The 268,282-nt window shown below is 50.0% G+C and overlaps 15 protein-coding genes and 1 pseudogene across 27 annotated transcripts; 10 read left to right on the top strand and 6 right to left on the bottom strand.

Annotated features, from left to right (window-relative positions):
- Positions 1 to 29,276: 29,276 nt before the first annotated feature.
- Tnfsf9 (TNF superfamily member 9) lies at positions 29,277 to 32,504 on the bottom strand. The gene is made up of 3 exons (XM_052193572.1): positions 31,655 to 32,504; positions 31,276 to 31,312; positions 29,277 to 29,994 (listed from the first exon to the last, which is right to left on the bottom strand). Exons 1-3 carry the CDS (start codon positions 32,036 to 32,038, stop codon positions 29,540 to 29,542), a joined length of 876 nt encoding a protein of 291 aa, XP_052049532.1. The 5' UTR covers positions 32,039 to 32,504; the 3' UTR covers positions 29,277 to 29,539.
- An 18,078-nt stretch (positions 32,505 to 50,582) lies between these two features.
- Tubb4a (tubulin beta 4A class IVa) lies at positions 50,583 to 57,804 on the top strand. The gene is made up of 4 exons (XM_052191976.1): positions 50,583 to 50,774; positions 51,736 to 51,844; positions 51,957 to 52,067; positions 56,101 to 57,804. The coding sequence occupies exons 1-4, from the start codon at positions 50,718 to 50,720 to the stop codon at positions 57,156 to 57,158; spliced, it is 1,335 nt and encodes a 444-aa protein (XP_052047936.1). The 5' UTR covers positions 50,583 to 50,717; the 3' UTR covers positions 57,159 to 57,804.
- A 1,457-nt stretch (positions 57,805 to 59,261) lies between these two features.
- Dennd1c (DENN domain containing 1C) lies at positions 59,262 to 71,284 on the top strand. 5 transcript variants are annotated; one of them, XM_052191974.1, is made up of 23 exons: positions 59,262 to 59,394; positions 60,640 to 60,704; positions 60,791 to 60,834; positions 60,956 to 61,005; positions 61,862 to 61,981; positions 62,784 to 62,853; positions 62,981 to 63,061; positions 63,156 to 63,221; positions 63,305 to 63,358; positions 63,449 to 63,559; positions 64,823 to 64,923; positions 65,213 to 65,258; positions 65,380 to 65,481; positions 65,565 to 65,690; positions 66,106 to 66,210; positions 66,375 to 66,468; positions 66,544 to 66,584; positions 66,804 to 66,875; positions 69,468 to 69,512; positions 69,600 to 69,707; positions 70,198 to 70,265; positions 70,370 to 70,577; positions 70,665 to 71,284. In XM_052191974.1, exons 1-23 carry the CDS (start codon positions 59,378 to 59,380, stop codon positions 71,223 to 71,225), a joined length of 2,355 nt encoding a protein of 784 aa, XP_052047934.1. In that variant the 5' UTR covers positions 59,262 to 59,377; the 3' UTR covers positions 71,226 to 71,284. The 5 variants fall into 5 exon arrangements, with proteins under 5 accessions (XP_052047934.1, XP_052047932.1, XP_052047933.1 ...); XM_052191972.1 differs by having other exon boundaries at positions 64,781 to 64,923; XM_052191973.1 differs by lacking the exon at positions 69,468 to 69,512 and having other exon boundaries at positions 69,546 to 69,707.
- On the bottom strand, positions 71,262 to 75,076 carry Crb3 (crumbs cell polarity complex component 3). 2 transcript variants are annotated; one of them, XM_052191978.1, is made up of 5 exons: positions 74,864 to 75,076; positions 74,331 to 74,502; positions 73,452 to 73,513; positions 72,113 to 72,256; positions 71,262 to 71,736 (listed from the first exon to the last, which is right to left on the bottom strand). In XM_052191978.1, exons 2-5 carry the CDS (start codon positions 74,401 to 74,403, stop codon positions 71,662 to 71,664), a joined length of 354 nt encoding a protein of 117 aa, XP_052047938.1. In that variant the 5' UTR covers positions 74,404 to 74,502; positions 74,864 to 75,076; the 3' UTR covers positions 71,262 to 71,661. The 2 variants fall into 2 exon arrangements, with proteins under 2 accessions (XP_052047938.1, XP_052047937.1); XM_052191977.1 differs by lacking the exon at positions 74,864 to 75,076 and adding an exon at positions 74,719 to 74,807.
- A 2,261-nt stretch (positions 75,077 to 77,337) lies between these two features.
- Slc25a23 (solute carrier family 25 member 23) lies at positions 77,338 to 92,799 on the top strand. 2 transcript variants are annotated; one of them, XM_052193071.1, is made up of 10 exons: positions 77,338 to 77,715; positions 79,038 to 79,167; positions 80,375 to 80,462; positions 81,649 to 81,760; positions 83,149 to 83,307; positions 83,395 to 83,547; positions 83,756 to 83,863; positions 84,365 to 84,532; positions 89,127 to 89,277; positions 90,860 to 92,799. In XM_052193071.1, the coding sequence occupies exons 1-10, from the start codon at positions 77,563 to 77,565 to the stop codon at positions 91,042 to 91,044; spliced, it is 1,407 nt and encodes a 468-aa protein (XP_052049031.1). In that variant the 5' UTR covers positions 77,338 to 77,562; the 3' UTR covers positions 91,045 to 92,799. The 2 variants fall into 2 exon arrangements, with proteins under 2 accessions (XP_052049031.1, XP_052049032.1); XM_052193072.1 differs by lacking the exon at positions 77,338 to 77,715 and adding an exon at positions 79,598 to 79,813 and having other exon boundaries at positions 79,078 to 79,167.
- Positions 92,800 to 93,926: 1,127 nt separating this feature from the next.
- LOC127692572 (mortality factor 4-like protein 1) lies at positions 93,927 to 94,803 on the top strand (annotated as a pseudogene).
- Positions 94,804 to 97,088: 2,285 nt separating this feature from the next.
- Positions 97,089 to 107,742, top strand: Slc25a41 (solute carrier family 25 member 41). 2 transcript variants are annotated; one of them, XM_052192986.1, is made up of 7 exons: positions 97,089 to 97,106; positions 99,896 to 100,051; positions 101,468 to 101,620; positions 101,729 to 101,836; positions 105,434 to 105,601; positions 106,893 to 107,040; positions 107,558 to 107,742. In XM_052192986.1, the coding sequence occupies exons 1-7, from the start codon at positions 97,089 to 97,091 to the stop codon at positions 107,740 to 107,742; spliced, it is 936 nt and encodes a 311-aa protein (XP_052048946.1). The 2 variants fall into 2 exon arrangements, with proteins under 2 accessions (XP_052048946.1, XP_052048947.1); XM_052192987.1 differs by lacking the exon at positions 97,089 to 97,106 and adding an exon at positions 97,131 to 97,309.
- A 1,488-nt stretch (positions 107,743 to 109,230) lies between these two features.
- On the top strand, positions 109,231 to 119,151 carry Khsrp (KH-type splicing regulatory protein). Of its 2 annotated transcripts, XM_052192396.1 has the most exons (19): positions 109,231 to 109,610; positions 111,583 to 111,679; positions 112,180 to 112,218; positions 112,319 to 112,358; positions 113,156 to 113,205; positions 113,355 to 113,426; positions 114,308 to 114,365; positions 114,572 to 114,746; positions 114,833 to 114,931; positions 115,151 to 115,249; positions 115,340 to 115,442; positions 115,700 to 115,945; positions 116,019 to 116,179; positions 116,254 to 116,363; positions 116,597 to 116,685; positions 116,775 to 116,975; positions 117,049 to 117,126; positions 117,229 to 117,389; positions 118,372 to 119,151. In XM_052192396.1, the coding sequence occupies exons 1-19, from the start codon at positions 109,359 to 109,361 to the stop codon at positions 118,405 to 118,407; spliced, it is 2,166 nt and encodes a 721-aa protein (XP_052048356.1). In that variant the 5' UTR covers positions 109,231 to 109,358; the 3' UTR covers positions 118,408 to 119,151. The 2 variants fall into 2 exon arrangements, with proteins under 2 accessions (XP_052048356.1, XP_052048355.1); XM_052192395.1 differs by having other exon boundaries at positions 117,229 to 119,151.
- An 815-nt stretch (positions 119,152 to 119,966) lies between these two features.
- On the bottom strand, positions 119,967 to 128,719 carry LOC127691935 (adenylate kinase isoenzyme 1-like). Its single transcript, XM_052191845.1, has 4 exons — positions 128,503 to 128,719; positions 126,464 to 126,577; positions 120,593 to 120,787; positions 119,967 to 120,035 (listed from the first exon to the last, which is right to left on the bottom strand). The coding sequence occupies exons 1-4, from the start codon at positions 128,626 to 128,628 to the stop codon at positions 119,967 to 119,969; spliced, it is 504 nt and encodes a 167-aa protein (XP_052047805.1). The 5' UTR covers positions 128,629 to 128,719.
- Positions 128,720 to 129,829: 1,110 nt separating this feature from the next.
- Gtf2f1 (general transcription factor IIF subunit 1) lies at positions 129,830 to 139,315 on the top strand. 4 transcript variants are annotated; one of them, XM_052193307.1, is made up of 14 exons: positions 129,830 to 129,938; positions 130,036 to 130,190; positions 130,277 to 130,323; positions 131,460 to 131,532; positions 132,970 to 133,163; positions 133,818 to 133,988; positions 135,463 to 135,647; positions 137,890 to 138,043; positions 138,132 to 138,193; positions 138,277 to 138,396; positions 138,509 to 138,582; positions 138,653 to 138,791; positions 138,908 to 138,998; positions 139,087 to 139,315. In XM_052193307.1, the coding sequence occupies exons 2-14, from the start codon at positions 130,179 to 130,181 to the stop codon at positions 139,289 to 139,291; spliced, it is 1,527 nt and encodes a 508-aa protein (XP_052049267.1). In that variant the 5' UTR covers positions 129,830 to 129,938; positions 130,036 to 130,178; the 3' UTR covers positions 139,292 to 139,315. The 4 variants fall into 4 exon arrangements, with proteins under 4 accessions (XP_052049267.1, XP_052049266.1, XP_052049263.1 ...); XM_052193306.1 differs by having other exon boundaries at positions 130,259 to 130,323; positions 138,135 to 138,193; XM_052193303.1 differs by having other exon boundaries at positions 130,259 to 130,323.
- A 90-nt stretch (positions 139,316 to 139,405) lies between these two features.
- Pspn (persephin) lies at positions 139,406 to 143,643 on the top strand. The gene is made up of 2 exons (XM_052192519.1): positions 139,406 to 143,073; positions 143,158 to 143,643. Exons 1-2 carry the CDS (start codon positions 142,920 to 142,922, stop codon positions 143,472 to 143,474), a joined length of 471 nt encoding a protein of 156 aa, XP_052048479.1. The 5' UTR covers positions 139,406 to 142,919; the 3' UTR covers positions 143,475 to 143,643.
- Positions 143,644 to 143,760: 117 nt separating this feature from the next.
- On the bottom strand, positions 143,761 to 145,619 carry Alkbh7 (alkB homolog 7). Its single transcript, XM_052192517.1, has 4 exons — positions 145,372 to 145,619; positions 144,354 to 144,527; positions 144,131 to 144,255; positions 143,761 to 143,974 (listed from the first exon to the last, which is right to left on the bottom strand). Exons 1-4 carry the CDS (start codon positions 145,573 to 145,575, stop codon positions 143,812 to 143,814), a joined length of 666 nt encoding a protein of 221 aa, XP_052048477.1. The 5' UTR covers positions 145,576 to 145,619; the 3' UTR covers positions 143,761 to 143,811.
- Positions 145,620 to 146,817: 1,198 nt separating this feature from the next.
- Clpp (caseinolytic mitochondrial matrix peptidase proteolytic subunit) lies at positions 146,818 to 153,185 on the bottom strand. Its single transcript, XM_052192516.1, has 6 exons — positions 152,717 to 153,185; positions 152,553 to 152,624; positions 151,855 to 151,951; positions 150,288 to 150,475; positions 149,380 to 149,485; positions 146,818 to 147,137 (listed from the first exon to the last, which is right to left on the bottom strand). Exons 1-6 carry the CDS (start codon positions 152,900 to 152,902, stop codon positions 146,971 to 146,973), a joined length of 816 nt encoding a protein of 271 aa, XP_052048476.1. The 5' UTR covers positions 152,903 to 153,185; the 3' UTR covers positions 146,818 to 146,970.
- A 7,394-nt stretch (positions 153,186 to 160,579) lies between these two features.
- Acer1 (alkaline ceramidase 1) lies at positions 160,580 to 188,958 on the top strand. The gene is made up of 6 exons (XM_052193411.1): positions 160,580 to 160,699; positions 184,808 to 184,922; positions 185,006 to 185,147; positions 185,529 to 185,666; positions 188,408 to 188,545; positions 188,790 to 188,958. The coding sequence occupies exons 1-6, from the start codon at positions 160,580 to 160,582 to the stop codon at positions 188,956 to 188,958; spliced, it is 822 nt and encodes a 273-aa protein (XP_052049371.1).
- A 21,791-nt stretch (positions 188,959 to 210,749) lies between these two features.
- Positions 210,750 to 253,025, top strand: Mllt1 (MLLT1 super elongation complex subunit). 2 transcript variants are annotated; one of them, XM_052192569.1, is made up of 12 exons: positions 210,751 to 210,985; positions 219,661 to 219,841; positions 226,417 to 226,499; positions 239,681 to 239,824; positions 242,606 to 242,731; positions 244,898 to 245,428; positions 247,727 to 247,814; positions 248,885 to 248,993; positions 250,537 to 250,636; positions 250,718 to 250,789; positions 250,882 to 250,953; positions 251,030 to 253,025. In XM_052192569.1, the coding sequence occupies exons 1-12, from the start codon at positions 210,974 to 210,976 to the stop codon at positions 251,156 to 251,158; spliced, it is 1,647 nt and encodes a 548-aa protein (XP_052048529.1). In that variant the 5' UTR covers positions 210,751 to 210,973; the 3' UTR covers positions 251,159 to 253,025. The 2 variants fall into 2 exon arrangements, with proteins under 2 accessions (XP_052048530.1, XP_052048529.1); XM_052192570.1 differs by lacking the exon at positions 242,606 to 242,731 and having other exon boundaries at positions 210,750 to 210,985.
- Positions 253,026 to 256,045: 3,020 nt separating this feature from the next.
- LOC127692332 (long-chain-fatty-acid--CoA ligase ACSBG2-like) lies at positions 256,046 to 268,012 on the bottom strand. Its single transcript, XM_052192568.1, has 13 exons — positions 267,877 to 268,012; positions 267,164 to 267,390; positions 264,146 to 264,234; positions 263,628 to 263,748; positions 262,735 to 262,815; positions 262,304 to 262,453; positions 262,009 to 262,215; positions 261,488 to 261,669; positions 261,144 to 261,377; positions 260,113 to 260,330; positions 259,842 to 259,981; positions 258,138 to 258,384; positions 256,046 to 256,211 (listed from the first exon to the last, which is right to left on the bottom strand). Exons 1-13 carry the CDS (start codon positions 268,010 to 268,012, stop codon positions 256,126 to 256,128), a joined length of 2,118 nt encoding a protein of 705 aa, XP_052048528.1. The 3' UTR covers positions 256,046 to 256,125.
- Between the last annotated feature and the right edge of the window lie 270 nt (positions 268,013 to 268,282).

The following is a 268,282-nucleotide window of genomic DNA, read 5'->3' as shown; positions in this document are numbered from 1 at the left end:
CATAGGCAACACAAAAATGGACTCCATCTTCTTAATCGTTGCCTCCTCCTCCTCCTCCTTTGCTGCCGCTGCGCTGCTGCCGCCTTCTTTTGTAGGGATGGTCAGAAGAGTGGAGGGGGGAGGTTGCAGACCTGAGAGGACGGAGAAATGAGTATGATGGGTACATGATGTGAAATTTCCATAAATCAATAAAAATATTATATTAGAGAAAAAGAAATCGAAGCAGACAGTTTGGGAAGACGGCTCACCAGTTAAGAGTACTTGCAGCCCAGTTTCAGTTTCTTTCACCCACGTCTGCCAGTTTACGACTCCTCCAGGGGACCTAACACTCTACCCTGGCCTCAGTGTGACTCTGAACACACGTTGCATACAAGACAAGCACAGTGACAACACACAGACAAGCAAGTGAATATAAGAATAATAAAACTGTTAGCAGGGACAGGGACTGTCCGCTAAGAAAGGAAGACTCCTGAAGACTGGAGTCCGCTAGGGAGGTGGGGAAAGTCCCCAGGCTTCTAGGCCCCAGAGCACAGGCCCTCGGCAGGACATTTACATAGGACCCACCCTGGTTGTTGATCAGGGATTTCCCCACCAGGTGGGAAAGGGGAAAGGGCATCCTGTCCTCCAACCACCTCTCCCAGATTTGGCTCAGAAAAAATTCACGGAACTGTAGAAACTTAAAGCTGTTTTGTCCTCAACCACTGGAAGTTTTCTGTATCCTCACAATACAAGTTTCAAGTTATTTTTTTTTTTTTATGAGTGAAGTGCTGGGGAGGAGGACATGAGTGTCTTCTAATACAGCCCCTGTCACAGGGAGGGAGGGCATTGCGGGGTGCAGCCTGAGATCAGGGTCTTATTTAGGGGAGCACAGTACTGTATAATGACAAATTAGGACAGGAACTAGCAATTACCTTAAATTGCTTTGAATTACTTTAAAGTCTTTTTTTTGTTTTCAGACAGGTAAAAACATAGCTTTAAAAAAAAAAAAAAACAAACAAACAAGGTCTCTCTGTGCAATCCTGGCTGTCTGGGACCTCACTATGTAGACCAGGCTGTCCTGGAACAGAGATCCACCTGCCCTCTGCCCCCTTTGGTTGTTTGGTTTTTTATTTGGTTTTTGTTTGTTTGATTGGTTGGTTGGTTGGTTGGTTGATTGGTTATTGATTGGGTTTTTGTTTGGTTATTTGGTTGTTTGGTTATTGATTGGGTTGTTTGGCTGGTTACAGGTTGCTCATTGGGTTGTTTGGTTGGTCAGTTGGTTGGTAGGTTGTTTAATTAGTTGGTTGGTTGGTTGGTTGGTTGGTTGGTTGGTTGGTTGGTTGATTAGTTGGTTGGTTGGTTGGTTGGTTGATTGGTTGGTTGGTTGGTTGGTTGGTTGCTGATAGGTTGTTTGGTTGACTGTCTGGTTTGTTTTGGTTTTCCAGGAGACAGGCTATCACTTTCTTGTCTTGTTCTCACTTTTTTTTTTTTTTTTTTTTTTTTTTTTTTTTGGCTTTTTCGAGACAGGGTTTCTCTGTGTAGCCCTGGCTGTCCTGGAACTCACTCTGTAGACCAGGCTGGCCTCAAACTCAGAAATCCACCTGCCTCTGCCTCCCAGAGTGCTGGGATCACAGGAGTGCGCCACCACCGCCCGGCTTGTTCTCACTTTTAATCCTTCTGCCTCAGCTTCCCAAGGGCTGAGACTATAGCAGTGCATTACCACACTAGACTTCATATTTTTACTTTCTAGTGAGCATTGGGAGCTAATCAAGTATGAGCAGTGTTAAAAAGTCACTAGGGAACAGAACTTTAATAGCAGGATTCAGGAGGCAGGTGGACCTCCATGATTTCCAGGACACTCGAGGATACAAAGGGAAACCCTGTCTCAAAGAACAAAAACAAGTAAAAAATAAGACACAGACCATTAGGCAGACTCCAGATACATGACCACCGGCTTCTAACTCAAGGAACTGCCACATCTGGACTCTAGTGGAAGAACCATCTGAGCCACCCAATTTTCTCTTTCTAGGCACACGGTAAGGGAGAGGGGATCTAGGTAGACAGAGCTTAATTGCCATGTCCCAAGATCTTAGAGAATGCCTCACTTCCTGGTTCTTCCTCAATACCAGACCTCACAGACTATTTCCAGGGCATGGACTCTTTCTGGAAATTTGCCCAGCCATGCCTGCCTTGATTAAGGTGTGGTCCTGAATTTCTGTGAATAGATCAACCCTGTTGCCCTCGTTCAAGTAGACCATTCCAGAGTGGAAACAACGCTGGTTGTGCTCAACCCTTCACACACACACTGAGTTCCTCAGAATGCCGTTAAAACCCCAGGCCCCACACAGGAAGGTGACTCCAGCTGCCCATCACCCCTAAGGACTCTGCCTCCTGCTCGTGACTTTCATTATGAATAAACCCTAGCTCTGCTTGACTTTCACACTCCCCCTTGCCTGTTAATTCTTGGAAGATAAAAAAAATGACCTAATCCTTTACTCACAGATGATGGTGGCACTTGTAATCCCAGCACTAGAAAGGCTGAGGTCAGAAAATGAAGGGGGGAAGGGGGGCACCTCACTTCACCCTAGAGTCTTGATTGAACTTTCTCACAAGCTAAGAAACAAAAATTTTCAATCCAGGACCTTCCAAATAGCATAGGCTTTTAAATAAAAATCTCATTGCTGGGTGTAGGACACCTCCCTGTGAGTTGTTGGCCAAGAAGGCCCCAGAGGATCCCAAAATAACACAAGCCTGTACTCTTGATTGCCCACCAAAAGTAGATAGTTAAAGACCTTATTGCTGAAACCAGCACACATTTTGTATAAGAAATCAATGGTCTTACCCAGCTGTAAATCCTGCATGCTGTACCACCTGCCAGGCGAGATGCCCCCACTGCAGAAAGAGCAGCATGACTGCTGCAGGGGTAACCCACTGCTTTCTGATTCGATTTTGGGATGACTCCACAAGAGACAGTCCCTATCTGTCACTGTAAACCCAAGGAGTGATGAAGCTGGGTCATTTGTTCATTAATTTTTAGCTTTTTGAGAAGTCTTCACAATGACTTCTAGAGTGTCTGCATCAGTTTGTCCCACCAATAATGAACAAAGGCTCCCCTTTCCCACATCCTCTCTAGCATCTGCTGTCTGTTGTGTCTGCCCTTTTGGTGAAAGGAAATTTCAAAGTTGTTTTGATTTGGATTTCCCAACGTGATAATTTTTTGTGGTATTTCTTGGCCATTTTTACATCTGCTGAGGATTTTCCGTTTAGATCCCTAGCATGTTTTTCAATTGCCCCCCCCTTTTTTTTTAACTCTTTGCTTTTTGAATTCTTTGCATATTAATTCTCTGTAGACATAAGGCTGGCAAAGACTCTCCCACTCTCTCACCCCGTTGACTGTTTCTTTAGCTGTGCTGAAGCTTTTTAGATATGGTGTCCCACTTGTCAATTGCATTCTTTAACAAATGCAGTCCTATTCATAAGCCCTTTGCTGCACGCTATCATGGATGGTAGGCACTGCCCTTGCTCACTGTCAGCTATTGTAGTGTCTCAGATTTCACACTAAGGTCTTTGATTTGGAGTTAGTTTTCATGCAAGGTGATAGATGCAGGTCTAATTTCACTCTTCTGCATATGGGCATTCAGTTTTCCCAGTACTGTTTGTTGAAGATGCTTTCTTTTCTCCATTGTGTTTTTTTTTTTCATCTTTGAGAAATGTCAGACGGCTATAGTTACACATATACATACATTTAGTTTTTTAAAAGCCACAGAGGAGGCACTATGTCCCCTGCCAAAGTATCCTTTTGATCTCTGCACTCCAAAATTGCTGACAAGTTTCAACAGGACTTTCCCTTTTTTCCTACAATTCTCTGCCTATCCATCCAGAATGAGCAGAATGATTCCTCAAATAATTCTTTCACAATGTATTCTAAAAAATCCATACATACTTTCCCACGTGACTTCCCTGAGAATCAGGAGGGTGTGCCACGTTTGACCCATTCAAGAATCGGATCCAGATCTCCCAATTCCCTTATATTTGCCTCAAGACACACGAATAAATGTTAAGGTTTGGTCTTTTGCTGTGTTAAATACTGGTTGTTCCCTGAGACCAACCCAGGTGATGCTATGTGACCTTGACCCTCACGTTATCCCTGATTGGTGAATAAAGAAGTCGATAGCTCATAGCTGGGCAGAAAAGACACAGGCAGGGTTTAGGATTCCTGGGACTGGGGTTGAACGAGAGCCACCAAGTGGGACAAGGAGGAGAGAGGAGAAGCCGGGGTAAGAACCTTAAAATAATGGCCCTGTGGGCTGGCGAACTGGAGTTGAGTGAAACTGAGTGGAGTTGAGACCAGAGGAAACATGGCAAATTATATAATGGGATTACTTTTATCTGGATCAAATTCTAAATGGTCAAAAGCAGAGTAGAAATACTAAAGGTTGGGATTAAATACTTCAACAATAAATTAATTGCATCTCAGTCACACACACACACACACAAAAGAGCTTACCAACCACACATGAATTAATGTTCTCAGAACCCTACACACTGACGCATCTCACCATGGGACTAGGCTGATATGTGACATCACGATAAACTACCCTGAGCTTGGCCGACTACTGCCTAACCCTTCCTTGCAACCAAGTCCCCTCTGCTTCCCCACTCTTCATTTTTTAAAAAATACCTACTTTCTTATAACGTTTATACACTTTTTTTTCTGTGGTACCAGAAAAAGAACCCAGAGCTTCCCGCATTCTAGGTACATACATGTCCTCATTCAGACACTCTCCCAGACTCTCACTGGGATTCTAGGCAGGGGCTGCACCCAATCCACTCCCCCACCCCTCTCACTGGAGGATTCCAGGCAGGGGCTGCACCCAATCCTCTCCCCCACCCCTCTCACTGGGGGATTCTAGGCAGGGGCTGCACCCATGAGCAGCAATTCTCATCTGGCCAGGAAATCCTGACACCTGTTGCCACATGCATCATTATACTCAAGGAGTGACAGGAAAGACAGCAGGTCACATAACATCTCAAGCCTTTATAAAAAGTACCTGAGCAGGCGGCTCTATAGGGACACATAGCTGATTCACAGTCACCAGGAGAAAATGGGAAAGAAAGCAAGGATTTTGTCCTGGTTAGTTTTATGTCAACCTGACACAAGTTAGAGTCATCTGGGAGAAGAGAGCCTCAGTTGAGAAAACCCCACCATAAGATCGGGCTGTAGGCAAGCCTGTAGGTTATTTTCTTAATGAGTGATTGATGTGAGAGGGCCCAGCCCACTGTGGGTGGGGCCACCCCTGGGCTGGTGGTCCTGGGTTCTATAAGAAAACAGGCTGTGCAAGCATGAGGAGTGTGTCAGTAAGCAGCACCCTCCATGGCCTCTGCATCAGCTCCTGCCTCCAGGTTCCTGCCCTGTTGGACTTCCTGTCCTGGTTTCCTTCAGTGATGGACTAGCATGCGGAAGTGGAAGCCAAATAAACCCTCCTCCCCACATGGCTTTGGTCACGGTGTCTCCTCACGGCAATAGTAACCCTGACTAAGAGAGACCTGAGATCACCCAAAGTCATCCTGGCGGCAGCTGCTCAACTCTACAGAGCACACGTATGGAATTCCTCCTACTCTGAGGCCTTGCTTTGTAGTCCAGGCTTGCCCTGAGTTAACTGTCCTCCTGCATCGGCCATCTTGAGTGCTGGGGTCACAGGCCTGTGTCACCATTAGCCAGCTTTCTGAGGATTCTTACAAGCTGCTGAATTGCAGTATAAACAGTACATGAATATAAGCGGCACCTCGGGCGAGGGAGGGACAGAGGTGGAGGAGAGAGCGCACCCTCGGCCAGTGGCTCTCAGCCTCCCTAATACTGAGACCCTCCATCACAGTTCTTCATGTTGTGGCGACCCCCAACCATAAAATTATTTTTTGTTCCTACTTCACAACTATAATATTGCCGATGTTATGAATTATAATGTAAATATATGATATACAGGTGTACTGGCTGGTTTTGTGCATCAACTTGATACAGGCTGGAGTTATCACAGAGAAAAGAGCTTCAGTTGAGGAAATGCCTCCATGAGATCCAGCTGTGGGGCATTTTCTTAATTAGTGATCAAGGGGGGAGGGCCCCTTGTGGGTGGTGCCATCTCTGGGCTGGTAGTCTTGGGTTCTAGAAGAGAGCAGGCTGAGCAAGCCAGGGGAAGCAAGCCAGTAAGGAGCATCCCTCCATGGCCTCCGCATCAGCTCCTGCTTCCTGGCCTGCTTGAGTTCCAGTCCTGACTTTCTTAGGTGATCAACAGCAGTGTGGAAGGTGTAAGCTGAATAAACCCTTTCCTCCCCAACTTGCTTCTTGGTCATGATGTTTCTGCAGGAATAGAAACCCTGATAAGGATATCTGATAAGATGAAAGCCCTGTGACTCACAGGTTGAGATCTGTTGACCTGTAGGGTGAAAAGCTCTAGCTGGTATATTTTGTCCCCAGAAGACTCTGTGTTCGAATGCGGTTCAACAATGTCCAAACTCCCAGAAAACACTAAGCAACATATTGCAAGTTCAGGGTTATTTTGCACTTAGCTGCCATTTGGAAAAAGGTTAAGCTATCCCACACTAGGGCCATAGTAGTGGACAACCTTAATCCCAGCAGTCAAGAAGCTGAGGCAGGAAAACCTCTGTGAGCACAAAGCCAGCCTTATCTACATAGGAGTCCTAGGCCATCCTGGGTTACACAGAAAAACTGCTAAAGAGTTATGAAGCTAAAGAGAATGAGTCCCCATTTGTGGCTGAGACAGTAGGGGGCAGGGTTCTGCTTGAGGAAAAGGCATAAGGCATTTGTGTGTAGACAAGAGTGCTTAAAACACTGGGAGTTGTGAGTCATGATGGTGCATGGCTGCCATCCCAGCACTCAAGGGACTGAGGCAGGAGGATCATGAATTTGTAGCCAGCCTAGGCTACATGTAGCAAGAAACTACTCAGGAGAAAAAAGCTGGGGACTATACTTTCCTGAAACTTTTATAATATTGTGAGTGCCTCTGTATGTGTGTGTGTGTGTGTGTGTGTGTGTGTTCATGTGTGTATGCACATGTGTTGCCTGAGGACCCCACAATGAATATTAGGCATCTCTATTTTTTTCATAATTTTTATTGGATATTTTATTTATTTATATTTCCCATCCTCCCTCCCCCTGCTTCTGTGTGGGTGCACACCCACCAACCTACTCCTGCCTTTGTGTCCTGGCATTTCTCTACACTGGGGAATCAAGCCTTGCCAGGACCAAGGACCTCTCCTCCCATTGATGTCTGACAAGGCCATCCACCACTACATACGCAGCTGAAGCCATGCCTCCATCTGTACTCTTTGGTTGGTGGTGTAGTCCCTGGGAGCTCTGGGAGGTCTGGTCGGTTGATATTATTGTTCTTCCTATGGGTTACAAACCCCTTCAGCTCCTTCAGTCCTTTCTCTGACTCCTGCATGGAGGACCCCGTGCTCAGTCCAATGGTTGGCTGCAAGCATCTGACTCTATTTCCCAGGCTCTGGCAGAGCCTCTCAGAAAACAGCTATATCAGGCTCCTGTCAGCAAACACTTCCTGGCATCCACAATAGTGTCTGGGTTTGGTGACTGTATATGAGATGGATCCCCAGGTGGAGCAGTCTCTGAATGGCCTTTCCTTCAGTCTCTGGCCCACACTTTGTCTCCATATTTCTTCCCATGAGTATTTTGTTCTCCCTTCTAAGAAGGACTGAAGCATCCACACCTTGATCTTCCTTCTCCTTGAGCTTCATGTGGTCTGTGAATTGTATCTTGGGTATTCTGAGCTTTTGGGCTAATATCCACTTATCAGTGAGTGCATACCATGTGTGTTCTTTTGTGACTTGGTTACCATACTGAGGATGATATTTTCTAATTCCATCCATTTGCCTAAGAAGTTCATGAATTCATTATTTTTAATAGCTAAGTAGTACTCCATTGTATAAATGAACCACATTTTCTGTATCCATTCCTCTGTTAAAGGACATCTGGATTCTTTCCAGCTTCTGGCTATTATAAATAAGGCTGCTATGAACATAGTGGAGCATGTGTCCTTGTTATATGTTGGAGCATCTTTTGGATATATGTCCAGGAGTGGTATAGCTGGGTCCTCAGGTAGTACTATGTTCAATTTTCTGAGGAACCCCCAAACTGGTTAACACACCAACTTGCAATCCCACCAGCAATGGAGGAGTGTTCCTCTTTCTCCACATCCTTGCTAGCATCTGCTGTCACCTGAGTTTTTGATCTTAGCCATTCTCACTGGTGTGAGGTGGAATCTCAGGGTTGTTTGGATTTGGATTTCCATGATGACTAAAGATGTTAAACATTTCTTTAGGTGCTTCTCCGATATTCTTGAGAATTCTTTGTTTAGCTCTGTACCCCATTTTTAGTAGGGGTTTTCTGGAATCTAAATTCTTGAGTTCTTTGAATATATTGGATATTAGCCCTTTATCGGATGTAGCACAGATAAAGATCTTTTTCCAATCTGTTGGTTGCTGTTTTGTCCTATTGACAGTGTTCTTTGCCTTACAGAAGCTTTGCAATTTTATGAGTTCCCATTTGTCATTTCTTGATCTTAGAGAATAAGTTATTGGTGTTTTGTTCAGGAAAATTTCCCCTGTGCCTATGTGTTCAAGGCTTGTTGAAAATGCTCTCCTTTTTTCTGCTAAAGGTTTTAGCTCCTTTTATCAAAGATCAAATGACCATAGGTGTAGGGTTCACTTCTGGGTCTTCAGTTCTGTTCCGTTGATCTACCTGCCTGTCTCTGTACCAATACCATGAAGTTTTTATCACTATTGTTCTGTAATACAGCTTGAGGTCAGGGATGGTGATGCCCCCAAAGTTCTTTTATTGTTGAGAATAATTTTTGCTATCCTGGATTTTTGGTTATTCCAAATGAATTTTCAAATTGCTCTTTCTACCTCTATAAAGAATTGAGTTGGAATTTTGATAGGGATTGCATTGAATCTATAGATTGCTTTTGGCAAGATGGCCATTTTTACTATATTAATCCTGACAATCCATGAGCATTGGAGATCTTTCCACCTTCTGAGATTTTCTTCAATTTCTTTCTTCAGAGACTTGAAGTTCTTGTCATACAGATCTTTCACTTGCTTGATCAGAGTCACACCAAGGTATTTTATATTATTTGTAACTATTGTGAAGGGTATCATTTCCCTAATTTCTTTCTCAGCCCTCTTTATCCTGATTTGTTTGATTTAATTTTATATCCAGCCACTTTGATGTAGTTGTTTATCAGCTGTAGGAGTTCTCTGGTGGAATTTTTGGGGTCACTTAAATATATGATCATATCATCTGCAAATAATGATAATTTGACTTCTTCCTTTCCAATTTGAATCCCTCTGACCTCCTTTTGTTGTCTAATTGCTGTAGCTAGAACTTCGAGTACTATATTGAATAGGTAGGGAGAGAATGAACAGCCTTGTCTAGTCCCTGATTTTAGTGAGATTGCTTCAAGTTTCTCTCCATTTAGTTTGATGTTGGCTACTGGTTTGTTATATATTGCTTTTTCTGTGTTTAGGTGTGGGCCTTGAATTCCTGATCTTTCCAAGACTTTTATCAAGAAGGGATATTGGATTTTTGTCAAATATTTTCTCAGCATCTAATGTAATGATCATGTGTTTTTTTTATTTTGAGTTTGTTTATATAGTGGATTACATTGATGGATTTCCATATATTGAACCATCCTTGCATCTCTGGGATAAAGCCTACTTGATCATGATGGATGATCATTTTGATGTGTTCTTGGATTCAGTTCCCAATAATTTTATTGAGTATTTTTCCATCAATATTCATAAGGGAAATTGGTCTGAAGTTCTCCTTCTTTGTTGGGTCTTTGTGTGGTTTAGGTATCAGCATAATTGTGACTTCATAAAACGAATTGGGTAGTGCTCCTTCTTTTTCTATTTTGTGGAATAGTTTAAAGAGTATAGGTATTATTAGGTCTTCTTTGAAGGTCTGACAGAACTCTGCACTAAAACCATCTGGTCCTGGGCTTCTTTTGGTTGGGAGACTATTAATGACTGCTTCTATTTCATTAGGGATTATGGGACTGTTTAGATGATTTATCCAATCCTGATTTAACTTTGGTACCTGGTTGTTGCCTAGAAAGTTGTCCATTTCATCCAGATTTTCCAGTTTCATTGAGTTTCATTGAGGCTTTTATAGTAGGGTCTGATGTTTTTTTTGGATTTCCTCAGTTTCTGTTGTTATGTTTCCCTTTTAAGTTTTCTGATTTTGATTTTGCTGATGTTGTTAATCTGATTTTGAATACTGTCTCTGTTCCCTCTGGTTAGTCTGGCTAAGGGTTTATCTATTTTGTTGATTTTCTCAAAGAACCAACTCTGGTTTTGTATAGTTCTTTTTGTTTCTACTTGGTTGATTTCAGCCTTGAGTTTGATTATCTCCTGCTGTCTACTCCTCTTGGGTGTATTTGCTTATTTTTCTTCTAGAGCTTTCAGATATGCAGTCAAGCTACTAATGTATACTCTTTCCAGTTTCTTTTGGAGGCACCAGAGCTAGGAGTTTTCCTCGTAGCACTGCTTTCATTGTGTCCCATAAGTTTGAGTATGTTGCAGCTTCATTTTCATTAAATTCTAAAAAGTCTTTCTTTTCTTTCTTTATTTCTTCCTTGACCAAGTTATCATTGAGTAGGGCATTGTTCAGCTTCCATGTGTATGTGTGCTTTCTGTTGCTTTTGTTGTTTTGAAGACCAGCCTTAGTGCATAGTGATCTGATAGGATGCATGGGATTATTTCAATCTTTTTGTATCTATTGAGACCTGTTCTATGACTGATTATATGGTCAGTTTTGGAGAAGGTACCATGAGATGCTGAGAAAAGGATATATTCTTTTGTTTTAGGATGAAATGTCCTACAGATATCTGTTAAATCCATTTGGTTCATAACTTCTGTTAGTTTCACTATGTCTCTATGTAGTTTCTGCTTCCATGATCTGTCTATTGATGAAAGTGGGGTGTTGAATTCTCCCACTATTATTGTGTGAGGTGCAGTGTGTGCTTTAAGCTTTAGTAAAGTTTCTTTTATGAATTTAGCTGCCCTTGCATTTGAAGCATTGATGTTCAGAATTGAGAGTTTATTTTGGCAATTTTTTTTCTTTGAGTAGAAAGTGTCCTGCCTTATCCTTTTTAACACTTTTGGTTGAAATTTTATTTTATTCGATATTAGAATGGCTACTCCAGTTTGTTTCTTGGGACCATGTGCTTGGAATTTTTTTTCCAGCCTTTTACTCTGAAGTAGTGTCTGTCTTTGTGCCTGAGGTGTGTTTCCTATATGCAGCAACTGTTTACATATCCAGTCTGTTAGTCTATGTCTTTTTATAGGGGAATTGAATCCATTGATGTTAAGAGATATTAAGGAAAAGTGATTGTTGCTTCCTGTTATTTTTGTTGTTTGAAGTGGAATTATGTTTGTGTGGTTGTCTTCTTTTGGGTTTGTTGAAAGATTACTTTCTTGCTTTTTCTAGGGTGTACTTTCCCTCCTTGCGTTAGAGTTTTTCATCTATTATCCTTTGTAGGGCTGGATTTGTGGAAAGATATTGTGTAAACTTGGTTTTGCATAGAATATCTTGGTTTCTCCATATATGTTAATTGGGAGTTTTTCTGGGTATAGTAATCTGGGCTGACATTTGTGTTCTCTTAGGGTCTGTATGACATCTCCCCAGGATCTTCAAGTATTCATAGTCTCTGGTGAGAAGTCTAATGTAATTCTGATAGGTCTGCCTTTATATGTTACTTGAACTTTTTCCCTTACTGCTTTTAATATTCTTCCTTTGTTTTGTGCATTTGGTGTTTTAACTATTATGTGATGGGAGGAATTTCTTTTCTGATCCAGTCTATTTGGAGTTCTGTAGGCTTCTTGTATGTTCATGGGCAGCATCTCTTTCTTTAGGTTAAGGAAGTTCTCTTCTATAATTTTGTTAAAGATATTTACTGGCCTTTTGATTTAGGAATCTTCACTCCCTTCTATACCTATTATCCTTAGATTTGGTCCTCTCATTGTGTCCTGGATTTCATGGATGTTTTGGGTTAGGAGCTTTTTGCTTTTTGCATTTTCTTTGACTGTTGTGTTAATGTTTTCTATGGTATCTTCTGCACCTGATAGTCTCTCTTCTGTCTCTTGTATTCTGTTGATGACACTTGCATCTATGACTCCTGATCTCTTTCCTAGGTTTTCTGTCTCCTGAGTTGTCTCCCTTTATGATTTCATTGTTGTTTCTATTTCCATTTTTAGATTCTGAATGGTTTTGTTCAATTCCTTCACATGTTTGGTTGTATTTTCCTGTAATTCTTTAAGATATTTTTGTGTTTCCTCCTTCTTCTACTTGCCTACCTGTGTTCTCCTGTGTTTCTTTAAGAACGTTATTTATATCCTTCTTAAAGTCCTCTATCATCATCATAACATGTGATTTTAAATCAGAGTCTTGTTTTTCCAGTGTGTTGGGGTATCCAGGACTTGCTATGGTGGGAGAGCTGGGTTCAGACAGTGCTGTGTTATCTTGGTTTTTGTTGCTTAGGTTCTTGTGCTTGCCTCTTACCATTTAGTTATCTCTGGTGTTAGTTGGTCTTGCTGTCTCTGACTGGAGCTTGTCCCTCCTGTGGACCTGTGAGCCTGTGATCTTAGGTGTGTCAGCACTCCTGGGAGACTAACTCTCTCCTGGATGGGATTTGGGTAGAGAGAGCTGTGGTACAGGCTTAGCTCCAGGGAGCAGAGGGACACCTGAAAGGTCCCTTCCACAGCTGTTCTGCTCTTCCTCTCCCCTGTATGTTCCTGCCAGGTCCCTCTTTGGACAGCTATTGGAGTGAAAGTGATGATCTCATCTCTAGGCTTAGGAGTGAGAGCACTCCTGGGAGGCTAACTCTCTCCTGACAGGACTTGTGTACAGAGGGCTGTGGGACAGCCTCAGCTCCTGGGTGCAGATGGAAACTGGAAGACATTAGGTGTCTCCATTGACTATTCTCCTTGTTTTTTATTTCTCATTTCTTTTGGTGTATTCAGTGTTGGGAGTTAAACTGAAGGCCCGACATGCTAGGAAGGCACTACAGTCCTAGCCCTACTTCAGCTTTTCCGAAAATCTCCCTGAACCTTGATGGTCTCTGTCTGCCAATACTGTGATTATAGATACAGAACACTACACAGTCTTTTAAAACTTTTCTCTTTTTTATTTTTTTGAAATTTAATTATTTTATGTGCATTGATGTTTTGTCTGCATGTATTTTATCTGTGTGAGTTCTAAGATCTTGGAGTTAAAGACAGGTGTGAGCTGCCATGTGGGTGCTGGGATTTGAACCTCAGTCTTATCAGAGCTCTTAACGTCTGAGCCATCTCTCCTGCCCAGCTTTTCTCTTTTTATTAACTGTATCATTTACTCAGGAGTGGGGGTGTTATGTGTGTGCATGCCATGGCACACCAGCGGAAGTCAGAGGACAGTCTCTCGGAGTTGGTTCTCTCCTTTTACCCAAAAGGTCCCAAGGATGGAAATTGGGTCATCTGGTTTGGCAGCAAGCACCTTTACCCACTGAACCCTCTCACTGGTCCTCTGCTAAACCATGTTCAAATTAAACTACTCCTTCCTTGCACTGCCCTTGTCAGTTATGCTGTCACAGCAAATGGGCAAGTAAGCTACGCAATGGCTCAGCTACAGAATGCAGAACAGGGGCTCTGGGGCTGTCTCCTCATGGACGGAAAATGTGATCATTACTCATGGGTAGATCCTGATGATTACATGGCTCCAGGCCTGAGCTAGCCTGTGAGTCAATGAGGGCCCTCCAAACACTTCACTGAAGAGCTTCTGCTTCCCAGGGAAAGCAGAAGAAACAGTGTGAGAGTGTATGCTGGTGCCACAGTTGGTGTCCAAGTGTGAGAGGAAAGCAGGATGGCTTTGCTCATTTATTCATACATTTATTTCATACATGAATTTCACACATGTATACAATGTATTTATTTGAGACAGAGTCTCATTATATAGCCCTGGAACTCCCTATGTAAACCAGGCTGGCCTCGATCTCAGAGACCTACCTGTCTCTGCCTCCTGAGTGCTGGGGTTAAAAATGTATGCATACAAATACCTTGCATAGTGGATCTTTTTAAAGATTGGTTTGTGTTGTTATTTATGTGTATTCACGCGGGTGTGTCCATGTGAGCATACACACTTGCATGATGGCACTCTCGGAGTTATGAAGAGGGAATCTCATCACAAGGAGCTGGAGTTGTGATCAGTTGAGAGCCATCCAGTGTGGTGGCTGCTGGATTGCCTGTGTCACAGTGGATGCCCCAACCAGGCATCTATAAGCAGCCTCACTGGACTCAGTGAGTTATGTGTTTTTAAAAAGCAGCATTTGAAAATGTCTCACCTCCTAGTCCAAGCAGTTAAACTAACTGGGTAGTCCAGGCTGGCTTCACATTGCTCAGCCTCACAATTGGTGGCGTCATAGACAAGCACAGGTCACAACTTGACCATGGCACAGTTCAACATCTCACCGCTAACACTGAAAGGGCACTGCCCAGTGGCCTAAACTACAGAGATACACAGAGCAGGGATAGAATTAGCATCAAGCCTTAACAGGACCAAGGGCCTCCCCTCCCACTGATACCAGATAAGGTCCCTTCAGCTCCTTCAGTCCTTCCCCTAACTCCTCCATTGGGGTCCCTGTGCTCAGGCCAATGGTTGGCTGAGAGCATCCACCTCTGTATTGGTCAGGATATGAAAGAACCTCTCAAGAGACAGCTGTGTCAGGCTCCTGTCAGCAAGCACTTCTTAGCATCAGCAATAATGTCTGGTTTTGGTGTCTGCGTGTGGGATGGATCCCCAGGTGGGGCAGTCTCTACATGGCCTTTCCTTCACTCTTTGCTCCACTCTTTGTATTTGTATTTGTAAAGGAAATTTGTATTTCCTTTAGACAGGAGCAATTCTGGGTTAAAATTTTGGAGATGGGTGGGTGGCCCTATCCCTCAACGGGGGTGGGGGGCATGCCTAACCTCTGGATATGGTCCCAACAGGTTCTCCCTCCCCTTTGTGGAGTATTTCAGCTAATGTCATCCCCATGGGATCCTAGGAGGCTCTTGCTTTTCTGGCATCTGGGACTTTCTGGTTGCTACCCCCAGTTCCCCATCCCCCATTGCTGCACACCTCCGTTCAATTTCCTGACCCTCTGTACATCTCCTCCATCTCCTCCCATACCTCCTTTTCCCCTCCCCCTCTTCTCTTCCTCCCAAGTCCCTCCCACCCTTTACTTCCCTTAATTATTTTGTTCCCCCTTCTAAGTAGGACTGAACCATCCACTCTTTGGTCTTCCTTCCTCTTGAGCTTCATGTGGTCAGTGAGTTGTATCATGGGTATTCCATGCTGTTTGCCTAATATCCACTTATCAGTGAGTGCATGCCATATGTGGTCTTTTGTGACTGAGTTACCTTACTCAGGATAATATTTTCTAGATCCATCCAGCCTTTTACTCTGAGGTAGTGTGTGTCTTTGTCACTGAGGTGTGTTTCTTGTATGCAATAAAATGCTGGATCCTATTTACATATCCAGTCTGTCAGTCTATGTCTTTTTATTGGAGATTTGAGTCCACTGATGTTATTAAAGAATAGTGATTGTTGCTTCCTGTTATTTTTGTTGTTAGAGGTGGAATTATGTTTGTGTGGCTATCTTCTTTTAGGTTTGTTGAAAGATTACTTCCTTGGTTTTTCTAGAGTGTAGTTTCCTTCCTTGTGTTGGAGTTTTCTATCTATTATCTTTTGTAGGGCTGGATTTGTGGAAAGATATTGTGTAAATTTGGTTTTGCATAGATTATCTTGGTTTCTCCATATATGTTAATTGTTTTTCTGGGTATAGTAGTCTGGGCTGGCATTTGTGCTCTCTTAGGGTCAATATGAGATTTGTCTGGGATCTTCTGGATTTTATAGTCTCTGGTGAGAAGTCTGGTGTAATTCTGATAGGCCTGCCTTTGTAAGTTACTCAACCTTTTTCCCTTATTGCTTTTAATATTCTTTCTTTGTTCTGTGCATTTGGTGTTTTAACTATTACGTGATGGGAGGAATTTCTTTTCTGCTCCAGTCTTTTTGGAGTTCTGTAGGCTTCTTGTATGATCATGGGCATCTCTTTCTTTAGGGAAGTTCTCTTCTATAATTTTTAGATATTTACTGGCCCTTTAAGTTAGGAATCTTTGCTCTCTTCTATACCGTTATCCTTAGGTTTGGTCATTGTGTCCTGGATTTCCTGGATGTTTTGGGTTAGGATCTTTTTGCCTTTTGCATTTTCTTTGACTGTTGTGTCAATGTTTTCTATGGTATCTTCTGCACTTGAGATTCTCTCTTCTATCTCTTGTATTCTGTTGGTGATGCTTACATCTATGACTCCTGATCTCTTTCCTAGGTTTTCTATCTCCAGGGTTCTGTCCCTTTGTAATTTCATTATTATTTCTATTTCCACTTTTAGATCCTAAATGGTTTTGTTCAATTCCTTCACATGTTTGGTTGTGTTTTGCTGTAATTCTTTAAGAGATTTTTTTGTGTTTCCTCTTTAAGGGCTTCTACTTGTCTACCTGTGTTCTCCTGTATTTCTTTAAGGGAGTTATTTATGTCCTTCTTACAGTCCTCTATCATCATCATAAGATGTGATTTTAAATCAGAATCTTGTTTTTCCAGTGTGTTGAGGTATCCAGGACTTGCTGTGGTGGGAGAATTGGATTCTGATGATGCCAGGCAGCCTTGGTTTCTGTTGCTTAGGTTCTTGCCCTTGCCTCTCAACATCTGGTTATCTCTGGTATTAGCTGGTCTTGCTGTCTCTGACTGGAGCTCCTGCAAGCCTGTGTGTCAGCACACCTGGAAGACCAGTTCTCTCTGGGAGGAATTTGGGTACGGAGAGCTGTGGCACAGGGTCAGCTTGGGGCACAGATAGAAACCAGAAGGAATCCTATGTCCTGATGGCTCTGGGTTGATCCCTCTTGGGCCAGGAATTTGAGCAGAAAGAAAGGATGGTCTTACATGTGCTCTCAGGTGTGTCAGCACTCCTGGGAGACCAACTCTTTCCTGGCAAGATTTGGGTACAGAGAGCTGTAGCTCAGGGTCAGCTCCAGGCGCAGATGGAAACTGGAAGCACGAATTTAGTTATATATATTAAATATATATTAAATAAGTAATATTTTGTGTGTGTATATATATATATATATATACAAACATATACATATAAATACATAAATATATTTATATATTTATATAAATAAAGTTTTTATATATTTATACAAATATATTTATATAAATTTGTATACAATTATATAAACAAAACAATATATATATTGTTGGCTTTTACTTTTTTGATACATGATGTCTCTGGGTAACCCTGGCAGTCCTAGAATTTGCTCTGTAGACCAGGCTGGCCTCAAATTCACAGAGTTGCCTGCCTGTGCCTCCCAAGTGCTGGGATTAAAGGTATGCACCACCACAGTACAGCAGTTCATATTAGTGAGTATATATATGCTTGTCTCTGTGCAGGTATGTGCATGTGTACATGCCGTACTCATGAGGGCCAGAGAAGGCAAAATGTTCTTGGAAACTGGAGTTGCAGGCCACTACAAGCCAACATGTGGGTGCTGGGGGCAGAACCTACGTTTTTTTGCAAGAGCTGCCAGCAGTCTAACCACTCAGTAGTCTCTGAAGCCCCCCAGCTTCTGTTTTCTATTTGATTAAATGGCTTCTTAAAAAGAACACTACTGTTTGTTAGGAGACTTTATTTATTTATTTATTTATTTATTTATTTATTTATTTATTTATTTGAGACAGGGTTTCTCCGTGTAGCCCTGGCTGTCCTAGAACTCACTATGTAGACCAGGTTGGTCTCAGACTCACAGAGATCCACCTACCTGTGCCTCCCAAGCATGTGCCAGTATGCCTAGTTTAGGAGATGGATTTTCGCCAGGTTGTGGTGACGCACGCCTGTAATCCCAGCACTCTGGGAGGCAGAGGCGGGTGCATTTCTGAGTTCGAGGCCAGCCTGGTCTATAAAGTGAGTTCCAGGACAGCCAAGGCTACACTGAGAAATCCTGTCTCAAAAAAACCAAAAAATCCAAAAAACCAAAAGGAGATGGATTTTATCAGAACACTTTATATTCATGTACAAAATTCTCATTCAATAAGTAAATATTTTAATAAAGTAAGAAAAACAAATTGAACCAACCTTAAAAATAAATCTGGCTCTTGCTGCCTTGCTCCTGTTCTGCCCCCTGCTCCCCTCTCTCCCCAGGCCCCTCGGGCCTTGCTCTCCCCATATGCTCATGGCTACCCTCTGCTCCCTCTCTCTCTCTCTCTCTCTCTCTCTCTCTCTTTCTGCCTTTCTCTGTCTCTGCTCCTTCATCTCCCTTTCCCAAGCCCTGAATAAACTCTATTCTATACTTAGATAAATAAACAAATAAATAAATCTCAAATTACAAAAACAAAAAGAAAGGAAAAATTCATAGTTTAAATCTATAGAAAAATTTATTCTTGGAAAATTAAGCTTGTGGCAGTTTTAAGCCAGTGACTTCAGCTGAGAGGAATGCTGCAAGCTTGAGGGCAGCCTGGGCTACAAAAAGACCTTACGTCAAAAACCACAACTTCCTACCTTAGGAGAAATGGGCATGTTTAGGGAGGCACTTGTGAGAAACAATTACAACATTCGTTCACGGGTGAGACTTGAAAACAGTCCAGATGTTGGAAAATGCGCCATGTGCCCAGTGAAACATCATTTGACCATGAAAAAGGGCGGGGCAGCCTTGGCTGCTTGAGAGCCTGTCTCAAAGCATACAAGAACAGTTCACAGAGACGACAGGTCCCAGCAAGGCCAAAATTTGTCAAAGCAAATCTCATAAAGTCTTTTATGTTGTTGTTTCAGTTTATTATTTTGTTGTGTTGTATATTGTTTGTTTTTACTAAAACAAGGTCTCATTCTATAACTCTGGCTGTCTTCAAACTTACAGCAATCCTCCTGCCTCAGACTCTTTTTTATAAAACAAAGTGTATTTATATGTTCTTGCATACTTTAATGCCACTGCACAGGTGAGGAGGTCAGAGGACAACTCACTGAAGTTAGCTATCTCTTCTAACATAAAGGTCCAAAGTATTTAAGTCAGGTCATTAGGAATAGCTGTTAGGCCAGGCAGTGGTGGCACATGCCTTTAATCCCAGCACTTAAGAGACAGGGGCAGGCAGATTTCTGTGTTCAAGGCCAGCCTGGTCTAGAGAGTGAGTTCCGGGACAGCCAGGGCTACACAGAGAAACCCTCTCTCGAAAAACTAAAAAAAAAAAAAAGAAAAAAAAAAAGGGATAGCTGTTAGGACCTTTTCCTGCTGAGCCATCAAACACACACAACACACACACACACACACACACACACACACACACACATACACACACACATTTCTAACATTCTGTCATTGACCCAGTTTGACTTTGGAGACAGAGCCTCTCATTGAACCTAGATTCTAGTACACTGGCCTCAGGGGTCCCTAAAGGAGCAGACCCTAGGGAAGGATTGCAAGCTTGTCCCACCATGCCTAGCTTTACTCTGTCACTTCTGGGAACTGAACTCAGGTCCTTACAGGTACACAAGCAAGTGCTTTACCCACTGAGCCACCTTTCCAGCCCTGTCCTATGATTCTGTGGAAACAATCCTACTGGGACTCAATGCTCTATCTCAGTAGCAGGAACAGTGGGGAAGCCTCTATGCAAACACAGAGGGCCACATAGCCACAAAACATGAAAGCCTCTCCTGCAGGAAGACCTAATTGAGGACTGCTTGAGAGATCAAGGATTGCTGGTGTAGACAATGCCAGCCAATCAGGAACTGCTGTTTAGAAGAGATGCTTTCTTGGGACCAGTGGGGGACATGGGTGAAAGGTATTAAAGGAACTTACAGCAGTGCTCGGAGAATTCAGAGTCCATGTCCTTGAGTCCACACCACCTCGTGCCCCCACCCAGCCCCAAGAGCAGGCAGGGTCCGGCTGTGAGCAGTCCAAGGCACAGCCACATCTGACACCAACCAGTCGATGGACTTCATCACCCTCGGTTTGCAGCTGCTTGCAAGCCTCCTTTTCTGGGAGCTCATTTTTTGCCTGTTGCTGCAAGGACGGTGCTCATGATTTGACCTGATCTGTTCTCCTCCTTTGCTGTGCCCCCTTCAGTTACTTCTTCGGCAAGTTGGCCCTTAGTGTTTTATCTTGTGGGTCCTGCGAACGTGAGTGAATGGACTTTATTTCTGTCACCTTTGTCTTTTCTGTCTGCCCATCCCAGTAATCTTGCCTTTGGTCTTGGTCCAGTTCAAGGGCGAGCACACAGCAGCCATCTTTTCTGTCTTCTTTGCCTTTGTCTACTCATTTTCACTTTTAGTCTCTATTTATTCTGGTACCTGATATAGAGGCTGGTTTCCCAGGTAGCTCCAGGAATCGCTCACGAAAGCGTCCAGGCATAAGGCCTTTGAGCTGCACCTGAGGGAGACCTCTGCTTAGCACACTGTGACTTGCGTCAGCTCTTCTGTCATATTTGTCACATCTGTTCATCCTCTGTTTCCTTTGTGCTCATTGTCGTGGGTTTCCTCCCCTCTACCATCAAGGAACCCCTGATTAGGGCTCTGAAAACCCTTCTGGTTATTCTCGGTCTCAAGGTTAAGACTCATGACCTGGACCAATTCTGGGAGGAGGCTGCTATATTGACTCCCTGGATTTCCCCGGAGAACATGCAGGGCCCTGACCTCTGGATGCATGTTCTCTTCCTTGCCCACAAGCAGGAGGTACTGTCCGGGATCACCCCTCCCTTGTTCTTTGTCCCTACCCTCCTTGCAGCTATCTCCAGTCTTAAGAGCTCTTCTCAAGAAGTAGAGCATAACAAATACTGCAGGATCAGGCTAATACTTGCCTTTCCATTACTGACTCCATCCCTCTTTCTCCGGGCAATGAGGGATTAGCAATGCCCAGAGGCATTGCTAGCAATGCCAGGTTTAGCAATGAGGATGAGGGCACCACTGCTCCAGCCCTCTAGACGTCAGGCTCCAAGCCATCCTCTAGCACTGCTGTCCAAGGGTCCCTCCAATGTCCACTTTCATGGGACTTCCTATCCCTTGGGAGCACTGCCAGCCTGCACTAGTAATTCCAACATGAGTTTGACACTGGCCAAATCAAGGTGATCTTGATCAGTTCCCCACAAATCTTGAAAAATTTGCCCCCTGTGTCCATTGGTGCTACTCACGGAGTGGTCCAATTTGAATCTCTTCTTCTTAAATCTCTCTTTCTGTTTGAGAATGAGCTCATTCACCAAGAAATTAGGATAGAGATGGTCAATATTGTCCACCACATAATTACACTTGGGACATCGATTATTGTCCTCCAAGCTCAGATGAATACACTTGTAGCAAAAGCCGGGGCCACATTTTGTCATGTAGGCCTCCACAATCATATCAAATCGCATGGGGCTGTGAGATGGAGAGGTGTAGAACTTTCCAGGGACTACCTGATATTACCATCTAGCCTCACACTTGGCACATGGAGGTTTACCTCACATGATGCTTCTAATACTACTCCCTATGTTAACAGGGATCCCATTAGATTCCAATATGACCCCATTATGAACAATTGGGATTTATGTGGTCCCTCTATGCCCATATCTTTAATGGGATAATATTAAGAGGCTCTCTGATCCCCATGGGTAGGCACTTACACTATGATGGGAGGAATTGTCATACTAATAATTATTTTGTTTAAGTGGCTCGCACAGTATATCTCCAGGCAGTGTTCCATAAATAAGGTGACCCTCCAGGTGCTGATGACTCCAAAAAAATCCCAATTGCAGCACCCCTAAGGAAGTTATCAATGCCTAGATGTCAGAGATCCGTGAGATCACCATCTAGGCTGTTCCTCATCTCTCCCTATGTGATATCTCTTTGAGGGCCGGTAGTTGATAATGGGTAAGATCCTGGAAGACAGGACAACCTAAGACAGGCACAGTCCAGTATGCCGGAAATCCTCTGAGGTGGGGTCAACAATATCAAGGCAATGGCATCCTGATTCCCACTAGGCTGTCAAAATCTAAAAACAAAAGGGTGGATATGTAGCAGGAACAGTGGGACTGCACAGCCACAAAAGCATCTCCTGCAAAGGACCTAATAGAGGACTGCCTGAGAGATCAAGGATTGCTGGTGCAGACAATGCCAGCCAATCAGGAATTGCTGTTTAGAAGAGCTGCTTTCTTGGGACCAATGTGGGACCAATGGAGGGTATTGAAGGAGCTTGCAGCAGTGTTCGGAGAGTTTGCTGAGGCATTCCTCACTTGCTCCTGGAGTCTGACTCCGGAGTCTTGCTCCATGTCATTGACTCTGCACTACCTCATCTCCAACCCCAAAGGGCAGGTAGAGTCAGGCTGCGAGTTGTCCGGAGCACAGACAACATGTCTCCAGCCCTGCTCCAGTCAGAGGAAGCAGCCCATTACCCCAGGCTCCAGGGCTCTCTGCAGTACTCTACCCTGGCAGCTATGTGGCTCCCTGAACAAGCCTGAGGGTACAAAGGCCTCTCAGCATTCTTCCCTGCTCTTGGCTGACAGCATGGTCCAAAGTCCCTGTGGTTTAAATAAATGCCGGAAACGTGGGAGCCTGGCTGTCACATGCTTCTGTCTGGTTCCTCTCTGCAGACCTTCCTCCCGCCCTGGCTGAGAAGGTTCCCTAGACCCCAGCCTCACATCAGCAGTCTCTGTATGAAATGGTGTTTAAAGGGTTCTTGCTCTATGTGACCTTGCACACAGGAAGCCCTGGGCTCCAATCTGTGTCCCAACTAAACCTGCCTGGCGGTGCTCTGGAGGTGGGTAGAGGGGGGGGTTGCAGGGGGGGCTAGAGGGTTAAGAGTTCAGGGTCATCCTCAACTATGCAACAAGCTAGAGGCCAGCCTGGGCTACACAAGACCCAGCTTGAAAAAAATAATAAAAGAATGATTGTTGACATACATTTTTTCCAAACATGGTCTCTTTGCTAAGGACAGAACTTACTAGAGAATTTTCTAGCTTGAATGAGGACCTGGACTCCAGCCTACCCACACACCCCAGTGTGTGTGTGTGTGTGTGTGTGTGTGCAGAATGTGGGCTATGTCCATGGTGTGTGCACACAAGCGTGCAGGTGTGCTCACCTGTGAAGATGGAGTCAGAGGTGGCTTCTTCTTCTTTCCTTCCTTTCATTCTCTACCTTCCTATCTTTGTTTTCTGTTTGTTTGTTTTTTGACACAGGGTCTCAGTATGCAGCCCAAGCTGGGCTGGAGCTCACTCTGTCAACCAGGCTGACCTCAAATCACAGAGATCCACCTGTCTCTACCTCCCAAGTGCTGGGGTTAAAGGTGTGGTGGTCTGCCCAGCTTTCTATCTTACTTTTTGAGGGGGAGACTGGCCTTGCCAGCCAGGCACCACTGAGCTCTAGAGATCCTCCTGGCTGTCCCTCCCCAGTTCAAGGGTTACAGATTCACACTGCACGCAGATTCTGTTTATGCTCCAGTCTCGTGCAGTGCAGAGAGATCTTTACCCACTGTGCTATTTCCCTGACCTCCCCTCTGGTTCTCCAAGAACTCATAAGCTCAACTGGCAGTGAACCCCATAACATTAAACCCAAAGTATGACCCACAGAGAGTGAGCAGAGGTCACGAAAGGTCCCAATGATTGAGGAGGCACATTTGATTCCTGTCCCTGTGTCCATGGGCTCTGCTATCCTCTGGGTTCACAAATGGGATGATGTGAAAAACACAACTCCTTAATAATTCCAAAGAGGTGCGAGCCCCTTGGGTGTGTCACGGAATGGTGCCCTCGGTGTTATTGTCTATACTGCCAGCAATTGGGCTTGCCCTTGATGCAACAACAAGGAACACCGTCTCTCCACATAAAAGACCTCTAAGAATAGCCATCTTCTAGCCAGGTCTTGTGGCACATGCCTGCCAGCCCAGCTACTCATGAGGAAACACAAGAGGATGAAATGTTCAGGGATAGCCTGGGAAAGTTAGTAAGACACTGTCTCAGCATAAAAAAGTTAGATTAAGAAGAGAGCGGATGATGGATTAGCAGTACAGCACCCACGCCCCAGGAGGGGCTGGGGGCATGGTCAAGGGTGGAGGACCCACCTAGAACCCTTCCTGAGGGGGTATGACTCAGTGGTCAGCACTTACCACACAGGAGGGTCAAACCCTCACTACCACAAAAGATAAATAAAATGTAGCAGCTGTGTACGGGATCTCTCAAGTTGCTCATTTGTTACCAGCTCTTGAAGCTGCTTTGATGCAATTACATCCATTCATGCCAGAGAGGAGAACTCTCGGAAACCACCACAGGCCTCGTGACTCAAAATCTGGTCTGCGCTCTCGATTCTCCTCGTAATGACTCTCAGCAGTACCGGACACTCCAGCCCACAAGTTCTCATTTCCTTCTTGAAATGCAATCCCTGGTGTCCTCGCTTGTTTAACCAGCACAGGGGAGGAGACCCAGAACCTTGAGCATACTACTCAAGCACCCTGACCTGGGGTTCTTAAGACAAGGTCTCCCAACAGCCCAGGCTGGCCCGCAGCCCTCTGAGTGATGGAACAAATGTCACCACCACACTGAAGTGGCAGTAGTGGCACATGCCATTATTCCCAGAACTTAGGTTACTGGGGCACAGACAATAAATTTATACTCAAAGCACTGGGAGGCAGACACGTGAAGGTCCCTGACCGGCTGGTTAAGCCTATCTACTGAGCTCCAGGCCTGTAGGAGACCCTGGATCAGAAACAGGTCAGAGGCAGGCAGATCTCTGAGTTCAAGGCCAGCCTGGTCTACAGAGCAAACTCCAGGATAGCCGAGCTACAGAGAGACCTTTGTCAAATATGTGTGTGTGTGTGTGTGTGTGTGTGTGTGTGTGTATGTATATACATACACACACACACACATATATATATACACACATACACATATATATATATACACACACACATATATATATATACACACACATATATATGTGTGTATATATATATATATATATATATATTCTCAACAGTACCATTCATTCATCTACCCCTCTTCTAGAACATTCCACAGCCACTTCCATGTGTCTCTGCCTCCTGCTCCCCACTTTCAAGCTCATCTTGCAAGCGAAGCAGTCCTCCAATAGGCTAACTGTTCTGCTTGATAAAGCATCACTCTGAGCAGGGTGTGTGTGCACATGTATGTACAGGTGCATGTGGAGGCCAGAGGTCAACCTCAGGTGCATTTCCAAATCCCACCCTGCTGTGTTTCTGATACAGGGTCTCCTACAGGCCTGGAGATCATTGGGTAGGCCTAACCAGCTGGTCAGGGATCTTCACGTGTCTGCCTCCCAGTGCTTTGAGTATAAATTTACGATCTGTGCCCCAGTAACCCAGGTTCAGCCACACAATTTGATAAGCCTATTAAAACAGTCGAATTAGCTGAATGTTGTGGCACCCGCTTTTAATCTCAGTACTAGTGAGGTAAAGGCAAGCAGATATCTATCTGTGAGTTCAAAGCCAGCCCAGTCCAGGCATCTGAGGCTGCATGGTGAAACCCTATCTCAACTAAACAGACAAATTAATAGTGAAAAGCAGGGGGGGAAATTTGGATATGGCCTCCCTGGCAAAAGGAACAAAGATATGCATGGCTGCCACCCCTCCAAGCTCACCTCGGGTGAGCCTAACATGACACCAATGTTTACGTAGAAGGCAGGAGAAATGAGGGCTGAAGATACCATCGGTTAGACTCCCGGCTGTTCTTGCACCCGCACCCACACAGCAGCTCACAGCCAGCCGTAAGTCCAGTTCTGGAGAACCTGGCATCCTCTTCTGGCCTCTGTGGGCACCAGGCACAAACTTAGTATGCCTAGATATACACGGATAATCCTCGTCCACAGAAAATAAAATAAATCTCCAAAAGAGAGTAAAAGACGCTAAGCACACAGTCTGCCCCCAGGTGGCCCTGCCCCTCACTTTCTCAGCTCCCCATTCCTCATGCAGGGTCCAACCAAGGGTCACTCTTTCTCCAGGAGGCGAGCTTCAGCCCCGGGACTTCTGGCAGCTGGAGGTTCCTGGGAAGATTCTAACTTCGGGGATACTCTGTTTTCAATAGTCTGGTACCCAGCAGGGAGCTCCCCACCCACCCCCCAATGTTCTTTAAGAAATATTTGTACTGTGTGTCTGTGAAATGGGGGATGTGTACACATGTGTATAGTGCCAAGAGAGGCAAGAGAGGGCATCAGATGCCCTGGAGCTGGAGTTACGAGTGTTTGTGAACCACGCAGAATGGGCACTGGGAAATAAACTGGGGTTCTCTGTAGCCGGGGCAGGCTCTCTGAACCAATAACCATCTCACCAGAGTGTGTGTGTGTGTGTGTGTGTGTGTGTGTGTGAGAGAGAGGGGGGGGGGGTTCTGGTTATCCAGGAACAAGCTCTATAGACAGGCTGGCCTAGAACTCAGAGATCCTCCTGCCTCTGCCTCCAGTGTACCAGGATCAAAGGCCTGCACCATTACATGCATTCAGCTACACATTCAGCATTTTAAAATGGGTTCTGGGAATTCAAACTTAGGTCCTCAAGCTTGCAAGAAACGCTTTCCTGAGCCACTTCCCCAGATCTTCTATAGTTTTGATGAAAGGCTTTGGAGAGTTATTTCTCTGCTAGTGAAATGAGTCAGCCAGGCGGTGGTGGCACACAGCCTTTAATCCCAGCACTTGGGAGGCAGAGGCAGGCAGATTTCTGAGTTCGAGGCCAGCCTGGTCTAGAGAGTGAGTTCCAGGACAGCCAGGGCTACACAGAGAAACCCTGTCTCGAGAAAAAGAAAAAAAAAAAAAAAAAACGGAAAAAAAAAAAAGAAAAAAGAAATGAGTCAGTTCATGCCAGATTAGAAAATATTATATGCACGTTTACTGGTAAACTACTCTCCAGTGAGTTCAACTGGCCCAAGGGACTAGACCTGGGAAGTCACCATGGGGAGAGGTAGAGGAGGAGAATAGAAAGAGAAAAAGGGTGTGTGGTGGGAGGTTGGGGGAGAATGTATGGATTAGATAAAGAGCCTCTGGGAAATAACAGCCCAGCGACTGGGTTGGCAAGTTCAGAATCAGGGTCAGGGTGTGCCAGGTGGGACTAAGGGACGCTGGGATAACCTGAGGGCCAGGTGGGCTTTGGCATGCAAAACATGCACCTCAGCCCCTTGTCCCAGGGCCAGAAATCAAGGAATCCAGACCTACAGTAGTCTGCCCCACTGCCCCACTGCCTGATTGCTACCTGATCTTTTGGCCCATCCCCCTCCTGCCTCTGGACCTTAGCATGCAGTGATAGAGCCTCTGAAACCACCTCCCTCTGATCCTATCTTATCATCGCAACCTCCGTGGTTTGATTCAGTGTCAGACACTGGGTCGTGAAGCCTGTTATCTCAGTTAACATCCCCAAGGGCCTTGCGACAAACTCAGCTTCTGTGTTCATTATTGTGAAGCGTAGCAGGTCCAGAGAAGTCCGGCACTTGCCCAAGTGTGCACAACTCAGCTGGCACTAGCTGAAGCAGGATCTGAACTCAGACGTGTCCAACTGCAGTATGAGCGTCTTGTTATATTTGATTTTGTCCTGTCTGGTTGTTATCTCTTAGAAGCCTGCTCTTTCCTACTGAGAGACAGACAGGGACTGGATATGGAGGGGACAAGAAGAGGAGGGGAAGAACTGGGAGAAGCGGAGAAAGAGAACATTATAATCAAGATATATTGTACGAGAAAAGAATCTATATTCAATAACAGGAATAAGAGAGACCCTGCCTCAAATGACAAAATAGAGGGGGGGATTAAGGAAGACTTGATGTATGGACCTCTCTCTCTCTCTCTCTCTCACACACACACACACACACACACACACACACCAAACAAAAACAAAAACAAACAAAACAGAGAGGGGTCTGGGGGAGGGACAATGTTTTCTTGCTTCTTATGCAAATCTAGACATTAATAGTTCATTTATGCAGTGTTGGAATGGAAGTCAGGGTCTCCTGCCTGAGCCCCAGCCTCTCTGGGGGAACAGGGGGGGAGAGGGGAGCCTCACATGAGTAAGCAACTTCTTTGCTGAATGATGGATTTCCCAGGCTGTTCCACTGTCACCTTTGAAGAATAGACTAAAGCCAACTTTAACACTACTCTTTCCTTTGGGCCTAACCTCAGGCTGTGATGTCACTAAACACAGAATCCAGGTTGGGTAGGAGAGACAGAGGGATTTCCACTACGCCCTCACAGGCGAGGTAAGTCACCTGAAGTCACAGCTAGGAAATACTGAAATGGAAATTTTTTAAAAAATCTGTTGAGCCCCAGAGTGGTTGTGGGTTCCGAGTTTGGGTGACTCAGAGATTGAGGAAATGCTTAACATATCAGTTGAGTTTACAAATATACTGCTGGCAGCTGGAAGGCCTTCCTTGGCTACAGTGAGACCCATGCTCAGGATCACAGAGGAGTGGCCCAGCTTCTGTTTGCTGTTGGTTGTTTTGTTGTGTAGGTAGCCCAGGTGGCCTTTGAACTCCCTAAGTAGCCAAAGATGGCCTTTACCTTCCAATCCTGTGAATTACAGATACCATCACATCAGAAATAAAAAATTTCACACTGAATGGTTGGAATAGGGATTGTTTTGTTTTTGTTTTTTTTTTTTTTTTTTTTGCTTATTCATAGCTGGATTCCCAGGAACAGAGCACTCTGTGGTAAACCACAGGCTTCACCTGCATGAGAGACTCTGGTTCTATCTCAAGACTACATCTGCCACTCTGTCACTTGAGCACTCAGGTGTCAGGATGCTGGCCTGAGTGTGAGGTCAACATAGGCTCGGTATATACAGACTTTCAGGCCAGCCTGGGCTACGTAAGACTCTTGTCTCAAAAAAGGGATAGTGGTATAGAGCTACTTCAGCCAATCATTCTAAGGATCTGCCTGTACGCATTCCCCTGAGGGATGGAGAAAGGGGGACTCTGGGGGCCCAGTGGCCAGACAGCCTTGCAGAAACGGTGAGTTCCAAGTCCAGTGAGAAAACTTGTCTCAAAAAACAAGGTAGAGAAGGGCTGAAGAAGACACTGAATCAAATGCTGTCCTCTATACATATATACATATATACATACCCACACACACGTATACAAAGATATATTCATGAATGAACACCATGCCCATAGACATGAAAATTTAAAATTAGACAAGGAAAATAATAAAAGTCTTCTTTACAAACACATTTATTTTTATATATTAATATAAATATAAAGTTTGATTTGGAATCTTTTGTTTCTAGCAGCTGCCCAGCAGTTTGCTAATGCTATCCAATGAATTATATAAAGTCTTGTCTGAGCTCTGCTCACAATAAATACTGAGTCCAGTTAAAGACAAGAGGAAAGCCCTGGAGGAGGGGACCCCTGCTCAGGCCCCATGAGATATAGCAGCTTGAGGACTTAGCAATTAGGGGTCATAAGAACGGTAGCTGTGAGCACCCACATGCATTATCGTGTGGATAACAATTCATTCCTGTGAGGTGTCAGGTTTCACAAGGAAGAGTCCAAAGCTGGTGGTGTTGGGATGAGACAGCTCCCAGTCTCTGTATGCATCCTGGGCTCCGTGCAGATAGGCCCTCAGATCCACTCTGAGGCGGTGGCCAGCCTTCAGGAACAACAGGTGACTCCAGGAACGGTCCACTAATTTGTTCTCCATGGAACAAGGGAACAGTTCCACTGTCAGGGCCAAGTCGTCAAGTTGAGGCTTTGCTCTCAAAACAAGAGAGACCCAGCCCTGCACCTTGTGGCCTGTGTTTGTGGACGTTGGACTGAGCTTCAGTTCCAAGAAAACATAGTAGAGTCCAGGATTGTCGACCACCAGTTCCTTTCTGTCCTCTTCGTACCTTACACCGGGAGACAGGTACGAGCTCCCAGCTCCGTCTTCGCTGTGCCAGGTCAGAGTTCTGTTGCTCAGCGATGCTTCTAGAAAAAGAACGCTGAGTTGCTGAGGGGTGTGGGGTGTGGAGAGGTGAGACCACAGAAATAGGGAGGAAAGCAGGCAAGACAGAAGAAAAAGGGAGGAAGGTCACCTAGAAGGGATGAAACTTAAGAAACTGGTTGTGGAATAAGAAAGAGGCAAACCTCGCTGGGCAGTGGTGGCCACGCCTGTAGTCCCAGCACTGGGGAGGCAGAGGCGCATCACTGAGTTTGAGGCCAGCCTAGTCTACAGAGTGAGCTCCAGGACAGCCAGGGCTACACAGAGAAACCCTCTCAGGAAAAAAAAAAAAAAAAGAGGCAAAGGGAAGAGGGTCTACAGTGTTAAGAGTGGAGATGTGTTGGGCAGTGGTGGCGCAGGTGCGCCTTTAATCCCAGAATGTGGGAGGCAGAGGCAGGTGAATTTCTGAGTTTGAGACCAGCCTGGTCTACAGAGTAAGTTCCAGGACAGCCAGGGCTACACAGAGAAACCCTGTCTTGAAAATTTAAAAAAAAAAAGGGGGGGGGAGGGCTGGTAAGATGGCTCAGAGGTTAAGAGCATTGACAGCTCTTCTGAAGGTCCTGAGTTCAAATCCCAGCAACCACAAGGTGGCTCACAGCCATCCGTAATGAGATCTGACACCCTCTTCTGGTGTGTCTGAAGACAGCTACAGTGTACTTACACATAACAAAATTTAAAAAACAACAAAAAAAAAAAAACAAAAAGCAAAACAAACAAAAAACCAACAAAAAAAATAGTGTCACAGGAGCTCTAAGAAGGAGATGGGTAAAGTAGCCACAAAAGGGGGTGCAGGGGGTGAGAGGAGAAAAGAAGAGAGAGGGAGAGGAATCAGAGATCAGAGGAGGAAGAGAAGAAGGAGCAAAACTGGGAGAGGGGTGGGATATGGAGGGTGCAGGAAGGCAGGAATCTCGGAAAGCAAACAACTCGACAACTTAAGGAAGACTTGGCAGGGAGGGACTAGGGCCGGGGCTCAATAGGGTGCCTGAAACCCAAAGGCATTCATGCCAGCCTGTTGCAGGTGGTGGCAGCAGGTCGGCCATCCTCGGCTATATAATGAATTTGGGAGAAGCCTGGGCTATATGGGAGGGAGAGGAGACGGGAGAGAGAAAAAGAGATCTCCCAAAACCAGGCTGGGAGTGAGAATTCTCGATTCTCTTAAAGACCAAGGATGACAGCTGGTGCTGTGACAGCAAGTGAGAAAGGCCGAGTGGGTAAGGGAGGGGGACAGACTGGAAGGAACCGCTGGGAATAAGTCAGGGGGCACTCACGGTTTTTAGCCAGTAGCTTGGCGAACACAGGAAAGCCCTGGGAAGAAAGAAGAACAAAGTTACATGCTACCTGACATCCTAAACTCGTGTGGCCCAGCACACACTGGGGTGTCCAACTTTGGATGGGGAAGGAGAGCCCCGGGGACCTAAGAGGGACTGAAGGGAAATACGGTGCGCCCTCGGGAGTCCTCCCCCACGTCTTCACAGGCTCATTCAAGGGGTCAAGACGCAAAAGGGTTTCCTCTGAGTGCGAGATGGAGAGGGGGCGCTTCAAGCTGAGTAGCAGGAGCGCGGCAGAACGAGGATGGGGATGGTGTACCGGTCTCTCCGATGCTTCCAGAAGGTAAGAAAGGCCCCCTAGGGATGGGATGAGCCTCACCTGCTGTGTAGAGTTGGGGCAGCCAACGTGGGAAACAGGGGTGACCTGGTCTGCAGTATTCTCTCGGGTACCCAGGTCGGGCGAGGTGGTGATTGTGAGCTCCTGTCGAGGCTGGGTGCGGGTGAAGATAAAGACACAGGCAACCGGAAGCAGCAACACCAAGGCAAGTAGGCCGAAGAGCCATGGGTGTCGGGAAAACAAGTGCAGCAGCCTCGCAGCATCCACAGGGAGCGCGGCGTTTGTGGGGAGCACAGTGTCTGAGAGGAGCACAGGGTCCGCGGGGAGCCCGGTATCTGTGAGGAGCGCTGCATCCGAGGGGTGCGCAGTACCTGTTGGATGTCCGGCATCCGCCGTAGCCTCCACATCGAGTGTGTGCTGGTCCATTGCCACGGTCCGGCAGTGCAGTCTCCCGCCAGTGCCGGCGCTTTATAGGCGCAAGACTGGCGCCTTTTCCGGGGAGGAGAGGGAGGGAAGCCGTGGGGTTCCCGGGCTCCACGCCCCGCCCCCAAGACTCCCGGAACTTTCTCTTCTTCTCCTCCTCCTTCCCCTCCTCCTCCTTGTCTTCCTGTCCAGTCCTTCCCTAGCATCCAGGCTCTGTGCCCGCCCGTTCTTCCTTTTTTTGGTGTTTGGTTGGTTGGGTTGGTTTGGTTTAACACTGACACATTAAAGAGTTGTTTATATGATGGGGACCATGTGATGTCGGGATCCGTTCCCTCCCTGGCCGCTTCTGAGTCCTCAGCTCTGTCTCCCTTCTTTCCCTACGTCCCCACTGATAGGTTATTTCTCCGCCACCGATTTTCATTTCCGTCTTTCTGTCTCTAACTTTCAAACTTCTGTCTCTCTCCCTGTCAGTCCTGATCCCTTTTTCTTCCAACCCCTAGCTCGCCATCCCTAGGATGTCCTCAGCGTACCCCTAAATGCCGTGGACTCTGGGGATATCCAAAATTCCCCACCCATCCCCAGCAGCATGGAAGAGCCCTGCTAAGTACCCACCTACCCAGCCTCTTCCTCCCCAAGACCCCATCTCTACCCTGGGCCTTTCCTGGTTTGTCCCCACCCACTTTCTTGGGGCTTCCTGTTAATAGCCTCTTAGGACTCCTGAAACAGAAGGCTGGAGAGTCCGGATAGAGAAATCCCCACTAAGCAGCGGATACATTTTCAATTTCTCATTCTTTTACTGTTCTTGGCTGAGGTGGAAGTGAAGGGTAGGGGAGAGCAGAAGAGAAGACCCCCAAAAGAGGAAATGAGAGGCAACTGACTCTGGGCAAACCCTGGAGAGACTCCTCAGTGACTTCATCTGGTCAGACCGGCTGAGATGGCTCAGTAGGTAACAGTATGATGCACAAGCCTGGCGACCTGAGCTCAGTCCCCAGGACCCACAAAATTGTCCTGCAAATGCCCTTTGACCACTACATGCATACCATCAGTAAATGTAATTAAAAAAAAACAAAAACAAAAGTACTGATATGACCAGACTATTTATCTCAGCGGGAAACAACAAGCTATGAAATAAGGAGTTGCTTGTTTTGACATAGGTTCTGGTCTTCGACTTGTGGCCCCAAACTCACTAGACAGCCTATGATGACTTTGACCTTCCAACCCTCCCTAGTGTTGGGGTACAGGCACAGGTGTACACCCTCAGATACAGTTTATCCCTGTGTTGGGGAAGAAGCACAAAGCCCCTACGGAGCATGCCAGGCCAAGATTCTAACAACAGAGACACAGCCCAGGCCTGCCTGCTTTTTTTCATACTGGGCCTGGAACCCTGAGCTCCCTAGCCCAGCATAGGAGAAGTGTGCAGAGCCCTCTCTGGAAACATCAGCCACCCCTTCCTGCTATTTGATCCCATCAGCCTCCCCGGAGAATTACAGAAAATCCCAGCTTGGAAGGGTGGGACATTAACAAGATACAAAAAGACACTTGGGTGATCTAGAAATTGGAGACTCCACCCAAGGAGCAGCTGCAGGGCACTAGCCGTGAATCAGCTGTGGAAACTCTGGCCCTCACACAAACGATGGTCCACCTCTCTCTGCCAGACACACACTGCTCAGAATCAGCCCACACCTACATGACTCTCACATGCACAAGGACCTCTCAATGCCTAGAGTATTTTCCCCTTCCTGCCTCTGCCGCCCAGTGGACACATTGTCTCATCCACATCTGTATCCCAGTTGTTGTCACAGTGAGTAAAAATGACAGATGACTTTCTCTCTCTCTGGCTATAACTTCTTCAAAACCACAATTTGAAGACTTCCACCTCACAGGCTCTTCATCCGCGTCACCAAGGAACTGGAATCCTGACTCAGCTAAAACTAACTCCATTCAGTCATCTTTCTCTCCTGCAGAGCCTGAAGGTGCCTTATTATCCTGGGAAGAGGGAAAATTGGTGGAGTTTCTGGACAGAACACACACACACACACACACACAGAGAGAGAGAGAGAGAGAGAGAGAGAGAGAGAGAGAGAATTTCAATATTAAAATTAGTTTTTGAACAGGATCTCATGTAGCCAAGGCCGGTCTGATACTCCCTATGTAGTGAAGAATAAACTTCTAATCCTCCTGCCTCCATCTCTGGAGTGCTAAGTTGACAGGTCTGTGCCACCATGCCTAAGTAAGATGCTGGGGATGGAACTCAAGTCTCCCCTCCCCACCCCACCCCAACCCATGCACACACAGAGTCCACCCCCTGCCCGACTGCTAAGGAGAAAGATTTAGCATCTCAGCAGCAGCAGCAGCAGCAGCAGCAGCAGCAGCAGCAGCAGCAGCAAGCTAGCTAACTCCCAGACCCTGAGCCAATCTGTTTACAATTAAAACCACAGCCCACAGCCCAGTATTGCCTAAGCTGGCAGGGACAAGAAGTGGGAGGAGAGCATCTAGCTCTACAATAAGGCAGATGACAGAGCCCCACCTCAGAAGTCTATGCTACACCACCCCAATGAACTCTTTGTTTTTGTTTTCTATAACAGGCTTGCTGCATTGCCCGGACCTTCCTCCCTCAGCCTCCCAAAACCGTGTGTAGGATGACAAGTGCACTGTGCCACTCCTGGAGCCACAGGAATGTTATGCTGGCCCTATCACCCACCTTGACTCCTGTTTATTAACTGCCTTCCTTGTTTGTCATTGCCCCCCACCCCTGCTGATGCACGGCATCCTCAGCAATGTCTCTCTCCTCTGTACTCCCAGGTACCCACAGTATACGGAGCAAAAGTGTCTCCATGATATTTATGGGAAGAATGAATGAAAGACAAAAAGGAAAGGAAGAACAGGGATGGGTGAGTGAGCGGATAGATGGATGGATGGGTGGGTGGACGGATGAGTAGATGGATGGATGGGTGGGTGGACGGATGAGTAGATGGATGGATGGGTGGGTGGATGGACAAGTGGATAAATGGATAGACAGATGGATAGATGGGTCAGTGAGTAGGTGGATGGATGGACAGACAGGTAGATGGACAGATGGACTGACCGATGAGTCCGTGAGTAGGTGAATGGGTGGACAGGCAGATGGACAGCAGGTAAGTGGGTGGGTAGGTGGATGGATGGATGGATGGATGGACAGATGGATGAATGATGGATGGATGGATTGTATGGATGAATGGATAGACAGATGAACAGATTGAGAGATGAGTCAGTGAGTGGGTGGATGGGTGGACAGGTAGATGAAAGGATAGGTAAGTGGGTGGGTGGGTGGGTGGATGGATGGATGGATGGATGGATGGACAGGCAGATGGATGGGTGGGTGGGTGGGTGTAAGAGTGGGTAAGAGGGAAAGAAGAAGAGCTCATCTATGGAGACGAGCTCAAACCTGGTGCTGGTTCTGCAGGACTGTGGGTGAAGCAGGTGCAGCTCTATGCCTGCTGAGGTAAACAGCATGGCCTGGCAATGCTGGCTGCCTTTAAGCTTGAATACATTACACTCAGGGTCTACACAAGGCAGGGTCTGAGGGTCAGGGTCAGCGGCAAGCGCTCTCCTGGGTTCCCTTCCAGCACCGCAGTGTGCAGGGTTGAGCATAGAATATATTCATAGCAAAGGAGAACTGCAATGTTTGCGTTGTTTTTCATATTTTATGAATACATACTAGCTATATATTAGCTATATGTAACAATGAGTTCCTTTAGGACATTTTCCTTCATATGTATGTATATATGTATATAATTCATTTTGATCATATTCACCCCATCACCCTCTCACCTTTTTAATCTGTTGGTTTCTGTGTCTGTGTTTTTGTATTTATGTATGTTAAGTGTATGAGTGTTTTGCCTGCATGTATATACATGCACCAACGTGCAGGTCCAGTACCCAGGTCAGATCCCCTGGAACTGCAATTAACATTAACGATAGTTGTGAGCCACCATGTGGATGCAAGGAACAGAACCCAGGTGCTCTGCAATAGCAGCAAGTGCTCTCAGCCCCTGACCCATCTCTCAGGTCCTGTGTGTGTGTGTGTGTGTGTGTGTGTGTGTGTGTGTGTGTGTTTATTCTGTGTGCATGACTCTGAGAGGCTGGATGTGGAATTACAGGTGACTGTGAGATGCCATGCGGGTGCTAGGAACTGACCCCAGGTCCTCAGCAGTGAGCATTCTCAACTACGGACTGCCCCTCCCCCCATACACCCATGATCCTCTCTGGTCCCGCTTTCGCTCTCATCAGTCCCCTTCCTCTTCCTAAATATTTTTCTCAGACTGGGTTTCATGTAACCCAGTCTGGGCAGCTCACGTCTTAACAAAGGATGACCTTGGACTTCTTCCTGTTTCCGGGGCCTCCACCCCCCAAGTGCTGGAATGACATGCTTGGGCTACTAGGAACTTAAGTGAAAATAACTCCCTGCTTTCTACCTAGGGGGACATCAACCCACATGCCATGTAGATCCAGAGAGTCACTGTAAAATATGAAGCAAGCTGACCAAGATGTTCCAGGGATGTTCTGAGCTGTGTGCCTTCACAGAGCTCTGGACCTCCCTTTCTGGGAAAGCAGACGACATTCCCTAGCCTGTGGGGAAACCAGCGGCAGCCTGGCGGACAGTGCTGAGAACCGCAGAGGTAGGAAGCTCTATCCGCCGAGCTGAGCTGAGCTCCTACCCCCAACCCCGCTCCAATTCCCCCCCCCCCCATGGTGTAGTCAAAGGTCTGCTCAGTTGTCTTCCTGACGTGACTGTTAACCCTAGCCGTCCTCACAGCATGGAAGAACTCAAGGGAGGAAAGCAGAGGGACCTTCTCTACAGTGTCGGCTTAGAGACTCCTCCCCCACCTCTCAAGTCCACTGAACTGGGCATGGCCCCCAGGATGTATCACTTGGTATTTTCTAAGAAGAAGCGCAAAGGTTTCCTGTCCCAAGGTTCCTAAGGCAGGGTTTCATTCTATTTCACTGTCACTCCAGTGTCAACCATAATGAGCTCCTCCGTGGTAGGCAAAAACTCCATCCCTGAATCACATCCATAGTCCCTCATTGGAGGTCTCTAGGGCGGGGCTCCACCCCGTGGTCACGCCCCCAGCCCTTCACTGGGAGATTCTAGGTGAGGCCCCACCCTCACCACGCCCCCAGCTCCTCACTGGGGCATTCTAGGGAGGGGCTCTATGCTAAGCCTAGCAATCTTCAAGTCTCAGTCCCTAAACTACCATAAGTAACTTGGTGTTAACTTTTTGTTTGTTTGTTTGTTTTTTTGGATTTGGTTTTTTCGAGACAGGGTTTCTCTATATAGCCCTGGCTGTCCTGGAACTCACTCTGTAGACCAGGCTGGCCTCGAACTCAGAAATCTGCCTGCCTCTGCCTCCCAGAATGCTGGGATTACAGGCGTGCGCCACCACTGCCCGGCTTGGTGTTAACTTTTTTGTTTTGTTTTATTTTATTTTATTGATGTAAAGTCTACATAAGTTGCCCAGGCTGGCCTCCAAATCCTAGGTTCATGCCCACATCCTGCCTCCGTGTTGTAAATGGCTAGGATGACAGGTACTGGCCACCACATACCCAATGAGTGTCACTGCTTTCTGTTGTCTTGAGTCAGGGTATTGCTATCAGCCCAGGCGCCTCAGACTCCAGTGCATGGAGTTTACATGGTACACACCAGCAGCCAGGCTTAAAGGTCCATTTCCCTGACTCTCCCATGGTGGGCACACAGAAGCTACACAGCATAGGTTCAAATCCTAGCCCCACCTCCTGAGCAAATTACTTTACCTCTTGATGCCGCAATTTCCCCATCTGTGAAGTGAAATTAAAGCAATACTATCTCAGGCTGGAGAGATGGCTCAGTGGTTAAGAGCACTGACTGCTCTTCTAGAGATCCTGAGTTCAATTCCCAGCAACCACATGGTGGCTCACAACCATCTGTGATGGGATAATGGGATCGGCTGTCCTCTTCTGATATGTCTGAAGACAGCTACAGTGTACTCATATAAATAAAATAAATCTTAAAAAAAAATCTATCTCAAATAGCAAGGTGTCCACAGATGTCCACAGAGAGGAAGCCAGAATGTCACTGGATGTACGGCAGCCACTCAGTTCGCTTGGCCGTCCTCGCCACTGGCGGCCTAGGCAGCTGAGCGTGTGTCAGCGACTACGTATGGACTTGAAGACTGACATCCAACACACAAAGCCTGCCTCTGGGATGACTGTGAGGACATCTGAAGAGAACTACACGGAGCCAGAACTCTGGGGGCCGAGTTAGGAGGAGCGAGAGTTCAAGATCCGCCTCAGTTACACCTACTGCTGGAGGCCAGCCTGGTCTCCGTGAGACCCTTGACCAACAGCAGCAACAAAGCCCATAACCAGAGAACAGAAATAATCTCCAGTCTTCAAAGGGAACTGGTCAGATTGCCATCGATGAGACCACCAGTCACACAACAGGCAAAGACAGTTAGCTCCTGTCTGTGAGCCACTGTGACAGGATCTTCCGGCCTGAGCTGACAGTCTGCATGTGATTGCTTCCGGAGGCTTGCCCACACTGTCACTGTCAACTGTGGTGAGGTTCCAGCCTGCATTTCCCCGTGTACAAAGTTTTGTTTAGGTTCTTCCTCCTCCTCCTCCTCCTCCTCCTCCTCCTCCTCTTCCTCCTCCCCCTCCTCTTCTTCCTCCCCCTCCTCTCCCCTCCTCCTCCTCTTCTTCCCTCCTCCTCTTCTTCCTCTTCCTCTCCCCCTTCTATCTTCCTCCTCCTCCTTCCTTTTAGCCATGAACAACCTGTAGTCAGCTAGGCACCCAGAAAGAAAGAAAAGGTGACCATAGCTGTCTGGAAAAAGGAAAAATCTAACATCAACAATAGGGGCTTCCCTAAGAAAAATAGGGGGGTGGCTGAGCAGGCTGGGGACCCCTCAGGGGGGTAAGAGCTAGCTCAGTGATGGGAAATCAGCCAAGCTGAGTAAAAGGGAACCCCAGCCTGACTACCATCTGTAAGGGATTCCCCAATGCTGCCAGGGGAAGCTACCATTGGACAGCCACAGTTAGACAGAAACAAATGACACCCACAGCCAGGACACAGAACAGACACAGCAACCACAAATACACCACAGCCCCCTCCCCAGAGGGAGAGATCATTGTCAAACATACTGAACAGCCAAGGGGTGGGGTTCACATCTGTCTCCCAAGCATTTGGCATGCTAAGGTAGGACACCGCCCCAAGTTTGAGGCCACCCTACATATAGTTCCAGGCTTTCCCTTCTGCTCTCTTCCTGTCCTCGTGAGACGGAGACAGACCCTGCTTCGTGAGGACAGAAAGCGAGGAGAAAGGAAAAGAAAGGGTGAGAAAAGGCTGAGGTAAGAATACGCCCACTCTGCTGTACTTACCCTGAGACATGCGTATACACATAAATACAAGTAAAACTTAAAACCCTTTTTGTTCTATGCCGGTCATCTATAGCTCAGCCAGTGATTCTTGTGTCATAAGCATGAGGATCTGAGTTTGGTCCCCAGCACCCCTGGCTGCTGCTGCTTCTGCTGTTTCTGCTTCTTCTGCTTCTTCTTCTTCTTCTTCCTCCTCTTCTTCCTCTTCTTCCTCCTCCTCCTTTTGTTTAATAAAAAAAAAAAACAAGCTGTCAAATGCTTGTTATCTTAGCTCTGAGAAGGTAGACACAGGAGGATTCCTGGAACTCACTGGCAAACCATTCTAGACAAATAGCTGGACTCCTCAGACCAGTGAGAGATTCTATTTAAAATAAAAATAATAATAATAATAATAAAAAGCAGGGCGGTGGTGGCGCACGCCTGTGATCCCTGTACTCTGGGAGGCAGAGGCAGGCGGATTTCTGAGTTCGAGGTCAGCCTGGTCTACAGAGTGAGTTCCAGGACAGCCAGGGCTACACAGAGAAACCCTGTCTCGAAAAAACCAAATCCAAAAAAAACAAAAAACAATGAGGAGCTAGGTGGCTCAGCGGTTAAGAGCACTGGCTGCTCTTGCAAAGGAACCAAGATCAATTCCCAGCAGATACCGGGCAGCTCGCGCCTGTCTGTAACTCCAGTTCCAGGCCTTCTGACACCTTCACAGAGACATACATGCAGGAAAAACATATGTGAAAACAAAATAAAATAAAGTAAAATAAAGACTAAAACAAAAAGCAAGCAAACAACAAGAACAAAAACAATATTCCAATAGGACATCCAGGCACCAGATCTGTGGGCGGAACTCCCTCCTACTCAGCCTTGGATCCCAGCGCAGGACACACGCGCCCCCTTGTGGACGGCCTCCTCGCCCCAGTCTGCACCGGATGCAGGTGGGAGGGTCTGCCCCGCCCCCGAAACTTGCCGAAAACTTGCCGAGCAGCTTAGCATCGGAACCTGAAAGCCCGAAGGACCATTAGCACGAGGACCGGCACCCGGAGAAGCCTGTATGACCGCGGGATACGATCAGTGAGGATGTTGAAGGGAGAGGCAGGTCACTATGGTTCCTACGGGGCCAGCGCATCAGCAACACGAAAGCGGCCAGAGCCCATGGGTGCCACTGGAGAATAGACTCTGGTTTCCAAGCCCAGACACTTCTCCGCTTCTCTCCTTAGGCTCCGCTCACTTCCCAGTTGTCAATCTCCTGGGCCCCGCCCATTCCCTTGACCCTTTCCACTCCCCTACCATTCATACCTCTACTACCCTTCAGCCCCAAGCTCCCAGGAGACGCTTGTTACTTCATCCTCCCTGCTCTATCGTTCCCTCTAACCCCGCCCACTTCCCAGTTGTCACTCTCTCTAAACCGTCATTTGCAGTCCCTCCCAATGGCTCCTTACTCTAGCCCCTCATCTTTGCTTCTCAGCTGTGTGCTGCCCAGGTTCCTCTCCCTTCTCGGGTTCCTCCGACTTCTCTATCAGTCGCTATAGGTTCCGCCCACTTTCCACTATCACCCTCTCCGGCCTTCCCCGCCCACTTTCTCAGCCCCTCCCAGCTGCTGTCTGTCATTCTCTCTACACCTTGTCCATTTCCCCAGTCATCAGCTTCCTTGAGGTTGTGGATTCCCACTTTTAACATCATTCTCCTAGCCTCCTACTTCCGAGCCCCAGGCGGTTCCCTTCTCTTGCCTTGCACACTTCCCTGTCAATCTCCAAAGGCTCCACTCAGGCCCTACCCAGTAGGCTTCACCGTCTTCTCTATCAGCCTCCCAGAGCCGGCCCTGGTCCTTCCCACGTCCCCCGCTATTCTCCCTATCCCATCGCCTTTCTTCCAGTAGGGCTGCGCGGTAACACCGGACTCTTAACGACCGAGGTGAGAAAGCCTGTTTCCCACGGCCTTCCTCACGGAAGACTCACGCCTTCACTCCTTCCTCTACCTGGGTCCTGGCTAACCGCAAGGTAGTCTTCCCCTCCCCCTCCTCCTTCTGTGCCTGACAGACTCTCATTCCAGCTGCTGGACACGCCCACCCTTATTCGCCTTAAAATTTAGTTTGTTTTTATTAATGTGTATGCATTGTCTATGACTGGATGCTACAAGGCCAGAGGAGGGGGAGGGGTCAGATTCCCTGGAGCTAGAGTGATTATGAGCTGGGGTGGGGGTGGGAGGGTGTTGGGTGCTGGGGACTGAACTCTCAGCCTCTACAAGAGCAGCAAGCGCTCTTAGGCACTGAGCCATCCCATCCCTGTGGAATGCAACCAATGTGTGTTTGTGTCAACAGGGGAGGGGGGAGGGCTCTGCATAGGTGTGGCTTCCAGCCCGTCACACTTAGCACACACAGGTGTGTATCTTCTCGGCATACGAGTGTGTACTGCATATCAGATCCACCCTGTTTGACCAAAAGTCAACTTGAGGAGCAAAGCTTACGGCCCCACCATCCAGGAAGAAACTGGAGAGAACCTAGAAGCAGAAACTGAGGTAAAGACCGCAGGGGAGATGAAACACACCCACCCCCTCCTGTATGCCCAGCCTGCCTTCTTTATTTTTTTCAAAGATTTATTCATTTATGTATATAAGCACACTGTTGCTCTCCTCACACACACCAGAAGGGGGCATCGGACCCCATGACAGATGGTTGTGAGCCGCGATGTGGTTGCTGGGAATTAAACTCAGGTCCTCTGGAAGAGCAGTCAGTGCCATCTGAGTCACTGAGCCATCTCTCCAGCCCTCAGCCTACCTTCTTGTGTAGCCTAGGACCTCCTGCCTGGGAGATGTCACTGTTCACATGGGCCGGACCCTCCCGCATCAATCAGAAATCAAGAAGATGCCTCACAGGCCTGCCCACAGGCCAGTCTGATGTCCCGAATGCTGTGCTGTGAGTCACCCATACTGCCTTAAGCAACCCCTTACCCAAGTGTGTCAACTTGATACAAGGTAGTGAGATCAGAGAGGAGGGAGTCTCACTTGATAAAATGCCTCCATAAGATACAACTGCAGGCAAGCCTGGAGGGTGTTTTCTTTTCTTTTTCTTTTTTTCTTTTTTTTGGGGGAGGGGAGGGGTAAGGGGTGAGACAGGGTTTCTCTGTGTAGCCCTGTCTGTCTGGAACTCTCTCCATAGACCAGGCTGGCCTTGAACTCAGAGATCTACCTGCTTCTGCCTCCAAGCACTGGGATTAAAGGCATGTGCCACCTGGCCTGGGCATGGCATTTTTCAAATTAGTGATTATGGGGCTGGGCCCAGCCCACTGTGAATGCCATCCCGGGCTGGTGTCCTGGGTTCTATAAGGAAGCAGGCTGAGCAAGCCGTGGGGAGCAAGCCAGTAAGCCGCACCCCTCCATGGCCTCTGCATCAGCTCCTGCCTCCAGGTTCCTGCCCTGTTTAGATTTTTGTCCTGACTTCCTTAGATGATGAACAGTGAGGTAGAAGCAGAAATAAACCTTTTCCTCCCCAGCTTGCTTTGGTCACTGTATTTCATCACAGAAACAGTAACCCTAGCTTTTATTAAAAATTATTTATTAAACCCTAACAAACTCATTGGATCACCACGCTGAGTGGGTGTAACTGTTTCTATTTTTCTTTCTTTTTTGAGTTTTCATTTTTAATTTATTATCTGACTGTTTCACCTGCCTACATGTCTGTGCCTCGAAGTGTGCAGACCCTGTGGAGGCCAGAATCGGACAACAGATCCCTTAGAACTGGAGTTACAAACAGCTGTGAGCCACCATGTGGGTGAGGCAAACGGAACCCCAGTCCTGTGCTAGAACAAGTGCTTTTAACTGCTGAGCCATCTCTCTACCAGCCCTCCCCCCACCCGGGTTGTTTTGAGTCAAGGTCTCACTATGTAGCCCTGACTACTCTGGAACTGGCTCTATAAACTAGGCTGGCCTCAAACTCTGGCTGGGATTGCTTTTTTGTTTTGTCTTTGTTTTTTTTTTTTTTTGTTTTTTGTTTTTTTTTTTGTTTTTTTTTTGGCCTGTTGATGCTCGCTCTATCTGGCTAAAAAGCCCAACCAGATATATGTGGTCCGGGATTGAAGAAGAAGAAAGACATGGGTGAGCTGGAGAGATGGCTCAGTAGTTAAAAACAACTGTCTGCTCTTTCAAAGGTCCTGAGGACATTTCCCAGCAACCACTTGGTGGCTCACAAACATCTGTGATGTGACCTGACATGCAGGTGGACATAGAGTATTCATATACATAAAATAAAAATTTTTAAAAAGGAGAAAACAGTGATGGGCTGTAGACCTTTGGACTGTGAGCCTAAATACTTCCCTCCATACGCAGCTTGTCAGGTGTTTTGTCCCATGCATAGACAAGTGGCTAATACAATGGCCGTATGCCATCACCACCCCTCTGTACATATGTACACAACGGGATTTGTGAGGAACAGAGGCTAGGCTGGGACAGTATCTTCATCTGTCCCCTTCTCCTCAAGGCTAAGGAAGGGAGTCAGGAGCAACAAGACGCTGAGATCAAGTTGCCTGGCTTTACCAGACTTCAATGCATTGAAGTCTCAACTGAAGCGGACTGAGAAGGCTCAAGGGGCCTCCGTTGGTAGAAGACTTGCCTAGGTGTACAAAGTTCAAAGTTCCTTCCCCCAGCATGGCACAAAACTGAGTGGAGCGCCTTTATCATTCCAGAACACAGGACGTGAAGACAGGAGGATCAGCAGTTCGAGGCCAGAGAGGAACACATGGAAGGAAGGGAGGGAAGGAGGAAAGAGAGAAGGGGAGTGGAGGGGAGTGGGGAAAGCAGGCAGGCTGGCGAGCAATGGGAGACCTAAGGTGTAGACTTCGGTGTGGGTCACCCTGAGAGAGAGCTCTCTGACATCCTGCCCTACATGGTTTGTTTGGTGACATCAGAAGGTGGCCAAGACCCCAAGCTCACATACAGTTTTTTTGTTTTTGTTTTTTGGGTTTTTTTGTTGTTGTTGTTGTTTTGGTTTTTTCGAGACAGGGTTTCTCTGTGTAGCCCTGGCTGTCCTGGAACTCACTCTGTAGACCAGGCTGGCCTCGAACTCAGAAATCTGCCTGCCTCTGCCTCCCAGAGTGCTGGGATTACAGGCGTGTGCCACCACTGCCTGACCATATAGAGCTTTCATACTAATACCACACTGCTGGAAATAGATTCAGGCTCAAACATATATGCTGATGCCACATATGACCCCAAGCATGTACCAGAACAATCCAGAAACATACATGTATAACCTTTTGGGGGCAGTGAGATACGGTCTCACTATGTAGTCTTGGCTAGCCTGGAAATCTCCAAAGTAGACCAGGCTGGCCTTGGCCTTGAACTCAAAGATATCCCTGCCTCTGTCTCTGAAGGTCTGGAATTAAAGGCTTAGGCCACCATGACCAGCAAACTTTAAGAACAGTGTGGCCAGGTGGTGGTGGCACACGCCCGTAATCCCAGCACTCTAGGAGGCAGAGGCAGGCAGATTTCTGAGTTCAAGTTCAGCCTGGTCTACAGAGTGAGTTCCAGGACAGCCAGGGCTATACAGAGAAACCCTGTCTCGAAAACACCAAATCCAAAAAAAACCAAAAACCAAAAATAAATAAATAAATAAATAAATAAGAACAGTGTGTAGTCCAGGCTGGCCCCAAATGGATTATCCTGCCTCTACCTCCCATGTGCTGGGGTGACAGGTGTGCAGTGCCAACTCAGCTTATTCAGTGTTAGGGATGAAACCAAGGAGTTGCTTTATTTGGCTGAAAACTCTGCTCCTTTTCCGTATGAAGGAAGGAGTAAGCTGTCTGACACAAAAGGCTGGGGTTCCAGTTCTCATGGTCCCCTTGGTCCCCCAGGGTGATTCTTTTTTCTAGAGAGCCCAGGGAGATTGTCCTGGAAGATGTGACCTACCTCCTGTCTGCAGCTATGCTCACCAACCTGTGTGAAGATCTGTGAAGTCCTAGTCTGCCCTGGTCTGTGATAAGTGCACATCTTTAGTGACATGGGCAGCCTCTCCATGTGGCCCCCACCTTTTGGCCATGTGCCCACTAGAGCCACTTCCTTCCATCGCAAAAGCAGTGGGGTCACTGGCTTTGCTTTTGGCTAGCTGGTGCTGCAGGAAGGAACTGAGGAGACAGGCAGAGCTCAGCATTAACCTCACCCTTGTCTTGGGGGATCCCTCTATTCCAAACACCCCTGTGCTCAGACAGAGAATACTGTGTCCTTTCTGGGTTTTGTTTTCAAAGATTAGCACTCATTGTCAATTTGATGACACAATCTAGACTCTCCTGGGAAGAGAGTCTAAATAAGAGACTGTCCGTTTAGGTTGGGCTGGGGGCCTGTTACATTAGCTGATATGTGAAGACCCAGCCCACTGTGGGCGGTACCATTCCCTAGTTAGGGGTCTTAGACCATGTAAGAGTGGAGAAATGAAGCAAGCAGCCAGATAAACACACAGGCACTCATTTCTCTCTCTCGTGACTGGGTGTCATGTGACCAGCTCCTATCTTGACTTCACCACAACAGTTGAACTATAACCTGGAATTGTAAGCCCTTTCTCTCATAAGTTGTTGGTTTTCTTGTTTTGTTTGGGTTGGGTTTTTTGTTTGTATTTTGTCAGAGTATTTTCTTGCAGCAGCAGACTTAAAACTAGAACAGAGTTGGAGGGTGGGTTGTTCTTTCTTGGTAGGAGATTCATTAGAGTTCTAGTGTGCGTTCTGGGGAGAGACCAGGCCCACGGGGTAGAGTCCTGTTCATCCTTAGATGTTGGAAGACTAAAAGAGCCACCGAGGTCAAGGACACCACAGGAAAACCTACAGAATCAACTAACCCTGGCACATAGATACTCACAGGGACTGAACCACCAACCAGAGAGAATGCTTGGGACGCAGTCTCCCCGTACATACGCAACAGATGTACAGTTTGGTCCTCATATGGGACTGCTAACAGCAGGAGAGGACGTCTCTGACTCTGTCGCCAACTTTGGAGCCCTTTCCCCCAACTGGATGGCCTTGCCTAGCCTCAAGAGATGCAACCAGTTCTACTACAAGTTGATATGCCAAGGCAGGTTGATATCCGTGGGAGGTCTTCCCTGCTTTGGGGAAAAAGGGGGGGGGGTGCATAAAAAGAGGGGAGGTGAGAGGGAGAGTCTGGGAGGAGAGGAGGGAGAGAAAGCTCCTGTAGGAATGTAAAGTACATAAATAAATTAATAAAAAATAAAGTTATATCTGTCAAAAAAGAAGTTGAAGGGGGAGGTTCTAAGTCACAAGACTGGGGAGCAGCCCATGGTACGTGCGATGGAGCTGCCTTCCAGATGTCTGAATCAGCTCAGGGTGGAAAGGGCAAGGATCTAGAACAGCAAGTCACTGGAGATGGGAAACCAAACGTCAGGGATTGTCACCGTTTGATAAGAGTGGAGTGATCCTGGCTAACACCCCCACACATCCCCCCCCACACACACACACAATCCACAGTGACAGGCAGGGCTTGGACTGGACTTAGTATCTCGGCCCCACACCCACACAAAATAGTCATTTCCAGAATCCTCCATCTCCCATCCCCACAGCTGCAGAGGACTCAAGCCAAGCCAGGGTCACTCACTAGACTGGGTAGCACCAGGACACAGAAAAACAAGACCTAACCATCAGGATGAGGAACTGGCAGAAAGTTCTGGGGAGAGACTGAGTTGGTTGTGGGGAAGATTGATGCAGCCACCACTTACCACACAGATCCCGCCCCTTACAAAGAAAGACAAGCTAGATCCCAGAGCAGAGTCAACTGCACTCACACAGCCAACACCCAGCACGTGGGGGTGGGGGCGGATATGCACAGGCAGATGCCCTGGCTGCAGGTTACCTGATGGCTTTGGACCCTAGCAACACTGTATTCTTGAAAGGCAAGACCTTTGGGCACCAACTTGTTTTGTCTAATACCAAGCAACAAAGTAGCAGGAGTCCGGCAAGCGATGAGAGCCAGGGTCTGGGATGTTCCGGTTCATGACCTATTTCCAGCAGCAACAATGTCTCCACATTGTAGCGAGGCGCTCCACACTCCTTGGGCCTCCATTTCCTATCTCCAAAACTGGCAGGAGCCCGCATCTCCAATCACTGTTTGCATTAAAACCTAAGCAGATATCCATGAAGCGCTTAGAAAAGGATGTGGCCATTGGATTTAAGATAAATACCCTTTTTAATGTAGTACTGGAGATAGAATTAAGGGACTCTAGGCACTCTAGGCAGGGGCACTCCGACCACGCCCCTGGCCCCCTCACTGAGGAATTCTATGCGGGCTCCACGCCCGCCTAATCACACCCCAAGCCCCTCACTGATGATTCTACTTCATGTTTTGAGAATTTAATTCCAAGCTGTTTAAAAACCCACAGCTGAGCCGGCGGTGGTGGCGCACGCCTTTAATCCCAGCACTTGGGAGGCAGACGCAGGTGGATTTTTGAGTTCAAGGCCAGCCTGGCCTACAGAGTGAGCTCCAGGACAGCCAGGGCTACACAGAGAAACCCTGTGGGGGGGGGGGGGGAGAGGGGGCGAAACTCACAGCTGGGGAGGTCATAGGCCCCGCGGGAGGAGGAGGCTTATAATTGTTCTTCTAAGTTGATTGACTTCTAAAAGTTTATGTTTATAAATTTACCCATAGGCAAGTTCTACTTATCTTAAGGTGCTGAGTATGAGGAGTGCTCAGCCCTAAACAGTATGTTAATGCCCCGCCCGCTAAGGATCTGGGAGCATGGGAAAAGAGGACTGGTGTTTAGCAGGGCCACAGTGGCATCTTCTGGGTAGGCACAACCCAGACATTGCAGTCACAATCACACAGAGGCTTCTGCAGCCTGCATAAGACTGATTCTATCAGCAATCAATCATGGGTTGGGGAGGAGTTTGTGGGGCCACATCTCTCCTTGCTAAATTATTGGTTTCTAATGACTTCTGGAAGAGTGGTAACCAATGTCTACAGCGTTATACCCATTGATGGTGCACCAGGATCCAATGGCCACCCAGGACCACACAGACAGTGGGCTGCAAGACAAAAAGCTGTGCTGGGCAGTGGTGGCGCATGCCTGTCCCAGCACTTGGGAGGCGAGGCAGGAGGATTTCTGAGTTCAAGGCCAGCCTGGTCTACAAAGTGAGTTCCAGGACAGTTAGAGCTACCCAGAGAAACCCTGTCTCGAAAAACCACAAAAAAAAAAAAAAAAGAAAGAAAGAAAGAAAGAAAAAAAGAAAGAAAGGAAAAGGAAAGGAAAGGAAAGAGCTGTGAAGAGGGGACATTGATAGGAGTGGTGGGGTGAGGCATTACCAGTCAAACTAATTTTAAAATCTGGGGGTTGCCTGAAGAGATGGTTAAGTGATTGAGAGCACTGGCTGCCAAAGGACTCGGGCTCCCACGTGGCAGCCCACAAGTGTCTGTAACTCCAGTCCCAGGGTATCTATCTAGTCCTCTCTAGCCTCTGTTGATACAACATGTATGTGCAGTCCAGAGACAGGCATGCGGGCAAAACACATAAAAATAAACAAAATAAAACCAAAACAGGAAGACTTGAAGTTGGGAGGGGGTGGATCTGGAAGAAAACAATCCAATAAAGGAAGGAGGGAGGGAAGGAGGGAAGGAAGGAGGGAGTGAGAAGCGTCAGTCTTTGGCCAGTTGGCAACAACACAATTGGGTCTACAATGAGGGAAACTGCTGCAGCTGCATTTGTGAGCTGGAGTTCAATGGCTAATGCCCTTCCCAAACATGCCTGAGTCCCTGAGTCCCATGCTCAACTCTGTATAAACCAGGACATGGCAGTGCACACCCAGGAGGTAGAGGCAGAAAGATCAGGAGTTTAAGGTCAGCTTGGGCTACAGTATGCAGTCCTGAGGGGAAATCTCTCAAAGCAAGGAACACCTATAATCCCAGGGGATGCTGGGAAAAGCAGAAGAAACCGTGGAATCCGGCACAAGAAGTCCATGACTGGAACATTATGGACCATAAAGACCAACATGCATAGACACCCTCTAATTTGCACACATGCTCAGACAAACTCATGAACATACAAGCACGTTTCAGATGTCACTTTCAGGCCAGGTATGTTGTAGATCTCTTGTAATCCCAGCATTCCAGAGGATGATGGCAGGAAAATCATTTGTTCAAGGCCAGCCTGGGCAATAGAGCAATAAAGGGGAAAAATAGCTACATAGGAAATCCTGTAATTAAAGAAATAAATATCAATATCAAAGCAAAGACGCAGGGAAAGCTCTCTGCTGTTTGTGGAGTCCAATTATGGGTCTTAGCCCTCTATTAGTTTCCTCTGTTAGTTAGACCCACCCCTCATGGGGGTCTTGCAAAAATCCTAAGTCCCAGCCAACAAGAGCCTTCCAGCCCTCCTCAGCGCATAGAAGGAAACCAGTCGAAGGGTTCCAGAAGAGACTTCCAGGACCCAGCGGTATCCACACACGCACCTGCCTGACAGCGGCCCCGCGCTGCCTGGGTTCCAAGTATCAGCCTGGGCGGGGGGATTGACAGAAGACACAGACTCGGGTCATTCAGTAAGAAGAATGCCAAAGCTTTACTGAGGGACCAGCAATATATATACTAGAGGCCAGGAAAAACAACAGGAAAAAACAATCATAGCCATAGGTCAGGCACCTGGGAAGTCCCTGCCACACTGGGCGGGAAAACAGGAATCAAGCTGAGCCGCAGGACGTTGCGCTCTCAGGAAACCTGTGCAAACAGCTCAGCTGGGGGTGTTGGGCTAAGCTCACCAATGCCCAACACCTGCCGCCTTGAAACCAAACTCCACTGTGGAGATCCTGGAGCTCAGAGCCAGCGCCCTTCCCCACCTATACAAAGGTTCTAAGGAATCAGGGCGTCTCAAAGAAGTGAAGAAGGGGGAAGCTGACAGAAAAATTGAGGCAGGGGCTGGGGCTGAGATGAAGGACGTTGTCCTAGGTGGTGTTTACAAGACTCCGCGGTGTCTTTCCATCCAGTCTCTATGAATCCCGAGTGGAGAGGAGCCTGCGGGAAAACTAGAGTGGGGGATACACCGGGACCCTGAGGTCTCAGAGAAAGTGCTTGACGGGGGAGATTCCTACACTTCCGAGGCCCCTCCCTCCATCCTCCTCCCTAACTCCATCCTTCACTGCAAGCATCCTAGGCGGGCCCAGGGGGCGGAGCACGCGGGTGACCCGGCGGTGACGCGAGTACGGCTTCGCTAATATAGAGACGCCCGGGGGCGCAGAGACAGAGCTCCGCGGCCATCTCGTCCAGAGCCAGAGCCACAGCGACCGGTCTGGTCTCCCGTCCATCAGCCGCCACCAGCAGCGCCACCACCATGCGGGAAATCGTGCACCTGCAAGCCGGTCAATGCGGCAACCAGATCGGGGCCAAGGTGCGCTGGGCTGGGTAGGGAGAGGGAATGCACAGGGGCTCAGAGAGGGGTCCTTGGCTCTCCCAAGGCTCACCCAGGAATTTTGCATCCCAAGTGGAGGAGGGGAACCAGGGCAGAGCCAGACTGGGAACAAAGAGGCTGATGGGGGCAGGGCCTGGCCTTGTGCCTCTTGGCCACAGCTGGCCTCACAGCTGGGCCCACTGTCACCCTCAGCTGCCTGGCACAAAGAGGCACAGCCCCTCCTCCCAGGGCTGCTGCCGGGATGGACTGGCACCAAGTGGCTCTGGTGGGGCCAAGCCTCTCCCTACCCCCAACTTCTCCCTTCTTGCTGGCTCATGCTTTGCCGAGGCTCTGAGTTCCCAGTTACCTCACAGGCAGTCAGTCAGCAACTGGAGAAGTGGCTTTAAGAGTGTCCTAGACACAGCATCCCTCAGCCCTTCCCACAGCACTGTGACCCACTGTCTGACACCTGAGCATTTGGTGGGTAGAGGCATGAGCCCAAAAATAGCCTCCCATGCACAGTACGGTGGAGGCCAGCCTGGGCTACGTGAAACCCTGTGTAAAAAAAAAAAAAAAAAATAAGGAGGGGGGCTATATAGTTCAATAGGTTGAGCCCTTGCACAGGTGCTGTGGTATACGCCTGTCAGCCTAGCCACTAGGCTGCATTGAGGCAGGAGGATCAAGAGTTCAATATCAGCCTAAGCTATCTGGTAAAATTCAGGCTAGCCTGAGCTTTTGGAGACAGTGCCTAAAAAATAATACAGACACATACATACATACATACATGTCTCGTCATCAGACAAACAATAGGGCAGGCGACATGGTTCCTCCCGGGCTTACGGCCAAGCTTGAGAACACAAGCACGCAGTGTGAATGCACACACACATAAAATGTTTTAAAACAATAACAACAAAAGGAAAATCTATTCACTTTGCTCCACGCCCCCTCCCCCCCCCCCCAGTTCTGGGAAGTTATCAGTGATGAGCATGGCATCGACCCCACTGGGACCTATCACGGGGACAGTGACCTCCAGCTGGAGAGAATCAATGTCTACTACAACGAGGCCACAGGTAGGGCAGCTGGTGGGATGGCACGGGCGTGGGAGTTGGGGGACAGGATGTGCCTTGGAGCCCGCTGGGCCTGGCACTCAGCTCAGCCGCCCTCCATCTGCCATCCCCACAGGTGGAAATTATGTTCCCAGAGCCGTGCTGGTTGACCTGGAGCCTGGCACCATGGATTCTGTCCGCTCTGGCCCTTTCGGTCAGATCTTCCGGCCGGACAACTTTGTGTTTGGTAAGTCCCTCTCCAGTGTGGGCACAGGACACGTTTGTTTTTGTTTCTAAATGCTTAAAGAATGTTCTGTAACTAGCACCAAAGAACCTACCTTGACAGGGCAGTCAGGGGTTTGATTAGGCACACCAAGAGAACCCTGGGGAGACCTCAGACACAGCTGAGGGGCTTCTTAAAAAAATAGGTTCTGTGTTTAAATGGGGTATCTCTAGCCTGGGGTAATCTCCAACTCTATATAGGTGAGGTTACCCTTAAACTAATTTATATAACTTAAGATAACCTTTAATTCCTGATGTTCTTGCACCTACCTTCCCAGTTCTGAGATGGCCCATGGCTTTCTGTGGGACTAGGGGTGGAGCCTAGGGCTTTGTGCATATCAGAGGAGCACTCTACCCATGAAGGCCAGCCCCAGAGGAGCACTCAGCCCCCTGAGCCCAACCCAAGAGGAGCACTCTACCCCCTGAGCCCAGCCCCAGTGGAGCACTCTGCCCCCTGAGCCCAGCCCCAGTGGAGCACTCTGCCCCCTGAGCCCAGCCCCAGAGGAGCACTCTGCCCCCTGAGCCCAGCCTCGGAGGAGCACTCTGCCCCCTGAGCCCAGCCCCAGTGGAGCACTCTGCCCCCTGAGCCCAGCCCCAGAGGAGCACTCTGCCCCCTGAGCCCAGCCCCAGAGGAGCACTCTGCCCCCTGAGCCCAGCCTCGGAGGAGCACTCTGCCCCCTGAGCCCAACCCAAGAGGAGCACTCTGCCCCCTGAGCCCAGCCCCAGAGGAGCACTCTGCCCCAGCCCTCTGGAGATAATGTGCTTAGAAGGAATGTGAGCAGGTTTTTTGTAGACACCACTCTACTTTCTAGAAGAGATGTGAGCTCAGAGGAGTCGGTCCATGACCACAGGGTTGGTGTTTATCAGTCTGTCTCCAGCTCCCTCCTTTAGATATCAGCTCCATGGGGATGGCAGGGAGTCAGAGGGGGAGGGAGCAAGCAGGCAACTGTTTTGTTCTCTGCTACAGCCCGAGCAAGTGGCCTTGGGCAAGTGAGTTTCCCTTTCTGGTGGATACAAAATTAGTGGAAGACAATGTGTGACTGAGTAGGCACAGTGAATACAAGGTCTCTGGAAATGACTGTAGAAAGGAAGACACAGAGAAGTGAGGTGGGCCAGAGCGTGTACACAGAGCGGGTGTCTGAGACAGACTGAGAGTCTGAGGAGTTAAGGAAGATAGGCAGAAAGGAAAGATAGGAAAAAATAAAAAGTGGTTTGGGAGATGACTGAAGTGTTCAGTATGCAGGCATAAAGATGCGAGTTCAAATTCCAGCACCCATTTAAACAGGCACCAGGATTTGTGTCTGTAGCCATAGCCCTGGGGAGAGTGACAACAAGAAAATCCCTCGAGCTCACTGTCAGGCCAAGTGTTGAGGTCTGGTTGAGCAAGAGACCATGTCTCAAAGTAAATAGACAAACAGACAAGGTGGTGAGACACCAGACATTGTCCTCTGGCCTCTGAACACGTGTAGACACAGGCATGCACACATGGATGTACACACACACACACACACAAACACACACAGGTGAAATGGAGCAGAGGTCTGCTGGAGGTGAGGGAGGGGCCGTGAATACCGGTGGAGAAGGAATTCCAGGCAGACAGACTGGCCTGTGCAAAGGTCCCAGAGCAGGACACAGCCCTGTGTGGTGGAGAAGCAGCCAGCCTGGAGGCCCGAATGAATGACTATAGAAGAGGGAATGAGGAAACATGGAGGGCCAGGTGGGAGGGATCAGGGCCACCGGAGGCTGCCTTGATGGGCTGCAGGACCAGCAGGAACCCACATAGGAGGTGAAAGAGGAGCCTTAGGGACCTGACTGAGGTCACTGGCACCCTCTGGCCGCTGGGGGGAGAGACAGACCCTAGTCAAGGGACCAAGGGAGGAGGCGGAAGATTTTCAAAGCTTAGATGAGGTTTGATTTTACTTAGCGTTTTTTGTAATAGCCTTCTAGCTTCTGGATGAAGAAGTGGCAAAATTGAAACACTTACTATTAACTTTAATCATTATATCACACAATAATCGGGGCTGGAGAGATGGTGTAGCAGTTGAAAGCACTTCCAGTCTAGCAGGGGACCCTGTTTGGTTCCCAGGATCCCGGTGTGCTTCAACCATCATCTCCAGAGCACGTGACACCTCTGAGGGCACAGACACACAGACAAAAAAAAGGCTTACACCCAAAAATATATAAATAAAATAAAAATTGAAAGAGAACTATAGAATTAATCACTTTTTTTGTTTTGTTGTTGTTGTTGTTTGTTTGTTTGTTTTTTTAAGACAGGGTTTCTCTGTATAGCCCTGGCTGTCCTGGAACTCACTCTGTAGACCAGGCTGGCCATGAACTCAGAAATCTACCTGCCTCTGCCTCCCAAGTGCTGGGATTACAGGCGTGCGCCACCCCCTCCCGGCAATTAATCACATTTTAATAGTTGATTATTATTTGACCCTATTACTATATTAAGTGATTATTGTCAGTAATATGGTAATAGTTGTGCTGTTACAGAATGACATTACTGCAGACAATAATAATTTACAGGATCCCATGCAGCTGAGGGAAAAGTTTTTAAGATAAACAAAACATTGATGTATGTTTGGGTTAGTTGGTATCTTTATCCTAATTTAAACATTGTATAGTATAGACCTGGATCATAATACACTGTAGCCCCCCACAAATGTGTATGATTTTATGTCTTGGCTAAAAAATAACTCTGGAGGCTGATGAAGGAGGAGCAGCCAGACGCTTGTGTGGCTGGGGCAGAGGGTGTGAGAGGAAGACATGCAGGAAGGAGGGGGCAGGGCAGGGTGGGCGCTTGCCTGGGTCCCGTGTCCAGCACCACAGACACTGGGTTTCCTCGTGTCTGTCAGCATCTCAGTGCTCAGTGGAACAAGAGGAACAGGAGCTACACATGGGTTAGAGGCCAGCCTGGGGTACGTGAGAACCTGTGCTCAATAAACGGATAGCCTGGAGCCCAGCATGGTAGTCTATTCCTGTCATTCTCACACTTCGCAGGCACGAAGCCAGAAGCTTATGAGCAGCCGGGGCTGCACAGTGGGAACCCGTGTAAAGAAAGAAAGAAACTCCACCTAAGACAAACCACTAGAGGGCTGGAGGGAGAGCGCAGTGGTTAGCGCTGCTGCTCTTCCAAAGGACCTGAATTCGAGTCCCAGGACCCATGTCAGGTGGCTCCCAGACACCTCCTGTATCCATGGAGACTCTAATATCCTCTTCTGTCTGTAGGGACACATACACTTATCTGCATGAACACACACATAAAAAGAGAGCTTTTTTGGGGTGGGTGGCTTTTAAAAGTCTCACTGTGTAAACAGGCTGGCCTTGTGCTCTGCCGCCCCAGTGCTGAGTTTACAGGTACACACTACCACATCCAGCTCAAACAAAGTTATTAAAATAACAAATGAATAAAATAAAATAAAACTAACCACCACAGTCCCCAAAAGTAAATTAAAGCCGGGCGGTGGTGGTACATGCCTTTAATCCTAGCACTTGGGAGGCAGAGCAGAGGCAGGGGGATTTCTGAGTTCTAGGCCAGCCTGGTCTACAGAGTGAATTCCAGGACAGCCAGGGCTATACAGAGAAACCCTGTCTCGGAAAAAAAAAAAAAAAAAAAAAAAAAAAAAAAAAAAAAAAGTAAATCAGTAAAATAACAATTGTGCTAACATTATTTTTCCAGTCTTTTCATTGTTATCTATTAATTACTGAATATCACATAGCACAGGCTGACTTCCAACTCATTATGTAACTGTCGCTAAATGCCTGGTCCTCCAGCTGCTACCTCCTGAGTACTGCAACGGGAGTGAGGCCAATACACCGGTTTCCGTTGTGGCGAGGTTGGAACTCTAGGCCTCATGTGTGCTCGGCAAGGCTCTTCCACGGAGCCTAGCCAGGTACTCTAAACCATCTTCTAGTCTAGGGTGCAGTGCCCATGGACGGGTCGGAGAGTCCACCCCTCACTCATGCCTGTGAATTCAACCCTGTCCCCTCCCCAGGCCAATCCGGAGCAGGCAACAACTGGGCCAAGGGTCACTACACTGAGGGCGCAGAGTTAGTGGATGCAGTCCTCGACGTGGTGCGCAAAGAGGCAGAAAGCTGCGACTGTCTCCAGGGCTTCCAGCTCACCCACTCGCTCGGGGGTGGCACCGGCTCAGGCATGGGGACCCTGCTCATCAGCAAGATCCGAGAGGAGTTCCCAGACAGGATTATGAATACCTTCAGTGTGGTGCCGTCCCCCAAGGTGTCTGACACAGTGGTGGAGCCCTACAACGCCACGCTGTCTGTGCATCAGCTGGTGGAGAACACCGATGAGACCTACTGCATCGACAACGAGGCCTTGTACGACATCTGCTTCCGCACGCTCAAGCTGACCACGCCCACCTATGGAGACCTCAACCACCTGGTGTCGGCCACCATGAGTGGGGTGACCACCTGCCTGCGCTTCCCGGGCCAGCTCAACGCAGACCTGCGCAAGCTGGCTGTGAACATGGTGCCGTTCCCCCGTCTCCACTTCTTCATGCCGGGATTCGCACCCTTGACCAGCAGGGGCAGCCAGCAGTACCGGGCCCTCACCGTTCCTGAGCTGACCCAACAGATGTTCGATGCTAAGAACATGATGGCTGCGTGTGACCCGAGACACGGCCGCTACCTGACCGTGGCTGCTGTCTTCCGGGGACGGATGTCCATGAAGGAGGTGGACGAGCAGATGCTAAGTGTGCAGAGCAAGAACAGTAGCTACTTCGTCGAGTGGATCCCCAACAACGTCAAGACGGCCGTCTGTGACATCCCACCCCGGGGCCTGAAGATGGCGGCCACCTTCATCGGCAACAGCACCGCCATCCAGGAGCTGTTCAAGCGCATCTCCGAGCAGTTCACCGCCATGTTCAGGCGCAAGGCCTTCCTGCACTGGTACACGGGCGAAGGCATGGACGAGATGGAGTTTACGGAAGCTGAGAGCAATATGAACGACCTGGTGTCCGAGTACCAGCAGTACCAGGATGCCACGGCTGAAGAGGGCGAGTTTGAAGAGGAGGCCGAAGAGGAGGTGGCTTAAGTCTCCTGCCCTCTGCCATCGCTCTGCCCCTGGGGCACACCAGCAACGCTCTGCCCCTAAGCACCGCACGTCCGCACCTGGTTGCCTCATTCCCTCGGATCCCCTGAGCACCTTCACCATGACGGTCACCATGACGGTCAAGCCTAGGCTGCTTCTATTCGCTTCACCTCTAACTCCTAAACCCACTGTGTCTCCAACCTGCCAGGGAAGGGCTCTCCTAGCTCCCACGAGTGTCCCTACACACACATACACACACACACACACACACACACACCACCTCCTTACATCTTGAAAATCCTTTCTTTTACCCCCTGTCCCCTCCCTAGCACCCCTGAACCCTTCTCCACCTCTGACACGCTCAGATATTTCTCTAGATCTTGACTTAACATGGTCCCCAGCCCCTAAGCCCTCTCACCTTGCCTGACCTCTGACCTCACAGCTCCCCACTCCCGACCCAGCAGCACCTTCATTCTGGCTCCCAAAGGTCCCGTGTGTTCCTGCCCTTGTGCCTTAGTGTGTTCCGACCAGAGAAGTGCTGAAGGAAGAGAAAGAGGCCTGCTGCCTGGGCGAGGAGCCCCTCCCTACCACGTACCCCACCCTGCTATCCCCTGCTGACCCTCCATCAATAAATGAGTCATTGCTTTGATGTGGCTTTCTGTTTGATTTAGTTTCTTCTCTGAGTGCAGCTAAGGAGTGGAGGGGCCTACAGTGGAAGAGGGCCACTGAAGATCAGTGCCTGGAGTGGTGGGGTACAGGGATTGCAGAGCCGAACGGACCAGGCTCAGCCAGAGCAACTCTGTGGTGTAAGATCAGCCACTTGCACACCAGGAACATGCTAACTGGGGCCACAGTCTGTACCTTGGAAAGACAGACCTGAAGATCTGGAGTTTTTGTTTGTTTGGGTTTTGGTGTTTTTTGAGACAGGATCTCCCTATGTAGAGAGCTCCAGGTTGTCCTGGAACTCACAGTGTAGCTCAGGCTGGCCTCGAACTCACAGAGCTCTGACTCCTGAGAACTGGGATTAAAGGTGTGGCTGATTGGCTTCTCAAGGATAGGTAGCCACACTTAAGATTTTTTTAAAAATTGTTTGTCCATATAATACTGATTTTATTTCTAATTGTGTGAATGGGTATCTGGAAGCCAGAGGCATCAGACCCACTGGTGCTCAAGTTGTGAACCACCCACGTGGTTCATCACTCCCAACATCCTGTGTGTCTTAGTTAGGGTCTCCATTGCTGAGAAGACACCATGACCAAGGCAACTCTCATAAAGGACAACATTTAATTGGGGCTGGCTTACAGATTCAGGGGTTCAGTCCATAATCAAGGTGGGAGCACGGCAGCATCCAGGCAGACATGGTGCTGGAGAAGGAGCCAACTTCTACATCTTGATATAAAGACAGTCAGAAGAAGACTGTCTTCTTTCAGGCAGCTAGGAGAAGGGTCTCAAAGCCCACCCCCTCAGTGACACGGCTGGAGTTCTTCAAGGCCACACCTACTCCACTAAGGCCACACCTCCTAGGTTTGCCACTCCCTGGGCCAAGCCTGTTCAAGCCACCATGCTGTGCTGCAGCAGAGCAGGCACTTAACTACCGCACCAGGTCTCCAGTGCCCTGAAGTTAACTTCTTGGGGTACAGATGGCACCCTAAGTTTGATAATACCCAGGCCTGTCTACCTGTCTTCAGTCAATTCTGTGACCTCTCTCAGTGAGGGTGTGTGTGTGTGTGTGTGTGTACCTATGTGCATGCACACCTCACCTGAGTGTCAAGCCTCTCTTGCATTTCCATCAGGATCCCTGTGTGACTCCCACTGGCAGCCTCTTTGCCCTTCAGTGCTGCTGCCCCTGTCAATGAAACAGAGAAACAGCACAGGGAAATGATGGGGTGATCTTCACAGACTTTCAATACTCAGGGGACTCAGAAAGAAAGGGCTTGGCTGTGGCCGTGGGACCACCAGGGTGAAGCTGGACCTCCCGACCTGGCCCTGCTTCCCATAGGCCCTGTCCCTACCTAGGGTATGAACCCAGGACGCCTGAGTTCCTCACGGGGGTGGGGGCGGAGGCCTCCTTCATCTAGAACGTCACCCTGTTCAACTTCCTCTCTCAGCCACACAGGAAACTGAGCAGATCAGGGGCCCAGCCCCAAGCAAACACAGGCTCCCCCAGCCCCAGGAGCCCTAGGGGAAAGAAAGAGCCCAGCTGGGCCAGCCCCGCAGAGACCATGGGATCCACGGAGACGTAAGAGCTTCCCTCCATCCCATGAAGCAAGCTTGGCAGACCTGAGCCCGGGTGGGGCTGCGGGGAGGGCAAAAAACAAAAAGCATGGTATCTGGAGCTAGGGCAGGGGAGGGCCAGGAAGCACAGCCACCCACTGACCAGGGTGGCCTCTCCGGGACCCCATCAGTCCATACATAGTCCCTCTTCAACTTTCCTGGCTCTAGGTCTGTGTCATGAAACCAGGGACTTTAGGAGTATGATGCCCCAGTAAGGGTGGGGGTTTCAGGAAGGTGGTTTCCAGGAGGGGATAGTCAGCGGTGAGGTGTGAGAGGGTATGATGGGAAACTGTCTGTCAACCTTAGTGGGAACCTCACGGGTGCCTTGCGTCCATACAACAAGATGCGTGAGGTGCCCATGTCAGGTGGTATATCACCAGCAAGGTGATAAGGTGTCAGCAAGTCAGACTCCTCCCTTGATTTCTGAAAGCTAAGGTTTCAGCATCTTCTGCTAGAAGCAGCAGGCCTCAGGGAAGGGCAGGCTGAGGGGCTTGCAGTTCCGGGCCAGGACACCTTGCTCTTCTTTCTATGCTGAGTGTGGGCCCATGAAATCTCCCACAGAGACCCAAGGACAAGCCTTAAATATGCTCAAAGGCACAGGGATAGAAGAGGCAGGACTCACACAACACACACCTGAGACTCCGCAGTTCTACCCCACAGATTCAAGAGACAGGCACCAGAAAGAATCACAAATATGCTCTGCTTATACAAGTGCTTGTTACAGACAGACACACCGTCACAGACGTGCCTTCATCTCTGAGTCCTTTTGCTACCCTTTCTCTGTCTCTGTCTCTGTCTCTGTCTGTCTGTGTGTGTGTCTGTGTGTCTGTGTGTCTGTGTCTATCTCTCTCTGTCTCTCCCTGCCTTCTCTCTCTCTCTCTGTCTCTAGCCCTCTCTTGGGAAACAGGGTCTCGGTATGTAGTCCCGACTAAGCTGGAACTCATATATAGATCAGGCAAGCCTTGAACTCACAGAGATCTCCCTGCCTTTGCCTGGGGGTTAAGGACATGGCCTCCATGCTGGTTCTCTCTTTTCCCTTCTCTTACCCCACACTTCAGCAGCATTCACACTGGGCTCCACCCACACCCACACAACCTAGTTACACACATAGGGAACACACAAACAGAAGCACACAGATGCAGACTCAGAGCATACACACACAGACACACACACACACACATACAAGCTAAAGCCCCCTCATGACCCACAGAAGGCATCCCCCTGCCGTTTTTGACTGGTTCTTCGAAGCTGGCCGCCCCAAGTGCCTGGAGGAGGGTAAGGTGGGAGACTGGGGGGGGGGGGTGCTGGGGAGATGGGAGGGAGGCGTAGGCTGTCAGCTCAGCAGCTGGCCCTCTCTGCAGATCCCCCCATCCTGTGGCAGATCCCGCCAGACTTCCAGGAACAGGTAGGGATTCAGAAGGCATCGCAGGGCCAGTCCAGCAGGAGGAGGAGGCCATGGTCCTTGAACCCTGAATTGAGGGGCAAAGCCAAGATGAGTGGTGTGCTAATGCTTCTTCTGTCTCTAGGAAGCCATGCAGATGGTGCCCAGGTTCTGCTTCCCCTTCGACATAGAAAGGTAAGGAGGGGACAGAGAGGTGGGGACACACACGCTCTTTGGGACCCAAAGCAAACTGAAGAATTATAGGCCCAGGGGCCTAGTGACCCAAAGACCCAAGAACTGAAGGACAAAGGAAGCTGGGTGGTCCATCAGAGGGGACCCGGAGTTCAGGAGTGTGAGTGTGAGTGTGAGTGTGTGTGTTCACGGGTGAGCAGCTGCATGCAGAGGCCAAAAGCAGGCGTCACATGCCATTTGCCAGAGACCATCCACCTTTCTCGTTTGTTACATGAGCCATCTTACCAGCCCTACATTGGTTTAGTTTGGTTGTGTTTTAGATTTCTTTCCCGTGTATGGGTGTTTGGCCTACACATATGTCTGTATACACCACCTGCGTACCTGGTGCTCGCAATGGAGAATATATACCCGTGCACAGGATCTGATTCCAGGGGCAGAAGATAACGTTGTGCTGTTGGTTCTCTTCTTCGACCATATGGGTCTCCAGAGACTGAAGTCACACTGTGCTTACACGTTTACATGCTTACACGTTTACACGCTTACACGTTTACACGGCAAGCACATTTTCCCGATGAGCCACCTTCCCTGGCTTCCAAATTTTCTTTCATTTCAAAGATGGGTCTGTGGAATGAAACTGTAGCCATTGGTCCTGCAAGACCTTAGTGGTGGAGCTATAAAACTAGGCGTCAGGACTCAGGGTTCCCGACTCCCAAGAACCCACAAAATCCTGAGTGCTCATACCAAGCCACCAAAAAAACAACAGCATTCACAGGCTACCTTAGGGGTGTGATAGGAGAAGCAGGGGCAAAGAAGTGAGAAAACAGATGTCCAGTCCCCACCAGAGCCTTTTTCCCTCCAGGGAGCCGCCCAGCCCCGCTGTCCAGCATTTCACCTTTGCCCTCACTGACCTGGCGGGCAACCGTAGATTTGGCTTCTGCCGCCTGCGAGCTGGCGCAGGGAGCTGTCTCTGTATCCTCAGGTGGGTGATATGGGGCCTGACACCAGGTAGGAACAGACAGGAACAGACACTGGGCCTCACAATGAATACAAAGACTCACAACTGTCCCCAAGTGCAGGGAGTAAGAGGCTGAAAAGTGCTCGGCCTGACCTGGGACACTTGTGTCCCCCCCACACGAGGCTGGTGGATCATCTTGGAAGTGGTGACATCACGGAGAGACTGTAAGAGTCAAAGGTCTGGAATGAACCCATGTCCCCTGGATGTGACAGGACTGGTGCCCATGAAGGCACAGAGGCTCAAAACCTGCACAACTTCAAGCCAAACAAAATCACAGCACGGCTAACTGTGCAGCTGTGAGCAGCTGATGGTGCTGGGGTGGGGCACACTGGTGTGTCATGCTCCTGTGAGTGGCTCTACACTCATCTACTTACAGACAGCACTAAGTGGACTCAGCGGGGCTCTGGGGTGGGGGAGTCCTGGGGCAGGGGGTGAGACAGGGTCTCACTAAGTAGCCCTGGCTGACCCGAAACTATTATATAGAACAGGCTAGCCTCAAACTAACTCCAACAGATAGCTCTGTCCTCCCGAGAGCTAGGGATTAAAGGCATGCACCACCACACCTGGCTGATTCAGTAAGTTTTAGAAAACATACGAAATTGAGAGAGGAAAGTTGGGGGGGAGGTTGAAATAGTGGATATGGGGATAGATTTGATCAAAACACATAGTCTTCATGCACAAAATTCTCAGACAATAAATTCATAAAAGTATCAGATCCCTTCGGGGCACTTTCTAGACGCTAACCCTTCCCCTTCTCTCCCTCCAGTCACTTTCCCTGGTTTGAAGTGTTCTACAAGATTCTCAATAATGTGGGGGACCTCCTCGCCCAGAACCAAGTGAGAACAGCTCCTGCCTCTCCATCACCTTTCTGATATGCCAGATCTTACCTCATTCAGAGGGAGACCCTCAGAATCCCCAATCGTCTCTCCAGCACTAACTCCTTCCGTGTTCCATGTTCCTCAGGTCACCGAGGCTGAAGACCTCCTACGGAACTTGCAGCAACACCCGCTTCGAGGACCCGGGTTTTCAGGCAAACCAGAGGCGGTGAGTAGCTCCCAGGTCTTTGGTGTTGGCTTCTTGTTGGCAAAGAAGGTTTGGAGCCAGCCTGGGGAACCACACAGTTACTCCTGTTCCCCAGGACAGCAACATCACCATCTGGAGCGAATGTGGAATCTTGCCTCCTGCCCTGGGGAACAGCAAGCTGGTGAGTGGTGCTGAGGTCCCTCAGGCCCTAGTGGAGGTCACTGCGACCCATGCAGACTGAATCGCTTCCCATGTCCCTACTAGCTTTCTTGTTTTGTGGTTCCGGATGCTGCGGGCCTGCCATCTATCCCGGAGAACGTGAGTAAGGAGGAACTACATAAGGCGGGTGGGACCGCAAATCTTAGCTGTTTGCCCCACTCGCAGCCGCTGTGTCTCTCCATCCCTCAGAGGAACCTCACTGAGCTGGTGGTCGCTGTGACTGATGAGAACATCGTGGGGCTCTTCGCTGCGCTGCTAGCTGAGAGGAGGGTCTTACTCACTGCCAGCAAACTCAGCACTGTGAGGCGGGACCACTTTCCCCCCTCGGGGGGTGGGGGACACTACTAAACCCACTTCACTCTGTCCCACCCCTGTGGGAACAATTGGAGGAGACTGCACAATGTCTCCAACTTACTGGTAGCACAACCTAGCCCAGGCCCATCCACTGAGGACCAGACCTGGCCCAGCTCTGCCCCTCTGGAAGAGGATGTTAAACTTTCCAGCTAGGGACTTAGCTCAGTGGGTAGAGGGAGCACTCGCCCAGCAAGCATGAGGCCCGGTCTCCATTCCCAACCTGGCATAAACCAGGCCCTAGCAAGCATATTTATTGGTGATGCTCGCCTGGAATCCCAGCACCGACAGCCTAAGGCAGGAGCAGAAGTTCAGGGGGGTCAACCTGAGATACCTAGTTGGAGGTCAGCCAGATATATGAGACCCACCAGGTCTCGGTGAATGAATGAATGATAGGTAGACAGACAGACAAGGAAAATACATTTTAGAAGAGGCTAGGGCCAATGAGATGACTTAGTGAACAAAGATACCTACAGCCAAATTTTGTGGAGCAGAGTTCAATACCCAGGGCATTTATGCTGAAAGACAGCCCCAGCTCCTACATGTTGTTCTTCAAATCTACCCAAGTGAGCATACACGCCATCTCTCTCACGAAGAAACGCAGTTTTATTTTTTATTTCTAGTTCCACTTTTGTGTTATACAGTATAAAGGTTTTTTAAATGCGTGTATCTGTGTGTGGGTGCCGGAAGAGAAGAGCCCCTGGAGGAGGAGTCAGAGCAGTTGTGAGCCACCATGTTGTTGCTCAGGGCTGAACCCAGGGCCTGCAGGAGAGCAGCCAGTGCTGTAACCACTGAGCCATCTCTCCTGTTCCTCAAGTGTGTTTCTGTGTGGTTGGCGTTTTTGGTTTTGGTTTGGTTTGGTGTGGTTTCAAGACAGGGTTTCTCTGTGTAGCCCTGCCTGTCCTGGAAACTCACTCTGTAGACCAGGCTGGCCTTAGACTCAGATCTGCCTGTCTCTGCCTCCGGAGTGCTGGGATTACAGGTCAGAGCCACCACAGAAAACTCAGAGTTATTTTTTATTTGAACATGAAGCTGTAACTGGCCAAAATCCTGGTCTCCACTCCCTTCCTAAGGGGATCTGAATTCCACCCAGTTCCCCATCGATGGGGAGACAGCTGGGGGGGGGGGGTCGTCTCAGTGCCCAGCTCACTGCCCCTCTCCGTGGCCCAGGACCCTGAGGAGTCTGAACCTTCTGTCCTCCTCACTCCCCAGCTGACCGCCTGCGTCCACGCATCCTGCGCTCTGCTCTACCCCATGCGCTGGGAGCATGTCTTGATCCCCACGCTGCCCCCGCACCTGCTAGATTACTGCTGGTGAGAAAAGAGGAGGTGGAGGGTGAGGCAGGGTAGGCAATGGGGAAGCCTGGGGTGTAGGCAATGGGGAAGCCTGGGGTGTGCCTTTCATCTTAGCACACGTGAGACAGAAGGCAGGAGGATCTCTTTCTGTCCCAGACCAGCCTGGTCTACAGTGAGTCCCTATCAGAAAAAGTCAAAAAAGAAAAGTGAGAGTCCCAGGCTAGCCTGGGCTACATAAGGCAGGCATAGTTGAAAGGCTTGGGGGTTTGAGGTATGCATCTACCTCTAGTCTGTGTCCTCTCCACAGCGCGCCCATGCCCTACCTCATAGGAGTCCATGGCAGTCTTGCTGAGGTAAACGCTGAAACCCCCTAACGCTGGGTTGGGGGAGGGATTCTCTCTCTCTCCAGTCACTCGGAGTCCTGCCTCTCTCTATACGGGACTCTGAATGACAGCTCCTGTCTGTACCCTGCAGAGAGTTCGAGAGAGAGCGCTGGAAGATGTGGTGGTGTTGAATGCAGACTCTAACACCCTGGAGACACCCTTTGACGATGTGCAAGCTCTGCCGCCCGATGTGGTCAGTGCCACCACCTCCCACCCTTGCTCCTCAAGATGGAACCTCCACCCCTGCCCAACTTGGGGTCCCCCCTGTGTCCTCAGGTATCCCTGCTGAGGCTTCGGCTGAGGAAGGTTGCACTGAGTCCAGGGGAAGGAGTGTCCCGTCTCTTCCTCAAAGCCCAGGCCCTGCTCTTTGGAGGGTACCGTGACGCCCTCGTCTGCATCCCGGTGAGCAGATGGAGAAGGAGGGATGCCCACAGATAGGCCTCTCAAGGGCTAAATCACAACATTAACGCCCAGTGGTGTAGGGTCTCAGGCAGCCTAGGCTAGCCTCAAACTCAATATGTCTTGACTTTGAACTCCTGGACCTCCTGATTTTTTTTTCTTTGTAGCCCAGGCTGCCCTGGCACTTATTATGTAAGCAGCAGCAATCTCCCTACAGCAGCCCTTTACAATATCAACATTATTTAATGCTGACAGACACATTATAGATGAGGATGAGGTGTTCCATGAGGTCCTCCTGCACAGGATCAGGTACACAGTAGGCACCCGATTAGTGCTCACTAGGTAGCTCTGAAGTTGGAAGAAAGATGACAGAAGAAAGGAATGCCTCAGGGAACTCCGGAAGGAATCCTTCTTCCAGGGCCAGCCAGTGACGTTCAGTGAGGAAGCTTTCTTGGCCCAGAAGCCCGGGGCGCCCCTGCAGGCATTCCACAAGAAGGCGGTGCACCTGCAGCTGTTCAAGCAGGTGAGCGCACTGGGGCGGGGCCTTGGGGGCGGGGCCAAATTAGCTGCCTAGTTTCTAGAATGCTTTCCTGATTTGGGGGGTCTTGGGAGGGCCCTGGCAAGCTGGCTTCTAAGTCTTTAGGGAACAGCACGTACTTGAGTCTGACCCTCTCTCCCTACTCCAAGTTCATCGAATCCCGACTGGAAAAACTCAATGCTGGAGAAGGTTTCTCGGACCAGTTTGAGCAAGAGATCATGGCCTGCTGTGGAGCTTCCTCAGGTGAGCCCCAAGGCTGTCACCCCATCAGTTCCCCAAGCTTAGGCCTGCCTTAGTAACCTCAGCTCTCCCTCCCAGGCACCCTTCGATCTTACCAGCTCTGGGTAGACAGTCTTAAGGTAATAAAAGCAATCCCTGTTCCTGTTTATAACCAACTTCGTCACCTTACCGCCTACCACAGCCCCCAAGGAGGGGCTTGGTTAAAACTGGAGGCACGGGGAGGAAGAAGGCTGCAATAAGGCAACCTGAGGCGGGAAGTGGAGTGTGGGGTCCAGACCTGGAGACCTCAGGAGCCCAAGGTTCTCCCTTTTGATGTTTTTTCACCCAACCCCTTACAGAAAGGTAGTGATGCCCTCCTGCATTCAATGAAGGCTAAAACCCGACCAGCCGTCAGGAACATGTACCGATCGGTAAGTTCCGATCCGAGAGACTGAGCCCTGTGGCTCACTGTGGCTGGAGTGACCACAGGAAAGGGGCATAGCCAGAGTCTGTGTAATGTGTTTATGTGCACATGTGTGCCTGTGCATGCAGAAGCCAGGAGGTTGGCATTGCTATGTGCTATCCACCGTGGGTTGTTTTTGAGGCGAGGGGAGGGAGAGTGGGAGGTGGGGTGGGGGTTTTGTACATGGTTGGTTGGTTTTTTTGTTTGTTTGTTTGTTTTTGAGACAGGGTTTCTCTGTATAGCCCTGGCTGTCCTGGAACTCACTCGGTAGACCAGGCTGGCCTTGAACTCAAAAATCCGCCTGCCTCTGCTTCCCAGAGTGCTGGGATTACAGGCGTGTGCCACCACCGCCCTGTGGTTGGTTGGTTTTGAACTCAGAAAAGCACCTGCCTCTGCCTCCTGAATATTGGAATTGTTCCCCACCATGTCCAGCAACTTTGGAGGGTTTTTGGGAGAGGGGGGGGATACATTTATTTTAGTTATGTGTTTGCGCCACTGTGCAGTATGGAGGTCAGAGGACAACTTACAGAAGTTGATTGTTCATGTCTTTAATCCCAGCACTTGGAGGCAATGGCAGGTAGTTTTCCTGCCCCAGCTACAGAGTGAGTTCCAGGACAGCCAGGGCTATACACAGAAACCCTGTCTCGAAAAACAAGAAAAAAGTTAGTTGTGTCTTTCTACCATATGTATCCCAAACATGGGAATCAAATGGACTCAAGTTGTCAAGTCTGGTGAAATCATCTTCAGCCAGAGTCTTTTAGAGCTCACTAATTGGACTAGCCTGGTGGACCAGTACTCCAGGGATCTTCCTCTCCCAACCCTAATGTTACAGGCATATACCACCCCCAATTTTTTCTGTGGAAGGAAGGAATTTAACTGACTGATCCTTCTCTCCAGCCTACCAGAGATTGTTTTGAGTATTCACAATAGGCATCAAATATCCATGTAAAATATTAACAACTTTTCCTATGCTATTTTCATTTACCATTTTCTCTTTTTAGTGTATTATATGGGTGGGTGTGCCTACTGGCCTACCTGTGTATGTACCATGTGTGGTGTGCAGAGGCCAGAAGAGGGCATTGGATCCCCCCTGGGACTGTGCATTGTAGTAGCTGTGACCAGCCTGATATGTGTAGCTGGTCTTTGCTATTTGTGGATTCTGTTTGTTTCGAGACAGGGTTTCTCTGTGTAGCCCTGGCTGTCCTGGAACTCACTTTGTAGACCAGGCTGACCTTGAACTCAGAAATCCACCTGCCTCTGCCTCCCAAGTGCTGGGATTAAAGGCGTGTGCCACCACCACCTGGCTATTTGTGAATTCTTTTTCCCACCCTTTATTCTACCCCAGGTTTTACTTCCTATCACTAGATTGGAACGAAGGGTAAAGGGAAGAGAGAAAGATTCTTGAATCTAATTTCTTTCCTTTTGTTTTTTTCTTTGAGAATGACTACTTACAAACCATAACCAACCCACCCCAACCAAATGACCACCAACCCTTGCCTCTCAGGCCCCTAGCATTTATATATAACCTCTGAAAAGCTCCCAGGATCACACACTCCCAGGATCACACACTCACAGAAACTATCTGCAGCTGGCAAAACCATGCCTCTGCTAGAGCATGAGGCAAATCACAGTCAGCTGCTGAGAACAGTCCCAGATCCCTGCGCCTGGGATTAAAATGAAAACACTTATATTTCTGTGTTTTTAAAGAAACCAAAGATCCAGAATTGTCAGTACGGACATGGGTACTATGACATGAGTCTGAGCCCGGCAGAGCCTCAGTCACTATTAAGATGCTTCTTAGCCGGGCATGGTGGCGCATGCCTGTAATCCCAGCACTTGGGAGGCAGAGGCAGGCAGATTTCTGAGTTCCAGGACAGACAGGGCTCCACAGACAAACCCTGTCTCGAAAAAACCAAATCCAAAAAAACAAAAGATGCTTTTTGCTGTCAAACATGACCAGAGTTTGAACCCTAGAATCTGCATGAGAGAACTGTCTCCCCAGGTTGTACTCTGCCCTCCATACCCATGCCATGACTAATGCTCCCTCTCCAAATAAAATACATAAATAAAACACACACAAACTCTGACAGCCAAGATTCACTGACTACCTCTTGTTGCTTAGCTTCTTTTTTTTTTTTTTTTTTTTTTTGGAGTGTGGGGGTGCCTGGAGTTCAAAATTTCTTTCAAACCAGCCTTTACATTTCAGATCTGTCCATTTGATTTTAATCCTACACACAGTGGTCAAACCTTTGGTTTATGGCAGGGTTACTCCCTCCAGGAATGTCGTGCATTAAAGTCACAAACATAGCTTAGAAGATACATAGGTGGAGCGGGTGGTAGAAAACACGTTTCAGCTGGTAGTGGCTCACGCCTTTAATCCCAGCACTTGGGAGGCAGAGGCAGAGGCAGGTGGATTTCTGAGTTTGAGGCCAGCCTGGTCTACAGAGTTCCAGGACAGCCAGGGCTACACAGAGAAACCCTGTCTCAAAAAACCAAAAAAAAAAAAAAAAAAAGGAAAAGAAAACCCTTGTGTCTAATACTGTGTTGGGTCATCACCTAGGCAAAGAGTGGCTTGAAGGGTGTGCAGAACCTGCTCACGATTAAGGTAAGACCACCCGATTGAATCCCCCACCCACAGGAAACTCAGGGAAGTGGAGCTGGCACCCCAGCCCACGTGTACACCCCCTCACAGGATGGGGACTCTGGCCTGCAGAGGGGGGGCTCTCTGAGAACCCCAAGCCTCCCCAGCCGCTCAGATCGTCTGCAGCAGCGCCTGCCCATCAGCCAGCACTTCGGACAGGTGAGAATACACACTGTTCACCACACATCCCAGATTCTTCCCAAATCCTGCATTTGTCCCCACTGTTCACCAAACTCTCTTCGTTGAAGTTCAAATGAAGGGTGGGCTTTAACTCCTGGTCCACCACACCCAGTTTAAATGATACTAGGGATCAAACCCAGGGCACTGTGCATGCTCGGCAAGACCTGAACTAACCAAGTTACAGTCTCCCGATCCCTTGGCTGGGGGATTTTCTGTCTATTTTTAGACAAAACTGGGCTGGAACTCAGAGATCCACCCCAGCCCTTATTTTGTTTTTAGAGGAATCTCACTATACGGCCAGCCAGGACTTGAACTTGCAATGATCCTCCTGCCTCAGGCTCAAATGCAGAGATGACAGACATGCAGTGGCATGCCCAATGCTCTTTCCAATTTAAGCTGGAAAGCCCCAGGCCTGGATTCGACAGCTCCTGAGGCCACTCCCATCTCTTCCTCCCTTATCTTTTTTCAGAACAGGCCCCTCCGTCCTAGTAGGAGACTCAAGGCGGAAGGGGGACCTTCTGAACCCCTGCGGGAGAGGTAAGAATTGAAGCAGAGCATAGTTGGAGGTGCAAGGGTCACAACCAAGAGGGGTGTCTTCCAGACCCTGGAGACAAAGCCCAGGATGTCAATCCTCAATCCAGGAGCCCCCCCTTGAGCCCTGGGGACACTCAGAATCCCTGGGCAGAGGACACTCTAGATGGCAGCTTTCTGGGGTCCGGAGAAGAGCTGGATCTACTGAGTGAGATTCTAGACAGTCTGAGTGTGGAAACCAAGAGTGGAGGCCGGCTGAGGGCCAGCCAGAGTTTGGACTGCTGTCAGCAAGGGGCATCAGAGAGCTGCTCCAGCCTGGTGAGAACCTCCTCCCCTCCCCCTGCCCCACCTGTCAACTTGTTCCCCATCTGACACCAACCATACCTTCCATCCTACTGTGCCCAGCCTGACATGTCAGTGGGGTTACCATGGCAACTGGAAGAAGACAAGAGATCCCAGGATCCTCAGCTTTGGTCCCTGCCTGGTGACCTGTCACTTCTGCAAGACACCCCATTTTCAGAGGCTGTAAGCTACTCAGAGAACTGTTCTCAGCCACCCTCCGCTCTCTCCTCTGTGTCTACATCTTCAGCCACTTCAGCAGACCCCCGCAGCCAAGGGGATCCCAGGCCTTCTGTCAGCGAGCTGGACCCTAGACCCTCACAAAGCCCTTGCCCCAGGCTCCTCAGAGTTCCCACTCAGCCCAGTCCTCCAAAAAGCCCCCTACTTCCCTCCACAGAGCCCAACTCTGGCGCTGCCCAAAAATCACAATCCATTCCGTCTCCCTCATGCTCCCATTCTGTAGAGAACCCCAGAAACCAGCTTCCCCAGGTCCTGCTGGGTGAGACTTGTAAACAACTCAAGGAGCCAGGGGCCCCCACTTCCTATGTCTCTCATGTAAGCAAGCAGCAAAGGCCCCAGGACAGGCAACCTCGAGTTGCTGATTTGAAGAAGTGTTTTGAAAACTAAGATCAGGAGTGTGAGGGTTCCCAACTCTCAATAAAGCTGACTTGTTTTTCCTTGATAAATTTATCTGGGGTTTTCCGTCACTCCAGCTGACCTCTAAGCATCTCTCAGGTCCATCTGAAGGCTCTGACCCCAACTTCCAGCCCATTGGGACCCCGGAGCTTACAGTTAAAAACCTTATTCTCATTCATCTAAGCTAATGTTCCCACAAGCTAAAAAACAAAAAAAAAAAAACCTTTATTGTTCCTACCCATTTCATATAAATATATAAAAAGTGAGCAGTCCCGTCCTCTGCCCTCAATGTCAAGGTCTGTGACGAACTTTCTTCCCTTCTATTCTTAAGCACTGGGTGAGTCTGACTGCCCAAAGAGGGTGTTGCCTTCCCACAAGGCCACACAGCAAGGAAGGGAAGGTGGCTGACAGGGAAGGAGGGGAGGAGCTAGATGGGCAGGCAGCCCCGAACTGGCTCCTTGGAGTCCTGGGGGGCCCGGGCCTCAGCTGCTGCGTGGGAAAACTGAAAGAAAGGACAGGAGGTTTGTTGGGCCCACAGTCACAGTAGGAAACACAGCAGAGGCAAGGCCATATGAGGTAACCAGGGAGGCAGTAGGCCCCCTCCCCCCGCCGACCCAGCACCCCTGTTTCATGCAGAGCCAAGCAGAGGTAGCATGCCCCACAGCCCACCAGCTGGGTGCCCCAGAGTTCCCCAGCCCAAGTCCTCCTGAGTCATCAGAGGCCGGCATGTCTCCGAGGTGGCTGCTGTGTGGTAGGGCGTGCCAAGGCAGTCCTGGGCGTTGGTCGATGATGGCCTATGGCCGACACCCCTGTGTTCAGATGAGCCGCTCCTCCGGGGGCAGCTTGAGGTTAGGGGGTGGTGGAGCACGGGCACCCACCTGCTCCTCACTGCTAGGCCGGTAGGTGCCCTCTGTCTGCCGCTTTTCTCGAAGTTTTCGCATTAGCAGGAACAGCACCACTGCTATGAGGACGACTCCCAGAATGGAAAAGACCACAGCGATGGCTACAATAGCCCCTGAAGACTGTAATGAGATGGGGAGTGTAAACGTGTGACTGACTGCATGGAGTCACTCCACATAAGTCACCCACCAGGGCTCCTGTCACCTTCAGCACCTCTCACAGAGTACCCAGTACCTCTGTCCTGTCCCTTCCACACCAGAGTGTCTGAGGCTCTGACCAGATACAATTCTCTTGTTTTTCCTTCTTTTTTCCTGTCTTTTGTGTTTGTTGTTTGTCCAGAGTCGCCTATAATCCTGAACTTACTATATAGCTACGAATAATCCTGAGCTTCCTTCCTCTTCCTCCTCCTCCCCCACAAAGTGGCTACTGGGAATACAGGTGTGTGCCACCACACCCAGAGTTTTTGTTGTCACATGGTCTCATCTATACCCCAGGCTGGTCTTGAACTGTGGCAATCCTTCTGCCTCAGACTCCTGAGTGCTGGGGTGACAAGTGTGTATCATCATGCCCATCAGGTAGACACAGTTTGTGTTTTGTTTTGGGGTTTGTTTTTTTTTTCCCCGAGACAGGGTTTCTCTGTGTAGCCCTGGCTGTCCTGGAACTCACTCTGTAGACCAGGCTGGCCTCCAACTCAGAAATCCGCCTGCCTCTGCCTCCCAAGTGCTGGGATTACAGGTGTGCGCCACCACGCCCGGCTGCGTTTTGTTTTTAGACAGGATCTCATAGTATCCATGGCTAGCCTGGAATTCACTATGTAGACCAGGCTGGCCTTGAACTCACTTGAGCTTCACCTGACTCACTCTCTCTTCCTGGAATGTATGGGTTACCACACCCAGCAAGACACAATTTTCTTGTCCACTGTTATATAGAGAGGTCTTGCTACCTTCTGTCTGGAACACAGAAGCCCCATTGCTGTGGCTTTGTGGGTAGTGTGCTTGCCTGGCATGCATAAAACCCTGGGTTTGACTCCCAGCACCCCATAGATAGACCCAGCATGATGGTGCACCCATGTTAACTCAGCAATGAGAAAGGCAGAAGGATCCCAAATCCAAGGTCAACTGACTACAGAGGAAATTTGAGGCCAGCCTGAACTACACTAGACCCCATTAAAATAAAAATAAAGTCAGGGCTAGGGCTGGGGCGCAGCCTGATTATAGAGTTTATGCCTAGGACATGGCCTTTGCAATGTCTCTCCACTTGTCCCAGTACTCTGCTCTCATACACCAGCTCTTCCTTCTTAACACCTTCCCGACTCACCAGGCCCCCGTTGGACCTGTCGTCTGGGGGTTCAGTTGTGCTATTCGTGATAGGCTCCAGTGCTGTGGAACAGAAAGAAAAAAAAATCCATGTAGGGTCTTCACTAGGCCTCACTGACACACCATTCAGCCAGACCTTGCAAAGCTCCTTCCAAGTCCCCAGCTGGAACAGAGGCAGCAAGTGCAGCCAGGTCACCCACTCTGTCCCCGTCCTCGTCCTCCGGTGTGATCTCTGGCCAGAAGGGAGTAATCTGGTCACCCAGAGTCACCATTGTTAGCCTATTAGAACAGATGGCTTCCAGAACAGTGTCCCCTACACCATCACTCTGGCCCAGAACCCTTAAGGACCTGGGCGGAGCTCAACCTTTCCCTGGAGTGTGTGACTCACAAGGCCCCCCCCACCCCCAGGCTCCCGAAACTGGAACCGGAGAGACTGAGGGAAGACCTGGCTGGGCCCACACCTAGGAAGGGCCAGCCCTGTCAGCTGGGCCTTCAAGCCTCCTCCTTCAGCCCCTGGCTGCTTAAGACTCTCAACCATGCAGACTCAGGTGCCCAGGCCCTCCCCTCCTCCACCTCCACCTCCGGGCTCTGCCCAACAACCCCCAGCTCCTAAATTCCACAAGACTTAAGGACTCAGGAATTCTGGGACGCGGGTACGAGCCCCAGCAACGTTAAGAAAAAAGAAAAAAGAAAAAAAAAAGTTCGGAGGTCAGCTAAACTAATTTGAAGTTCGGCCCTGATGCTTTCAAACTCGGTCCCCAAATGCATTCCAAGCTCATTCCTCAGACCTTTCGCCCTCTGTGGCTCGCAAACGCCCGGCACTTCTGAGTTCAACCCGGGAACCCTCGTCCCACCCGAGCGCAGCCCAGCCGGTACCTACTTGTTAGGCTCCAGCCGAAAGGCAGCATCGGCAAGCCAAACGCCAAGAGCAGCCCCAGGCCTGGGGTCGCCATGAGCTTAGGCGACGAGTTGGTGGCGCCAAGGACAGGACTTCTCCAGGGCGCCAATTCCTACCGCATCTTGGGTCGAGGACCGCACCTGCGACCCAGGACCTGGGGACCAGACCAGGGGGGAGAGGGCGCAGCATGGGGTGAGGGGCTGGACTCCGGCTCGGGCCCCAGCCACAGGCAACCCAGTCTTGGAGTGCGCTCCCCGCCCTGGGCGCCAAGGGTCAGAGATTAAAGATTAACTCCCGGACCGCATTCTTGGGCCAGGGAAAGGGAAGAAGGAGGTGGGCACAGGACGGGCTGCGCGCCCTGCCTCCCTACCTGACTCAGGCGGCTGAGAGGGATTTCGCTCAGGCTCCCAATCCCGGGTACCCAGCTGGAACCCCGAGCCTCCGTCCTTCACCCGGTCGCTCCAGATCCCACCCGCCCCGCCCGCTCACGTGACCCGGAAAGTTTAGTCACCCACCTAGGCAAGGAGCGCACTTCCGGCTTGTGCACCTGAGCCTGGCTGAGGGGGCGGGGCGAAGAGGGCGGGTCCGCGTCGCCAGAGCACCTGTAACGGGAATCCCATTGCGACCGGGATGACGCAGAAGGCGGAAGCGAGCAGGTGTAAGAACTGCACAGCTGGAGTCCCTCTGTCGCACAGGTGTGCCCACGCGGGGGGCGTGGCGACACTGCGGCAAGATACACACCTGTAAGGGGCGGGCTCCGATGGGTAACACTGGAGAATTCACAGGATGCTAACCTGTATCCTAGATGTATTCTGGAGGCTGTGGCGGAACGATCCGGAGTTCTAAGCCAGCCTGAAGGAAATGCCCGGGGGCGTGGCTCAGGGCCAGAACTCCTGCCTAAAATCACCTAGTGAAGGTCGCCTGCCAAGAATGTCCTAGTGACTGGATCGCCCCTTACTCAGCCCTGAATTTCTCTTTACCATGCCTGAGACCCTGGGTTCCACTTTCATCCCATAATCAATCAATCAACCGATCTGTACTGGACTGGTTTTATAGAAAGATACACATGTGGGCTTGTAGTCAGGGTGTAATCAGAACACCTGCTTAGAATTTAACCCGTGCGGTTAAAAAACAAAAACAAAAACAAACAAAAAACACCTGGACAAAGCACCTGTGCAGAATTTCGCCCAGCTTAACGGAAGGCCTTATGTCCACACTGAAGAACATCCGTATGCAGTCCACCTGTCAGGGAAGGGTCCGGGAGAAAGCACTGATTTGGGGCGTCTGCGCAGAATATGTCCCGTGGCATCCACAAAGAAGCATTTATGCATGGAAACATCTGGTAGATGGGGCTGGTAGAGGAACGGGGTGTGACTTTCACCTGTTCACCCTAGGTGTATGGGCACAGCCTGGGTGGGAAACCCATGACCTGTGCATGTATCGTTGGGTAAAAGGTGGCCATGACCCTGATATGATGGCACGCGATTACCATCCCAGCAATTGGGAATCCGAAGCAGGGGAACTGCTGCACATTCAAGGCCAGCGAGGCTACAACTTGACTAAAGGAACAATAAGTCTTAGAGCTGGAGCTCGGGTCCACTGGCTAGATTGACTGTCTAGCACAAACAGTGCTATAACTAACATCCGTGTGGTGGCAAACGCCTTAGATCCCAGCAAAAACAGGTGGAGCTCTGTGAGTTCCAGATCAGCCCGGTCTACATAGTGACTTCCATGACTTTTAAAAAGAAAAAAGAAGCCGGGCGGTGGTAGACACGCTTTTAATCCCAGCACTTGGGAGGCAGAGGCAGGTGGATTTCTGAGTTCGAGGCCAACCTGGTCTACAGAATGGGTTCCAGGACAGCCAGGGCTACACAGAGAAACCCTGTCTCGAAAAAACAAAAAAAAAAAACAAAAAAAAAAAAACAAAAAAAAAAAACAAAAACAAAAAAACTAAGAATAAATAAAAGAGGCGTCGTCCCTTCCTAGGAGTGGTGGTTTACAATCTGTTTAAATCTCTGTTCTGGCCCTAAAATTCAGACTAAGATTTTAAGCTTTTGCCTTCTCCACTGTAGCGTGCGAAAAGCTAGTGCCACCTACCTATCTCACAGGATTTGGGCAGGTTCGGTAGCGAGCGAAGGGCTCTGGCATGCGCAACGCACTCAATGGTAGCTATTATTTATTATTCGCGGTCAAACGGACGCCCTTCCCCCTGACGGTGAGATGAGAAACTGCACCCGAAACTTGTGGGCGGGACCTCAGCAGGTGCAACCACAGTCACCGGCTGAGGCCCCGCCTCCATCCCCGCCTCTTTCTGATCTTTATCCTCAGTGGCGCCTGAGATACTGGTCCCGGACTCCCGTTCCAGGCGCGTCCGCAAAGAGCAGTCTTCTGAGTGTGAGTGGGGGCGCGGCCCCTTTAAGAACGCCTAGCGGGCTGACGGCTGCGGGCAGGGAGGCAGCGGCAGGACAACCGGGAAGCCCCGCCTCTGTAAAGCGGACCGCTGAGCGCTGGCACAGCTGACCAATGGGGATTTAACTTTGCAGCCCCGCCGCTCGTTGACCTTGCGTTTCTCTCTCTGAGTGTCACCAAGAAAAGGAGGCGCGCGGGCGGAATGAAGTGGTGGGGAAGGAGCCCACTCCTCTTTGTTGATCTCTGTTTCTGTCATCGACTGGGGAATCTGACTAGAGCAGGCGGACGAAAGAAGCTTTTAAACTGGTTCCGAATTCTTGCATAGTCCTGGGAGAAGCAAAAACTTGAATTTCTGATAAGGATTCCGTAGGAGAGGGAGGTGAAAATAAACGAGATTACGAAATCCAATTATTGACAATTCCCTACCAAAACCGTTTAAGGAAAAAGGGTAAACTGAGGCAAGCAGAGTACTAAGACGGTTGCCTCTCCTACCGTCCCAGGAATGCGCTGTCAGACGTACAAAACCAGAGCCTCTTAGAACGCTTCCCCACGCCCCCTGCTCCGCCCCCAGCCCCCTCCCCCAAGTAATGCGGGTCGGAGGAGGAGACGCAAGTTCTGGCGCGGGCGGGGACGACTAGCATTTATCACTTCCAGCAAGTGGCGGAGCTCGGCCCCGCACCGAGGAGGCTGCGGTGCGGGTGGGCGCGGGAGCTGGCCCTGTGGGGACCCCGGGGGGGAGGGGGAGCCGGAAAGCCCCCGCCGAGGCCGTCGCTGCGGGGCCTCCCCTCCCCCCCGGGCGGGCGCCATGCGGGGGGGCTCAGGCGACGCGGAGCGGCGGCAGCGCTGGGGTCGCCTGTTCGAGGAACTAGACAGCAACAAGGACGGCCGCGTGGACGTGCACGAGTTGCGCCAGGGGCTGGCCAGGCTGGGAAGGGGCGATCCGGACGGTGCACAGCAGGTACTGTGGGCAGCCACCACCGCGGCAGGATCCGCCCGCGCCGTAACCCGTGCCCTTTAATGCCCCGGCTGCAGCAGCCGCATGCTACCTGTTGGCTGGACCCCACCACCTCTGTCTAGGCTCCCTTCCCTCTGTCCACCGCGTCTGGCCTGACGTCCTCGCGAGACACGGCAGCTAAGGCCCGGGGCCTGCAGCGGCTCCCGCTCCGCTGCCAGAAACCAGCAGCCCCTCCCCCGCCCAGCCACCCACCCAGGGCTGTGGGATGCCTACTGAGGGATGGACTGCAGAGCGGGACGCTTTCCCCTCCATTGCCCGGAGCCAACCCCCCCGCTGCTCTGTGCACAATCCGAGGGGTGACCCGCTCCCACCTGCAGTTAACACAACTTCACCACCCTGCTGGAGCACACACCGAGCCCCTAGCCAGCTCTCCCAGTCTCTTATTTATGGTTGCTACCGGCGCTCTCCCAGACCTGACCAGTTGTCCCAGGCTGCTCCAGCTAGGGAGTCGGTCCATGTGAGGCCACTCTGCCTCTCCCTCTCCCGGGGTCTGACCTGTCTGGGAAGGAATTTGAGGTGGGGGTGCAGTTTAGCCGTAAAGCACTTTCCTAGTATGTGCAAAGGCGCTAGGTTCCAGCCCCCGTCTGGGAGGTGGCAGTGGGGAGCAGCAAAAACTGGCCTGTCCTCCGTGTGACAGGTGTCTGTCGCATGGAGCCCTTAGCTGTCCCTAAAACGGACCTTGACCTTGAGTCTAAGGTCCAGCTTTTGGATAGGAATATAGCGGCCCCAGGGCTGTTGGGCCTTATATGACCCAGGACTGTTTCTAACAGGGCAGTACACACACACACACACACACACACACACACTCCTCAACAATCTGCCGAGGAGATAGGGTTTTATAAGAAAAAGCTGGGCGGGCAAGGTTTGGGAAACAAGGTAATGAAAGAGAATCAGGTTCAAGGTCTTCTCCAGTACAGAGAATTTGAGGCTAGCCTGGGCTACATGAGCCAGGTGTCTCTAAATGACAAAAAGTGGCCCCAGGTTGCCACTTCCCAGTTGCCTGACCTTGAACTGCCTCTGTGACTCTGTAGAGTCCTCCTTCAGCCCACAGCCTACAGACTGAGGCAAGAAACAGGCTCTTTTTTCGGCTGTCTTGCTGCAAAGTGGGCTGACAGACTACAGAGGTGAAGCCCCCTGCCCCCGTCCATGAGGCACTGGGGCTCAGAGTGCCTGAGGCATGAGGCAATTTCTATGTGTCTTTCTCACACACACCCCTTGGGGGTGGAGTCTGCTGGACTCCCCTGTGTCCCCTTCCTCTCTGCTAGGGCATCTCCTCTGACTGGGATGCTGATGACCCAGATGGCGGCCTCAGCCTGGAGGAGTTCACTCGCTACCTGCAGGAGCGGGAGCAGCGCCTTCTGCTCATGTTTCACAGCCTTGACCAGAACCAAGATGGTGAGATGGGCTCCAGGCTGGGGAGCGGACAAGCGGGTTAGAACCCGATGCGCAGGGGGAGGGGAGGGCTGCTTCTGACTCATGGACTATTTCGGGAGTTCTCAGCCGCAACTAGGTGATTTGAGCCTGAACCGGCCCACCCCACCTCCTGTTCCTTCTGCAGGGGGACCCCTCTACCCTTACATGTTTCTTTTCAGACTAGATAGCAGGTTCAGGGACCCTCAGATACAAGGATAGCCCTTGACCAAGCGTCTTCTAGGTTTCTTAAAGTTGGAGAAATAGATCAGGGGTAAAGTGCTTGCCACAAAACCAAAAGTTCCTGAGCTCAATCCCTAGTTCCCGTGAAAAAGCTGGATGCGGAGGGAGGTGTGTGCCTGTAAGCTCGAGAGGGAGGGATGAAAAAATGAGTAATCATCAAATATTGCTTTAGTCCCTTGTAACATAGGCGCCTCTGTGATCGCCCCTGGACTCACTCACTCCTGGAGGAGAGAACTCTCCACTATCACCCAGTTTCAACCCTGAGCAGACTCCACAACCTGTATAAAAACCTCTCTCCTTACCATGGTGGCAAACAACTTTGATCCCAGCACTCAGGAGGCAGAGGGGCAGGCAGATGTCTGAGTTTGAGGCCAGCCTGGTCTACAGAGTGAGTTCTAAGGCCAGGGCTACACAGAGAAACCCTGTCTCAAAGAGGAGGGGGAAGGGGAGAAGAGTCTCCCGTGAGGCCGAGGAGCTGACTCTGTCAGAGAGGGACCTGTGTTAAAAAAAACTGGACTGTGCTGGGCGCACGCCTGTAATCCCAGCACTCTGCGAGGCAGAGGCAGGTGGATTTCTGAGTTCGAGGCCAGCCTGGTCTACAGAGTGAGTTCCAGGACAGCCAGGGCTATACAGAGAAACCCTGTCTCAAAAAAAGAAAAAAGAAAAAAGAAAAGAAAAGAAAGCAAGCAAGCTGGACTGGTGGTGGAACTGGAGGTGGTAAAGTGGATCTTAGGGGTCGACTTCCAGATAAGCCAGTGAACTCCAGGTGCAGTGAGAGACCCTGTCCCGAAAGAAAGATGGAGAAAGACTGAAAACAGCCATCAACCTACAGCCTCCTCATCCACATGCACACAGAAGTACACACACACACACACACACACACACACGGGCTTCTGGGTCTCCCAGTCCAGCCTGTGGTTCGGGTGTCTTCTGGGCCCCCCTTTTCCAGGTCACATCGATGTCTCTGAGATCCAACAGAGCTTCCGCGCACTAGGTATCTCCATCTCGCTGGAGCAAGCAGAGAAAATCCTACACAGGTAAGTTATTGGAATCTCACCCCACCCCCACCCTACCCCGTGCCCTGCCAGGCAGCACTGTCCTCTGAACCCCAGACTGGGTTGACAGGGAAGGCAGGGATGAGAAGTTCGACTTTGGAGTCAAACAGATCTTAGGCTAGTGGACTGATGACCCTGTCTGGCCCTGAAAAAGACTGGTAATACAGCTCCCCCATAGGGTTGGTCTGAAGGATTGACACATGGGAGCCAGCCAGACAATGTGACTAGACTAGACCTGAAGTCTGAACCTGTCATTCTAGCACTTGAGAGGCCAAGGCAGGAGGATTTCCATGAGTTTGAGGACAACTTGGACTACAGAATGAGACTTGACAGAAAAAAAAAAAATCCCCAAAGCCAGGCAAGTGACGCTGGCAAGATTGGCAAGATGTAGCAGTAGGTAAGGGCACCTGCCCTCAACCCTGATGAAGACAACCCCGGAGGCAGGAAGGCGAGAATCGACCCAGCAGGCTGCCCTCTGACCACTACATGCCAGCCGTGGTACATGTGGGCACTCACACCACATTTGTCTTTAGACATGATGGCATAGCTCTATAATCCAGTCCTAAGGAGGCTGAGGTGGAAGGATTGCTAGGAGGCACATGCCAGCCTGGGCTATAGAGGAATAGCCTGACTCCGTGAAACGGGGCTGGAGAGAAATGGCTCAGCAGTTAAGAGTGTGTATGATTCTTCTAGCAGAGTCTGATTCCCAGCAATCAAGTCAAGTCAGGTGGCTCACAACCACCTGTAACTATAGCTTCAGAGGATCGAACACCTGAAGCCTCACAAGCCACACACACACACACACACACACACACACACACACACACACGCATGACTTAAAATATATATAATTTAAAGTTGTAAAGCGCTTTAGCCAAGTAGCACATGGAAAGCTAATGCAGGATTGCCATGAGTTTGAGGGCCAACCTGGTCTCCAGAATAAGACCCTGCCCCACCCCAAACAGTCATGGGGATATCCTAGCACTCAGGTACTAAGGCAGGAAGATTGCTATGAATTCCAAGCCAGCCTGGACCTTAGAGTGATACCCTATCTCAGATAAGCCAGTGCCATAGAATGGCAGTGATTTCTGTGATCCCCAAATCCACGAAGGCTAGCGGCACCCACCCCTCCAGCCTAGACACTGAGCCTGTGCCAACCTCCCTCCAGCATGGACCGCGATGGCACCATGACCATTGATTGGCAGGAATGGCGAGACCACTTTCTGTTGCACTCTCTGGAGAATGTGGAGGATGTCCTGTATTTCTGGAAGCATTCTACAGTAAGTTGGGGGCCACCCACAGGATGGGGGCTAGCTCCAGCTTCTCCCCAGGACTCAGGAGTTCTGGGCCAAGACTCTAGAGGTGTTGTCAGTATCTGGGGGCTCCGTCAGTGAAACTCTGTGTCTTTATTGTTCCATTTGGGGTTCAGGAGCCTGGTCACTGCCGATGGACACTTCTGCTCTCTGCTCGGAACCCTTTGGTCCTGCTTAGACTCCAGGGACAGCAGTAGGAATTGTGGTTAGGAGGAAGAAAATACACCAAATGGTGTCCCCATGCTTGACCCACATAACCGCCAGATGCCAGGTCTCCTCACCTACTGCAAGGCTCCTGGGGCTGATGGAAAGATGCAGGCAGACACTGCATCTTTTTTTGGTTTTTGGGTTTCTCTGTGTAGCCCTGCAGACACTGTATCTTGAAAGTCCAAAGGAGTCCACAGGAATGGGGAGGGAGGTCAGCTCTTGCACAGAGGTGGGAATCACTAACAATCTTGTGGTGTCTGGAAGATCAGTCTGTGGGATCTGACATGACCCCTGCTATGTTTGCTTCTCTGGGGGGATGTGAGCGAGCATGTGTTTACTCTAGGTTACATAACGACAGACCAAAGTGAGGACTCACCAAGGTCCCTCTTGGTGAGCCCATGAGTTTCTTCAGCGTAACTGCAGGGCACAGTGAGAGGTTACTTACAGGACCTGGGTACCTCCAACAGCTGCAGCACTTCTGAGTCCCACCCCATCATGGATGGTGACCTGGTGGAATCTGCAGCACGGAATCTTTTCAATTAGCCTTCTGCTTCCTTGTTAGTGTTTCCCAGGATTCCTTGTAGCTGGGGTGGGACAGTGAGTAGACTTCCTTCCTATGCCCCCATCCCTCACACCCTGGGGATATCGAGAGTGCTATTACCATAGACCCAGTTATCATCAGATTGTTCTGCTCAGTTTGTTGCCATGGCTACCAGGCCAAGGTAATCGGTGCTTCAAAATGGCATGGGGTGATGATGTCATGCTAGAGGAAAAAGCCATGCACAATCCTCTCGGGATCCAGAGATGTCCACCCCAAAAATCCACCGTTGGGGAATCTATTGATGGGCTCTTGGAGGGAGTATATCTCTGGGGGAGGACTCGTAGGAGAGTACTTCTAGAGGAAGACTTTTTGAAGAAGACACCTGGGGGAAGACTCTTGGGGGAGGATTTCTGAGGGAAAGCTCTCCATGGAGGAGATAACTGGGAAACAGATCCTTTGGAAGGATTCAGTGGCTCTTTCTTTCGGTGCGATCAGTGGATCTTGTGGTGGGATCTGGTAGATCCTTCAGTAGGAGACTTCTCCACTTAGGACCCAAGCCCATCCCCCACCTCTGTTGGAACATGACACCTGCAGCCCCCCTTCTCAGGTCCTGGACATTGGTGAATGCCTGACCGTGCCCGATGAATTCTCCAAGCAAGAGAAACTTACAGGCATGTGGTGGAAGCAGCTGGTGGCTGGTGCGGTGGCTGGCGCTGTGTCACGGACAGGCACAGCTCCTCTGGACCGACTCAAGGTATTCATGCAGGTGAGAGGACCTGAAGGGAGGACCCACTCCATCATCTGGGCCCAGACCAAGGAGGGCACCGCAAAGCCTCCTTCTCTCCCCACTCAGGTCCACGCCTCCAAGTCCAACCGGTTCAACATCCTAGGGGGCCTGAGAAGCATGATTCAAGAAGGGGGCATTTTGTCCCTCTGGCGGGGCAACGGCATCAACGTGCTCAAGATTGCCCCTGAGTCAGCCATCAAATTCATGGCTTATGAACAGGTAGGCCAGGTCCAGGAGAGAACATGTTCAGCTTTGGGGTGCCGATCAGAAACACAAGGGCTTGTGAGCTTAACGGGCGGTCCCCGGCAGCACGCCCTCTGCTGGCCAGCTCTGTGGCCGGCAGAGAATGGTGCAAGGCAAGGACCTGAGTGGGCAGTAATCCCAAGGTCCCCAAGTACCCAGTCCCACAGCCGTTTTGTGCCCTCAGATCAAGCGGGCCATCCGGGGGCAACAAGAGACACTGCACGTTCAGGAGCGCTTCGTGGCTGGCTCCCTGGCCGGGGCCACAGCTCAAACCATCATATACCCCATGGAGGTGAGACGGAGGGGGCTGGAGGAAGATCAGCATGGGAGGGTGGGTCTCCCAGACTGTTTCATTACCCACTCTGCACTGCGTGCAGAGCTAACTGAAACCCCAGCTGCCTGACTCGGGACTGAAAGCCATTTCCAGTCTAGCTTGTCTGGGTATCTCAGTTTGAGCTGCAGCTCCTAGGGGCTTGGTTAGAACTGTTTGCACAACAGGCATAGCAACTGGCCATCGTATGCCTGCCAAGGTCGAGGACGGCAGGCATGACCTCCCACACTGGTTTGTGTGGTGCTGGGGTAGAACCCAGTGTTTTCCGCACCCTAGGTGGGCACGCTACCCACTCGGCCCCGGCTGGGCTCTGAGCATGTCTGCTTCCAAGAGTAGGCACCTCTAGGTGGTGTCACTTCTAGGTGGTGTCACTTCTAGGTGGTGTCACTTCTGGGTGGTGTCACTTCTGGGTTTGGTGATTCTGAAAGCAGTTTTCAAGTGGTTAACAGAGTTCTCACCCAGGTACTAAAGACTCGGCTGACTCTACGCAGAACCGGCCAGTACAAGGGGCTCCTGGACTGTGCAAGGCGGATCTTAGAATGTGAAGGGCCCCGTGCCTTCTACCGTGGCTACCTGCCTAACGTGCTGGGCATCATCCCCTATGCAGGAATCGACCTGGCTGTCTACGAGGTCTGTGGATAGCAGCCACTCTCTCTCCCTTCTCCTTCTGGGGTATCTGGCCTAGGTCACTCTTTGTTAGTTAAGTAGACTCTTGTAACTTGGATGGGCAATCATGGGCTAGAAAACTATATTGGGTCTTGGAGTCCCGAGAGCCCCTCCAGGTAGCAGGCCTGCGTCTTCCATCACTCAGTGCTGCGACAGCCTTGTTTCTGGTTCCACGTGGCCGCACACGCTTGTCTCCATGGGATCTGAGAAGCTAAAGTAGGACCCGGGTTCAAGGCTAGCCTGTACTAGGTAGTCAGCTTCAAGGCAGCCTGGTTGTCTTGTGTGGCACTGGAGGCTGGCACATGCCTTTAATTCGAGCACTCAGGTGGCAGAGGCAGGCAGATCTCTGAGTTCAAGGCCAGGGTGAGTTCCAGGACAGCCAGGGCTGCACAGAGAAACCCTGTCTCAGAAAAACATTAAAAAAAAAAGTAGCCTTAAGAAATTAGCAACGAGGCCTCGGCCGGGCAGTGGTGGCGCATGCCTTTAATCCCAGCATTTGGGAGGCAGGGGCAGGCGGATTTCTGAGTTCAAGGCCAGCCTGGTCTACAGAGTGAGTTCCAGGATAGCCAGGGCTACACAGAGAAACCCTGTCTCAGGGGTGGAGGGGAGAAATTAGCAACGGCCAAATAGAAAAAATGAAGATTAAAGAGATGACTCAGGGTCCTTGCTGGCGTGCGTGCGTGCGTGCAGTTAAGAGCACTAGCTGCTTGCTCTTCAATTCCCAGCAACCACATGGTGGTCCACAACCATCTCTAATAGGATCCAATGCTCTCTTCTGGTGTGTCTGAAGACAGCAGCAACAGTGTACTCATGTACATAAAGTAAAGAATTCTTAAAAAAAAAAAAAGAAAAAAAAAAACTACACAAAGCCAGGTATGGAGGCTGGTGTCTGTCACCTAATACTCAGAAGGCTGATGCAGGAGAATTACCACAACTAGGCATGGTAGTATAGGCCTTTAATCCCATGCCTTGTAAGGCAGGGGCAGAAGGATCTCCGTGAGGTCAAGGCCGTCCTGGGCCACAGAGAGAGGCCGTTTCTCAAAACAACAATAATAGACCCATTCTCCGTCTTGGGGTCTTGGGGATGAAACCCAGGGGTTCACATTTGCCTCCTCGGAGTTATAGAAGCTTTAGTTTTATAGGAACTGGGGACCCCTCCAGCTCCTAGGAAGAGTGAACACGGTGCACAGTGGCTGGCAGAGATGCCTATCTTCCCCAAAGTATGTGTGGGTTCTGGCCGCATCTCTAGGCCAACAAATTATTTTTCTTTTTTTCCCCCCCATTTTTTAAATATTATTTTCAAATTTTATTATGTGCTGTGTGCATGTGGTGCCCATGGAGGCTAGAAGAGGGTGCCAGACCCCCTAAACTGGACTTACATATGGGTCTGAGCACCATGGGGTGCTGTGTATTAAACCTGGGGCCTCTGCAAGAACAGCCAGTGTTCCAACTGCTGAGAGCCACCACCACCTTTTTATTCTTTTTCTTTTTTCTTAAGACAGACTTATGTAGCCTTGACCTCAAACTTGCTGTGTAGCTGAGGATGAGTTTGAACTCCTGATCCTCTTGACTATACCTCCAGAGTGCTGGGATAACAGTCCACACTAGCAGGCCAAGTTAACATATTGCTGGGATGGAACCCAGGGCTTCAAGCAGGTTAGGCAAATGCTCCACCCACTGAAACGTGGCTCTTTTGTTTGTTTGTTCATTTAAATATGGGAGCTCACTATGCATGCCATGATGGCCTGAACTCATGGTAATGCCCCTGCCTCAGCATCCTGAGTACTAACATTACAAGCATGTACCACTATTTCTGGCAATGGAACAGCTCGCTCTTGTGTGTCTTCTCTCTCTCTCTCTCTCTCTCTCTCTTTGTGTGTGTGTGTGTGTGTGTGCATGTGCAGGCCAGAAGTCAATGATCCCGAGGTCATTCTTCAGCTACTGTCCACACATAAAACTATAAAACTAAACACTAATACTGACATGGCCAGAAGATTTCTAGGAACTGAGCGATCTCCCTGGCCCTGAACAGCCCCTTTTTTATGCTTATGGTCCATGTGTCACAGCATATGTGTGGAGGTCAGAGGGTACCTAACAGGAGCTGGTTCTCTCCTTTCACCATGGGTCCCAGTGAGTGATTGTAGGCCATCTAGCTTGGCCGTGAGCACCTTTAACCACTGAGCCATCTCACCAGCCCATAGCAGCTTGTAATGACCCAACCGCTATCTATTTTCTTAGCACCCACATAGTATGGCATGGCTCTCTTTGCCACCTGTAGCTCCGGTCCCAGTGGATCAGACGCCCTCTTTTGACCTCCATGGGTATTGCATGCTTGTGGTCTATGGATGGATGCAGAGACAAAACACCCCTACCCGTAAAATAAAAATAAATAAAGTTAAATAAAATAAAACTTAAAGGCACATGCCTTAAATCCCAAAACTTGGGAAGCAGAGGTGAGTAGATTCCCATGAGTTTTGAGTCCAGCCTGGTTTATATTGAGTGTTCTAGGTCAACTAGAGCTACAGAGGGATCCTGCCTCAAAACTAGGGTTGCAGAGATGGCTGAGTTGTTAAGGTGCCCACCACACAAGTATGAGGACATGAGTTCTGATCCGGAATCTAAGTACAGTATCAGGGGGTGCACCTGCCACCCTGGGGCTGGGAGGGGGAAGCAGGAGACTCGCTGGGGCACAGTGAGCTCCAGGCTCTGTGAGAGACCCTATCTCCAACGCTAAGGGGAGAGTGGGTTGTGGAGATACCTACCTGATGTCAACCTCTAACCTCCACATGTCCTTCAGTGCACATGCACCGCAGCACATACAGAAAAGCACACTAGACCCCCACCTCCAGAAAATAAAAAGGAGAAGGAAGGAGGAGTGGGAGGGGGAAAGGGAAGAAAGGAAGATCTTGGAAGAATGCTCTAGAACATGCCAGAGCTTTGGGCACATGGCTCCCTTTCCCCTTAGTCTGTTGTCTGCCAAGTAGGAACCATATGAGTAGACATCTGCCAGTAACCTTGAAATAGTCTGAGGTTGCAGTGAGCGTCGATGTGCAGGTAAAAGGAAGGAAGGGACCCTTGCTCGCTGGCTCACCTAGGCTGACTAGCCTGCCCGCCTCAGAGGTCCTCCTCTTCCTACCTCTCCAGAGCCGGGCTCACCGCAGTCTCACCCGGTGCTTGTGTACAGTATGGGAACTGAATTCAGGCTGCCTAACTCATACACAGTCTCTACCTGTGGAGCCATCTGCTCGGCCCCTCCTCTTTATTTTAAATTTTACTTCTTTATTTTTATTATAGACGGTGTTTCTTCACTTTATTGCCCAGGTGAATCACAAGCTCCTTGGCACAATCAATCCTCCTTCCTCAGCCTCCCAGGCAGCCTGATTGACAGATTGTCACTGACATTCCATCCAGCATTCTTTCACTGTAAATTTATCACTCCTGGTTTTTTTTTTAAATTTATTTTCATTTTATGTGCACTGGTCATTCTCAGCTACATATAGTAGGTTCAAAACCCAGCTGGGCCAAGCAAGACTGTGCCTTTGTTTGTTTTGAGACACAATTTCTCCTTATATAGCCTTGGCTGTCCTGAAACTCAATCTGTAGGGCAGGCTGGTCTCGAACTCATGTAGCTCTACCTGCCTCTGCCCCCAGAGTGCTGAGATTAAAGGTGTCCATGCCACCATCACCCTTGCCCTGGAGTACATCCTAAAAAATCCAAAAGAGTGACTGCACACACCTTTACTATCAACACTTGGGGGACAGAGATAGGCAGATCTCTAGATTGAGGCCAGGGCTACACAGAGAAATGTTGTCTCTAAAAACAGAAATAAATCCAAACCAACCAAAGAATCCTTTTTTTTTTTTTTTTTTGATTTTTGTTTTGTTTTGTTTTTTTTGAGACAGGGTTTCTCTGTGTAGCCCTGGCTGTCCTGGAACTCACTCTGTAGACCAGGTTGGCCTCAAACTCAGAAATCCGCCTGCCTCTGCCTCCCAAGTGCTGGGATTAAAGGCGTGCGCCACCACTGCCCAGCAACCAAAGGATCCTTAATCCTGAATGCACAGTCCTTCCTGCTGTGGACAGTCACGGCAGAGGTCCTAGTCATGGGGTGTGCACAGTTCCAGAAACAGAGGGAATACAGGGGAGCTGCGCATAGAAGCCAGGCTGAGCAGCACAAGCCTGCGCTGTGGGAAGACGAAAACCTAAAGGCCAGTATGGGACAGACTGAGCCCATGTCCCAAAATGAAAGTTTTAAAAGCAAGAGCTGCAGCTCAAGTGGTGATGCTGAGAGCCTGGCTTAGGGTAGTGCACCTCCCCACTCCCACCTAGAATTCCCCCCTTCCTCTCCCCCCCCCCAGGGCTGGGGTGTGGTCAGGGTGGAGTCCCTGTCTAGAAACCCCCGGTGAAGGGCTGGGGGATGTGGCACTCGCGCAGGGGGGAAGACAAAGCACATCATCTGCTCTAGAGCCGGCACCTGCGGCACCCAGAGCTGGCAGCAGGGCCCTTGACTTCAGGCTCTCCGCTCTGCAGCCCTGAACCCACCCGCGTCTTTCTCTCTAGACCCTGAAGAACCACTGGCTGCAGCAGTACAGCCACGAATCCGCGAACCCAGGCATTCCCGTGCTCCTGGCCTGTGGCACCGTCTCCAGCACCTGCGGCCAGATCGCCAGTTACCCTCTGGCACTGGTCCGTACCCGAATGCAGGCCCAAGGTGAGAAGTCTGGACAGGAGGCTGGGGTGGGAAAGCCAGCCCTCACATAACTGCGGAGGCAGAGCCCCGAGCTAGGATCCTTGTGGGTTTGGGTGACCTTCATAAACCCTTCCTCTTGTCTGGGCCCATCAGTGCCCTGAAGAAGGAGGCTTTACCTTAACTGTCTGAGCGCTCAGTCAGAAGTACAGGGAAGAACCACAGATAACACCTTGTCATTCATGGCCCTGCCAGGAACTTAAGCTGTTATTCAAAATGGAGAGAAAATGAGGGAGTGGGGGTGGCTTGGAACATTAGCCAAGGTCAAGGAAGGACAGTTTGCTGGGGTCTTTCTTTCTTCTTTGTTTGTTTCTTTCTTTCTTTCCTTCTTTTTTCTCTTTCTTTTTTCTTTCTTTCTTCCTTCCCTTTCCTTCCCTCATCTATTTATTTTATGAGACAGGGTCTCTCTGTGTATCCCTGACTGGCTGGAACTCACTGTGTAGCCTAGACTGGCCCTGAACTCAGAAAGATCTCTCAAGTGCTTGGGTTGGAGGCCTGGCCAGCAGGCCTGGCCATATTATCACTGTTATTTTTAGACAAGGTCTCACTGTGTGGCCCTGTCTGACCTGGAATTCACAGAGATCCCTCATCCCTGGGGATAAGGACAAAGGTGACATAAATCATTCTGTGATCATCTGTGATTTAGGAGAAGGCAGGAGCCTAGCTTAGACTCGGTGCCACAGAGGGTTCTTCCAAACAGCCAGCTTTGGGATGGAGAACGAGAAGTTGAGTAGACGCTAACCCTGAAGATGAGAGAATCAACTTTAAGGAAGGGGGTATTTCTCACCTCTCGTCACACACAGACACATATATGTATGCACACATATGCACTCTTACATACAGACACATGTATGTACTCTTATACACAGAAACACATATGCGCTTATATACAGAGACATACTTATGTACTCTCGCACATGTACGTATGAATTTTCACACATGCACACACAAAGACACACTGCACATTCATGGCCACATACATTTATGCACTCTTACACAAAGACACATGCACTTTCATATAGTTGTATATATGTACGCTTATACACAAATACACATATGCAGTCTCACACATACAATCAGACACACTCTCACACATGTCCACACAACTCACAGATATGCACTCTCATACATGCACACACAGACACATATATATATACTCTCACAATGCACACACACAGGCACACATGCACTCACTCCCACATATGTATATACAAACATTCACACGTGCATATGCACACACAGACACACATGCATTCCCCCACACATACACACAAACTTTCACAGTGCATATGCACACAGACAAATGAACACAGACTCATGAACATATTCTCACTCATGTACATACCTGGTGTTTCCATTCATTCCCCAAATGTAGTCCATAAGATTAACAGTTCCTAGGCCCACAACAGAGTCTTGTGGTAGGTCCCACTGTTCCTCTGTCTCACCCTCCTGCCTTCTGTTTAAATGGCCACCTAGCTCAGCCCAAGGGAGGAGGGAGAAGCAAGATGGGGAAGCTTTGGTCTTACCTGCCTCCAACCACCTACAGCCTCCGTTGAGGGCGGCCCACAGGTCTCCATGGTGGGTCTACTTCGACACATCCTATCCCAGGAGGGTGTATGGGGCCTCTACAGGGGCATTGCCCCCAACTTCATGAAGGTCATTCCAGCTGTGAGCATCTCCTACGTGGTCTACGAGAACATGAAGCAGGCTCTGGGAGTCATATCCAGGTGAGGGACAGGGATCCTGTCCCCCCCAAGATTCCCTCATCTTCATCATGGCATCCCGTACGCTGATGTCTTCAACCACCAGAGACTGATGGCCTGGCCAGTGGATCCTAATCCCATACCCCAAGGCACTGGACCCCAGTACCCAAATCCTAGATCCTAGCCCTGTGTTCTGACCATGGTACCCCTGCACCCCACACTTCAGCCACAGGATCCCAGGACTTGATCCTCGACTTCACAACCAGACCCCCAAGCCCCAAGCCCCGCATTGTCAGCAGTCTGGCACTTGAAATGTGAAACTATCTATACCATGGCCCCAAGCCCTTATCCCCGAGCCCCTAGAGCCTGCTCATCTACACCCCAGAGCTGGATCCTGCTTTCCCCTGCCCCACTGGGTACTGGGCCTCCCTGTGCAGCAGCAAGTGGCCCCAATGCCCCAAGCATAGGGACACTCACCCATGTACCCACAACCCAGCTCTCAGAGTCCTCAGGCACCAGACCCAGTGCCCTGATGCCACACTGGACCAGAGGTCCCCAAACTTGCTGCTGAGTTCCTTGTCACCTGCCTCACAGCCCAGCCACTGGATTCTAGGAGTCAAGAACTCTCAGCCTCAGGGTCCTGACAAGGCAATGCCAAGATCCTGGGCTCTGCCACTGGGTCCCTGGATCCTGGATCCCAGGTCCCTTACCCAACCAATGCATCTTCCTCAGTTTGGGGTTCCATACCCTCCCATTTTTACTGCTGGGTCTATATTCCAAGCACCGCCCTCAGTCTCTCACCATGGGACCCCAAGTCCCAGTCCACTGGATTCTGGTTCCTGGAGGCATGGGTAGGAGAGCCCCAGGGCCCCCCATGTGGATCCCACGAGCCCCAGCTGCTAGATTCCAGATCCCAGGGTCCTTCAAGCCGTCTCTGGGCTGCATCCCTAGAAGGCCAAACTCCCAAACACCTCCAGACCTCAAGGTCCTCATCCATCCCTGCACCCTAAATGTCACTCCCCAAGTTTAGATCCAGTAGCCTAGTGACAGCATCTCCTATCCCAGACATACCCTGGAGCTGATCCCACTGCATGGAGGCATGCCCCCCACAGAGCCTTCCAGAAACTCAGACCCCAGAGCACTGGCTCACTACCCAGGCAGAAAGGGGTGGGACACGTGAATGCTGGATTGCACCTCAGCTAGGACACACCTCCCCCCACCACTCCCAAAAGTCACTTCGCTCCCTGTCCCCCACTCTGCAATGTCTTCCACATTTGCCTGCCCTCCTTCCAGGCTGGTAACTCCCAGAGCCAAGGCCCCTCTAGGAGAGCCCAGTCTGCTTGTTCATGTGTTGGGAGCTGCCAGGGGAAGTCAGAGACACACCCAAGGGGACCATTTGCCTCTCACACTGCCAGCCCTGCTCAGGCCTCAAAGTCACAATCAAGGACCAACACAACATCCTTCCCGAAACCCAGCATCCAATATGCAAATTAAATATCCCCCAAGCTGACTCGGAGTCTATTTTTCTACCAGACAGAGAACAAAGCCCCCTGGCTCCCACCACATTCCCACGCCCTCCACACTTCAAGATTGGAATCTGAGCTTAGAACTGGGGTACCCTGCTCCACCTCTCAGTCTTTAGGGGACCTCATCAATGGACTGAGAGCAGAACTGGGGTGTTGAGGGGCGTGCTTTCCACCTCTCCCTACAACCGACACCAAGTCCTACCTCCCGGCCCACATGTGTCATTTCAAGGAGAAAGAATAAATTTTCTAAGCTCTTATTGTTGCTTTTTAATTGTTTAAATTACATTCGTTTGGGCTGGAGAGATGGCTCAGCAGTTAGGAGCACTGACTGCTCTTCTAGAGGTCCTGAGTTCAAATCCCAGCAACCACACATGGTGGCTCACAACCATCTGTAATGAGATCTGATGCCTTCTTCTGGTGTGTCTGAAGACAGGTACGGTGTACTTACATATCATCTTTCTTAAAAAATTACATTTGCTTACTTGAGGAGGGGACATAGGGAAGGCAGAGGAAAACTTGTGGGACTCTGTCTTCTTCCCAGTGTGGGTCCTGCAGATCAGACTCGGGTTTGGTGTGGAGTGCCTTCGCCTACTGAGCCAGCTCACTGACCTCATTGTAGTGTTGTTACTTTTTTAAAAAGTATGACTAGGTATACATGTGTGTTATATGTATGTGTGCGTGACCACACTGAGGTACTGCCACAGAGAGGGGATTAGACATGGGCTTCTGTCTCCCTGTCTCCTTTCTGGTGCGCGCGCATACACACACACACACACACACAAACTTCCTTTATCTCTCCTCCACACCTCCACCCTTTCCCACCTTGTAACTTCCTTCCTCTCTGTACTGGCTAGTTTTGTGTGTCAACTTGACACAGGCTGGAGTTATCACAGAGAAAGGAGTTTCAGTGAGGAAATGCCTCCATGAGATCCAACTGTGGGGCATTTTCTCAATTAGGGATCAAGGGTGGGAGGGCTTATTGTAAGTGGTGCCATCCCTGGGCTGGTAGTCTTAGGTTCTATAAGAAAGCAAGCTGAGCAAGCCAGGGGAAGCAAGTCAGTAAGAAACATCCCTCCATGGCTCTGCATCAGCTCCTGCTTTCTGCCCTGCTTGAGTTCAAGTCCTGACTTCCTTTGGTGATCAACAGAAATGTGGAAAGTGTAAGCTGAATAAACCCTTTCCTCCCCAACTTGCTTCTTGGTCATGATGTTTGTGCAGGAATAGAAACTCTGACTAGTAGTCTGGGGTGGTGGGAGAAGAAGAGGCAACGAATCACTTATAAATGGCGCCCAAGCAGGACCCGAAGCCTAAATTCCAGGAGGGCGAGTGAGTACTGTGCCTTCATGGGCTTCTTCTTTATGAAGCAAAGCGTATAAATGTGGCCGTAAAGGACAAACAAGTGAAGTACTTCATCCATTACAGTGGTTGGAATTAAAATTGGGATGAGTGGGTGCCAGCAAGCAGAGTACTCAAACACGTGGACACCGATTTGCAGAAACAGCAACAACTTCAAGAGGCCAATCAGGAACAATATGCAGAGGGCAAGATGAGAGGGGCTGCTCCAGGAAAGAAGACATCCGGTCTGCAACAAAAAAAATGTTGAAGTGAAAACAAAAAAGAACAACAAAAAACAAGCCCAAAACACCTGGAAACAGAGATGGTGGCAGTACCAGTGAGACACCTTCCTCAGCCTCCTAGGAAGAAGAGAGCCCGGGTAGATCCTACTGTTGAACATGAAGAAACATTCATGAACAGAGTTGAAGCTAAAGTGAAGATCCCTGAAGAGCTGGAACCATGGCTTGTGGATGACTGGGACCTGATCACCAGATGAAAGCAGATTTTCTATCTTCCTGCCGAGAAGAATGTGGACTCCATTTTAGAGGATTATGCTAATTATAAGAAGTCTCGAGGAAATACAGATAACAAGGAGTGTGATGTTCCCGAGGTTGTGGCAGGGGTAAGGGAGCACTTGAACGTAATGTTGGGCACTCAACACACTTGAGAGACCACAGGATGCTGAAATTCTTGCCGATCACCCAGATGCACCTATGTCCCAGGGGTATGGAGTGCCACATTTACTGAGATTATTTGTGGGAATTGGAGCGATGTTGGTCTTTACACCTCTAGATGAGAAAAGCCTTGCTTTATTACTGAACTATCTCCATGATTTCCTCAAGCTCCTGGTGAAGAATTCTGCAACTTTGTTCAGTGCCAGTGATTACGAAGTGGCTCCTCCCGGGCCCCATCGGAAGGCCGTGTGAGGGGTGTGCTCTCTCTCATGCTTGGTTGTCTGTGAACAGTTTGGTTCTTAGTCCTTCCCTTGTACAAATGGTGTACTTTGAAGACTGTTAGTGTATAACAGAGTTGATGTTTGTTTTCTGTTTGATTTTAAACAGAGAAAATAAAAGGAGTAACTGCTCCTTTTTTCTTTCCTTTTTTTCATTTCTAAGTTTCTGCCAGTGTATCCGTGATGGACAGCAGAGGGACATGCGGTGGAGGGTCTGCCTAGTTGACAAAGCTGCTTTTGAATGCTGGTGGTTCTGTTCCTTTGACACTATGTACTTTCATAATATGTGTTAATGTGACAAAATGCTCCGATTCCTAGTGCCGAGGGCTCACTCCCGTGTATGTAACTGAACACTCACCTTTCTGTGCTTTTTTTAATGCTGCTTGAAGAGCCCCTCCTTTGCAAGTCATTCATGGTGTTCCCTAGGCACTTTGCCTTTGCTCGGTTGTTAGAGTGCTGGCTTGTTTTCATGGTTTTTGTATTTGTGTCTAATGCACGCTTTAACATGATAGACGCAATGCATCGTGTAGCTACAGTTGTATGGAAAAGTCAATCTTGTAGGAGCTGTTTTTCAGATCTTCAATACATTTTTTCTTTAAATTTCCAAAGAAAGAAAGAAAGAAAGAAACCCTAAGACACCCTCCTTCCTTCCTGCCTGCCTTTGTCTCTGTGTCTCCCCCCCCTCCTTTCTCCCCTTTGCTTTCCTTCTGTCCCTTCCCCCTTCTTGACTTCCTACTCCCTTCTTCTGACCCTCCATCGCTCCCCCTACCCTATCTCCTCCTCTTCCCTCTTCTGTAAGAGATTAGAGCCTCTGTTTCCACTCTGTTTATAAAAGGAAAGGGGGCTGGAGAGCTGGTGCACTGGTTAAGAGCCCATACTGGGGGCTGGAGAGATGGCTTAGCAGTTAAGAGCATTGACTGCTCTTCCGAAGGTCATGCGTTCAAATCCCAGCCACCACATGGTGGCTCACCACCATCCATAATGAGATCTGATGCCCTCTGCTGGTGTGTCTGAAGACAGCTATAGTGTACTTAGATATAATAATAAATAAAATGTTTGCCTGGCGGTGGTGGCGCACGCCTGTAATCCCAGCACTCTGGGAGGCAGAGGCAGGTGGATTTCTGAGTTCGAGGCCAGCCTGGTCTACACAGTGAGTTCCAGGACAGCCAGGGCTACACAGAGAAACCCTGTCTCAAAAAAACCAAATTCAAAAATTTGGAAAAAAAAAAGAGCCCATACTGGCCGGGCAGTAATCCCAGGGCTACTCAGAGAAACCCTGTCTCAGAAAACCAAAAAAAAAAAAAAAAAAAAAAAAAAAAGATCCCATACTGCTCCTGCAGAGTGGCAGTCCCCACCCCCATACAGCAGCTCACAACCATCTGTAGGGCCTGCTCCAATGTTCCCTTCCCGGCCTCTAAGGAATACACACATACACACATGCACACACACTGGGTAAAGTGCTTGCCACCCTAGCCTGACCACCTCAATCACATCCCTGGGATCTACATACAAGTGGAAGGATGGAGCTGACTCCACAAAACACACACACACACACACACACACACACACACACACACACACACACGGGTGGGGTGGGACTTTAAATCTGGGTGAGGTAGAGCAGCATGTGAACTGGTAAAGGCAGGAGGATCCAGACTTCAGAGTCTTTCTCATGGTCACCCTGGGCTACATGAGACCTGGTCTCACTGATCCCTACTTAAAAATAAAGAAAAGAAAGGATTTTCCAAAGCATTTTATTGTAGGCAGCCGGCAGCATGGAGCCCAACCACTGGGCGCTGCAACTCTCCCCAGGACTTGGCTCCGGAGCTCTCCATCTGTCTACACCAAAGCTCTGTCCCTGTTCAACTCTGACTCCATGCTGCTTCCTGCCTTGGGAGCCGGAGGCAGGAGGAACAGGAATTCAAATTCATTCTTACCTCCTTGGTGAGTTTGAGACCAGCCTGAGCTACATGCTACCCTGTTTCAGAACACAGCAAATGAATAAATAAATATTGGTTAGGCACCACTCAGAGGCCACACTGGCTCTTCCTGAGCCGTGGGAACCAGGACGGGGACACTTTGGGAAGACAGGGATGAGCCACACTGCCTACCACCATGCTTGTGAGCTCACAGGCACTTTGTGACCTCATCCTCCCCTTGCCCCTAAAATCACAGGGCTAGATAACCAGCCACTCTCAGCTGGGAGCCGGATAGACCCCCAGGGGACACTGAGACTGGGACACTAATCCTTCAGCAGCTATGGGAGTCCATCTCGAGGTAACTCAGGATCCTCGTTCAAGGGTCCAGACCTTGCTTAAGAGGGTTAAGGCCTTATCTAGGAAAGCTCTTCTCTGTCCCGCCTTCACCCCCTCCACCCTACCCTACCACTATCTGAAGCCTGGAACCAGGGTGCACACACGTGTATGAGTATGTTTGGACATATGGGTGAAAACAACCCAGAGCAGCCTCCATCGTAGCAGGTAAGTCCGGGGACTGAGGTGGCACAGCGCCGAGGCCCATGAGCCTCTCTCTCCAGGCAGAGGAGAATAGCCTGCTCCACGCGAGACCATGGTGAGACCCGGAGGCGCTTCACACCTGTCATCCCAGCACTCGGGAGGTTGCAGGCAGGACAGCAAAAGTTCGAGGGCATCCTTGACTGTTTACAGCCTGGGCTATTGAGACCCTGCCTTAAAAGGGGGACGTGAGGAGAGGAGGATTCTGGGGCTGAGGAGATGGCTAGGGAGATAAAGTGCCCGGCTCTCCACGAAGCATAAGGCCAGACTTGAGGACGCTAGAGGCTGTGTAACGCTGGGCAAGCCACCTGTAATCCCAGCAGCCCAGGGGAGAGACAGACGGGGAGCAAGCGGGCAGGCGAGACCAGACGAACTAGTAAGCCTCTGGGCTCAAATGAGGAACTCTGCCTCAACATACAAGATAGAGAGTGGTCCAGGAAGAGACTGGACATCAACATCTGACCTACACACACTCACACACGAGAGACACATGTCACTATAAACATGAATGTACTCTCTCACACACAGTCCCACATACCACTCCATACACACATGCATGCACTCTCTCTGATACACAGAGTCACAAATATCCCTACACATACTCGCTTGTGTATACTTTCACACACACAGTCCCACATACCACCACACACACATACGCATGCATGCATGCACTCTCTCTGACACATACACAGTCACACATATCACTACACATACATGAGTGCACTCACACATAACACACACATGCACACACTCTCTGACACAAACAGTCACACACATCACGACACATACTTACATGAGTGCACTTACGCATATTAACACACACTCACATGAGTACACTCACATACTCTCACACGCACAAATATGGGAAAACAGACTGGAGCAGTGAAGCACTCTCACAGAGGACAAGAACTCACTCCCCGGCACCCACATGCTGGCCCACAACCATCTGTAACTCTAGATGCATTGAATCCAATGTGTTTTTCTGGACCTCTTGGGTTCCTTCACACACAAACAAAAAGTAAGTCATTAAGAAAGTCAGAAATCAGGGCTGGAGAGTTGGCTCAGCTGTTAAGAGCACTGACTGCTCTTCTGAAGGTACTGAGTTCAAATCCCAGCAACCACATGGTGGCTCACAACCATTTATAATGAGATCTGGTGCCCTCTTCTGGAGTGTCTGAAGACAGCTACAGTGTACTCACATATAATAAATAAACAGATCTTTAAAAAAAAGAAAGAAAAAGAAAGTCAGAAATCAGCTGGGTGGTGGTGGTGGTGGTGCATACCTTTAATCCCAACACTTAGGAGACAGAGGCAGGCAGATCTCTGTGAATTGGAAGCCAGTCTGGTCTACACAGTGTGTCCCAGAACTGCCAGAGCTACACAGTGAGACACTGCCACAAAACAACAACAACAACAAAAAAAAAAACCAAAACCCTCTCCAAAGAATTGTCCACACTGAGGTGGTAAACAGAAACAGAGCTCCTAAAAGAAAGAAAGAAAGAAAGAAAGAAAGAAAGAAAGAAAGAAAGAAAGAAAGAAAGAAAGAAAGAAAGAAAGAAAGAAAGAAAGAAAGAAAGAAACAGAGCTTCTTCAGGGCTGGGGGGGAGCTCCTTCAGGGCTGGGGGGAGCTCCTTCAGGGCTGGGGGGAGCTCCTTCAGGGTTCGGGGGGAGCTCCTTCAAGGCTGGGGGGGAGCTCCTTCAGGGTTCGGGGGGAGCTCCTTCAGGGTTCGGGGGGAGCTCCTTCAGGGCTGGGGGGGAGCTCCTTCAGGGCTGGGGGGGAGCTCCTTCAGGGTTCGGGGGGAGCTCCTTCAAGGCTGGGGGGGAGCTCCTTCAGGGTTCGGGGGGAGCTCCTTCAGGGTTCGGGGGGAGCTCCTTCAGGGTTCGGGGGGAGCTCCTTCAGGGCTGGGGGGGAGCTCCTTCAGGGCTGGGGGGGAGCTCCTTCAGGGTTGGGGGGAGCTCCTTCATGGCTGGGGGGGGAGCTCCTTCAGGGCTGGGGGGGAGCTCCTTCAGGGCTGGGGGGGAGCTCCTTCAGGGTTGGGGGGAGCTCCTTCATGGCTGGGGGGGAGCTCCTTCAGGGCTGGGGGGGAGCTCCTTCAGGGCTGGGGGGGAGCTCCTTCAGGGTTGGGGGGAGCTCCTTCATGGCTGGGGGGGGAGCTCCTTCAGGGCTGGGGGGGAGCTCCTTCAGGGCTGGGGGGGAGCTCCTTCAGGGTTGGGGGGAGCTCCTTCATGGCTGGGGGGGGAGCTCCTTCAGGGCTGGGGGGAGCTCCTTCAGGGCTGGGGGGAGCTCCTTCAGGGCTGGGGGGAGCTCCTTCAGGGCTGGGGGAGCTCCTTCAGGGCTGGGGGGAGCTCCTTCAGGGTTCCAGGGGAGCTCCTTCAGGGCTGGGGGGGAGGGAGCTCCTTCAGGGCTGGGGGGGAGCTCCTTCAGGGCTGGGAGGGAGCTCCTTCAGGGTTGGGGGGGAGCTCCTTCAGGGTTGGGGGGGGAGCTCCTTCAGGGCTGGGGGGGAGGGAGCTCCTTCAGGGCTGAGTGCAGCCAAGTGGCGGCTGTTCTTGCAGGTGCTGGACACAGGAGAGCAGCTGATGGTCCCTGTGGACGTCTTGGAAGAGGAAAACAAGGGGGCCCTGTGGAAGTTTCTGCTGTCTGGAGCCATGGCTGGGGCAGTGTCTCGCACAGGGACAGCACCTCTGGACAGGGCCAGGGTGTACATGCAGGTTTGTCCACAGGGCTGGGACCCGCTGTGGGGACAGTACAGATGGAGAGGGGTGGAGCTGATGGAACTCAGGATGGACTGGATGGAGCTAGACACCGAGCTGTCAAAAAGTTGTCGCTGAGCCGGAGAGATGGCTCAAGGGTTAAGAGCACCGACTGCTCTTCCAGAGGTCCTGAGTTCAATTCCCAGCACCCACATGGTGGCTCCCAGCCATCTGTGATGGGATCTGACGCCCTCTTCTGGCATGTCTGGAGAGAGCTTTGGCGTACTCACATACCTGCCATAAGATAAATCTTTACAAAGAAGTTGTTGCTGAGGCCAAAGTTGTGCAAGATGGAGACAGGAAATAGAGTCATGTTGGGGTTAGCTTTGGAGAACTGCAGGCACAGAGGCTAACAGGAGACTAGGAGGAAAAGTTTGGAGATCTGTGGGTTGTGGGTGGTGTCTTCAAGATGTTTGCTGGGTGGATGGAAGGAATTGAAGACGGCCCCGAGGCTTCACACATACCAGAGAAGCGCTCACTGCCAAGCAACATTCCCAGACCGCCTTTCTTTTGAAACATTTATTTTTATATGTTTGAGTTTGACTGTGTCTGTGCACTATGTACATGTAGTGCTGCTGGAGGCCAGAAGAGGGCGGTGGATCCTCCTTGAACCGGAATTACAGGTGGTTGTGAGTCACTTACTGGGAGCTGGGAACAGACGAGGCTCCTCTGCAAGAGGTGCTCTTGCCCCGAGTCATCGTCCCAGCCACCAGCCCAGTGCTCTAACTGTCCCACCAGCCACCCTCTTGTCACGTGTGTGTGTGTGTGTGGTTTTTCAAGACAGAGTTTCTCTGTATAGCCCTGGCTGTCCTGGAACTCACTCTGTAAAACAGGTTGGCCTCAAACTCAGAAATCCGTCTGCCTCTGCCTCCCAAGTGCTGGGATTAAAGGCATGCGCCACCACTGCCCTGCCTCTTGTCACATTTTATTTCCAGGCATCTCAGTACCTAGCCCAGAGAGCTCAGACAGAACTTGAAATACAATGTTCCTGATTCAGTCTCCCAAATAGTTGAGATCACAGACCTGGTGGCTACAATGGAGGTCTTTAGAGAAATCTGAAGAGTAAATAAAAGCATCTACCTAGTGGCACAGCCTGGGAGGCCAGCTATTCCGAGCCTGAAGCCGGAGGATCTCCACTTCAAGGCCAGCTCAGACAATTTTAGTGAGAAGACCTTGTGTCAAAATACAAAAGGCTCAGGATTCCCTCCCCCCCCCCCAGTCTAGAATCCCCCAGGGAGGGTCTGGGGGCGTGGTTACATGGAGCCCTCTCCTAGAATCCCTCCGTGAGCATGGGTGCCCTCTAGGCAGAGGTGGAAACCCCTTTCGTAAGGGGCTTGAGGAAGGACAGGGCTGCTTACCCCTCTTTCTCTCCAGGTGTACTCCTCCAAGAGTAACTTCAGGCACCTGCTGAGTGGACTGCGGAGCCTGATCCAGGAGGGCGGCATCCGCTCACTCTGGCGGGGCAATGGCATAAACGTGCTCAAGATCGCCCCGGAGTACGCTATCAAGTTCTCTGTCTTTGAGCAGGTGAGCCTGGGTCTCACCACAGATCAAGCCCGGAGAGTGCAAGACACCCCTCCGCCCGCCCCAGATGCATAGTGGCAGGCGGTTCTCTCACACCCACTCCCCCTGCAGTGTAAGAATTTCTTCTGCGGTGTGCACACATCTCCGCTCTTCCAGGAACGGGTGGTCGCAGGCTCCCTGGCTGTGGCCATCTCCCAGACATTCATCAACCCCATGGAGGTAAGGCAGGAGCGCGGGATGTTGGGGGTCTGGTTCTGGGGCACCCCTTACCTTGTTCTGCCCCCCTCCTCCTCTCCCACCTTTTACACCCCTCCTTCCTGATTCCTCCTCTGTCTCAAGCTCCTCTCTTCCCCTCTAATCACCTCTCTCCCCTTCCTTGCTTTCTCTGTTTTTTTTTTTTTTGGGGGGGGGGGTTGTTTTGTGTTTTCCCCTGAGACGGGGGTTTCTCTGTTTAACTCTGACTGTCATGGAACTCACTCTGTAGACCAGGCTGGCCTGGTACTCATGGAGATCTGCCTGCCTCTGCCTCCAGAGTGCTGGGGTTAAAATCATGGGCCACCACCGCCCTGCCTTGCTTTTTCTTTTAAAATGTATGATTTTATATGTGTGGCTATTTTGCCTGCACATACGTCTGTGCACCATGAGCATGTCTGGTGTTGATGGAGGCCAGCATCCACCTTGCGGGTGCTGGAACTCTTCCAGGTCCTCCGGGAGAGCAGCCATCGTTCAGGCCCATTCCTTTCCCTTCTCCTTTCTTGCTTCCTCAGCTAACCCCACCTCTTCCTTCCCTTTCCCTTCTTCCTCCTCCATTTCTCCTCCCCCCCTTTTCTCCCTCCTCCTATTTTGTTTAATTGACACAATTTTTCAAACTATAACATGGGAAGGCTTAAAACAGCAGGCCTGTTGTCCTACCTGGGCCTCGCAAAGGCTGAAATTATAGACACTAAAACTAGCTCTCCCTTTCATCCCTTTCCTCGGTGCTGGTGGAAGTCTGGCCTCCTTCAGGCCAGGCAAGCCCTCGTCACCACGCCCCACACTAGCCCTGCAGCTCTGCTTCCTCCTGTATGTCCTGCACTGATCTGTCTCTCCAGACGGCCCATCCCTGTCTCCAACAGTCTACAGATCTCTAGTCCTTTCCTGAGGTCCTGAGCTCACTTACTAACCTACTTATAGCACCAAGTTCACATACACACACACATAAGAGCAACAAATGTGATGCATCTTTTTGGGTATCTTTTGGTTGTTTCTTTCTTTCTTTTTTTCTTTCTTTCTTTCTTTTGTTTTGTTTTGTTTTGTTTTGTTTTTTCGAGACAGGATTTCTCTATATAGCCCTGGCTGTCCTGGAACTCACTCTGTAGACCAGGCTGGCCTTGACCTCAGAGAGCTGCCTGCCTCTGCCTCCCAAGTGCTGGGATTAAAGGAGTGCGCCACCACCACTCTGCTTTTTAGTTGTTTTCTTAAGTGTAGCCCCAGGCTGGCCTTAATCACACCATGTAGTCAAAATGACCCTAAACTCTCCATCCTCCTGCCTCCAGGTGTGCACACTGCACCCAGCACAATCTACTTTTACAGAAATTGAGGATTAATCCAAAGTCAACTAGAAGTTTCCAGTCAACCTTAGTTCTCCCCACAGTTAGCCAGGATCTCTTTCTCTCTCTCTCTCTCTCTCTCTCTCTGTCTCTCTCTCTCCCCCTCTCCCTCTTCCCCCCCCCCCCCTCTCTCTCTCTCTGCGGTGTGATCCTCCCAAGGCTGCCTTTCTACCAGCACAGTGCACAGCTTAGCATGCTTTCTCTCAGGCTGGGACACACGTGTGAAGAAGATGTGTGTGTCCCAAGGTTTACAGGATCCCCGCCCCCAACCACCTCTCCAGTCCCTTGCCTCAAAGATATTCATACTGTCTTCCCAGTTTCCTGTTTATCTTGTAGACTTTTAGTCGGGCAGGGAGGCCACACCCCTAACTCCAGCAGCACTCCAGAGGCAGAGGCAGGAGCATGCCTGTGATTGAAGGCCAGCCTAGTGTACACATGTAGTTCCAGAACAAGCAGACCTACAGAATGAGGCCCTGCCGCGAGGATTTTTGGAGACGTTTTTGTATATCAGAAGTTAAAGTTTTTTGTTTCTGATTCTCTCTCTCTCTCTCTCTCTCTCTCTGTGTGTGTGTGTGTGTGTGTGTGTGTTTTGTTTTGTTGTGGTTTTTCGAGACAGGGTTTCTCTGTGTAGCCCTGGCTGTCCTGGAACTCACTCTGTAGACCAGGCTGGCCTTGAACTCAGAAATCCGCCTGCCTCTGCCTCCCAAGTGCTGGGATTACAGGTGTGTGGCACCACCGCCCCGCTCTGTGTGTGTGTGTGTGTGTGTGTGTGTGTGTGTGTTTTCTTGTGGGGCAGGAGCACCAATGAAGATTAAGTTCAAAGCATTATACATGGTAGGCTAGCACTCAACCACTGAACTACATCCTGTCACCCCTGTCCTGTTTTTTGTTTTTTTGTGATTTTTTTTTTTTTTGGTCTGTCCATTTGTATATGTGTATGCAATGCCTACAGAGGTCAGAAGAGACCATCAGACTCCAGGAGCTGGAGTTAGCAGGTGGGTCCCAATATTCAAACTCAATCAAACTTGGACAAATGCATTGAGGCACCTCACAAGCCTCCTCTTCTGTGTCTGACATGAAGTCTCCTATTGCCCAAGCTGGCCTTGAACTCACTATGTGTCTCAGAATAACCTTGACCTTTCAGTTTTCCTCAGCTACATAGTGAACTGCAGGCCAGCCTGGGCTACTTCAGACCCCTCCGCAAGCAAACACAGAGTGGAAATTTGGTTGGGCCTTGGGGAATGATTGGATTCTGCTTCCCCATCAGACCGGGTTTCTTGGTGTAGCCCTGGCTGTCCTAGAACTCAATTTGTAGACCAGACTGGGCTGGCCTCAAACTCAGAGATCCTCCCTCTGCCTCCCTAGTGCTGGGAGTCAAAGGTGTGCACCACCACTGCCAGCTCATATTTGTTGTTAAGACAGCGTTTCAGGCTTGGTGAGGTGGTGGGACACATCTTTAATCCCAGCACTCTGAAAGCAGAGGCAGGACAATTTGTGAGAGTTTGAAGTCTGAAGAAGGAGCAGGGCAGTGTTTCATTGTAGCCCAGGCTGGACTGGAATTCTCCTTATATAACAAGATGATTTTAAAGTTCCTGTCTCATTTCTCCTTTTGGGTTCTGAGATCACAGGTATGTGCCACCACACCCAGTTTATGGGGGTGCTAGGATGAAACTCAAGGCTTTGTACTAGGCACACCCTCTACCAAGAGCCACAGCCTCAACCTATTGGGTTTTTTTTTTTTTTTTTTTTTTTTGTATGTGTGAAAAGATCTTGCTATGTAGCCCAGGTTGGCCTGAAGTTTGTGATCCTCTTGCTTCAGCCTCCCCAGTGTTGCAATATGATGGGTGTGTTAGCAGAGAACCTGACAACAGGCTGTAGAGATGGCTCAGCGGTTAAGAGCACTGACTGATCTTCTGAAGGTCCTGAGTTCAAATCCCAGCAACCACATAGTGGTTCACAACCATTTATAATGAGATCTGATCTGGAGTGTCTGAAGACAGCTACAGTGCCTTGCATATAATAAATCTAAAAAAAACAAATGCTCAACAGGCAGAGGTATTATGCTATAGTGGGAAGAACCTAGCTAGTGGCTCCGTCTTCTCCATATAGGTGGCCTATCTCATGTTGCATATGCACAACTGAACCCTTGAGAATACCTACTAGTGCCAGACTAGGGTGACAGGCCTGGCAGAGAGTGTCTAACCAAATGGACCTCCTTCCACCACAGGTACTCAAGACTCGACTGACCCTTCGCTTCACTGGCCAGTATAAAGGGCTTCTGGACTGTGCCAGGCAGATCTTGGAACGGGATGGCACCCGAGCTCTATACCGAGGCTACCTGCCCAACATGTTGGGCATCATACCCTATGCTTGCACTGACCTGGCTGTTTATGAGGTGTGTGTCCCCAGAGGAGAGAACATTGGCTTCAGGTCAGCCCGTAGCTTTCTCCCTGTTCCTTCTCTTTTTAAGATTTATTTAGGGCCGGGCAGTGGTGGCACACGCCTGTAATCCCTGGGAGGCGGGGATGTAAACTCTGGGAGGCAGAGGCAGGTGGATTTCTGAGTTTGAGGCCAGCCTGGTCTACAGAGTGAGTTCCAGGACAGCCAGGACTATACAGAGAAACCCTGTCTCAAAAAAAAAAAAAAAAAAAATCCAAAAAACCAAAAAAAAAAAATTATTTAGGGGCTGGAGAGATGGCTCAGAGGTTTCAGAGCACTGACTGTAATACCAAAGGTCCTGAGTTCAAATCTCAGCAACCACACGGTGGCTCACAACCATCTGTAATGAGATTTGACCCCCTCTTCTGGGGTGTCTGAAGACAGCTACAGTATATTTACATATAATAAGTCTTTAAAAAAAGATTTATTTTATGTACATGAGTACACTGTAGATGTCTTCAGACACCCCAGAAGAGGGAGTCAGATTCCATTACAGATGGTTGTGAGCCACCGTGTAGTTGCTGGGATTTGAACTCAGGACCTCTGGAAGAGCAGTCAGTGCTCTTAACTGCTGAGCCATCTGTCCAGCCCCCTCTTCCTTCTCTTAAATCTTGTTTTTTAGATTTGAGTGCTAGGAACTTATCTTTTGCAAGGGCAACAGATGCTTTTTACCTGGGAGCTCTCTCTCCAACCGACTGTTTTTGTTCGGTCCCCTGACTCCCTCTAGAGACCAGGCTGCCCTCAGACTCAGAAATCCAAAGCTTGCTTTTTTTTTTTTTTTTTTTTTTTTTTTTTTTTTTTTGGTTTTCTTGAGACAGGGTTTCTCTGTCTAGCCTTGACTGTCCTGGAACTCACTCTGTAGACCAGGCTGGAACTCAGAAATCCGCCTGCCTCTGCCTTCCAAGTGCTGGGATTAAAGGCGTGTGCCGCCACTGCCCAGCCAAGCCTGTTGTAAGACTGGATCTCATTATGTAGCCTTGTCTGAACCAGAACTCATTATGTAGATGAGGGTAGCCTCAATTTTAAAGAGATCCTCCAGCCTCTGCCTCCTAGTGCTGAGATTAAAGGTGTGTGCCATCATGCTCAGCTGGTTTTGATTATGAGATTGGATCTTGGTTTGTAGCCCTGGCTGTCTCTGAACTTAGAGACCCACAGCCACTGATTCAACAGAGGGACTAAAGGTGTGCGCCACCATGCCTGTCTAGACTCGGAGTCCTTGTCAAGAGCACTCTTGCCTCCTTTTGCAGCTACTCCTGTGCCTGTGGCAGAAGTCGGGCAGGGACATGAAGGACCCCAGTGGCCTCGTCAGCCTGTCGTCTGTCACACTGTCCACGACCTGTGGCCAGATGGCCAGTTACCCACTGAGTTTGGTGCGCACAAGGATGCAGGCGCAAGGTCAGCCTGGCTCCAGGAGCCATTACACATAGCTGCTTCTTGCCTCATTCCAGCTCTCTGTGTTTTCTCACCCTTCCCACCAACTTCCAGTCTCTCTAACCCATTTGGAACACCTTTGCTAAATACTGAACCCACCAAAGCTTATGCTCACCCCCAATCTAATCCTAGCCTCAGCATGGCGATCACCCATCACTTGGAAGGCCAGCCTCAGCTACCTTGAGGGGAGGCTGGGGCTCAAAGTACAGAGTGCGCCTAATATGCATGGGTTTACTCTCCAGCACTGCGGGGAACTGGGTGTGGCGGTGCTGCTATTCCAGTAGGAGGGAGATGCAAGGGAATCAAGAGTTCGAAGCTAGTCTCAGCTACTAGGTCAACCTGCACCACGTGATACCATCTCAGCATTCATACATATATAATAACCGAATGATCTCTATCAAATTCCCTCAGAGTGACTCAGATCCTTCACGGTGAAGCTCACATCACACCCAGTGCTGACCCTGTCTTTGTCCATCCCCAGACACTGTGGAGGGCTCCAACCCCACCATGCTGGGAGTCTTCAAGAGGATACTGAGCCAGCAGGGCTGGCCCGGGTTGTACAGAGGCATGACACCCACATTACTGAAGGTGTTGCCAGCAGGCGGCATCAGCTACCTGGTGTATGAAGCCATGAAGAAAACCCTGGGTGTGCAAGTCCTGAGCTGATGACCTGCCCTGAACAAGAAGAGCGTGGAAGACCTAGTGTCCCTGAGTCTCAAAAAGCACTCCAAGGCTCAGGCTTTAAAGCCATTTTGGTTTGCAAAAACCATCCAGGACTAGGATTAGAAAAGTGCCGGGAGTCCTCCAGTTGGGAGTCTGAGTTGGGATTCCAGCCTGGTTTTTGCAGGCTTGACCAAGAGAAGATGCAGACAATGAATAAAGATAGTTTTGGATGTCTGTGTCTGGGATTAGCTGGTTGGGGGGTGGGGGTCTGGGAGATGGGGAGATTCAGGGTGCTTGCCTAATATTTATGAGATCATAGGTTCAATCCCCATCCTGACTTGAGGATCAAGGAGACCTGAGACTTTTGGGTCCAGGCTGGGACCTGAGACTTCTGGGCCTAGGGTGGCAACTGAACGTTTGGACCTCTGCGGGAACTTGGGATCCCTTCTGAGTCCAGGGTTGGGAGCAGGAGGCTTGGACCCCTGGGGGGTGGGGGGCTGAGTCGAGGATGGGAATAGGCTTGAAGTTTGAAGAGTTGGTGCCATGTGTCTTGGAAATGAAGGCTCTAGGTCTTTTGTATGAGTGAAAATTCAGGATATCCTTGGGTGCTTCACCCAATTTCGGGCCACCCACTAACCTAAAGAAATACCGACCCCCAAGGCTTCGAGCAGGACACGTGCAAGGCCTCCCCAAACCAGACAACTGGGGCGCTGACCTAAGGTCAGCCCAGAGTTCCGGCAGCAGAACACCACCTCCCACGTCCTCTGCCATTCACTTCTGCTCCCACTAATCCGCTCTTGCCGTCTGGTAGCGGGTTCCACCCCAATGCAGATGCATTTTCACTGGCTCTCATCAAAAGAGAGCACTATTACTTCCGTTGCTATTTGTCCATGGAAGGGTCAATCACTGAATGCTTGCCCTTGTCGCTCAGCCATTGGCTCAGAAGTCAGAGGACATGGATTCTGAGAAAAGTCTCGTCCAAATCCAAGCGCATCATCCAAAATGCTTCAGGGATTGGGTTAAATGACTGCCAATCTTGTCAAGCACCGCCCCCTAAGTGTATTCATTAGCTGGTGTTTACGACTATCTCGCCCAGCGCCCGCCCTGCTCATCCGGGAGAACTTTCATAAGCTACGCCCCCAAGTCCACGTGACTGATCAGAGCTATCACTCACATCCTAGGCCGCCCCGAGAATGTGGAACTCACGCTTCATTGGGCCTCCTGAATTCTCGCGTGACTTCCAATTGACCGCCCAGCGCCAGCAGCCCTGGGTTTATTGAGTCCTATAGTCGTCATTCACACCGCACCTCCCGCCCCGTGCATCTTCCGGAACTCTGACTGGTCGTCCGGATTTACAGCCCATGATTGGTGGGCGTAGAGTGATAGTCGTATCCTACTGGCTGCTCGGCGCCGTCCGTCAAGTCGGTGGCGGGAGGAGGTGTCCCTCTTCCCCCGCCCCCCTGCGCTTCCCCCCCCCCCCCCCCCCCCGCCGCCGCCTTCCCAGCCGCTGGCTTCCCATCGTGCTCCGCGGCCGTGTGGAGCGAGGCCTTGTTCCCGCGTTGAGCCGCCGCCGCCTCCTCAGCTTGAAGCCTCCGCACCAGGCCCGTCCCCGCCGCGCCATGTCGGACTACAGCACCGGAGGTCCCCCGCCAGGCCCGCCGCCTCCCGCTGGCGGCGGAGGAGGAGCCGGGGGTGCGGGAGGAGGCCCTCCACCGGGCCCGCCGGGCGCGGGAGACCGGGGCGGCGGAGGCCCTGGCGGCGGCGGCCCGGGTGGAGGAGGCGCGTCCGGGGGCCCCTCACAGCCTCCCGTTGGAGGCGGCCCTGGGATCCGCAAGGACGCCTTCGCCGACGCCGTGCAGCGGGCCCGCCAGGTGAGGGGGCCGCGAGGGCGCGTGCGCGCGCGGGGGAGGGGGCAGCGGCGCGCGCGGGGTCGCGGGAGGGTCACGTGGGCGGCGGGCTTGGGGCGGGGAGTCTGGGGCCCACACTGTACGAGGGTGACCCTCTGCGTGCGTGGAGTTAAGGGTGCGCTGAAGGGGGGGATCTCCGAAAACTAGACTTTGCACTGGACGATTCCTCTTAGGATACCAGGGCTTGCAGCCTTTGGGGTCCCTGAGATCACCCCAGGAGGGTTGCAGGTTTGGAGTTCCTAGGGTTTTTTTCCTGGGTGTACTGAAGGATTCTTCTAGGACCCACAAAGGTTGCAGTCAGGGACAGTGTCCCCAAGAGCTACCTCCAAGCTTGCACCCGTTATTTCCATTCAGGACATAAGGGTTTGTATTCTGAGGACCACTCTAAAGTCCAAGAGTGTTTGTGATTTGGAGAGGTCCCCTGTTTTCCCAAGGCCTGAGCTTGAATGTTAAGAGGGTGTCCCCCAAAATCACTCCTGGGTTTGCAGTTAGGTACCCCCTTAGGACTCATGGAGTCTTGGAAATTGAGGCAGGTCTGTAAGAGCTATTCATGAAGGATGAGGTCAGATGCAGTGAGACCTCAAGTTGGACCCTTGGAATCCTAAGGTCCCTCAAGAGCTTCTCAGGGTTTGTAAAAGTTGCATTGCAGGATGCTAGGGGACCACTATTCAGAGACATGAGAACTCAGAAAATTTTAGTTCTCAAGACAGAGTCCTAGGTTTGCATAGGGACTGAGCTTGGCTGTATACTTAGAGAGTGGGGGGACCCATCTTAGCACATATTTGCACCCACCCAGAAGTTCCAACAACTACCTTTTAGAGGATCTTGCTTTACACACCATTACTCCTATTTTCATATTAAAACAGGTCCCCCAACCCATCCCATTCTGTACCTTCTCTAGGAAGGGATCTGGTAAGGGGTTGGGAGAAATCCTTTCTGTAGGATCTGTTGGTAAAGAGAGGACCCTTTGTTAGAGAGCCTGGGCTTTGGAATGAGATGGGGAAGGTGGACACGGGAACCTGCTTTTTACTGTTTGAATCCAAAAGAATTGTCTCCCTTGGGGAATATGACTTGTTGTGGTGACAGCATATAGAAGTTTTATGTCTGGTGTGAACTGGCTCAGCTCTACGCAAAACCCCACTTAGGTCAGTTCTGAAAGGTGGGCAGGCCAGGCTTGCCAAAGATGCTGGTGTCCTGGGGTTGTCCCAAGGCCTCTGGGCTAAGGCTGGCTCCTCCCTCGGTTGTGAGGACCCATTGGGTTACTGCCCTTTTCATTCTCATCTCTGCCTTCCATCAAGGTGGGATGGCTTTAGCATGCCTTTTTCCTGGTCGTCCCCCAAAATGTCTGATTAAGAGGCAGCTTCCCGTGGATAAGTGAGTGCTGTCAGTTGAGTTGACACTCCCTGACAAGGGTAAACACAGTTCTTTGGTTTTTATAATAGAGTAGGGATGTGTTTGCTGGCTTAGGGGTGATGTGAATATGTTCTCTGTGCACTTAGAAACTCAGCATGGCCCCAGAGAGGCTTTTGTTTTGGTCCTACTGAGATGTCAGGTGTCTTGAAGGGGGAAGCTTGGCTGAGATGTCTCAGGATGTTTTTGTAAAGATGTCCAGGGTAAGAGACAGGAAAGTTGGAAGGACCACACAGAAGTCCTGTTTGCTGTCCAGGCCACTTGTGGAAAGGTGGTTCAGGAATCCCTGTCCACCTTGGCTGCTCTGTTCCTTTTGCACATACAGTAGCTTGTGGGCACAGGACTGACTATAGTGGGGACAGGGTGCCTGCAGTTCTTAGAAAACTTGGAAGACATTCATAAAAGCTTCTAGAGTATCTATGCCCACACTCCTCAAAATCAGGAAGAGCCGCTCCAGATCAAGGCTAGAGATGAACTTGAGGGTTGCTTGGGATGGTAACTCATTTCTACTTCTACCTCACCTTAGATTGCAGCCAAAATCGGAGGTGATGCTGCGACCACCGTGAATAACAACACTCCTGATTTTGGTTTTGGGGGCCAAAAGAGACAGCTGGAAGATGGAGGTAACTCATGGTGGTAGTGGGGGTGACGGCAGCGGCTGGCTGGGTCTCACCTGAGAGGGAGGCCTGTCCCAGTGGGGCTTCAAGACAGGGGAGCAAGCCCGGCTTTATGTTCCATCTGCCACCCTTACTTATCAGATAGCTGAGAGGCAGGCAGGTTGATTGTGAGAGAGCAGTAGGGTCTCAGGAATGCTCGTGCCTGTTAGAGACCAGCAGGGCACGAGGCAGCTGCTGTTAGCAGGATACTTGTTTTCTGGGCAAGTATGACTCTAGTCTGGAAGGATCCTGTTAATAACGTTCATATGTTAAAAGTGAATTTTGTCACTCTGAAGTGGTGAATGACTTGGGCATGTTGCCCCTTTCTGGGCCAGCACCTTTTAACCCTCCATCGCGGCTGTCATGTGGTACTGGTGGTGACTATGCCTAGAACATGCCACCCCAGCTTTGGGGTTGAGGCTGTGCGGGTGGGTGGTGTCACATCTGACAGACTCTCTCATCCACAGACCAGCCAGACAGCAAGAAACTGGCTTCCCAGGGAGACTGTAAGTCCACTGGGTGTGTGCGAGCAGGGGCATCATGGGTTGGGGTTGGGGAGCCCAGATAGATGCTAAGCTAGACTCTGCTTTGACTTTCTCTTCCCAGCGATTGGTTCTCAACTGGGACCCATCCATCCTCCCCCCAGGTAAGCTGTTTACTGGCCACCGCTTGCTGTCCCTGTTTTAGGGGCTGGTATGAAGGCATCTCTGGAGCCAGGGGATGCTGGTGGGCAGGGAAAGGATGCACTCATGTCCATGACTTGTGCTCTGTGAATAGGTGGGGTGGGGGTAGATTGTGGCCACTGTAACATGGTTCAGCATTGGCTATGAGTGGTCAAATGCTCCAGGGTGATTAGAACCTGTGGAGTATGCTGCTGTCTGGCTACCTCAGGTGGTCTGGGGTGAATATAACTAGGTTATTGAGTTATGCCACTGGTTTTCTTTGAATGAGTCTGTAGTTTCATGAGATACAGTGGATACTAACTGGAGAATGAGATGAACTATGTGACAAACCCCCTTTTTACTGATATGTGGACTGTTGGTGTGGTATGAAAATGTATAAGGTGGGGAAGCTGTAACTCAGTCAATAGAGCACTCACCCTGGATTCCCTCCCAAATACCCTGCCTCAAAACAAGCAAAAAACCAGGCAAAGTGGTTTTTACCATGTTGGGGGTTAAGGCAAGGGGATCAGGAATTCAAAAAGCCATCCTGAGCTATATGGAATTCTGTCTCCAAAACCAAATTCAAGTGTTCTTACGTTAGGAAATGGTATTGCCATGGGCTGCTTATAGACTCTGGTCCTGAAGCCATTGCCCTTGATGTAGTAGCAGGGTGTTCAGCAAAAGGCCTGGAGCTTCAGAGGGCTGCCAGGCCTTTATTTCCAGGAAAGCTGTATGGCCTCTCCTCTAGCTGGAGGCTGATGTTGAGTGTCTCTTCCCACAGGACCTCAATGACCGAAGAGTATAGGGTTCCGGATGGCATGGTGGGCTTGAGTGAGTGTGGGTCCCCTTGATGGGGGTGGGGGCCTGAGAGCTGGCTGCCTTTGGCCAAGGGGTTTCTATGTTATGTTTTCCAAGGGACTACTGGTGGGGAGCCTTGGTCTGGGTGCCCTTAATCTGCCTTCACTTTTCTTTCTGCCCAGTCATTGGCAGAGGTGGTGAGCAGATAAACAAAATCCAGCAGGACTCAGGCTGCAAAGTTCAGATCTCACCAGGTACGACCCTCCATCTGTAAAGTTGCCTGGGGCCCCAGGGCAAAGCTGGTACTGCTGGGTGGGTACTTCCTGCATAAGTGCAGGTGCCACAGTGGGGATATTTCTGCTGTTGTTTCTTATGTGTGTGTTGGGAGCATGCACCTGTCATGGAGGTCAGAGGTTAGCCCTCTCCCCCTACCATCTAGAAGCCAGATATCGAACTTAGGTTATCAGGTTTGGTGATGAGCACCTTTGCTCCCTGAGCCATGTCCCTACCCTTGTTTTCCCTCTTTGCATTTGGGGTGGTTTAGGGGAATGTGGGCATGGGTGTGAAGGTACTACTTTCCGGGTGGCAGGCTCTATGGTGTCACCTTAAAGTAGAATGGCAGGTTCATGCCGGGCGGTGGTGGCGCACGCCTGTAATCCCAGCACTCTGGGAGGCAGAGGCAGGAGGATTTCTGAGTTCGAGGACAGCCAGGGCTACACAGAGAAACCCTGTCTCGAAAAAAAACAAAAATCAAAAAAAAAAAAAAATGGCAGGTTCTAAGGCTGCTTGGGTCTGCGCCTGTGGAGCATGTACATGGGGGCTGCATTTAGATTTGAGCCAGGGCCCTGGATGCTGTTGAGAGTAATCCTAGTCTCCCCTTTTCCCTCACCTTGCCTTCCCTCTTCTTGCCTTGGCCTCTGGGTGCTAGGACAGATATGGTGCTCTGCATGTCTATGTCCTAAGTTCTGTCTCTCCCCCCCCCCCCCCCCCCCCCCGCTGCATTTTGAAGCAACCTTCCTAGTGTCTTACGGTAGGGGGTAAAATGTTTGTAGGAGAGGACTGTGGGCTGTTCTGGAAGTTTCCTGTCCCTACTGCAGCAGCCCTCTCTGCACTGAGCCCCTCTTCTTCTCTGCAGATAGTGGTGGCCTCCCTGAGCGCAGCGTGTCTCTGACAGGAGCACCTGAGTCTGTCCAGTAAGTCCCCAGCTGAGTTTCCTGCAGAAGTTAGTGATACCTATGTGTGTCCTTCCCACCACACTTCTCCCTAAATCTTTGTGGACAGTTTGACACCCACCTTTCAATCTTAAACAGCCCCGGGTCATTTGTACCCGCCAGATAACTCAGCAGAGCTGGGTGTGCTCCAGATGCACACTCTGAGTGCCATCCTGTTATCTTCCCAGAAAGGCAAAGATGATGCTGGATGACATCGTGTCTCGGGGCCGTGGGGGCCCCCCAGGACAGTTCCACGACAATGCCAACGGGGGTCAGAATGGCACAGTGCAGGAGATCATGATCCCTGCTGGCAAGGCTGGCCTGGTCATTGGCAAGGGCGGAGAAACCATCAAGCAGCTGCAGGTGTGTGTGTGTGAGCACAGGCCAGAGCCCTCGTCCCCACGTTCTCCAGCATCCAAGTCTGCCTCTGACAGGCACTTACATTGCAGGAGCGGGCCGGGGTGAAGATGATTTTAATTCAGGATGGCTCCCAGAACACAAATGTGGACAAGCCACTGCGGATTATCGGGGACCCATACAAAGTACAGGTGAGCTCCCAGAGAGCATGGCCTCCAAGGGCTTTCCTGTCCAGCCTTGCCTGGCTATTGCCAGCAGCAGCCTTCCCTCAGCCCCTTAGCCAGGGTGAACAGCTCTCTAGGCATTTTGCAGCTCCACAGGATTGTGGGAGACCTTCGTGGGTACTGGGAGGTGGGTGCAGTGGCTGCATACGTGCCTGTTCCCACTGCTCAGTGTGTGTATGTTCACAGCAAGCCTGCGAGATGGTGATGGACATCCTGCGAGAACGTGACCAGGGTGGCTTTGGGGACCGCAACGAATATGGATCTCGGGTTGGCGGAGGCATTGATGTGAGTGCAAGCACTCCAGGGAGGTGGGCAGCTGGGAGCAGGGCAGAGCTAGGGGCACACCAGGTGACCCTATGCCTCCTGGCCTCCCAGGTGCCTGTCCCCAGGCATTCAGTTGGTGTAGTCATTGGCCGGAGTGGAGAGATGATCAAAAAGATCCAGAATGATGCCGGTGTGCGCATCCAGTTCAAGCAAGGTGAGGGGTGGGCGCCACCTTGGCTCAGGTGCTGGTGCTACCTCCCAGCTCCTCCTTCAGTTGCTTTTCTGGACCCAGCTTCTCTAAGATTGCTTAGTTAGTTCTGTGGACCTCGTCGGTGGGAGGATGCAAGCTGTTACTCCGAATGTGGACGAGCCTCCACATGGAGGCAGCAAATCAGAGGACCTGATCTTTGCTGTCTTTGAGGGAGCTTGGCTTTGCTTTGAGTAATGTCTGATTGTTGGTGTGCACGTCAGATGACGGGACCGGCCCTGAGAAGATCGCTCACATCATGGGGCCTCCAGATCGATGTGAACACGCAGCCCGGATCATTAATGACCTCCTCCAGAGTCTTCGGAGTGGGCCCCCAGGCCCTCCAGGGGCCCCTGGCATGCCCCCGGGGGGCAGGGGCCGGGGCCGGGGCCAAGGCAACTGGGGCCCTCCTGGAGGGGAGATGACGTTCTCCATTCCGACCCATAAGTGTGGACTGGTCATTGGCCGAGGTGAGTCCCTGATGCGCTGCCCTTTCTCGGCCTGGCTGCCCTTGCCAGGCCTTCACTCAGCGTGCTCCTATAGGCGGGGAGAACGTGAAGGCCATTAACCAGCAAACAGGCGCCTTTGTGGAGATATCTCGGCAGCTGCCACCCAATGGGGACCCCAATTTCAAGTTGTTTGTCATCCGGGGATCACCTCAACAGATTGACCATGCAAAGCAGCTCATTGAGGAGAAGATAGAGGTACGTTCACGGATGCTGGTGAAGGTGCCCTCTCCCCTTGGATTGCTCACTACAGCTGTCACTTTTTCCCTCAGGGTCCCCTCTGCCCAGTTGGACCAGGCCCTGGGGGACCAGGCCCTGCTGGACCCATGGGGCCTTTCAACCCTGGACCCTTCAACCAGGGGCCTCCAGGGGCACCCCCACAGTGAGTACTCCTTGGCTCCTGGGTTGTGTGTAGTGTTGTGGGGCCTGGAAAAAGAGGGACAGGCCCTTTCTCACTGGGCTGTGTGCAGCCCAGCGTGATAGGTGCCATGAGACTCCACTGCCTTTGACCTTGGTCTTGGTTCTGTGTCAGCCCCAGCTTTCGGGTGTTGGTAAGGACTTTTGTTCTCACACCTTCGAACCAGTTCTCATGGCCTCTTCTTTCCTCCCCTGCAGTGCTGGTGGTCCCCCTCCTCACCAGTACCCGCCTCAGGGCTGGGGCAATACCTACCCCCAGTGGCAACCACCTGCCCCTCACGACCCAAGTAAGTATCAACACCAAGTAGGTAGGAAATTTGGGGAGTGACACCAGGCCAACTACTGTGCCATTTCTCAACCAACATCTCTTCCGCAGACAAAGCTGCTGCAGCAGCTACAGACCCTAATGCTGCCTGGGCTGCCTACTACTCCCACTACTACCAGCAACCCCCAGGTCCCGTGCCAGGCCCTGCCCCAGCCCCTGCAGCCCCTCCTGCACAGGGGGAGCCCCCCCAGCCTCCACCCACTGGCCAATCAGACTACACCAAGGCTTGGGAAGAGTATTACAAAAAGATTGGTAAGTTGAGTGCTGAGGAGCAGGTGGGGACCCTGCCAAGGTCCAGATGCCCTGACCCCTACCCTGTTCTCAGGCCAGCAGCCCCAGCAGCCGGGGGCACCCCCACAGCAGGACTACACCAAGGCCTGGGAGGAGTACTACAAGAAGCAAGGTAAGCTGCTGGGTCGGGGTGGGTGGGGCTGCTGGGTTGGGGGGGCAGGGCTGCTGGGTCGGGGTAGGTTCTGCCAGCCACTCACCCTCTCTGTGCCCACAGCACAAGTGGCTACTGGTGGGGGTCCTGGAGCACCCCCTGGCTCCCAACCTGACTACAGTGCTGCCTGGGCTGAGTATTACAGACAGCAGGCTGCTTACTACGGACAGACCCCAGGCCCTGGTGGCCCACAGCCACCTCCCACCCAGCAGGGACAGCAGCAGGCAAGTGGGAACTGCCACCCTCCTCCTCCTCCTTTCTCCTTCCAACCCCCGGCCACCGTCCATCCTGCCTTAGTGGGTAGCGCCGGAAACCCTTTCCCCTGCGGGGTGTGCCCTTGATGCCAGCCTTGGGCGTGTGGCCAGAGTCTCCCAGAGCCCCACAGCCCCGCCGCTGGGAAGCGCTCGATGGGTGCAGAGGCTCATGGAAGAGGCTCCTCCGGTAGCCACTGTTGGTGCGACGTTGTCGTCGGGTGCTGGGGGCACCGGCCGCAAAGGTGGAACTCTGAACTGCTGGGGTGTCCCGGGTGGGGGCAGGAAGTGGGGACTGTGCTGGGTGCCACACCGGTTGATGAACCCGCTCGTTTAAAATCTGGCCACTTGGGAAGAAAATGTCTATTTTTCTCCCCCTTTCTCAGCATCACTATTTTGGGTTTTGTTCTTTTTTTATTCTTTTTTTTTTTTAAGCCACCATCTTTATCCCCCATGTCCAAGTAACTGTGTGTTGCAGGCGGCCCTGGCTCTGCTGGGATGGAGGGGAGCCTACTGAGGGGCCTGGGCCCTCCCTGCCTGGCGAGGCCATCTCTTGTGTGCTTGCCTCTGTGTCCCGGTCTTGTCTGTGAAGTGGGCATGACGATCGTTGCCACCTTCCAACCTACCTCACAGGGGTGTTGTGGGGACACCATGATCTGAATGTTGTGACGCCCGCCGCGCTGCCGCCTCCCTCCTCTGTCCCCTCCCCCTGGCACTTCTCCCCTGTGTGCCCTCCTCCACACCTCTGGCTTCTGCTGCAGACTCCTCTTCTCCTCTTCCTCCTCTCCTCCACCAAGGAGCAGTCCGGCCAGTGGAGTCCCCAAGACAGACAGTCACAGCCCCCCGCTTAGCCTGGGGGGCTTGGGCCGGCCTCTGGCCCACGGCCTGGAGTCGCAGCCTCTTGTAGTCCGGCCGCCCTCCTGCCATGACCATTCCTGTCTCTCCCTCTCTGCAGGCAACTGAAGCAAATGGATATGAACTTCATCTGTGAAAATATTTTTTCCTCCATTTTTGTTCCATTTGGGGGCTTCTTTTATTGGTTTCTATATTTGATTGGTTTGGTGAGAGAGCAGCAACTGCCTAGGGTGCAGGGATCCCCTTCATGCTGAGGCGCTCCCTCTCTCATTCTGTGTGTCTCATCTTTTTCCTTTCCAAAATCGGGATCCTTCATGTTGAGCCAGCCTTAGAAATAGCGAGAATTTAACCTCTGCCAAAAAAATAAAAAATAAAAATAAAAAAATAAAAATTAAATCACAAAGAGCAGAACAAAACCTATAAAATGATATATGTATAGAAATATATAAATCTCTATTCCCCCAGCCTCCGAGCCCACCCTCTGAGGGAAGCGGTTCACTATCTCCCTACTGTCCGGGGCCCTATTCTTGTTTTTAAATAAACTTTTTAAAAGGAAAAAAACAGTCACTATTGCTCTCTCCCACCTCCCCCCCCTTTTTTTAGTTAGGGTTGGAACATACATTCCTTGGACCAGGTGTGGGTGTTACAGGCCCCTCCTGCCCTGCCCATCTCTCTCTGTCGCTGTCTTTCTCCCTGCCCCCGCTCTTCCCTGGCTCCTCCCTATACCCACCCTAACCCCAGGACTGGCCTGGTACGTTGTCATCTGTTGAAGATGAGATAAACTGAGAAAAAAAATGAGAACAAAACAAAAAAATTGTATGGCAGTTTTTACTTTTTATCGCTCGTTTTTAACTTCACAAATAAATGGTAACAAAACCTCCCTGTGTCTTGCTGGCTGTGGTCTGTCTGTCTCCCTTGCCCTTCAAGGAGTCTTCTGAAGCAGATGTGTGCTACTTTTTTCTAGGTGTTCTAACCCTCCTGATGAGAAGTTATAGGGATTTTTGTCTTAGTTTTAGATGGTTTGGCAGGCGTGTGCTTTCCTAACCTCCCTTTTCAGTGTGTGGGGTAGAGAGGATGGAGTGGGGTACAGTCCCTGAAACCACCTATCTTTCGGGGAGCCCTACCCAGCTGTCTCTGCACTTTCCCTTTGGGACCTGAGGAACCAAGCACTGAGGAGGGTCCCTGGGGATCATGTTCCCATGGATGTGGCCACACTTCTCACAAAAGGTTGCCTCATGGAAGCATCCCACTGGGGGCACACGCCTGATGTGAGTGTGTGTGGCTAACATTAAGTGGAAAGTTGAGGCCAGGCCTGGGTGAGTGGTACCCAGAGCAAAGTGGACAGTGCCAGGGCGTCGGAGGCAGTGTGGCAGCCTGTAAAGTTCTGTGATCAGAATCAGCCAGGGAGATGGCCTAACGGGGGAAGAGTGTTAGCCCCAAAGCCAGATGGAGGGCCTGTGGGCTGGCAGAAACGAGACCCCATTCTCCAAAGCTGTCCCCAAACTAAGTCATGCCTTGCTAGAATAATTACCAGAGTCCACATGATGCAGTAGCAGCTGCCACTTGTAGGTGAAGTTGGTTTCCCTCCAGCTGTGCTAGGTACCTGTGCCCCATTAGCACCAAGAACTCACCTCCAGTCTTGGTCCTGTGTGCTGTGAGAAGGGGAGGCCAGATGTTGGCCCAGTCCTACCTAGCTCACTGCAGACTCGCAATGACCGAACAGCACTTGGCAAAGATGCTTTCAGGGGCTTCTTCAGCCAATATCTAAGGGAGAAGACATAAGATCAAAGGTGCAGCCCATGGCAAGAGCTATTCTCCAACAGCCCCTCAAGGTAAGCCCTCATACAAGTAGGTTTGCCGTATTGAGTGCCATCCCATGTCCTATGACAGTGGGTTTGGGGGTGGGGCGGGAGTGAGCCATGGGACCCCATGACTCCAGGGAGAATACAGTCTCCCGTGCTTGCTTCCCCTAGGGATGAGGACACCACCAAAGTCCCTTCCACTGACACTAACCACCCTAGCAAGTCCTGAGCCAAATGTGTATGGGCAGCCCCAGGGCTTCATAGCTACACAGGTGGCAGTTGGGGACCCCACTGTAGTTTTCAGAAACTGGAAGCATTCACTGGCTCACACCTGTCATCCTAGAGCTCAGGACTGAGGTAAGATTACATGAGTTCAAGACCAGCCTGGGCTATGAGGCCTCAGCCTGTGCCACCCTAAGGAGATGGAATTCCCCTCCCCCTCCCCCCACTTCACTCTGGACAAAGTTGTAAACCCCAAGCTTGCTAAATGGGGCTTGGGGCTCACTTCTAGGTACCCACATATCGCAGAAGGTTCTTTTGCTGGTAAAAGGTCAGGACAGGCTCACATAGCGTGTAGTGCGTCTCTAGGCGCTGGCGGATGGTCTGCTCTGAGTCATCTGCCCGGTGCTCCACTTGTCCTCGTCGTAGCACTCTGCGCACCATGGTCTCCATGGAGCAGTCAAACACTATGACTATGTTGGGGGCCCTGCCCACCTAGGCAGCAACCAACAGAACCCTGAGTAGAGAGTCTTGCATCCATTCCCAAGAGGCCACAAGGCTGGGGAGCCGTGAGGATTTTGTAAAGTGTCTGCGTGTACGCTCATGGAAGCCAGAAGAGGCCGTCAGGAGCCTGGGAGCTGAAGTAGATGGGGTAGTGAGCTGCCTATGTGGATGCTCAGAGCAAACGGCAGGATGCACTCGGAGACACTTGAACCAAGTGTAGTGGGCTCATGCCTTCAATTCCAGCACTCTGGAGGTGAGGCAGGAAGATCGGAGTTCGAAGCCCAGCTTGATCAATGGAGCTACTTCTGTAGTTTCGGTTTTTTTGAGGCAGTGCCTTGAACTTGCAGAGACCTGCCTGCCTCCTCCTCCCCAGTAATGCCACCATGCCTGGCACAACAGCTGCTCTTGACTGCTGAGCTATCTCCCCAGCCTGCAACCTTGTTTTTGAGGCAGGGTCTCTCACTGGCCTGAAACTACACCACATAGACTAGGCTGGCCAGTAAGCTCCAGGGATCCTCTTATCTCCCCCATTCAAGAGCGCAGATCAAGCAAATCACCACACCCAGCTTTCTATGTGGCTCGGGATGGAACTCGGGCTCACACACGTGCTGGGTTAGCACTTTGCTGACCTAGCCATATCCTGTACCTCTTGGCTTACTTTATGAGACAGGGTCTTATGTCACCCCAGCTGTCACGGAACTCCTGATCCTCCTGCCTCTAATGCCAGATGCTGAGTTACAGGCATGTATACCCACACTGGATATGGTTTTGTTTTGGGGGGGGGGGGATTTTTGTCTTGTTTTGGTTCTTTCAAGACGGTTTCTCTGTGTAGCTCTGGCTGTCCTGGAACTCACTCTGTAGACCAGACTGGCCTGAAACTCAGAAATCTGCCTGCCTCTGCCTCCCAAGTGCTGGGATTAAAGGCATGCATCACCACCACTGCCTGGCCTTTTTTTTTTTTTTATGATTTTTTTATTTAGTTTATACATACGAGTATATTGCTCTCTTCAGACACACCACAAGAGGGTGTCAGATCTCATTACAAATAGTTGCCAACCACCGTGTGGTTGCTGGGAATTGAACTCAAGACCTCTAGAAGAGCAATCAGTGCTCTTAACTGCTGAGCCACCTCTCCAGCCCTGTTCTTTTCTATTTTTCTTATTTACTACTATTTATTTAGAGACCAGATCATTTTATAGACACAAATCTAGCCTCAGACATTCCTCCTGCCTCAACATCCTGTGTGCTGATACCATAAATCTTTATCCACCCCCCTTTGTTTCATTTTATGGACAGAGTCTCACTATACAGCCCTGAACTTGTTCATGTAGACCAGGCTGGCCTGGAACTTAGATCCACCTGCCTGTTTCCCAGGTGCTGGGATTAAAGGTGTGTGTGCTGCCTTTACCCAGCTCTTTTTTGGACAGGGTCTCATGAAGCCCATGATGATCCTGAATCCCTGATCCTTCACCTCCCCAGTTTCGGTGCTGGGATGAAGGGTGTGTACCATCATGCTTGGTTTCTTGCTTCCAATGGGGTCAGGGACACCACGGAAGTACGTCCCTTATCCCTTGAGCTGACACACATGGGGTTTCACTTCTACACTTTGAAGCCTTGGGGATGGGTGGAGCCAAGGGCTTCAAATATGGGAGGTGAATATTCTGTCCTCTGAGCCTAGTCCCATCCAACCTGAGGCTTGATTTGCAGTGGTGGGCAATGCATGTGTAGAGCATGGGGGTTCTTTCTCCCCTCCCCCTCCAATGGCCTCTCCTTATAGGCAGCAAAGTCACCTGCCTCCAACAGTCATGGCACCTACATGTATGGTTCTGGTATTTCAGGAGGGGAGGCATGTGGGAAAGTTAAAGGACGACTGTGGAGTCTGCTCTCTCCCATCTTTAGGTGGATTTCAGGGACAACTCGTGGCTGTCAGGCTGAGCAGCAAGCACTTTTACCGCTGGCCTCCCTTGAGCTTTTTTTTTTTTTTTTTTTTTTTTTTTTTCCTGTTTGGTGGGGCAGTGGTGGCGCACGCCTTTAATCCCAGCACCTGGGAGGCAGAGGCAGGCGGATTTCTGAGTGCAAGGCCAGCCTGGTGTACAGAGTGAGTTCCAGGACAGCCAGGGCTACACAGAGAAACCCTGTCTGGGGGGGGGGGGGACCTACATGTATAGGTGTGTGCTACTTAAGAGTGCTGATGCCCACCGGGGCCAGAAACTCGGGGTGCCCGTGGAACTATGTAACTGGGTGCTGGGAACTGAACTCAGGTCTTCTGGAAGATCACTGAGTGCTCTTAACTACTGAACCATTTTTCCAGTTGCTTTCTTTCTCCCTTCCTCTTCCTCCCTCTTCTCCCCCCCCCCCCATCCCCTCTAGGGACAGGGTTTCTCTGTGTAACCCTGGAACTCACTCTGTAGACCAGGCTGGCCTTGAACTCAGAAATCCGCCTCCCTCTGCCTGCCGAGTGCTGGGATTAAAGGCATGCGCCACCACCGCCTGGCCCCCTCTTTTTTTCTATCTTATTTTGAGACAGGGAGTCTTCTCTGTGTAGCTCTAGCTGTCTTAGAACTTTGTGGACCAGGCTGATCTTAAAGTCAAAGAGATCCACCTGCCTCTGCCTCCGGAGTCTGGGGTTAAAGTCGGATGCCATCATGTCCAGCCCTATTTTATAAAAAGATGCTTTCCCTGTCCCTTCCTCCATGCCAGCAGACAGGCATTCCCTTATAGGCACTAGTTAGTTGTCCACACTGTTCAGACACCCTCGGTAGGTAAGAGAATCTTCTTGACTGGCTCTGTAATTGCCCAAAACGGCCCACATCCTCCACACTGCCTGCCAATGACTCAGAGTGCCTGATTAAGTAGCCACATGCTTTTTGTCAAAGCAAGTTTGTATGTGTTCAGTACAGGTGCAGATTTCTTTCCTAAATATATTTACTTACATGTATTTACTCTGTCCGTGTCACACAAGTTATGACATGTGAGTGCATGTGTGGAGGTAGAGAATACCCTGCAGAGATCAGTTCTCTCCTTGTCCTCAGGCTGGGGAACAAGCCCCATTACCTGCTTTGAACTCCAGCAGGCCCCACTCACTGCTTTAGTCTGAGCTTCATTACATGTTTGGATATGGGACTGGTTATGAGCCAGGGCCAGCGTATCCACATGCATCTCACAACCCAAGAAAGCACAATCCACAGATTGCATCCCTGAACCACACCCTGAGCCTCTCACTTAAAAACAAAAAACAAAGCCGGGCGGTGGTGGTGCACGCCTGTAATCCCAGCTCCCTGGGAGGCAGAGGCAGGTGGATTTCTGAGTTCGAGGCCAGCCTGCTCTACAGAGTGAGCTCCAGAACAGCCAGGGCTATACAGAGAAACCCTGTCTCAAAAAAAAAAAAAAAAAAAAAAAAAAAAATCCAAAAAATAAACAAAAAACAAGCCGGGCAGTGGTAGCGCACACCTGTAGTCCCAGCACTCTGAGAGGCAGAGGCAGGCGGATTTCTGAGTTCGAGGCCAGCCTGGTCTACAGAGTGAGTTCCAGGACAGCCAGGGCTATACAGAGAAACCCTGTCTTGAAAAACCAAATCCAAGCCGGGCGGTGGTGGCACACGCCTGTAATCCCAGCACTCTGGGAGGCAGAGGCAGGCTGATTTCTGAGTTTGAGTCCAGCCTGGTCTACAGAATGAGTTCCAGGACAGCCAGGGCTACACAGAGAAACCCTGTCTCGAAAAAACAAAACAAAAAAACAAAAACAAACAAACAAAAAACCAAAAAAATAAATAAAAACCACCCCCCCCCAAAAAAAGAAAAAAAGAAAAACCAAATCCAAAAAAACAAAAAACAAAACCAAAAAACAGCTATGCCGTGGTGGCACAGACACACCTTTAATGCCAGCACTAGAAGGCAGAGGCAGGTGGATCTCTGAGTTGGAGTCCAGCCTGATTTACAAAGTCAGTTCTAGAGCCAGGGCTACACAAAGAAACCCCATCTCAAAAAAAAAAAAAATCTGTGGGTATCATAGAGTGCACCGATGTACAGTGCATAGTTAGGATTGCTGCATGGCTTGGTGACAGAGCCCTTGTTCTTGGAGAGGACCTGGATTTGATTCCCAGCCTACACACGATGGCTCACAACCATCCAAAGTCCAGTTACGGGGGGATCTGATGCCGTGTTCACACCTTGACCGTAAAGGGCACCAGGCAGATCTGTGGTAGACATACATATATACAAGCAAACCATTCACATGCATAAACTGAAATAAAAAAAAAAAAGCAAGGAATTGGGGCTGGAGAGGTGTCTCAGTGGTTAACTAGGTCCTGAGTTCAATTCTCAGCAACCACATGGCAGCTCACAAATGCATGCAATGGGATCCAGTGCCCTCTGATGTGTCTGAAGAGAGAGACTGTGTACTCACATACCGTAAGTAAATAAAATCTTTAAAAATAACAAATAAACAAAAAGCAAGGAATTAGCTGTTCCTGTCCAGCCTGCTGTGGTGATGTGTACCTGTGTTCTTAGCATTCAGGAGGATTGCAGGGACTTCCAGGCCAGCCTGGCTGCATAGAGAGACACTGTCTCTAGAAACAGCACAAATCGGAAGAAGCCAGCTAGACAGTGCTGTCTCGCTTCTATTATCCCAGCACCACGAAGGTGGAGGCAGGAGCATTCTCAGCTCAAGGTCATCCTTATATACTTAGAGATGGGGGCAAGCCTGGGCTACGTGAAATACTCTGGGAACTGAGGCTATTACTCCACCCTGACTTCCGGCTCACAGTTCCCCTTGGGTTACATTTTAATAAGTTGTGACCAATATTTAAGCAAGGTGGGGGTTGGGGGGGGGTCAGCTTCTACAACACAGCTCTCAGCTTCCCATAAACCCTACTGGCTTGGTAACGTGGGTCCTGCACATTCCCATGGCAACAGCAGTGTGAATGCTTCCTAAGCCCATTGGCAACTCTCTGCATGGATAAATTCACCCTGTGGAATCTTTCATAGGTGTGCACCATCAGCATCCCAATTTCTTCATGCATGTGTTTCTGAGTGTGGCAGCCAGAGGTCAGCCAGCATCGGGGCCTTGTTCAATTTGCATTATTTGTTTGTTTGTTTGTTTGAGACAGAGTCTCTCTATGGAGTTCCCAGCTGAACTCCAAAAATGTAGCTTAGGTTGGCCCAGAAATTACAATCCTCCTGCCTCACAGGATCCCAGTGCTGGGGTGTCAGGCATGTACCTCCACGATCAGCTTCTGACCATTACTAATGCATAAAATAAATCGCATGTGCAGGCTGGGTAGGGCACAATAGGTAGAGGGCTCTCCCAACATGCCTGAAAGCCTGGCTTCCATCCTCAGCATATAAACTAGGTGTGGTGGCACAGCCCCGCCATCTCAGCACCGAGGTGGAGGCCAAGAGTAAGAGTTCAAGGCCAGCCTCTCCTATGTTATGGAGTTTGAGACCAGCCTAGGGGGGGCTATATGAAATCTGAAGGAATCAGGAGATGGGGGAGGGGATCAGGAGAGGAGGGAAGAGAGGAAGGAAGGAAGGTCCTGTCTCCCAGCCTCAGGTCCCCCCATATCCATCCACTAGGATCTTACGGAGTAGGGAGAGGGTGTCCTGAGAGCGCCACTCAGGTAGCGCACGCCCCGAAGGGCGCTCTGGCTCCGGGGCTTAGGTCACTCACAATGCGCTCAAATTCTTTGGCTTGTTGCAGCTCTCTGGGGAAGCCATCGATGAGGAAGCCACGGCTCTTTGGATAAGACAACAAGTTGTCAGTGACCATGTCCAGAATGAGACCCTGGGAAGGAAAGGGCATGGCCTCAGCATCCGCCCTCCAAAACGGCCAGGGGCCGAAGACAGGGAAACAGGACCGAGCACCCTAATCACCAGCTTCCTCTCTGCTTACATGCTTTTAAAAATAATTTGATGTTATTTCTGATTACGTACATGTCTGTGTGTAGATATGTTCAGGTACATGCAGGCACCCCAGAGGCCAAAGATTTAGGCTCCCCTGGGGATGGACTTAGAGGCCATTGTAGGCCACCTGAGAACTGAACCCATGTCTACAGAGCTGTTAAGTCTCTGTTGCAGCTGAGCCACCTCCCCAGCAACTAGGCATGTAGCCCAAGCTAGCCCTGAATTCAGAGACTCCCCTGTCTGCCTCCTGAGTGCTTGGCTTTTTTCTTTCCTTTCCTCCCAACCCCTAACACCCATGTACTGAGCCCAAGGCCTCACACAGTGCTAGGCAAACCCTGGTTCTCTGACCTAGGCTCTCCGACTCCTCACACTTTGTTTTACAGATAGCCAGGCTCGTTGGAAACTTATGCTGTCCTTAAAGTCAGATGTCCTCTTGCCTCTGCCTCCTGAGTGTTGGGATGAAAGCTGTGCCACCTCAGCTGGAGAGATGGCTCAGAGGTTAAGAGCGCCAACTGCTCTTCTAAAGGTCGGAGTTCAAATCCCAGCAACCACATGGTGGCTCACAACCATCTGTAATGAGATCTTAAATTCCAGCAACCACATGGTGGCTCACAACCATATGTAATGAGATCTGATGCCCTCTTCTGGGGTGTCTGAAGACAGCTACAGTGTACTTACATATAATAAAAAAATCTTTAAAAAAAAAAAAGTCCGAGCGGGCGGTGCACGCCTGTAATCCCAGCACTCTGGGAGGCAGAGGCAGGTGGATTTCTGAGTTCGAGGACAGCCTGGTCTACAGAGTGAGTTCCAAGACAGCCAGGGTTATACAGAGAAACCCTGTCTCAAAACAAACAAACAAACAAAAAAACAAATTAAAAAAAAGTCCAGTGACCTTGAACATTTTTTTTTGTTGTTGTTGTTGTTGTTCTTTTCGAACAATCTGCCTGCCTCTGCTTTCCCAAGTGCTGGGATCAAAGATGTGTCACCACTGCCTGGACAGACTAGACTCTTGGTTTTTGTTTTGTTTGTTTTTTTGTTTTTTTGGATTTGGTTTTTTTGAGACAGGGTTTCTCTGTATAGCCCTGGCTGTCCTGGAACTCACTCTGTAGACCAGGCTGGCCTCTAACTCAGAAATCCGCCAGCTTCTGCCTCCCAGGGTGCTGGGATTACAGGTGTGTGCCACCACTGCCCGGCAGACTAGAGACTCTTATAAGTTTATTAGATCTTAAAAGAAAAGCTATTAGATCTCTTTATTATTTATCTAGTTAGGGAGGGATGATGCATGTGCCAATCACAGGAGTCAGTTCTGGGATTGAATTCAGGCTGTGAGGCTCGGCTGCAAAGTGTCTCCACCTACTGTGCCATCTCTGGCCCCTAGCATGGACTGACTGTCTATGTAGTTAAGGGTGCCTTGGAACCCCTCTGGGTTACCCTGCATGCGCCCAGTTTCTGTAGTGCTGGAGATGGGACCTAGTACTTTGAGCATGCGAGCCCAGTGGCTTTCTTTTTGAGTTTTATTTGTATGAGTGTTTGCTTACATGCATGTCTGTACACATGTGTCAGAGTCCAGAAGAGAGTGCCAGAAACCCTGAAAATAGAGTTAACAGATAGGTGTGAGCTGTCATTTGGATGCTGGGAAACAAACCCAGGTTCTGGGCAGTTGCAGCCAGTGTCCTTAACTCTTACATCATCACAGCCTTGTCAGATAAGGACAGCGATAGCTCAGCAAGGCAGTCACGGGGCCAGAAGACCCTGGCTTCCTGAGGACTCTGTCGGGCCATGCCCCAATCTCCTGTGAACTCTCACCGTGGGTAACAGGAGTCCCTTCTGCATGATGTCCCGGATCTGCCGGCCCCTCTGGGTGCTTCTGTGAGCCTCCTCCCGCAGCAGCTGGCCCAGCTCCACGTGGTAGAAGCCATATTTCATAGCCATGTTTCTGCACTGTGTCCCTTTCCCGCAGCCGGGCCCCCCCACCACAAAGATGATCAGGGGATACCTCAGGATATCTATGGTGTTCAGGGAAGAAAGGGGGGGTACTAGTGCAAATCTATAAGAGATCCTAACCTCACACTGAAGAGTCTTTCTGTGGGGATTTTCCTGAGCCATTTGCACAGACCACCGTGAAGTGCCTTAGTGATTTCATCACCCATTTTACAGATAATGAAAGAGGAAGGTCCTCAAACTCACACAGTAGCACCCTGCTCCACCCACCATGCAGTCCTTTCTAACCTGTCTGCTTGCGCCTCTAGTCACACAACTCCTAAGTTGGAATAAAGCCTCTCTACCCTTTCCTCTCTTCCAGTCAGTCATGTTTTTTTTTGTCCTTTTCAACTCGCTTTGGCCTTTCTAGACAGCCTCTGTAACTTAAGGCGCACTCCCCGAAGGCGAAGAAATGAATGCCTCAGCTGCTAGACACTTCTGCGGAGTCAGCTGTTTATGGTTCTGTTAAGTCTGTCAAGGAATCAGTCTACCTCATTCCTCTCAGGTTCAATGTCTGAGCCTCCCTGGTTCCTCTGTTTAACCAACTCCTTTGCATCCCGTAGGCCCCCTTTCTCTGATTCGTTCCCTCAGAATTGTACTTTCCACTTCCGACACTGGCTCCTCAAGTTATAGTCCAAAGGCATCAACCAATGGTGGGGTGGGAGCATGCGCAGACGCGTTCCTTCCGTGCAAGGGTTGGTGTGCACACCCACACGGCGGGGTTACCTGCCCACCTCCCCATTTCGTTGTGCCATGTAAACCAACCACCCCACGTCGTTACCCTTCTCCTGGGGCCTCAACGATCTGCCCAGCTGGGGCAGCGTGGACTCGCACAAACCCATCCCGCCCTCAATGCCGGGGTACGCTGGGGCCCTGCCTCCACCCTGCATCGACCCCCCGCCCCCGGCTCCGCTCTACGTCACAAGGGACTCATTTTGCAAGATCCTCGGGATCCCCATAGTCCAGGGCACAGAGAAAAACGGAATCAAAGACCCGCCCCAGAAGAGCCGCGAAGCCACCCCACAGAGCTGGCCTCGGTTGCCATGGCAACGCGGCCTCCGCTCCCGCTTCTTGGATTCATTTGCGCTTGCGCATGAATACGGATTACGCGGCCATTTCCACTCTACCCAGGATGCTCCACGGTGCCTGCGTCATGACGTCACGACGGGCGTGACTGCACGCGAATTATCCGTGCTGTATAAATTGAGAACCCTGGGCGAAGGTGGCTTTATTTCTCTGAGGAGCTGGAAGAGGCAGGGCAGGTACAGCGGTAGCTCTCATCTCGGTGTGGCAGTTCTACTTCCGGGTCAGGCTGTAACGCATGCGCAGAGAGTTAGGTCTCTTTTTCGCTTCTTCCAGCGTTCTTGGAGATGTAAGAGTTTGGAAATCCAAAGCACAGGATCACACTAACGTGACAAGCAGGAAAGATTCCTTCCCTGGGGCCGAGGGACACAACGCAGACCATCCAGTCAGGCCGACAGGGAGCAGCTTGAGCAACGGCCATGGCGGCTCTAGTGAGTATGAATGAGGTGGGGATGGAGAAGTCGCAGAACAGACCCCGCGCCCTCTCCTCCCCTTACAGACCCCTGCTCTCTTGCAGGGCTCCAGCAGCCAGAATGTCACCGAGTACGTCGTTCGAGTCCCCAAGTAAGTCCCCGTCCACCCACACGCCAGAACCTCAGCCCTGCGTTCCCCTGCCACGCTGGCCCTGCTGCCCGGTCCAAGACACAGTAACAGTCTTACACCTTGGTAGTTAGTGTCAGGGTCGGTGACTTTGTCCTGCTTCAGACTGGCCATGCCAGACATGGTGGCTGCCTTTAATCTCAGCACTTGGGAAGCCGAAGCAAAAGAATCTCTGTGAGTTCGCAGTCAGCCAGGTCTATATAGTGAGTTCCAGGACAGCAAGGGCTACATAGTGAGGCCCTGTCTCAAAATAAAACAAAATTCCAAACTGGTCACAGGTGGTATGCAGCCTGTTTTCCGTGCCAAGTGCCACTTGATCTTGGGTGGGTATGTGTTAGGCAAGCACCCCACCACTAAGCCACACCCAGCCCCCTCTTTTTATTTTTATTCTTTTGGCTTTTTCGAGACAGGGTTTCTCTCTGTAGCCCTGGCTGCCATGGAACTCACTCTGTAGACCAGGCTGGCCTTGAACTCAGAAATCCACCTGCCTCTGCCTCCCAGAGTGCTAGGATTAAAGGCATGCACCACCACTGCCCTGCATTTTGCTTATTTTGAATACAGTAGTCTTACTGTGTGGCCTAGCTGGTTTGACCAGGCTGATTTTGAACTAAGATCTGTAAGACCCTTGCCTGCCTGTCCTTCTTTCTACATAGGGGTCCTTTGGTTCCTTTTTTCTTCAAGATTTAATTTATTGTTATCTATGTATGAATGCTTTGTCTGTGTGTATATCTATGTGCTGTGCGAGTGCCTGGTGTCCATGGGTCTTTATCTGATAGGGTTGCATGAGATGGATCTTGATTCCTTTAAAAAAGAAGAAAAAAACCTGAAAAACTGGAGCAGTGGTTCTCAACTTGCAGGTCACCTAAGACCATCAGAAAACACAGATATTACATTAGGATTTATAACTTACAGTTATAAACTAACAAAAATAATTTTATGGTTGGGTCACCACAGTATGAGGAACTGTATTGGAGGGTTAGAGCTTTGAGAACCATTGCTCTGGAGTCTGTTATGAGTTCCCAGAATTACAACCAAGGGTATAAATCATAGGTTTATTGAATGAATAATCAATAGATTGAATAGTTTTTTGCCCATTTCAGGAACACAGCCAAAAGATACAATATAATGGCTTTTAATGCAGCTGATAAAGTCAACTTTGCTACCTGGAACCAGGTAAGTGTGTAATACTGGGTGGCTGGGGCAGGGGCTTAACCCTGGGCTGGTGACTGTTAATGACTTTACTGAAACGGTACCCACACCTGTAGCCCCAGCAGACTTGTGATTCCAGCCATTTGGTGGCTGAGGCAGAAAGACAGAGTGTTTTACCAGCTTGTGCTACATAAATCCTATCTCCAAAGGAAAAGAAGAAAGAAAAAGCATGCCTGAGGATGTGGCTCAGTTGATTGGGCACTCATCTAGCAAAGAGGAGGCTGGTTGGACCGCCAGCACCATATATGCTGGCCAGATGGCACATACTGTTATCCCAGCATGGGAAAGGGGATAGAATCTCAAACTGAAGGCCATCCTTGGCTACATAGTGAAGCCCAGGGTACGCAGACCATATCTTAAAGAAGTAAAGTAGTTTTACAAGATGATTTAGACCTCACAAGCAGGCCACGGCATGTACAACCTCCACAAAAACAAATATATTCTAAAAGTTTGGGGGTTTGTTTTTAGGATAAAGCCAGCTGGCCATAGTGGCACACACATTTACTGCCAGTTCCTGGGTGGCAGAGTCAGTGGATCTCAGGCTGTCCACTAGTCTGGGTGCCATGTTAAAATGTCACTATCACCAGGCAGTGGTGGCACACGCTTTTAATCCCAGCACTTGGGAGGCAGAGACAGGTGGATTTCTGAGTTCTAGGCCAGCCTGGTCTACAGAATGAGTTCCAGGACAGCCAGGGCTACACAGAGAAACCTGTCTACAAAAAACCAAAAAAAAAAAAAAAAAAAAAAGTCGCTATCTCCAGATGGTCACTACACATCATTAGCCTCTGTACCTGTCTCCTGCTCTCGTGGAGCAGTCTATTTTACCATTGTTGTAAGTTCCACATTCCCTGTGGCCAGAGTCTTATGTGTGTGATGTTTATGTACATGTGGGCATACTGTGCATGTCAAGGCAGAGTTGACAGCAGGTGTCTTCCATAGTCACTCTGCACCATATTATCTCTGTGACATCTGTTGGGATACAGAGTTTGGAGATCAGAGAAGAGTTTGCAGGAGTCGGTTCTCACCTCCTGCGACGTGGGTCCTAGGGCTTGACCTCGAGCTCAGGCTTGGCAGCAAGCACTATCTCACAGCCTTTCTCCACTGTGCTCTGACTGAACCTGGGGCTTGCTGAGCTGTGAGCTCCAGAGAGCCTACTGTCTACCTCTCTGCTGGGCTCTCAGATGCACATGCCTTGCCCAGCTCTGTCTGTGGGTACTGGGGTCTGGGGTCCTGATCTGCATGCTTGCAATGCGGCAGCTACCTTACCCAGTGGACCCTTTCCACAGCCCTGTCCCTGGGCAGAGTGACACAGGGTGCTCACGTCCCTGGCTTTTACACTCATGGGGAGTCTGCTGAGAGCACGTGAAGCACGGCCTAGGAGTATTCCCGCTTCTCCTTCAGGCACGGCTGGAGCGGGATCTGAGCAACAAGAAGATCTACCAGGAGGAAGAGATGCCAGAGTCCGGAGCAGGCAGTGAATTCAACCGCAAGCTCAGGGAGGAGGCGCGCCGGAAGAAGTATGGCATCGTCCTGAAGGAGTTTCGGCCTGAGGACCAGCCTTGGCTACTCCGTGTCAATGGCAAATCAGGAAGGAAGTAAGTGGTGCTGATGGTGAAGAGGATCCAGCCCGTGTCCCTCACACATGCATACTTTGGAGGCATCTTGCTCGAGTCTGTAGCCAACAGGATGGTCGACCCAGTACCACCTCCCTTATCAAAGGAGGCAAATCAGCTGGACACTGTTGGCCTGGCTCAGCCGCCTGAGTGCGGCCTGGAGATAGGGCCTGACACTTGGGGTGACCCCATGGGAGAGGGTACTGCATTGCAGCAGCCTGAGTGCCGCCTGGAAAGAAGGCTTGACACTTGGGGTGACCCCATGAGAGAGGGTACTCCATTGCAAAGAGGGCGGAGTCTGATGGAGCCGGCGACAAGAGCTCTATGCCTACTAGACTCTATGGCTATTCAGTGACCAGTAGCTGGAGCCTGCATGGTGGAGGGCCCTCAGTGTGGGCCCTCGGTGGGTTATAGGCTGGGAGTGGGTACACAGTGCAATGTGGCCCAGAATCTGGTAGCAGCTGTGAGGATGGTGGCCACAAGGTGGCAGGGTGATGTTTGGGCTAAGGAGATGGTGGCCCATGCTCTTCTGTCCTAAGCATTCCTAGAGGAGCCCAAGTGGGAACTGTAGAGGGGTGGATGGAGTGCCGGCAGGCCCTGGGGGAGGGACCCTAACCTAACCTGGGTTCTCCACAGGTTCAAAGGCATAAAGAAAGGTGGAGTAACAGAGAACACAGCCTACTACATCTTCACACAGTGCGCCGACGGCGCCTTTGAGGCTTTCCCTGTACAGAACTGGTACAATTTCACACCGCTGGCCCGACACCGCACACTCACTGCTGAGGAAGCTGAGGAAGAGTGGGAGAGGTGAGCCGGCAGTGGCCCTTACAGTGGGTACGCCTCTACAGTGGGCACGCCTCTACAGTGGGCACGCCTCTACAGTGGGCATGCCCCAGAGCAAGGCTGCCCACCGGGAGCTGGTGGCTGGCTGCTCACTACGGGCTTGGCAGACCTGGCCTCCTTGAATCTTTGGGAGCCTTTGGGTCCCTGAGGATGGGACCTGTGTGTCCCTGAGGGCTTCAGGAATTTCCATGGCTTGCGGGGTTGCTCTGTGCTTGCCTGCATGTCTGCACCAGTTCTCAAGGGGCTGGGACTGGAATGTCGGGGAAAGCAGCTCCTTCCTTCCACTGTGCTTAGTCTGGTTGCAGGCATGCAGGGTGTGGTTCATGGACGGCTCCTGTCCGCCTTCTCTAAGTAATCCTCGACATAAATTAACTGGGGGGAGGGTAGTGTATGTGCACATCCATCACCTTAGCACACATATGGCAGAGGCAAGAGGATCAGGCATTCAGGTCCATCTCCTCCTGTAGTAAGTTTGAGGCCAGCTGTGGTTATACGAGATTTGGTTTCGAAACACCCCAGAACTTGCCAGATACAGTGGTATGTGCCCTTAATCTTAACACTTTGGTGTGCAGGCAACAGGATATCTGAGTTTGAGGGCTGGTAATATATTCCAAGTTCCATGCCAGCTAAAATCACACAATGAGATTTTTTTTTTCTCAAGACAGGGTTTCTCTGTGTAGCCCTGGCTGTTCTGGAACTCACTCCATAGACCAGGCTGGCCTCGAATTCAGAAATCCACCTGCCTCTGCCTCCCAAGTGCTGGGATTAAAGGCGTGCGCCACCACTGCCTGGCCGAGATCTGTTTTAGAAGGAATTTTAATTGGGCCAAGCCTGGTGGTGTACACCCTTATCCCCAGCACTCTAGGATGCAGTGGCATGAGGAACTCTGTGAGCTCAAGGCCAGCCTGGTCTTCATAGTGAGTTTCAAGACAACTAGGACAATAGAGAGAGATCCTATTACATACACACAAAACATCAACCAACGCCCCCCCCCAAAAAAAATAAACATAAAAAGTTATTTAGCTAACCAGTATGATGGCTGGATATGCCTGGAACAGGGCCTGAATTTGGAGGAACTAAGATGTGGGATTCCCAGAGGGCTCAGGTGCACAGAAGGCCATCTCGGGGCTCACCCTATATTGTTTCAAGATCTGGGGGTTTGAAATGGCCTGGGCTACATGCCCTGCCCCTTTCTCTTTCTGTGGCTTGTGGTGTGGCTCAGGTTATCTCCCCTGCAGGGTCTTCCTGCCTTAGGTTCCTTACAGTGTCTGTGCCTTGGGAGGTTATCCTGCCGTGCCATTGGCTCCTGTAAAGGGATGCCCATTAAGTGTCCCGGTTGTATCTTCTACCATCCTCCCTGCCCAAGGAGCTCTTTGCAGTACCTACTTCCCACCGCCCTCTGCTGCACCAAGTACCTAGTCACTTGTTCCATGTGCAGGAGGAACAAGGTCCTAAACCACTTCAGCATCATGCAGCAGCGGCGGCTCAAGGACCAGGACCAGGATGAAGATGAGGAGGAGAAGGAGAAGCGCAGTCGCAAGAAGCCTAGTGAGCTGCGCATTCATGACCTGGAGGATGACCTGGAAATGTCCTCCGATGCCAGCGACGCCAGTGGCGAAGACGGTGAGTGGGGACCCAAAGGTCTTACTTCAGAGAGAGGGTGAGTTAATGCCACTTGGGAAGCTCCGGACTCAGGAAGGGAATGGCGCCTTTACAAATTTACACAATTTGTTTAAATGTTCCCGTGGTGCTGTGCTGCAGGTCACATGGACTTGGTTGATGATAGGTATAGGGTTTTTGGTGACTGAATTGGCGGTATAGGTGGAGTGGGGTGAGGACAGTGGGCTGAGGTATAGTATAGGAAGGATAAGCCTCCTACTTTCTCTAAGAATTGGTTCAACCTGGGGTGCATTCTCCCTGTTAGGATATAACACATAGAAAGACTTGGTGTGCTTGCTGATCCCAGAACTCGGGTCTGAGGCAAGAGAATTCCAACCCTATCTTTAGAAAATGAAGGCTAAGCCAGATGGTGGTAGCACACATCTTTAATCCCAGCACTCGGGAGGGTGGCACTCTGTGAATTCAAGGTAGTCTACAGAACAAGTTCCAGGACAGCCAAAGACAGAGAAACCCTGTCTACAAGAAACAAAAACAAGCCAGGGGGTGGTGGCACACGCCTGTAATCCCAGCACTTGGGAGGCAGAGGCAGGCGGATTTCTGAGTTCGAGGCCAGCCTGGTCTACAGAGTGAGTTCCAGGACAGCCAGGGCTACACAGAGAAACCCTGTCTCGAAAAAAACAAAAACAAAAAACAAAACAAAACCAAAATATCCTCAAACCCCGTACAACACAACAACATGCATAGGGATTGGGAATGTAGACAGGGGTGCAGCTCTTGCCTAGAATCCCCTTTGGCTAACAGGGATCAAAACTCAGAAACTTGCATATAGATATTTACAGTTCATAACAGTGGCAATATTATAGTTGTGAAGTAGGAACAAAAAAATAATTTTATGGTTGGGGGTCACCACAACATGAAGAACTGTGATGGAGGGTCTCAGGGAGGCTGAGAGCCACTGGCCGAGGGTGCACTCTCTCCTCCACCTCTGTCCCTCCCTCGCTCGAGGTGCCGCTTATATTCATGTACTGTTTATACTGCAATTCAGCAGCTTGTAAGAATCCTCAGAAAGCTGGCTAATGGTGACACAGGCCTGTGACCCCAGCACTCAAGATGGCCGATGCAGGAGGACCGTTAACTCAGGGCAAGCCTGGACTACAAAGCAAGGCCTCAGAGTAGGAGGAATTCCATACGTGTGCTCTGTAGAGTTGAGCAGCTGCCGCCAGGATGACTTTGGGTGATCTCAGGTCTCTCTTAGTCAGGGTTACTATTGCCGTGAGGAGACACCGTGACCAAAGCCATGTGGGGAGGAGGGTTTATTTGGCTTCCACTTCTGCATCCTAGTACATCACTGAAGGAAACCAGGACAGGAAGTCCAACAGGGCAGGACCCTGGAGGCAGGAGCTGATGCAGAGGCCATGGAGGGTGCTGCTTACTGACACACTCCTCATGCTTGCACAGCCTGTTTTCTTATAGAACCCAGGACCACCAGCCCAGGGGTGGCCCCACCCACAGTGGGCTGGGCCCTCTCACATCAATCACTCATTAAGAAAATAACCTACAGGCTTGCCTACAGCCCGATCTTATGGTGGGGTTTTCTCAACTGAGGCTCTCTTCTCCCAGATGACTCTAACTTGTGTCAGGTTGACATAAAATTAACCAGGACAAAATCCTTGCTTTCTTTCCCATTTTCTCCTGGTGACTGTGAATCAGCTATGTGTCCCTATAGAGCCGCCTGCTCAGGTACTTTTTATAAAGGCTTGAGATGTTATGTGACCTGCTGTCTTTCCTGTCACTCCTTGAGTATAATGATGCAGGTGGCATTAGGTGTCAGGATTTTCTGGCTAGATGAGAATTGCTGCTCATGGGTGCAGCCCCTGCCTAGAATCCCAGTGAGAGGGGGTAGGGGAGTGGATTGGGTGCAGCCCCTGCCTAGAATCCCAGTGAGAGGGGTAGGGGAGTGGATTGGGTGCAGCCCCTGCCTAGAATCCCAGTGAGAGGGGTGGGGGAGTGGATTGGGTGCAGCCCCTGCCTAGAATCCCAGTGAGAGGGGTAGGGGAGTGGATTGGGTGCAGCCCCTGCCTAGAATCCCCCAGTGAGAGGGGGTGGGGGAGTGGATTGGGTGCAGCCCCTGCCTGGAATCCCAGTGAGAGGGGTGGGGGAGAGGATTGGGTGCAGCCCCTGCCCAGCAGTGAGCGAAGATCTGGGCTCATCCAGTCTGAGCCCCTCCTGTATCTTCCTTACACAGGCAGCAGAGCCTCCAAGGCTAAGAAAAAGGCCCCAGTGACCAAGGCAGGCAGGAAGAAGAAAAAGAAGAAGGGCTCAGATGATGAGGCTTTTGAGGACAGCGATGATGGAGACTTCGAGGGCCAGGAAGTAGACTACATGTCCGATGGCTCCAGGTAAGGCAGGGGCGAGGCAGGGGCGAGGTAGGGGTGAGGCAGGCCTATGGTCCCCCAACTTCACAGCCTGCCCTACTCTGCCCCACAGCAGCTCTCCGGATGAAACAGAAAGCAAGCCCAAAGTGCCCCAACAGGAGGATGGCCCCAAGGGTAGGTGCCGGCTGGGAGCAGGGGAGGGGGGCTGTGTGTGGCTCAGCAGCAGCTGCTGCTCACACCTGTGACCTGTGTCCCAGGTGTGGATGAGCAGAGTGAGAGCAGTGAGGAGAGCGAGGAGGACAAGCCCCCTGAGGAGGACAAGGAGGAGGAGGAAGAGAAGAAGGCCCCTACCCCGCAAGAGAAGAAACGCAGGAAAGGTGGGCGAGGCGTGCCAGGCTGGGGGTAATGATCTTGGGGTCCTCCTGTTCTCTGGACCTACCTGCTCTGGGTAGAGGGCCTCTGCTTATGACCTGTGTCTGTCCTATGCAGACAGCAGTGATGACTCAGACAGCTCAGAAGAGAGTGACATTGACAGTGAGACCTCCTCTGCGCTCTTCATGGCGGTAAGTCAGAGCCAGGGCTTGAGTAGGAGTGACTGTCTGAGCCTTCAGACTCACACCCCAATCTCTGCAGAAGAAGAAGACGCCCCCCAAAAGGGAGCGGAAGCCATCGGGGGGCAGTTCAAAAGGCACCAGCCGGCCAGGAACTCCCAGTACAGAAGCAGCAAGCACCTCTTCCACTCTGCGGGCCGCAGCCAGCAGGCTGGAGCAGGGTGAGTGCCCAGAAAGCCTGTCCCTGGGAAACAGCACCGCTGGCAGCCAGGTCCTTCTGCACACCCGTGTCCCCAATGTGGGCCCCACACTGACCCGACATTACTCTCTCCACCAGGGAAACGGACAAGTGAGACTCCAGCAGCCAAGCGTCTCCGGATGGATACAGGTCCCCAGAGCCTGTCCGGGAAGTCCACGCCCAGCAGCGGGTACGTTCAGACAGGAGTGAGACCATAAGTAGGATTGGGCCAAAGGGACTCTTGTATGACTCCAGCTTCCTCCCTTGCCCTCCCACAGTGATGTCCAGGTGACAGAGGATGCCGTGCGCCGCTACCTGACCCGCAAGCCCATGACCACAAAGGACCTGCTGAAGAAGTTCCAGACCAAGAAGACAGGGCTGAGCAGTGAGCAGACAGTGAATGTATTGGCGCAGATCCTCAAGCGCCTCAACCCTGAGCGCAAGATGATTGGTGATAAGATGCATTTCTCCCTCAAAGAGTGATCTAGTAAAGAGAGCAGGCCCAGAGTGCGAGTCGTTACTGCCACCCCTGCCCTCCTGGAGCCCTAAGGCATCTGAGGCTTTTTTTTTTTTGGTTTTTTTCCGAGACAGGGTTTCTCTGTGTAGCCCTGGCTGTCCTGGAACTCACTCTGTAGACCAGGCTGGCCTCAAAAACTCAGAAATCCGCCTGCCTCTGCCTTCCAAGTGCTGCATTCTTTTATATATATATGTATGTATGTATGTATATGTTAACCATTCCACTCGTTTACATCTCAAATGATATCCCATTTCCTGGTTACCCCTCCACCAACCCCTCCCTGCCCTTCCCCCTCCCCTTTGCCTGTATGAGGGTGCTCCCCATACACACCCACTCTCTCCCACTGCCCCAGCATCTCCCTGTGCTGGGGCATCAAACCTCCCTGGGACAAAGGGCCTCCCCTCCCATTGCTGTCAGGAAAGGCCATTCTCTGCTACATATGTATCTGGATCCAAAGATTCCCTCCAGGTCCACTCCTAGACTCTGGGAGAACTGGGTGGTCAGGCCAGCTGATGTCGTTCTTCCGATGGGGTTGCAGTTCCCCTCCGCCCCTCCAGTCCTTCCAGCAGCTCCCCGCAGGTTCCCCGAGCTCAGCCTGATGGTAGGCTCCCAGATTCCACATCTGCAGTGACAGTGTTGGCTCTGCTGTCTGCAGATGTGATGGGGCCCCAGGTAGGGCAGTCCCGATTGGCCCTTCCATTGTTGTCCGTGTTCTTCCTTTGGACAGGAACATTTCTGGGTTAAAAAGAGATCCCCCAAAATGGGGAGGGGGCATCCCTCAACCTTCTACTGGAGGTGGTCGCAACAAGCTCTGTCTCCCCCTTCTCTGTGTTTTGGCTAAAGTCAACCATGATAGGTCCTGGGAGCCTCATGTTTCGCCAATATCTGGGATCCTCCAGTAGCTATCCCCAGTTTCTTATCCACCCTGCTACATATTTTTGTTTGATTTCCCAACCCTCAATACCTCTCTCGCATCCCCAGTTCCTGATACTGCCACCCTTCTGAGCCTCTGTTATAGGATATAGCCTTCCTGCCCACTGAGCTCAATCCACAGCCAGGACTTGTCCCCTGTGCAGTCTTCACTGGCCACACCCATAGCCCCTCATTGGGGGATTCTAGGCAGGCAGAGGCTTCTATTCCTGACCACACCCGAAGCCCCTCACTGGAGGGTATTCCTGAGCCGCCACACCCTAGTCCCTATCTTGGACTAACGTGTTGTGTGGATTTATGGTGGCATGCATTTGGAAATGCTCAGTTTCCAACAGTCCTTCAGGAATGCAGGCTTGGGATTGTTGCAGTGCAGGTGATGAAATGTTGGGACTCAGACCTACTCCATCCCTAGTTCTCTCCTGCTGGTGGACAAGTGCTGGTGCTCCCACCTCCATCTCTGCTTCGGGATTACAGTCATGTGCCACTGGCATGCAAGACTCTTACTTTGTCTTTTGAGAAAGTCTTGCAATATAGCCTAGGCTAGCCTGGAACTCATTTCCCAAATGCTAGGATGACAGTCATGTTCCCAGGCCACTTTTACTGTGCAGTTCTCAGTTTGGGTGTTTCCCTGATGGATGTCTGCGATCCAGCCTATTCTTGGTGTTGGCACCTAGATGCTGTTTTCCACTTCCAAGTGACATTCCCAGGGTCCCCCTTATCTCCTGACAGGCCCAGCGATATATCTTATCCAGGCCAGCCTGGCGTTGCTTGGGGAGAGGAGAGTGCTTTACATTCTTGGGGAGTGACAGGGCTGATTGGTACTTGGCCTCAGCTGCTACCTTGAAAGCTGGAACCTGAGCAGCTAGGGTAAAGTGAGCGCTTCCTCCCACTGACAGCTGGACGCCAGTGCAAACTAAGTCCCACCACCCCTTGTGGGCTGGGGATGCCTGAGAAAGGGAGCTAGTCTTTAGGAAGGTCCGTACCCACTGAATGTCCCTGCCCAGCTGTCTGCTGGCCCTTGGGGCCTGGGTCTAAGGTGTCATCCACCCTAGGACAGACAGGGTGCACCTGTGTTTAAGGGCAGAGTCTTAGCCGGGCGGTGGTGGCGCATGCCTGTAATCCCAGCACTCTGGGAGGCAGAGGCAGGCGGATTTCTGAGTTCGAGGCCAACCTGGTCTACAGAGTGAGCTCCAGGACAGCCAGGACTATACAGAAAAACCCTGTCTCAAAAAAACAAAACAAACAAACAAACAAAAAAAAACAAGGGCAGAGCCTTGCCTTCAAGGGAACCTAATTCAAGTGACTTTTTTTTTTTTAAGATTTCTTTCTTTTCTTCCTTCCTTCCTTCCTTCCTTCCTTCCTTCCTTCCTTCCTTCCTTCCTTCCTTTCGTACACTGTAGCTGTCTTCAGACACTCCAGAAGAGGGTGTCAGATCTCATCACAGATGGTTGTGAGCCACCATGTGATGGCTGGGATTTGAACTCAGGACCTTCAGCAAGCAGTCAGTGCTTTTAACCACTGAACCACCTCTCCAGCTCAAAAGTGACTCTTGAAAGCTGTTTCTTTTTCTTTTAGAGAAAGGGTCTCAATAGCTCAGGCTGGCCTTGAACTGTGATCTTCCTTCCTCGGCCTCCCCAGTGCCGAGATGACAGGCATGCACCATTGTGTTCATGCCATGCTTTAGATGGAGCCCACGGCTGCTTTGTGGTGCTCAGCAAGCCTACAAACTCGGCTCCAAGCCATGCGTCTTTTTAAAAAGATATTCTGTGTGTCTTGTGCAACATGTGCATGCCATCACATGCGTGTTGTGGTCAGAGGACAACTTTGGAGAGTCACTTCTCTCCTACCATGTGGATTCTGCATTTCACACTTGGGTTGGCTTTTACCTTGCAGCAATCCCGCCCTGGCTTCCTGAGCACGGGGGCTACCCACATGCACCGCCATGCCCAGCATCAGTTCTATCCCTTTGTCTCTAAAGTTCTTGGTCCGTTGGTGCCCATATTCACTTGCTGAGTCTCCTGGATTCAGAAGTTTGCAGAACCTGTGCCTTTCTGGAAATGATTTGTTGCTGCCTCCTCCTGGTCTCTGATACTCCCAAGCCAAGACTGGTTGTAACTATGGCTTCACGGGTTGGCCTTCCAAGAATGGGAGTCCCAGCCCTTGGCTATCCCCTAGCCTCTCCCTTTTCCTGTTTTGATGCTGGCTCAGCCAAGCCCGGAGACAGCAGCCTGATGTCTTAATCCTGGTTGAGGCTGAGATGGACACCAGCCCACTGACTCCCATCTGCCATGTGCCCTCCCAGTCCCTATTGGCACCACATGGCCCACACTTCAGTATGAGACCTTAACGGGCCTCCTCCCAGCCTCCCTGTACTTCCACTGACAGCAGGTGGGGTGGGGTCATGGGTTGGTAGCCAGCTCTGGACTTGCTTCTGGCTGACGTTGTGACACTCATAAATCAGGGGCATCAGAGTGTCAGAAATGGGTCTATGGAATGTCTGGGTGGGTGAGCCATCATCTTAGGGATGAGGATGTGGGGAAAAGGTGGGTGGGACCCCCATGGCTTCCCTGGACGTGGTGCTGGCAGTGATTTTAAGCCCCAGGACAGGCAGGAAATAAATTCAGGGCACCAAGGTCCCTCTGCATCCAGGGACCTGCTGTCATAATGGCTGCAGGAAGACTTCGGATCATGTGTCTGCTGCTCCTGTCCTTGCACCTGGGCCTTGGCTGGGTCCTTGATCTTCAAGGGGCTCCTGTGGCAAATGAGCTCTCATCTGGGAAGATGGCAGAGACTGGAGGGCCCTGGAAGGTCCATCAGGGTAAGGATTCCTGGGGTCTCCTGACTCCCTAGCTCTGCTCAAAGCCCTCGCTTTGCCTCACAGTCCCATTGTACCTTGCTCTAGGTAACAACCGTATCCGCCTTCCAAGAGCCTTGGCGGGTTCATGCCGGCTGTGGAGTCTGACCCTATCAGTGGCTGAGCTGGGCCTGGGCTATGCCTCAGAGGAGAAGGTCATCTTCCGATACTGTGCTGGCAGCTGTCCCCAAGAGGCCCGTACCCAGCACAGTCTGGTACTGGCCCGGCTTCGAGGGCAGGGTCGAGCCCACGGCCGACCCTGCTGCCAGCCCACCAGCTATGCTGATGTGACCTTCCTTGATGACCATCACCATTGGCGGCAGCTGCCTCAGGTCTCAGCTGCAGCTTGTGGCTGTGGTGGCTGAAGGAGGCCAGTCTGGTGTCTCAGAATCACAAGCATGAGACAGACTGGGCTCAGGTGACATTATTAGAAATTTGCATAGATAAAGATAAGAAGGGAAGAGACCTGGGTTTTTTGTTTCTTTGCTAGTTTGCTATTTTATCAGCAGTGAATGCAATAAATGATATTCTCATGGCCCAAGAGTGTGTGTGATGGTGTGCACCCTGGCAGCCACCATGCTATGTGAATCCTGAGACCCTGATCATGTCTTAAGGGCCCCAGCCCTGGCAGACAGTAATTTGAAGATCCCATGATAGCACTTTTCCCACTTTATTCACAACTCCAGAGTATGTGTGGAGAGGTCAGCAGGCTGGAGGCGGTGCTTCTGGCCTTCCTGGCCCCATCCCCTCAGGGAGGGAGCGGCAAATCACTGAGATACGTCGGCCCCGGGGAACCCGGTGCTCCCCAAAAAAGGATTCTTCATCTCTAAGGATCTCATGGGAGAAGTCATATCGGGCTGAACCCCTGCAAGAAGAGAGAAGCTGAGTGGGTGGATGAGGGAAGTCTGTTTCTTCAGCATTTCTATATTTTTTCTGAGTGGTGGTAGTGGTATCCTCTGCAGTGAGAGCAGAAACAAGAGCTGTTGTTGGCCTCGTCTGGGGACTCTAGGCTCTGTCGTACCTTAGGATATAGAGAGAACCTGGCTCCAGCAGCAGTTCCAGCCACTGCTCAGGGTTCTGTGTATGGACCAGCTTCATAACACTTGGAGACAACAGGGACAGGCCAGCAATGGTAGATCCACAGAACTGGAAAAGGAGTGTGGTGTGTTGGGGGTGAGGCTTAGTTCTGCCCTCCTGCCCACTGAGAGCCAGCTGGGAGTCCTGACGGAATGCCCTCTGCCCACCTTGACACTGTCAACGTGAGGCTTGATGTAGCCCCGATGTTCCAGGTCCAAAACGTGGACTGGGGACAGCAGGGTCTGTTCAGGACCAAAGGCAGCCGCCCGGACCCGACGCAGGATGGCCTGGCTTGCATCAGACCAGCAGGATTTCTCTGTCTCCCTGAAGCCGTGGATGGCCTGTACAGAGAGCTCAAGTCATGACTGGGAACTCCCAGGCCAGGAAGAGGCACGGAGGGGTGCAGTACAGGGCAGGCAGGTTTCCCGCTTTAGCTCTGTCAGTGAGGTTTCAGCCACGCACCCGGTCTTCATCTTTCAATTCCCAGTAGTCCCTGGTGCTGGCCACCCTAATATTGAGTATCTTAGTCTCCAGTCTCAACTTGATCCCACTCCAGTCCCTAGTGAAACTCCCAACTTCTGGGACTCCTCGCAAGTCTATTTCTAATCTTGTAATCAATGCCCACTGAGTTCCAGAACCTCATGTCTGAAGTGACATCGTTGTCCTCATTACCCACTCCTTGGTGCCCACCAAAACCCTCCCTTCTGATTCCAGCCCAGCCCCACACCACAGTCCCTACTCTTAGTAAAGCCCACCAGTGATCTGCCCGCATCTGTAATACTGCACTGCTCTATCCCCCTGAGTTCAGCGTTGCCAGTTCACCTTCTCCAGCTCTGGTCTCCCCGCCCCCCTTCCCCCGGCTCTAAGTACCATCCACGACCCGGCAGCGGCAGGTCTTCCCCTGGACTCAGCTCTGGCATCAAGATCAGCCTTGTTCCCATAAGACGTCCTGATCAACTGTCACTCCCGGAGCTGTCCAACACCCGCCACGTCCCACACCAGAGAAATTGGTCGCATGCAGCAGTCGGAGCCCGTGTCACCTGAACCTACATCGGGCACTGCCCAAAACACACCGTCCCCAACCTAGCCAAGCAAGTCTCTCTCTTCACTCAGCCCCTCCGAGGACCCCGCCCCCTCACTATGTCCCTGTGGGCGTTCCCGTAGCTCGCCGCTCCGCCCACTCACCGCGTCCCAGTGGTCGTACTCGTAGCGCCGGCGCCGCAACTGGGGTTCCAGTTCGCGTGTTAGCGTGTCCTCCTCCTCCTGGCTCAGGAAGCCCGGATGCACCACGGCCTCGTCACGCAGGCGGCTCAGCACGGCAGAGTCCGAGCCGCGCACCCAGCCGCACCCAGAAAGCAACCGCATCGCTAGCCTCCTGCTGCCGGCCATCTTCAGGGATACACGGCACAAGGCTGAGCCACACCCCCACAAGCCATTGGCTGACACTATGCCACGCCCACCAGCTATTGACGCGCGCTGCCCTACCCTATTGGACACTCACATCCTATTAGCTGTGCTCTAAATCAGTCTACTGTTCCACCTCTCGGCCCTAGGTACTGAGGAGCGGAACAAGAGCGAACAGAGGCTCAGGGTCACGTGGGGTCAAAGCTAAAGTTAGAAGTTCAACCAACCTGGCGCAAGCCTATCTCCGGTCAAACAGCACACCCTGGTGGAGAAAGGATAACTCCAAGGTCAGCCCTTGAGTTTGAGGCTAGCCTGAATGTCAGATGTTGTCCACAAAATTAGACATTCAAACAAATAAGACCAAATAATACTACTCCCACCTCAAATGTTGTGAGTTAAAATTTAAAAGTCTACTTCCTTCCACACCACCCTAATAAACTGGGCCTAGGAAAATGGCGAAACACTTGCTAGGAGGCATGATGGCTTTGGTTTGACCTCCAAGATCCCCACCTCCACCAGAACCCCCCAGCTGGAAAAAGTAACTCCTGCACTTGTGATCCTGACCCCCACAGGGTCATGTGGCACCTGCCTCCATCTCATAAACTGGTCCAATTCCCTTTTTAGTGACATCTACATATCTGATCCTCTGCTTCCATTTTTAGTAAAACTCCATAAAAAATTTCCTGACGTTCTCTCTGGCTTCAGCTGGCTTTTGGAGCTCACAACAAAATGCCAGGATTTTGTCACCTGGTGAGTCACCAGTGCCAGATCTCATGGGTCTGAGAACCAATTCAAATTTGGTGGTAGATTCTGGTAGACCCACCACCCTAACTCTTAACTCTCTAGGGGCAGAGTCCCGGCTCAGCAGGTAAGAATGTGCTCTTAAGTTCCAGCACCCACAGGGAGCCCCAGGGGACCCAACACCCTCTCCTGACCATGGGTACTGCACTCACATGCACAGACCCACACATAAAAACAAATGCATAAAACCATCTTTCTACCGGCTGACTTGGGGGTAGTATATAGCTTAAGTCTGCTGACAGCTGGAGTGGTGGCACACCTTTAATCCTAGCACTCAGGAGGCAGAGGCAGGTGGACCTGAGTCTGAGGCTAGGTTGGTTTACAGAGCTAGTTCCAGGAAAGTCAGGGTTTGCTGACTGAAGAAGTGTCAAGGTGAAAGAGGCCTTCTGTCTTGGAGAAGTGATGGAAGGCGCTTTAGACATGGGACAAAGACCACAAAGATTTAATTTACAATCAGTGTCGCAGGCAGTCTGCCCTGCTCTGAGGGCAACCTCAATCCACATCTCCAGGGGCTGTTTTTGGGGTCCAGCAGAGGGAATCTCAGTCTGGTCTCCGCACTCCCGGAGAGGACGACAGGCCCTAGGTGCCTGCCGGGGCAGGGGGATCCTTCGGTGTGGCAGTCTCCTTCTGCACCAGCTCTGGCTCATCCTCCCCGTCCTGAGGCGGGTGGACCAAGACCTTGTCCAAGATGCCAAACTCTTGGGCCTCCATGGGGCTCATGTAGCGGTCCCTCTCCATGGCCGACTCTAGGGAAAGCGGGATATGTGGATAAGAGTAGAGACCTGGGATGTTTCCCCTAAATTCCTTGGTTGAAGCCCCTACCAGTCGTGAGATGATTTATGGAGTTGGGAGGGACCCCTACCTTGGGAAAAAAAGAAAGCCATCGAGAAGCGAAAGTAGAAGGGCTACAAACCAAGATCATGTCTTAAAATTTAAAAAAAAAAAAAAAAAAAAAAAAAAAAAAAAAAAAAAAAGAAGCCGGGCGGCAGTGGCACACACCTTTGATCCCAGCACTTGAGAGACAGAGGCAGGCGGATTTCTGAGTTTGAGGCCAGCCTGGTCTACAGAGTTGAATTCCAGGACAGCCAGGGCTACACAGAGAAACCCTGTCTCGAAAAACAAAAATAAAAAAACAAAACAAAAAACAAAACAAAGAGGAGTTCTGCTGCTGGTTGAGCACTTTCCTAACCAACAGAGCCTGGGTTTCACACCTAGGACCACCTGCAATTCCAGGAAAGCAAAGGCATAGGAGCCATTAGCATCAGGACTTGATAGCAACACAGAAATGTCGCCTTCGAGGCCCTGGCTGTTCCTGACCATCCCGCTCCGAGGCCTGAGATACATATTCCTAGCATGTTAGCTTCCAGCCCATGAGGTTTTGTTCCAGCTCTCCAAGTTACATAAGATACACGCTTACTCTGACAATCCTTCCCCACGGGGCTTGAGAACTTCTCTGTGACTCAGTCTCCCCCATAGTAAAAAACTGTATTTTTGGGTTTTTTGTTTGTTTGTTTTTTCCCCAGACAGAATCACATGCAGCCCTGGGCTGGCCTCAAAAGGATGACCTTCAACTCCTGATTTTTCTGCCTGTGCTTGCCTAGTGCTGGGATGAGAGGTCTGAATCACTATGCCACACTGAACCACGTGGTAGAAGAGACTTACCTCCTGAACACTGTCCCCTCAACTTTACATGTCACGGCATTCACATGAGCATTCACACACCAAGGTCACGTGGTGCTATGCTGAATCTTAGACTGAACATATGTGACCAGCAACAAGATATATCAAAGAATGGCTTGGTGGGAAGAGGGGTCTGCCACCAAGTCTACGACCTCAAGTTCAATCACTGCTCTTTACAAGGTGTCAATAGAGAGTGGTGTTTACAAACTGTCCTCTGACTTCCACACGACTGTGGCAGGCACACGCTCTCCAAATCAACTATTTTAAAGATGAAATGTGGGGCTGGAGAGATGGCTCAGCGGTTAAGAGCACTGGCTGCTTTTGTCTTCCAGAGCTCCTGAGTTCAATTCACAGCAACCACATGGTGACTCACAACCGTCTGTTATGTTGGATCCGATGCCCTCTTCTGCTGTGTCTGAAGACAGCTACAGTGTACTCATAAATAAAATAAATCTTAGAAAAAAAAAAGACGGGCACCAGGGATGTGGCCCTTGCTACCTTCTCCCTATCCAAGGCACAGGGCAGCTGAGCACACTTCTGCAACTGAGACTGAAACCCAAAATATTCTCTAGCCCAGTCTACATTCATGATTCTCTACCTCTGCCTCCCAGCGCTGGGGTGACAGGGAGGTGCTAACACACCCAGCCTGCAACGTTGATCTGAAGGGCTCAGAACTGGAGCTTTTAACTGAAGGGAATTCTGCCTAATACGCTAGGGACTTTTATTTTGTGATTCTGCTGGGGACAGAGAAACCATGTCCGGCCAGGGATGTTTCTCCAGAGCTAGAGTTGGCTCAGTGGTTAAGAGGACCCAGACATGATTCCCAGCACCACTGTGCCTCACAATCATCTGTAACTTCAAGGGGACTCCATGCCCTCCTTACCTCCACAGGCATTTCACGCAGGCACGCACGCGACAGACACAGACACACAGACACACATACGCACGCACCACTTACAGACATATAGGCTAGAAAAACACCCCCACACATATAAGAAAATAAATGAATCAGAAAGGTTAAAAAAAAAGTATCCTTATAGCACACCCCTAGTCCTCACTGGGGAATTTCAGACTGGGGCTCCAGCCCTGACCACGGCCCCAGCCCCTCACTGGGAAAGGGCTCGTTCTAGGCAGGAGCTCTGCCAAGCCACAGGGCCTCAAGCACAGAGCATCTGTGGGTCAGGGATTCCACTCCTTCATGACCCAGCGTGAGCACGTTATTGTGTCTAGTTCTGACGGTCCGGGGGAAGCCCTGCTTTGGGACAACGCTGATGGACCAGTGTGTGCGGTGTGAGGTTGGGTGCTCACCGATCACCTGAAGGCTTTGCTTGGTGTGTTTGGCATAGATGTTGTACAGCTGCTTTTTCAGCTTCATGATTTCCTCGGCCTGGATGGCGATGTCTGTGGCTTGGCCCTGAGGAGCAGGAAGTAGAGGAAGATGAAACCCAGAGCTGGAGGAGCCTCTCATGAGACACTAGTGAGGGAGCCATCCCTGTGTGTCAGACCTTCTGCTTCTGAGTGTTATCTTCTTCCCACTGAACTATTTTTATTTTAGTTTAACTTAGTTTTGTGATAGGCTCTCTTTATATAACTCTGGCTGTCCAGAAACTCACTATGAAGTCCAGGTTGCCCTGAAACTCACAGATCCGCCTGTCTCTGCCTCTGCCCCCCAAGGACTGGGATTAAAGGCATGTATCACCACACTTGGCTCTATTTTTGTTTTTATCCTTTCTGGTGTTGGAAACGGAACTCAGGGCCTTGCTTCTGCTTGGCAAGCACTCTACTCCTGAAGAGAACCTCCCCAGCCATGCTTTTAATCCCAGCACTTAGGAGGCAGAGGCAAGCGGATTTCTAAGTTCGAGACCAGCCTGGTCTATAGAGTGAGTTCCAGGACAGACAGGGCCACACAGAGAAACCCCATCTCAGAAAAAAAAAAAAAGAAGAAGGAGGAGGAGGAGGAAGAAGGAGGAGGAAGGAGGAGGAAGGAGGAAGAAGGAGGGAGGAAGAGGAAGAGGAGGAGGAGGAGAAGGAGGAGGAGGAAACACTTACCTCAAAGCAGTGGCAGCAGGATCTCAGTGGGTTAGAGGCCAGCCTGGTCTACACAGTGACCTACAGCACAGCTGAGGCTACATGACCCTGTCTCCAACAAACCAACAAAAAGCAGTGGCACTCCTGTTGTGGCTCCCACTACACGGGCCCACAGAACGTGTACTCACCCTGGCTCCTCCAGAGGGCTGGTGGATCATGATTCTGGAATTGGGCAGCGAGTGGCGCATGCCCGGGCTGCCGGCAGCGAGCAGCAGAGAGCCCATGCTCGCGGCCTGCCCCACACACCACGTGCAGATGGGGTTCAGAATGTACTGCATTGTGTCGTAGATGGCCAGGCCTGCAGTCACCACGCCGCCTGTGGGCAGTGGAGCAGGTTAAGGCCCAGGTCTCACCCCAGTACCCTCCCACAAGCCAAAAGGGCAAATGTTGTTAGGTGAGGGTCTCTCCTTCAGAGTCAGCTACCTGTACACGTGGCAACACACAGAATTAAATAAAAGGAATCGAAAGGCTGTTAGCCACCTCTCAGCTGCGCATCAACATGTAGGGCTAACAACTGCCCACTCTCTGAGGCACACTGGCCCAGTGCAAATCCAAGGTGCGCATTCTTATTCACCACATGAAACTTTGATGAGAAGACAGATGGTGCCTAACTGACAGTCGGCCAAGTGTCCAGTCAATGCAACCACCCGTCCTTGGGCAGCTGACAAGTATTATCCAGTGATAGTGCTCTCCACCAAGCCTGACAAACTAAACTCAATTCCCAGGACCCAGGAGATGGGGAAGAGGCCACATCATGTGGACCCACATCACAGACAACCCACAGGTTGTCCTCTGACTACACACACACACACACACACACACACACACACACACACACACACACGGTGGTGGCATGCACCCACCCATCCATGCACACATAAATAAATGTAACCTTAATATTTTTCTTAAACATGAACTATTTCTGCAGAGTACGGCAGTTCAGCTAAGACGAGCACCCAAGGAGGGAGGACTGCAGAATCTGGCAAAGGCAGGGAATCTGGGCTATGGAGCGAAACTCTGTCTCAAAATGGTTTTTTGGGTTTTTTTTTTTTTTTTAATTTGGTTACTCTCAAAGCAAGGGAGACTGCTCAGTTGGTATAAAATGTCTGCTCCACAAATATGTAGACCCAAGTTCAGATCCCCAGCACCCACAAAGTAGGCATGGCGGCGCATGCCTGTAACCCCAGCCAGGGAGGTGGAGGCAGAAGGACCTTGGGCTCACTGATGGTCTAGGCTATTGTCCTTGGAAAGTTCCAGGCCACTGAGAGACCCTCTTAGAGTGATCTGAATTAATTTGTTTTGTTTTGCTGAGACAGGATTTCACTCTGCGGTCCCGGGCTGTCCCAGAACTTACTTTGTAAACTAAGCTGTCCTCAGACTTAAGAGATCTACCTGCCTCCCAAGTACTGAGATTAAGGTGTTCACTACCACCACATAACAAAAAAATCCTAAATTTCTTTCTTGTTTTTTGAGATAGGGTTTCCCTGTATAGCTCTGGCTATTTTATAATTCACCATTTAGACCACCCTGGCCTCAAACTAAGAGATCCGCCTGCCTTTGTCTCCCAAGGGCAGGAATTAAATGTGTGCACTACCACACCTGCTTTGTGCGATTTTAAACCTTAGATTCTGCAGAAGGTTGCACCTCTTCCCAAGGGGCGATCTCTGACCCCACCACTAGGCTGCTCCGGCCTACCTGGGCTGTTGATGTACATATGGATGGGTTTCTTGTTGCTTTCAGACTGTAAGAACAACAGCTGAGCGATGACCAGACTGGCCACGCTGTCATCAATCTGCAAGTGGGGAGAGCAGAGGTCTCCTCAGGTTGGAGGTGGAACGGATAGAGAGGCTCAAGGAGCAGAGGCCCTGGGTGTCTAGCACAGGAGGAGATGGGTCAAGAAGCCCCAGATAGAGGAAGACCTTAAGTTGAGGACAGGGCTGGGATAGAGTGCTCTCCTAGCAGGGGCAAGGCCCCGGGTTTAAGCACTGCCCTAAACCTGATCTGTTTTAGGCACCCTCATCCCTGCCTCAAATGTCCTGTCAGTTACATAGAGAGTCCAAGGCCAGCCTGGGGTCCTGTCTCAGAAGACCAAAGAATAAAACGAAACAAAGAATCGCTGGCAACAGCAGGCTATGGTAATAACGTACATTTTACACCCCAACATTTGGGAAACTAAGGCAGGACGATGGAAAGGTGGGGGCTAGCCTGGACTACAAAGCAAGAATTTTGCTCAAATAGAAAAAAAAAAATGTTTAAAGCCAGAGACTAGAGCCTAGGGTTTAGGAGGTCACCACGGATTAAGGGCGAAGAGGGGAGCACATGACACAGAGCTTGACAAGGGAGAAATGTTGGGAGACAGCAAGGCGTCCCGGGGTAGGACCTGGGTCGCTCACCGGGCCCATGACGCACACGATGCGTTCCCGCAACAGCCTCGAGTATATGTCATAAGCGCGCTCGCCTCGACCCTTCGTGGGAAAAGAAGAGGTGAAAGGTCAGCGTCCCTTGCACGCCGACCGACTACAAGCCTCTGCGCCATGTCCCCATCAGGTCCCCGTACCGTCTGCTCCACCACTATGGGGATGAGCGGGAAAGCTCGCGTCGCAGTCCCATGCAGGCTCCTCCGCAGGAGTGAGCCTCTCCCAGCAGTCCATATCGGGGAGAAACGCACGGCGAGGCGAAACAAGAGAGCGTGGCATCCGCCCACAGCCACTCGGGCCTCCCCCAGCAGCGCTCTGGGCCACATGCCGCCGCGCAACCCGGCTTGGCTTCCGGAACTACAACACCCGGCGTGCTTTGCGGGAGTCGCTGGCTCGTCCACTTCCGAGAACGGAATAGGCGGAACTGAAGAAGGCGGGAGTGAGCCTGTGGGTGGGGGTCCTCGTTGGAGGTAGGCATTCGAATGAATAAGCAAAGCTCGTGTCTCAGTCCCATGAAGGTTCTCGGACGAGGCTGCGCTGTTCCCGATGCCCACGCGGGAAGCTCACGAAGGGGTGAGAAGAGGCTTAGGCGAGACACCAGCGCGCCACCATCGTTCCCGCAATCCTCCACGTGCTGTCCTGTAACCAATCGGTCTTCAAGAACTACATTTCCCAGCTGCTTTGCGCCCGTGACTCCCTCGTATAGGCTCGCTAGAGAAAGGGGGCGAGTGCTGTCTCTGGGACCGGATATTAACCAGAAGTAGAGACCAGGACTCGCTGGGGGATTTACTGAAAACTGGAGCTTAGGGAGTTGTGAACACTGAGATTGGAGAGGAGGCCTGGATCTTACCAGAAGTACCGGACCTTCACTACACCTGGACTCGTTTTCAGAGGGTGTCCCGCTTTCTAGAAACGTTCCTTTATTGTTCCCATTCTAAAACTTAGGCGGTAGCTGGACAGTTCCTACTGTCCATGTGCAAGGTACTATACCTTGAGAAATACTTTGCCCGCCATCTCGATCTGTCGTCCTAAGACCAAGATTCCTTGAGCGCCCTCAACCGCCATACCTGCCTCGCCTGTGCCTACGTTGCTTCCTTACGCAGCGGCTGGAGGCCCTTGGCAGCGGTGAAACTGAGTCACTGAACTGGCGACATCATAGCTTTCTGTCAATCACCTCTGCACTCATCTTTGTCTTCCTTGCAACTCTAGCAGCCACACTTTACCACGTGTCACTCCCCTCTGCCCTGTGCTAGGCTCTTTTACAACACACCTATAATCAGGCTGAGACATCACGCTTTGCTACCACCGCAGGCACATTCTGGAACTTTCTCAATTGTCACTGATGTAAGCATTACTTAAAGCAGTCGCTGTGTTCCCTGAGGAAAATACACTTGCATAACTGGAGACTTGTATCTTTAAAATTGCACAAAGGCCAGAAATGAGCATCAGAAGCCAGAGGTGTGTCTCCCCAGCGCTCTCCATATATCGCAGGCTCTTGCAGTTACTCCTGGTTGCCCACCATTAATCAGATGACAAGACTCAGTTGCTGAAGACATCAGTCACTTTGGTTATGGGACATGCAGAAACCAAACTGGAATGGACTTGGAGATTTCCTCTCAGCTGATTCTATTTCATAGTACCAGGAGGTGACATTTGGTTTATTGGGGAGAAAAGACATCAGTGGTCTTATCCACGTGTGGACCTTGAGTGTTGCATCTCCAGGTGGTGGCAAGATGTAGCTGCCGGTGCATTAGTGGCATGTGAACCATGGGGTGACCAGCAGCCTTTTGGGTGGACTCAAGGTTGCTTTGCAGGAGGGAGCCATGCGCAGTGCTATAACCTGTCTAGAGTCCACACTCAGAGGTTACACGCCAAGGAGAGAAACTTGCCTTTTGTCTCTATGCTGAATGGTTGTGCTGTGAAACTGCCTTCTGAATATTTATTTATATCCACAGATTGCTGCTCTGGGCCCTCATCAGGGACGCTTCGCTTTGCAGCAGGAAGCAGGGAATTCAGAGGCTCACAAGTCAGAATGCAGAGAAAGAACTGGCTTCGTGTGCTTGCCCTAAGAGGGGCAAGAGATGTGAAAGGTTGTCTAGTGGACGTCGTGTGGCCACCACACTTGTGACCTCACAGCAGCTATGGCTGCCTAGACAAGATCAACCCAGTGAGATCAGTCAGTGTCCCAGCAGACAGCAGTTCCTGGACTCCATGGGTTACAGAGAGAGGACATGAAGGTGGGAGGAGGCTGTTCCAGGAGTGTCGGCAGATACAGCAGTGGATCTGAATAAATACTTTGCATAATTGTGTGAAATTGTTAAAGAATAAGAGAAAAAAATAAAGAAATAGGCCAGATGTGGTATTGTATACCTTTAATCCCAGCACTCAAGGAAACCCTGCCTTGAAAAACCAAGGAATAAAATAAGCAGTTAAAAGAAAAAGAAGCCAGGGCATAGTTATTCACATCATTTTTTTTTTCTAGATAGGGTGTGTGTGTGTGTGTGTGTGTGTGTGTGTGTGTGTATAGCTCTGGCTGTCCTAGAATTGCTCCATAGACTAGGCTGGCTTCAGACTCAGAGATCTGCCTGCCTCTGCTTCCCAAATACTAGGATTAAAGGTATGCACCACCACACCCCACTTTGTACTGCACTCTTTAATCCCAGCACTCAGGAAGCAGAGACAGGAGGATCTTATCTCTGTTTGAGTTTAGCCTGGTCCCAGAGCAGCTAGGGCTACCTAGAGAGACAATGCGCCAAAACAAACAAACAAAAGACAAAAAACAGTGTTTTGTTGATTTTGAAGGTTTGTTGTTTTTAATTGTGGATGTGTGGATGTTCAAGTGCTGCAGGGGCCAGGAGAGGGTGTCAGATTTCCTGGAGCTGAAGGCACCCAAGGTTGTGAGCAGCCTGAGGTGGGTTCCAGGAGCCAAATCCAGGTCCAATCGAGAACAGCAAGTTCTCTAAGTTGCTGCACCTCTCGCTCTATACGCTGTGGTTAGCCTGGAATGCACAGCAATCTACCTGCCTCAGCCTCAGGACCACTGAGACCGCGGGAGGGCAGCACTAAGCCAGGCTCACTGCTGGTAGGGCTTATTCCTTTGCACATAAGTGCCTTTGTCTGGCAATTGGATCTTTCCAGAATTGCAGTAACTATCTTTTCCTTAAAATTCACTTTTTAAAAAAGAATTAATTATTTATTTTATGGATATGAGTACACTGTGGCATACACTGTGGCTGTCTTCAGACACACCAGAAGAGGGCATCAGATCTCATTACAGATGGTTGTGAGCCACTATGTGGTTGCTGGGAATTGAACTCAGGACCTCTGGAAGAGCAGTCAGTACTCTTAACCACTGAGCCATCTCTCCAGCCCTTGAAATACATTTCAAGGAAGCTGAAGTTCTGGGGAGAGGGGGTAGGGGTCTGGAGAAGAGTTGGAGTCTGCTTTCTATTCTTCAGAGTTATACAATTTCCTCACTTGGTGATTTTTGTCTCTTTGGGACAAGGTCTCTAGCACAGAATGGCCTTGAACTTGCTCTGTTGCTAAGGCTGGCCTTTGATTCCAGAGCTTCCTTTTGGGGGGTTGGGTTGGCAGACATGAACCACCACAGCCTTTCCTTTGAATCTAGTATTTAAGCTAATTAAGCTCCTAACAGTGTAGTTTACACAGACAGCACTCAGGCAAAGATGTGATAAACCCCAAGGGATACAGGTCAAGGCTAATGAAACCAGATTAAAATCTACAGATGTCAGTAGTGCCAACTTACTGGTTTTGAAAGTGGAGTTATGTAACTTGACACTAGTGGGGCATTGGCTCATTCTTGTCTTGTGGGAATCAGTTCTCTGGGCGAGACAGGCACCACTGCTGTGAAAATCTCAGAGAGCCCACTATGCTGACTCAAACCTGTCATCCCAGCACTAAGGAAGTGGAGGCAGGAGGACCAGTAGTTCAGGGATAGCCTTAGCTACTTAGTGAGTTTAAGGTTATCCTGGACAATAGGATAACGAGAAGCAGAAGATAAGAAAGAGAGAGAAAGAAAGGAAGAAAGAAAGTTGCTTAAACTTTTCCCTGGGAGATGTGAATAGGTGTCACTCCCCTTGGGTAGCACACCTGGAAACCTTCCCACTCCAGTCCTGCTTGGTGAGAAGTGAGTTTATTGAGTTAGTTACAGGAACATGGCAGAAGCACCACCCAGCACAGAGGATCACCTTCCAAGACTTGGTAGGTGGAGCCTCCCACCCACGTTTTTTGTTTTTTTGGGTTTTTTTGTTTTTTGTTTTTTGTTTTTTTGGATTTTTGTTTTTTCGAGACAGGGTTTCTCTGTGTAGCCCTGGCTGTCCTGGAACTCACTCTGTAGACCAGGCTGGCCTTGAACTCAGAAATCTGCCTGCCTCTGCCTCCCTGAGTGCTGGGATTACATGCGTGCGCCACCACCGCCCAGCTCCCCACCCACGTTTTGATTGTTGGTCTCCTATGCCCCTTATACTCGGATCCCACATTCAGTGGTGGTACTAGACCAACAAGAGTGGTCAGAATGCTGTGCAGCTGTAGCAGTGCAGGAGAAGGGAGGTTGTGGCAACCTCAGCAGGTTTGTGACCTTCTCCGTCCCTTTTTGTTAAAGGGCTCTCTCTTTTTGGGGACAAGCTTCTCTGTAGCACAGGCTGTCCTGGAACTCACTCTGTAGACCAGACTGCTGGCCTGAAACTCAGAGATCTGCCTTCTAAGTGCTGGGATTAAAGCTGTGCTGGCCTGCTACTGGCTATATAGCCAAGGATGACCTTATAGTGCTGGGTTGTCAGGTGTGTGTGATTACACTGTGTTCCATTCCATTACCTTCTAAAGTGAATCAAGGAGATTGTGAGTTACTTGGAGAGGACAAGGGTGGGTGAGAGGCCTCAGGGTAAACCTGAGGACCTGAGTTCAATCCGCGGTACCCACATGTGGAAGAGAGAACCAATTCTTTTGAACTGCCCTTTGACCTCTCACATGGACATGATAAGTAAGTCAATGGAAAGGCTAGAAAAGAAAGGAAGAGAACCTGGGCACCGTGGACTCGGACACAGCAGGTCTCCTCACTCTGTCTCGGAGGATGACCTTGAGTTCCTGGCCCTCCCGCCTCTACCGGCAGAGTGTTGGAACAGGTGTGTACTAACACTCCTGGGACTAGCTGGGGTTTCCGGCAGATTGCCAAGTTCAAAGGTTCTAGGTGTGTAGGACTGACTGCAGTGGAACTGCCTGCATTATAAAGGAACAAATGTTCTCGAAGAGGACTCCTCTGGCAAATCAGATGCCCCTCTGGCCTCTGAGGGTGCTACATTCATGTGCACATACAAAGGCACATGTTTTGTTTTTTTTGGATTTTTTTTTTTTCCGAGACAGGGTTTCTCTGTGTAGTCCTGGCTGTTCTGGAACTCACTCTGTAGACCAGGCTGACCTCAAACTCAGAAATCCACCTGCCTCTGCCTCCCAAGTGCTGGAATTACAGGCGTGCGCCATCACCGCCCGGCTAAGAATCTGTGTTTTAAAAGATAAATTTTTAAAAGAGAAGGGCTTTCAGGGCCCGCTGGTACATGCCCGTCATTCCAGCCCTTGGGAAGTGAGGACAGGGAGATGGGGAACTCACGGGCGGGCTTGGGGGGGGGGGCGGGAAACGGCTCGGGAAGGTAAGTACCTGCCCTGAGGGTTCTCGTTTAAGCTCCAGAATCCACAAGCATGCAGGGCTCAGTGCCTGCACCACCCACCCCATCTCCCCTGCAACACTAGGGAGGCAGAGACAGGAGGATCCCTAGACTCTCTGCCACCCTGCCATCAGGTTCAGTGATAGACCCTACCTCAGAAAGAATGGTGGAGAGGCTAAAGAGAGGGCTCTTGGTTCACAGCCATTGTGCATAATGTTAAGAACAAAGTTCAGATCCCAACACTCCCAAAACAATCCAGATGTACCCGAAAACAGCAGTGACCCCAGCTCTGAGCATGAGGAGACAGGGTTCTCTGACGCCGCGTGTGGGGGTGAGACATCAACCCCAGGTTCTGGAGACACACTGATGTAGAGGAATGGGAAGAGAGCACGCGTGATCCCTTCTGGCCTCCAGCACACACACAGGGTAATAAGCTAATGGACTTTAGCATGTGACTCATGAACTGAGAGTGCTTCCTGCTCAACCCAACCTGGAAGCCATGTCAAGGTGGAAGGAAAGAACTCACTGTACACGGCTGCCCTCTGACCTCCAGATGGGTCCTACATGCCCTCACATACAACACACACACACACACATAGAGGGTTAAAAGATGAGAAACACACCTTTAATTCCAGCACTTGGGAGGCAGAGGCAGGCAGATCTCTGAATCTGAGAAGCAAAGAAGATTAGAGGGGGCATTGTGAGCAGACAGGCTCAAAGGGACAAGTGGTGAAGGGCATCAGACACTGACACATATGCTTATATATTCATACATATATGCACACATAAATATACATGCACTTACATACATATATACATACATGCATATAAATACACGTATACACATATACATATGCATAGATATATAACATATATATGCATACCTGTATATAATCGTACATATATATATACATACACATGTGTACACACATTTATACACACACATGCATATAATGCATGTATATATACACACACATCTCTATATACACGAGAACATATATGTACACACATATGCATCTATATATACATACATATGCACACATATACACATATACATTAATATATACATATGCATACACATACATATATACATATATAACATATATGTATACACATATACATATATCCATACTTGTACACATTATTCACAAATTCATATGTAGTCACATACATGTTTATATATATACACATACACACATACATATATATGTATATTATACACATACATATATATACACACATAAAATATATGCACATATAAAAGCATCACACATACACACAAATGTGCATGTATATACATATAGACACACACATACATATATATATATATATATATATATATATATATATATATATATATACACACACCCATGTAAACACACGCACACACACACACACATATATATATATGTTGGAACATGGAACCTTTACAGATTCTAGGCACAAACTTGCCACTGAGCTGCATGCCCAGCTCTATTTTTGTTTTTGCTTTTTGGTTTTTGAGGCAGACCCCTCTAGGTAGCCCAGCCTAGACCTCCCTATGTAGCTTAGGGTGGCTTGAAAGTCACAGATTAAAGGTGTGTGCCACCATGCCTGGCTAAGATTTTATTTTGTTGTTGTAAATTAATTAATTAATTAATTAAATTACTCAATTTATATATTTTTCAATATATATATTGACCCAGGGTTTCTCTGTGTAGCCCTGGTTGTCCCAGAACTCACTCTGTAGACCAGGCTGGCCTCAAACTCAGAGAGACCCGCCTGCCTCTGCGTCCAGAGTGATGGGATTAAATCTAGACTTTACCTTTTCTGCGGCCCAGACCACCCTTAGTCTCCTGATCCTCCTGTCTCTGCCTCTTGAGTGCTGGGATGACAGATGTCACCACCACACTGGTTCTGTGAGTGCTAGGATGACAGATGCCACCACACACTGGTTCTGCGAGTGCTGGGATGGGCCTTGAGCTTTGCCTGTGTTATCTGAGTACTCTATGCCGTAAACCCAGCACTAGACACTTATTATCACAGTATTAACGCAGCCAGTCCCCTCATGTCTTGCTCCTCCAATGCCAGCTTGGGAGGCCTCCTCCCTGCTTACTGTCGCCCAACTCGAAGAACACCGCCCCTCAGCAGCTGCCTAAGGCAGCCTCAGTGCCCTGCCGTGCACATCTGCCAGGCTGTCCCGGTCGGTTGGTGCAATAGGGAGCCACCCGGCAGGTTTTTCCTCTCAGCCTGCTCCAGGGCCCTGAGCTGTTCTGTCTCCACCTCTCCCTGACTGGGCACTCCTAGGCTCACTCACTCAGCTGGCATACCTCTGCCAGGCACAGGATGCATGCGCCGGGCACCAGAGCAAAGATGTCCAGCATCTTTGCCTATCAGAGCTCTGAGGTGGATTGGTGTGAGAGTAATTTCCAGCACTCGGAGTTGGTGGCCGAGTTCTACAATACGGTGAGGGCCTGGGCAGGGGCTTTGAGAAGGGTGGGATGGGGTAAGCGTACTGAATGTGATTTGCCAGATGTGGGTGTGATTAAGCCACATCTCCTCCATAGGGAATCTTGTGTGAGCAGTTGGCTGTGTGTGTGTGTGGCCTGATGGGATCAGCTTATATCCATCCATTCATCTTCCTGTAGAACTGAGATCTATGGCAGGGTTTTAGACTCAGTTCTGAGGGATGGTGCTGTGATGGTGGGCATACCAGCAGCCTTAAAGACCCCCCAGAGGAGGCTCTTTGAATCAGTGGGATTGAACCTAGGCAGGCTTTTTGGAAGAAGTAAGCATGTCTGTCCTTTCAACTTCCACCCAAGATCAATGCACCCCAGTTTTTCCCTTTCACGATCCTATTTGAACCACTCTGATTTTTAACCTTTCTATACCTGATACCACACAAAACCGGGAGTACTCAGTACTTAATGCACAGCGATGCAGTTGTCTGAGAAACTTGAAAGATGCAGGCAGGTAGAGGAGGATCTATGAGCTTGCTTTAGCTGCCTGGAAAACAGAGCTGCTGAGACATGAGAAAGGGATGTCACTGAGTCCCTTTTCTGGAGACGGGTTCTTGCCTAGAAGCCCACAGTAGCTGCCGTGCATGTCCTCTGGTGTTGGATCCAAATGCAGGGACTGGAAGCTCGCGCCCACCGCGCCCATCCTAGCTTTTCTTCAGTGACTGCGGTGTGTACATTGTACTCAGCACATGCTGTATGCACACTCCATAAACCTTTCACCTTCCCAATCTCATCTGATCCACACAGCCTCGTGGGGAGACAGGGAGACGCCAAGAGGGCTGTCTCACTGTGCAACAGGTGCTTGGGAGGGGGACAGACTGCAAAACACCCTGGTGCTTAAACCTAGACTTTGAACTTCAACTTAGTAAACACACACACACACCACAGACTCGCACATGCACAGACTCACACATGATAATATAATTTTGTGTGGGAAATTGTCAGCACAGGTGAGACAGGAATGCTCTTGACCCAGCTACTAGTGAGGCTGACAACGTGGGATTGTGCTGGGCAGGGGGTGGCGCACGCCTGTAATCTCAGCACTTGGGAGGCAGAGGCAGGCAGATTTCTGAGTCCGAGACCAGCCTGGTCTACAGAGTGAGTTCCAGGACAGCCAGGGGCCACACAGAGAAACCCTGTCTCAAAAACAACAACAAAAATTGGTTCTCCAGTTTTGGACATACTTCAGCGGTGGAGCTCCAGCCTAGAATCCCCAGTGAGAGGCTAAGGTCATGGTCGTGTAGAGTCCCTACCTAGAACCCCCCAGTGAGGGCGTGTGGAGTGTGGTCAGGGTGGAGCTCCTGCCTAGAATCCCACAGTGAGAGACTTGTTCCCCGTGGTCCTTCCTTGGTTCTCAGTTTCCATCCAATTATTGGAGTTGGTTGAAACTGTCCTTTGGGAGAGGTCAGAAAGGACTGGGTTTCTACAGTTCCTCTCTCTGCCTTTCCAGATTCCCTATGATCCAGAAAATTCTCTGGGCATCTCAGCCCACTATGATGTGTACACTATAAAAGATCCCAAGAAAATACTGACTCAGATTTGTCAGGGCCTCAGCCTGTCACTCCCAAATGGCTGTCATGTCCCTGTTAGCTTCTCTAAAGGGCCAGAATTCCACAAACTGGACAGGAGACCTCACAACCTCAGCAGCTGGGACATTTCCATTTGTAGGGTGACTGTTTCAGAAAATGAGAATGAAATTCCCCCAGCGTGAATTCTGTTCTTTCCTCTTGTTTGGGGCTTACTATATAGCCCAGGCTATCCTCAGGCTCTCTCTTCCCCACCCACCCCACCCCTGCCCCACCCTGCTCAACCTCTCCAGTGCAATTACAGGCAGGCGTCTGACATCACATCTGACCTTATTTTTATTTTTCTAATACATTTTATTTATTCATTTATTTATTTATGTTGTGTGTATGCACATGTGCATGTATGGAGGTCAGAGGTCAGAGATCAGATGTGAGAGTTTCTAGGTGTGAACAGGGACGCCTTTTCTAGGGGTCATTTCTATTGTACCAAGGCAGAGTGCCCTGGGGAAAATGTACTTAAACCTTGATAAGGCTATAAGCCAATAAAACTTTATTGGCAGAAGCTAGGAGTGGTGGTAGCTCCAGCCTGTCAACCTCAGGAAGGAGAGGCGAAGACTGCCAAGTTTGAGGCCAGCCTGGTTCAGGGGGAAAGTTCTCGGCTGGCTTGGCTTCTACTGTGAGAGTCTGTCAAAAGAACAGGTTGGAAACTGAAGGGAAGGGAAAGGAAAGAAAGAAAAGGGATCACGGTGCACACCTATCATCCCAGCACTCCAGAAACTGAGGCGGCAGGATTGTCCCCAAGGTGGCCCTCAGCTACATGGTGAGTTGGAGACCAGGCTAGGCTACAGGAAACCCTGTCAGAAAAGGGAAAAGAGAGTTTGCTTTTTAGTAGGTGTAGGCTCCCCCTCTCTTGTTGCTTCACACAGGCAGTTTGCCAACTCCAGAGTAGATGGACTGAGGGAACTGTGGGCCCGCTTTGGTTAGTCAGTGCGCCGTGGCAATTATTTTTACCTAAGAAATCACCTCGACAGACAGGATTTATAAACAGGTCATCCAGAGTCACAGTGCTGGGGACACAGCTGCATGGAAGCTGCAACAATGTTGCTACATGCATGCAATTGTATATTCTGGAACTATACTCCATCCCAGTGGGCCAGCCTAGGTTACTAAGGAACTGAAGGCCATGCTTTGCCAGGGAGAGTTTGTGGCCAGCCTGGGCTACAGGATACCAGTGAGACCCCACCTCAAAAAACAAAACCAAGAACCCGCTGAATAAATTTATTTAAGGCACTGAGGAACTGCAGCACTAGAGGTTGTCCCTTTGTTCGAGGGTATCTACTGGTGTGAAGGGACACCAGGAGCACGGGAGCGCCCTTTCTTTTTTCTTTTTAATTTTTCTTTCATACAATTTGTTCCACCCGCAGTTTCCACTCTCTTCACTCCTCCCAGATCTACCCCGCCTTCCTTTCTCCCCCAGGTCCACTCGTCCTCCATTTCCCTTCAGAAAAGAGCAGGCCTCTCAGGGACACCAACAGAATACAGAAGAGCAAGTTACAGTAAAGACTCGGCATAGACCCCAAATCCAGGCTGTGTGAGGCAGCCCAGTAGGAGAAGGGTTCCAAGAGCAGCTGAGTCAGAGACACTCCACTCCCACTGTTAGGAGTCCCACAAAACTATCAGTCTACACAGTCATAGTGTACACACAGAGGACCTAGCACAGACCCATGCAAGCACCACAATTGCAGCTTCAGCATCTGGGAACCCCTATGAGTGCTGCTTGGTTGATTTTGTGGGCCATATTCTCCTGGTGTCCTCAACTTCTCTGGCTCTGATAATTCTTCCTCTTCCTCATCTCCAGGGTTCCACTGGCTCTGCCTAGTGTTTGGCTGCAGTGGCAACTCTTAGTAAGGGAAACATTTAAGTGGGGCTAGTTTACAGTTCAGAGATTCAGTCCATTATCATCAGGGCAGGAAGCATGGCAGCGTGCAAGAGGGAGCTGGGAGTTCTACATCCGGATTCACAGGCAACTAGAAGAGAGACTCTGGGTTTGGCTTCAGCCTTTGAAACCTCAGAGCCCACCCTTAGTGATCCACTTCCTCCAACAGGGCCACACCTCCTAATAGTGCTACTCCCTATGGGCCTGCGAGGGCATTTTCATTCAAGCCGCCACACCACTGATCCCCACACACAGATGCACAGACACACTGACACAAAATGGAACAAACAGCTGCTTTTGTTTTAGCGCGTGGCCAGAGGGCATCCACAAAGGTTTCATATATGATACAGTAATTTTACAAGCCACAGCCCACCGCTGGAGAGGATGGCTATGAGAACGAGTTGTTTGGATTTGTCACAGCGTCTGGCTCTACAGCCCAGGCTAGCCTCTAGCTCTAGATCCTTCTGCCTCAGTCTTCCAATTGCTGGAAATTGCAGGTGGAACCACTGTACTGGTCTTCTTATCTATTCTTAATTATAATTAATCAATTATATATGTGTGTGTGTTATTTATTATATTTAATTATATATTTATAGTCTTAATTATATATATTTAGACAATATACATAGATTATATATAATAATTTATATTTATATATCTATTTAGCAAGGTATCTCTATATAACACTGGCTGTTCTGAAGCACATAAAGTAGACCAGGCTAGTGACAAACTCACCACCAAGATCTACCTGCGTCTGCATCCAGAGGGCTGGAATTAAAAGAAGGTGCATATCACCATGCCCATTAAACAAATTTATTTTTATTTATTTTGACCATGAGTGGTAACCATGCCTTTAATCCTAATACTCTGGAGTCAGAAGCCGATGACTCTTTGTGCGTTTGAGGCCAACCTGGTTTACATAGTGAGTTCCAGGACATCCAGGGCTTTGTAAAGAGACCCTGCCTCAAAGTAACCAAAACTTTAAAAATCATTTTAGATTATGTATAAGCAGGAGTGTGTGTGTGTGTGTGTGTGTGTATGTGTGTGTGTGTGTGTGTGTGTGTGTGAGTGTGGTGGCCTCAGAAGTCAGAGGGCTCTGATCCCCTGGAGCTGGACACACAGGTGGTCATCAACTGCTCGGCATGAGTGTTGGGAACAGACTCAGGTCCTTTGCAAGAGCATTGTTCATCACATTTTACTTTGATGTGTGTGTGTGTGTGTGTGTGTGTTTGTGAGAGAGAGAGAGACAGAGAGAAAGACAGAGTATATATGTATGTGAGTGCATTTGAGGGTGTGTGTGTACACGTCATCTATACACAACATGTGTGTGCACATGTATGTGTGTATTTATGTGTGAGTGTGTGTATGTATATGAGTGTGTTATATGTGTGTGAGTGTGTGCATGTTGTAAGTGTGTGAATGTGTGTGTTAGTGTGTGTGAGTGTGTGCATGTTGTATGTGAGTGTATTTGTGTATATTTGTGTGTGTGTGTGTGTGTGTGTGCATGTGTGTATGTGAGTGGCTTGGGACAAGCAGAAGAAATAGCATGCAGCTGAGACTGTGTGAATGAGGCACGAGGCAGAGGCCGAGGGATGGGAATGGTGGCAGTGGGCAGTCAGGACGGCAGTGGAAACTGTCCGAGACCATGAAGCCTGGAAGAAGGCCATTTACAAAGGCCCCATGTGAAAAAGCTCAGCCTGCTGGGGAGCTGTGTAACCTGGAAGAACAGGGAGCCAGATTGGCTGTGAGGACAGGGCCAGGGTCAAACTAGAAGCAACTGGTGAGGGATGCATGCTTTATCCTGAAAACACTGGGGAGTCAGTCAGTCCTCGGTGCTGGAGCATCACAGCATGAGGTCGCTTGGGCAGGGCCTGAAAGAGCCAAGCAGGACCAACAGAAAGGACCGAAGAGTGTGGGAGGAGCTGGCTTCAGCGGGACAGAGGCCAAACCTGGGAGTCACACCAGTTTGCACCTGTTTGAACTGGCCTGATAGCTTTGGATTTGCCGGATGCTTAGGGGAGTTCCAAGTGGAGCCATGGGCTGTGGATGCTTCCAGACTCTCAGGTTCCCAGGGACACTGCGGTTCTTATCTGCACGTGTGTGTGTGTGTGTGTGTGTGTGTGTGTGTGTGTGTGTGTGTTTGCACGTGTGTGTGTGTGTGTGTGTATGTGTGTGTTTGGATGAACATACGTCATAAGTGTTCCTTGCTTTATGCCTAGAGACCAGAAAAAGGCACTGAATGCCCTAATGCTGGTCTAACAGGCTCTGTGAGCTGCCTGATACGGGTGCTGGGATCTGAACCTGGATGCTACAAGGGCAGCAACTGCTCTTGATTGCTGAGCCATCTCTCCAGCTCCAAGAGGCGGTGAAGATACAGAACAAGGGAGCTGTCCTGCCTAGGCAGGTAGGAGGTAGGAGCAGGCAGGAGCTGGGGGCAGAGCAGGCAGGGCGAGCGTGGACTGCCGCCCACGGGACCCTCCCCGTGTCTTCTGAGCCAGCTCACTGCTGGCCACCTCCATCGTTTCCTTGAAGGCTGTGTGGCCACTATCTATGGCCTCTGTCTTCACATTTATCCACAGGTAGAACCAGAACAACTGAAATCAGGTTAGTTCAGACAAATAGAAGATAAGAATACTCCTTTTCCCAGGCAGATAAGATGCCAGGATTATATAATTACTAGTGAAGGGTGTGTGCCCCAGTCCGTTGAGATAAGCTTCTTTGGATGTCTTATGTATACATGTGTGTGTACCCATGGTGTGTGTGTGTGTGTGTGTAAGGCAGAAGTCAATGTCAGGAAATATTTATTAATTTTTTTTTCAAGACAGAATCTCACTATGCAGCTCTGATTGTCCTGGACCTCTCTAGATCAGGCTGGCCCAGAGATCTGCCTGCCTCTGCCTCCCAGGGGTGCTGGGATTAAAGGTGTGAACCACCACCATTTGGCCCTACCTGGCATTTTAGAGTAGGTTATTAGAATTTTAACCCAGTCCTCACACTCACAAGACAAGGGCTTTACTGACTAAGCCATCTGAACAGCCTCCCTGGATCTCTGTCAGTTGGTGACCTCTGCCCTGCTGGGCTTCTGGGATGGATGGAGAAGTCCAAGTAAATGGACAATAATCTCCTTATCTTCTTTATGAGCCAAGGAAGGACAAAGCAGCTGCTTGTTTTGGGCTTTGGGACACAGAGGGGTACCAAAAGAGACAGAAAATCGTTCTTTGGGTGGGTCTGGTGTTTAGAAGGAGACTGATACAGCTGTTGTCAAGGGTGCAAGAAGCCAGGCAGGGATCTTCAGTGGGACAGGTGAACTTCCTCATTCTCTGTCCTTGAGTGAATGAATGAACTTTTGGGTTGAGATAGGTCTTATGTAGCAGATACCAGTCTCAAACTCACTGTTTAGCAAGGGATGACCTTGACCTTCTGTGCTGTGGTGACCAGTGTGCCAACATAACCAGTTTAAAGTCACTGCATCTGGCCAGGTATGGTGGTGCACTCCTTAATCCTAGCACTCAGAAGGCCGAGGCAGGTGGATCTTTGTGAGTTCAGTGCCAGCCTGGTCTATAGAGTGAGTTCTAGAGCAGCTAGAGCTATACAGTGAGAACCCATCTCAACAAGACAAAACAAAAAGACAGGACAGAACAAACTTCTAGCTCAGGGCAGGTCCTAGGAAGCAAGTGTTAGGACTCAGGAAAGGGGCTTGCAGCTAAGCCTGACGACTTGAGTTTGGTCCTCGGGACGCACACGGTGGAGAGCTGACTCCTGCAGGTTGGTCGCTGACCTCTGCAGGAATGTCATGCCACCCCCTTGCCACCGCTGATTAACAAATGAAAGAAAGATGCGAAGCTGTTCCCACAACAAACACAGCAAACATAATAGTTATTAACGTTGACATTTATTAATACTTTTTAAGACTATATTTAATTATAAGCCTCATAAACTTCCTTTGAAGTAGCTACTCTTTCCCACCTCCTTGGGTTTTCTAGTTTTGCTACATAGACTCAGCTGGCCTGGAACTGGTAATTCTCTAGCCTCGGGTTCTGAGTCTTGAGAATACACACTCATACCATATTCTATCATGATGGAAATTCTTTTTTTTTTTTTTTTTTTTGGGATTTGTTTTTTTTTTTTTTTTCGAGACAGGGTTTCTCTGTGTAGCCCTGGCTGTCCTGGAACTCACTCTTTAGACCAGGCTGGCCTCGAACTCAGAAATCCGCCTGCCTCTGCCTCCCAGAGTGCTGGGATTACAGGCGTGCGCCACCACCGCCCGGCCTGTGATGGAAATTCTAACAAGGCTCAGAGAGATTTGGTTCCTTGCCCAGGGTCACACAGCAAAAAAATACTCAGGGGCCTGGCTCAAGCCTCTTCCTCTTCCTCTTCCTCTTCCTCTTCCTCTTCCTCTTCTTCTTCTTCTTCTTCTTCTTCTTCTTCTTCTTCTTCTTCGATTTATTTATTTATTATATGTGAGTACACTGTCGCTGTCTTCAGACACTCCAGAAGAGGGCATCAGATCCCATTACAGATGGTTGAGCCAACATGTGGCTGCTGGGGATTAAACTCAAGACCTCTGGAAGAGCAGTCGGGAGCCATCTCTTCAACCCCTCAAAGCTCTTCTTGCTTAACAACTAAGCCGGGAGGTTGCCAGTGTTTAACCACCACGTGGATGATTAATTCCTACAGGTATGTCTAGTCCTGCAGCGGGAACTGCCTCCAGGCACTCCACCCCAACCTTGGAGCACAGAGTCGGGTAACCAGTGGGAGATGACAGGGGCAGACAGTGAAGAGCAGAAGATAAGCAATGAGCAGAAAGGGAGTGGGTGTGGCTCCAGAGATAGTCCCTGACTCAGTAGGCCCAATAGGTTCTCCCACTGCCTCTCCTTGTCTCCTCCAGATGCCTAATGATAGGCAAGTGGTGTTTGTTATGGTGAATGGTGAATGTTTATTGGCTTACAGTACTGGCTATGAAACTCAGTAATTCTTCAAGGCCAAAGGGTCTTCTGGAGTCTTGAACCTCTCTCCTCACTCAAAGACAATAGGGGTGGAGGGATTGCACACTTGACCACACCTCCAGACCCTCGCAGGGGATTCTATGCAGGTCCCCACCCCTGGCTACACCCTGCCAGGTCCTCAGGGGGGTCTAGGCAGGGACTCAACTTGTGAGACATGCTCTAAAGTCTTTTTTAACAACTTCTATTTTTAAATGAGGTATTGGTATGTAATCCAAGCAAGTTTTATCTTTTTGTTTGTTTTATTTTCTTTCTCTCTCTTTTTTTTAAGATATTTTATTTTATGTGAGTACACTGTTACTGTCTTTAGACACACCAGAAGAGGGCATCATATCACATTGCAGATGGTTGTGAGCCACTATGTGGTTGCTGGGAATTGAACTCAGGACCTTTGGAAAGGCAGTCAGTGCTCTTAACCACTGAGCCACCTCTCCAGCCCCTTCTTTCTCTTTTTTAAGACAAAGTCTTTGTGGGTTTGACAAAAGCTAGGGTCATCTGCAAAGACAGAACTTCAATTGAGAAAATTCCTCCCTCAGATTAGTCAGTCTGTAGGCAAGCTGTGGGGCATTGTCGGATTGATGTTTTATGTAGGAGGACTCAGCCCACCTCAAGGGTGCAGGCTGAGCAAGGCATGGGGTGAAATCACCCTCCCTGGCCTCCGCATCAGCTCCTGCCTCCAGGCTCCTGTCTAGAGGTCATGCCCTCACTTCCCTCACGATAGACTGTGAGGATGAAATACAGCCTCTCCAAGCTGCTCTTCTCATGGTATTTATCACAGCAGTGGGAGCAGATTAGCCTGAGACTGGCCTATAATCCTGGCTGCCTCACAGCATGTACCTGCTCCTACCTCTTGAATGCTGGGACTAAAGTCATGCTCTACCATACCTGGCCTTGTTGTTAATTTTAAATATTACTAAAAACATTTTTAAATTTTTTTACATTCCAGATTTTAATCCTCTTCCAGTCCACCCTTTGACTGTTCTCCATCCCATACCTCCTCCCCACCCTCCTGTCTCCACAAGGATGTCCCCATCCCCACCCCCACCCCCACCCCACCCCACCAGAACTCTAAACTCCCTGGGGCCTCCAGTCTCTTGAGGGTTAGGTCCATCTTTTCTGACTGCACCCGGACCCGGCAGTCCTCTGCTGTATGTGTTGGGGGCCTCACATCAGCTGGTGCATGCTGCCTGGTTGGTGGTCCAGTGTCTGAGAGATCTCAGCGGTCCAGGTTCATTGAGACTGCTGGTCTCCCTCCTCCTCAGCTTCTTCCAGCCTTTCCCTAATTCCACCACAGGGGCCAGCAGCTTCTGTCCACTGGTTGAGTAAAAATATCTGCATCTGGTTCTTTCATCTGACTGTTGGGTCTTCAGAGGGCAGTCATGAGAGGTCCCTTTTTGTGAGTGCTTCATAGCTTCTGTTATAGTCTCCAGCCTCGGGGCCTCCCCTTGCGCTGGGCCCCACCTTGGGCCTGTCGCTCACTGGACCTCCTTTTCCTCAGGCTCCTGTTACAATTTTTAAATTTAAATATATTTTGATCACTTTCTTTCTCTCGTCAAGATTCTTCCAGTTCTTTCCCCTCTCTTACCCACCCAATGTTTAAGTGCTTTCTCAAAAAAATGAAAATAAGACCCCAGTACAAGAACAACCTCCCCAAGCCAAGAAACAAAATTAAATACCACCCCCAAACAAATTAAAACATCAAACAGTAACCAAATAAAAACACACGAAGCCGGGCGGTGGTGGCACACATCTTTAATTCCAGCACTTGGGAGGCAGCGGCAGGTGGATTTCTAAGTTCGAGGCCAGCCTGGTCTACAGAGTGAGCTCCAGGACAGCCAGGGCTACACAGAGAAACCCTGTCTCGAAAAAACCAAATCCAAAGTGGGGGGGGGGGGGCGGAAACTGTGGAGTCTGTTATATATTGGTCAGCTACTCCAGAACCTAAGACCTATCCTGGCATGGTTAATAAACCAAGTGTCACTTCACTTGAGAAAACCGATTTTCTCTCTCCCACCAGGTATAAGTGACATTTGCCGACATTTGCACCAGTGGCCAGGTTTTTTCATTCATTCATTCATTCATTCACTCATTTTTAAAAGCTATAACAAAATAAAATATAATAATATAAAAAAGGCAGGCAGTGGTGGCACACACCTTTAATCTGAGCACTCAGAAGGCAGAGGTAGGCGCATCTTCATGAAGTCGAGGCCAGCTTGGACTATAGAAAAAAACTTTGTCTTGAAAAAAACCAAACCAAACCAGTCAAACAAAAAGATAAAACAAAAACTATCCCATCAAAGCTAGACAAGACAAACTAACAAAAGGAAAATAGCCCAATGCACAAGAATTAGAGAGCCCCTCATTCACACACACAGGAGTTCTACAAAACCACTAAACTGGAAGTCATGATATATATGCATGTATGTGTGTATATATGCATATATACATACATACATATATACATGACCCGGTGAGAAGCAATGCAGGCTCTGTGCATACTGCTTCACACTGAGTTCATGCGAGCTTTGATCATGTTGATTCAAGAGTCTTGGGTTCTTGGTGTCCTACCTCTGGTTCTTACCCTCTTTCTGCCTCCTCTTCTGTGGGGTTCCCTCATCCCTGAGGTGAGGGATTTGATGGAAACATTCCATTTAGCGCTGCGTGTTTCAAGGTGTATTTCTCTCCTCTGCAGAATGCCTCAGCCTTGCTTTTTGTAGCAGATGTCAACTATCTGTCGCAATGGGCTCCGCCATAGCACTTTCATGCTATGGTGTATCAGCATATTCTGATCAGAGCGCCCTTCATCCTCACTTGACTGTCTCCCACTCCTGTGGATCCGTCCCCTCGTCTTCCCAGTCTCTTAACATCTTTAGATCATTTTTTCTTACTTTGTAACCCATTTGTGTACATGAACATGGGTATATTACACTTACTCATTTAATTTGTGTGTTGTGCGTGTGTGTATATGTGCTCTGAGAGGGCATCTTATGAAAGTCACTTTTCTCCTATATTGTGGGCTCTGGGGAATCCAACTCAGGTACAAAAATCAACATTTGAATAACACAAAGACAACCTTTACACAGTGCACAAGAGGATCATCCCAACATCTCTCTGTTTTTGTCCAATGAGTCTTTCTTTAACATCAATAAACTATACACAATAAGAACAAGTATGAAAACTATCAGATAAGCGTTACATTCACAATGTCCAGTCCATGTATATTCAGCAACTTTGGAGAAAGTACTCTACTATTTAGCCTATCTTGGTGAGTCCAAAGTTCTGTACCTGAATCACTTTCTATGATAACTTGTATTTATTAAAGTATAACCGTCTTTTAGACCCTTAAATAATTTTCTTAAGCCCTAAACGACTGAAGCTTAATATGAGACTATAAATATCTAGTCTTCAACCCTATCAGAGACATCAGGATAAACACCACCTGAGTAAACAGGACGTGCAGAGCCAGCGGCTTCCAAAACTACAGAAATGACAGACAGCTGGTTGCCTGGACGGTCACCAAGACTCCTCTGTGATGTTGGAACAACCATCTTCAGCTTACTGGCTCAGAATATTTGACAGAAGGACTGGCCTACTTTGTCTTGGCAGTTTGCCAGTTGACTTCCCAGTCCGTGTCATGCTTGTCCACAGTCTAGATAGCATGTAAGCAAGGACATTTTTTTTTTGGTCCAGCTTTGCCACAGCACATTTGTCTCAGTGTCATGAAAAGCCTTATGTTATTAAAGCATCTAAATTCTTTACATCTCTGAAGTTTCTGAAGACCATCTACTTGTCTAAAATACATCTAGATAGGAAAACATTGCTTGCTTCCAGCTATCTACCATCTGCTTAATTTTGAAGCATGTACAGGAAGCCAAATAAAGCTTATTTTTTGCAATAAACTAAAGTACAACCTAACAGGACCACAAGTTTGACGGACTGACTACTAACTTTCATTTCTTAATTATCCTTAACAGTTCATAATTTTAGCTTTCAAGGACTAGGACTTTACATTTTTAAATGAGTTGCAGAGGTACAACACCTTAAACAAGAGTTGAGATGTGTGTACAATATGATGTAACAAAAACTAACCTTAAATTTGCATCAATATACAAATTGAATGTCATTCCAATGAAAAATATCTGAGAGTCATAGTTTCTTTTAGTGTAAAAGTAGATTTAATAATCGACCCTTTCATCTTGTCATTCCTAAACCCCCTTTCCTTTCCACCCCCTCTCCTCTTCCTCTAACCCTGCGCAGGACAGAAAGAGAAAAGACAAAGAGATCCATGAATCCAACCTTTTTTTTTTTTTTTTTTTTTTTTTTTTTTTTTTGAGGCAGGGTTTCTCTGTGTAGCCCTGGCTGTCCTGGAACTCACTCTGTAGACCAGGATGGCCTCGAACTCAGAAATCCACCTGCCTCTGCCTCCCAATTGCTGGGATTACTGGCGTGTACCACCACCGCCCGGCAAATCCAACCTTCTTTACTTTGTTTTCTCCCTGACCAAGACCATTAACAACTTGTGATCAACCTCCTTAAATGATGAAAACATCTGTCACCCACTGATTGACTAAAACCACCCACCCCACCTTTTAGCAATGGGTGTGTCTTCTTAAAATTGCTTCCTGCTATCTGGAGGGAACAGCAACTTTTGGGGGAGCCCTATGAAAACTGGAATAATGGCCAAGTCCTGGGAGAGCTAGCTGTATCGTTTGCCAACCAATCGTTGTGCGATGGGAAAGGGCAGAGCTTAACCGAAGTCCTGGCTGGAACAGTCTGCGAGGCTGGACCAATTAAGCTAGTCACTTTAAAGTTGTTCTGCATGCAGATGTTTGAGGAAACAGCTACTGAGGCAATCTGTGAGGCTGGATTACCTGGGATATTTGTCTTATCTTCACTGATGTCTGGTCCTTTATTCTGAAAACACACAAACTTTTAAAAGGTAATATACATTTCTGTACTAACACCTGCATAGACTGTGTGGTGCGCACATACCAGATAGAAGTGATTCTCTGCTCTTCCTTTAAGCAGGAAGGGAATCAAACTTTAGAAGTCCATTTGGACTGCATAACAAAATTGTAATATAAATCTCCATCCATCTCCAAGGACAGCATGTAACAATAAGTCCCAAGGACTCTGTAGTCAACAAGGTTTATTGGCTGTGCAGACATGTCTCAGCCAGTGTCTGAGCTGTCCCCATCTAGCGGGATCAGCATTCACGGCACCTGTTTTGCTGTTCATCTTGGTTTTTTCCTTCATGCCTGCAACCAAAATTTTCAAGAGGACTTCCTGGGTCAGATCTAATCTTTATTAATTTTGAAGGAATCCATAGCTTTTCATTTCCTATTAAAACAAAGATATAACCTCTCCCCTCAATGCAACACATTTCCTGACTTATATTCTGAAATTAACATATCCTTATAAGATATGGGCTGCTTTAATCTAGCAGCTCTAGCTAAAATCCAGTGTTTTTCAGCAGCAGTGCTACCTGTCTCATTGACATTTGAAAAATTTAAAGTCAATAAAGCATTATTTAATTTATCTCTGGGAGACCTCATATCCCCTTTCTGCTTAATGAGCATTTCCTTTAAAGTCCTGTTAGGTCTCTCTATGATTGCTTGTCCTTAGGGTGTAAGGTATACAAGTAACATGTTTTATGTTACATTTAAAGAACTTTTGCATTTTACTGGATACATATGCTGGATATATATACATTATCAGTTTTAATCTTTAAAGGCATTCCTAATATAGCTACCACAGAGTCAGTCTTTTTGGAACTTAAGGCAGAAGCCCATTGGAATCCTGAATAGGTATCAATTGTCTGATTACATACTTTAGTTTTCCAAACTCTGCAAAATGAAAGACATCCATTTTCCAAGTTTTATTTCTTTGGGTGTCTTTAGGGTTACTTTAGCAGGTAACAGAGCTTGAATATCCAAAAAACAAGAAGTACAATTTTTTATAATTTCCTTTGCTTGTTGCCAAGTTATAGGAAAAAAATTCTTTAAACTCTACTGCTTACATGACTTTTATGCGATTTGAAGCCTCTAAACATTTTCTGTTAATATATTTTTTTTGAGACAGGGTTTCTCTGTATAGCCCTGGCTGTCCTGGAACTCACTCTGTAGACCAGGCTGGCCTCGAACTCAGAAATCTGCCTGCCTCTGCCTCCCAGAGTGCTGGGATTACAGGCGTCCGCCACCGCTGCCCGGCTTTTCCTGATAATACTCTGGTATATGCTCTCATTTCCTAGTCCCTAACTGTATGAGACAGAGTGTGAGTTATCTGTATTGGGTGATCTCTGTTTTGAATTTCAACTTGTATAAACAACAAAGTTAATTCTGAATCATCTAAAATAAGTCCAGCAGTTTCTATATGCAAAACCACTCTCTCTTCATATTAAGAATCAGTAGCTATTTTAAGAGGTTCTGGACAATCTAACAGAACCAGAATAGCATATAGTTCTGACTTCTGAACTGAAGCCTGTGGACTTTGCATTCATTTGCATATATATTGTAGTTTAATGTATTTTAATAGCAAACTTACAGGAACAGCACAGAAGACAGACAACATTAGAAACACGTACTTGCATGTAGGACAACTCAGTTAGAAAAGTATAGTGAATGGATGGAATCTACTGTATGATAAAAATGCTACCAACACCATTTAGTTGCCATCAATAAGAAATTTACTTATTAAAAAAAAAATCCAAATGCTGGTATTGCCAAGAAAATTTTAGCAGGTTTATTTATAATTGTTATAAAGTTGAACTGTTGAAATGTGTTCACTGAAACAGTTTGCTTGCGTTAATGCTTTACATCTTGCATTTATATTAAAAATCCACACACAAACGAACGTGCAGAAACCGCCTATACCTGATTCTGTCCCCTATGTTTCCACTCGCAATCATATACTTAGGTACCTTTGACCCTATGAAAAAATATCTAACATTCATAGCAGGAAGAATAGGAAAAAAAAATTTTTGAGAATGAAATGCTTTCCCTCTTAGTGGACTCTTTTGGTTTTTTTGTTTTGTTTTGTTTTTTGTTTTGTTTTGCTTTTCGAGACAGGATTTCTCTGTGTAGCCCTGGCTGTCCTGGAACTCACTCTGTAGACCAGGCTGGCCTTGAACTCAGAAATTTGCCTGCCTCTGCTTCCCAGAGTGCTGCGATTACAGGCGTGCGCCACCACCGCCCGGCCTTAGGGGACTCTTAAGCACGTTCTCTGAGTATGCGGGATGCTAGCTGGATATTTTTTTGGCATGATTGTTACACGTTTGGCATGGATAGCACACAGGTTGGTATCTTCAAAAAAGGCCACCCAGATAGGCCTCACTTGCCTCCTGCAAAGCACAAATAGCTGCACTCTGGAAGCGCAGATCTGTTTTAAAGTCCCGAGCAATTTCTCGCACCAGACGCTGAAAGGAGAACTTGCGAATCAGAAGTTCTTAGACTTCCGATAGCGTCCGATTTCACGGGAGTGCCACAGTACCCGGCCTGTAACGATGCGGTTTCTTCACTCCTCCAGTAGAGGGCGCACTCTTGCGAGCGGCTTTTGTAGCCAGTTGTTTCCTAAATGCTTTACCACCGGTTGATTTGCGGGCAGTCGGGCAGTGGGCAGTCTGCTTTGTACCAGCCTTGGTATGGGCTCCTCCTCATTTACCCCGCTTCTCCCTTCTCCTTTGGCTGGAGCTCCGCAAGCCAGAGGCGGCGCTGGCGTTAGTGAGCTGCGGGCTGCGGTGGCACCTGCTTATATTTTCTTACTTATAACCTGAAATTCTTGATTTATTGGTATCTGTATAAAAGGTAGGAGCTTTAGACATTGGTGTTCCTCTCACTATATGAGGGATAATCCAATTAGTTCTTTTGATAAACTGAAGCCTATTGCTTTTAGGGTATCTATTAATTTCTTCCAAAAAAGATCGCTGCAAGCTCTTTGTCAGTTGTCATTGATTACCCATAATGAGGTAATTTCAGCATTAGTATAAAACACTATAACCTGTGCCGGGTCTATTCCTGCTAATTGACAACGTTTTTGTTTTTGTTTTAAGATTTATTTATTTATTTATTTATTTATTCATTTATTACACTGTAGCTGTCATCAGACACACCAGAAGAGGGCATCAGATCCCATTACAGATGGTTGTGAACCACCATGTGGTTGCTGGGATTTTTGAACTCAGGACCTTCAGAAGAGCAGTCAGTGGTTGGGCGGTGGTGGCGCATGCTTGTAATCCCAGCACTCTGGGAGGCAGAGGCAGGTGGATTTCTGAGTTCAGCCTGGTCTACAGAGTGAGTTCCAGGACAGCCAGGGCTGCACAGAGAAACCCTGTCTTGAAAAAACCAAATCAAAAAAAAGAAAAAAAAAAAAAGAAAAAAAAAAAAGAGCAGTCAATGCTCTTAACCGCTGAGCCATCTCTCCAGTCCTTGACAAAGTTTTATTCTCCTTTTCATAGGTTTCTCCAGGCTGGCCTTGAACTCAGAAATCCGCCTGCCTCTGCCTCCCAAGTGCTGGGATTACGGCATGCGCCACCACTGCCCGGCCCTAGTACTGATCCTGGACAATATCAATGCCTCTAGTCCTGTTTCATTACTCCATAACTGAAGCTTCATCTTTCTCACGTTAGCCATTGTAGTCGAGGGCGGTGCTCTAAGATGGCTGCTATCAAATCTCTCCAACCTTTTGTAATTATGTGACTTTTGTGTGGTTCAATTATTAACTATCTGCATTACACATGGTGAGTGTAAGCCACAGGTTGCTACTGTTTCTTTAAATCTCTTTAAGTCTAATGCCTCTGTGGGCCATCACTCAAATTCTTAATAACCTTGTACATGTCTCTCATCTGCATCTGATTCCATAATCATAGTTGGAAAAGTCATTTTAGGTTTCTTAAGGGATTTGAACTGCCAGTTTTCAGTCTTGTGACAAGGTGGCACTGTAGATTTTAGATCGGCCTTACCTGAAAATTATGATTCAAAGGATTGTCTAATTTTTGTTATACTGTTTGTAACTTAACATGAATCTTTCAGCTCTTTCCTTATCTAATTATGTTTTAAAATCTGATCCTTCTTTTTTAAGATTTATTTATTTATTTTATGTATATGAATACACTGTATCTATACTGATGATTGTGAGCCATTGTGTGGTTGCTGGGAATTTGAATTCAGGACCCCTGCTCGCTTCAGCCTAAGAATTTATTTATTATTATATGTAAGTACACTGTCGCTGTCTTCAGACACACCAGAAGAGGGCGTCAAATCTCGTTACGGATGGTTGTGAGCCACTAAGCGGTTGCTGGGATTTGAACTCAGGACCTTTGGAAGAACTGCTGAGTCATCTCTCCAGCCCCCAAATCTGATCTGGATTAAAGAGGATATATAAAATTATAGTAATTACTGAAAGTATATTTATTTCTATGCTGATAATCAAAGCAAAATCGTACAGAATCTAGTGCTCTCTATCATTGTTTTCCATTTTTTTAACACAGAAAATATTTTCTTTTTAATCTCTCCTTCATTTGGAAGCTTTATTTTATTATTTTCAAACTCATTATTTCCTTCTGTTTCTTTTTATATGCAGTTTTTTTATTTTACTGTTTTCAAATTTAATACCTTACTAGTTCATTAGTTTGGGCCTTCTTAGTCACACTGCAGCTCTGGGAAATGTCCCTTCTGCCCTCCTCTGGGTCTGCGGCTCCTTCTGCCGCTCAGCTAGCACAGGGCTGCAGGCTTTGCCCATGGGCATCTGTTGGCAGCCGCACCAACCTGCCCCAGCTCCAGGAAGGTGGTGCCATCAGCTGTACCAGACACCAGGGTATGGCAGACTTGAACTGGGCTGTGGTCTCCAGGGGTGTTTCCCATGGGCAGAAGCCTGCAGGTAGACGGGACAGCGGGGCCACACGAGGCATGCACACTGCTGACGGGTTTGGCTCTCCATAGTTCCAACATCTGGGTGCTGCACGGTCCCCTGTGTGTCTGTGAGGTGCGCTGAAGCTCCGATTCCAGCTCTACACCCAGCAGGGCCTCTTAGAGGAGCCAGGTCTCTACTCTCCCTCCTCTCACACACTGTGCCTGTTCCCTCACACACTGGCTTCCTGGGTTGCTAAGGAACCCACCTTTTCAGGCTTCTGTGCCTGACTTGGTCTAAAGTCTAATTTGCCTAAGTTTGGATTTCTAGCCCTACCTTGGGCACCGAATATTGCTGGACTGTCTTGACCCACCAGCTGCCAACAATGAGACTTATATTTATTTATGAATGCTCAGGCCTGTTAGCTCTGTCTTTGCTCCACATTAGCTCATATAATTCTAATCTACGTTCCGCCACGCGGCCTGTTCCATCTCCTTCAGTCCTGGAACCTGTTCCTTCCTCCATGTCCGTCATACCTCTCGCCTGATTCTTTCCTGAGCTCCTATCTCTACCTGAAGGCCCAGCCTTTCCTCCCCTGCCCAGTTATAATCCATCGGCTCTTTATTAAACCAATCAGAAGGGGATGGGGATGATGTTTACAAAATACGGTGCAGGTGATGATTAATTAGAATAACAATACCAATGTCCCGACAGTGCACAGCTATCTGCAGGTACAGAAATCAATATGTGAATAATATAAATTCAACCTTTACACACTGCACAAGGAGAGTATCCCCAGAGAGCACACCAGGCTGGCCCGTCCTGTCTCCACATCTCACCTCTCCACAAGAGACCGGATTCCAGCTGCACAGTGCTGCACCTAGGTTTACATGAATTCTGGGGTACTGAACTCAGGCACTCATACATGGCCCTTTATGCACTAAGCTGTCTCTGGAGCCTCCAATGCAGCCCTTAAGGTTGATTCTCCTGCCTGGGCCTCTGCAGTACCTGGGATTACAGGCCATTCCCACAGGCACCGTAGGTGTTCTTTGTTTTTTGTTTTTTGTTCTGGTTTTTCAAGACAGCATTTCTCTGTGTAGCCCTGGCTGTCCTGGAACTCACTCTGTAGACCAGGCTGGCCTCGAACTCAGAAATCTGCCTGCCTCTCCCTCCCAAGTGCTGGGATTAAAGGCATGTGCCACCACTGCCCAGCAGTAGGTATTCTTAAACTGACAGCCAATAAGGAGTGGCACTTCTTAACCTGGCATCTGGGTGAACAGTGCCAGGGAGGTAACTGTGCCTAGTTCACAGGTCAGATATGGATGTGGGGAACCAAATGTCACTCCAGAGCCTTATGGTAGTGAACAAGGTGGCAGGGATTAAAGCCCAGGCCACGTCAAACCCCAAGCATGAGGATCAGAGAAGCCATGAGAAATTGTGTGTGGCTGACATGACCACAGCCATTTCAAGGACCACAATGCTTCACACCCAAGGAAGTGGCAAAGCTTTCAGGCGTGAGGCCCAGGGAACTGGCAGAGCTGGTCTGGTGTGGATGATGACAGTGTATGAAAAATTAGCAACCACAGTGCCTTAGTTAGGGTTTCTATGGCTGAGAAGAGACACCATGACCAAGGCCACTCTTATAAAGGACAAGATTTAATTAGGGCTCACTTACAGGTCCAGAGGTTCAGTCTATTATCATCAAGGCAGGAAGCACGGCCTGTACCAGGCAGGCATGGTACGGAAGGAGCTGAGAGTTCTACATCTTGATCTGAAGGCAGCCAGAAGAAAAATGTCTTCCTGGCAGCTAGGAGGAGGGTCTTAAAGCCCACCCCAAAGTGACACACTTCCTTCAACAAGGGCACACCTACTCCAACAAGGCGACACCCAATAGTGCCACTCCCTATAGGCCAAGCATATTCAAATCACAACACATAGCTTCCTCCTTTGAGGTGTCCACAGCCTGAGACCACTCCCTTACAGAGACCTCCCTGGGGATCATTTCAACCACCTTGCTCAGCTGTGTGCCCCAAGCCAATTTCAATGAATTGATCTCCTCCATTTCAATGAATAACATTCATGCTCGGAATGTATTGGTGGCACTTGTGGGCAGGTCTCCAGCAGAGAGCGTGGGCCACCTGATCCCAGCTTTTCTGTGTCTGTGTGTCTGTCTTTTCTTCATTCCCTCATGACCCCGGGGGAGTTTCTGGGACTAAACTGTGCAGGATTGGCTCTCACACCCATTAATCGTGACTCAATAACACACCCACAGCTGCCAAGATGGCTCAGGAGATAGGAATACTCTTCAAGCCTTTGGGCCTAAGTTCAAATCCCCAGCAGCTGCATAAAGAGGTGGGCATTGCTGAGCACACACAAAACCTCAGCATTGGCAGAGTGGAGACGGTGGATCCTGAGAGTTCACAGGCCAGGAATCTAGGGGAGATAGAGAGGGCCAGGGAGGGACCCTGGCTCACCAGGAGGAGGTGGAGAGCATGGGGGAAGGCATGGGCCACACCCCCACATGTAGTCTGGAAGTCGATCATTTTAATTTTTCTAGGTGTATTTAATTTATTTTATGTATATGAGTGTTTTGCCCAAATGTATGTTATATGCTCCACATGCATGCACTGCCTGCAGAGTCCAGAAGAGGGCATCTGATTCCCTGAAACTGGAGTTAAAGATAGTTTCGAATGGCCATGCGGATGCTGGCCAAATCTCTGCAGGGAGTGCTCTTAACTGATGTGCCACCTCTTGGTTCTAGATGGGACTAGAACTGAAGGATCTTTGTGACTGAAAAACATCATCAAATCACTCGGTTCAGCAAGGCATGTTGGCAGCCTTGCGCTGTCTCACAACTCGAAGGAAAACAGAACAAAAACACTGCTTAATTCCCTCCTTACTCATTCATATACATGTTTCTCCCACTCACATGCACCGCAGCACGGAATCTGGAGGGCTGCTTTCAGTTTTCCTCCTCTCCCACGTGAGGTCCCAGGAACTGAATTGGGGGGTCTACTGGGGTCTACGGCCTCTGCGGTAAAACCTTCAACTGCTGAGCCTTCTTGCCAGCCCCTGTTCCGACTTTCTGCGGTCATTCCCATTTACAGGGTGGTGCACATCTGAAACATCTGCACTCAGGAAACTGAGTCAGAAGGCTCACCTCGCTCAAGACCAAACTGAGCTGCAAAGGGAGACCCTGTCTCACAGAGAAAGGAAGTAAAGAGAGAGAGGAATGGGGATGGGAGGGAAGTGGAGGAAGGGAAAGAATGCAGAAACCTTTAGAAATACAACGATGGTTACACGGTATCTCATTGGCTAAAGCTGAGTCACATGGCCGTGTGTGGCTGCGAGGAAACCTGACAAGTATGTTTGCTACCATAGAAGAAAGCAGAGACTCAAACCAGCATGACTGAGGGGCTGTTCCTCTCTAGGATTTACTTCCTCCAGGACCGACCAAGACACATCGTGGCTTAGCTGAGGGTGAAGAAGTAGGGAGGGTAGTCGGAAATTTGTATAGCTACCTACCTGTCATGTGATTGTGATAAAATACTTCGCCAAAGCAATTTAAGAGTTTATTTTGGTATTGGGGGGGGGGTGCATGTAGTGGGAGGAGCATCCGAAGACAACTTGTGGGAACCAGTTCTCCTTTCACCATGCAGGTTCTAGGGATCGAATCCAGGTCATCAGGCCTGGCAGCCAGCCCCCTTTATACAATGGCGCAATTTTAGTTTAGAACCTGTGGAATCCCCCCATAGTCTTTCTATGTTCTTCAGACAGAATACTGCGGCCAGATGAATGTTGTGTGCATGGGTATTGCCCTGTTTCCCTTGTTTCTCCGTTGGAGACTGGGTCTTACACTAATGCCCAGTACGGCTTGGAACTCCTGACAGTCCTGCTTCAGCCTCCAGAGCAGGACTGGAGATCAGAAATACACGACTGGAGATTATGTGTATCACCATACTGAGTGCTTACTGGTGTGTGTGTGTGTGTGTGTTTAATTTTGTTTTGTTTTTGTTTTTCCAAGACAGGGTTTTTCTGTGTAGTCCTGACTGTCCTGCAACTTGCTTTGTAGACCAGGCTGACCTTGAACTCACAGAGTTATGCCTCTATCTCCCAAGTGATAGAGTTAACGGTTTGCACCACTATACCCAGCATATTTCAGTTTTTGAAAAGGGGTCTCTGTAGCTTAGGCTGGCCTCAGACTCAGAGATCCATCTGTCTCTGCCTCCTGAGTGCTGGGATTAAAGGCTTACCTCACTATGCCTGTCCTGAATAGTGTTCTTAAAGATGTATTTATTTGTTTGTTTTATGTATGTGACTACACTGTCGCTATCTTCAGACACACCAGGAGAGGGCATTGGATCCTATTACAGATGGTTGTGAGCCAGCACGTGGTTGCTGTGAACTGAACTCAGGATCTCTGGAAGAGCAGCCAGTGCTCTGTAACCACTGAGCCATTTCTTCAGCTCTGTCCTGAATATTTTTAGTCCATAATTACAGAGCCCACAAATTTAGAATTTTCCTCTAAGAAGAAAATGAGGGAGAACATGTGGAAAATATTTAGTAGGCCGTCCACACTCCCCTCATTGAGTAAATGAAAGAACCAATAGACTAATGGGTGGAATGTGGGGTCTACTGAGGATTTAGGAATGGCCCATAGATGGCCAGGGTCGGTGGGGGAGCGGAAGGACAGGCTTGGAGATAGAACCCCTGCCTAGAATCCCCCAGTGAGGGGTAGGGGTGTGGTCAGGAATGGAGCTTCTGCCTAGACTCCCCCAAATGGGTGTTTGGGGTTGTGGTTAGGGCTGGAGCTTTTTCCAAGCAGCCTGTCCAAGTTCCAGGATTCCATTAGTAATAATAATGGTGTGTGTGTGTGTGTGTGTGTGTCTAACTATGTGGCCCTGGATGCCTGGGAGTCTCAATGTAGACAAGGCTGGTTGAATTCATAGAGATTAACCTACTCTTGTCTACTGAGTGCTAGGGTTAAAGGCGCATAATAGTAATACTAATGAATAACAGTTTTATTTTTATTTATTTATTTTTTTGTTTTTTGTTTGTTTGTTTGTTTGTTTTTCGAGACAGGGTTTCTCTGTGTAGCCCTGGCTGTCCTGGAGCTCACTCTGTAGACCAGGCTGGCCTCGAACTCAGAAATCCGAAATCTGCCTGCCTCTGTCTCCCAGAGTGCTGGGATTACAGGCGAGCGTCCCCACCGCCCAGCTGAATAGCAGTTTTAAAAATGAAGGAAAGCTGGGCATAGTGGCACACACCTGTAATCCCAGCACTTGGGAGGCAGAGGCAGGCGGATTTTGTATTTCTGAGTTCTGGTCTACAGAGTGAGTTTCAGGACAGCCAGGGCTACACAGAGAAACCCTGTCTCAAAACAAACAAACAAACAAACAAACAAACCAAAAAAAAAAAAAAAAAGAAAGAAAGAAAAGAAAAGAAAAAAAGAAGGGAGAGCTAGGCATGGCACGGTGGTGCACACCCACCTTTAACTTCAGCACTTAGGAGGCAGAGGCAGGTAGATTGAGATTGGCCAGGTCTACACATCGAGTTCCAAGACAGCCAGACTCTTATAGTGAGATCCTGTCTCAAAACAAACAAACAAAAATCTAAAATCAGAGAATGACAGACAAATCTTCGTTCATCCCTGGACAGAGTGAGGGAGCCCTCAGGAACCAGTCCTCGGTGGACAGGAGCGCCCACCAGTTCTTGTCTTACTAGCTCTGTTCTTGCTTCTCCTGCAGTTCAGCAATGTGTTCTTCCTCATCTTTGGACCCCTCATGATGTTCCTCATGCATCCTTATGCCCAGAAGCGTTCCTGGGGTTTCTATGGCGTGTCAGTGCTCTTCATGGTCATAGGTAGGTGGGAGTATGTGAAGCCGGGGAAGCCTTCTGGGATGGTCTCTCCTCCCGACAGCCTCTGCTGCCTCTCCTTCCTGCAGGTCTCTTCTCCATGTATTTCCACATGACACTCAGCTTTCTGGGGCAGCTGCTAGATGAGATCTCCATCCTGTGGCTGTTGGCCAGTGGATACAGTGTGTGGATGCCCCGTTGCTACTTCCCCAAGTTCATCAAGGGGAACAGGTAAAACAGGCACACCAATCACCTGTGGGGAGGGGCATTAAAGGAACACAAAGAACCCTCATAATCTTTACCCGGATACCTGTTCTCCATCTTCTGAACTCCCCATGCATCTCCGAACCCCTCGCCTGGCCTTACCAGGCCTCTTGAGCCCCCTGACCCCTCTTCATCCTCCTAGCCCACCTCAGGCTCTGCAATCTCGGCCCGGTACACCCCGGTTCTCTTAAATCCTGTCCTCCCTGAGCAGACCTGAGGAAACCCAGAGGCTCCTCCTGAGCCCAGATGAACTCTCCGGGGTTCTTGGTTTGTTGAATCTATTTTCAGGTGGCCCTGCTGAATCCTCCAGCAGCTCTGGAACACTCTCCCACCCTGCCCCACCCTCAGGTTCCACTTCAGCTGCCTGGTAATTATGACCACTGTTATCAGCACCTTCTTGACGTTCGTGAAGCCCACAGTCAATGCCTACGCCCTCAACAGCATCGCCATACACATCCTCTACATTGTGCGTCAAGAGTACAAGAAGTGAGTGCTATGTGATGGAGGCGTGGTCAGGGTGGAGCCCCGGCTAGAATCTCCAAGTGATGGGCTGGGGGCATGATCAGGGTGGAGTTCTGCCTAGAATCCCCCCACTGGGCTGGGTGTTCAAGTGTAAAGCCTCTGCTTAATGTGTTCTAGTATATGGGTTCTATTCCCAGCATCACAAAAAGCAATTGCTAATGCTTTTTAGGAAGCAAGTGGCGGTTGCAGTGGCCTAAGAGTTTCCTTCTGTTTCTCTTTGGAGATATGTACTGTTCAGAATTTCTAACTCCAGTCTCCTGGAGGGGACACCTATTCCCCATGTTGACCTGTGAACTGGAAGGGCAAGGCTTCTTTCTGAGTAGTTATCAGTCTACAAACATTATTTTAAAACATAGACTGTAATGGTGGTGGTGGTACACACCTTTAATCCCAGTTCTTGGGAGATCTCTATGAGTTTGAGGCCAGCCTGGTCTACAGAGTGAGTTCCAGGACTGCTAGGGCTACACAGAGAAACCCTGTCTCAAAAACCAAACACATTCATTATATTAATTTATTTTTATTTATGTGCAACACAGCACCTGTATACCACAGAGTGGGTTCCACCCATCCAACTGGGGTTATCAGGTTAGCCGTAAGCGCCTTTACCTACTGAGCCATCTTGCAGTCCAGAGCTTGTCCTTTCCATTTACTTTTTAGTAACCACAGGTCAAGCTGACTGGAACCCACAGGTAAGCCAACTGTGTACAGGAGGTCGAGGTGACTGTACATCACAGTCTGAGGCAGCTGAAATCCACAGGTCAAGCTATATGGAACCTATAAGTGAAACCGACTAGAAAGTACCGCTCACACAAACTGTAAACTATCGGCCAGTCCAACCAGAAACCAAAGGTCAAGCCAATGAAATTATAAGAAACTGGAAACCAGGGGGCTGGGGAGATGATGGCTCAGAGGTTGAGAACACTGGCTGCTCTTCCTGAGGTCCTGAGTTCAGTTCCCAGCAATCATATGGTGCCTCACAACCATCTGCAATGGGATCAGATGGTGTGTCTGAGGACAGCAACAGTGTACTCACATAAAATGGATGCATGAATCTTTAAAAAAAAAAGAAGAAAAGAAAAGAAAAAAGAAACTGGAAACTGGAAACCATTAACAAAACCAATCAGAAACTATAAAGACAATGGGATATCATAGGTCCAGGAAGCCAGAAACTGTAAGTCAACGTGACTAGGAACTAGAGGTCAAGCGAGTTAGAAGCATTGGTCATGTCAACAGGAACTATAGAGCAGTACAAGTGAAAATTATTAGTGAAGCCAACTGGAAGCCATTGCTCAAAGTGATCTAGACATCATCAGTCAAGCCAGTGGGAAGCCACTAGCCAAAGTGAGTCCAGGCTTCATCATGAGGTGAGCAGACAGAGCTGTATGTCTATTGATACAGGACGGCTTCCTCATTCATCTCTAGAACATTCTTCTCCTGGGGACCTGGATTTGATTCTGCTGACCAGGAACCTACATTATGGCTTTGAGTTGTTTCAAGTCATGGTTACCAGAAAATGTACTGCTCTATTGCACTCCTACGTGCACAGGTTCACATGCCACTCGCACAAACACACACACACATACACACACCTATATACTCCCCCCACATAACCTATCCCCCACTCCCCTAGGACCTTGTTGAGCATTAACTATTGGCACATGATAAGCACCATTGTTAGTTTTCTGCTATAGTAACATAGCTGAGACAGCACAGAGTTAAGACTAGTCCCACACGACCTCACAGGACACAGACCTGGATAGTCCTAAGTATTTGTGAGGCCAAAGAAGATTAGTTTAGCCTAGGAGTTTGAAACAAGCTTGGAACATATGCGCAGAAATAGTGTGTGTGTGTGTGTGTGTGTGTGTGTGTGTGTGTGTGTGTGTGTTGTTTAAGAAAGAGAGAGAGACAAAGATAGAGAGTCAGAGAAACAGAGACAGAATGAAAAAGGGACAGAGACAGCAATAATTATTCTAGTTTTTTTCTTCCTATTTTTTTCTTTTTTCAAACAGGGCTTCAATGTGTAGCTCAGATTGGCCTCCAAAACACCAGTGATCCTCCTTCCTCTGCCTCCCAGTTCTGAAACAACAAATGTGCCTCTCCGCACCTGGCTTGGGCTAATTGTTGTTGTTTGTCTTTTGTTTCGGCTCATGGTTTTAGTAGTTTGCATACCACTTGCTTGACTCTATTGACTTGGGTTGGTGGGACTGGGGTTCCTATAATCCTCTTCAAGAATACATTGTAAGTGAATGAAAGACCTGTTCTAGGCCCCAACTCTGAAAGGTTCCATTACTTCCCTACAGAGTGGAGATAAAGATATTTTTTAACACAAGAGATAACTTACAGCAAACACCAGTTCTCTTGAAGACACCACTTGTCCCTCTCGCAACCTATGAGACACATCTCCTGGATAGATAAACTTCCCATCAGCCACTAAAGACACTGCCTTCTGCGTGTGTGCAGATGCATTCATCAATCATCTCCATCTATCATCCATTTATCCACCCACCTACCCACTATCTATCACCCACTTACAAACCCACCTAGTCATGTTCCCCTCAGCTCCCATCCATCTACCTACCCACCAGCCAACCATCCATCCACCTGTCCATCCATCTGCCCATCCACCCATCCATTCCCCTGTCCCCCACCCAATTACCCATCCACTCACCACCCACCCCCAACCCGGGCCCTCTCTTTGTCCCCAGGACTAGCAATGGGGATCTTCGGCATCTGATTGGGATTTCTGTGATCTTATGGGCCGTTGCACTGACCAGCTGGATCAGTGACCGTGTACTTTGCAGTTTCTGGCAGCGGATTCACTTCTTCTACCTGCATAGCATTTGGTAAAATACCCCTCTTGGATCCCAAGAACCCAAGTCAGAGTTCAGATGCCAGAGTTGTAGAGGAGTGTCTGGGGTGCAGGGGTGGGAGGGGGACAGGATCCAGACACTGGGATACGGAGGTGGGGAGAGGTTACAACTGGATGCCTGGACCTAAAGATACCACTTAGCATACATGAGAATCTAAGAAGATTGGGTAGAGCTGGGACATCTCCTGGTTTCTTACCCCACCCTCTGTTAACCACAGGCATGTCCTCATAAGCATCACTTTTCCTTATGGTATCGTGACCATGGCCCTGGTGGATGCAGAGTATGAGTTGCCAGGTAAAACCCTCAAAGTGCACTACTGGCCCCGGGACAGCTGGCTCATTGGGCTACCGTATGTGGAGATCCAGGAGAATGACAAGAACTGCTGAGCTCGGCTGTGATCTCTGCTCTCCGACCAGCCACCCAGTCTCCTGTGCACTGAGGGCAGGACAAGGCTTTCAGCAGGCACCCTGCTGGACCCCCGCCCGTGCTCCTTGCCCTGCTCTGTTGGCACAGGATAGACTTGCTTGTGGCTCAGGGTACTAGTTTGGTGACTGAGGGTCAGGGGCTGCCTGGTATGTAGAATGACTGGCCTGTGTCCTTCTTCTGCCTATGAGACCACAGCTCCTCCATGGCCACTGATGTGGTGGGTAGATGGGTATGTGGCTGATGCAGCACCTGCTTGAAGCATAATGCTTGCTATCTGGTAGCTTGCACATCTGGGACTGTATATGAGTGTTATAGATGCAACTGGGTCATTACTGTATTCTGGGAAAGTGGAGAGTATCCAGAGAACATTCTAGGTCCCACCACACACAGGGAGGTATGTGTATAGAGACCTCTTTGAACCACCACATGCACTCAGGGCATGGCGTTGAAGATGAGAGTCATGAGTGAGGAAAATAGAGGGCTAACCTGGGTGACATCATGGGACAGGGTGTGTCAGAGGGGAGCATGGTAGCCATTCTAGTCACTTAGAGGGAAGGGTAGTGGGAGAAGGGTTTCCACGATGGCTGAGGACACAGAGTTAGACGTGCCAAAGCTTGACTTTCTGCTCCACAGTATTCAACTTGCATAGTCCTGAGGGGTGTGATGTTTCAAATGCTGTTTGTAAATAAAATTTCATTCCCTCCTGGGATTTCTGTTGATTAAATGTGTGTGAAGTATTTGGAATAGCCTTGAAAATATTCATCTACCCACTTATCAACCATTCACCCATTCACCATTTTAACAACCCATCCATCCATCCATCCATCCACCCTCTCTCCCTCTCTTCCCACCTCCTTCCATCTACCTCCCTCCTAACATCCATCCACTCATTCCACCTCTCCCATAATCCACCTACACAAATCAAAGTTGCAAGTGTGGGTTGTTCAGACGGCCCTGATGGCTTGCAGCTCAGTATGACGACCTGAATTTGATCCCTGGAATTTGCATGGAAAGAGGAGAGAAGGCAAGAACCAACTCCTACACATTGCCTTCTGACCTTCACACACGTGCAGTAGCACACACAGTGTGGCAGGTGCACAGACAAAAGTTTTAAGATGTAAAAAGTGCAAATAAGGAGCTGGAGGCTCAGCAGTTAAGAGCACTGGCTGCTCTTGTAGAGGACGCAGATTTGAGTCCCAGAATCCATGTGACACGCCATTCATAACCATCTGTAACTCCAGTCCCAGGAGATCCAACCTCGTCTCCTGGCCTCTATGGGTCCTCACAGACATGGTTCTCAGACACACATTCAGGCAAATGTTCACATACATAAAATAAAATAAATAAAATAACCCACAAATGAACTATCCTGATTTTATTTTCAGTTCACTCTTCCCTATAAGATGCCAACCTCTTTGTCACTCAGCAGACATATAGAGTCCCCTATCCACACTCTGGCAGGGGTGATGGATGCTAACTTCACGTGCACACAGAGACATTGATATATGGTCCAAAGAAGACAGTGTTGAAAGGGCTGATGTACAGGGTCACACGATAGGGGAGAGGCTTCCCTCGCAGGTGGCAAGATGGGGTGCCCTTCTTGAAAACAGCGAACCCCCCCAGTTCCTTGGCTGCACGGGACAACAAAGGAAGAGGGACAGGCTGGCTGTCACTGCCTGGGGTGGGGGTGAGGTCTGAAGCAACAGGGAAGGGTCTCCACAACTCATCCCAGAAGGAGGGTATGAGGCAGTAGGTGTCTCTGTTCCAAGTTTAAAGACAAGGCTTTTCTGTTTAGACCAGGCTGTCCCAGACCTCTCAATCTTCTGGCCTCAGCTTCCTGGATACTGAGGTGATAAGCAGGCTTAACCATGTCTGGCCACACTCACAGGTGGGTGGCATTCTGCATCTGGGGGTGATGTGACATGTGTCACAAATTTGTGTCTAGGCCTGTCACCTAGCCCCCTCCATGAAGCGCTTCAAACACACAAGAATACTTTCCTATCATAGATAAGGCTCAGAGGAGGTAAATGATTTACCCAAGGGCACACAGCCTGGGCTTCGTGCCAGACCTGCCCTCCCTGAGAGCTCTTTGGACTCCCTTGAGGGGTGTGGAACCTGGGCCTTCTAGGTCCCTTCTGTCTGTTTTCAAACCCAGATATTCTCCAGCTGTGTCCCCTGCATGGGTTCCAGTCCTGAAAGATGGAGGTGGCCTTGTGAACCTGTGTGTGTGTGTGTGTGTGTGTGTGTGTGTGTGTGAAACAGGGTTCCCGTGTGTAGCCCTCGCTGTCCTGGAACTCTGGTGCTGGGGTTAAAGGAATGTGTTACCACCGCCAGGTTTTAACCTGTAACATTATCAGTAAAATTGGACTTGAGAGAAAGATGTCGTGTTTGATCCCCTAAAGCTAAGACTCTCAGTCAAAGAGCTTCCGAGGCAGGGGTGAGAGGAGCACCTGCACTGATGTCCCGTGTGTCTTTTCCCACATAGGAGGTTCTTCTGCTATGACATCGAAGGTTATCCCAGCACTCAGGAGACTGAGGCAGGAGGATCAGGAGTTCAAGGTCACCTTCAGCTACATAGTGAGTTCATAGCCAGCCTGGGCTACAGGAGCCTATCTTCAAAAAAGAAATGAAAAAAAAAAAGAAATGAATGAAAGAAAGAAAGAAGGAAAGATCACCATAGCCAGGCAGTGGTGGTGCACGCCTTCAATCCCAGCACTTGGGAGGCAGAGGCAGGAAGATTTCTGAGTTTGAGGCCAGCCTGGGCTACAGAGTGAGTTCCAGAACAGCCAGGGCTACACAGAGAAACCCTGTCTTGAGAAAAAACACAAAGAAATCACCATGAAGCCATATGTGTTTGCACAGGTGTGACCTGGAGACTGAGACAGTAGCCTAGGCTGGACCAGAACTCACTATGTAGCACAGGCTGGCCTCAAAACTACAGTAACCCTTCTGTCTTAACCTATAGGGTGCTAGATGAATAGTTGTGATTCATTATAGATAACTTTAATTTTTTGTTTTTTGCAAAGCCATCTATGTCTCCCATGCAGAGGAATGTTCCAGTGGGCTCAGCATCGGGGTTAATCTGGGCCAGGTCTCTCATAGTGGGCCACTGAGCTCTACTCCAGCTTGCTCACATGTTCTCAGCATCAAAGGGCCCTGTGGACATTTGTGACAGTTGAAAAACTTAGAGACACAAGAACATGCTGGACATCAGAAAGTAGGGTCTCAAAAATTCTCCTGAAGGACCATCTACAAGGTCAAATAAAAACAAATTAAATGTAATAAATGGTGAGTCAGATTCTGAGGTGCCACCCAAAGTGACCAGTAGAGGGTGCTAGCGGCAGACACAAGGCGGGAGTCAGCAGGTCCTGCAGGTTGGTGTCCCGGGGTGGACCTCTATCCAGACGAGAGCCTTTGCACCCAGTTTCACTATTTGGAAATCGTGGGTAAGGTGGCAAGAAGATGTCAGAGAGATCTGACAGGATTACTTACATCTGCACCAAGTCCTCAAACTGCCTTTCGCTCTTCTGTCTCCTCCTCCCTCCCTCTCTCTCCTCTCCTCCACTCCCCTTCCCTTTTATTGCCTTCTGTTTGAAAGAGGGTTTCAGGCTGGCCCTAAACTCTCCATGGAGCTGAGAGTTATCTCGAACTCCTGATCTACATGGCTCAAATCTTAGTTTTAATACAGAAGGCCTGTTTTCTTGGGCCTGGCATGGATATGGGCTTCCTTTATCAAAGCACGTGGGTTACTCACACACACTAAAGCACACGACGGAATAACAGCTAACCCAGGGTGGTGATGCACGCGCCTTTGATCTCAGCGCTCCCGAGGGAAAAGGCAGATCGCTACGAGTTCCAGGCCAGCCTAGGCTACATAGAGAAACCCTGTCTCATAAAAAAAGCAGATCTCTATGAGTTCCAGGCCAGCCTAGGCTACATAGAGAAACCCCATCTCATAAAAAAAAAAAAAGAAGGATTTATTTATCTTTTTTTGTTTGTTTTTGATTTTTCAAGAAGAAGTTTCTTTGTGTAGCCCTGTCTGTCTTGGAACTTGCTCTGTAGATCAGGCTAGTCTCAAACTCAGAGATCTGCCTGCCTCTGCCTTCTGAATGCTAGGGTTAAAGGTGTGTGCCATCATGACTTACCCGAGGTGTGTGTGTGTGTGTGTGTGTGTGTGTGTGTGCACTCCATGTGCATGCACGTGTCTGTGGAAGCCAGAGAGGGTGTCAGACCCTGTGGAGGTTTTGACTGAGAATGATGTCAGCGGGCTTGTCAGTTTGAATTCTTGGTCTCCAGTTGGTAGACGGTTTGGGAAGGATTACAAGGTACAGTCTTGTTGAAAGAAGTGTGTTGTGGTGAGAATTTTGTTTCCCTTGAAAACATGGAAATATAAAAATGGGTTTCTTTTAATCCCAGGTGTGGGATGTGGGGCCACTTCAGACTGTCCACAGCAGCTGACTATGGTTTGCCTCGTGCTCTAGCAAGGGCACGATTCTGCCAGCTGCAGATAGTTTTTGCGATTGTGTGACATTTGGAATTCTGGGGACTTTTCAGTGGATATATAAATGCTAGAGCTCTGGCGGGAGCCTGGTTGGCCATTTGGTGGTTGGTTGTGATTTGTTAAGTAGTAGAAGAAACAAAACAAGAAGAAATTAGATATACTGACAACAAAGATCAAATTTGCCCCAAGGAACTTGACTCCCTTCGTCAGCAGGAAGTGGTCTATAGATATCGTCACCCTTCCCCCCCTACCCTCTTTTTTCTCCTACCTAGTGTTGAGGGCTGACAGGGTGGAAGAAGAGGAGGAATGAAGGATGTGGGGAATGTGGACAATGCCACAAAAGGAACTGACATGGTAGAGCATGTTCAAACCTCAGAAAGCTCAGAACTTGAGACCAGCAAGAGTAGAACCAGCTCCCTGCTTCTTTCTTTTTTGGGGGGAGGGACGGGGTTTCAAGACAGGGTTTCTCTGTGTAGCCCTGGCTGTCCTGGAACTCACTCTGTAGACCAGGCTGGCCTCGAACTCAGAAATCCACCTGCCTCAGCCTCCCAAGTGCTGGAAATAAAGGCGTGCACCACCACCGCCCAGCTCTGCCTGTTTCTGTGTCTGCCTCAACGCATGTAACCAGACAGCCCCCAACCAGGTAGTCACAGGTAATCAGGCATGTAACCCAGCACCTGGACTGTCTCTCCATACTAATGAGGAATCTCAGTACCTGAGCTTTCAGGCAATGACATTTTTCCTCCCTGGATATTCCCATACCTTTCCCACAAACTGTATAACCCCTGGCTCACTCCAAATAAAATGTATATGTTCAAACCCACCCCTGAATAAACAAAATCAAACAAAGGCCGGTCAGTGGTCCACTACCAATGCCTCTTTCCCTTCAGGGGGGAGGGGAGGTCCCAACCAGAAAGGGATCCGGAAGTAGAAACTTAAGGTTTCTTTGGAAAGTCAGTTATGTTGAATGGTGTTTTGTTGGATAAGTGAAGGAGGAGTGTTTTCCTGAAGCAGACACAAGAGAAAGCTGCTTTAATAAAACAGACACTTGAAGGAATGTTTCGCTGAAGCAGACACAGGTGAAAGGATATTTAGCTAAAGCAAACACGTGAACGGACACATGATGTTAAGAAGGAATATAAATATAACGCAACAGACAGTGGATGGTATTGGTACAGCAACTTCAATGGTCATTGTCATGACTTCTTGTAGAAAGAAATGCACAAAAAAAAGAAAGGAAAGAAAGAAGGAAATGCACACACACACACACACACACAAAGAAAAGAAAAGAAAAGAAAAGAAAGAAAAGAAAAGAAAAGCACCAAAAAACATCTGGTGGTGTTCCAACAGCTTCTGGCTGCTTCCCCGGAGACGTGGGCCCATTGGCAGAATGACCTCAGCTGATGTAGACTGATGTGGAGTTTTGCTAAGGCAAACAGACTCATGTGATATTTTGCTGAAGCAAGACCCATGGAGGACACAAGATGTTTGGAGGAAGTAAAAGTAGGACCCAGTGGACGGTGATGGCAGGCTTACATAGCTAGGCTTGCAATGCTTCATTGGTCTTGTGTCTTCATCTTTGCTGATCTTCACTTCCATCGAGAGAGGCACAGCAGAGAACTTCTTCTGGCAACCCTGCCAGTTCTGGTCACTCCTGATGACTTGTGCTGATTTGGCATAGGCCTGGCTGTTTCTGCTAGGCCATGCCACTGCTGCTGATTCCTGTTTGCTATCCTGACACTATTGAGCTGGGCTGCTGGCATATATCCTGACAACACAGATTGGATTTGCTCAAAAAACAACAACAACAACAAAACCAATTTTAAACAGGCCCACCTCCCCTGTATCCAAATCACCTTTCTTTTCCATTATTTCTGCTGGGTGGGGCCAGGAGGGAGGTTAAAGCTTTTTAGGACCCTTCTTTTTTTGTTGTTGTTGTTTTGTTTATGTTTTTCAAGACAGGGTTTCTCTGTGTAGCCCTGGCTGTCCTGGAACTCACTCTGTAGACCAGGCTGGCCTCGAACTCAGAAATCTGCCTGCCTCTGCCTCCCATGTGCTGGGATTAAAGGCGTGCACCACCACTGCAGCTGCCAGGCTTTAAGAACCCTTCTTAAAAGTAGGATTTGAAAACTTTAAGCCAACAGGTGGCGCCCAATGTGGCTTAGGCCTAATGGGTAACTGCTTCTAGTGTAGAGGAAATGTTAGAAATGTTGCTGAAGGAGAGTGGCAAAACTGCAGGTGCTGCTGCTGAGTGGTCCTGCCTTGTTCCTAGAAGGGTTCGTTGTTGTTGTTGCTGTTATTGTTTTGGTTTGGTTTTGTTTCATAGTTTTCATTTCCATGTATACTCTTTTGAAAAAGTTTAAGGGGAAACCTGACAATTCTCTTCTCTGAGGAAACTGCAGAGTTGGCTGTGCATTTAGAGAGTGCGTACACAGAGGCAGAAGTGCTGGGAGCACCACAAGGGCCAGCACAATAAGAACAGCATGCTTCAGGCCGTGCTCTACACACTACCTTCACTGCCAGGTAACCGGAGCACCTCCATGAAGGTCAGGGAAGGTCAGGGGCAGGAACAAGGTGAGGTGTGCAGTTGAGTGCACCAACAGGCAACTTGTGTGGGCCTACGCAGGCACCTTCGGCCTTCCAGTCTTTGTGCAGGATATGCCTGCCAATGATGGTGTTCCTGACATGATGAAATGACCTGGTGTCCCATAGAAATTCCAGATCTACGTGGGACAGGGAAAGGTAGTCGGTGTTCTGGTTGAGTGAGGCTTAACTTCTGGAGACCCTGCGGATTAATTCTGCAAGGGATGGACCTGTTGGCCGTGCTCCCAGACACTAGGCTTCTGACACAAGGCCCTCAACTCTATAATCCTGTGGCAAACAGTCACTTAGGGCAACAGCCCAATCCACTGGTATTCTGCCTGGACTCTAACCCCACATCACCTGGCAACAGCCAGGTGTGCCCCTCCCCATGGTTACCTGGCAACAACCAGGTAGGCCCAGCCCACAGTTACCTGGTAACAGCCAGGTAGGCCCAGCCCACAGTTACCTGGCAACAGCCAGGTAGGCCCAGCCCACAGTTACCTGGTAACAGCCAGGTAGATCCAGCCCACTATAAGAGGGGCTGTTTGCTCCCTCCCTTCGCTCTTTCTCTCTTGCTCCCTCCTCTCTTACTCTCTTGTTCTCTCTCTTGTCCCCTTGCTGCCCCTCTCTCCACATGGCCATGGCTGGCCTCTACTTCTCTACTTTCTCCCTCTTTCTACTTCTCTACAATAAACGCTAAAACCATGGACTGCCTCTTATCATCTGGACTTGCCCTGCTGGAACAACTGGTTAGGTCTTCCCCTAAAGAGCCATGCATCTAATCTCCCACTGGAAGGCCACCCAGCATTTCCAGCCACAGCTGCTACCAACTCAAGCCATCAACCAGATCAAAAACACTCGTCCCTTCAGGACCCAGTCGAAGCTCTCCCTAGCCCCTTCCCTTTGGCTTCGGGCCATAGCTTAGCCCGGAGGGCCTACACTCCTATTCTCAGCTCTTCTGCAACACCCAGCTGCACCTGTGATGTCCAAGACTGTGAACCTGTTGGGCAACCCCCAAAGATTGTACCTTCCCCACTCTGCAGGTGAGGTCACAAGGCCCTCCACAACCCAATGCTCCCCCAGCAGTTCTGTGGGGAAGTCTGCAGCAGTCAACTCCCCGAATTGCCCAGTGGCCAGAGTCACCCCCCCTTGTTTTTTGTTTTTTTGTTTTTTTGTTTTTGTTTTTGTTTTTTGTTTTTGGGATTTGGTTTTTTTGAGACAGGGTTTCTCTGTATAGCCCTGGCTGTCCTGGAACTCACTCTGTAGACCAGGCTGGCCTTGAACTCAGAAATCTGCCTGCCTCTGCCTCCGAGAGTGCTGGGATCACAGGCGTGTGCCACCACAGCCCTGCACCATCACCCCTTTAACCCTTTAGCCCAGCAGATCTAAATAAAGCATTTTAAAGAGGCTGTGGTATTGTATGGTTTGCACTCTCCTTTTGTTAAAGAAATGCTAAATAACTTGGCTACACAGTATAGGGTTATCCCACAAGATGGGAAGGGTTTGGTGTCAGCTGGACAGCAATTACAATGGTTGTCATGGTGGAGGCAGGAAGTTACAAAAATAGAACAATGAAATATAGCAAGGGGGATAAATGTTACTAAAGACCAGCTGCTTGGTGAAGGGGTTATGCTGCCTTACAAGAACATATCAGATCTGATTATGTAATTGAATAATGTCATGTTGTAGATTTTTTTTTCTTTTTTTCTTTTTTTTTTTTTTTTTTTGATTTGTTTTTTTCAAGACAGTGTTTCTCTGTATAGCCCTGGCTGTCCTGGAACTCACTCTGTAGACCAGGCTGGCCTCGAACTCAGAAATCTGCCTGCCTCTGCCTCCCAGAGTGCTGGAATTACACTGCCCGGCTATCATGTCATAGTTTTAAGAGCTTGGGATATGATTGAAGAGCCTAGGAAAAAAACTACCTCATTTACTAAGATAATACAGGGTCCTGGAAAAGCCTTTACAGAATTCTTACAGAGACTGGGTTCAGCTATAAATAGAGCCATATCAGATCCTGAAACCAGACAGCCATTGATAGAAATCTTGATCTTTAAAAATGCAAACACTGAAAGTAAGGGAGTAATCAGACCATTAAAAGCACAAGGAACACCAGGAGATGAATGGATAAGGGAGACAACTGGTATTGGTTCTCAGGAGCATAATGCCAATCACAGCTAGGAATATCAAGAATTAAAATGCTTGATGTTTTAATTGTGGTCAAATAGGTCATTAACAAAGAAATTGTAAGGCTAAAAGATTCAGAGGTACTTTGACTCTAGAGAATATGGTAATTATAGAAGAAGACAAGGAAGTTCTGGTTGCTATGGCCCCAAAGGTTTCCAGGGTATTGTAGCCTCTGTGGAAGAGAAAGTGTTGGTCTAAGGATTGCTGGTCCAAGAGACGCATACGAACTGAGGGGCCTTCAGCTCAAGTCCCATAGCAAACAGTATGAGTCTTTTTCCTTTGGTCAGTCAGGCGGTACCAAATAGGCAAGAAAATCAAAATTATGTAGTTCTGATCTTATACATGCTACAGACCGAAGTGCATCTTTGAACCTGGCCGTAGATACCCTTCTTACATTATCCTCAGTAATTGAATATTACAAATTACCCTCTGATGTGTATGGTCCCTTACATTCAGGGACAGTGGGAATAATCATGGGAAGAAGTGGATTAACTTCTCAAGGATTTATTGTGTATCCACATATAGTAGAAGGAGATAGCAAGGAAGAAATAAAAATCATCACAGATGTGAAAAAGGAGATGCAAAGAGAAGCGGGGGATAGACCTGTTCAACTATTGACTCATTACATCAAGGGCAGCGCTGCTCCTGTTGGACAAACAGGGGTTTTGAAGAATACTGGGAAACCTGTGTTCTGGAATACAGTGGATAATGATCAGAGACCCAAATTAAAGGTACAAATGGATGATGTTGACATAGAAGGCTTGTGTCAATACGGGAGCTGATGTAAGTACACTTTCCCAAAAATCTTGGCATCCAGATTGGCTACCTCAGAAGGTTTACACACAATTTATAGAAATTATCACAAATAAGACAAAGTGTCAGATGGATTACCTGTGTGGGACCAGAAGGGCAAACAGGGAGTTTGAGACCTTATATGGCTGACATACCCATAAACTTATAGGGAGGGATCTTTGACAACAATAGGGTACTCAAATTTATGTACCTGCATTTACAGAGACAGCAAATGAGCAAATTAGGGTGATATGGTAGATACTCCTGGGGAAGGTATTGATACAGGGGATAGAAAAGGACAATGAGCTATGTCCATGGTCAAAAAACAGGATGTCCCAGGATTGAGTATGCTGACACACCAACAGCCTTGCCCCTAAGGCTATCAAACCAGCCTGTCTGGCAAGAGCTATGGCCCATAACAAAAGAAAAGTTGCATGCACTTGAACAACTGGTACAAGAGCAGCTGGAGGCTCAGCATATACAAGAGTCTTCCAGCCCATAGACGTCCCCTGTGTTGTAACAAAGAAATCAGTAAGTGGAGCATGATGATAATTTAAGAGCAGTAAATAAGGTAATTCAACCAATGGGTCTTTTACAGCCTGGACTTCCTTTACCATCTTTGTTACTGAGATCATGGCCTATAATAATGATTGATTTGAAAGACTGATTTTTCATAATACCCTTGCATGAGCAGGATGGGGAAAGGACTGCTTTCTCAGTGCCTATTGAATAATAGTCATCCACTAAAGAGATACTACTAGAAGGCACTTCCACAGGGAATATTAACTAAGTCTAGCTCTAGTCATCTTTCTGACAAAGATGTTTTAGAGAATGTGTTTAAGGAAACACAAAGAATTCTGCTATGCTGGTAGTCACAGATTGCTCAAAAAAAAAAAAAAATACAAAGAGGAGAGTCACATAGTTATTTGGGTCTTAGGGTTTTACTGCTATGAACAGACACCATGACCAAGGCAAGTCTTATAAGCACAACATTTAATTGGGGCTGGCTTACAGGTTCAGAGGTTCAGTCTATTATCACCAAGACAGGAGCATGGCAGCATATAGGCAGGCAGGGTGCAGGAAGAGCTGAGAGTTCTACATCTTCATCTGAAGACTGCTAGCAGAATACCGGCTTCCAGGAAGTTAGGATGAGCATCTTAAAGACCACACCCACAGTGACACACCTACTCCAACAAGGCCATACCTACTCTGATAGTGCCACTCCCTGATCATAGTCCTGTTCAAATATGAGTCTATGGGGGGCACACATAGCCATAGTATCATGAAAATACATTTAGTCCAACTTCAAAAGTCCCCTTAGTCTACAGCAGTCTCAACAATGTTAAAAGTCCAAAGTTCAGGGCTGGAGAGAAGGCTCAGTGGTTAAGAGCACTGAGTGCTCTTCCTGCGGTCCTGAGTTCAATTCCCAGCAACCACAGGGTGGCTCACAACCATCTGTAATGGGATCTGATGCCTTCTTCTGGTGTTTCTACAGCTTCAGTGTACTCACATACATAAAATAAATCTAAAAAAAGAAAAGAGTCCAAAGTTCAAAGTCTCTTCTGAGATTTATCCAATCAATTAACTGTAATTCCCAAAGCAAGATAGGAAACCAGCTGGGCAAACTTCAAACTCTGCATCTGCATGTCTGATGTCAAAACTGTCTTAAGGTCTCCAACTCCTTTTTTCACCTTTGATTTTGCTTGTTTGTTTTTTTTAGTTTTTGGAGACAGGGTTTCTCTGTATAGCCCTGGCTGTCCTGGAACTCACTCTGTAGACCAGGCTGGCCTCGAACTCAGAAATCCGCCTGCCTCTGCCTCCCAAGTGCTGGGATTACAGGCGTGTGCCACCACTGCCCAGCCTTGTTCATCTTTGTTGGTTGCAACAGAGTTCTTTCTCCTGGGCTGGTTCCACTCCCTGTTAGCAGCTTTCCTCAGCAGATGTCTCACAGCTCTGGCATCTTGAATACCTTGGAGCCTCTAAAGCAATTTTAACATTGCAGCTTCTTGTTCCAGTATCTGGGATCCACACACGATCTTCCGGGCTCCACTTCTTTCAGTTCTGTCCTCTGTAGCACTCTAAACTCGGGTTAATCCGTTCCACTGTTGCTGCTGTTCTTGGTGATCATTCCATGGTTCTGTCATCTCCAATATGCTGGGGTCTTCTGCTGCAACTAGACTTCACAAATAGCCTCTCATAGGCTCTCTTCATGGTGCCAAGCCTCCAATCCTTTGCATGACCCCTTCAGTCCTGGGCCATCAACTGTATCTGAGACTGCACCTTCACCAATGGCCTTCCATGGCCTCTCACAGTGTCGAGCCTCAACAGCTCTTCACAACCCCTTCATGCCTTTAAACCTGGGTGACTCTTACACATTACCAAGTACAGCTGCAGCACGAGGTACAACCTTGGCTATCTCTGGAACACAGCTTCTTTGTGCTCTCAGAAAAACACTTCCCAGAAGATTTCACCTCAGTGATGCTGATCTCTTCTTAATCACCACTAATTTCTTAGCTCCAGCTAACTAGCATCAATTGTCCCAGTAATCCTTTCTATTCTGGACTCTAAAGCCAGAGCCATGTGGCCAAAGCTGCCAAGTTCTGCTGCTTGCTGGGGTTGGAACATAGCCCTCTGTTCTATTACGTTATCACTAGTTTTCTGTTTTCCAAATCCTCCATTGCCTAAGCTTGGCTGTCCTGGAACTTGCTCTGTAGACTGATTTTGTTGTTGTTGTTGTTTTTTGTTTTTGTTTTTTTCTTCGAGAAAGGGTTTCTCTGTGTAGCCCTGACTGTCCTGGAACTCACTCAGTAAACCAGGCTGGCCTTGAACTCACAAATCCGCTCGCCTCTGCCTCCCAAGTGCTGGGATTAAAGGCATGTGCCACCACCGCCCAGTTTAACTCAATTATCTTCATGCCTTTCTTCTGAGCACTTGGATTAAAGTGTCTACTAAGCCTGGGTTTTAAGTTTTCTTAACCTAGAACTTTCTCTGTTCTAGGCTGGCCTTGAACTCATAGATCTGCTTGTCTTTACCTCTTGGAAGTAAAGGCTTGCACTACCATTCCTGGATCTAAGTTTAGCTGGGTGGGATGTTGCCCAATGATCACTACTCCTTTAATTCAGTTTAATATCCTTGAATACAGGATTCAGCTCCATTTCACTTCCTCGTGCCCCTTTAAAATTTAAACTATATATTTTATATTTTTCCTTTCTCAGCTTGCTGTGTTTGTTCAAAATGTTCTTCATGAGACTTAACCAGAGAACAAATTCTATGATGGGCGTTTCTGAGACTCCCTTATCAATGTAATTAATCTGAGTCTCTTCACCTTAGCCTCAGGAAGACTCTTCAGACAAGGGCAAAAAGTAGCCAAGTCTTCACCAAAATATCCCAGGAACAGTCTCTAGGCCACATACTGAGATTCTTCACTGAAACCTCTTGGGCCAGGTCTGTACAATTAAAATCACTCTCAGTAACAAAGTTTTCCATATTCCTACTAGGATAGCCCATTAACCCCCATCTAAAGCATTCCACTGCTTTCCAAATCCCAACTCCCAAAATCCACATTCTTTCAAACAAAAGCATGGTTAGGCCTATCACAGCAATACTCCAGTCCCTGGTACCAATTTCTGACTTAGTTATGGTTTTACTGCTGTGAACAGACACCATAAGCAAGGTAACTCTCAGAAACAGCAACATTTAATTGGGACTTGCTTACAGGTTCAGAGCTTCAGTTCATTATCATCAAGTAGGAACATGGCAGCATCCAGGCAGGCATGGTGCAGGAGGAGCTGAGAGTTCTACCTCTTCATCTGAAGACTGCTAGCAGAATACTGGCTTCCAGGCAGCTAGGATGAGGGTCTTAAAGCCAACAGCCACACTGACACACCTATCCCATCAGGGCCACACCCACTCTAATAGTGCCACTGCCTGGGCCAAGCATATACAAACCATCACAGTTATAAAATCGGTCAACAAAAAAGATCTGATCACAAAAGGTACATATTCATAGGGACTAATTGCTGACTCTTAACGATTTTCAAAAATTAATGGGAGAAATTAACTTGCTGAGGTCTACAATTGGACTAAGTACAGATGAGTTAAGTAATCTGTTTCAAACATTACAAGGAGATTCAAATTTAAACAGGCCAAGATGTCTAACAGCTGAAGCTGAAAAAGAGTTAACTCTTGTAGAACAAAGACTGCAAGAGGCACGTGTGGATAGAACAGATCCTAAACCTGATTGTATCCTGGTCATTTTACCTTCAACTCATTCTCCTACTGGGCTCATTATGCAAAGGGAAGATAGTATTATGGAATGGATTTCCTTAGCTCATAAACACAGTAAGAAATTGAACACACACACACACACACAAAATTTCTGAATTAATTATCAAAGGTAGAATAAGACTACATCAATTGTCAAGAACAGATCCAGCTGAGACTGCAGTACCTCTTACAAATGCTGAGATTATGTCATTATGGATGATGAATGAGGATTGGCAAAAGGCTCCTAGTAACTCCTTGGGTGAAATTAATAACAAATATCCAAAAAGCAAATGTATATAGTTTATAAAAAGAACTAATTTGATTCTTCCACATATAGTAAGGAGAACTCCAATTCCAGAGGCACCAAAATTTTATACTGATGCAAAAAAGATTAATATGGAAGGCTGTAAATTAGGTAAAATAAGCAAGATGGTCAAAAAGTCCATATACATTGGTTGAAAAGTAAGAATTGTATGCAATTCTTATGGTATTATTAGATTATCCTGAATCTCTTAACATAATTACTGATGTTTTTATATGCAGAAAGAGTTGTTTTGCCAGAAGAGACTGATGAATTTGTACCTGATAACTCAGAATTAACTTTGGTATTTATACAACTATAACAGGACATCAGAAGTAGAAATTATCCATTACGTATTTTTCTTTTCTTTTCTTTTCTTTTCTTTTCTTTTCTTTTCTTTCCTTTCCTTTCCTTTCCTTTTCTTCTTTCTTTCTTTCTTTCTTTCTTTCTTTCTTTCTTTCTTTCTTTCTTTCTTTCTTTCTTTCTTTCTTTCTTTCTCTCTCTCTCTCTTTCTTTCTTTCTTTCTTTCTTTCTTTGAGACAGGGTTTCTCTGTGTAGTTCGGGCTGTCCTGGAACTCACTCTGTAGACCAGGCTGGCCTCGAACTCAAAAATCCACCTGCCTCTGCCTCCTAAGTGCTGGGATTACAGGCATGTGTCACCACACCTGGCTGTATTTTTCATATTAGGTCTCATACAGGTTTGCCAGGTCCCTAAGCTCAAGGAAATGAGAAAATTGATCAATTACTAATAGGAAATGTGTTAGAAGCCTAAAAACTTCATGAGAAACATCATGTTAATGGGAAAGGTTTAAAGAAAAAATTTCCATCACCTGGCAATAAGCCAAAGAAATAATAAAAAATGTCCTACCTGTTCCCTATACAACCAAACTCCATTACCTGCTGGTACTAATCCTAGGAGTACCAAAAGAAATGACATCTGGCAGATGTGTGTTTTTAATTTTGTGGCATTTGGAAAACAAAAGTATATGCACCATACCACTAACTTGTACTAAGGGTTTCAATGGGCAACTGCTTCTGCAAAGGAAAAGGCTGATTGTGTAATTTTACACGTTTATTGGAAATAATGCAACCATGGGGATATCTGCCCAAATTAAAGGTGACAATGCTTCCACATATGTATCCAGTAAGATGAAGCAATGCTTTGCACATTATAATATAAAGCATGTCACTGGTTTAACCACATAATCCCACAGAACAAGCAGCTATAGAAAGAACCAATGATACCTTAAAAGAGATGCTTATTAAACAAAAAGGGAGAGTAAGAATCCCCAGGCATAGACTAAATCATTGTTAGGAAATACCAGCAGCCCAGCTCAATAGTGTCAGGATAGCAAATAGGAATCAGCAGCAGTGGCATGGCCTAGCAGAAACAGCCAGGCCTATGCCGAATCAGCACAAGTCATCAGGAGTGACCAGAACCGGCAGGGACGCCAGGAGAAGTTCTCTGCTGTGCCTCTCTCGATGGAAGTGAAGATCAGCAAAGATGAAGACACAAGACCAATGAAGCATTGCAAGGCTAGCTAGTTAAGCCTGCCATCACCGTCCACTGGGTCCTACTTTTACTTCCTCCAAACATCTTGTGTCCTCCATGGGTCTTGCTTCAGCAAAATACCACATGAGTCTGTTTGTCTTAGCAAAACTCCACATGAGTCTATACCAGCTGAGGTCATTCTGCCAATGGGCCCACGTCTGCGGAGAAGCAGCCAGAAGCTGTTGGAACACAACCAGAAGTTTTTTGGTGCATTTCTTTTTTATGAAGTCACGACAAAGAATGACCATTAAGAAATGGCAAGGTGTACCAATACCACCCAGAATCATCTGCTGTCTGTTGCATTATATTTACATTCCTTCTTAACATCATGTGTCCTTTCACGTGTTTGCTTAGCTAAATATCCTTTCACCTGTGTTTGTTTCAGGGAAATATTCCCTCATTTGTCTGCCCCAGCAAAACACCATCCAACATAACTGACTTACCAAAGAAACCTTAAGTTTCCACTTCAGGATCCTGTCCATTCCAGACTGCTTCATCCTTATAGCCTGGTGTGCAGTGGAGTCTGGACACCCTGAGAAGGAAAGAACAGAAGACAGGAAACCGCAACATTTATTCTGGACTCCACTTCTCCTTCCTTGCTTAGTATGCAGCAACATCTGATGCTTCAGAGGAAAAAGGCAGACTTCAGACCCTCCGCGTTCTGGGTACCCTTTCCTCTCTGATGCGTGGTGTGCCAGTGCATCCAGACGCACTGAGAGGAGAGGTGGAACCTGGAACCACAAAGGATCTGGTTACATCTTGTCACTGGGGATTGAACTTCGATGGTTCATAAGACTCCTGACGTTTGCATTTTCCTCTCTGCCTCCCACCTGTGGATCCAGATATGAACTGGCTGTTCCTACCTTGATGCCTTTGCTCTGCTATGATGAACTCTAGCCCTCTGAAACTGTAAGCTCTTCCTTTTATAAGTTCATGTGGTCATGGTGTTTCATCATAGCAACACATCCCCTGGAAGGTGGATTTACATGTGGCTGTGAGCTGCCTGACATGCAGCTGGGAAACAAAGCCTGGTCCTCTGTAAGAACAGGATGTGTTGTTGATGGCGGACCCGCCTTCCCAGGCCCTGCTTTTCTATTTTGATTGGTAGACTACATTATATGACAGTTCTCCATTGTCCATGTCCATTCCCATAATACATTTGATTTTAATCATACACACCCAATTATTCATAGGCATAAAATGGGAAATAGGGGATTCCCCCTTACAAAGCTTCTAGAGGACACAGTTTCGCCCTTACTGTGCATGCACCTCAAACCAGTTCAGGGCAGATTGGCTCTTCTAGTCTTCATCCCTGGACACATTGGGGATGCACTTGAATACAACTGTCTCGATTTGATTGTCAGCAATCATGTGAGGAAGCCTCTGCTCTTATTCAGAGGCATGTGCAGCCTGATGCAGATGTGGATCACGGACCCGAAGTCGCTATGCATGTGCAGCCTGATGCAGATGCGGATCACGGACCCGGAGGTTGCTATGCATGTGCAGCCTGATGCAGATGCGGATCACGGACCCGGAGGTCGCTATGTATGTGCAGCCTGATGCAGATGCGGATCACGGACCCGGAGGTCGCTATGTATGTGTAGTCTGATGCAGATGCGGATCACGGACCCGGAGGTCGCTATGTATGTGTAGCCTGATGCAGATGCGGGTCACGGACCCGGAGGTCGCTATGCATGTGTAGCCTGATGCAGATGCGGGTCACGGACCCGGAGGTCGCTATGCATGTGCAGCCTGATGCAGATGTGGATCACGGACCCGGAGGTCGCTATGCATGTGCAGTCTGATGCAGATGCGGATCACGGACCCGGAGGTCGCTATGTATGTGTAGCCTGATGCAGATGCGGATCACGGACCTGGAGGTCGCTATGCATGTGCAGCCTGATGCAGATGTGGGTCACGGACCCGGAGGTCGCTATGCATGTGCAGCCTGATGCAGATGTGGATCACGGACCTGGAGGTCGCTATGTATGTGCAGCCTGATGCAGATGTGGATCACGGACCCGGAGGTCGCTATGCATGTGCAGCCTGATGCAGATGTGGATCACGGACTTGGAGGTCGCTATGTATGTGTAGCCTGATGCAGATGTGGATCACGGACCCGAGGTCACTATGCATGTGCAGTCTGATGCAGATGTGGATCACGGACCAGAGGTCGTTATGCATGTGCAGTCTGATGCAGATGTGGATCACAGACCCGGAGGTCGCTATGCATGTGCAGCCTGATGCAGATGTGGATCATGGACCCGGAGGTCGCTATGCATGTGCAGTCTGATGCAGATGTGGATCACGGACCGGAGGTCGTTATGCATGTGCAGTCTGATGCAGATGCGGATCACGGACCTGGAGGTCGCTATGTATGTGTAGCCTGATGCAGATGTGGGTCATGGACCCGGAGGTCGCTATGCATGTGTAGCCTGATGCAGATGTGGGTCACGGACCCGGAGGTCGCTATGCATGTGTAGCCTGATGCAGATGTGGATCATGGACCCGGAGGTCGCTATGCATGTGCAGCCTGATGCAGATGTGGATCATGGACCCGGAGGTCGCTATGCATGTGCAGTCTGATGCAGATGCGGATCACGGACCTGGAGGTCGCTATGTATGTGTAGCCTGATGCAGATGTGGGTCACGGACCGGAGGTCGCTATGCATGTGCAGTCTGATGCAGATGTGGATCACGGACCCGGAGGTCGCTATGCATGTGCAACCTGATGCAGATGTGGATCATGGACCTGGAGGTTGCTATTGTTTGGAGAGGGATGGTTTTTGCAAAGTACGTTTGGGAAGGAATTTGGCCAGCAAGTGAACCATTGCAAGAGGAGAGAGGGTAAGAACCAAACGCGGTCCCAGGGTGCTAAACTGTCACCTACGCTTGCCCGCCAGTCAGGGGAGGGACTGTATTGTCCAGCAATTGCTGCCATATACTGACCTATCCAGGAGCTGGAGATGCAGCTCACACACTAACCCACAATGGGTTCCCAGCACTCACGCTGGGCCTTCACGATGGCTTCTGACTCCATTTACAGGGGATCCAACAATCTTTGCTGACTTCCACACGCACCAGGACAGACTGACTTGCAGGCACTAACTCACACACATGAAATAAAATATAAGTAATTGTTCAGAGGTGTGGCAGCTGTTGTCTTGGTGCTGCCGAAGCTGAGGCAGGAGGATCGTTATGAATTTGAGGTCAGCCTGGGGCACAGAGTGAGACGCTGAGTTAAAAAAAAAAAAAAAAACAATATAACTCAGGTGTGAAGGCACACACCTTTAATCCCAGCACTTGAGAGCAGAGTTTAAGGCTAGCCTGGTCTACAGAGTAAGTTCAAGATCAGCCATGACTACATAGTGAAACCCTGTCTCAAACAAAACAGAGAAGTTAAAAAACTCCAAATAACTAGATAGGCAAATAAATAAATAATAAAGTCACTCACTAGAGATTTCAAAATGGTTATATTCTTTTCCCTATTACTTTTTCTGTTTTTATTACTTGGGTTGGGTTTTCTCTGAAGAGCTCATTCGCTGAAACCGATTTTGTGCCATGAAGTGGTATAAATAAGGACTTAAGATACGCCTCACCTTCAAAGGTTTTCTTCTGGTTATTGAGATGTGGTCTCACCCTGTAGCCCAAGATGGACCCGAGGCTGCCCTGCCTCGGCCTCCAGAGTACTGGTTGATATGTGCTCCTGGCTCTCCTCCCATTCCACACTAACTCTGCCCTCCCCACCTTCAGCCCTTACCACACTTCCTGTCCTCGAATATGACTGCCCCGGGGCCTCCTGGGAGTGGGACCCTGCAGTGTGTATCCTGTCTGGCCTATGCCACTGAGCAGATATCAGAATGTCCTTTGATTATCTGCAGATATCCTAGTATATTCTTTTACACTACACTTTTAAATACATCAACCCTTGGGCTATTTCCCCATTAAATCCTGATTTAAAATAAAACAAAACAAAAAACATTTTTGTTTAGTGTGTGGGAGTGCCTGTCATAGCACCCGAGGAGGGAGTTCTGGGGGACAAGATCCAGGTCCTCCGCTTGTCTATCTCTACAAGAGATTATGCAGAAACCATTCCCTACCAGCTCTCTTCAGAAGCAGACCATTGGTGCCTCTCCTCAGTTACATCCATTTACCAGATGCAGTCTCTCTGAGAGGTGAGTGAGTGAGCCTTAGTCATCTTTCCGGCTAGTTAAACCACTGAAGGCTGACACCCTTACTCTGTGAATGGGGTGGGGAGTGGGGGGGGGAATTGGAGGGTAGGAGGATGGGGGTGGGGCAGGTAGCCTCCTCACCACTGTCTTGAGCTCACAGTATTCCTGCCTCCACCTCCAAGTGCAGGGGTTGGTCTGGTGCTGCTTATTTTCAGACACTAAATTCTGTATCCCAAGATCTAGTTGCTCCCAAGGAGGAGATCCTTATATACACCAAGTAATGCTATGTATGTAACCTAGCTTCCCAAGTCAATTGGTCAATAAAAGGCTAAAGCCTGTGACAGGGCAATCGATAGAGGTAGGAGGGTTTTCAGTGACCTGGCTGGAGGTCGCAGATAGAGAGTGGAGAGACAAAAGGACAGGGACACTGGAGGAGGCCGTCATGAGGGAAGACCATGAGCACGGGGCCAGGAAAACCAAGTACCCAGGGGCAGATGGCAGGGATGTAAGTTAGCTCCAAACTGGAAATGCTGCACAATCTAGACTTACAGTTTGTAAATAAAATACCTGGAGTGTGTATCTTTTATACAGGTTAGCACGAATTTGCATTTCCTTTTATAGCCAAGTTCTAGGATGACAGGCATGTGTCACTGCTTATAGAGTTTCGGATGTACACTGTTACAACCACAGCAAGAAGAACCACCTCAGCCAGGCGGTGGTGGCATGCCTTTAATCCCAGCACTCTGGGAGGCAGAGGCAGGTGGATTTCTGAGTTCGAGGCCAGCCTGGTCTACAGAGTGAGTTCCAGGACAGCCAGGGCTACACAGAGAAACCCTGTCTCGAAAATAAATAAAAGAACCATCTCAGACAAGTTTTTAAAAAGCGTTTGTTTTAAATCGTGCGTGTCTGTGTGCTAGCACTTGTGTGTAGTGCTTGGGAAGGCCATAAGAGGGCACTGAAGTTACATGCTGGGTTTTACTGATGCACAAAGTGAGGCTTGGCAGGGAGAAGTGGGCTTAACCTACTGGCTTTGCACGATTCAGACAGGTAAACTAATCACCTGCTGTCATGCAGGGGCACCGAACGTCGCCAGTGCTCCCTCCCTCCGCAGGGCTCGAACTTAAAGTCTCAGGGCCTTTTTGGGGACGTTCCCTCTAGAGCCGCTTCGGGGCCCAGTGCGTAGGCACCACGCCATGGCCTGGCTCAACTCCTCCACGTGCGGCGCACACCTCGCACCGCTCGGCAGAGCTCGCCTCGCGCCTGCTTCACTCCCTCCGCCCGCCCCCTGTGGCGCCCGCTTCCTATTGGCTGACGGCTTCGTCGTTCCGACTGGAGCCCGGCGGGCCCCCACCAGCCCGGAAGTCCCGCCCCACGCGCGGGACTCTGGCCTTCTGACAGGCTTGGAGGCTTGTCTGTCGGCAAGGCCGGGCCCGAGTCGGCGGCTGGGGGCCCGCGGTCGCTGAGCGGCCCGGGCTGGCGGCGGTTTCCGGTTCAGCGCGGCTGGCGGGCGGGCGGCCCGGAGCGGCGGCGGCGGCGGCCCCCGACAGACAATGAGAGCGGCGGGGCGTTGCTGAGCGGCGGCGGCGAGAGCGACGCGGGCCTGGGGGCGGGGCGGGCGTCAGTCATGGACAATCAGGTAAGGAGCCTCCGCCCGGGACTGGCCTCCCGCTGCCCTGCGCGGCGTTGTGGCCGGCCCTGTGCGCACACGGCCCCGCGGGCGCCCGGTTTGCGCGCGCCCATTTGGATGGGCCCTTCTCCAGCAACCGCGACCCCGGGGCGTCCTTCCCCCATCGCCATCTCGGGATGCCCCTCCTCCACTGTGACCCACGAACCCCTCCCCCATCGCGACCCCAGGTCTGGTGCAGAACCCCTTGGGTCTATCTCAGTATCCCAATGCCACTCACTCCACACTGGGGGATTCTTTGTCAGCGTAGTGTATCCACACCGCCGCGGCATCTTGGGGGTCTCAGCCTGGCTCAGAGCCCTGTGAGACACCCCTTAGAACTCCAGAGTACCCCTTGGGCATCATTCAGGAAATCAGGGCTTCAGCACCTTAGGAACTCCATCTGCTTCCAGAGGTCCCTGGAGGCACCCCTTAGGACCCCAGTTTACACACAGACTCCTGAGGTGTTTGTCAGGATCCCAGGGTTTTAGCACCCTGGCCATCACAGTCTGGAACCCTTTGGGATTCCCCTTAGAGCCTTGGTACTAGCATGGCACCCTGGGGATCCCCAGCCTAGTCCACAACTCTCCAGGAAGACTTTTGGAATCCTATAGCCACTCACAGCAGCACCGTGGGGGATCCTGTCCTGGCCCAAAATCCCCTGGGGAATCTTTTAGAATCCCAGTGAGAATGGAACCCATTGGGATTACAAAGCCACCCGCTCTAGCTGGGAATTCACATCCCTTGTGAATCCAAATCTAACCAGACTCCCTTCAGACCTTCAGTACATCCCACAGCTCCTGGCATCCTTGTCTGGCCCAGAATCCTTGGAAACATGTCTCAGAACTTCAGTGAGACGTCAGACCCTGTGGTCCTGAGCATGGCTCAGAATCTGTGGAGACTTTACACAGAGTCCCCACAGACAGCTCCAGTAACTCTAGGTCGGGCCCCCCCACATACCCTCTTAGATACCAGCCCACCCCAAATATGGCCCGAGCCTGTCTCCTTCAGAAGTTTCTTTCTTCCTGGACCTATGACCCCAAATCTCTCCAAACTCCAGGAACTCCCAGACCAGCTTCAGGTCTGTTTTGGATGCTGTCTGCCCAGCCACACCCTCTCTCCATCTAAGACACCCACTTTAGGTCACTTTTCCCAGCCTCCTGCCTAGCCTGCCTCCTCTCTACCTCTTCCTCTCATGAGCATCTGGTTCCCTTGCACTGTGTCCTGGGACTCTGGCCTGGCCTTTCACCTCTTGGTAATTAATTCAGATGTCTAGGCCAAAGTCTTCAGCCCCTTTGACTGCTGCCCACTCTGTGCCCAGGGCCCAAGAGTGGCACTACCTTTCAGATCTAGACCAAGGACGGTCTCAGACCTGGTACACTAGAAGTCCTTCTGAGTCCAGGACTCTGTTATGTCCTGACTTCGGCCAGCTCTGCACTGAGACAGCAATTTCCGACTCTGCATCTGTAATCCTCATCCAGTCCTCTCACCCTGGTAGGCTCCTCTGATCTCAGTTGGTCTGCTGCAGCCCTGGTCCATAGAGCCCTTCCCCTTCCCCTCTCTATCCCTGCTCCCTCTCCTCACATTCCTATGGTCTTCCAGCCTCACTTAGCTGCAAGTGGATTCCCAGGCTCCATGTTGGCAGCCTCCTGCCACTTGGAAACCAGCCCTGTTGGTTCTTGTAAACCTGAGGATCTTCTGGCCTTGTGCCCATGTCACCTAGCTCTGTACCATGTGAGCTCCTCCCCATCTTCTTCAGATTACCCTTACCCAGGGTCACATCCTTCCCCTTCCTTTCCAAAGACCGAACTTCCAGGGTACCAGTCCTGGAAAGACGTGGGGCTGTGGGGTGGCAGCTGATGGCTTCCTCTGCTGTTGGTAAGGGCAAGTTGGGGCATCACTAGCTGCTGGCGCCATGGAGGAGGCTTTGTCTGGTTTGCCCATGTGGCTGTGTAGTTTCAGGTGCACCAGCAGGGACCTCCTGTGTGCCCCACTCTCTGTGACCCAGGATCATTGGGACAGGTAGCTCATGGCATTGCTTTTGTCCCTAGTGTGCCTGACTTGCTGCTAGTGGATAGGCTGGTCAGCAAGCCTGCTTGCTACCTGGGCTCTTCATTGAATGAACCACACAAAAAGTCCCTGTCTTTTGGCACCCTCTGCACTCCAAAGCTCAGGAGTCCTTGTCCTCGATAGAGTCCCCAGAGATTGGAGACCATTCCCTCTGTGGTGTGCTAGGGGGCTGTCACTTGGTGGCTGCGATGCTGAGGAAAGGCAGCAATCTCAGGGACAGTGGGGAACAGGATTTGCTTAGGTGTAAGACCCCTAAGAGCAGCTAGTGCTCAGCTGTGACTGTGGCTGCTTTTAGGTTTCAGCCAAGTAGTATGAAAAGTTGAGTCTTTATCGCAGGAGCACCTGTTAAATGCTGGGCAACCATCATGACTGAGTACCCAGCAATACCAGAGGGAACAGATAACTAGACATGGTCACTAGAAGTTTACCAATGGTGCTGGGCTGGGGTGTTAGTGAGCATGCCCATCTGCCTTTCCTTCCTGGCCAGTTCAGGAGAACCCTAGCAGCTGCCCTCCTTGCAACTATGAGACCCCTCCAGGGGAGTGGAGAGCTGGCCCTCAGAGATGTTATTGTCCTCAAAGGACTGTAGGTATGCAGGGTAGAGTCCGAGCCTCTCTCCACCGTGGGGTTGCCATGAACCTGTATGCGCCTTCCTGGGAAGCAGTGTGCTCTATTGTGGGTGCTAGCCCTGCACACCTTTTATGTCCCTATCCTGGTCTCATGTTTCCCTGTGACTCAGGCTGGTGCAGAGGCCAGCACAGAAGCGATAGTTTTTACTCTGGGCTTCCCATTTCCATATGGGCAGGAAGGCCAGGAAAGAGTCTCAGGTGTCCATGCCCACCTCACTTCCCAATCCCATGCTGTCTGCTATATTGGATTTCCATGTTGAGCAGGGGCATACCCAGGATTGCTGCTGACTTTGGGGAGGGATGGAATGGAATTGGCTTTTTGGGGTACAATGCTAGAAAGATGAGAAGGGTCTGAGAACTCAGTGGGGCTCCCCAGCAATCATTAGGGAGGGTGTTGTAACTCCCAAAGAACCCGGAGCCCCCTTCCCAGAGTCCCTGGCCTGGCCTCAGAAAGGATGCAGTGTGATCACGGGTAGCCCTGTTTGGGACTGCTCTACTCTAGAAAGGGATATTTTTGGCTCAGGTGTGGGGCCGGTGTGGATTCTTTCCCTGGTGTCCTGAGTGTCCCACCTCCCCACAGGAGTCCTGGGAGGGAGGCTGTGGGCAAGGCCCTGGAGTCGGAGCCGAGTCTCTGGCCCTCTGTAGCTAGTTTTAGGCGTTCTCACTCTGCTTTACTGGCCTGCTTGACCAGGGTAGGGACCTGCGGCCTGAATTGGGGCTGCCAGCAGGTCTAGTACCCCGCCCAGGGAACAGGAGACACATAGTGGCTCTCCTTGTGTTGTAGACACTCTCTCAGTCTTCTTTCAGTACCTGTCATATCCATGTGGATGGCACACCTGTCCCTTCCCAGGTCCATCTTATCCCTTTGTTTTGAGCATCGTGCCCTGTCAGAGGGAAGAAGGTAGCTGGACCCAGAAGGAGATGACAGTGGTTGGAGACTGGGTCCCAGGGCTGCCAACTTAGACGTTTTGTTGTTGTTGTTGTTGTTGTTGTTGTTGTTTTTGTTCTTCAGGCTTGTCTTGCCTTTTGGCCAGATGCTTTCCACTGTAGTGGAGTGTCTTAGGGGTACTGTGTTTCTCTTATGCTCCAGGCTACCTTGCTTCCCAGGAGTGCTGTCTGGGACTAGTTCTAGAGAGCTCAGTTGACTTGGTCTTATGTCACCAGTGCTCTGTTGGGTCACGGTCTGGGTCCTGGCGCCTTTTTGTTTGTTTGTTTTGTTTTGTTTTTTGGTTTTTCGAGACAGGGTTTCTCTGTGTAGTCCTGGCTGTCCTGGAATTCACTCTGTAGACCAGGCTGGCCTCGAACTCAGAAATCCACCTGCCTCTGCCTCCCAAGTGCTAGGAATAAAGGCGTGCGCCACCACTGCCCGGCCCTGGCACCTTTACCATCAGTGTGTGAACCTTGCTATGGGGGCGGACCTGATGTTTTTTCTTACTGTAGGTGAGAGTCAGATGCATGCCAAGGTATTGCCAGCAGGGGCCAAATGACAGGTCTAATTATACCGTGGGGTGCTGTGTAGATTCCCAGAGGAAAGGGCATTTGTTACTGAGAATTCCCACAAGAAAATCAGATGAAAACCTATAGGAAAACTAACAGCTAATGACTGCCTCCTGGGTCCAAGCTTTGACTGGGCTTTTGAGAGTTGGCTAGGAGTGGATGATAGAAAGATTGGGGGGGTGGAGGGATAAGTTGATTGATGTGTGGATGGATGGGTGGATGGATGGATGGATGGATGGATGGATGGATGAATGGATGGATTGATGGGTTGATGGGTTAATGGATATGTGAGGGCAGCGCAGTGAGTGGATGGACAGGTGGCTTGGTAGATGTATGGATAGATATGGTTGATGGCTATGTTAGTGCATGGTGGGTGAATAGACAGATGGGTAGATGGGTGATAGGGGAGGATGGATGAATTGATGGATATATGAGTGTATGGTGGGTGGATAAGGGTGTGTGGGTGGACTTGGGAGTCGCTCAGAGCTGTGGGATGGGGAGTTCTGCCTTGTGTCCCTCCACACCTAGAGAGAGCAGGCTCGCTCAGGAAGGGCCTGTGAGATGCCCCTTGTGCTGTTTGTCTGGCTTGCTGGATTGGGACTCTGGGTCTGAATGCCTTCCGCCTGGCAGCATGAAGCCTCCTTTGAGCTTAACTGACCCCAGGTGGTACTCTGAGACTTTGGGCTGCTTTGCCCCTTGGCTTCTGATCTCCAGCAGCAGGATGAGTGACATTTCTTGGGCCAGGTCCTGGCTGCTCACCCCTGCATGGGGGCTTTCCTTGATGTCCAGACAGCAAGGTCACTTGTAGCTCCCAATTTTGGGATTGTGCAGAGGCATCCATGTAACAAGTGGTCATGGTGCTAGGAGGGCCTTGTGGTGCTGGCGGCGTGAGGTGAGCTGTGTTGGTTACGGCAGTGTCTCCACCCAAGTTTCCCATGCCATCAACACTACTGGAGAACCAGCTGGTGGGTTTGCTCAAGTATGGGCATGAGGGATCCAGGTAGAGAGCAAGGAGGGGCTGAAGATGAAGGCACCAGGGTGGCTAGGGCTCAGCTGTGCCCTGAGCTGCAGCATCAGCACCTTTAGGTCCTTTTCTCATGTTGACGACCACCACCATTTCTAGAAGATCCTGGCCCCCACAGGGTGTGGGTCTCTCCTGAGGTTCAGCACAGGAAGGATGAAGGTGATTAGGTCTGGAGGACCTGGACATGACTGGTCCAGCCCTTAACTGGGGGCGTTGTGGCCCTAGTTGGCACCGGCCCTTTGGGAATTAGTGTAGCTAGCCAGTGCTTTGGGCACAGACTGCCAACGCCTCGAAACCTCCTGTTTACTTTGGCTTGTGCCTTGAAGTTCTGGTGCCTGCATCCTAGCCCCAATGGAGCTGTGGTCATTCATTCTTTCGCAATAGCCACCGTGCTGCCTGTGCTGTGGCCCATATGAGAACCTCATGTCAGGCAGGCAGGCAGCCCAGGCTCAGCTGGTGAGTTGTAGGATGTAGAGATCAGGCCTACAGCTGACAGGAACTCCAAAAAGTGGCTCAAGGGAATAGGGTCACCAGTGTTTAGGAATCTTGGAAGCCTCTAGCCAGCAGTGACCCTCTGATCATGTTCTCCAGGGTGCTGGCAGTATTGTTCTAGATCATGTTGAAAATTCTCTAACCATACCTCATGCTCATAAAACTGCTTGTGCTTCGTCTGTAATTTGTGCAGGTTTCCTGGGGTCTGGCCATGTAGACCAGGCTGGCCTTTAGCTCATCTTCTTTGCCTCTGCCCGGTCACTGACATGCATCACACCCAGCAGGGTATAAGTGTTGATGGGCAGTTTCCCCCAAGATGTTCCCAGTGCTGGGATTCTGGGCCTCTGTTCTGCCCTTCTGATAGAGTTACAGCCCTGTCCCCTTGTCTCAGAGACCACATCTGCACTCAGGTCCAGCTGGGTTCTCCTGTCAGGCCTCCCTTCCCTTTCTCCAACTTCTCCCCATCTGCCTCCATTTGTGGCCAAGCATGTCTTACAGATGTCCCTGCCATTACCCACTTACAGTCCACTATCACACCCACTGTGTCCCGTCTGGTTGCCCCTTTTGCCAGCCCTCTGGAGCACTTTCTAGGAGCCTAAACTATGTTTGTCCTGGCAGAGATTTGCATACACACACACACACTAGAGGGGTTATGTGGTCAGGTGTGGGGAGAGGGTTGCAGACATAGGTATGACTTCTGGAGTCTAGGCACCTGGACATGGGTTCCACTGGGGAGGGCTAGCAGAGGCCAGTGTGTGAGGGTTCCTGGGCGAAGGCTGGGCCTCCTGCCTGATTGTCTTGGGTGTCTGGACAGGGCATTTAGCAAGCCAGTGTGGCCTCTGCTGTTGGCAGGACCCTTTTTTATATTGTCAGGCCCTTCCATCAAGTGTAGTTTGGTGGGGTCAGACAGGAGACCCCAGCACTTAGGAAGCAGAGGGGTGGAGAGTTCAAGGGCAGCCTGGGCTGCATGGTGAGACCATGTCTTTAAAAGGGTTGGGGCTGGGTGAACTAGGGCTGAGCGTGATGGCGCACACCTTAAGTCTCAGCGCTGAGTTCGATGATAGTCTGGTTTACTGAGGCAGTTTTAGGCTAGCCAAGGTTACTTAAGTGAGACCTTGACTCAAAAATAAACATCTAGGGAGGGCTTGATGGTGCAAGCTCAGTGCTTGCCTAGCACGCGCGAAGCCCTCAGTTCAGTCCACAGTGTCACAGAGAGAGAGAGGCAGACAGAGTATGCATGTCCCTGCACACGTGTGAGCTATATTTTGGGCTGAAGGGAAGGCTCAGTAGACTGCTGCCTTGCAAACATGAAGACCTGATTTGAGTCCCTAGAAATCATGTGAAAAGCTTGGTGAGGTGCTTGTTTGTGAACCAAACCTTGGGGAGCTGCAGCCAAGGAGGTCCTGGGGCCTCATGACCATCTGCTCTAGCCTACTTAGTGTGTCCAAGGCCTGTGGGAGATTCGGTCTCAAAGAAAGTGGGCCTGGGCAATAGCTAGGTTGTTAAGGCACTTGCTACTGCTGCAGAGGGCCAGAGTTAGGTTCCCAGCACCTAGCAGGTGACTCAACAACACCAGTTCTAGGTAATCCAGTTCCCTCTTCTGACGTCCCCACTCCAGCTTCATACACAGCAGATACACAGAAAAATATGTAAATAGAGTAAAAATAAACCTTTAAAAAGAACATGAATAGTATTCCTGAGGGTGACCTTCAGAGCTGTCCTCTGCTTCCATCCACACACAGGCACACACACACACACACACACACACACCACATTAAAAACATGTAAAAACACTGGAGAGATGGCTTGGTGGCTAACGTGCTTACTGTGCAATATGAAGGTGCGTTTGAGCTCCCTAGCACCCGTGCAGACCAGCACTGGGGAGCCAGAGGTCCTGTGGCCTTCTCTGCCTTCTGTTGCTGGGGTAAACACATGGCCAAAGACAGGTTGACTTGGCTTACATGGCCAATCGCAGCCCATCACTGAGCCAGGGCTTGCTCCTCATGGCTTCCTTAGTCCTGTGTTTTTTTATACATCCCAAGACCACTCACCCCCATGGTACATGATTAATTAATCATTAATTAAAAAACTACAGCACGGGACCATCTGATAGAAACGTTTTCTCAGTTGAAGTTCCTTGTTGAGATGATTTTGGCTTGTGTCAAGTTGACAAAAAGTAACCAGCACCTGGGCAAGCTGGTGACCTAGACAGGTCAGACCAGCACTGATGAGAGGCCCTTCATCAATATGTACAGTGGAGAGTGCTGAGGGAGGATCTTTGGGCTTGCATACATATATATATAACATGTCCAGAGAGGGTTTCACAGAATCCCTCTGCAGGGATTCTAGTTGGCTCCCTTTTCTGAGGTGGGCCCACTTTTGTGCTGGGAATCCCTTGGAGTGTGGTGGCTTTGTGTTTAGTTTGGGGCTGGCCTGAGTCACCTGGGGCTTCAGGGTACAGTGTTAAGACACCTGCAGGAGGAAGGGAGGATAGAGTACTTCATCAAGGAGCTGCTGTGTCTGGCGAGGGTAGCACTCTGGGACCATTGGTAGCAGGCTGCCTAGTTGTGCTCTTCGGGGTCTGAGGCTCTGTGTTCAGGTGAACAGCAGCGACCATGATAGTTTTCATAGAGAACACAGACTGGGAGATGGTTAGGGAAAATGTCCTGTGGAGGACCATTAAGTCCTCAGTGCATCCAGGGTGTCCAGGGGATAGCATGGAATTTAAGGGGCAGAAGATGTTGCTGCTGATGTAAGGGCCAGAACCTGAGCCCTCTTTGCACATGTGGGCGACTGTGGTACATGTGTAGCTGTTTCCTGGAAGCATGCAGAAGCACCCACAGCCAGCACTGACTGTGTCCTAGGCCAGGGCACAGGACAGCAGTGAGTGTCTGCGTCTATGATGACCAGGTCCCTGTCTCCCTCTTTCCCCTCAGTGCACTGTCCAGGTGAAGTTAGAGCTGGGACACCGCGCCCAGCTGCGGAAGAAGCCCACCACTGAGGGCTTCACCCATGACTGGATGGTCTTCGTGCGTGGCCCTGAACAGTGTGACATCCAGCACTTTGTGGAGAAGGTCATCTTCCGGCTGCATGACAGCTTCCCCAAACCCAAGCGTGGTGAGTGCCTTTTTCCTGCCCTTCCCCACCAGTGGCCCCAGTGAGTTTGGAGGTGGCAGGACCCCTTGGCTAATGACAATGTTCTGCCTACTCGTGGAACCTGGCTGGGGACAGATGGGTGCTGGAGCAGCCAGGAAGTATCCTGGGTCAGAAGCAATTAGGGTGATGGCTTAAGAACTCTGAGAAGTCTGACTAGGTGTACAAACAACTCTTGAGGGCTGAACCCATGCCCAGCACAAAACAAACTCAGCAGTATTTCTGGAGTTTGTTTTTTTTTTTGTTTTGTTTTGTCTTGTTTTTGTTTATTCTTTCTCACAGTGCTTTGTCTGGGCTTTTTTTTCTCCCCTTGTACATTTTTTGCTTATACGTTAGGTATGTGTATGTTGCTTATACGTTAGGTATGTGTATGTTTCTTGTATGTTAGGTATATGTATGTTTCTTGTATGTTAGGTATGTGTATGTTTCTTGTATGTTAGGTATGTGTATGTTTCTTGTATGTTAGGTATGTGTATGTTTCTTGTATGTTAGATATGTGTATGTTTCTTGTGCTTTCTCTTTTTTTTCCCCCTGTTTGTTTTGTCTATTCTGGTTTGTTTTTGTTTGTCTTGTATTATTGTTATTTTTAAGATGCTTGTTTGTAATCTGATGAGAGAGAGAGAAAGAAAGGATGTGAGCTTGGGTGGGTAGGAAAGGACCTGAGAATAGTTGGGAGAGGAAAACTAACCAGAATATACTATATGAAAAATGTATTTTCAGTAAAAAAAAAAAAAAAAAAAAAAAAAGACTACATACTATTTAGGGTAGAAAGATTATGGGGGCTCTTGTCACTACCTGGATGTATCTCTCTTCTGGGTACCATGTTGTCAAGACTGCACCAAGGCTGTCCCCTTACTTCCTCACCTGCCTCAGGAGCAGCTTCCCTGAGGACAGTGTTAGGTGAGGTTTGAGATCACAGGTGACTTCCTGTGGCAGGGGGCTCCTGGCAGGCCAGGGCAGATGGTCTCTCCTAAGGTGTGTGTGTTTGTGTAGGCTGTTCAGACCACCTCGACTGTTGACTCTTCACTTTTACATGTTAGCTGAATGCTTACTGCTGGGTCACACACCTGATTCTGAGGAGGATGTATGCTGGGCAGGGCTCTTCTCCTACTAAGCTGTCCCCAGCTCCTGCCTGGGGGATTCCACATAGGGGCTTTACCCTATCACTCCCCAGCCCCACACTGGGGGATTCTACTCATGGGCTTCACCTTGTCACACCCCAAGGCCCTCACTATAAGATCAACTACAATGCATACTGTTTTCTTGGATGTGTCAGGACTGAGTAGAATGCTTTTCTATAGTGAAGCTCTTCAGCTGGGGAGAGCTGTTGCTGCACGGCTCAACTCTTTTTTTTTTTTTTTTTCTTTTGTTTTTTCGAGACAGGGTTTCTCTGTGTAGCCCTGGCTGTCCTGGAACTCACTCTGTAGACCAGGCTGGCCTCGAACTCAGAAATCCACCTGCCTCTGCCTCCCAAGTGCTAGGATTAAAGGTGTGTGCCACCACTGCCCGGCTGACGGCTCAACTTCTGCACTGCTATGTGAGCTGTAGCCCATGAAAATTGACACTGGGCCTGCAGTGGGTGACAGGTTATACTTGGGCCAAGTACCCCTCCCACACACCTGTTTGTTTGTTTTCACATCCCAACCACAGTTTCTCCCTCCTCTCCTCCCAGTCTCTTTCCTCCAGCTCCCCTCTTCATCAGCCTCCACTTCCCATCCCTGTCTATTCCTCCTGTTTCTCTTCAGAAAGGGGCAGCCCTCCTAAGGATGTCAACCAGCCATGGCATATCAAGTTGTAGGAAGACTAGGTACCTTCTCTCCTATTGAGGCTAGTTGAGGTAGCCCAGTGTGGGGAAAGGGTCCCAAAGGCAGATAACAGGGTCAGACAGCCCCTGCTCCCACTGTTAGGAGCCCTACAAGAAGACCAAGCTACACAAGTGTAACATATGTGCAGAGGGCCCAGGTCAGTCCCATGCATGCTTTCTCCTCGTGCCTCAGTCTCTGTGAACCCCTATGGGCTCAGGTTAGTTGATTCTGTAGTCTTATGGGTGTCTTTGACTCCTCTGGCTCCGGCAAGCCTTCCTTCCTATCTTCTGCAAGCTCCACCTAATGTTTGGCTATGGGTCTCTACATTTATTTCTATCAGTTACTGGGTGAAGCTTCTCTGATGACAATTGGGCTAGATGCCAATATAGGAGTATAGCAAAATACACTTGGGAATCATTTTATTGACTTTCTGTTTTCATTTGTTTGGTTCTATCCTTGTTCTCTAGGCTGTCCAGCCTCTGGTTCCTGGTCCTCCAGGCAGTGTCAGTGGCGGGCTCCCTCCCTCTCATGGTGTGGGTCTCAAGCTGGATCAGTCATTAGTTGGCCACTCCCACAATTTCCGTACCACCCTTATACAATTGGTGTTTTGTTCAAAAAGTTCTCTCTTGTGCCTGTGCATTCAAGGCTATTCCCCACTTCTTTTCTGTCAGGTTCAGTGAGTCTGGTTTCATGTTGAGGTCTTTGATCTATTTGTATTTTACATGCAGATACCCAATTAGTCCAGCACCTTGAACATGCTTTTTTCTTCTGTTGTATAATTTTGCCTTCTTTGTCAAAAATCAAGTTTCCATAGGTATGAGGATTTACTTCTGGGTCTTCAATTCAATTCCGTTGATAACCTGTCTGTTTTTATGCCAATACTATGTGGGTTGTTTTGTTTTGTTTTGTTTTCTTAACTACTATTGCTTTGTAATACAGCCTGAGATCAGGGATAGTGATAAATCCAGAAGTTCTTTTATATTGTTCTTTTAAGGTCTGTAAAGAATTGTGTTGAAATTTTGATGGGAATTGTGTTGAATCTGTTGGTTGCTTTTGGTATGATGACCATTTTACTGTTAATTCTATGATCCATGAACAAGGGAGATCTTTTCCATCTTCTGATATATTCTCTGCTTTCATTTTTCAGTGACTATGAAATTGTCATACAGGTCTTTCACTTGCTTGGTTTGGTTTTACCAAAGTATTTTATATTATTTGTAGCTATTGTAAAGGGTGTTGTTTCCCTAATTTCTTTCTCAGTTCATTTATCATTTGTATACAGAGAGGCTGCTGATTTCTTTGAGTTAATTTTGTATGCACCCACCTTGCTGAAGGTGTTTATCAGCTGTAGGAGTTCCCTGGTAGTATTTTTGGGGTCATTTATGTATGCTTCATATCATCTGTGAATAGTGAGGACTTCCCAGCACCTCTGGAAAATCTTGTGTGTGATATATGACTAATATACCTGTGTCAGGGATGGAGACCAAGGAGTCTGCTGCACTTAGTTTCCATTGCTGTGAGCAGACAACATGACCAAGGCAACTCTTATAAAGACAACATTGACTTGGGGCTGGCTTACAGGTCCAGAGATTAAGTCCATTATCATCAAGGTGGGAGCATGGCAGTGTCCAGGCAGGCATGGTGCTGGAGAAGGAGCTGGGAGTTCTACATCTTGTTTCAAAGGCAGCCAGGAGAGGACTACTTCATGGTCAGCTAGGAGAAAGGTCTCAAACCCCACTACTCCCATAGTGACACACTTCTTCTGACAAGGCCACACCTACTCCAACAAGGCCACACCTCCTAATAGTGCCACTCCCTAGGCACTATTATATGCAAACCACCATAATTTCCTTTGTCTTATTGCTCTGGTTAGGACTTCTAGTACTATATTGAGTAGATAAGAAGTCTAGTTCCTGATTTTAGTGGACTTGCTTTAAGTTTCTCTTTGAATTTTTCTTCACAGTCTAAGTCTTAGACTCAGAAGTCTTCACTTCTAAGGGCGGCAGTGGTTTATTTTTCTTCTATTCTTTTTTCTTTTTTCTTTTGTGCTTTTCATTCAAATTCCTCCTAAGTCCTCATCTTTCCTATTTCTACCTGCTTCCTTCTTCCTTCTCTTCAACCATATAGCCATTGATCTGTCTACCCATTTGTTCACCGACCACCTGTACATCCATGTATTCATTATCAGTCCACCTAACTCCTACCACCAACCCACCCACCCACCCACCCATCCTTCTATTCCCTTCATCTTCTGTCAGTACTTTGGTTCCCCTGTCTTAGAGCATGGTACTGTGGCTGCTGTACACAGCAGGTGTATGTGGAGATGTCAGGTGTCCAACTGGTGCCTATCTTATGACAGCCTTCACAGGTGAATAGCCAGCCCAGAGGTCCAGGACTCCTGTCTGTCTGTGCTTTAAATGAGGTCCTGGCTGCAGTGGTGTATTCCTGCAGTCTCTGCAGGGTCATGCGTTGATGGCCAGCCTGGAGACCCTGCGCTGCTACATAGCGATTTTTAAGCCAGCCTGAAAACTATGATCCTGCCTTGGTGCTGAGTGCTGGGCTCACATTGGCTTGCTTTATCTGTTGTGGCTGTGGTACCTGTGGAGACCTGAAGTCCTCCCCAGATGTTTGCTAAGTGCAAGTGGTTTCTGCCTCCCTCCCTGTCAGCTTTGGTCCAGCATCTGACTTATACTGAGGTGGCTGAGAAGCTATGACAGAACTCGTCTCTCCTAGAGCCTCTACAGCCCTCCTGTTGTGGCTGCCCTTTATCCAGCCAAAGTTCTGGGCTGATGTGCCTCCTGCTCTGGGGTTTGAGGGAGAACAGTGAGTCTGAGTACATTGATAATAGCTCTGATTGTGAGTTGGACACAGGATGGGGTCAGCTGGTCTTTCTCTAGGTTACTCTAAGAGAGACTTAAAGTCATTGCAAGGTCAGATTACAGGGACTTTTCATCTTTTGTGGTTAATTTAGCTTCCTGAATGCTAGGATCACAGGTGTCCCTCCCCTACAGTGACATTTTCTGTGGCATGAGCTTTGTTTCCTTGGTGTATTTGTCTGTTCTCCCTTCCATCCCATTGGGTTTGTGGTGTACTGCAGCTGCCCCAGGCTTCCCTCATAAGATGGTCCTCGTGCCCTCCCTCTCTGTACCCCTCTCCTTCTGTACCCTGTGTATGCTTCCACAGGTGCTGCTGCTCCCTCTCACTCCTTCTGGTGTAGAAGCTGCTTCCACTGAATTCACTTTTCTTTAACGTTGTATTCTCTCGGTATTTTTTAAAATCACTTTGACATTTTGTATTCTGTGTATCTGAGTGGGTGTGTGCCAGGGAGTGCAGGTGTCCCAGGAGGCCAGGAGAGGACATTGGATTCCCTGGAACTAGAATTAAAGGTATTTGTGAGGGGTGCTGGGAACTGAACTGGGGTCCTCTACAAGAGCTGAGTCATCCCTCCAGTTCCTAAAACAATTTAATTACATTAATTCATTTATTTTATGTATATGTTGGAGGAGGGATACACCATAATGCCTATATGGAAGCTAGAAGACAACTTTCCTTCCCTGTGTCACATGGGCTCCAGGGATCAAACGTAAGCCATAAGTGGCAGGCTTCTTTACCTTCCGATCCATCTTCTTGCCTTGTGGGACTGTGGGCCAGAGGGAGTCCCCAAAGAACCCTGTCTGCCCCTAACTTTCCGGTGTTCCTCCTGCACACTTGGTGGAGGGCTGTGAGGCCTTTGGGGAGCTATAGGCACCAGGACTTCTTTCCTGACATGGATGGGCTGAGCTGTTGCCCAGCCCTGATGAGGTGAGGCCCTTCCTGGGCAGCTAGTGACCTGGAGGTCAGAGACTCTATCCTCTTGTCCTTCCGGTGGCTGTGTTACCAAGAATGAACGAGAAAGGCATTGCTTTGTGGATGCCATAACTTACATGCTGACCCTGATGTAGGTCCCCAGGAATGGCTGGGACAGTTGTCCAAAGCATTGTTAGGGCCAGGAGAGCAGGATAGCCCTGGAGGAACCAGTAGAAGGGAGTCTTGCTCTGCCTTTCTCATGATTGTGGAGCACAGGCTGGTCTGGCCTTTGCACTTGCCTTCCTGGGTCCCATGCAGGGAGGGATGTTTTACTGGTCTTGCCTTCAAGGACCCCTAGTTCCTGCAGGCTACCTGCTTCTTCCCTACAGAGAGGGCTCCAAGCTTGGCCCCACAGTCACACAGGGTGTGCAAGGGTGGTATCTAAGAGTGTCATTGTCATCTACCTCCACCTTCCTCAGTCCTGCTGCCTTCCTCTCCCTCCATCTCCATTTCTCTTTTGCTACTGTGACTGAGTGGCTGTTCTTCAGCAGTCTTACCTAGGTAGGGTATTTGGAGGAGATTGTGGATAGACAGTGAGTGGGACAGGGTTGTTCCAGGGCAAGGTTTGTAGGCAGTTGTCTCTGAGTAACTTGGGAAGGAGCTCCTGTGCCCCTTGCCTGGCATCCCTGCTGTCAAGGTGCTTGTCACCACACAAAGTGCTACATGTTGTAGCGCTTGGTTTGTGGTAGCCTGCCCCTGCCCTGCCCTGCCCTGCCCTTGGCTGACTACACAGAGGCCCTGCCCTGGCCTGTTCCTGACCCTACTCTGCTCTGTCATTTCTTAGAACCCTTGGTCTCGGCTCCATTGTTCCTGCAGCCTGAGCAGCCAGAGGGCCTGGAGGGCTGTGACAGGCGGGAGGCTGATGGAGTATTTCCACTCTCTTTGCAGTGTGCAAGGAGCCCCCCTACAAAGTGGAGGAGTCGGGCTACGCAGGCTTCATCATGCTCATCGAAGTATACTTCAAAAATAAGGTAAGAGGCTGAGTGAGTGGGAAGCACCTGTGGCCCTGGCAGGAGCCAGGCTGTGTGAGGGAGTAGAGGTGGGGTGAGGAGCACTGCCTGTCAGCCAGGCTCAGACCCTAACAGTGAAAAACAGAAACAAAAAGTGGAGGTTGAGCCAGCTGCAGTTTGCTTTCAGTGGAGAGGAGTATGCAGTACAGGACACTGGACCTGATGGGCAGAGTGTGAAGAAACACTCAGAGATCGCCAATCTGGTGGTCTAGGCTGGACCCAGAGAAACTGCAGCTGCCCGCACACAGCTTAGACCAGGAGGTGGGGTTTATACACACAGCTGGACAGGGAGGCAGGTTAGTTCATTCCGTAGGAGCCCTCTCTGTAGGGAAGAAGTCTGGACTGTCAGAACCCAACGTGAGAAAGCCATACACCCTGTCAACACTTCCAGTTGCTATGGTGTGTGGTGTGTTCCTCAAGGCTCTGCCATCCCTCTGAACCTGAGGCGATGGTGTCCTTGGCATAGGCGCCTCTGTCAACAGTACACATTCAGTCAGAAACTCAGGACTTCACTCTCCCATAGTTTGGTGTCTGGAAAATGAGTAAGTGGGACATGTTCCTGGGGTGGGTTCTGCTGGTGAGGCCACACAGACCTCCAGACACTCTGAATGTCCTAGGTTGGCAAGTGGGGAGGCTGGGTTGGCTGTGTCCTAAGTAATACTTTCCTAAGGGAAGAGTTGTCAGTGTCCCTGAGTGAAGGAAGCATGCAGGGGGAGTATGCGCACAGAGAGGGCTCGTCTGTCAGGAGCAGCTGGGACAGCATGCAGTGTGAGTACCTTTTCATCAGCCTGCTTCTGGACTGCGCATGCCCCGTGCTGTTTTACTTGGTTACCACACAGGCTTTTACTCGGCTCTGTGGTGATAAGTCCCCCATCCTCTGGGTTGACTCACCACAGGACTAGCCAGAATTGACTGCTCTGTCTCAGCCTAAGGATGACTGCCAGAGGATAGAGTGCTCTGACTTCTAATTGCAAGGCTGTAGTCAGATATGATATCCCTGTGTCTTTAAATGCTGTTGGTGTCTCCACGGGTGGACGGCGTGGAGTTCCTGGACTGGGGAGCCTGCATAGTAGCCTGGGTGGAGGCTGTTTCCCCTGTTCCTGTCTCACACTTAATCTGAGGCATATCCTGGGTGGGGCTGTCATCCAAGTCCTGGCATCTTGGACAGACCTTGTGCTAGGCACCATTTAAAGGGAGAGTCACACTCCAGGTGTTTCTCAGTTGCTTTGGTCGTAGTTGCGTTGGCCATGGTGGAGTGAACCAGGCAGGGCCTCTGGGCTATGCCATAGCACATTTCTGGCCACTCACTTGTGTCGGCAGGATCGGGTGGGTGGGTTGCGCTAGTTTAGTGGTGCTTGCTCAAGGAGGGTCTCTGGTCCCCAGCAGCCCTGGGGTGTGATGAAGCATGGCTGCTCATTTGCCACCAAGCTCTCTGGGCCAGGCGCCCAAGGTGGCTGCACACAGGTCAGCTTCACTCAGCAGCCATACCAGTGAGTACGCGTGTGGTAGGTGCCACGGCAACTCTGCCAAGATCTTGAGACTCTGTCCTACATCCTGTCCTCGGGGAGGGGCATTGCACTGGGGCCTCGGGAGCGTGCAGGCCAGGGGGGTCGAGGTTCTCTGTCCCTGAGCACTTCCTTAGGGATCCCAGAGGCTTCTGTGAGCTGCAGGTCAGGTGTTGTCATGGACCCCTTGTTGCTCTGGGCTGCTGACCATGCACAGTGCCATGTCCCCACATGTCCTTCTGAGGCAGTTCTAGGCTCTTACCTATCTCATCACAGGGTCTCTCCTGTGGTGAGATTCTCTTGCTGAGGGTATGAGTGTTTTCTTAGTCACACTGGACATCTGTACAGTGGCTTCCTGGCCCGTGTGTACACTCTGAGGACAGAGGCTAGCCCACAGGATTGTGTCTAAGGGAGCTGGGAGTCAGGCCCCTGGAAGGAGGAGCCCAAGCTATGATCACACAAATGGTGTCTGTGTTGCAAGGTCTGGTTGCCTCTTCAGCTAGGCTACACATACAGGGAGGGGTCACTTGTGGGTACTTGGGTCTTGCTCTGGGTGACATCCTGCATGACACTGGAGTCATGCAGGTCTGCCTGCCACCATAGCCCTGGTGTATGCACTGCTCCTTGTGTTGAACTGCTTATGCCATGTACAGATATGCATTACTGTCAGACAGGAGACATCACCAGAACAGAGAGAGACTAAGAGGCATAGGACATCCAGTGACCTTGGAAGGTTACCAGAGGGGTGGTAGGCAAGGGCATACAAACACATCTGTTCACAAGTGTCTGTGGGTGGCCTTAGAGTCTCCTCCTTCCCAGCCACCTGGACCCATACAGAGGAGGTTCGGGACCTCTGCAGACTACAGCTGCAGGAGGACTAGTTGTGATGTGACCTGGCTTCTCGTAAAGCATGGCAGGTCTGTATCCAGGCAATGAGGAGCCTGCCTAGACCCCAGGACCTGTTTTCCTATAAGCCGAGCTTCCCTTGCAGCTGGGTCTATAAAGGAATTAGTATTTAAAAAGAAGGAATTGCCTTCTTTTTAAAAACATGACATTTATTTTTATGTGTGTTTGTGTATTTATGTGAACATATGAGTGCTTGTATGGATGTATATGGAGGTGTTTGCACATTTGAATATGTCAGTATGGACGAGTGTGTCTTCACACCTGCCTGCGTCACTTTTGCACACATGCTGTAGGTTTCAGTTGTGTCATTCAAAGCCGGCTCTGGCTTAGGCACTGAATGGTCACTCCCAGGGAAGACCAGGAGTCACTTCCTTCTGATTTTTCATACTGACCTTTTTGTCCCTGGTCATTGGGTGTCCTTGTATGGGCTTCTTCAAAGACCCCTGATTTAAATGTTCTCTGTTGATTGTGGGCCTCAAAGTGGTAGCTGAGCCTCCAGCCCTGCCAGGCCTGAGCCTAATACCGGGAGGTACACACACTTGGATGTACACACACCAGGAGGTCACACACCTGGATGTACACAGCACCTGGATGTACACGCACCAGGAGGTACACAGACCTAAATGCACACACACCTGGATGCACACAGCACCTTGGCTGTTTGCTGTTGCTGTCCTCGCTGAGCATGAGCAAGCCACCCTGGAGGCCATCCCTGCCTTCTACACGTCACACACTCTCAGAGGCTACTTTAAATGGCCTGTTGTCAGGAAACAGATGAGCCCCATTCCTCAGGCAGCAGACCGCAGGCTGTCCTGCAGAAGTTACCGAGGTGGGACCCACAGGCGGGGTCAGTTCTGCAGCCTCACTTTCACTCTGCTGTTGAAAATGCAGTGGCCATGGCAGCCAGCACCACATCTCTGCATGGCATCATTTGTTCTGCTGGGCGCTGGTGAAGAATTAGGAGGGGCCTGGGAGGAGTCAGGTTTAGTTTCACTTTCTGGACAGCTCCTCTTGTCCTGTGGTGGCTGCACCATTCTGCTTTCACTGTGGTGAGATATCCTGTGTTTGTGTGACTTCAGCCACACCCACTCTATGTTTAAACCATGGCCAGCTCAATGGATGGGTGGATTTTCTTGTTGAGGTTCTTGCCTTTTCTTCCTTGGTCATGGTAGCCCGGGATCTTTTGATGGCTCATTGGTCACTGATAACTTCTTCAGATATTATGCTCCACTCAGCTGATGCTGCTGTGCTATCTGGTAGAAGTTCTTTGTGTACTTTGGGTACTAAACTCTGGCCAAGTGTGACCGGCAGGTACCTTTCTTCCATCTGCAGTGCAGTTGTTTTCTTATTTGTGTCCTTTTATGTACAAAGATCTCACGTTTTTATGAAGTTTGGTAACCTGGTTTTCATTTTTTTTTTACGTGTGACTGTGGTATCAGTTGCCATCTGAGGTCATAGAGGCCAACTCTGAGGTTTACACTAGTCGTTGTGGGCTGGTTTGGTGCTGGAGACAGCCTAGGCTTCACACATGCCGGGGTATGCTCTGCTGTAGAGTCCCCGACCCTCCAGGGCCAATGTGCTTTTACTTCTGTGTGACTTTTGAGACCTGCTATGTAGCCATGGAACTCACTGTGTAGACCAGGCTGCCCTTCCATTCTCTGAGATCTGTCTGCCTCTGGAGTGCTGGGATCAGTCGTTTGTGTCATTGTGCCCAGCTTCATTTTTATGTATGTTTTATTATACTTATTTATTTTGTGTGTGTATATTTCTGGAGGCCAGAGTATAACATCTGGGAATCCATTCTCATCTTCACCATGTGAGTCCTGGGGCAATAAGCATGTTTCTTTACCTGTTTAACCATCTTGCTAGGCCATTTATTTATTTTAATACATCCCAGAGTCTCAGCACAGGGAATGATGTTTCCCACAGTGGGCAGATCTTTTCACTTCAGTTAACCTAATCAAGGTAGTCCTCACAGAGTCCTGTCTCCCAGGTAACCCTAGATCTTATTGTAATGACACTTAGTTGAGCTACCACAGTTTCACATCTGCAGCTTCAGTGGATTTGTTAGTAATATAGGTTTAGTTTGTGTATGTGCATGTGGGGGTGTGGGGGTGATTTTCCATGTGTCCCTCACATTATCTGCAGTCAGCTCTTTTCCCTTCTTTCCCGATTGAATGCCTTTGGCTTCTTGTCTCATTGCTCTGCTAAGTACTTTATAAAGCATTGGTAAAGTGGGCATCCTTGCCTCCCTCCTGTATTTAGGGTAAGTTTCCCTTGGTTATAAATCTTTTGTAAATGGCCACTATTGGATTAAGGAAACCTACTTCAAAAAAACAAAACAAAATAAAACCAAAAGCTTTACTACCACAGCATAGAATAGGGTTCATACATATTATCCTGCACAGTGTGCACAGCATATATAAGTGTAGCTGCAGACCACAGCCGATCAAGATCGCAAGGACCTGAGCCACTTCTGTGTCAGGGGCGTCAGCTTAGAACTAGAGGACTTTTAGCTGCTCTGTCCTGGAAGAGGCAGGAACTAAGCACAGGTGTTTTGTATGTCATACATGCCCCTAGCTTCCTGTGGGATTCTCTTCTATGATGAAGAGGTATTTGATTTTGTCAAAGCCTTTTTTTTTTTTCTGCCACTGTCAAGAAAAACCATGTGGCCGCTCCCTTCCTGTTAGCGGTGCTCCTCTGCTCCAGGTGGCTTTGTGTGCTGTGCCTCCTCACATGCCTGGTCCAACCCTGCTGTGTGCTGTGCACCATCTTCACAACTGGTGTTTCACCAGGATACTCACCTCTGTGTTCATAGACACTGTCAGTCCCTGGCTTCCAGCAGTATCCCTGGTTTCTGTATGGGTTGATGCCAAGCACACAGACTGTTTTAGACCGTGGCCACCCCTCTTCTCACCCCGCTGAGCTCAGTAGGACAGGCTATTGTTTCTGCACGTTCAGGAGGATGTGCTAGGGGAAGCTTTGTATCCAAGAGTCCTGTCTGCCTGTGGCAGGTCTAGAATCTGCTATCCTCCTGCCTCAGTCTGCATAGTCCTGAGGTGCAAGTATCACCACTGGCCTGTTGTTTCCAAAGAGTTCCTGACGGCTGCTTCAGTCTCTTGCTTGTGGTGGATTTGTTCAGAATCTCTATTTTTTGGTAGGAAAAGTTACTTTGTTGAAAAGATAGATTTTTTGTATTTGAATGATTGTCTGCATATCTGTGTACCACGTGTGTGCCTGGTGCCCACAGTGGCCAGAAGAGGGCATCAGCTCCCTGGGACTGGAGGTTGCTGATTGTGGCTCCTGAGGAGTGGCTGCTACTCACCCCTGCTGAGCCACACCTCTCTTCTGGACGCTGCTTCCATTCTCTCGATGATTGTCTGTTGGCGCCCGCTATTCCATGTCTCTTTAGTAGCCTCTTAGCATTTATTTTGTGTGATGTGTCTGTCCTGTGATGCACGCACACATGTGTATCAGCATGAGCCCATGTACGTGTCTGGAGGCCAGAGGTCAGTATCAAGTATCTTCCTCTATCTTGGTCCACATTTTTAAAAATTATTTTACTATATCTTTTTAAAGTAGGATTGGTTTCTTTAAAAGTTTTCTTTACTTTTGTATGTATGGTTGTTTTGCTTGCATGTATGTCCATCCATGTACATGGCTGGTGCTTGCAGAGGCCAGAAGAGGGCATCAGATCCCTGGAACTAGAGTTACAAATGTTGTGAGCCACCATGTGAGTACTGGGAATTGAACATGAGTACTCTAGAAGAGCAATCAATGCTCACAACTGCTGAGCCACCTCTCCAGCCTCTCTGTACTTTAATTTTTGCCACAAGGTTTCTCACCAAACCTGGAGCTCACTGGTGACCAGACAGGCTGAAGAGACAAGCCCCAGGGCCCTCCTGTCTAACCTCTTCCAAGGCTGGGGTTACAGGCATGTACCACACCTAGCTCACACAAGGGCTAGAGAGCTGCACTTGTGTCTTGGTGCTTGTCTGATGGACATTTTACCATCTTCGTGCTAGCATTTCCCAGTTGTCTGTGATTTGGTTTGTTTGTATGTTTTGTTTTAGGAAGCTGTGCAAGTGCGTGTATAGCATACAGAACTTGTAAAGATCAAAAGTTTGTTGCTGGGACACCAGAATGCATGTGACTGCGATGGTGCCACCTGACTGGTTTTTGCCTAGTCTGCCATAGACTGATTATATTCCCCAGACAGAATTAGTCCATGGCATCTTTTGCTCCCCATGTCCTTTTAATTCTGAGTCAAGGTCTCAAAGCCAAGGCTAGCCTTCTTGGCATCCTTCTGCCTCCTGCACACTGGGATGACAGGTGCTGCTTCCTGCACAGCTCCCTGGTGTCTCTTTTTTTGAGTCTCTGCTTGCTGAGGAGTGTCTCACATGGTTTCAGCTTGCTGTGAGGTTCCCCTGCAGAAAGCTGCTGTTGTCTCTTCCTAAGGCCCCACTGCATCTTGCTGTGCTGTTGCTGAGCCTTGCCCTATCACTGTGCATGTTCCCCTTTGGGACTGGACTGGGGAAAGCCTCTCTCACGGCCACATTGGTTTTTGTGGTAGGTTTGGAGACAGTCATCTCTTGCTGCTAGCCTCATGGTAGCTCAGTGAGTCTCCTTGGTTTAGGGCTGTGCAACTGGAAGGCTGGCTGGTCTGGCTCTGAGGATGGGTCCCATTTGTCCTCAGGCCTCCTGTGTCCAGCAAGGACACTGTCCACAGACCTGCAGTAGCCCACCACAGTCCCACCCATGGAGCCACATAACACATCACAGTTGCACATGATATACAAGCCCGCATGTTAGGTCCATAAGTCTGATCCCTGAGTCCCCCAAACATAGCCAGTAGAAAATCATCCTGGCAACCTTGCATCTGTTCTGGTCCCAATCTCTGGCTTTGCTGTGTGTGGGTCTGGGCTTGGCTTGGTGGCAGATGCCAATGTAAACTGGGCTCCTGTTTATTGGGGCAAGAAGTATCTGGGCTGCTCCTGGCTCCCAGTTCTTACACGGGTGAACTCTATCTCCACTCTTTATTACGGGTTTCCCTGCAGGAATCTACAATTCCCCACCTGAGCTATACACACTGCAGCACCTGTGACTGTCCTTACTGTCCTGCTGTCAGAGTGTGACCATCCGTCCTTCCATTTCCTGGCTGTCGGCTTTATTTTGGTTTAGAGCTTTGTACACCCTGGCTGTCCTCAAATTCTGTGTGGCCAAGGATGACTGAGCTGTCCTCATCCATGCACCCTGGGCTTGGGTTAAGTGATTCATTCTTCTCTTTTTGAAGGATTTTTTTTAATTACATGTGTATGAGTGTTTGTCTGTATGTAAATCTGTGTGTCATGTGTGTGTCTGGTGCTGCAGAAGCCAGAAGAAGGTGTTTGATTCCCTTGATGTGGAGTTACCAGGCAGCCACCATGTGGGTTCTGGGAAACAAACCCAAGTCCTTTGCAAAAGCAAATGTTCTTAACCTAAGCCATCTTCAACACACATGGTGGGTCCTTAAACTGTCCAGGACGCGCCCACCTTCACACATGGCTCTCTGTCCCTGTGCAGTGTTTGCTGCTGGCTGGGGCTTCTTCTGCTTCTTGCTGTTACTTCACTTGTACCACACACCCAAGGGATCTCCTGTCCTGTTTTCCTCCAGGGTGGATGAGTCGCTCCACTACAGCAAGAGTGGGCACTAGTGCATATTGCCAGGGGTCCTGAGAGGGCAGGCTTTTGACTAGGTCTCCAGGAAAGCCCTGAGGGTGTGGGCAGTGACGTATAGCCGCGTATGGCCTGGCACTCTGACCAGAGTGTCCCTGATGCTACTGAAGCTACAAAGCTACTGATGCTACAAAGCCTGGTGGCTCAGGCAACCCTGCGGGAGGGCAGGAGAAGGGCCCATAGGAGCAGAGCGTGCCAAGTAGACAGGGTGTATGCAAGAGTGGTTTTGCAGTGTAGAAAAGTTTAGAACTGCAGAGCAATGGAGGGCTGCCTGCCAGCTGCCGGCCTGCCTGCGGCGCCTTCTCTCCTTGCTCTTGGAGTGTTTGGATGTGAGCCTTGCCAGTCTGCAGCTCACTGTGTGACTTGTAAACAGTCCACTGCACGTCTGTGGGAGATAAGACTTTCAGACGTCTCATCAGAGCGTCTGCAGATTTGGGCTGCAGCAGCCCTAGTGCCTCTGCCTGCCACTTTCTGGTGCCTCAGGGATGGCCACATGCGTCTCATTTCTTACTGCTTTTGTGTTTAAGGTGCTGCAGGTAGAATCCAAGGCCCCTCACATGCCAGGTCCATGCCCATCATTGAGCCCACCCAGCTCAGGTGTGAGTGTGCATGTGTGCATTTGTTGTCTGTTGGTCTCTCGTCTGTATGGTTTTCACTTCCTATGTGTATGTGTTTTACTAGTGGTTTTGCTCAGGATTTAAATCAGCAATCAGGGTAGGCCTTGGCTCTTTGGCTGGGTCTCAAAGCCTCTTTCATTCTTCCCCTCCCTTCCTCTCCCCCCCCCCCCACATTTATTTGCTGTCTACATGTGAGTGATGTTGCTGATTGTGTAAGGGCATGATACTGAAAGCAGCATCTCTTGTGAACTTACACTGGGATCTGGGACCTAATCTGACTGCTGACTATATAGAGTCTGTGGACCCCAGGCTTGCAGCACTCTGGGGGCCTCATGGGGGCTGCTGTTTTCTCACACTCAGAGTGGGGAATAGGTCTAGGTGCCCAGGGGTGTCCTACCCCGAAGCCCTTCCTCCTGAGCTGTGTGGACTCCTGGCCCCCTTGGCACCAGGACTGGTCTGGCCAGTTGGGTGGCATTGCAGTTGACTGAGGCTGAAGAGACGCTGGCTCCCTGCCCTTTGGTGGGTATGGGTGGTTGTTTTATACAAGGGGCATGTGATGAAGCTGCTTGAAGTTGGGACGACTTGGAGACTGACCAAAGTGACTTAGAACCTTAGTTAGCCTTGGGGGGTGGCTGGGCTGGACAGCATTCTGCTGACCCTCAGGTCCTAGAGTGTAGGCATAGCTCCACCTTTCAGAATCTGCATCCCCAAGGAGGTCTGTCTCCTGTTGTTTCTCACCTGTCCTGAGTCAGCATGGGTGACTAAAGCCATAGCGTGTTGTCTCAGGTTGCCCTCCCTGTAACTCCCTAGAGAACAGGGCTCAGCTGGTAAGGAGCTCGGCACGCCAACATGCGGACTTCCCAGCACCTCTGGAAAATCTTGTGTAGAATGTGACTAATCCCTGTGTTGGAGATAGAGACCAAGGGGTCTGCCTTAGTTAGGGTTTTACATCAGTGAACAGACCAAGGCAGCACTTACAAGGACAACATTGAATTGGGGCTGACTTACAGGTTCAGAGATTCAGTTCATTATTATCAAGGTGGAACATGGCAGTGTCCAGGCAGACATGGTACAGGAAGAACTGAGGGTTCTACATCTTGTTCTGAAGGCCAACAGAAGACTGGCTCTCAGGTAGTTAGGAGGAGGCCAGGCAGTGGTGGCACACGCCTGTAATTCCAGCACTCGGGAGGCAGAGGCAGGTGGATTTCTGAGTTCGAGGAGCCTGGTCTACAGAGTGAATTCCAGGACAGCCAGGACTATACAGAGAAACGCTATCTCGAAAAACCAAAAGCAAACAAACAAATGTAGTTAGGAGGAGGGTCTCCTTGCCTGTCCCCACAGTGACACACTTCCTCCAACAAGGCCACACCTCCTAATAGTGCCACTCCCTGGGCCAAACATATTCAAACTACCACTGGATCCTTGAGACTTTGTGATTAGGTAGCCGATAATTGGTTAAGTTCTAGATTTAATGAGACCCTGCCTCATAAGCTAGGTTGCAGAGTGACTGAGAAAGACACTGGATTTTGCACATGTGTGAACATACACACATGCCCAAGAACTGGCCCTTCTCCTTAGGTTCTTGCTGACCCTGTTCAGCCAGCACTGCATAGCCCTTCTAGTCACTGCCGTGGAGCTGCAGCCTGGGGCCAGTGGGTGCAGTCATCTTCCTGCTAACTAGACTGACTGGTTAGTCCTTTTTCTCTTCCAGTCAGGATCTCTGAGTCCCACTCTCTGTCCTCCTCATCCTTTTTTGAGCTGTAGTTCCCCCTCCGTTGCTTTGACAGATAATTTGCTAAGTCCCAAAGGTGTCCATTTGGTGTCGACCAGTCCCAACCCTCTGGTTTATCTTTGGAGCAGTTTCTTTCTCAGGTGTGGCATTGGGTCCTGAGGCTTGATGGTCCCAAGGGCACGAGTCTGAGTTTACATTTCTGCTGTGGGTCAGTTGGCCAGGTCTAGATCCTGTGGCAGACAGTACAACTCCTCCCTCTCTGTCCTCCCTCCCTGACCTGCTCTTGTTTCCCTGGCTGTGTCCTTTCTTCTAGGGAATGCAGGGTTAGTGCCGGGTCATCTCCACTCCAGCCAAGATAGGGCTCCCTCTGTGAAGAGAGGCATGTCTGGGATCTAGTTAAGGGCAGCCAGGAGAGGGACCCATGTAAGATTCTTCTTGTAGAGGTGACCTTGGGGATAATGGGGGCAGAGTTTTCTCAGTGACAGAGACACTGTTTCCAGCCTTCCTGTTGCACCTCTGCTAGTCTCTTTTGTGGGAGGAACAAGAAGGGACCACACCCCTATTCACCTAGGCCAGCCTTCTGTCTGTTTCCCAGACTATGCAGAAGCCCATGTCTATTACGCTTGGGATCTCTGCCCTCAGTGTTAGTCTCATTCCCTACTGCCCTTCCCTCACAACTCTTGGAGGACCTATCCAGTGGCAGATATGCCATCAGCTGAACCGGACACTTAGGGCCACTCGCTTCTGTGTTGGGCTGGCACATTGCTGACTGAGCACCTGCTCAGAGTCACCTCAAGTTGTCAGAGCTTATACAGCTACTGTTGATGGAACTGACCCATACTCCCTGGGGAAGCAAGGGAGACCCTGTCTGTTCTTTCCTCATCTACTGGAGTAGTCCTTGGAAGGCTCAGGGTACAGCTGCTGCAAACAGTCACACTAGACCCAGGCCCTGCCCTGCTACCCACAGAGCCTTCCTGTCCTGCATCCTGGCTTTTGGGGTGGTGGGAGTAGTAGTGGCAGTGGAAGAGGAGGAAGTGGTGGTGGTAGTGGGAGGTGGTGGTGGAGGAGGAGGAAGTGGTAGTGGTGGTGATGGTGGTAGTAGTTGATGATGATGACATTGATGTTCAATTTGCTTGGGTTTTTGTGAGATTACTTTTTGTTATTGGCTCCTTAGGAGTTGAATCTTTTTAAATCTCACTGATTAGCTAATGTGAATCTCACTGTGTTTCAGTGGGTTTAAAAACCAAGCTGCTGTCAGTTGCTGGACTGGGCCCATCTCCACTGAGATGGGAATTTGAGGGGTGGTAAGGCAAAGGCCCTCTTCTCCCTCAGGAAGTCCTGATCCTTTATCAAGGATGTTGAAGTAGCTGCACTCCCTTGCTAGGATACCCAAACAAGAAATCAGAAGGAGGAGCTTCCAGGGCTGGCCTGCCATTACGTGAGAATGGGCATTGCATAGAGCTCGGCTGCCAACTAGACACTTCCAACCATACGCAGGATGGAGAACTTGGCGGTGGCGGCAGCCTGAATGCTCAGTCCTTGGCAGCTGTGGTCATGGTGCATTCCCCACAGCCATGAATGAGTGTTGCAGTTACTGCTCCCACATGGGTTTTGGGGTATCAGGTCCTCCAGCTTATAGCTCCTAGTGTCACAGCCTTCCTTGACCCCAGTAACCATTAGTGCCATAGCTCTTGAACCTTCAGATCTCAGCTGCTTCTGGAACTTTTAGGGATGAGGACTGTTCTTATCTTCTTGTCCCTGCTTTCTTAAGCTTGCCACCCTCTCCTTCTACCGTATGGTCCTCAGGCTTGCATGGCAAAAACCCATCCCTCTGAGCCAGCTCCTTCCCTCTGAGCCAGCTCCTTCCCTCTGAGCCAGCTCCTTCCCTCTGAGCCAGCTGCTCACCTGAGCTCTTATCTGATTGCAGGTGAGGTGGAGTTCCCTTGTACTTTCCATCACATTGGCTGTCTAGTTGTAGCAGCACTGTTGGTTGATGAGGTTGTTATGCCTCCATGGAACTGTGTTGGTACCCATGTCACAAGCCAGTTGTCTGCCCCATTTCTGCAGGTTTAAAAGCCCCGGGGATGGGGACAAGCAGAGCAGTGCTGTTCCTATCCCAGCACTCAGGAACATTGGAAGTTCAAGGCCAGCCTGAGTGGTGTAATTTATTTACACAGCATCATCTGGTAGTGGGGTATCAAATCATTCAGTGGTTCCTTGTGACTTCCAAATCACTGCACACAAAGCCTCTGGGCTTTGGTTTCTGTGATGGCTCCTGTGGTAAAACCATATGATTTGACTCGACTCATGCTGTTCTGCTCACAGGATGGCCTGCAGAGGCAGGTCTAGGTTGAGACCCAAGGAGTTTATATCTGGGGGGACTCTTAAGGAAAGAGGAGCAGGGAGTGCCTTGCTGGTTGAGGTTTAGGGAAGAGCTACCTCTCTGGTGCTTTGCAATTTGGTGGGGATCTCAGAGGCAAGAATCCATACCCTCTTGGGAGCATAGGTCTCATTTGTTAATGGCTGTCAAGTCCTTTGAATGGCAGATGAGATGTGTATCTGGGACTTAGGGGAAGAGAAGGGGGGTGGGGGCGACAGTGTCTTATGCAGTGTGCAGTGTTTCCTGTTCATTGCTGATGGACTTGCATGGTGCTCTCTGTGTTCTAGGAGGAGCCGAGGAAGGTCTGCTTCACCTATGACCTGTTTCTCAACCTGGAGGGTAACCCTCCTGTCAACCACCTGCGCTGTGAGAAGCTCACCTTCAATAACCCCACCACTGAGTTTCGCTGCAAGCTGCTCATGGCTGGAGGGGTGAGTGTGCCTGCCTGCCACCTCTGCTCTGTGTTGGCTGGTAGCTTGGCCAGGCCCGGGTAGACCTTAACTGCTGGGGCAGGGAGCAGCCTGAAGATGGCTCAAGGTGTGGAGGGGCAAGGACAAGGGCAGACAACTACTGCCGGGCTAGCTGCTGAAGGACAGGATGGCTTAACCTCAGGTCATAGCACACACACTCATGTGCTAGCCTGGGCTATGATGGTCTAGCAAGGGGTGTGTGGGTATGGGTGGGGGGCTGAGTATGTGTTTATGTGAGTATGGGGGCACTGTGGGGGTAGTTTTATGGGTACCCATGGCTCATGTGTGCATGCAGATGCACAAGCATGGGAGTGATCTGGTGTGGGAGTGTGATCATGCATGGAGTGTGCTGTATTCTGTTGTGTGGTATTCTGTGCAGTGTTACTTGTGGTCTGTAGGTATGTATGTGGCATGTGTGGTTGTGGTGTAAAAGGTGTGTGTTTTATGTTCTACCTGGTGCTTAGAGTATGTGTTTAATGTAGGGTGTGTGTGTTCTTTGAAGGCTATATGTGGCACTTATTTAGGAGAGTGTGTGGTTCTGAGGTGTGTGTGTACTGTGTATGGTATTTGGAGACATGAAGCAAAGATGTGTGGGCTGTGTGGTATGTTTGAGGTTGTGTGTGAAGGGGATGTATATAATGTAGGACAAGTGTGTGGAGATGTCTGAGCTGTTGTACATATGTCTGTGAGGTAGGACCTGTGTGTGGTGGTTGGTCTGTGGTGTGTGTGTGTGAGGTGTGGGGTCTGTGCTGACCTACCCTCTTCCCTAGGTCCATGTCAGCCAGGGTGTGTTGCTAGGGTCAGACACCCTCTTTCTCTTGGTTCTATATAGCCAGGTCTCTCAGGAACTGCCTTCCTCAGAATAGAAATGGTTACATGTGAAGCTCTGTGACTGACTGGGTGGTGGCAGAGGCAGGGGCAGCCTTGGGTGCACCCACACACATGACACTGTTCTGCCCTTGAGTCCTGGAATGGCTGAGGGTGTGTGGGTGTGTGCAGAAGAGGCACCAGGTGCCTCATATCCACAGTGTGTGTGGGCGGCCCCAGGTCAGCTTCTTGGGAGCGTCGGTGTCTCTGGCCTCTCCAGGCCTCTCAGGTGCCAGGGGAGGTATTACCCAAGCTCTGGAGACAGTCTCAGGGCATCATCTGGTCACAGCCTAGGAGGGACAGTGAGGGAAGGCTGCGTCCAGCTGGCTTTGACAAGAGACTGCAGTGAGATCCCAGAATGGCCCAAGGGAGCCAGCCAGCCAAATACTCTCCAGTCTCAAGTGGCCTGGCTATGGGATGATGGCCCTCAGGTGACTCCTGGGATCAGGTAACTGTGGCCCTATGTTATTGATCTTCTGGGTCATGAATGTCTGTGGGGGTAATGCTTGTTGTCCAGGAACTGGTTACTGGGGAACTGGAGATGGATCATGCTAGGGCTTTGTGGCCCTGTGGTGGCTATAGGTTCTGACTCTAGGCATGCCCAGACTAGGATCCCACTGTTCTAGCAAGGCAGTCAGCCGGTGCCCAGCTCTGCATCTCATCTGCTGGTAGCCCGAGGCTATTTACACCAGGGAGCCTGGCCCATGTGGCAGCTGGTCTGTGTGCCATCCTTGCCTGGCCTTGGGCATCTTGGCAGGGAACTCAAGCTGCTTAACCTGGAGGCCAGGCAGACTGGCAAGTGGAAAAGAAGTCAGGCTGTTTAGACCATCAGAGTCCAGCTGCCCTAGAGTCGGTGTCCTGTACTGGGCTCCCACCCTGTCCTGGAAGGCCCTCACTTATGGGCCACTATCCTGGGGCCGGAACCTCACAGATGCTTCTAGGATCTGGTTCACAAAGCTCAGATGGGGACACACAGCCTCCATAGTTGCCTTGCTTCTGTTGTGGTTGGACAGGCTCCTGTGAGCAAGTCATAGCAGGGCAGGTCACCTTCTTACCCTATTTTGGTGCATTGTCATATAACCGTGGGACCAGCATCCCCAGATGAAAGGCATGGCTGGCTGGGTGCATAGCCCAGATGCTCCTCTTCTGCCAGCTCAGCCCTTTCTTTGAAGCCCCATCCTCCCTTTGTCTGCTGCACTCTGCAGTGTTGCATCCTCAGTGGCTGAACTCCATCTTTATGTGAACTTGCTGTTTAGAGGCCATTCCCAAACTGCTTCAGGCATCTAGGAAGCAACTGAAGCAGGGCAGCCCTTCCTACGCCTCAGGCTGGTCCTCTTCCTAGCCTGTGACCCTGAGCTGGCCAGGGTTCCCAGCAGCCCTAGCACTGGCCCCTGTGGCTCTTCTCTTACCCTTCTTGCTCTTGGTCCTGTTCTTGGCTTCTGCCTTGCTGCTTGGGCTCTGTGTGGCCAGCTCCAGCTGCCTGGACCTGAAGTAAGGAAGGCTTGTCCCAACCTTATCTGTGCTGATCCCTCAGAAGCCATTTTGCTACCACTAGCAGAACTCTGCCTCTCCTGCTGTGCCTCCCTCCAGCCTCCTTCTCAATGCTCAGTGAAGTCCATGGCCCCAACTGCATCTCTTGCTTTGCTACAGGCTCTGAATCTTCTTGGCCAGGGCTGAAGTCTGCTGGCCAGGGTCCATCCTGGAAGCCTTGGGGCCATTTTGGTCCCCAGCTGCTCTCTATTACAAGGACAAACCTGTGACTCTTCTGGGCAGCTGGCATCCAGCTTCCTTCTCCCTCCCCAGGAGGCCAGCTCCACAGCTGCCAGACCATTGCCTGGCGCCTGTGGATAACCTCTGTCTCTTCTTTGTCACTAGGTGATGGTAATGCCCGAAGGAGCGGACACGGTGTCCAGGCCCAGCCCTGACTACCCCATGTTACCCACAATTCCACTCTCTGCCTTCTCTGACCCCAAGAAGAACAAACCATCCCACGGCTCCAAGGTTAGTGAGGTGGAAGGCCAGCGTTGTGGAGCGTGGGCCTGGCCATTGGCAATTGCAAGCCATCGCCACCACCATATGCAGAGAGCCCAGCCCTGCACACCTGCCGCCTACATCCAGAGCCTCTGCTCCTGCTCCTTGTTGCTTCGCTAGCTAGCGTGGCCAGGAGTGATGCTTGGAATCTGCCTGCTCATTTTGTGCCCAGCTCCAATTCATTCACAGGTCTCATGGGCCCTTTTTCCTGCTCAGCGGTGATTTGTCCCCATCTCTATCATTGGTCCCTTGGCTACTTTCTTGGCTCCAGGTTCCTGGCCACACCTGCCCTTGTAGCTTCTGGGTCTGGTGGTCAGTAGTGCTGGCATGAAGCCGGCTTGGAGGAGGCTGGGAATAGTGTGCATGAGACTGAGCTGAATTTCAAGGACACACATTTCGTCCCCTTGCTCAGCACTCTGGACAGTTCACACTGGGCCTCCTGGAGGGGCCACCACAGCCATGGGCTGGCCTGTGCTGTCAGCACCACTGCAGCATCTGAACCTAGACCTCAGGTCTGTCCTGAGACACCTGGGTACTTGGCCTTCTTTGGACCCTTGGAGAATGACTGATGACCTTGTGTTTCTGTCCTTCATTTTCACATCCTTCTTGCTTCACTTGCCTATAGGGCATTGTCAGCTGGGCACCCCATGAGACTCTAGCACCCTCGGGCCATCTTATCCGTAGGCACCACAGGAAGAGAGCGAGCACCAGGGCAGGCTCCTTCCACCTCTTTCCACAAGGCTAACAGGCCTGTGACGTCCTCAAGCTGGTCAGCATCTTGGAGTCCTAACCAAGCCCTGATGTCACCCTTCATTGACCTTTGGAGGTTGGAAGAGAGGCCAGTCTTCACTAGCAACCTGGGGCTTCTCACCCAGCCATTGCTGTTTGGAATCCACAGAAACAATGAAGGATAAGGTTACTGTGTCTCACAGATGCCTCTCTGATGGCAAGCCTTCTCTAGCACCACTGTGGAACGCCTGATGGGGTTCCACAGATTTCTAGGCAGCACGGAGTTTCTTCTCTTTGGATGACTCTCCCAGAAGCCCCAGCCTTAAGAGTGTGGTCCAGACCTTAATGTCAGCCCCTGTGCTAAGCAGTCTCCGGTGGCTGTACAGGGCCACAGTGAGCAGGAGGTGAACCTCTCAGGGACTGTTCTCAGGTGCCTGCAGCAGGAACCAGGCCCACCCAGACCTGTTTCCCTGGAGGCCTGGGCTGTGTCACTCTAATGGGTACTAGGCCATGAGCCTTGGCAGCCTCTCTGAAGTACACCTCTTCTCTGTTTAAGAGTGAGGGCAGCGTTGAGCCTGGGACGGCCCCATCCTCACTGACTGTGCCTTCACAGGTACAGATGATTTTCCAGTGTCTGACTGGGTCTCACTCTGGAGTGCTGGTTGGCTCTGTAGTTGCCTAGGCATGGCCCCAGGAGAGTGGTTCTTATCAACCACTCATGGCTGTGCCGTGGGTACCTTCCTGTCAGCTGTTCTTGCCCTGTACTTCTGCGATGGTGAGGATCACATGATTTCCATTTCTTGCCTCCCTTGTGGCTTACTGGGGGACAGTCCCCCTCCCCCGGTCTCTATGAGGCACTCGTCACCAGCCCTCATGGCAGCTGCAGTGTCCCTTGTCAGGTTTATAGGAACATGGCCAATGGCATAGGCTGGAGTCTTCAGGCAGCTTCATCTGTCCCTAGACACCTGGGTGGTCCCCATTTGCCAGGTATTTCTCCCACCAGCTTGGTATTCTTGGAGGTCCTTTCGACCATGTCTGTCCTGGGTATGGTCTGCATGAAGGAGCTGTTGCCTGGCTAATTCTGAGCTCTTTGCCTTCTGAAGAGAAGGATAGAACTGGTGGAGGCATGAGTTGAACGCTCCACATGCGATGCGAGTATTGAGGATGTGGACTAGGGCCTCGAGGACCAAGGATGGCCAGCACCTTCCAGTCAGGTGCAACCTCAGGCCTCCCACGTGTGGGCACTGCTCTGCTGTGTCTGTTGGTCACACCCTTTCACTCCACGGATTCTCTCTACACAGTTCAAGCAGGCGGATCAGCCTTTGCCCAGGTTGGGGTGGCAGAGCCAGGCGGCCCCAGCATGCCGCTAACACATCTTCCTCACCTTCCCTGCCCTTGGCCCTGCAGGATGCCAACAAGGAGAGTGGCAAGGCTTCCAAACCACACAAGGTGCCCAGGGAGCACCGTGAGCGGCCGCGCAAGGACTCGGAGAGCAGGAGCTGCTCCAAGGAGCCAGAGCGTGAGCCCAAGAGTGCTAAGGATGCCTCTCGCAAGCTGCCCAAGGAAGAGAAGGCCCCAGTGCCCAAGGCTGCCTTCAAGGAGCCCAAGATGGCCCTAAAGGAAACCAAGCTGGAGAGCCTGTCCCCCAAGGGGGTGCCCCAGCCTCCCACCCTGCCCAAGGCCTCCAGCAAAAGGCCAGCCGCCACGGACTCACCGAAGCCCAGCGCCAAAAAGCCTAAGAAGAGTGGGTCAAAGGGGGCACGGCGTGCACCAGGCACCTCACCCCGAGCCTCCTCCTCCTTCCCTGACAAGAAGGTGGCCAGGGACAAGAGCAGCAAAGGTGACAAGGGGAAGGCAGAGAGTGAGCCTCGGGAGGCCAAGCGGACTCTGCAGGCCGAGGACTCAAACTCAGAGGATGAGGCCTCCTTCCGGTCGGAGGTGAGCAGGTGGTGGTGGGTGTCCCTTTGCCAGGCTGCTGTCTCCCCTGGGTCAGCCCTCCATGCAGTGGTCGCTGGGGTCTCCTTGTAGCACTGTGGTTTACAGCTCTAGCCCTCATGCTACCCACCGGATGGACCGCTTTGGTGGCTAGGTAGACACTGCTGGCTCTTAAAGATTAACTAGATGGTTCATCCCCCTGTGTCCTACATTTCTGGTGGGCCTTGGCACACTACCCATCAGGAAGGCACATGATGGCCACAGAGCCATACAGAGCTCCTTTTCCCTGTCTCCTGCATCTGCCACACATAGCCAGGTATAGGGAGCAGTTGGCCAACTCTTAGAGAATTGCCTAGGGTCAGGGCCCTGGGTAGGCAGCTTTGAAGGTGCTCTTGGAGCTATCCTGAACTGGTTTGGGGCCGAGAGCTCTGTAACCTGGTGCTAACTGTGAGGAGCTATCTGTGGGCTCCAGGCCCATGTCTCAGGGGCAGGTACTGGGCTGTGTGGGGCTCAGCAGCCAGGTTTGACCTCTGGTGCTGCTCCTCTAGGCACCGAGACAGGGCTCTTAGCCACTGGGGAGCCAGCCCTTCCTGGGAGCTGCACACTTAGGTTTTGCCCCAGGCAAGGAGTTCCCAGGACACTATGGGCACTTCTCCCCAGGGTCACTGCCTCCCGGCAGAACTGAGTGTAGGTAGGCAATCCATGAGCACCCGTCAGAGCACTTCCACAGCTCCTAGGCCTCAGACAAGCACAAGCTCCTGGGGAAGAGAGAGGCAGCTCTGAGGAACAGCTGCTGCTGTAAGCTTGATGGCCTTGCTACTCTCCTCTGAACTGCTGTCTGCACTCCAGACCCTTCCGGTTCCTGGACCATTTAGTCCTAGCCACCAAGGGCCATGTGGGGGTGTGGCAGCTGCAGTGCTGTGGGTGCCTGCTGGGCAGCCCACTGAGGCCTCAGAGAGGCACCTGTCCCCAACAGCTCCTGGCTTGTGCCTGAGCTTAGTATGTAGGACATCCAAGCAGGGACTTGTAGAGTCACTCCTGTATAGATGGGGAAATTGAGGCTTGAATCTAGAGCCTGCCCTGGCCTGGAGCAATGCCACGTGGCAGCCATTTTTCATCACTTTGTGCCCAGGAAAAACAAAGTGGTTGAGTGTGTGCACGGGAGGGTGCCTTGTCTAGGAGGGCCCACCCTGAGAACTTGACAGTGGACAGGCTCGTGGTGCCTAGGACAGGTCTCCTAGGCACGCCCACTGACCAGCAGGAAGGCGGCTGAGAAGAGGCTCACAGGCACAGCGGGCTCCAGTGGGCGAGGCTGCAATGAGCCCTGCGTAGGATAGTTTCTTCCTTCAGTCTGCAATGTTCCCTCCCAGGCAGGCCACTACCCTGTCCCTTGTTCTGGGCAGGGCTGAGGGCTAATCAGCTCTGGGTCCTAAGCTCTACCACAATGGGTATGTCCTATTCCCACCTTACCCTTTGACCAGGGGAAGGGCTGTAGCCACTCTGTCCCAGGTGAGGGACAGGCTTAGCAGGCCTGTGCACTTAAAGATGAGCTGTCCCTGCTGCTTGCTCCACTTCCCACCTCTGGTGTCTGTAATAACTGAGTATGTATCGTGATCACATCCCCACACCATATGTAGCACGCACACTACAGCACACAACTCACATACCACACACAGTATACACATTGCACTTCACATACCACACTGTATAACTCCCATCACATACTACACCCAGCACACATGAAGTGCACGCACAGATACATCTCACATACTACATACAACACACAATGCACACTAGAGGCCTCACATACTACATATCACACTGTGCACGCACACACACGCACGCACGCACGCACGCAAGCACACGAGTGAGCCTCCCAGCATTCACTGAAGGGCTCACTCACACAGTGGCAGCTTCTGGCCTTGTGTGATGTTCAGGCTGTCACTGCCCCCTGGTGGCTAAGTTCATCCCTATGAAGCTACAGGTAGACCAGGCAAGGTGTGCCCTACTCCATGGTGTTTGTGACACACAGTCCTGCCATCACTCCTGTGTAGCTGGTGGATGGTGGTGAGACTTGGGCAGGATCTGGGCATTTGGTCATTATCTCAACCCCCAGGAAGGCAGGCAGTTTTACTGAGAATTCTGTGTTTTCTGTCTTCACAAGCCTCAGACTCAGTGTGAGCTGGGGCAGAAGGCTGTCCTGCGTGCCTTGAGCTCTTTAGCCCCTTCATTACCCCTTCTCTGACCTGCAAGATGACAATCTCTTCTTTCCCTCCCGTGCTGCCCTGGCATGGGCTGAAGTCGGCCCAGTCAAGCCCAGCTAATGCTAGTTCCAGCTCTGACTCCAGCTCTGACTCAGACTTTGAGCCATCTCAGAACCACAGCCAAGGTGGGTCGGAAGGGGGAGTTGGGGTAGAGGTAGGAGGCACAGGAGTGGAGGCAGGGCAGTAGGCATGGCCTATGGAGGATCACAGACGAGCCAGGGAGAGGCATGGCTCTCTCAAGTGACAGACTGGGTCCGCCTGCTGCTTCACTTCAGAAAGACTGAGTGTGGGCTTGTACCCCTGGGCTGAGTGTCCCTGGGCCAGACCCTCCTTTGAGCTAGCATCCCTTTCCCCTGGGCTGACCTCAGTGCCCAGGAGACAGCAGGGGCCCTTGCTGTCAGCTCCTGGTTGGTGTAGGATTTGTAAACGACAAGTAGTTGTGTTCCCCCAGAAGCCAGGTCAGTCCCTGGGGTCCAAATAGCTTTAATTATAGAGATCTACTTCCTTCTGCTAGTCTGTCACTAAGCATTGCAGGCTCAGCCTGTTCCAACCCATCAGATGACAGTCTGTGTGCTGTGCCTGGCTACTCTAGTGGTTCTCCCAGGGAGGGGCTGGAAGCTAGGCTGGCTACTGTAACCAGGGGCAGGAGCTTGGCGGCTGCGGCGGCAGGGGGTGGGGGTGGGGGTCCTTGAAACCTATACTCTCCAAGATTCTTATCCACTGGATAGGGAGGGAACCAGCTGAATTGACACCATGTGACCAAGGTAATTGAGGGCTTTGTGTCCCTCTGTTGCCTTGGCAACAGGAATATAAACCAAGATGCCATCTGTGGGAGACTAGAACTGGGTGCCTCTGGAGAAAAGGGAGGACGGTAGACCAGAGCATCATGTAGGGTTACTGAGGCACTGGGCATCCTCACAAAGGGGTGCAGGCTGCGTGAGGACTCTGGTGCTAGGTAGAGTGTGCAGCCTTCACCTTGCTGGCCTGCTCAGGTTCTGAGCCTTTGCCTGCTCTGATGGAGGGATCTTGTAGGCCACTAGCAGACCAGGAGCCTGAAGCCTATGAGGAGGGCCAGGAAGGTAGGGGTGGGGAACCTGCTGCAGGCCAGAGGAGCCTGCAAGTGGTGATAAGTCTGGGGTGGCCCTGGGGGAGGCAGCCAGAGACTCAGCTTTCCCCTCCCTTTGTCTGTCCTCAGGACCCCTGCGCTCCATGGTGGAGGACCTGCAGTCTGAGGGGTCAGACGAAGATGACTCATCATCAGGAGAGGAGAACACCATCAAGGCCAACCCAGGCCGGGAGTCCAGGTGTGTGGGCCATACAGTCAAGCTGGGGCCAGGGTGCTGTGGAGGCAACCCAGTGCAAGGCGTCACTGATAGATAGGCCTGGGCCGGGGAGCTCGGGGTTGTTCAGGCTTTCCTTTTCATCGCAGCCTTGTTGGCATCCACCACTGTAGGAGAGCTGGGCGTGAAGGTGTACTGGAGAATGGGAGGCACGGGTTCCCATGCTAGCCAGGGGTAGGGCAGGGCAGGCTTCCTCCATGTCCTTACCCCAGGTCCCCAGAATGGGACATCTACCTGGGGTCTCTTTTTCTAGGCCTCTAATAAGCTGACCACTAGTCTGTGACAGGCAGAGCTAGAGATGGATAGCACCCCAGGCCTTGCTCTAGAGTAATGTGCTTAAGAGTTCACTGCAGAGAGATACCAGAAGGTTTGACATGCCAGTGAGAGTCCTCTCTGTGATGTGTAGGGCTACAACCTTTGCTTATCCTCAGTGAACCAGGGCCAGCCCATCCACACAGCACCACATGCTGTGAGATTCAAGGATCTGCCTTCTGCTCACAGGGAGGGCTTGGCCCTAGGAGCAAACGGGAAGTAGATTCCTGAGAGCGACAGGCACAGTCCTGTCTAAAGGAGTCCACGTTATAAGGCTTCCAATGTGGGACATCATTTTGGGGGTGTTTATGAAGGGCCCTTGGTGGGACTTTGCCAGGTAGCAGGCCTGCAGTTGTCCCTGTTGTCAGAGAAGGCTCAGAGTACACACACGTACACACACACACACAGAGAGAGAGAGAGAGAGAGAGAGAGAGAGAGAGAGAGAGAGAGAGAGAGAGAGAGAGAGAGAGAGAGAGAGAGAGAGAGGTGCTGGCAAGGCTCCATGTTTTGCTTTGCTCCCTAAGGAGCTCCAAGGTCCAGCACCCCAGCTGCCACCTGCTGAGCAAAGAGAGGGGCCGAAGTGAGGGGGACCTTATGCTCTGCTTACCTGGGAACAGCCTGACCTAGAGCCTGGCTTGCAGCCAGAGCAGAAGCCCTGGATATAACCAGCTGACTGTAGGAGCTGAGGGAGGAAGTGCTCTGGGAGATGGCTCAGTGGGTAAAGTCACTTGCCACCAGTCCTGACCCCAAAGCCCACATGGTGCAAGAACAACTAATGCTGGCGGCAGTTAGTGTGTCAGGAGACGCCTGTGGCCACCATCTTACCTGGGGTCCCCAAGAGCTTGCAGATTCCATCACTGAGCTGGAGTCCGTTGGGAAGTTTTGAATACTCAGTGAGACCTGCTGGTGCCCTGTGATTCAGTGATGCTACCCACTGTGGGCTAAGGACATCTGTCACTTGAGTACTCAGGCTGCACATCATTTTGTGTAACCCTTGCACAACCTGCTTTGCAGGGCTACAGCAGGGTCTGAGACTTGCCCCCATGGTCTCTGGTCATTGGGCTGTGGAAGGTCAGCTGTAGGTTCTCACAAAGCAGCTAGGGGAAAGTGATGTCCTGGTGCTCAGAGCTGGGCAGGAAGACGCCTGCCAGTGTAGTGTAGACGTCACCTCTGACACCACCCTGCTGCTCTGCAGGCTAAGCTTCAGTGACAGCGAGAGTGACAACAGTGCTGACTCCTGCCTGCCTGGCCGCGAGCCCCTTCCTCCCCAGAAGCCACTCCCTCCCAGCAACAAGGTGAGTGGGGGCCAGCTGTGGCTCTCCTGGGAGGGTTGAGAAAGGCGTGCTGCAGCTCACAGGTCCGGGGGGTCCCCACAGGTGTCAGGGCGGAGGAGCCCCGAGCCCTGCAGCAAGCCCGAAAAGATCCTGAAGAAGGCTACGTATGACAAGGTGAGGCTGTCTGGGCCTGAGAGTGTGGGCAGGCGGTGCCTCGAGCTGGGCTTCTCTAGGGCGCCCCAGCCCACTGCCATGCTTCTCCCCAGGCTTACACGGACGAGCTGGTGGAGCTACACCGGAGGCTGATGGCTCTGCGGGAGCGCAATGTGCTGCAGCAGGTACTGAGCCCCTCCTCCCAGGCCTGGGCGTTGGTCCCCAGCCCCACTCCCTGACTCCATCCGACCCACCTTACAGATCGTCAATCTGATCGAGGAGACCGGCCACTTCAATGTCACCAACACCACCTTCGACTTTGACCTTTTTTCCTTGGATGAAAGCACTGTTCGCAAGCTGCAGAGCTGCCTGGAGGCCGTGGCCACATGACCCCGGCTGCCACTGTGGAGCCACGGTGGGCATGGTGGGCACGGGAGGGGCTGGGCATGGGGCTGGCCCGCCATGGATTCCACTCCCAGTACCACCCCCAACTAACCATGGTGCCCCAGTGCCCCTCAGTGGTTGGTGATGAAGGGGTGCTGCAGGCCACACTTCCACAGGACACATGTGGCCTACAGCCCCTCACTTAGTCTCTGCCAGTTGTCCAATGTGGGCGGGACCGAATGGCAGGTCACTCACTGCCTGGGCCTCTCTGGGTGGCCAGGATGACCACAGTCTTCCACACAGTTCACAGGCCTCCCTCAGCTGGCCTGCCTCCTAGACTCGAGGGTCTGTTAGCCTGGCCAGAGCCAGCTATACACACCTGCTTCTGCCATGTAGCCTTGTATATTGTGTGTGCTCTAGGTGCATCCAGCAGCCAGGGAGGCTCATACCACCCCTCTGCTGGAGGCACGGAGGATCTCCCTCTAGATCCCAGGATGCCACTGCCTCTCTAGGCCCCAGGCCAGTGAACACTACAAAAAAAAAGGCACCAATCTTGGGACCCCAAGGGCCATCACTGCAGCTATGTGCCAGCCAAGCACCACAGTTCCAAGGCTAGCTGGACTGGCGCTCTCCTAGGCCACCATTCCCCATGGGCTCCTCTGCTCTCTCACTGATCAAGTCTTTGAACTTTGAAAACATGAGCTTTTGCCAAATATGATAGGATGGTGTGTGTGAGGCGGGCCCAACCCCAGACTGCCTCTGTTCCTGGCCACTTGGCTCTGCCTCTACAGTGCGCCTGGAGAGGCTTTGGACCTGTGCCCTGCAAACTGCCAGGGGTCGAGCCAGCCCCCTTCCCATGTCTGAGCCTGGAGTACCACCCCTTCCCCAACTCCAGTTGTCTGTGTTTGTGCCCCAACCCAGGTGTTTGAAAGAGGCCTGAGCCTAAGCTGGCTTGCAGTGGCCTCGTTGGTGTTGCTTCCTCCCCAGTGTGGCTTCACCCCGGAGGCCTGGCCTCCCAGCTCCCTCTCTCTGTCTCTGTCCCACTCCCAAACCATCTGTCAGGAAGATCCTGAACACTCCCGGGGGACCCAGCCTCTAAGGCTTCCTTTACCCCCAGGGAAAGGAGAAGTCCTCTGCCTGTAGCCCCTGTTCCCACTCCCTTTAGCTGGGAGGAAGCAGGGCTCGCGCCCCACACCTCTTTCCACACAGGCCAACAATACTCTCCATCAGGTGTTCTGCAGCCTCTAAGCCTTTCACAGAAGGCCCTGGCATTGTGGCAGCTGTTGGCCTCCACATGGAGTGCGCCAGGGTCCCAAACAGCCTCAGCCCAGGGCACTGCTCTTCCTCTCGCGGCCACCAGCGGCCCAGCCCTTCTGCTGCCCTGGGCCTGTGTCTAGTCCTTCCAGATGCTTCCAGGACCCTCCTGAAAGCACCCGCCCATCTCTTCAGTTACCTCCTCTGGCCGGAAGGTCACCACTGTCCTCCAGAGCCACTCTGGGGCCCATCCTGGCTGTCTGGAAGCCTAACGCAGCAGCCTGCAGCCAGAGTCCTGAGGTTTCTAGGGACTTGTCCATAGGAAGGGGTGGCACTGTGTGTGTTCCCCCCAGGGAGTCCCTGTGCTGCAGCCTCCTGAACCAGTTCATGACACTGAGTGCAAAAGGTATTGGATACCTATCCCTCCCCAGGGCTTCACAAGACGTGTCTCCATGAATAGACACGTCACTGGCCCAGATGAGCCCTGGACAGAGGGACCAGGAGAGCTGTATTTGTAACGAGCTGCAGGGCCATTTGTCCCGCATTTTAAACTTTTTTTGTTAAGTTGTGAAATGATGGAGGAGTTTTATAGAAAATAAAGTGAGATGGGAGCAGTGGGTGACCTGCCTTCAATTCAGCGAGGAGTGGAAACGGGCCACACGGGAACCTGTCTAGAGGGTGTCCACATCTGTGCTGTCCCCTTCAAGCAGGTAGTGAGGGCTGCTTACACCACAGTGGGGCCCTGGGATGATGGCTAGGCCAGCAGGAGGGTGGGAACAGGAAAGGGGCACCCCTGCAGGGACTCTGGAGCCCATGTTCCAGATCGGTGCTCTGCCTAGAGAACTACGGGTGCATGAGTGGCACGCAGAAGCCCACATCCTTGGCTCCTATGCCCACAGGGAAGCCCCCTCTTGAGTTCTGCTAGCAAGTGGGAACTGGGGGTTCACCCAGGCACTATTCAACAGCACTGAGGCTGGTCATCTCATGGTTTGTCGGTAGCCGGTGTCCCACTCCTGTCACTGCTAGAGAAGGGTCTGCGGGTCTCAGTGCTGTTGCATCTGAACATCAGTAGTAAACAAGCAGCCTCTGCACAGGTGGCAACCCAGGGTTAATGCTCAGCAATCAAATAGACTCTTCTGGGGTCCCTTGAGCTGGACGCTGCCATCCCAGACCCTTCACTAATCAGGATTCTGCCTGCTCACTTGCTCACTCACTGATGCTCGCCCATCACCCTCTGTGGCAACAGCCAGTAAAGAGATCCATGGGTGACTCAAAAATATGAAGACTGGGAGACGGTTTGTTAAGATACTGCCCTGCAAGCTTAGGACCTGGGCTTCCCTCTCAGAATCCGAATCCGCATGGAGCCAGGTGGAACAGTGTGTGTGTGTGTGTGAGAGAGAGAGAGAGAGTGAGAGAGTGAGTGAGTGATGTTGGGAGGTGAGAGGAGGGTGTTGGATCCCTGGAGCTAGAGATGCAGCTCACTAGGTTCTAAGGACCACACTGGGGTCCTGGGAGAGAAGCAAGTACTCATCACTACTGAGCCCCTCTTTTCACTCCCCCTGCAAACTCCAAGGCAAGGGTTTCTGGGGCTGACTGAACCAGGGGAGTCTGACCAGTTTCATGTTCAGTGAAAGACCCTATTGGGAGGGAGGGAAGAAAGAAAAAAAGGGGGAGTTAATCTGAGGAGGGTTTGACCTCTTCTCCACAGGCATACATATACACACAGTTTTTATTAGAAACATGTATGCACACAAATTTGTACTAAGCAAAACTTATTGGCAGTTTAGATCACTGAAGAATATGGTCTTTCTGTGACTGTAGCAAATTACTTGAGACTGAGTAACTTATAAAGAAAAGAAAAAAGCTTGAGTATCTTATAGTACAGAAAGCTGGTTCCAGTCAGGCCACTGCACCAGCTTGGCGTCTGGTGAAGCCTTTATGTTCTACAAGTGGCCAAAGAGCAGGTGTGTGCATGAAGAGACAGGACTGACCTCCTATAACATGTCCCCATGAGGAGAGCAGGAAGCAGCTCCTGAGAGACATGCTCCCAGAATCCCCAAACCTCCCAGTAGCCACACTGAAAGTGATGCAACCGATGGACCATGCTAAGACCACAGCCTATCCTCACACTCATTTCCTCAGCCAAGTCATTTCCTGCTAACCAATGGGCCATCCTTCATTACAGTGTATAGGCTAGGCTAGCCTTGAACTGATCCACCTCCAGAGTGCTGGGCCAAGTTCACCCCCGCTCTGCTCTAAGCGGTGCTGGGATGGGACCATATTCAGCCTTTCTTATCCTGAGGATGGAAGTGGTTTCCAAGCTGCTCATGGGTCAGAGAAGGAGCCAACCCGATGTCTGTGCACTTGTTGGTCATAACTTCCTGGGTCACTGAATGAGAATTCACCCTGGTAGGTACCCACAACAGACCAGGGATGCCAGCTAGCTTAGTCAAGGAGATTGTCAGAAGGTGGGGAACTTGAGCTCCCCCTGATCTGAGCGTTCACTCCAAGACTGTCCCTGGAGGTCCCTGTATGACTCCTGGCCTGCAGCTTCCTCCCCGCCCCCCAGCAGCTGTGACTGCATGTCTGATCTGTGGGCAGGACTTTGGGAAACTTCAGAACCTTCCAAGTGTCATTTCCCACATTTTAAGGAGCCTTACAGGAGGGCTGCAGGGTGCACTCTATTTCCCCTGGTATAAATTCTGTGTGCCATCTGCCCAGCTGACAGGGTGTCACCGGACCAAGTTACTGTAGTCCTTTCCAGCCCCATCAGAACTTACACAGCTCTGTGTTCCCATGTTTACCCCAGCACATGCTGTCTGGGATGCATGAGAGTTCAGGATCATTGCTTCAGTTGGGGGTGTTGAGAGCTGGGGTGAGGGTGGGGGGCTCCAGCTGGTCCTGATTAAGAAAACAGTATGAGACCCCCTGAGTCCCCCCACTAAACCCCAGGCAGAGGTACTGCCTGCTGTCAGGTCCCTTATGTGCCTCAAGGTTTTCAGCCGGGAGCATTCACTCTCTCTGGAACACTCTAGGTCTCAGCAATCCCTCAGCTCCACATCAGCACAGTGTGTAAATGGGCCAGAGAGAGGCTCAGTGATTCAGAGCACTTGCTCTTGTAGAGGGCTGGAGATCAGTTCCAGGACATCCAGCCCTCTTCTGTAGTCTGGGAACACACAGAGACAGAGACACCCCCAGTGGGAAGGCTGGGTTGTGGCTGAGGACTTAAACTAAGGCCCTGGGCTCCAGACCAACTCTAACAAAAGGAGCTTTCAGTATAAGAACCAAGTCGAGGGTAGGAGCTTTCAGATGGTGAGTGTGACTGAAGTGTCAGCATGGAGTCTGAGTCAGGAGTTTCTATAAGTTTGTGTCTTAACCCTGGCATCTGGTTCTGCAGGTTCCTGCAGAGTGCTGTGCTGTGTTCTGGGTCACCACCCACTTCTCACCTGTCACAACAGCCACCTGTCCCCAGATGTCGGTAGTAGTCATCTAGTAGTGTCTGTCCCTTGACAAAATTACCTCTGGGTGAGATCTACCGCTTTAGTGAACACATTTAATTTCTTTACAATTCAAATACCAACTCTAGAGGGCGGGATATGCCTTTCCACCCAGTACCCTCTCAGGGAGTCCTCCCTCCATTGTAGAAATTGTCCCCTGATAAGCAGGATGAAGGAGATGAAGTGTCAGCACTTGAGCGAAGATTGGGGTGCACGGGATTCCTAGGAGGTCGGGTTCTCATAGAGTTTCTGGATTTCCTCCTGGTATATCTTGAGCACAGTAGACCTGTTCATCTTGCCCATGGGCCCTGTGAGGAAGCAAGGCTGTGGTGGGCCTCTCTGCAGCCCTCCCCCAGGAGTCTCCACTAAGAAGCCTGAGCCAGGATGTCAAGAGAATCAAGTGCTTGTTAAGGGTGCATGGTAGCAGGGGTAGGAGAAAGGACTGGGAAATAGAAGCCAAGAATTCTCGTCAGAAGTCCTGGGAGCAGTGGTTAAAATACAGGAGTAAAGTTGCCTGGGGTCCAAACAGCCTCAGGCCAGTCAAGTCCAGAATCCTCCAACATTCAGATACTGCCTCTGCACCCCCAAGTCATCAATTTACCTGAGGTTGGCCCATCTTCCAAGTGGGAGGAAAGATACGGATTGGACTCAGCACAGTTTTATAAGAGCAAGGCTTGGATGTAGGAGGTGTATGTGTCCTTGTGTGTGTATATGTGTGTACATGTGCTTGCAGGGCCCCCTGGGAGGCCAGAAGAGGGCTCCAGAGTCAGCACACAGACAGTTGCAAGCTGCCCAGTGTGTGGGGGTGCTGGGAACTGAACTTGAGTCTTCTTCAAGAGCAGCAAGTGCTTTTAACCTCTGAGGCATCTGTCTGGTTCCAGGGCTGCCCCTCCCTCCCTCCCTTCCTCCCTCCCTCCCTCCCTCCCTCCCTCCCTCCCACCCCCTGCTCGTGTGTGCACACCAAGCCAGAAGAGAGGAGTCAGATGTTTCCTGCTCCATCTCTTTCTACTGTCAGTATTCTTTCAGCACAGGGACTCTCACTCAACCTTAAAGTAAGCTGGTTGGCAGCAAGCCCTAGGGACCCAGTGTCTCTGTCCCCAGCACTGGTATGAGGCCTGAAGCGCCATATCCAGCCTTTTAGGTGAGCTCTTGTGGTCCTTATACACAGCCCTCACAGCCACTGAACATCTCCTGAACTGTGTGTATATGTGTGTGTTGGGTTTTGGTTGGTTGGTTGTTGGTTGTTTTTTCTGAAGCAGAGTTTCACCATGTAGACCATGCTATCCTGGAATTTGCTATGTAGACCAGACTTGCCTCAAACTCACAGAGATCCACTTGCTTCTGCTTCTCACATGCTGGGATTAAAGGTGCATCACTCCTTCCAACCCATTTTTTTTAAAACAGTATCTTTCATTTTCCTGGTACTGGTCAAGTAGACTAGGCTGACAATCCAGTTATCACAAGGAATTCTCAACCTCCCCAGCATTGGGATTACAAGTGCACTGGGAGCCAGGTGGCTCAACGCCTTTAATCCCAGCACTCAGGAGACAGAGGCTGGTGTATCTCTGAGTTCAAAGCCAGCCTGGTCTACAGAGTGAGTTCCAGGATAGCCAGGGCTACACAGAGAAGCCCTGTCTTGAAAAAAAAAAAGAAACAATGACAACAACAACAACAAAAAGTGTATTGCACCTGGAGAGATGGCTCAGGAGTTAGAGCACCGACTGCTTCCACAGAGAGCCTAGGGTCGATTACCAGCGTGTGGCAGCTCGACGACCTGTGATCCAGGCCCAGGGGACTGGACAAACATGCTCAACTTTCATACATGCAGACAGTCATAAGCACAAATATAAAAATAAACCTTTAAAAACAGCCACCTGCATGCCTCTAGTTTTTTTGTTTTGGGTTTTTTTTTTTGGGGGGGGGGCGATTGTTTGCTTTTAACACGGTTCTGGGAATCAAACTGAGGTCTTCAGCTGTGCAGCCAGCATCCTCACAAGCTTAAGGCATCCCCCAGCCTCAGGTTTGCTTATGAACCAGGGTCTTCTCTGTACCCTAGACAGTCTTTGAACTCATGATCCTCCTGCCTGAGACTTCAGGGTGCTTGGCTGACAGGTATGTACCTGTTTTGTTGGAAAATTAGCTAAAGCTACATGAGCCCAGACCCTTCCCATACTCAGTGGGAGCCTGGGGCTGGGGGCCTGAGGAGCCATGATCCACCCACACCCGGCACTCACCAAGTTCCCCGCCGTCCACAGAGAAATCGTTCTCTAGAATGACCCACTTAGTGATCTTGGCGCCCACTGAGGGCGCCTCCGAATTCACATCCTGGATGCCCTGGTTGATGAACTCTGTGACCAAAGGGTCACGGTCATATAGGACATCTGACAACCAGGTGGCCTGGCTTCGAAGCTTCCGACAGCAAGCCACAGCCTCACTGGTCAGGTTACCCCGAGCCTCTCCAGTCTCTGGATTTATCTGACACTGTGGAGAGGGACAGAGTTGATGTTTAGTGAGCACCCCCTTCAAGGGTCATAGTCAGCCTGCAGCTCAGTGGTGGTGTACTCCCTGTAAAGCACACAGCTTGGACTTCATTCTCTTCCACACATGGGTCCTGGGGATCATGGCAGGTTGTCAGGCTCGGCAGTGAGCCCCACCCACTGAGCCAGCTCTCAAGCCTGCTCTCGGCTCCCCAAAGCCCATCTTCTCCTTAGCCAGATTGTGGTAGATATCCTCAACTTGGTACCTTGATGCCAGTGGCCTTGTGTCCACACTGGGAGGGACACTGTCTACAGAGAAAATTCTAGCTCCTCCTATGCTGTCAGGTCCTCTGCACCCCTCCACAGAACCAACAAGTTGCGCTGAGATGCAACCCCACATAAAAACTGCCTCAGGGCACACCTTCCATGTCAGTGGACCAGTATCTAAAGTCACCATAAAAACACCCCCTTGGGGATGCCGTTTTGTAACTGAGATGAAAATGCCTACAAGCAGGGCTGGTGAAGTTGGTTCAGTGGGTGAAGGCCTCTTTAAAAGTCTGAGGAAATGAGTTTCATCCCTAGAACCAAGTACCGGTGGGAGGAGAGAGTCCGCTTCACAAAACTGTCCTCCGCAAAACACAGATGATAATAATAAATTTAAGCAAGGCATGGTGATGCACACCTTTAATTCCAGCACTTCTGAGGCAGAGGCAGGCGGATTTCTGTGAGTTTGAGACCAGCCTGGTCTACAGAGTGAGTTCCAGGACAGCCAAGGGTTCATAGAGAGACCCTGTCTCACAAGAACAAAAAAGACTTCCTTAAATTGCATTAAAACTTTATATGTGTTGGCCGGGCGGTGGTGGCGCACGCCTGTAATCCCAGCACTTGGGAGGCAGAGGCAGGCAGATTTCTGAGTTCAAGGCCAGCCTGGTCTACAGAGTGAGTTCCAGGACAGCCAAGGTTACACAGAGAAACCCTGTCTCAACCCCCCCCCCAAAAAAAGGAAAAAAAAACCTTTGTGTGTGTAAGGGTCTGTGTACACGTTCGTGCGTGCATAATGCGTGGAAGTCAGAGGTCAGCTCAGGTGTTGTTCCTGTCACTGTCACTCTTTAATTCAAGGCGGGTTCTACTGTGACACCGCGTTCCGCAGTCTCCTCCCCAGCACTAGGGATTATAAAGTGTGTTCCGTCATGCCCAGCTGTACACATAGAACTCAGACTTACACCCTCATGGTTGTGATAGCAAGTACCTTCCTTATCCATAGGGCGTCTCTCCTGGCCCTTAAATTGCTTCTGATTAGGTATTTAGTCACAGTGACAAAAAAGAAAAAAGAAAAAAAAGAAAAGAAAATAAAAAGAAAAAATTAAAGAAAGAAAAAGAAAAAAGAAAAACGGGGAAAAAAGCCACTAAAACGATGACTAAGTGAATCCCATCCATCCCAGAGGGTTCCTCCGTGGGTACCTTCAGTGTGAGGAGAGCGCACAGGTACGGGGCGTCCTGGCCCACCAGCATGGCATAGCGCACGATGGGGATCCGCGTCCTCACCCGCTGCTCGATGGGGAACGGGTTGACCATTTCCCCTGAGCTCAGCCTGATCAAATCTGTAGCAACAGAGAGAGCATTGGTCTCTGAAAAGCCACATCAAGCAACTTATAGGGACCAGGGTGGGGCACAGCCCCAAATATCCCCTTCCCTAGGGAGTGGAGCCAGCCATGGGCAGTGCATTCCTCACCGTTAGTGTTCCCCAGGACATAGAGGAACTTGTCGAAGTCCAAGAAGCCCAGGTCATTCGTGTGTAGCCAGCCATGGGCGTCCACCTTCTTTTCCGTGCTCTGCTTGTCTCTGAGGTACCCCATGAATATGTGGCGGCCCCAGACACACAAGTTCCCGATTCCATTCTGGTTCTCCTTTTCCACCTTTGTGTGGGTTTTGGGAAGCGCCTTCCCAGAGCTGTGGGCACGGGAGGGCACCATAACAGGGCTGACATGTTCCCCAACAGGGTAGCTCCTGGCCTTCTGCCTCTCTCCCCACCCCTTCACTGTCTCTCAGTCAGAACAAAGCGGCACAGAAAAACATGAAATAATTCAGGTTAAGGCCCCAAAGTGCAGTCAGGAGAGACCGACACATTCACACTGCCTACTCCAAAGCTGGGTGTGATCGCTCATGTCTGTCATTGCAGTGTCTGGGAAACTGAGGCAAGGGGATTGCTGCATGTTTGAGGCAAACTGTAGCTACATAGGAAGATCTGTCTTCAAAACAAAATGTTACAAAGCCAAGCAGGGACTCATGCCTTTTATCCCAGGGTTCAGGAGGCAGAGGCAGGCAAATCTCTGAAAGTTTGAAGTCAGCCTGGTCTACAGAGGGTGTTCCAGGACAGCCAGGCTACAAACCAGTCTTAGAAAAAAAGCCTCCCCTCCACTCCCCACACGGGCACAGGCAAATGATGCTGGCCTTCAAAACTGCTGTGCCCCATTCATAGAAATAGTGTCCACAGGAGCCCTATCTGCCAGTCTGTTGCCAGGCTCACTCTCTGAAGGAGGCTACTCACCATGTATAGATACCCAAAGCTCGCTTGGTACTCATAGAGGCCTGGGTCCTACCTCCATCACCACCCCAGCCCCGCACCACAGAGAGAAACGGTCCAAATGAGGGAAGCCGTGCCCATGAGGCTCAGTGGCCGCCTTGCTTTTGGGTGGCCTGAATCCAGGGGATCCCTGGATTGGCTGCTGTCCCGAGGGAAGACAGAAGCCCGTCCAGACCCACCTCAGTAGCCGGTAAGCCTGTAGGCAGGACGTAGAATGCAGTCCCGTGCACTCGGACAAGCCATACACCTCCAGGATGGGAATGTCCACGCTGAGGAAGAAGTCCAGCGTACCACTCGGCAGCCCCATGCCCACGTTTAGAAACTGCTCGCAATGGTTGAGACCCAGAAACTTCCTGGCGGGTTCGAAGGTCAATCTCTTGGCTAGGCCGTAACACAGCGGCTGGTGGGTTTCCCTTTAGAAGCAGAGCATGGAAGAAGCAGAACGTGTAGCCGCTACCCCGGGTCCCATCTGCCCCGCCCCCTGGGCTCAGCACCCTGCGCCCAGGTCCAGCCCCTGCCGCACCCCATCATCCGCCTTTTGTTGGTGCTGAGACCCATGCGCATGGCCCAGCGGTCAATCTTCCTGCGGAAGGCGGTGGAGTCCAGGTGTTTGGTCTTCAGACTGTCCAGCATGCGGTCCCACACCCACGGGATGCCGCAGAACGTGGTGGGCTGGACCTCGCGGAGCAGCTCCATCAGGAAGCCCTGAATGGGACGGGATGGGGCGCTGGGGGACCCCCATGCACACCAGGGACACGAGGCGGGAAGCTTCAGGCCGGGGAACCAGGATGGGACCGAGGACAGCTCAGGTGACAGGCAGAGACATGCCAGCAGAGGTGCCTTCCCCTGAGTGGGGCAGAGGCGGAAAGCCAGACAGAGGCCGGGAGAAGGGAGCCTGCAGCGCCCTTGCTCTTACCGTCCTCACTTGGACCCTGTCCTCTCTCCCCACAGCGGGGGTTCAGGTGATCATTCCCACCTCATACCCCCCACCCCTGTCTTTGTTGCCCACATTGGGCCACTGTCTCTCTTACCCCCAGCACTCACCGTGCCAGGGATTCGTGGTAGCCCACTCCACTTCCCTGACTCTAGCGAGGGGAAGTAGACTGTCCCAGCCACGGAGATTGCCACCCAAACGTCCAAGATCTGTATTCCAGCGAAGCAGAGTGGCAGGTAGCTCACAAGGACCTCCTGACCGTGAGGTGGACACTTGTACCCAAGGCTTTGAACCGTGGCTGCTGTGGTCCACGTGATCTGAAAGGCACCTTGCTAAGTAAGGTCTAAGTTCTTTGTTCCAAAAGAAGCCAGGCTGGGCCAGGCCCTCGGAGAGGCCACGACTCACATTGTCATGGCTGAGCATTATGGCCTTCGGGGTCCCTGTGGTAGCCTGGTTGTATACCAAAGCACAGCACTGATTGGGCTTCTGCGCGTCGATGATTTGGTCCAGTTTTTCATCCGAGATGCCATCCGCGAGGTCTAGGAACCCTTTCCACTGCAGAAAGGCTGGTCAGTGGGCACTGGAGAACAGAAGCTCTCAAGGACACCCTCCCAGACCACCCACCTCAGCTTCAATGTACACTGGAAGGTTTCTCAGCCATGGGAAGGAAAGGCATTTGATGCATGCTCCAAAATGGAGAAACTCGGAGAACATGATGCCAGGTACCCAACGACACACTAAAGAACCCCACTTCCGGCTTCTGAACTCTCACCCTGACCTCAGTCTCCAGGCCTGCGGCTGGCTGTCCCGCCCTTTCTCTCCCTGTTAGGACGTACCGAGTATAGATTTGGCTGCACTTCCTGGATATCTTCTCGGTACTGTATGATGGCCTTGAGGTGCTTCAAGTAGCCCTGGATCTGCAGGACACCACAGGGTCAGCATGGGCAAAGGTAAGGCCCCCCGCACCAGGGGCTGCTCCACACACAGAAGGAAGGACTCCCGGGGGTCTTGTTTTCATGACTGGGGAGATGGGGTCTCCCGTAGCCCAGGATGGACTCAAACTCATTTTGTAGTTGAAGATACCCTTGAATTCCTGGGAAGTCTTACTGCCATGTACTGTTTTGTGGTGCCAGGGCTGGAACCCAGGGCTCCGTCCATGCTGGATGAGTGCTCTGCCCACTGAGCTCAGCCCCAGTATATATGTGTGTGTGTGTGTGTGTGTGTAAATGTATGTGCCTGCATGTCTGTATACGCTCTGAGGAGGCTAGAAGACAGCACCAGATTCCCTGGAACTGGAATGACCATGAGCCACCGTGGGAGTGCTGGGAACCCAACCTGGGTCCTCTGCAGCCCCTGCCCCGCGCTCTCACTGTGGGAAAATATATGATTATTCCATCGTAAACCACATGATTTCCAACTCCATGGTGTGGAGCCTCACACGTGCTCAGCTGGTGTCCTTCACTGCTAAGATGCACATCTGCATGGCTTACCATCTTACCATTCATTTATATTTTGATTTCATTTCTGACGTGTGTGTGTGTGTGAGTACACACATGCGTGCACACACAGGTACTCACAAAAGCATAGCATTGGTGTCTTCCTCTATTGCTCTACACCCATACCATCTTTTAAATTTAGTACTAATCCTGTGTGTGTGATGCAGGCATGGGTATCCCAGACCCCAACAGACTGAGAGCCTCCTAGATCCACGGAGCCCAGAGCCTCTCACCTGGTTAACCTTCTGCAGCTGTCTGTCATTATCCACCACGAAGATGTCCATTTCTGAGGTCTCAGCGATGACTTGGCAGGCCTTGGGAGAGTTGCTGCTCAGGATGCCCACAGAGATGCCCCTGGAAGATAATTCAGGAGCTGAAGACCTACCAATAAGGGCTTTGGGGAACCATGGGGTTCTTGGTAGTCTTCACACCCTGCTGGAAGATGGGACTCAGGGGAAACTCCTTCTAAGCTCCCCATAATGTTCTACATGAGTGTAGGGAGGGCTCGGTGCTAGGGCATGGGTGTAGGAAGGGGCATTAAATGTTGGGCTCCACAGGACATATATGAGTTTGATGAGGAGAGAGAATGTCTGGGAAGAGAGAAATGAGCATGAGAAGGACTGGGTAATCAACAAACTCCTTCAAAAGCTGAACCGGAGTCATGTGAGCTCCCTCAACTCAAAGAACCTACCTAGCTCCCAAGGAGGCAAGACCCAAGACACTCAGAGGACAAGCCAGGTGTCTCCCTTACCCTGCCATGATAGCTCCAATGCTGGCAATCACCCACTCTGAGGAGTTCATACCCATGATCCCCACACCATGGAAGCGTTCCAGGCCCACCTGAGGGAGGAGAAACCCTTGTGAGACCCAGGAGACTCAGAAGTTCTCTCCCTGACCTCATAGGAATCTCCAGCTGAGAAGCTCAGTCCCTCTGGATTGTTTGTCCTCCAGACAAAGGTGCCAACTAGTGGGACTGCTGAGAGGGCACTGCCACCAGTGCCACCACACGCTTGTTTTCTATCCCTCTGTGTGCCTGTCATCCAGTATATGCTGTTCATCACCAGCCACCCGCCCGTCCACCCTCACACTCATCCATGCCCTCACCTGCTCACCCACCCACCCACTCATCCATCTATCCACTCACCCACCCACCCACCCACCATCCACCTTTGCACCCACCCACGCCCCTCCACCACATGCATTCTCCCATCCCCTCACAGTTCATCTTCAATGTCACCCCAACACATCAGGCTTGCACTCTTTGCACAGAATGTGTCCCTTGGTGGATGAATACACCAAGCCGTGGCCCTTGCGTGGTCTTTGCCCGTGGCTTGGTGCACTCATCCCTAGATTTCCTGATAGCTTCTTCATCCACTTAAGCTCAGATTTTGCTGTCTGTGAACCCCTCCCTCCTTGGCCACCATACTTTAAAAGTTCACCTCCTTCCTCTGGCTCTTTCTGCCACGCTCCCCGCCCCCCAATCTTCAGCATGTCCTGGGTCACTGATCCTGACCTTATTTATTAGTGTGACTGGCAAGTCACTTCATGTTTCTTTTATCCCCTTCCCCAGTCTGAAGGATGGGGCATTTAAAGATTCATTTATTCAACAAACACCAGAGGGTGGAACAGAAGCTTTTATGGAACCAACCAACTAACAAACATGCCATCGTGACACCAGGTAGCCAGAAAGGCCACTAATCTTAAAACAAAACAAAACAAAAACTAACAATAAAAAGAATGGATGCAGAAATGGCTCAGTGGTTACCAGCACTAACTGTTCTTCCAGAGGTCCTGAATTCAAATCCCAGCAACCACATGGTGGCTCACAACCATCTGCAATGAGATCTGATGCCCTCTTCTGGTGTGTCTGAAGACAGCTACAGTGTACTCACATATATAAAATAAATAAAATCTTTTAAAAAAAAACCAAACTAAGACAGGCTGGGAGATGGTAAAGCACTTGCCATGCCACAGTTGGAACCTGAGTTCCAGCTCCCAGGCAAGTGTGGCGAGATCGTGTGCTCCCGGTGCGGGGGAGGCACCAGGATGATGCCTTAAACACATGCAATTGGATGCACAGCCAATTGGAGAGCTCTGGGCCAGCAGGGCGACCACACACACATGCACGCATCCCCATACACACAGGACACACCACCCACAGACCAGCACTCATGTGTGTCCTCAAGGTGACCTGCGGGCTGGATCCTACCGTCATCAGCAGACGTGTGTTTTATATTAAATATATTATAAAAGAGGGCTGGAGAGATAGCTCGACAGCCAAGAACAGGTATTCCCTTGCAAGAAGACCAAGCTTTGGTTCTCAGCACTGCATCTGGCAGCTCACCCATCTGTAAGTCCAGGTCCAGGGCACCCAGTGATCGCTTCTGGGCTCCACGCACACACACGCACACACACACACACACTTAAAAGTAAACAGCAGATTTTAATTTTTTGAGATAGGGTCTCACTCTGTAGACCAGGCTGACCTCGAAATCACAGAGCCTCCCTCTGCCTCCTGAGTGCTGGGATTAAAGGCGTGCACCGTCACATCTGACACATTTTTAAAAATTAGTAAAAGATAAAGATCTTATAAAGTTAATATATGCCGGGTGGTGGTGGCGCATGCCTTTAATCCCAGCACTTGGGAGGCAGAGGCAGGTGAATTTCTGAGTTCAAAGCCAGCCTGGTCTAAAGAGTGAGTTCCAGGACAGCCAGGGCTACACAGAGAAACCCTGTCTCAAACCCCCCAAAAAATTAATATATAAACACATTAGATATAATTTTCAATATTCTTTTTTAAAGATTTGTTTATTCATTTTATTATATGAGTATACTGTAGCTGTCTTCAGACACCCCAGAAGAGGGCATCAGATCCCATTAGAGCTGGTTGTGAGCCACCATGCGGTTGCTGGGAACTGAACTCAGGACCTTTGGAAGAGCAGTCAGTGCTCTTAACCGCTGAGCCATCTCTCCAGCCCAATTTTCAATATTCTGTGCACACATACTTATGATCCATACAACCTACATTATACATGTAATGTATTTGGCACTGTTTTCTATTTTCATTTGTATGTAGATATTAAGTATATGTATACTTTTGATTTTTTAATTTACTTTGTGTAAGCAGATGTTTTGCTTATATGTGTGCCTGTGCACCATATGCATGTCTGGTACATGACAGAGGTGGAGAAGGGGCATCAATTCCCTGGAGCTGGAGTTACAGATGATGTTACAGATGGATGCTGGGAACTGAACCCGGGTCCTCCGTAAGAGCAACCGGCACTCTGACCACTGTGCCGCATCTTCAGCCCCTATTTGTATATGTCGCATATAGGAAAGCATACATTATACATGCAACATATATGTGTGAAGGTTTTCATATTTATGAATATGCACACTCTAGATCTTAATATGTACATGAATATATACAACAGCGGGGATGCCTAATACAGCTCTGTATGGTTATGCACCTACAAGATTAAAGACAAAATACGCGTAACACAGAAACAAAACTGTCCTCCGTGTCTAATTACACACACATTAATGCACATTCCATATGCAAAATGACTCTTGTGCATGAGGAAACAAAGACACAGAGTGGCAAATAATTCACGTGACTAATGGTGGCATGACACTCCTGGTGTGAGTGAGCAATTTGAGGTGGAACACACAAACCGTTCTGTCCACAACACACAGCAGCACTAGCTGGGGCAAGCATGCACGGGAGAGGGGTACGACACCCGCGTACTGGCTTGCACGCTGGCCATACCTTGAGGAAGGCCTTGGCGGCGCGCCGGCAGGCCTCGTAGTACTCGATGTAGGTGAGCACCTGCCAGCTCTTCTTGGACTTGGAGCCGATCGCCAGGTAGTGCGAGTACTTTGTGGCCGCGCTCATGATCAAGTCGGGAACTGTGACGGGAGGCTCGTTCTCCAGTGGGTCCTTGCCCATGCGCAGCTGCACCTGGCCTTCCCGCTTAGATGTCCAGTAGCTGGTACCTGTGGCGGGGCCAGAAGTCACTCCATTTGTAGGGATGAGAGATGAGGTCCTTGGGAGCACAGGGAGCCACTCTCCCCAGAATAGGACAGAGGATCGGAAGTCACTCCCCCCCCCCCATGAAGATTGGAGGAAGAACAGGGAGTCATTGTCACTGTCCCAAGGTGGAGGGAGGTCAGAGGTCACTCTCTCCAAGAGAATGGGATGAAGGACAGGAATGATGTTCACTGCTCCCTGACCCACAGAAAGGAGGACATGGAGTCATGGTGACTGTTCCCAGGTGGACAAGGCCTCGATGGTTGGTTACATGATCACCCCATCAAGGGTCACATGACCACAGGTATCACTCTTACCCTGGCACTTAAGCCCTCTCACAGGACTCCAGCCCCCACTGGCCACCTACCCCAGGAAGTGTACCTGGACTGACTGGAGGACTCCTGGGACCCCCGCTGCCACCCCTGCCCTCTCCCCACACCAGGGGCTCCCACCTGGCGCCAATGCCTCATAGTTATCTCCTTGTGCCCTCTTGGATAGCTTGCTGTGAATTTTGTTCTTCAAGATGGTTTTTGTTTTCAGAAGAGGCCTGCTGGTCCCAAGGTTATCTTGTTCCTTAGGCTCCGTCATCCCCACAACACGGACCCAGCACAAGGGGGTTCACACACACAGTTATGGGGGCAGGTAAACACAGTGGGGTGTCTGCTTCCTCGAAGGGTAAAGTGGATGGTGGTGGAGTCGGCCAGGGAAAGACAGGAACCTCACGGACCAGGGGAGAAGGGGACGGCAGGAGTGGGTGCTGGCAAAAGAAAGCTGGGTGTTAGTGGGGACACTTCCTGTGTGTGGCACGCGTGTAGACGTGTGGAAGCTAGACAGAGGTAGTCAGCAACTATCTTCCTC

This window comes from Apodemus sylvaticus, chromosome 9, assembly GCF_947179515.1.
Source record: "Apodemus sylvaticus chromosome 9, mApoSyl1.1, whole genome shotgun sequence".
NCBI classification, from domain to species: domain Eukaryota; kingdom Metazoa; phylum Chordata; class Mammalia; order Rodentia; family Muridae; genus Apodemus; species Apodemus sylvaticus.
This window is presented reverse-complemented; position numbering and strand designations above follow the sequence as displayed.

What these genes read in the sequence shown, in the direction of transcription:
- Tnfsf9 (XM_052193572.1), bottom strand. Translation starts at nt 32,038, where the DNA reads ATGGACCAGCACACACTCGATGTGGAGGCTACGGCGGATGCCGGACAT. An exon ending in GCCCCAACTCTACACAGCAG is followed by an intron (nt 31,313 to 31,654) that starts GTGAGGCTCATC and finishes CTTTCTTCCCAG; the next exon opens with GGCTTTCCTGTGTTCGCCAA. An exon ending in CAAGCTACTGGCTAAAAACC is followed by an intron (nt 29,995 to 31,275) that starts GTGAGTGCCCCC and finishes TTCTTTTTCTAG; the next exon opens with AAGCATCGCTGAGCAACAGA.
- Tubb4a (XM_052191976.1), top strand. Translation starts at nt 50,718, where the DNA reads ATGCGGGAAATCGTGCACCTGCAAGCCGGTCAATGCGGCAACCAGATC. An exon ending in GCAACCAGATCGGGGCCAAG is followed by an intron (nt 50,775 to 51,735) that starts GTGCGCTGGGCT and finishes CCCCCCCCCCAG; the next exon opens with TTCTGGGAAGTTATCAGTGA. An exon ending in CTACTACAACGAGGCCACAG is followed by an intron (nt 51,845 to 51,956) that starts GTAGGGCAGCTG and finishes CCATCCCCACAG; the next exon opens with GTGGAAATTATGTTCCCAGA.
- Dennd1c (XM_052191971.1), top strand. An exon ending in TTTCAGGCAAACCAGAGGCG is followed by an intron (nt 63,062 to 63,155) that starts GTGAGTAGCTCC and finishes CCTGTTCCCCAG; the next exon opens with GACAGCAACATCACCATCTG. An exon ending in ACGCCCTCGTCTGCATCCCG is followed by an intron (nt 65,691 to 66,105) that starts GTGAGCAGATGG and finishes TCCTTCTTCCAG; the next exon opens with GGCCAGCCAGTGACGTTCAG.
- Crb3 (XM_052191978.1), bottom strand. Translation starts at nt 74,403, where the DNA reads ATGGCGACCCCAGGCCTGGGGCTGCTCTTGGCGTTTGGCTTGCCGATG. An exon ending in ACAGGTCCAACGGGGGCCTG is followed by an intron (nt 72,257 to 73,451) that starts GTGAGTCGGGAA and finishes ATCTCATTACAG; the next exon opens with TCTTCAGGGGCTATTGTAGC. An exon ending in GGCCTAGCAGTGAGGAGCAG is followed by an intron (nt 71,737 to 72,112) that starts GTGGGTGCCCGT and finishes CCTTTCTTTCAG; the next exon opens with TTTTCCCACGCAGCAGCTGA.
- Slc25a23 (XM_052193071.1), top strand. Translation starts at nt 77,563, where the DNA reads ATGCGGGGGGGCTCAGGCGACGCGGAGCGGCGGCAGCGCTGGGGTCGC. An exon ending in GCAGAGAAAATCCTACACAG is followed by an intron (nt 80,463 to 81,648) that starts GTAAGTTATTGG and finishes ACCTCCCTCCAG; the next exon opens with CATGGACCGCGATGGCACCA. An exon ending in AATTCATGGCTTATGAACAG is followed by an intron (nt 83,548 to 83,755) that starts GTAGGCCAGGTC and finishes TTGTGCCCTCAG; the next exon opens with ATCAAGCGGGCCATCCGGGG.
- Slc25a41 (XM_052192986.1), top strand. An exon ending in CATTCATCAACCCCATGGAG is followed by an intron (nt 101,837 to 105,433) that starts GTAAGGCAGGAG and finishes CTTCCACCACAG; the next exon opens with GTACTCAAGACTCGACTGAC. An exon ending in CACAAGGATGCAGGCGCAAG is followed by an intron (nt 107,041 to 107,557) that starts GTCAGCCTGGCT and finishes GTCCATCCCCAG; the next exon opens with ACACTGTGGAGGGCTCCAAC.
- Khsrp (XM_052192395.1), top strand. Translation starts at nt 109,359, where the DNA reads ATGTCGGACTACAGCACCGGAGGTCCCCCGCCAGGCCCGCCGCCTCCC. An exon ending in CCGTGCAGCGGGCCCGCCAG is followed by an intron (nt 109,611 to 111,582) that starts GTGAGGGGGCCG and finishes ACCTCACCTTAG; the next exon opens with ATTGCAGCCAAAATCGGAGG. An exon ending in GGATGGCATGGTGGGCTTGA is followed by an intron (nt 113,206 to 113,354) that starts GTGAGTGTGGGT and finishes CTTTCTGCCCAG; the next exon opens with TCATTGGCAGAGGTGGTGAG.
- LOC127691935 (XM_052191845.1), bottom strand. Translation starts at nt 128,628, where the DNA reads ATGGCTATGAAATATGGCTTCTACCACGTGGAGCTGGGCCAGCTGCTG. An exon ending in AGGGACTCCTGTTACCCACG is followed by an intron (nt 126,578 to 128,502) that starts GTGAGAGTTCAC and finishes TTTCCTTCCCAG; the next exon opens with GGTCTCATTCTGGACATGGT. An exon ending in CCAAAGAATTTGAGCGCATT is followed by an intron (nt 120,788 to 126,463) that starts GTGAGTGACCTA and finishes GTTGCTGCCTAG; the next exon opens with GTGGGCAGGGCCCCCAACAT.
- Gtf2f1 (XM_052193303.1), top strand. An exon ending in TACGTCGTTCGAGTCCCCAA is followed by an intron (nt 130,324 to 131,459) that starts GTAAGTCCCCGT and finishes TGCCCATTTCAG; the next exon opens with GAACACAGCCAAAAGATACA. An exon ending in TACATGTCCGATGGCTCCAG is followed by an intron (nt 138,044 to 138,131) that starts GTAAGGCAGGGG and finishes TCTGCCCCACAG; the next exon opens with CAGCTCTCCGGATGAAACAG.
- Pspn (XM_052192519.1), top strand. Translation starts at nt 142,920, where the DNA reads ATGGCTGCAGGAAGACTTCGGATCATGTGTCTGCTGCTCCTGTCCTTG. An exon ending in GCCCTGGAAGGTCCATCAGG is followed by an intron (nt 143,074 to 143,157) that starts GTAAGGATTCCT and finishes ACCTTGCTCTAG; the next exon opens with GTAACAACCGTATCCGCCTT.
- Alkbh7 (XM_052192517.1), bottom strand. Translation starts at nt 145,575, where the DNA reads ATGGCCGGCAGCAGGAGGCTAGCGATGCGGTTGCTTTCTGGGTGCGGC. An exon ending in AGTACGACCACTGGGACGCG is followed by an intron (nt 144,528 to 145,371) that starts GTGAGTGGGCGG and finishes CTCTCTGTACAG; the next exon opens with GCCATCCACGGCTTCAGGGA. An exon ending in GGTTCTCTCTATATCCTAAG is followed by an intron (nt 143,975 to 144,130) that starts GTACGACAGAGC and finishes CTCTTCTTGCAG; the next exon opens with GGGTTCAGCCCGATATGACT.
- Clpp (XM_052192516.1), bottom strand. Translation starts at nt 152,902, where the DNA reads ATGTGGCCCAGAGCGCTGCTGGGGGAGGCCCGAGTGGCTGTGGGCGGA. An exon ending in AGCCCTCTGGAGGAGCCAGG is followed by an intron (nt 149,486 to 150,287) that starts GTGAGTACACGT and finishes CCTGCTCCTCAG; the next exon opens with GGCCAAGCCACAGACATCGC. An exon ending in GCAAAGCCTTCAGGTGATCG is followed by an intron (nt 147,138 to 149,379) that starts GTGAGCACCCAA and finishes CGCTTTCCCTAG; the next exon opens with AGTCGGCCATGGAGAGGGAC.
- Acer1 (XM_052193411.1), top strand. Translation starts at nt 160,580, where the DNA reads ATGCATGCGCCGGGCACCAGAGCAAAGATGTCCAGCATCTTTGCCTAT. An exon ending in AGTGCTCTTCATGGTCATAG is followed by an intron (nt 184,923 to 185,005) that starts GTAGGTGGGAGT and finishes TCCTTCCTGCAG; the next exon opens with GTCTCTTCTCCATGTATTTC. An exon ending in TTCTACCTGCATAGCATTTG is followed by an intron (nt 188,546 to 188,789) that starts GTAAAATACCCC and finishes TGTTAACCACAG; the next exon opens with GCATGTCCTCATAAGCATCA.
- Mllt1 (XM_052192569.1), top strand. An exon ending in AACCATCCCACGGCTCCAAG is followed by an intron (nt 242,732 to 244,897) that starts GTTAGTGAGGTG and finishes TTGGCCCTGCAG; the next exon opens with GATGCCAACAAGGAGAGTGG. An exon ending in AGGCCTCCTTCCGGTCGGAG is followed by an intron (nt 245,429 to 247,726) that starts GTGAGCAGGTGG and finishes CATGGGCTGAAG; the next exon opens with TCGGCCCAGTCAAGCCCAGC.
- LOC127692332 (XM_052192568.1), bottom strand. Translation starts at nt 268,012, where the DNA reads ATGACGGAGCCTAAGGAACAAGATAACCTTGGGACCAGCAGGCCTCTT. An exon ending in CTATGAGGCATTGGCGCCAG is followed by an intron (nt 267,391 to 267,876) that starts GTGGGAGCCCCT and finishes GCCCCGCCACAG; the next exon opens with GTACCAGCTACTGGACATCT. An exon ending in TGTCCTGGGGAACACTAACG is followed by an intron (nt 259,982 to 260,112) that starts GTGAGGAATGCA and finishes CTGTTGCTACAG; the next exon opens with ATTTGATCAGGCTGAGCTCA.